General features: G+C 47.4%; 3 protein-coding genes across 4 annotated transcripts; all 3 read right to left on the bottom strand.

The window, feature by feature from the left end:
• Positions 1–37689: 37689 nt before the first annotated feature.
• On the bottom strand, positions 37690–206026 carry LOC309558973 (myeloid-associated differentiation marker-like). 2 transcript variants are annotated; one of them, XM_082262079.1, is made up of 2 exons: positions 205976–206026; positions 37690–38692 (listed from the first exon to the last, which is right to left on the bottom strand). In XM_082262079.1, the coding sequence occupies exon 2, from the start codon at positions 38561–38563 to the stop codon at positions 37709–37711; it is 855 nt and encodes a 284-aa protein (XP_082118205.1). In that variant the 5' UTR covers positions 38564–38692; positions 205976–206026; the 3' UTR covers positions 37690–37708. The 2 variants fall into 2 exon arrangements, with proteins under 2 accessions (XP_082118205.1, XP_082118206.1); XM_082262080.1 differs by having other exon boundaries at positions 205971–206026.
• LOC309558044 (myeloid-associated differentiation marker-like) lies at positions 183402–184359 on the bottom strand. The gene has a single exon (XM_082260970.1). The coding sequence runs from the start codon at positions 184302–184304 to the stop codon at positions 183450–183452; it is 855 nt and encodes a 284-aa protein (XP_082117096.1). The 5' UTR covers positions 184305–184359; the 3' UTR covers positions 183402–183449.
• Positions 206027–249740: 43714 nt separating the features above from the next.
• LOC309558579 (myeloid-associated differentiation marker-like) lies at positions 249741–250625 on the bottom strand (the record flags this gene model as incomplete). The annotated part of the gene is made up of 1 exon (XM_082261656.1): positions 249741–250625. One exon carries the CDS (start codon positions 250623–250625, stop codon positions 249741–249743), a length of 885 nt encoding a protein of 294 aa, XP_082117782.1.
• Between the last annotated feature and the right edge of the window lie 32499 nt (positions 250626–283124).

Here is a 283124-nt window from a genome sequence, read left to right on the forward strand (position 1 = left end):
GGCGGTTTTATAAAGTGCGAGGTAGGTAGCGCTGGTCTGCGTCTCAACTTCACTTTTTCTGGCCGTTCACACCTATATATGATTTACTTCAAATGGGGCTTTAGTCTCATCCTCCACGCCTGTGCCAGTTTATGTAACAAGAGAGTTTTTACATTTCAACAGTTAACTCAGTGCTTTACATACTGTACATTCACATCAGTCCCTACCCCAAGGTGCTTACAATGTATAGTCCTGAACTCACATGCATATACATACCCGGTCCTTGTATCATGTCTTCAGTCTCTGACCATCTCTTGTATCATGTCTGCAGTCTATGATCATCTTCTCCTGTATCATGTCTGCAGTCTCTGATTATCTTATCCTGTATCATGTCTGCAGTCTCTGATCATCTTATCCTGTATCATGTCTGCAGTCCATGTATCATCTTCTGTATCTTGTCTGCAGTCTCTGACCATCTCCTGTTTCATGTCTGCAGTCTCTGACCATCTCCTCTATCATGTCTGCAGTCTCTGACCATCTCCTCTATCACGTCTGCAGTCTCTGACCATCTTCTGTATCATGTCTGCAGTCTCTGACCATCTCCTGTATCATGTCTGCAGTCTCTGACCATCTCCTGTATCATGTCTGCAGTCTCTGACCATCTCCTGTATCATGTCTGCAGTCTCTGACCATCTCCTGTATCATGTCTGCAGTCTCTGACCATCTCCTGTATCATGTCTGCAGTCTCTGACCATCTCCTGTATCATGTCTGCAGTCTCTGACCATCTCCTGTATCCTGTCTGCAGTCTCTGACCGTCTCCTGTATCCTGTCTGCAGTCTCTGACCATCTCCTGTATCATGTCTGCAGTCTCTGACCGTCTCCTGTATCATATCTGCAGTCTCTGACTGTCTCCTGTATCATGTCTGCAGTCTCTGATCATCTCCTGTATCATGTCTGCAGTCTGACCATCTCCTGTATCATGTCTGCAGTCTCTGACCATCTCCTGTATTATGTCTGCAGTCTGACCATCTCCTGTATCATGTCTGCAGTCTCTGCCCATCTCCTGTATCATGTCTGCAGTCCCTAACCCTTCCTTGTATCATGTCCGCATCTCTGTCTATCCCCTGTATTATGTCCTCTGTCTCTGACTCTGACCATCTCTTGTATTATTATTATTATTATTATTATTATACAGGATTTATATAGCGCCAACAGTTTATGCAGCGCTTTACAATGTGAAGGAAGACAATACAGTTACAGTACAATTCAATACAGGGGGAATCAGAGGGCCCTGCTCGTTAGAGCTTACAATCTAGAAGCATGTCCACACACTGACCATCTCTTGCACCATGTCTGCAATTTCTGACCATCTCCTGTATCATGTCCACAGTCTCTGACCATCTCTTGTATCATGTCCACAGTCTCTGACCATCTCTTGTATCATGTCCACTGTGTCTGACCATCTCTTGTATCATGACTGTAGTCTCTGATCATCTCTTGTATCATGTTTGCAGTCTCTGACATCTCTTGTATCGTTTCTGCAGTCCCTAACCATTCCTTGTATCATGTCCGCAGTCTCTGACTCTCCCCTGTATTATGTCCACTGTGTCTGACCATCTCTTGTATCACGTTTGCAGTCTGACCATCTCTTGTTTCATGTCTTTAGTCTCTGACCATCTATGTATCATGTCTTTAGTCTCTGACCATCTATGTATCTTGTCTGCAGTCTCTGACCATCTCCTGCACCCTGTCTTCAGTCTCTGACCATCTCCTGTATCATGTCTGCTCTTTCTGACCATCTCCTGCACCCTGTCTGCAGTCTCTGGGCATCTCTTGTGTTATGCCTATAGTCCAGGGGTGGGGAACCTTTTTTCTGCCAAGGGCCATTTGGGTATTTATAAAACCATTCGGGGGCCGTACAAAATTATCACCTTAAAAATTAGCCTGTTATATTTGGTCAAACATTGAATTAACTCACCCCTAATGTGATGGCTGCAACTGTTTCTCTTTGGTGAGGTGTGTGAGGTTAGCTGGTATTGATGATGTTGCTACTCGCAACAGGTTTCCCAGGTTTGCGTCGGTCAGTCTGGCGCGCAGTCGACTTTTTTGTGGTGGTAAGTTTTGAAAAGAAATGCTGGCAGGTACTGCTGGTGGGTACTGCTGGCTCAGGCTGGTACTGCTGGCTTGTACTGTGCTGCGCCTGCGAGTACTGCTGGATGGTACTGCTGGCTCAGGCTGATACTGCTGGAGGTACTGCTGGCTGGTTCCTGCTGTGGGTACTGCTGACTCAGGCTGGTACTGTGCTGTAGGTACTGCTGGCTGGTACTGCTGTGGGTACTGCTGGCTCAGGCTAGTACTGATGGCTGGTACTGTGCTGTGGGTACTGCTAACTGGTACTGCTGGCTCAGGTGGATACTGCTGTGGGTATTGCTGGCTCAGGCTGGTACTGCTGGCATGTACTGCTGGCTGGTACTGTGCTGTAGGTACTGCTGGCTGGTACTGTTGTAGGTACTGCTGACTCTGGCTGGTACTGCTGGTTCTGATGTGTGTACTGCTGGTTCTGGCTGGTACTGCTGTGTGTACTGCTGGCTCTGGCTGGTACTGCTGGCTCTGGCTGGTACTGCTGGCTAGGAGAAGTGTAGCAGCGCCACGCTGGAGGAAGAGGTGATGTTTCCTGTATTGGTCACAGGCGGAGTGCATTTGATATCACTCCGCCTGTGACACTCAGACTGTAATAACGGAGCAGGAACTATATAGGAAGCATCGGCTCCATTCTGACAGATAGCTGAGAGACACAGACTCAGCTGCATGGGGGGCCGGACCAGATGACTTCGGGGGCCGCATACGGCCCCCGAAACGTAGGTTCCCCACCCCTGCTATAGTCTCTGATCATCTCTTGTATCATGTTTGCAGTCTCTAACCATTCCTTGTATCATGTCCGCATCTCTGACTATCCCCTGTATTATGTCCTCTGTCTCTGACCATTTCTTGTATCATGTCCACTGTGTCTGACCATCTCTTGCATCATGTTCACTGTGTCTGACCATCTCTTGTATCATGTTCACTGTGTCTGACCATCTCTTGTATCATGTCTGTAGTCTCTGACCATCTCTTGTATCATGTTTGCAGTCTCTGACCATCTCTTGTATCATGTCTGCAGTCTCTGACCATCTCTTGTATCATGTCTGTAGTCTCTGACCATCTCTTGTATCATGTTTGCAGTCTCTGACCATCTCTTGTATCATGTTTGCAGTCTCTGACCATCTCTTGTATAATTTCTGCAGTCCCTAACCATTCCTTGTATCATGTCTGCAGTCTCTGACTATCCCCTGTATTATGTCCACTGTGTCTGACCATCTCTTGTATCATGTCTGCAGTCTCTGACCATCTCTTGTATCATGTTTGCAGTCTCTGACCATCTCTTGTTTCATGTCTTCAGTCTCTGACCATCTATGTATCCTGTCTGCAGTCTCTGACCATCTCCTGTATCCTGTCTGTAGTCTCTGACCATCTCCTGCACCCTGTCTGCATTCTCTGACCATCTCCTGTATCATGTCTGCTCTTTCTGAGCATCTTCCTGCACCCTGTCTGCATTCTCTGACCATCTCCTGTATCATGTCTGCTCTTTCTGACCATCTCCTGCACCCTGTCTGCATTCTCTGACCATCTCCTGTATCATGTCTGCTCTTTCTGACCATCTTCCTGCACCCTGTCTGCAGTCTCTGGGCATCTTGTATTATTGCCTATAGTCTCTGACTATGTGTGTCTGTTATCTCCAAGACTGAATATTCACCTAATTTTATGTGTGGCCCTTTGGTGATGTTGAGGGCCACACTTGAGGTCCCCAATATTAAGACATTTGACCACCACTAGTTTAGACTGTAGGAGGAAACTGGAGTACCTGGACGAAACACACGCAAGCACAGGGAGAACATGCAAAGTCCATGCAGGTAGTGTCCTGGATCTCCAACTAGGGGCCCTAGTCCTGCAAGGCAGAAGTGGCAATCACTAAGCCACTGTGCTGTCCTTACAGTTATATTCTATGGGGCCCCTTTATACCTGTGCGTTTCACTTCCATGTGTCTTGAAAAAAGTACAAGTGCATTTTTTGGTGAGACAATGAACAATTTTGGCCCATAGACTTCAATAGGAGTGCATGAAAAAAGGCGTAAATAGGAACCAATGAAGAAATCACAAAATTGCATACACACCAGTGTGAACATAGCCATAGCAAGCCTTAAAGCGGTTGTAAACTTAAAAAAAAAAAAAAAAACCTGCAAGACAAAGGCATAATGAGCTAGTATGCATCGCATACTAGCTCATTATGAATTACTTACCTTAGAACGAAGCCCTGACACGGACCCCCGGACACCGCTGTGGGCGCTGACATGATCCCTCGGCGTCTCTTCCGGGTTCGGCGGCTCCGGCGCTGTGATTGGCAGGAGCTGCGATGGCGTCACTCCCGCGCGGGAGTCATTTTCCGGCAAGCTACCGGCAAAGAAAGCTAAAGGTCCGCCGGACCTTCAGAGCGCATGCGCCGCTCGCGTGAGCGGCTGCATGCAGTGCAAATATCTCCTAAACCGTGCCGGTTTAGGAGATATTAATTGTACCTACAGGTAAGCCTTATTATAGGCTTACCTGTAGGTAAAGGTCACAAAAAATGGTATACTACCGCTTTAAAGTGGTTGTAAACCCTTACATATGCCCAGTGAGGTCACAGGCCTCAGGTGATATACATAGTTGGTAAGGTTGACTAAAGACAATACTCCATCCAGTTCAACCTATGTTGGTGTGTGTGTTTGTGTAGATAATTATTTCCCATATCTCTGTGTAATGTGTTCGATAAGATGCACGTCCATGAGTCTTTTGAAACTATCAATACTTCCAGCTAAACCACGGATTGTGGGAGAGAGTTCCACATCCTTACTGCCCAGACAGTAAAAACCCCCTACGCAGCTTAGGGTTAAACCACTTCTCCTCCAATCTCAATGTGTGGCCCCGTGTCCCCTTACACTCCCTGAGACTGAACAGTTTTTTACCTACACAGGGATTACAATTGAGATATTTGTATATAGCTATCATATCTCCTCTCAAGCGCCTCTTCTCCAGGGAGAATACATTTAGGTCTTTTTCCCTGTATTTGAGTTCCTCCAGCCCCCTTATAATGAAACAAATCTTCCTACATAAGTTGTACCTGTTTATCTGCAGTCTGTGTGTAAGAGTACAGAATGTGTAAGAGTACAGAAAAAAAGGGGACGGAGAGCTAAAGTTACACTTTGCAGAGCTCATTGAAGAGAGCTCTGAGAGCTGATTGGAGGAAAGGGACATGTAGTTCTAAAATATCTGGGGTGCCAAGGTTCGCCATCAGTGCTTTAGAGAGACATTCTTTGTTCATATTTAATTTCTGAAGTTTACAACCCTTTTGCTTTCGGGGCTCACACACGATCCCTTGGCTGCAGCCACTGGGATTACGTGCAAAGCTGATGTAGCATTCAGGCACTTGCGCTGCCGCCTGATTACTTCCACACACCCCTGTTATTCTGGGGGTATTTCCGGGCTCCACTTGCCCATCTGCAGGCCCGGGACCAACATGGTGGGTAGAGGGGAGGGAGAAGAGCGGATAAACCTCCCTTCCCATCCCCTTCTTGATGTGACCCGAAAAAGCAACGTGTATGACGTCATTTCTAGGTCAGCCTCTCTGTGTCCCCGGCTAGCATAGTCAGCAAGGCATGTATTGCAATGGGATCTGCAGTGCAATACATTGAGTGGAGCCCAGAGGAGACATGCAAGGCCTTTTAGACCCTGCATGTCTCATTAAAGAGAACCTGTCACCAGTGGCGGCCCGTCCATTGGGGGCGCAGGAAACCGCCCCCCCCATCCATGCATCCGGTCCCCTAATCCAGTGTTCCCCAACCCCCGGGCCGCAGACCGGTACCGGTCCGTGGATCAAACGGTACAGGGCCGCCCGAGGAACTTTAAATTATTTTACTGTCTCGGCAGTGGCGGCCGGGGCGCAGAGCAGTGCGCCCCAAGCCCACCCATTGTGTGACAATAGCGAATGAAAATTCGCTATTGTCACACGGATCCTCCTCCTGGCCAATCAGGAAGCAGGAGGACCCCATGCCATTGGCCAAAGGAGGAGGAGGGAGGACTGAGGACTCGTGGAGATACCGGGGGACTGAGGAGAAGCCGCCGCTGCCTGAGGTAAGTGCACTGGTCTCGCGGGGGGGGGGGGCACGCTGGCATCTCTGCATTGAAAGGGGGAATGCTGGCATCTCTGCATTGAAAGAGGGAACGCTGGCATCTCTGCATTTAAAGGGGGCACGCTGGCATGTCTGCATTGGAAGGGGGCATGATGATCTCTGCATTGAAAGGGGGAACGCTGGCATCTCTGCATTGAAAGGGGGCATGCTGGTATCTCTGCATTGAAAGGGGGAACGCTAGCATCTCTGCATTGAAAGGGGGCACTCTGGCATCTCTGCATTGAAAGGGGGCACGCTGGCATGTTTAAATACAATTAAATTAAAATTATTAAATCAAAACAAGCGGGCCATGGAAAAATTATCAAACGTTTACCGGTCTGCGGTGATAAAAAGGTTGGGGAGCACTGCCCTAATCTACATGCAGGGTGCCGGATGCATGGATTCCAATTGCATTTTTTTTTTTTTTTTGAAGCACGTGATTAGAGCCAGAGGCTCTAATAGGCTTCAAAAAACGGTGGGCTTGGGGTGCAGAGCACTGCACCCTGAGCCCACCCAGTTGTGTGACAATATGAAAATTCTCTATTGTCACATGGATTCTCCTCCTTGCCAATCAGGAAGCGTGTCCTGAGACCCGTTTCCTAATTGGCGGCCGAAAGGTGAAGCCATGCTATTGGCCAAGGAGGAGGAGGAGGGAGGAGACGCAGGAGAAGCCCGACCCATGGAGGAGACTGAGGGGGAAACCGCTGCTGCCACCGCTGCCTGCCCTCCACATGTCAGTCCAGGGTGAGTTATCTGGCGATGGGGGGTATGGTGTGCAGGCTGGAGCTGGTGTGGTTTTTTTAGGCAATGCGTCACAGTGCAACACATTTTTATTCACATGCAATGCCTTGGTAGACTGCATCTTGTAGTACTCTATGATAACATACATTGCACATGCATTGCCCTGCAAAAGAGCCCACAGGAGGGCGCTCTCACCCAGGGCTGAGACAAGGGGTGGGCAGGAGGGGTGGCTGCCCTGGGCACAATGGTATATTGTAGGGATAGGGGGCGCTCTTAACCTAACACTAAGAGAAAGGGAGGGGGTGCAGTTTGGCATCATTTCATCTTTTCAATTTCATCGCGGGCCGCATCAGCATTATGGTCGCCCTCAGAGGGCCAGTTCTATCTGTAGCCCCCCCCCACCATCAGAAGTCAAGAGTTCCTCACCCTCCCTTACATCACAGTATGCTCCCCTTACCATGTGCTGCTGCCAGAAAGAAGCTGGGGGGGCAGAGCTGGGAAGAAGAAAATGCAAGGTCTGGAGAAGGACCAGAGGAGGGCTAGAGTCAACTGCGGACTGGTCGAGATGGAGACAAGGGGGTGCTGCAGCTACACAGAGAGATGCAGGATCTGTAGGAGGAGCTCTGTCCTCCTCTCTGCTGCTGACTGCAGAGACCGGGGAAGGGGTGGGGGTTTTGACAGAGACAAGCCTCTCTGCAGCTGTATGGAGAAACACAGGATCTGGCAGAGAAGTTCTGTCCTCCTCTGCTGCCATCTGCTGAGACAAGGTGGTGGTAGAGATGAGGGAGGTGCAGCAGCAGCAGGAGAGGTGCAAGGGCCACATAAAACGGCCTGGAGGGCTATAATTGGCCCCTGAGCCTTGTGTTTGACACGTGTTTTACACCATGTTACAGCAGACATTAGGTAGGGACACAGAGCTGGAGGAATAGTCTGCAGGAGCCTGACTTTGTAGCCGGTTGCAATGCTTTGCAGGTTCATATATATAAAAACTGTATTGGTTAAAGGCAATTTATTGAAGACCATACAATTGGCAACTCACATGAAATTGAGTAAGAACAAGCACATCTGTACGATGGGGGTCCCAAAGTTGTCCTCAGTGATCGTGTTATCGGCCCGCCCGCTAGCAGCGCAATGATGGATGTTGCTCTCGCTGGTCACCGCTTGTAAGAAGTTGGCCGCCCTATGGACTCTCTCTATGGACTTTATTGTCATAGGTCAGTGATAGCGAACCTTGGCACCCCAGATGTTTTGGAACTACATTTCCCATGATGCTCTCCTACACTGCAGAATGCATGAGCATCATGGGAAATGTAGTTCCAAAACATCACCATTACTGCATACCTGTCAACTGTCCCGTTTTTCCCGGGACAATCCCGGCAAATAGGAGCCTGTCCCGGGTAATTTACATTGTCCCTGTTAATCAGGGACAATGTAAATCATTTAAAAAATATATATATATATTTTTTATTTTGTGCCACACAGTGTCGCTCTCACCCCAGCTAGGTTTTGTAGTTCTGGCAGCAGGTTGTCTCTCTCTGTGCCCGTTCACTCTTCCCGTCTGTCGCAAATTTAACGTGTCACCGGAGGCAGGGTGTCAGCATGGTGCACTTTCCAAAATCCGCCAGCAGGGGGAGGCAGAGCACCTTCCGACAAGCTGGAGGCCTCACACTCCATTAATTACTACTATTAATAATGTTTTTTTATAGTTTTAATTTTTACACCTGTTAATTGATACATATATATAGTTTTTTAGCTCTAGATAAATGTGTGTACATATCCGTGTATGTGTATGCATATATATATATATATATATTGCTCAAAAAAATAAAAACAGACCTCAATCCTCAATGGGAAAAATCTCATGCTGGATATCTATACTGGTATGGACTTGGTATGTGTTAGGATAATATGAACTGGGTAATGTGTTAGGATCTATACTGGTATGGACTATACTGGTATGGACTCTGTAATGTGTTAGGATGGTATGGACTGGGTAATGTGTTAGGATCTATACTGGTATGGACTGGGTAATGTGTTAGGATCTATACTGGTATGGACTGGGTAATGTGTTAGGATGTATACTGGTATGGACTGGGTAATGTGTTAGGATCTATACTGGTATGGACTGGGTAATGTGTTAGGATCTATACTGGTATGGACTGGGTAATGTGTTAGGATGTATACTGGTATGGACTGGGTAATGTGTTAGGATGTATACTGGTATGGACTGGGTAATGTGTTAGGATGTATACTGGTATGGATTGGGTAATGTGTTAGGAAGGAAAGGATGCCACATTGTTTTATGTAAATGCAGATTATCACCCTACAGAGGGCTGAATTCAAAGACAGGTGAATAAAGTGTGAAATGTGCTCAGGTGTGACCATACAAAAAAATGTAATATGTAAATATAAATAAAGTGCAAGGTGTAAATAAGTACAATTGTGATGAGAATTTTAAACTTTAGGCAGAAGTAGTGCAGCTGAATGGGAGAATTATTCCAACTCTGCTACTTTGGCCTCAAGTTTTCAATTCCCTTTTCAATTTCCTGTAATTCTCTCTTTATGAAGTAGACCCTATAATCTGATAAGTAGGCGGAGATTAATTATGCGGAGTGGGCGGAGCTTCAGGGAAGTGGGTGTGGTAAGTAATTGATAGCTGCGCTGCAAAGTATCCCTGGAATTTTTTTTCAAATGTTGGCAACTATGTTACTGTCATAGGTTATATGTGAACTACGGTGTTTGCGCCTTTTCCTGGTGTTTGTTCTGACATTTTTTTGTTCTGCAAACAATATGTTCATTTATTATTTTTTGCAGAAGGTGGACTTACCCTTTATTAACCAGTTCCCGACCACCTGCCATCTTTTTTCTGCGGCAGGGTGGCTCGTACAGGCAGAGTGACGTAGACCTATGTTGCTCTCAGGAGGCTAGGGGGCGACCGCGCGTCGCCGGCGGCGCGCTCCCACCCCCGATCATCAGCGGGGAAGCTGATGCGTGTGTCAGGCGGCTCTGATTGCCGCCTGACATCTGTGATCGCTCCCCGCTGAGAGAGAAGGACGGTCGGCTGTTGTAAACACATCTGACCGTCCTTCTCCCTGGGATAATCGCAGAGCTCATGTGATCCTTCTATATAGGATCACATGACTCTATGGTCATCTCAGAAGCCACGCCCCCCCTCACAGTTAGAATCACTCCCCTAGGGTTACATTTAAACCCTTGATCACCCACAATGTTAACCCCTTCCCTGCCAGTGTCATTATTACAGTAACAGTGCATATTTATAGCACTGATTACTGTAGTAATGTCACTGGTCCTCCCAAAAGTGTCAAAAATGTCAGTCAGGGGTCCGATCTGTCCGCCGCAATGTCGCAGTCCCGCAAAAAATCGCAGATCGCCGCCATTACTAGTAAAAAAAACAATAAAAAATGACATAAATCTTTCCCGTAGTTAGTAGACGCGATAACTTTTGTACAAACCAATCAAAATACACTTATTGCGATTTTCTTTTACCAAAAATATGTAGCAGAAAACAAATTGGCCTAAAATGTTAAAAAATTTAGATTTTTAATTTTTTTTCGGGAATGTCATATAGCAGAATGTGAAAAATATTGGTTTTTTTTTTTTCGAAATTGTCGCTCTTTTTTTGTTCATAGCGCAAAAAATAAAAATCGCACAGGTGATCAAATACCACCAAAAGAAAGCTCTATTTGTGGGAAAAAAAGGACATCAATTTTATTTGGGTACAGCGTCGCACAACCGCGCAATTGTCCTTTAAAATAACGCAGCGCCAAATCGCAAAATAGGGCCTGGTCATTAAGGGGGCAAATCCTTCCGGTCTTAAAGTGGTTAAAACCATTCCTGTTTTGGAGGTCGTCTCATTGTTGCCCATCTAGTGCCCCTGTTGTTAATTTGATTAACACCAAAGCAGCTGAAAGGGATTAACAACCCCCTCTGCTACTTAACTGACCAGATACAAAATCCTTGGAGTTCAATTGACTTGATGCTATACTTGGATTAAAAAGTGTTCTTTTAATTATTTTGAGCTGTGTAGTATAAAGGCGTGCCTGATTCAGATCACATTTCATCATTTTGGTGAAGCTAGAGGAGATCATATGTAGTGCCATCAGCCTGTATGGTGTATGTAGGGGGTGACCAGCAAAAAAAATGCAGATGGAATAGTCTTTCATCTTCTTAAGCTGAACTTTGATAAACTGAATTGTGCAAGGATGTGGACATATTTGGTGATGGCCAAAATGTGAAGATTTGGTGTTAATGGTTCAGCTTTGCATTTAGAATGATAGGGGGGGGGGGGGGGGAGGCATTGTAGGATGATGCCATAGACCAACAGAGTTCATAATAGCACTTGATTTAAAAATTACAATTAAAAACCAAAATATGGGAGAAGGGGAACAAGCAGTTCAATGGAGGATTGCTAATTCCTGTTATTCATTCAGAGGTACAAATTGTCACTGCAAGAGTAGGGATCTGCTGCCCTCTGCTGTCAGCTGCTAGTATCACACTGTAATGTATAATTATGTGTGTCACTTCCTGACTCTGGGGTTGTTGGTAAAAAAAATCCTGGAAGGAGGAAGTGGACAGAGAAAAGGTCTCAGCCACATGCCCTGTCCATCGTCTCCAAAGCTCGTATATCCTCTCTTATCGGCGGTCTCTGCACCCTATCATCTATGTGCTGCCTGGGTTTCTGGTTGATGACAACAGGCCTTATAACATGCACTTTTTATTCTACTACAGTACATGTAAGTGGTTTTGTGTTTTTTTTATAAATAAATTGACATACTGCACTTAGAAGCACACTCTTGTATTTATTTGCCTGCCCAATAATACCTACTAATACCAGATCTGAAGAGATGATGCACATGAAACATGTCTATACTTAACGTCACAGGTGTGCGCAGCCTAATGCATTATGGTGTGCACACCAAAGCTCAAACGCACACTACCGATCACTCACGATGTTTTATTTATTTATTTATTTATTTCAGGTACTTATATAGCGCTGTCAATTTACGCAGCGCTTTACATATAGATTGTACATTCACATCAGTCCCTGCCCTCAAGGAGCTTACAATCTAAGGTACAATGTTCATTCAGAAAGGGAAGGGGCCGGCAAATTATATATTTACCGGCCCTTTCCCCGCTCATCCTAAAACATCCCCACAGCAACAGCCGGCTGGAGAGGAGAGGAGGGAAGCCAGAAGATCTGTGGGGGTAAGGGGGAGGGGAGCCAGGGCAGTAGGGGGAATCTGTGCTGCACAGGGTGATTAGGGTGTGCCACCCTGTGCGCACACCTATGCTTACCGTGAGCCTAATCTTCTTGGGTCACCCGCCGCCCCTCCTGTCTGTCCAGTGCCCCCATGGGAAACCACTCATGCTTGCTAGCTCCTGAGCTCGGCAGCTGCATCCATTGATTGGGACGCTGCCCTGTCCCCCGTTCCTTTGTCACTGGTATTGATTGACAGCACTTTCAGTGCCCCAGCAAAGCCAGCGAGACCCGGTGGTGAGGGAAGCTAAGAGCTGCAGAAATGTACAGCACTAGATCGAATGAGGGGTCAGGTAAGTGAATGGGAGGGGTGAATATGCTGAACATATTCTACCTTAATGTAAGGAATGCATTAAGGTAAACATGTAAACATATTTAGGCTTTAGAACCACTTTAATCCTTGTGGCAAACAGGGTATATCTGTCCTATCACTATCTCAAATGTGCTGTATAACTAGGACTGCATTCCTGGCTGGTTGGGTAATGGCTGGAGGGTCTCCTCATCACCACAGATCTTGTCTTCAGGTCTCCCACACAAAGACAGACACTGCACCATCCTCATGGGCCCTTGCCACAGATTTTGATGCAACACCTTACCTTACCTTAAATCGAAGCCCCCCCTACGTCAGTGCTGCAGGGGCTTCCATCTTCATCCGTCTTGTTTCTGGGTTTGCAGATTCCGGCTCTGTGACTGTCTGGAGCCGCAACAACGTCACTCCTACGCATGCGCCCTGGTGCCGCCCTTCATGGCATAGGGCTCTGAAGGTGCGGCACAGGTGGGTCTTCCTTCAGAGCGCATGCGCCACCGATGTCACTGGCTGCATGTAATGTAAATATCTCCTAAACGGTGTTTAGGAGATATTTACACTATCTATAGATAAGCCTTAATATAGGCTTACCTATAGGTAAAAGCAAATGATGGAAATTTACTTCCACTTTACGTTGTAGCTATATATACCCAGGTATATGTGCACAATTCCTCCAGCACTCTTGTTGGGCCATTTGCTGATAATACCTGTTCGTTTGTTGGATGTTTTTACAGTTATTGATCTCTTCTTATATAAACCTTCTATTCTTTCTATACTGGTGTGCATCTATATGCTATATGCTGGTTGCAATAGTTCCTCTGCTCTGAATCAATCACAGCCCATTCACAATGGAGGAAGGGAATGTCCGTAACCACAGGAAAGGAATAGGATTGCAGCAGATGAAAGGTGGTGGTGTGTGTGTGTGTGGGGGGGGGGGGGGGATTGGGGGGTCTAAAAGTGCCACTGATCACCAATGATTACCAATGATTGTGGGAATATTTTAATATGTATTTTTTTTAAAGGTGGGCGTGTGGGGTATAAATTGTCGTTGATTGATAAATGTAAGCAATCTCAAATTTCATTAAATTATAATTTTACAACTTACTTTATAGACAATATTTAGGAAAATCTTAAATTTACTGTCCAACTGATCCTTAAAATGTATCACTTCAACAATGCAATAGTGAGACTATAGCAGATGACTGTGCATGTCTGCCACCTGCTGGTCAAAATGAAAAATGCAGATTTGTTAGTAAAAATATAAATAATTGATCTGTGCATCTGTCTTTTTTTTCTTTTTTTTCTTAAATTGTGAAATCCAACAAAAGCTATGCTGAAGGGTAAAAATAGGGGAGACAACAAGTAGAATATTTCTTGCAGAGAGGACCCTGCTGAATTAAGGTTTGTACAACAACTAATCACACATTATATGGGGTTACACACTGCTCACAGTAGGTAATAAAGAGGTTTTGAGATCTGTATTTAATTTATTTTGATTACAGAACTCCCTAGTTACTCCTAATATGAAATAATTACATATAAATCTTACACATCAGAGCAGTGGCTTTGAACACTTGGTTTATTCACTTAAGGATCAGGCCTATTTCTGACACTTGTTTACAAGTTAACAAGTTATAATCAGTATTTTTTGCTTGAAACTGACTTAGAACTCCCAAACATTATATATATATTTATATATATTTTCTTAGCAGAGGCCCTAGAGAATAAAATGGAGATTGTCGCAATACTTTATGTCACACCATATTTGCGCAGCGGTCTTACAAATGCAATTTTTTGGGAAAAAAATACACTTTTTTTAATTAAAAAATAGGAAAACTGTAAAGTTAGCCCAATTTTCTTCTATAATGTGAAAGATAATGTTACGCTGAGTAAATAGATACCCAACATGTCATGTTTCAAAATTGCGCATGCTCGTGGAATGGCGACAAACATTGGTACTTAAAAATCTCCATAGGCGACGATTTAAAAATGTTTACAGGTTTTTTTTATCACTTGTAAACATCCCTTGTAATAGAAATAAGCAGGGAGGTCCTCTTTAAAGTGAGATCTGGGGTCAAAAAGACATCAGATCTCACATCTACACTTAAAAGCAAAAAAAAAACAAATATTTTTTTTTCAGTATGAAAAAAATGGGCCCTTTAAGGCCGCTGGGAGGAAGCGACGTATGACCTCGCTCCGGTCCTCCAAGGCCATAGATTCGAGTGGGGGAGGTGTTTTGTAGATCACAGTGGTGACCTGGGAACAATAATAACTGAAAGAAAAAAAGAGAAGTTATCTGGGTTGGAAACTCGATCAGCAGCTAAGCACCATAACCCACATACCAGGCCCACTAACAATAAGTACCGTAAACAAAGTGCAGCACTATACATACATTAAGTGCATATGATATATACAAAGCTAGAAAATTTTTTTTTGAAATTAAACATTTTGTAAAAAATAATGTCCATAAAGAGAAAGTCCCATATATCTGTGCTCGAAAGAAAATCCAAAACCGTGACAGTGACACCCACAGTAAATTCACACTGGAGGCTCACCAGGGAGCCGGCGATCTTCCTTACTCAGGGAGATCAGTAGACTCTTAATTAGACTCTTAGCGTTTGTACGTATCTTGATCCGACGCGTTTCATCAGAGGTGACATCATCAGAGGACCCTGATGACGTCACCTCTGACAAAATGCGTCGGAACAAGATATGTACAAACGCTACTGCGCATGCGTGACCGATGTTCAGTCATCTTAACTCTGGGAAACTGATTTGTTTTTAATGGAAGATGCTCAAGCATAATATTGTCGTTTTAAATGTAAGTGTACTGTTTTTTAAATAAACAATACAAATTGTACAGTATTGTGCTATGTGGAGTGATCGACCGATATTGGTTTTTAGTTGCCGATACCGATATTTTGGCCAATGCATATCGGTATCAGCCGATATGGGCCGATATTTTGTACAAAAAGAAAATATATATATATATTTTTATCTTTATTTGACAGGTACTCTTGTGGAGGGATCTGGGGGTCTAAAAGAACCCAAACCCCTCCTCTGCATTTAAAAGCATTCAAAACACCAAGTTTGGCTGTTTTGAATGCTGTCATTTTTTTTTAATCTGGCACCAGGCTGTACCTGGAAGTGATGTCACTCATGACATCACTTCCAGGTTTTTGCATGGAGACCCGATCAGAACCGAATGCGGCTTTGATTGGGTCTTCGGCGCCATGCAGGCTGTTTGCCCCGATCTCCTGGTGGGATGGGAGACCCGGGCGAGCTGCGGAAGCTGGCAGGATGGGGGGGGGGGGGGGGACATCCCCTCCCGCTCCTTGTAATGACAGCCGAGCGGCTTCTCAGCAGCATCGGTTGTCATTACAAGACAGCCGACCGTCGGCTATGGACGCCAGTACCGGGGTGATGCCTCTAGCTGCAGGCATCACTCAGGTACATGCATTTTCCCAAAATATCGGCAATATCGGGGAAAGTGCATATCGGCTCTCGATATATTGGCATTGCCGATAATCGGTCAATCTCTAATGTGGAGCTATTTGTTTTACATATACCCCGCTCACTGAGCACGCACGAGGTTTTGCTTCCTGGATTGTTTGCTCACCATATCTGAACACTTATCGCCCGGAACCATGTGTATTGACATGTGATGAGCTAAAGCATCTGGATCTAAGAGTCCAATTAAGCGTGTACTGATCTCCCTGACTAGGGGAGATTGCCAGCTCTCTGGTGTGGGTGTCACGGTCGCGGTTTTGGATTTTCGATTGAGCACGGATTTTTCTTTGGTTCGGATTTTTCTTTGGTTCTTTCTCTTGGACATTTCAAAAAAAAATTTATTGTTTAATTTAAAAAAAAAAAAATGTCTAGTTTTGTTTATATCATATGCACCCAGGGCTGGGACAAGAGGTGGGCAAGAGGGGCAGCTGTGGCATCATGTGAGGTGGTAGGGCACCGTGAGAAAATATGGGGGTAAGAATTTTTTGAGGAGGGGAAATTTGTGGGGGGGGGGGGGGTGCTAGGAATGGTGATTTAGGGGGAACTGTGTTGGGGGGGGGGGAAAGAGGATTTGTGCTAGGAGATAGGACTGGGGGTTTTATGCTAGAAAAGGTGATATGGTAGAAGGGGGGGGGGGGTGGAATTAGGAGAGTGTTAGGAGGGTAAACTTTTTTGGAGAATGGTTTTGTGCTAGTAGGGATGATTGGGGGAGGGTATTTGTGCTAGAATGAAAAATTGGGGGGATTTGTGCTGGGAAGAGGGTGGGGAATATGTGCTGGGGGGGATTTGGAGTGCGGGGGAGGATGTGTACTTGGAGGGGAAATTTTAGGGGTAGAGTATTTGTGCTAGAAGGGGTGATTTTTTTTGTGGGGTAGCATTTGTTCTGGGGGGATTTGGGGGATGGGGGGGCAAAGATTTGTACTGGGAGGGGGGGGTTTAGCAGGGGTGGATTTTTACTAGGAAGAGGGGGGGATTTGGGAATTTATGCTTAGGTGGATAATCATGCAGATTAGCGCTCAGTTTTGAGTACTTGGGGGATTGTTGCTGACATATAACGCTCATACATCTTGGAGGGGGGGGCGCAGTTTGCCATGTTCGCCCTGGACTCTAGATTACCTTGTCCCGGTGCTGTATGCACCTATTATTTGTATAGGGCCACACTTTGTTTGCTTATTAATAATAATAACTGATAACAGGCAACAGACAGTTATCAGCTCTCTGGATTTCTGGCAGGATCAATGTATTCTCATTGAACAGATATAACAAAATGCTCTACATGGTTTATTTAACAGACCCGATAAATCATATAATAATTGTTAGGATTTATATACACTTTAAACTGAACTTGTAGAGAGGACTTGGAGAGAGTTTGAGGCCAAGCCAATCCACAGGGACCAATCTAAAAGTGTTTTTGCCTTCCTCTGGATCTACTGCAGCTTTTGGGGTTCTGAGAATGTAAAATTTGCCAATATAAGTTTCTCTTTTGGTTAAACTCAGTGGACATGTCTATTTTTTTAACCTGTTATAGCACTCACCCCAAAGGAGTCGCTGGTTTGTATTGAGTCCTTCTAGACCAGGGGTCTTCAAACTATGGCCCTCCAGTGGTTCAGGAACTACAATTCCCATCATGCCTAGTCATGGCTGTGAATGTCGGAGTTTTACAGTGCCTCATGGGATGTGTAGTTCCGTAACATCTAGAGGGCCGTAGTTTGAAGATCCCTGTTCTAGACTGTCTAGGGTTAACCAGTTCCAAAATTGCCCTGTCCCACTTACCGACCCACCAGAGTAGGGGAAATAACGGTAAAGTCCCAGACACCATACTTCAGACGAGCCCCCGGTTATCCCAGCCAAAGGTGGTCCATGGTGGTCCTTGTTCAGGCACTGTTCCATTCTCCTTGGGGAAAAAAAACCTCCAGCCGGGTGGTGTGAGCCTAGACTCCTCCTAAGCACATGGTTTCCTCCCTAGCCAGCTGGTCTAGAAGGACAAGACATCCAACATACAAGGTACTGTATGTCTATTAAATAACGAGACTGTGATTCCACCTACTGAACAAAGAAGTCAGAACCGTTTATAACTTCATGCGTGGTGACCTTAAACATGTTTGAACCTGCATGACGAGCAGCAACACTCTATGACGGTCAGTTAATTGGGAGTCGCCATTTAGTTTGGTTGTGTTTTCTGTAGTTTGCCGAAAAATGCTAAGCTTGGTTGGAAAACACCGTCATCACCAAGAATGAAAAAAGCTCCTCAAACCAAGTCAAAATTCAAAGCCATGCTCATTGTGTTTTTCGATATCAAGGGTATAATTTTGAAAGAATGGGTTCCAGAAGGTACAACAGTTAACCAGCATTATTATAAAGAAGTTTCAATTAAGCTGAAAGAGTCAGAAAAAAACGGCAGCAACTGTGGGAAAACGGTTTCATTCTTCACCAGGACAATGCGCCCGCTCACACAGCACTTTCTGTGAAGCAGTTTTTTTTCCCACTTTAAAATTTTTTATTAACGTATCAAAAGTATAACAAATTATACATTGCATTTCCAATGACTTCAAGAATGCTAAACATACATAGATCGCATATGGAAACATAGGCTTATGAAGTATTCCAACAAATACAGGTTGATGTTGAGTCAATTTAAATATATATATAGCAGCCTTTCTCAACCTTTTCAACGTGGAGGAACCCTTGAAATAGTTTTCAGGTTTCAGGGAACCCCTGCTAAAAATGACTTTATCTACAACTCATGACACATTAATGTGATGGTCAGTGGGATGAATGCTCCTTACACTTGTGGTCATTGGGAAGACTTACCCTCTTACAGATAGCTGAAAAGATCAATGGTGTCATTGGGAACTTATCTGAGAGGCAGAAATTGCTCATTGCTCAAGGAACCCCTAGCAACCTCAGGAGGAGCCCTAGGCTTCCACAGAACCCTGGTTGAGAACCACTGATATATAGGAACAGTAATACCTATTGACCCCAATGGGATCATATTGTCCAGTGGGGGCTGGTGTATTGAGGGCACAGGGGCACCGCCCCCCCTATCCATGCGTCCAGCCCCATAATCTACATGCGGGGCACCAGACGCATGGAGTCCAATGGGGCATTTTTTTTAACCATGTGACTAGAGCCAGAGACTCTTACAGGCTAAAAAAAAGGGTGGGCTTGGGGCGTAGAGCACTGCACCCCTAGCTCACCCACTTGTGAGACAATAGCTAATGAATATGCACTATTGTCCCATTGATCCGCCTCCTGGCCAATCAGGAAGCGGGTCCTGAGACCTGTTTCTTGATTGGCTGAAAGTAGAAGCCATGCCATTGGGCATGGGGGAGGAGACGCTTCTACTGAGGGGGAAGAAGCCGAAGCTGAAGCTGCTGCCACTGCCGCTGAGGTTGAGTGAGCCGTGGGGGGGGGGGGGTCTGGGGTCCTGGTGTGCAGCCTGGTGGGGGCCGGGGTGGGTGTATGATGCAGTCTGTCTGCCGCCGCCCCCTGGCCCATGGAGCATCAGCCGCCACTGATACTGTCAATTGGTAAGATCCAATGGTAGGAACAAGTAAAGAGGGGGTGGGGGGGGCAGGGGGAGGATAGGGATACAGGGGGGAAGCTATCTTTACAATATTTAGATAAATTGCAATTAATTCTTGTTGAAGGTTTTCAGGTAATTGGATGCTTTAGGGTGAGATAGCCAGGTTCCCCATACTTTAATGTACTTTGCGGTGGAAAGATTCTTATTTGCCAGCATCAGTTCGTATTGAGAATGTATATTTAGTCTCAAAAGGAAAGGTTGGGAGCTATATTGGATTTCCACAATTTAGCTACGATGGGCCTGGCTGCTATTAGAATGTTGGCAACAATAATTTGATGACAAAGTGGGTATACAGTATATCAAGATGAATTTCCAGTAGGGCCATTGGCAGTGTGAGAGGTGATAGGTTTCCTGGAAGGGATGCTATAAAGGGTGTGATACTGCCTTCCAAAAACTAGATAAAGTTTTACATTTCCAGAAAATGTGCTATAATGTGCCTGATTGTTCCTCACATCTCCAAAACCGGGGGGGGGGGGGTTTATAGGGTGTCATATACCATCGATTTAAGATTTTTGGGGAATTTTCCCAATGCTCGATGCAAGATGAAGCAGATCCATTTATTTTAATGGCTGATTGCCAGAACTTCCAAGAAAAGGTTTGAGACAGTTCCTTTTCCCATTTGAGCATTATAGTGCTCTTCAAATCATTGGGAAATGAGATCGGTAGGTTATAGAAATAGGATAGACCTTTGGAATAGTGCCTGTGTTTATGCAAAACGATGTGAAGCAGTTTTTGACCGACAAGCACATTACTACACTTGAACATCTTATATTCACCTGATTTAGCACCATGCGACTTTTATTCTTTCCCAAAAGTTAAATCAGTGCTTAACCACTTACAGACCACCCACTGTGTATTTACATCGGTACTTTGACGTTAAATACCAGAGTTATGGCAGCAGACAGGTGCCATAACCCCGGTATTTTTTTAACCACTTTACCACCGGAGCATTTTGCTGTCTTACGTCTGGGCCACTTTTTGCGATTCGGCGCTTTGCGAATTTAACTGACAATTGCGCGGTTATGCAATGCCGTACCCAAACGAAATTTACGTCCTTTTTTTCCCACAAACAGAGCTTTCTTTTGGTGGTGTTTGATCACCTGTGCGATTTTTACTTTTTGCGCTATAAACAAAAAAATCGTTTATTTTGAAAAAATAATATTTTTAACATTTTTTTATATGAAATTCCCCCCAAAAAAGATGTAAAAACCAATTTTTTTTTAAATTTTTGGCCAATTTGTTTTCTGCTACCCATGTTTGGTAAAAGAAAAATCACAATAAGCGTATTTTGATTGGTTTGCGCAAAAGTAATTGCGTTTATCAACTAAGGGAAAGATTTATGTCATTTTTGGTGTTTTTTTTTTTTATTGCGTAATGGCGGCGATCTGCGATTTTTTTTGCGGGACTGCGACATTGCGGCGGACAGATCGGACCCTTGACTGACATTTTTGACACTTTTGGGGGTACCAGTGACATTTCTACAGTAATCAGTGCTATAAATATGCACTGTTACTGTAAAAATGACACTGGCAGGGAAGGGGTTAATTTTATTGGAGAGGGTGGGGTTAATGTATGCCTGGTGCTTACTAACGTGTGGGGGGAGGTGACTGAGTGAGCCAGGGACAGATCGCATGTTCAGCTATGCTGAACACTCCGATCTGTCACTCCCTGTCACTTAGGAGATCCGCCCGCTCTGTTTACACAAGCGGGCGGATCTCCAAACTCGATTCCCCGACGATCGGGGCAGAGCAGCGGCGATCGCCGCCGCTCCTCCCCTGGCCCGACTCCCGCTGTGAATGAAAACAGCGGGAGTGCGCCTCCGGCGGCGCGCGAGCGCCACCTACAGGGGGAGGAGTCTGGCGACGTAGGTCTACGTCGTCAGACCTACAAGAGCCACTTTGCCGCAGTAGTACTACGGTACTCAGCGGCAAAGTGGTTAACCACTTACAGCAAACCAACGTAGCTCTACATCGGCTACAATAAGTGGCTGTACCAGGGTGAGGCCTGCAGCTAGAGGCAACATCCCGGTACCATTTTTTAGAGCCGGCAGTCGGTTTTTAGGCGGTAACGGCCGATGCTTGGGAGCTGCTCGATCGTTCTCCCAGCGAGTGGGAGGGGATGCCCCCCGCGGCTTTGCCCGGGTCCCCCGTCCCACCGGGAGACCCAAGCAACCAGCCGGCGCGTCCACCGGCTGGTTGCAGTCCCAATCAAAGTCGGATTCGGCTTCAATCGGATCTCCAAACAGCTAACCCGGAGGCGGCGTCCATGACGTCACGTCCGGGTTACTGGGCAGCTAAAGGCGCCGAATTTAAAAGTGACAGTATTCGAAAATGCATTTTTTTGGCGTTTTGAATACATGGAAGTGCAGTGGAGGGGTTTGACCCCCGATCCCTACATAACGAGTACCTGTCACTGCCTATTGCTATCACAAGGGATGTTTACATTATTATTTCAGGTACTTATATAGCGCTGTCAATTTATGCAGCGCTTTACATATACATTGTACATCAGTCCCTGCCCTCAAGGAGCGTACAATCTAAGGTCCCTAACTCACATTCATACATGCATAATAGGGCCAATTTTATACAGGATCCAATTAACCTCCCAGCATGTCTTTGGAGTGTGGGAGGAAGCCGGAGTACCCGGAGAAAACCCACGCAGGCACAGGGAGAACATGCAAACTCCAGGCAGGTAGTGTCGTGGTTGGGATTTGAATTGCTTGTGACAGCAATAAAATTGATTAAGTTTTTTTTTTTTTTTTAAAAACCTGTCCTAAAATTTAAAAAAGAAATAAAATGAATAGGAAAAAAAAAAATAATTTTAACTGCCCCCGTCGCCGTGAGCTCGCACACAAAAGAAAAACGTATACGAAAGTCGCGCCCCGCAATTGAAATCGCTGTTCAAACCACACATGTGAGGTATCGCCGCGATAGCCAGGGAGAGCAATAATTTAAAAAAAAAAAGAGCTACTCTGTAACTCTGGTAACCATTAAAATTTTTTAAAGCATTGCCTTAAAAAAAATGGGATAACTTTACTGTTTCGTTTCTTTTTTTAACCACTTGCCTACTTTGCACTTAAACCCCCTTCCCATCCAGACCAATTTTTAGCTTTCAGTGCTCTCACACTTTGAATGACAATTGCGCGGTCATGCAACACTCAACCCATATACATTTTTCGTCCTTTTTTTCATAGAAATAGAGCTTTCTTTTGATGGTATTTATTCACCGCTGGGCTTTTTATTTTGTGCGCTATAAATGAAAAAAGACCGCAAATTTAAAAAAAAAACGTTTTTTTTTTAGTTTCTGTTATAAAATTTTGCAAATTAGTAATTTTTCTTCATAAATTTTGGCCAAAATGTATACTTCTACATATCTTTGGTAAAAATAACCCAAATAAGTGTACATTATTTGGTCTGCGTGAAAGTTAGAGAGTCTACAAGTTATGGTGCTAATCATTGAAAATTGATCACACCTAATGTACTGACAGCCTATCTCACTTCTTGAGACCCTAACAAGCCAGGAAAGTACAAATGACCCCCAAATGACCCCTTTTTGGAAAGTAGACATTCCAAGGTATTTAATAAGAGGCATGGTGAGTTTTTTGAAGTTGTCATTTTTTCCCACAATTCTTTGCAAAATACATTTTTTTTTTTTTTTTACAAAATTGTCATATTCAACAGGTTATTTCTCTCACATGGCATATGAATACTTACAACTACACCCCAAAACACATTCTGCTACTCCTCCTGAGTATGGCGATACCACATGTGTGAGACTTTTTTACAGCCAGGCCCCATACAGAGGTCCAACATTGAAGTAGCACCTCCAGGCGTTCTCGGAGCATAAAATACACTTTTCATTTCTCAACCACCTATTACACTTTTGAAGGCCCTGGAGCACCAGCACAATGAAAAAGCCCACTAAATGACCCCATTTTGGAAAGCAAACACCCCAACGTATAATCTATGAGGCATAATGAGTCTTTTGAACATGTCATTTCTTTCCAGAATCTTTCGGAAAATGTGGAAAAAAAATGAAAACGCATTTTTTTTACACAAAGTTGTCCATTTATAAGATATTTCCAACACATAGCATGTACATAGCAAAAATTACCCCCCAAAATACATTCTGCTACTCCTCCTGAGTATGGCGATACCACATGTGTGAGACTTTTTTACAGCCAGGCCACATACAGAGGTCCAACATTGAAGTAGCACCTCCAGGCGTTCTCGGAGCATAAAATACACTTTTCATTTCTCAACCACCTATTACACTTTTGAAGGCCCTGGAGCACCAGCACAATGAAAAAGCCCACTAAATGACCCCATTTTGGAAAGCAAACACCCCAACGTATATTCTATGAGGCATAATGAGTCTTTTGAACATGTCATTTTTTTCCAGAATCTTTCGGAAAATGTGGAAAAAAAATGAAAACGCATTTTTTTTACACAAAGTTGTCCATTTATAAGATATTTCCAACACATAGCATGTACATAGCAAAAATGACACCCCAAAATACATTCTGCTACTCCTCCTGAGTATGGCGATACCACATGTGTGAGACTTTTTTACAGCCAGGCCACATACAGAAGTCCAACATTGAAGTAGCACCTCCAGGCGTTCTCGGAGCATAAAATACACTTTTCATTTCTCAACCACCTATTACACTTTTGAAGGCCCTGGAGCACCAGCACAATGAAAAAGCCCACTAAATGACCCCATTTTGGAAAGCAAACACCCCAACGTATAATCTATGAGGCATAATGAGTCTTTTGAACATGTCATTTTTTTTCCAGAATCTTTCGGAAAATGTGGAAAAAAAATGAAAACGCATTTTTTTTACACAAAGTTGTCCATTTATAAGATATTTCCAACACATAGCATGTACATAGCAAAAATGACCCCCCAAAATACATTCTGCTACTCCTCCTGAGTATGGCGATACCACATGTGTGAGACTTTTTTACAGCCAGGCCACATACAGAGGTCCAACATTGAAGTAGCACCTCCAGGCGTTCTCGGAGCATAAAATACACTTTTCATTTCTCAACCACCTATTACACTTTTGAAGGCCCTGGAGCACCAGCACAATGAAAAAGCCCACTAAATGACCCCATTTTGGAAAGCAAACACCCCAACGTATATTCTATGAGGCATAATGAGTCTTTTGAACATGTCATTTTTTTCCAGAATCTTTCGGAAAATGTGGAAAAAAAATGAAAACGCATTTTTTTTACACAAAGTTGTCCATTTATAAGATATTTCCAACACATAGCATGTACATAGCAAAAATGACCCCCCAAAATACATTCTGCTACTCCTCCTGAGTATGGCGATACCACATGTGTGAGACTTTTACGCAGTCAGGTCACATACAGAGGCCCAACATGCAAAGACACATAGCATGCACATACCATGAATTACCATGAATTACACCCCACAATACATTCTGCTGAGCAAAGGGTAAACAAAAGCTTACCTGTAGTTTTAGAAGCGCAGTTGTCCACAGGAGTTGAGTCCAGGCAGCAGGCAGGGACTTGATCAGCAACAGTGCATGCAATTCTCCAGGCAAGGATACCAGTCCAGTGTCAGTGCATGCGGCAGGCAGAGGCATGATGGCAGTAAGTCCTGCAGGCAGAAGTAGGGCCTCTGTCGGGATAGAATGGGGACAGGGGTAGAGGCTTCTCCCACCCAAATCGCTTTGAAGCCTCCGGGATCCAGACCCTAATCTGAGAAGAAGAAAAACAAAAAAAATTGTTTTCTTCATCCAGAAAAACATTTCTGGTCCCCTCACATATGCGAGACCCCTGTGGTATGAATCCCACTACTTCCAGAGGCAGGCAAAAATCGTGGTCAAACAGTCCAGGGTCAGTTCCAGAGCAGGCAGAGGTAGGTACAAAATCGGCAGGCAAAGGCGTGGTCAAATAACAGTCCAGGGTCAGTTCCAGATCAGGCAGAGGTATGAACAGAATCAGCAGGCAGAAGCATGGTCAAAAAACAGGCCAGGGTCAGTTCCGGAGCAGGCAGACATAGGTACAAAATCAGCAGGCAAAGGCGTCGTTGTATAACAGTCCAGGGTCATTTCAGGAGTATACAGTGGCATAAGGGGTGAAAGCGGAGGACTACGTTTACCATACTAATAATTTAGACAAGTATGGTAACGGCGGAAACAGTCGTCTACACAGAGGCCTGGTTGGGAAGGACACTGGGGACAGTAATAGCGGGTGTCTTTTCGAATTCCTGCCTTGGTACACACCCTACATTTTTTCTGCCGTTTTTGGTCTCTTTGTGTGGGAGGGATTTTACTTGGAAAATGGCGTTCAGACAGTCTGCTTATTACGTCAGATCTAATGTTTTCTGGTGGGCCGTTTGGAAATATGAGGGTTGTGAAGATTTCCTCCAGGTAATAAAGGAAGGGTTGGGGGCTTTCGGTAGATTTGCGGTATAAAATGTAGGAATTGTATATGGCCAAATGAAAAATATAAATTGCTACTTTTTTGTACCAATGATAGGTACGTCTTGTGGGTAGATAGGGTTCCATCATTTGGTCGTTGAAATCCACTCCCCCCATGAATAAGTTGTACTCATGTACACATGTTGGCTTTCGGACTGGGCCATTCCTTCGTCGGGATTCCACATAGTTGTCATTGTGGATCGAAGACAACATGTACACGTCTCTTCTGTCCCTCCACTTCACAGCCAGAACTTCCTCATTTCTCAGACTCGCCGTCTCCCCTCTTCTCAGCTTGGTGTTTACTAGCCTTTGAGGAAAGCCTTTCCGGTTTTTTCGGACCGTGCCACATGCAGGAGTCTTCTTTCTGTGAAGGTTTCGGAACAGGGGCAAACTGGTGTAGAAATTGTCTACGTACAGGTGGTAGCCTTTTTCAAGGAGGGGGTAAATGAGGTCCCAAGCGACTTTCCCGCTTGATCCCATGTAGTCCGGACATTCAGGGGGATGCAGCTGGGTGTCCTTCCCTTCGTACACCCTGAAGGCATAGGTGTACCCTGTGGCTCGGTCACATAGTTTGTAAAGCTTCACCCCATAGCGGGCCCGTTTGCTGGGAATGAATTGTTTGATGCCCAGCCTGCCAGTAAATTTTACAAGGGACTCATCCACACATATATTTTGGTCTGGGGTAAATAATTGAGGGAATATTTCTGAAAAATAATTTAGAAGTGGCCGAATTTTGAACAGCTTGTCAAATGCTGGGGAATTTCGGGGAGGGCACTGGGTATTGTCGTTGAAATGTAGGAACCTCATGATCATCAGATACCTGGCCCTGGGCATTACTGCAGAGTAGATGGGCATATGGTAGATTGGTTTGGTTGACCAATATGCTTGCAGTTCGTTTTTTTTATTGAGTCCCATGTTGAGGGTGAGGCCTAAAAATATCTTGAACTCCTCCACCGTCAGGTCTCTCCACTCAAAGGGACGGGAATAAAAAGATGTGGGGTTACTCTGGATAAATTGATGTGCATACAGGTTGCACTGGGCCACAATGGACGTCAGCAGGTCCTCCGTAAAAATTAAACGGAAGTAGTCAATTGGGGCAAAGTTCTCAGTGTTGACCTGGACTCCTGGCTGGGCAGTGAAAGGGGGGATGATGGCTTCTCCTGAGTTGGGAGGAAGCCACAGGGGGTTCAGAAGGGCATAGGGAAGGCTGGCGTTGGTCCTAACCCTTTGGGGGCGAGGTGACACCCCACTTGAGCTTGGCCTTTCTTGCCGAGGCACTGTGGTGCTGGTGGATGGCACTGCGGAGCTGGTGGATGGCACTGCGGAGCTGGTGGATGGCACTGCGAAGCTGGTGGATGGCACCGCGGAGCTGGTGGATGGCACTGCCTCCTCCTCACCAGAACGCCTTCGTTTGGCAGGCGGGCAGCATTCCTCCTCGTCGGAGTCGGTCTGCGTCCCGCTGCTAATGACCGGCTCGTAATTTACTTCGGAGTCAGACTCTGACTCCGAAGATTCCGAAGCAGAAAGCTCCCTGTCCATGTCCTCACTGATTATATTGAAGGCCTCCTCGGCTGAGAAAATTTTTTTTGCCATCGTTGGTGACACTGATGGGCACGGTGACACTGATGAGCACTGGGCGGCACTGATGGGCACACTGGTGGGCACTGGGCACACTTATGAGCACTGGGCGGCACTGATGAGCACTGGGCGGCACTGATGAGCACTGGGCGGCATTGATGAGCACTGGGCGGCACTGATGGGCACACTGGTGGGCACTGGGCACACTTATGAGCACTGGGCGGCACTGATGAGCACTGGGCGGCACTGATGAGCACTGGACGGCACTGATGAGCACTGGGCGGCACTGATGAGCACTGGACGGCACTGATGAGCACTGGGCGGCACTGATGAGCACTGGGCGACACTGATGAGCACTGGGCGGGCACTGATGGGCACTGGGCGGCACTGATGAGCACTGGGCGGCACTGATGGGCACACTGGTGGGCACTGGGCACACTTATGAGCACTGGGCGGCACTGATGAGCACTGGGCGGCACTGATGAGCACTGGACGGCACTGATGAGCACTGGGCGGCACTGATGAGCACTGGGCGGCACTGATGGGCACACTGGTGGGCACTAGGCACACTTATGAGCACTGGGCGGCACTGATGAGCACTGGGCGGCACTGATGAGCACTGGACGGCACTGATGAGCACTGGGCGGCACTGATGGGCACACTGGTGGGCACTAGGCACACTTATGAGCACTGGGCGGCACTGATGAGCACTGGGCGGCACTGATGAGCACTGGACGGCACTGATGAGCACTGGGCGGCACTGATGAGCACTGGGCGGGCACTGATAGGCACACTGGTGGGCACTGGGCGGCACTGATGAGCACTGGGCGGCAGTGATGAGCACTGGGCGGCACTGATGGGCACACTGGTGGGCACTAGGCACACTTATGAGCACTGGGCGGCACTGATGAGCACTGGGCGGCACTGATGAGCACTGGACGGCACTGATGAGCACTGGGCGGCACTGATGAGCACTGGGCGGGCACTGATAGGCACACTGGTGGGCACTGGGCGGCACTGATGAGCACTGGGCGGCAGTGATGAGCACTGGGCGGCACTGATGAGCACTGGGCAGGCACTGATGGGCACAGGTGGGCACACTGGTGGGCACTGGTGGGCACACTGGTGGGCACTGGTGGGCACTGATGAGACTGGGCACACTGATGGCACACTGATGGCACACTGGTGGGCACACTGGTGGGCACTGGTGGGCACTGGTGATCACTGGTGGGCAATGGTGGGCACTTTTTTTACACTTACGATCTCTCCTCTCCTCACACTGCAGTCTGTGTGTGAGGAGGGAGAGCTGGCAATGAGTGATGATCTCAAATGTTTACATTTGAGATCATCTCTCATTGGATGCCTCGATCGTGACGAATGGCCGCTGTGATTGGCCATTCGTCACGATCTGTGATTGGCTGTGTCCAAGGGACACGGCCAACACAGATTATCCCCGGTGCGCGCTCGCGGGAGCGCGCAGGGAGTCTGTTACTACCGAGGCAACGACAGATGATCTCATATGTTTACATATGAGATCATCTCTCATTGGATGCCTCGATCGTGACGAATGGCCGCTGTGATTGGCCATTCGTCTCGATCTGTGATTGGCTGTGTCCAAGGGACACGGCCAACACAGCTTCTGCCCGATGCGCGCTCGCGGGAGCGCGCGGCGGGCGTGTTTATGGGAGGCCGTTTAAAAACGGCCTCCCGAAAATTCAAGTCCGCGCTGCAGCCGTATATAGGCTGTAGCGCGGATGTGAGCAGGTTAAATGCAGTGAAGTGTAATTTTTCCAAAAAAATGTCGTTTGAAAGACTGCTGCGCAAATACCGCGTGACAAAAAATATTGCAACAACCACCATTTTATTCTCCAGAGTCTCTGCTAAAAAATGATATATAATGTTTGGGGGGTTCTAAGTAATTTTCTAGAAAAAAATACTGATTTTAACTTGTAAACAAAACGTGTCAGAAATGGGCTCGGTCCTTAAGTGGTTAAACAACGGGCAGTCCGCTTTAACATAAGGGTGGTCCCAGCAGTGGATTCGCCTTTATGGGCGGTGGGAGAGGCCAGCATCCCTGTTCCCCCCCCCCCCCCCCCCCCCGTAGCTTCCCGGTCATTTTCCTCCCAGCTAGGAAGTCGAGTGAGGGCAAGATGGCCCCCACTCCACTCTATGGCCTTGGAGGACCGGAGCAACATCATACGTCACTTCCTAGCAACGATTTTAAAGAGCCCATTTTTACCATTGTGACAAAAAAAACTTTTTTTTTTTTTTCCTTTTTTAGTGTAGATGTGAGATTTTTTTGACCCCAGATCTCACATTAAAGAGGTCCTGTCATGCAAATTTCTATTACGTGGGATGTTTACATTCCTTGTAATAGGAATAAAAGTGATCAAAACATTTTTTTTTTTTAAAAGGACAGTGTAAAAATAAAAAATAAAAGATAAAATAGGAAAAAAAATGAAAGCACTCTGTCCCCGTTAGCTCGTGCACAGAAGGGAACGCATACGCAAGTCACGCCCACATGTGTAAACAGTGTTCAAACCACACATGTGAGGTATCGCTGTGATCGTTAGAGCGAGAGCCATAATTTGAGCCCTAGATCTCCTCTGTAACTCTAAGCTGGTAACCTGTAGAAATTTTTAAAGTGTCGCTTATGGGGATTTTTAAGTACCAATGTTTGTCGCCATTCCACGAACGTGCGCAATTTTGAAACATGACATGTTGGGTATCTATTTACTCGGCGTAACATTATCTTTCACATTATAGAAAAAAAAAAGAAATAATCGGGCTAACTTTACTGTTTTCTAATTTTTTAATTAAAAAAATGTATTTTAAAAAAAAAAAAAAATTTGCGTTTGTAAGACCGCTGCGCAAATACGGTGTGAGAAAAAATATTGCAACAATCTCCATTTTATTCTCTAGGGTCTCTGCTAAAAAAAATACATAATGTTTGGTGGTTCTAAGTAATTTTATAGCACAACAAAAAAAAAAAAACAGATTTTAACTTGTAAACAACAAGTCTCAGAAAAAGGCCCGATCCAGAAGTGGATAAAGGGACACATTTTGAGTCAGTTGATGGTGTAAGTCCCATGCGGGAATGCTGCGAATATGCGGCGTGTTCCCACATCGCATCAGCACCCCTGGCAGTTCACACTGCCATATGCTATATGCAGGGGGTGTCAATTAAAAGTTAATGACACCCCCAGTTGAGATTGCATATCGCAGTGCGATCTGCAAGTTCGCACAGAATCGGATCGCACAAGTGTGAACCACCATGCGATCCGATTCTGCTGCGGATAAAAAAAAAAGGGTCCTGTGCATGTTTAGTGTGATTGCGGTGCGAATTCAGCCATACAAAATTTTTTCTCACCTTGTAATTGAAGATCGAAAATACTCACCTCAGGGTACTTCCTCCCTCAGCGCCCGCGGCTCCGCCGTCACTTCCTGTCTCACGATGATTCCTGGGAACTGAACGTCATCGCTCCCAGGAATCAATGCGACGGCACCGGCCCCGCTCGTCACTTCCGGGCGACGCCGCATTCCCCTGCTAAACAGCTTCTGGGCATGCCCAGAAGCTGTGGAGGAATGCGGCGCCGCACCGGAAGTGACGAGAGGGGCCGGTGCGGCGCATTCTGGGAGAAGAAGACGCGGAAGAAGACACAGAAGAGGACCGCGCCGACTTCAGCTGCCCACAAGAGAGATGGCAACGCTGTGGAAGAAACTATATAAGTGAGTATTTCTTCTTGCAGGTAAGTGCGAACCGGGACAGATCAGAGGCTAGCCATTGTGGAATGTACTAGCCCTGACTGTCCCGGGGGTATGTTTATTGAAAAATGGTTTCTGTGCCCGGAACTCCGCTTTAAGGAGAAAATGGCGGATGTGTTGAAACAACTGACAGAAATTGATTTTCTCCATGCCTTCAACCATTGGAAAACAAGACTGCAGCAATGTATTAGTGCAAATGGGGAATATATTTTAGAGGACGAGCAATAAATTTTTAATTCATATACAGTAAATAAAAGGTGAGATATGTAATCTGTCTCGTTTTTTAACCACTTGCCGACGGCCCGCTGCAGTTTTACTGCGGCATGCTGGCTCAGCTGCACGAAACGACGTAGCCCTAAGTCAGTTGCGTGCATGCTGCTGGGGGGGGGGGGGGGGGGGGGCGAGCGTGTGCCGTTGGTGGCGTGCTCCCACCCCCACTAGGCAGCGGGGATGCCAATCCACGGGACCAGCACCCGCGATCGATCCCTGCTGAGAGAGAAGGACGGTCAGCTGTTGTAAACACAGCTGACCGCTCTTCTCTCTGGAATGATCACAGAGCGCCTGGGATCCTTCTAGATAAGAATACAGGTCTGTATGATCATTTCACAAGCAACCCCCCCCCCCACAGTTAGAAAACACCCCCTAGGCTCACACTTAACCCTTTGATCAGCCATAGGTTAACCCCTTCCCTGCCAGTGTCATTATTTTTAGCACTGATTACTGTAGTAATGTCACTTGTACCCCCAAAAGTGTAAAAAATTTCAGTTAGGGGGTCCAATCTGTCCGCCGCAATGTCGCAGTCCCGCAAAAAAAAAAAAAAAAAAATCGCCGCCATTACTAGAAAAAAAAAAAACAATAAAAATGACAAATTTTTCCATTAGTTAGTAAACGCAATAACATTTGCGCAAACCAATCAAAATACGCTTATTGTGATTTTTTTTTTACCAAAAATATGTAGCAGAAAACAAATTGGCCTAAAATGTTAAAAAATTTCGATTTTTTTACATTTTGTTTTGAGAATTTCATATAAAATAATGTGAAAAATATTATTTTTTCAAAATTGTCGCTCTTTATTTGTTTATAGCGCAAAAAGTAAAAATCGCACAGGTGATCAAATGCCACCAAAAGAAAGCTCTATTTGTGGGGAAAAAAGGACATCAATTTTGATTGGGTACAGCGTCGCACGACCGCGCAATTTTCCGTTAAAGTAATGCAGTGCCAGATCGCAAAATAGGGCCTGGTCATTGAGCAGCCAAATCCTCCGGTCTTAAAGTGGTTAAATCATGTTAAAATATGAATAATATACAATATTGACAAAAGAAAAAACAACAATTCACATAAATCTAAATTACACATCCTGGTTGTGTCATGCACACTAGGGATCGACCGATTATCGGCAAGGCCGATATATCGAGGGCCAATAGGCACTTTCCCTTATATATCTGAATCGGCCCTGGAAGTTACCAATATTTTTCGGGACGTCATTCTGCCTTCTTAGGACAACGCAACCAACCAGGATGTGTTATTTTATATCTATGCGACAACCAGGATGTGTTATTTTAAACTTGTGACAACCAGGATGTGTTATATTTAAATTTATGTGAATTTTTGTTTTTTTCTTTACTTTTGTCAATATTTTATGTTATTCATATTTTAACATGATTTAATAAATGTATATAATTTTTACTACATTGGTGTCTTGCCTACCTATAAAGTCCCAATTTCCCAAATTCACTTCGTTTTCATCACTGTATTGGTGTCACTGGTCCCCAAAAGGTGTCAAAAGTGACAGGTGTCCGATTTTTCCGCTGCAACGTCGCAGTCTCGCTCTAAGTTGCTGATCGCCGCCATTACTAGTAAATAAAAAAAAATTACATAAAAATTTCCCATCATTTGTAGACGCTATAACTTTTTTTGTAGACGCTATAACTTTTGCACAATCCAATCAATATATGCTTATTGGGACTTTTTTTTTTTTTACCAAAAATATGTAGCAGAATACATATTGGCCTAAATTGATGAATAAATTAGATTTTTTTTTTTTTTTTTTTTTACATTTTTTTATTATAGATGTTTTATAACAAAGTAAAAAATATTGTTTTTTTTTTCAAAATGGTCGCTCTTTTTTTGTTTATAGCGCAAAAAATAAAAACCGCAGGGGTGATCAAACACCACCAAAAGAAAGTTCTATTTGTGGGAAAAAATACATCAATTTTATTTGGGCACAGCATCCCTTAATTGCGCAATTGTCAGGTAAAATAACGCAGTGCCGTATCGCAAAAAATGGCCTGGTCAAAAAAACCTTCCAGAGCTGAAGTGGTAAAAGACTGCACGGTCGTTTCCCACATAATGAAGGAAGAAGCACAAGGATATGGACTAATTCAATGATTTTTGTATAATTTTATATATTTTTCACTTTTCATTTTTTGTTTTTATTGTAATTTTTTAGTTGTTCAAATTTTTCACTGTTCACATTTTCCCATTGGTGTTGTTATGCGCTTCATTTGAGCTGCAGCTGGTCATATAGTGATTTAATATTGGTAGAGGTAATTTATTACTTTTACACATATTTAATCCCAAGAGCAGGGGTGTTTTTGGTGTATTTTGGTTTTGTGCTGCCCTAGGCAAGACTAAAACTGGGCCCCCCTTTCTTTCCCTTCCTTTTCAAGTGGCTTTGCGGGGTCCCTGGTGGCTGTGGGGGGTCGCTGGTATCTATCCAGGGTCCCTGCTGGCTGTGCAGGGTCCCTGGTGGCTATGGGGATCCCTGGTATCTATGCAGGGTCCCTGCTGGCTGTGTGGGGTGCCTGGTGGCTATGTGGGGTCCCTGGTGACTGTGTGGGGACCCTGATGGCTGTGTAGGGATCCCTGATGGCTGTGCAGGGTCTCTGGTGGCTGTGCGGGATCCCTGGTGGCTATGCGGGGTCCCTGATGGCTTTGCGGGGTCCCTGATGGCTATGTGGGTCCCTGATGGCTGTGTGGGATCTCTGGTGGCTATGCGGGGTCCTTGGTGGCTGTGTGGGGTCTCTGATGACTGTGTGGGATCTCTGGGGGCTATGCGGGGTCCTTGGTGGCTGTGTGGGGTCTCTGATGGCTGTGTGGGATCTCTGGTGGCTATGCGGGGTCCTTGGTGGCTGTGTGGGATCTCTGATGGCTGTGTGGGATCTCTGGGGGCTATGCGGGGTCCCTGGTGGCTATGCAGGGTCCTTGGTGGCTGTGTGGGGTCTCTGGTGGCTATGCAGGATCCCCGGTGGCTATGGGAGGGCCCTGGTTGCTATGCAGGGTCACTGGTAGCAGTTTGGAGTCTCAGGTGGCAATGTGGGGTCTCTGGCCGACTGTGGGGTAGTAACATGCAGTGTCTGGTATTACTCGTGTGCCTCAATCAGGCAGCTCAGATAAATTATTGACTTCTAAATGCCTCTGCAAAATTAGATAGACCTCTGCAAAAAAAAGAGGCCTGCTCCTCACCCAACCCAACCTATCCAACTGCTCCAGTGCACTCCTCATTCATCCTCTATAAGCCCCCTCAGTTTATAGGAAGACAGGAACCAGGCAATCATATGGGAATTCCCCTTCTGTGGTATGCACATTGTATGGAGGATGCTAGGGTAGTGAAAGCTTGCAGATAAATAATTCCACACCGGGGTACACCCTGGAACCTCCCCCCTAAAAAATGGCGCCCAAGGCAAACGCCTTGTTTGCCTTGCAGTAGATATGGCCCTGGCGAGGGTACAAAATTAATAGAAGCTGCACCAACACTGCTTGTCAGTTTTATTTTTTGTTTATTATTATTTTATTATTTTGATTTATATTATTTTTCGTTCAGCCCATTGGGTGGGTTAAATCATAAAAAACGGAGTGTGTGTACCAGGCTTTACAGGATTGGTCATACGAACACATGTTGGTAGCTTCGAAAGTTTGCATGTAGGGCACTTACTGTAGCTATAAATGCACTTTAAATATATTCTTGTACACAAGTGATTTCATTTTTTTTAAACTTTTTTTGAGCACTGCAAGGCTCTGGAGTTTGTAAGAGATGAAACTTTTTCAAACAAGCGAGAAATGAAATAATGTAACAAAAAGACCAAGCAAAGATTTTACAAACAGATACAAATGGTTCACTTTAATGAGCACTGAGGTGATCAGAAATAGAACGAAACCGCATTCATCCATACTGTTAATGTTGTCATAGCAACTCTACATTCCCGTCATGAAACCGCACACGTGTGCGAGTCCAGTGAAATCTTGTTGGAAAAAATACAAAATATATGCATATTATTAGGTAACAGGCTCTTGTAAGTGGTTGGCCGAATAAAATGATGATGATCATCTCCCAGCTGTCCGTATTTATGGTGGATGGTCAAGATCACAAAGTATTGGGACTTACCACAAACAGGTTTGGTTTTCACCAAGGCTTTGGCATGGTCTGTGGCTCTACATAAGACCAGAAGGACAGAGAGAGGCCCCGAAAGTTGTCACATTTTGAAATTTGAAGGCTGAAAGCTCAACATGGGGTTCCGTTACCACCGTTTTGTGAATCCTGACGGGGTCTCCTGTCCATGTTTGGCTTCTTCCTTGGCTATGACTTTGGTCTCCTGAGTGCCTGAGATTTGCCACTGCTTGAACTGGCAGGTGGTGAACAAAATGGCTGCCTTGCAGTTTGGTTTAAATCGGAACTAAACCCATCAATTTAATGATTTCAAAAAACAGTTATGCTGATGGCACTGCCAGGAAGCTAACTGGCACAGATGCTTGCTCCCTCAACCAAATTGTGAAACCATCAAATGGCGGGTGTCATAACTGATCACATGTGCAGCACCATGGCAGGTGCAGGTCTAACAGAGGCAAAAATGGCAACTTCCTTGGCTGAACAGGTAAAACGGTTTAGTTCCGCTTTAAGTTATTAACATACCAATTATAAACAACCAGTGGTCTGCAAAGAGAACCAATCATCAGTGGACATTTGTGGTAATATGGATGTCCACTCTTGAACCTTTATAACAATGAAACAGTTTTTTTCACAGAAATTACTTGTCTTATTATTTGCTTGTATTTTCTCCCTGTCAGAGCAGAGCGTCAGACAGTAAGACCCCTATAATGGCTGTCCAATCTCCTGCATGACACTACTATATTGCAAATATGCTGTTGGGATTATATATAAAAAAAAAAAAAAGTCTTTGCCCATTTTCAGCTTTATCCTCCTTTAGCACAGGAGTGTGTCACCCTGAGCACAGGCAGGAAACCGGACAACCCCTATACATTGTACACGGTGCAGGACAAGTCACATTAATAGGGAAAAGATCAGCTTCGGGAAGACCATAGGTAATACTGGTGACTAGTTCTTTGCCCTCTGCCTGCCTTTTTGGGCACAGATTGCACAGTACAGGTTCTCTAAGTTTGGGCAACTTTTTAAATAAAAAAACTGACTAGTGTTTTGTTCCCATGGAAAAGGTACATATATTTATGTGATGAAGTGCTCTAAAAAACAAAAGTTCCAGGAATTCGGCTTCTAAAGCCAACTCAGACCCTTCTTAACTTTACGACAATGTGCCAAGTAAAATAATCCACAGAGGTCCAATCAGAAATTGTCTTTGATATCATTTCAGTAAACAGACATGTGATTGGTTGCTGTGGACAAGTGTACATCATTGTTGCTATTTGCTCTGCTTTGTCAGGTGACACTAGTTAGGGGTTTACAAAAAATAAAAATAAAAATCTTAAAGCCCAACTCAAAGCCGAAGCTTTTGTTTGGTTTTAGATAGACCAGGAGAACCTTTGTCAACTTTTTATTGCCATCTGTGTCCTCACTAGGACAGGACGTTACGGAAAAATCTCTAATGGGGAAATTAATACAAACAACTGTTAGCAAAGTGAGGAAGGGTTCGGACGTCCGACAAAGTTTTTAATGTCGTCTATGCTTCTCCATCTTTGGGAAAACTGTAAACTCAATTTTTTGGTATGGGTGTCACTTGAGGGGAAAATTCTACTATTGGGTTAAAGAGAGAAATAAAAACCTGCCATAAATTTGAACTCCTCCACACTCTATTTGAAAAATGTTGTCTGCAGTTGGGCTTTCAGTCGGGGCTACAGTTAGCTGTTGTTACTTCTGCAACCCCGTTGCCAAGCCATATGTATACATTTTGAAGTACATACGTTATTTTTACAGTAATCCAAGGTGGCAATTCTTTCATTTCCATATAGTTATTGTTCAAGTAGACCTGGCATTGAGTTTTGGTGAACAGAGCTGGTTATCCTGCTGACATTTTAGAGTCTAGGCTGGGACTGTGAAGAAAACCATTCTAAAGGAGTAGACCGTGTCCACAATGTAAGCCACCAGGTTGATGTAACTCAAGATGGTGATCCCAACTCCCCTATCATTTAGACAACCATCATATCCACACTCATTTTTAATGAGATAAGGATTAAAAAAGTAGTAAGGCCAAATGACTGCCACTGTGATGTACATGGCCACTGCCAAAATATTATAACCAATGAGAATCTTCTCAAAGTTGATGGGCAGTCTAGGCAAGAGACGTCCAATGATTGTGATGATGATTAAAGTGGTAATAATGAAGCAAATAGAGTAGACAGCCACACACCAATGCAAGCCTGGTATACCATAAATGAGCGGCAGAAGAGAGAAAATAATACAGGCAACGTAGGCTTCAAAGACCTTCAGCAGGCCAGGGATGGTAGAGAGGAAGCCGCTAGTCTCGCCAGGTTTCGCCCGGGTGATTCCAACCTCAATGGCGTAGGCGAAGAAGCACAGGATAGACATGACAGTGGCTGCTCCTCGACAGGCACAGGTCTTTCCGCTGCAGCCTCCTTTCAGGAAGACAGATGGGTACATGATGGATGTGGTGAGGAGCATCAACGAAGCCAACATGGAGAAGGCCGAGGTAAAGTCCTCCCAGGAAATAGGAACTCTACTGGCAAACCCTGTGAGCTCAAAAACAACAATTAGGATAGTCACGATAAAACACATGATCCATGTAACCATACTCCAGGCTCCATATGAGTTGTGGTACATTTGAACGCTGGCCACCAAGCTGAAGGCGGTGCAGGAGAAGAAGATTTGGAGGATGCGGAGGATCAGCAAGGGATTCAAAAGGGAACGAAGTTCCATCTTGGTGTTATGAAGATACAAGGAGGTGAAGGTGTACAGAGGTGCCCCGAATGAGGATATCAGAGAGGAATCTGTTATATGACTGATGTCCAACAAGCTTCCACCTTTGCTTTATGAAGCGGTCTGTACCTAAAACACAAGAAAAAAAAAAATGTGATATTAGGTGCTGAAATTTTATTAATCTCATATATAACGTTGAACCCCAATTCAGGGCAAAACTTTTTTGAATGGAAGGGTTAGAACTTTTATAAGACTTATTGCGGTTTGTGCCTTCAATGAGTTTGCCATATTGATGATTTATTTTTCTGTTCTGTCTGACTCACACTAGGACAGGAAGTGAGGGGGGATTTCTCTCATGGGGACACAGGCACAACAGCAACATCCTAAGAAAGGTTGTAAACCTTCCTTGCTTTACTAGAAAATGTGTTTTCATCACTGTTTGTAGTGGATTTTTCTTTATTTCCTGTTCTGGCTGACATGTGGGCAGCCAGAACAGGAAGTGAGGTAAATCTCCCCCGCAGGGAATCCGGCAATAAAACAGGAAGTTAGTTAATCAAGCAGGGACACAGCAGTAAAATAAACAGGAAATTAGGTAATTTTCCCTCACATCCCGTTGTGTCTGCCACCATTCATAGAGGCAGGAAGTGGGGAGATTTCCTAGCACTTCTTGTTCTGCCTGGTGTCGGTCACGTCAACAGGAAGTAAGGAAAAAAAAACTTCCAAATAGGAAAAGAGATAGCAATGAAAAGTTTACAGAGATTCTAAACCAGGGTTCTCAAACTGGTAGCCCTCCAGCTGTTGCAGAACTACAATTCCCATTCAGGGCAAAACTTTTTTGCATGGACGGGTTAGAACTTCTATCAGACTTATTGCCGTTTGTGTCTTCAATGAGTTTGCCATATTGTACAGGATGTGATAAGAAAAAAAGTGCGCTGGAAAAAATTATAGAAAAGCTGCTACCGTAGAAAATAAATTATGTACTGTGTGATAGGTATCAGGTGCGCTAATCCATTAGTAACAATTATGTATAAATATAAAGTACAATCAACACAAATATTGATCAATAAATATTGGAAGGACTAAATCCTATAAATACCAAACCAAGTGCTCAACAAGGTGAACAATGAAAACAAAATCAATGGTGGATCAAAACAATAAGTCCATAAGTGAATATGATGTCCATATAAATCCAACATGCATGTGAAGTATCTCCAGGTGCAAAACTCAACACAATAGATGGGTGCAGCGAAGCCCTCCACCATGAATGAATTAGTCCCTTACCAGATGCGATAATACAAGGGCGTGTGTATTATCAGATCCAATGAAAGTGTAGCCCAGCAGGGACACAGCAGTAAAATAAACAGGAAACGAGATGATTTTCCCTCACATCCTGTTTTGTCTGGCACCATTCATGTAGGCAGAAATTGGGGAGATTTCCTAACACTTCCTGTTCTGCCTGGTGCCTGTCATATCGACAAGGAAGTAAGGTAAAACCTTCCAAATAGGGACAGCGATAGCAATGAAAAGTTGACAGAGGTTCTAAACCTTTTACACCCCACGAAAACCAGTTAAAGGAAAAGTATAGTGTAACGGAACCACGACCCCACAATACCTATGTGCTTCCTTCAGAATACCACTTCCTCCATTCTTGAACATAGATATTAGATATTCTAGCCGCCCCCATACAAAACTAGCCAAGAATAGCTTGTATAAGATCTGGAACCTTTATTGAACAAACTCACACCGAATATATACCCCACCAGGTAAAGTACCTGATTACATTATCCTATGCAGATGAAATTGTGTACAGAAATATAATTAATCTGAACTAATTACCTAGCCACCTGGACAGAAACAATAGGTGAATGGGAATGCAGACCCAGACAATGTTATAATTAACCAGTTCCGGAATGTCCTTCAGAAGGAGGGCGATCGTGCCGCTGCATGCACGTGCAGCGGCGCAATACCGATGTGTCTGTGTCCCTAGGACACAGAGCATCTACGCTCTGCAGGAGGGCTCTCTGATTGGCCCTCCCGATCACATGACGGCTGTGTCCAATCACAGCTGTCATTTGATGCCAACAAAGCCGTTCTAACAGTGATCAGCTTTGCTTCTCCTCTGACGGAGGCTGTCAGTGAGGAGAAGGAGAGCAGATCTCAGCTGCCAGCCATGGATCAGTGAGTATACAGCATTTTTACTGCTTTTTACTCACTTATCTGGGTAACCAGTGAGTAAAAAAGCAGAAAAAGTGCTGTATACAAACTGATCCCTGGCTGCCAGCTAAGATCTGCTCTCCTCCTCACTGACAGCCTCTGTCAGAGGAGAAGTGGATCGGATTGCTGTCCCCAGTGTCCTGCAGTAAAAACAACTGTCCCACACATGTCCCACATCTGTCCAAATTAAATATGTCCATGATCATCTGACACATTTTTTAGTGATCATCTGTCACACGTTATCTGCCACATCTGGCGCACATCTGTCACCCCAGTGATCAACATTTGTCACACATCTGTCCCAGGAATCATTTGCACACATCTGTCTACGTGGCTAAAAAATTATCCAGGGCCTTCAAAAATGTGATAGGTACTCAGGAAATGAAATGTGTAATTTATGCTCCTAGAACGTCTGACAATGCTCCCTGCATGTTGGACCTCTGTATGTGGCCGGGCTACGTAAATGTCTCACACATGTGAGGAGTGGCAGAATGCATTTTGGGGTGTAATTTTTTTCTATGTACATGCTATATGTTATAAATATCTTATAAATTGACAACTTTGTGTAAAAAAAAAAAAACGAATACACTTATTGGGATTTTTTTTTAACAAAGACATGTAGCAGAATACATTCTGGCCTAATTTTATGCCAAAATTTGATTTTATTGGATTTCTTTTATAACAGAAAGTAGAAAAAAAATGTTTTTTCAAAATGTTTGTTATTTTTTCGCTTATATCGCAAAAAATAAAAAACCCAGCGGTGAATAAATACCACCAAAAGAAAGCTCTATTTGTGCAAACAAAATGATAAAAATTTAATTTGGGTACAGTGTAGCATGAGTAATTGTCATTCAAAGTGCGAGAGTACCGAAAGCTGAAAATTGGTCTGGGAAGGAAGGGGGTGAAAGTGCCCAGTATTGAGGTGGTTAACATGTTAATTAACTCAGCACTGCAACAAGGCCAAAACAAAGCACACCACACATCATCCCAAGTATAAACACAGAACACCTTATTAAAAAGACAATAGCAGGAGATCCCCAGTAGCAGACTGTCCGTCTCTTACATTGAAGTACATGGAATCTACATCTAAGCAATGCTTTGATTATTCAGGAGTCACAGACTTCATGGCAACAGTCTACAACAGACTATAGGTCTCGCAGTGTAAAGTGGGATTAAATCTTCATATTTCTTGAGGGACATTGTGGATAAATATTACTGTCTCATTTGAAGTAATCCAAACCATATTCTAAGTGTCCATTAAGCAGCTGCCCATAATTTTCTTGGTCCCCCTGTGCCCCTAATAGACACAGGCTGACTTACACATAAGAGGGGCTGGGGGAGCTGGAAAATGAGTTTCCAGAGCTCTCAAATGTAAGCTGGGTTCCACGGGCCCCCCACCCAAAGTGACTCCCGTCACATATAGCTAAAGCTCTTCTGGCCATGCTTCTCCTCTGGGTCACAGGAGTGCACTTAGTTCTGCATTCCTGTGCCCGAGATTCAGGCTACAGACTGACATCACAGATCGGGCCCAGACTCTGGAGAGATCCCAACAATCATGTCGGAATCTGCCCAGATGCCTGCACTGGTAACGGTCTCAGCAAGCTGCTGGGATACTGAGCCTGCAGCTCCTGCCCCCTTCACAGCCTGGCGCTCCAGTGGGCACTGGAGGGGCAGAGCAGAGAGCCGGAGACTGACAGTCACTCCTGTTTGCTCAGAGCGAGGGAGAACCGAGTGATCGTGTAGACCTGTTTAGGTATAGGGCCAGCGGGGGGTCAGCAGCAGCAGCAGCATCAGATCGATGCTGCAGGCATCTAGATGAGAATCTTTTGAGGTGACAACTACTTATCGTTAGGTGGAAGTCATATGACATCCTGATGGTCCCCGGTCATCTCTATGACCTTCGGAGACCTGGTGCAAAATGATAACGTCATGTCCAGCCTCGGCAGGTGTAAACACTGCCGTTTTCTCGACTGGGAAGCCGAGATCGTGTTTTTTTTTTTTTTTTAATCTCAGGCTTTCCAGCCTAGAGGCGAGATGTGGGGACTTCTAGACCAACGAATCTCTTTGTAAAGAGGACCTGTCATGCCCTATTCCTATTACAAGGGATGTTTACATTCCTTGCAATAGAAATAAAAGTGATTAAAAAAAATGTTTTAAAGGGAAAGTGTCAAATTAAGCCCAATTTATAAAAGTAAAATAAACAAAAAAAAAAAAATGTAAAATTGCCCCCACATATGTAAACAGCTATCAAACCACACATGAGGTATCGCCACAAACAGAGTGAGAGCAATAATTCTAGCCCAAGACCTGCTCTGTAACCTTAAACAGGTAACCTGTAAAAAAAAACTTTTATAGCGCCGCCTATGGAGATTTTTAGGTACCGAAGTTTGGGCGTCATTCCGCAAGTGTGCACAATTTTAAAGCGTGTCATGTTATCTATTTATTTGGCGTAACATCATCTTTCACATTGTATAAAAAATAAATAAATAAAAAATTTGGGCTAACTTTGTTTTTTTTTTGTTTTCCTTCATTCATGAAACTGTTTTTTTTCCAAAAGTAAGAGCGTTTATAAAATTGCTGCGCAATTTGTGTGTGACACAGAAAGTTGAAATGACCCACCATTTTTTTCCCTAGGGTCTCTGCTAAAAAAAACATATATAATATTTAGGGGTTCTGAGTAATTTTCTAGACAAAAAAAATGATGATTTTTACACGTAGGAGAGGAGTGATAGAATAGGCCCGGTATGGAAGTGGTTAAACCCTCAATTTAAGTACTTTCAGAAGCTGATTTAATTACTTACTGAGTATGCATTGCAGCTTCTTCTTTTAAGCCCTGTACACACGTAGCGAACGTCGGCCGAACGATCGGCCGTCTTTTGTCCAGGGCAGTCGTGTCGGCTGAAAACTGCAAAAGACTGCACATGAATTTTGTCGGCCAACAACAGCCGACTGCAGAAGTGATGTCATGTGATGGTTAACTTTCCGTGTGTTTTTTTCTTTTCTGAGCATGCCCAGTCTTGCTAATCGGCTGTTTGTCGGCCGAATTCTGTACTGACTGGCAAACAATCGGCCGTTCTGGTGTTGGCCAACAAAAATTTTAATGCCTGCACAACAGATTCTGTTCGGCTGAAAATGCGCTGTCGGCTGTCGGAAGCATCATACTAACAAGCCTACAATCGGCCGATCGGTCGTCGGCCGAATATTTACGGCCGACAATCGGTATGTGGGTACGGGACTTTAGGCCCCTTTCACACAGGCGGACCGTTCAGATCCGCCTGTCCGTTTTTTTGGCGGATCTGAACGGTCCCCCCATGCATTCCTATGGGGCATCGGATGGCAGCGGAAACATGTCCGCTGACATCCGACCCGATCCGATCCGTCAAATCTGGACGGATGGAAACCCTATTTTCCATCCGTCCAGGGGATCGGATGAGAACGGACCGACGGTCCGTTCCCATCCGATTTCCCCCATAGAGATGCATGGGGAACTGACAGCTGTGTCTCCGCATGCAGAGTCCTGTCTCCCTACACTATGTGTAGCCACAGAAACACAGCCCCACAGCCTAGGATGGCAAGTTACCCCCTACTCCCCCCCCCCTTTTCCACCCACCCCCCTTTCCTTCTCCAAGCTAACAAAGTAACAGCAGACTACACTGTCCACAGTCTTTACTGGGAAGATCCGAAGTTCAGGAAAGCAGCACTGGGGGTTGCTGGGGTAAGAATTTTAACAAAAAGTTTATTAGGGAATGTTTTATTTCACGTGTTCAATGTGTAAGCTAAAAAAAAGCTGAGGGTTTAATACTGTACTTCTTAACCACTTGCCGGCCGCCGCCCGACTATATACGGCGGCGGTCAGCCCCTCACAGGTACTGCGACATTGCGGCGGACAGATGGGACCCTTGACTGATATTTTTGACACTTTTGGGGTTACCAGTGACATTACTAAAGTAATCAGTGCTATACATATGCACTGTTCCTGTAATAATGACACTGGCAGGGAAGGGGTTAATTTTATTGGAGAGGGAGGGGTTAATGTATGCCTGGTGCTTACTGACATGTGTGGGGGGAGGAGACTGAGTGACACAAGGACAGATCACAGGTTGAGCTATGCTGAACCCTGCAATGTGACCCTGCCTGTCACTTAGGAGATCCGCCCACTTTGTTTACACAAGCGGGCGGATCTCCACACTCGATCCCCGACGATCGGGGAAGAGCGGCAGTGATCACCGCCGCTCCTCCCCTGGCCCGACTCCCGCTGTGACTGAATACAGCGGGAGCGAGCCTCCGTAGGTCTACGTCGCTGGACGATAACAAACCACTTTGTCGCAGTAGGGTCAACGTAAGCGGTCGGCAAGTGGTTAACCTGAAAGAGTAACACATAATGAGCTAGTATGCATTGCATACTAGCTCATTATGAAATACTTACCTTAGAACGAGCCCCCGCTGTGCCGCCTCTATGACGGGCGACAGGTTCAGTCGCCGTCTTCCGGGATCGCGGCATCCGGCCATCTGATTGGCCGGAGCCGCGGTGACGTCACTCCCACGCACGCGCGCGAGAGCCGACAGTCACGGCACGGGACTCTGAAGGAACGGCACCAGCGGCCGTTCCTTCAGAGCGCATGTGCCAGTGATGTCACTGGCTGCATGTAAGGTAAATATCTCCTAAACGGTACATGTTTAGGAGATATTTACAGTACCTATAGGTAAGCCTTATCATAGGCTTACCTATAGGTAAAAGTTGCAGAGGAGGGTTTACTTCCTCTTTAAGGGTAGCAGGTACACTGATTTTTTACTGTCTTGTCTGCAGCTTCCCCTTTACTCCTGATCCTGAACCCTGCTGTAACCTGATTGACTCCTGATTGACCTCCTGGCTTGTCTCTTACTGTGCTTGTTTGCTGCCCGCCTTCACCTCAGCTTGTCCTGCGACTACTCTCCTGCCTTATCCTTATCTGCCATCGGATCGGAACTTGCTCACCTCCTGGTGGGGCGACCCTGAGGACCGCGACCTGGTGCTATTCACGCAGCAAAATCCATCCTCACCATCAGAGGCTCTGGTAATATCCGGTTGGCACTTAGATTCCGCACCTCAGGCTAGCCTGTGTCTTCTGCAAAAGGTGACTTGTCCGTGTTCCTTCCTCAAGATCCTGTGAGGCTACCCTCTGCACGTCAGGCTTGCCACCAGCTCCCTGATACCGCCTCATTTCCTGGCTAGAGGAGGTCCAGCATCATCTATCTCTTTCCTCTCCAGCCTGACTGTCTCTGGCCCGCCCCTTTTATTGGTTGGATTTTTTTTTTTCCAAAAATGTCATTAGCATGTTCATGAGAGGGGGAAGAAGGAAGCAGAAAAGGCAAAATAAAGCAGAGTAAACTTAACCCTTTAAGAGAATGTCACAAAAAAACATTGTTTCGGTTGTGATAGATCGGGGAAGGATTAGAAACCTTTTTTTACTGTTAACTCGGGGCACCATTAGAATGTTCTTCCCTAATCTACCATCTCAGTAAAAAAGCTTCACTAGACAAGAAGGAAATATCTCCAACAGCAACAGTTAGCTTTTTTTAAGTAGAGCAGGGGAAGGCTAGAACCCCCTGTTAGCTTTTTATTGCGGTGAGAGCTCTGGACCAACCAAAAAGTACCACCACTGTCACATGGACTGAGTCACATGTTCTTACATACCTGCTAGAACTGGGCATTCTCTTTGCCCCTAACAGTTGGAGTAGTGGGGAAAAAGCATTGAGTGCTTTTGGGTAAAGGTAAGGTTTTAATAAGTAAAGTAAAAACATAAGTAAAACATGACCAGGGTAGGTCAGAGCTCCCGTGTTGCCCTTAGCATATTCTACACCAACTGCTACCAACTCTAACTACCTTAACCATCCCACCCTATTAAATAATCACACTACTCTTACTTGGGAGTTAAATAACAATTTTTTTTAACAAACATAACATAATCCAGTTTAAATTTGGTTGCAGGTCCTTGACAGTACCATAATTCCACCAACTTTTGTGTCTGTCACCATTTGGCCTAGTCACTCCCCCAGCCGCTAAGCACTGCCTCAGGGACTAACACAGCCGACCTCAGACACCCACCTGTACCAAATTAGAGGACACCATACCTCGGATGGGTCCCCACCATTTTTTCCCAAAAAAACAGCTTTTAGACCCCTGTCAAGAACCCCAAACCGCCATAGCAACACAAGTGTGACACCTTACACTTGTGCGCCCCTCCACACACGAAAAGCCCTCTGAATCCCATCCTTCAACCCCAAAAAACCACAAATCAGTGCCAATGGCATTGAGATGAACCCCGTCACCCCGGAGGAACTGCCACCTATCGCTTTCCAATTCCAAGTGCCGAACCAACAGACCCCCATTCCTGCTACCAAACCTCCCCACCTCCTTGTTTACTTTAATACGGGCCGTGTTAAGTTTCTCAATAGACCTGGCCACCCGCCGCGAAGAGCGGGCTACTATGTCGGACCACACAATGAGCTTCTCTGGAAAGGAAGTACAAAGTCTCAAAAAATCGAACTTCACATCCCGTATTAGCTCCCTCATGGAGCGGAGGCCCAGATCGTTACCACCAACGTGAAGTACTAAGACGTCAGGGGCCCTGTCCAATCTTGCGAACAGGTGAATCTCCGGAACTACACGGCTCCACAGCATACCTGGCAATTATATCCACCTGACCCTACCGGCCTCCCTGGGTAAGCCCAATTGTCTACCGTTAGGTCTAACCTCAGCCCTCTTGGCCCCCAGAAGACATAGGAATACCATATCAGGCACTGCGGGACACCTGTAAAGAAACAAACACAGTGCACCCACCACCCATAACAACGCAGACGAATAACAAAAAACTGAAAATTCACAAAGAACAAACAAGATAGGCCCTGCTGAACAAGGAGCGTCTAAACAAGTTGGGGCCTAACGTACGAGCGGAATCCTCTGGATTCCCACCTGACGATGCGCCTGACCACACCCTCATCCAAACCCCACCAGGCTGCCTCCGTGGCAGCCCCAATACGGAAGGAATGCAAAGCTCTCCGCCAACAAACACTTTATAAAAGCGGACACAAATTGAAACTTGGACAGCGCAGAACCGTCCAAGTGAACTAATAATGCGCCACCTAGCTGAGGTCGAACTTGAAGAAAATGTTCCAGAGCCAGCACCGGACAAAGACCAGGACTGTTATCCCAAAACAACTCCACCCACCTGCTTCTGCCCTTCTGGCCTTTCTTGGACCTTCTGAGACAGATCCGCACAAAAGTATCCGTGCAGACGACATCCCCCCGCAGAAGCCCTCCGGCAACCCACTTTGACGGACTCACAAGTTGGCTAATCCTGAATGCTCCAAAGAAAGCCAATAAGAAGGCCGCCCTAAACAACAATTGCTCATAAGGCGACCATCCCCAACCTCCCCAGAATGGCACCCAACACTGAGAAAGACACCGGGCGCCGCAAATCGCGGCTGCGATTGCCTTTTCGATAACCCCTCATTGCCTGCCTCAACGTGAACGCCTTAGTAAAATCCATAAGCGGACCATCAATCCACAAGGAGCAGCCGTTATAGGACTCCAAAAAGATATCCCATATCCGAAGATCCGCCCTGAGCTCCCCAGTCAGCCTCACCGAGTGCCCAGGGGCCCTAACGCCCAATGTAGCCGTAGTCAAGCGGCGACAGAAAATCCGCCCCATAGGTATAATCCTACAGGCAAAGTTCAACTTACCGAGCAAAGCCTGCAACTCCCGTAGCGTGATCCTGCGACGTCCATACGCATTCTTGACCTCTGCCCTCAGGAGCACCAACTTGTCCATCGGTAATCTACATTCTTTGGCCACAGAATCTATAGTAATGCCCAGGAAAACCAATTCTGTCACTGGTCCTTCCATCTTGTCAGGAGCCAAGGGGATCCCGAAGCAGTCCGCGATGTGTTGCAAGGTCCCCAGGAGGACCGCACAGGTCCCAGAGCCTGGAGGTCCAATCCACAAAAAATCATCCAACTAATGGATGACGGAGTTGACACCCGACACATCCTGGACCACCCACTCCAAGAAAGAACTAAAGGTTTCGAACAAGGCACACGATATAGAGCATCCCATCGGTTATCAGCTATCCACAAAATATGAACCCCCTCCAACAGCACCCCAAGAAATGAAAACTCTGGGAATGGACAGGAAGCAAGCGAAATGCAGCTTCAATGTCCGCCTTAGCCAGAAGCGCACCCTTGCCATACTTACGAACCCAAGAAATGGCCGCATCAAGTGATGTATTAGGTAACCGCACACTCCTGCGGGTCACAAGATGATGGAGGAGGGGACCTGGGTTGCGGGGCGGTGAGTGCCCCCCCTGTGGGCTCCGTCCAAGATGGGGATTCCTCCCAGAGCTCCCACCTGCAGAAGCTGGCACACGCTTCGCAGTGGGGCCTGAAGGGTCCCTAGGGGGGCTCCCTGAGTGACGCTGAGCCCTGGGGGCATGATCAGGGCTAAAGCGCTCCGGAGACCTAGACCTCCGAGCACGTGTGGAGGCAGGCCTCATCTGCGAGGAACCCTGCCTAGCACCCTGCAAGGTACTGGATACCTGGCCCTGCACCCAGTCCGAGCCATGCACCTCAGCCAACTCTCTAAGCCGGGACAGCAATCCCTCCAGCTCACTCATCTTCCTTCTTTTGCAGGTGGAGACACAGCAGCCGGCTACACGGGACGTTTTTCCACAATTTCTCCTCAAAGAGTGACTGAAACCCCTCCTACCCTGCAGCTATACTTATGCAGCTCCACCCCATCACCCCGTACGAATGACCAAAAAGGTTAGAGACCAGCACTGACCACCTACTTTTTCCCAGTTAACCCCTGCAGCTCAGTTCACCTTCCACCCAGTCATGTATGCCCTCTACTTAGTTCGTTCCTCCTAGCGCCGGGCATGTCTTTATATATTTTCTTTAAGCCAGTGGTGCTGCGTTGGGTATCATACACCTGCCTAAATGAAGGCCAGACTTATTAAGCAAGTCATTTGTGTTCCCTGTACATTCCCCTTAACTCTCCGAGATGGAAAGAGGGACACCATCTAATGCAAGGGACACACCCTGCCATGCCCCAAGACCATAAATAATTAATACGCACAGAAAAAAAAAATGATTGGTTAAATCACCAAATGTTTTCTTTTAATCACTACTTTACCTTTTATATTGGCTTTTCAAAGTAACAAATGTAATAGTTCTGAGGTTGGATGAAAGGTTTAGTGCAGTCAACCAAAGTCACATGGAGCCCCAGGGTTCCTCCAGGGGTTGCCAGGGGTTCCTTCAGCAATGAAGCATTCCTCCCACTGACCCGCCAGTGGAAGAAGCCTTCCTCCCACTGACCCGCCAGTGGAAGAAGCCTTCCTCCCACTGACCCGCCAGTGGAAGAAGCCTTCCTCCCACTGACCCGCCAGTGGAAGAAGCCTTCCTCCCACTGACCCGCCAGTGGAAGAAGCTTTCCACCCACTGACCCGCCAGTGGAAGAAGCTTTCCACCCACTGACCCGCCAATGGAAGACGCATTCCACCCACTGACCCGCCAGTGGAAGACGCATTCCACCCACTGACCCGCCAGTGGAAGATACATTCCACCCCCTGACCCGCCAGTGGAAGAAGCATTCCTCCCACTGACCCGCCAATGGAAGAAGCATTCCACCCACTGACTGCCAATGGAAGAAGCATTCCACCCACTGACTGCCAATGGAAGAAGCATTCCACCCACTGACTGCCAATGAGAGAAGCATTCCACCCACTGACTGCCAATGGAAGAAGCATTCCTCCCAATAGTAAACTTTTGATTGGTAAATAGTTGAGTTAAATAGTCTATTTTTGTAAAGTCTATAAACCAGACCAAAAAGAGGGACAACAGAGGAAGAAAAAGGTAGAGAGGAATTTTGGTTCTATAAGCCTGTCCTTACAAATGAGGGATAGTTTGTATCCAATGCTTTAGATTTGGGGTTTGGTTTATTCATTTCTTGTCTTCCCTGAATTTTTTTCATAATAAACGTTTAAAACCCAACTTCAGGAAAAAAACAAAAAAATCAACCCTTGCAATGGGGCCTGAAAAGTCCCAGTATATTCCTAATACTAGCATGTAAAAAAAAATGGTTTGATATTCTCATCGTGTGTATGGGACTTTTTTATTCTAGGAACAGAGGATTAGGGTAAAACCACTTAGTCCTGGTTCTGACTGGTGTGATGCGGGAAACCCTGCTATTCAGTGCCGGTTCTCGCATTGCACCAGAATCGCACAGTGGTTTACACTGAGATCTGCAAATCTCTGGGGGGTGTCAATGTAAAGGTAATGATGACACTTCCAGATTGGTTCGCAGATCGCAGTGCAAACTGTGAAATGGTGCAGGAATTGGATCGCATAGGTGTGAACACCCATGCAATTCAATTCCAGTGCGAACCAAAAAAAAAGGGCCCTGCTCCATTTTTGTGCAAATGGGATGTGATTTCAGCCAAAAAGTTTGTATGGCTGAAATCACATTGCACAGACATCGCATGTGATCTGCACAACAATGAGGTGCAAATCACATGCGATGTGTGGCATTGCAATAGTGTGATTCGGCACTTAAACTGGCACACATGCATAGGTTTTTTTTTTTGTTCAGCCAGTGGGCTGAATTGAAAAAAAAAACACTTACAGATTCATCCATCCACACAAGAGGTGGATGAAGAAATCCCCTCCACGAGACGTATTCTGACGCTGGGGACTCTTCTCTGTCAGAATACACTGATCAGCATTGCAGCTGATTGGCTGCAAGCTGCTGATCGAACGAGGTTTTCCAGTAGGCTCCCATTATACAGAAGCTCCCATTCTGACAGGCGGCTTCTAACAGGCAAGGCCACACATAGATCAAAATTCAGCTGGTCCCTGCTGAACCGAACAAATTTTGTTTCATGTATACCCAGCTTTACCTTACTCCTTGTTGCAGTAGGCTCTCTCCAGTGCTGTGACTGGTCCTCAGGAGCTCCTGGGTAAACTGTGACTGGGTCACACTCCAGCCTCATCATACCATACAGGGTTAATGTTCCTGTATGGTATGTGATGAGACTTTGGGTGGTAGAGGAGAGCACTGTAGCTGGCTGGAGAAAGTATACATGAGGCTATTTCCCCCAGCACTGCAAGGGTGGACTGTTTCATATTGCTGGAGTTGGGCTGCAACATATCACTTGTTTCTGATCAATCTTTGAATAGGTTAGGAATATACTGGGACTTTTCAGGCTCTACATACTGTAGATGTATTCCACACACACACTATATCTTATTAAAAGGCAGGATTTTCATTAAGATATAGTGTGTTTGTGGAATACATCTACAGTATGTGGAGCCTGAAAAGTCCCAGTATATATATTCCTAACCTATTCAAAGCATTTTACTTTCTCTTTAGTAAACCTGCACTGCAAGGGTCAGTACCAATGGCGGCCGGCCAGCCAAAAAAAGAAAAAGAAAAAAAAAAGATTAAAAAAAAAAATGGGGGGTGGGGTTTTCCACCCGCAGAGGCGCCGATTGACGGCCTTCTGGGGCGTATCTGTAGCGCAGAGCACTGCGCTACACCACCCCCCTTTTGGCGCCCGCCTCATTGGTGCCTATGGGGGGTGGGGTTTTCCACCCGCAGAGGCGCCGATTGGTGGCCTTCTGGGGCGTAACTGTAGCGCAGAGCACTGCGCTACACCACCCCCTTTTGTGATGTCTTGGATCATGATTGGTACAGACTCCAGCCTGGACCAATCATGATTCAGGACATCCATGCTGACCTCGTTGGGGGCGGTGCCGGTGCGTGCATCAGTCACTCACCGTCACCGCCCGGTCACCTTCCCGCCGCGGCAGAAGAGGAGTCGCGAGGAGGGGAGAAGCCGCCGCCGGGAGCCAAGCAGAAGAGGACGGATGTCGGAGTCGTGAGGAGGGGAGAAGCCGCCGCCGGGAGCCGAGCCGTCGCCAGGTAAGTGTCTCAGCCTATTCCCTCACCTACCGCATGCCGGGACCTGACTATTCTCTCACCTACCACCTGCCTGGACGGGACTATTCTCTCACATACCACCTGCTTTAATCCCTACCTGGACCTAACTATTCTCTCACCCCCTGCCTGCCTGGACCGGCCTATTCCCTCATCTGTGGGCACTCTACATTGAAGGGGGCACACTGTGGGCACTCTACATTGAAGGGGGCACGCTGTGGTCACTCTACATTGAAGGGGGCACGCTGTGGTCACTCTACATTGAAGGGGGCACGCTGTGGTCACTCTACATTGAAGGGGGCACGCTGTGGTCACTCTACATTGAAGGGGGCACGCTGTGGTCACTCTACATTGAAGGGGGCACGCTGTGGTCACTCTACATTGATGGGGGAACGCTGTGGTCACTCTACATTGATGGGGGCACGCTGTGGTCACTCTACATTGATGGGGGCACGCTGTGGTCACTCTACATTGAAGGGGGCACGCTGTGGGCACTCTAAATTTAAGGGGCACACTGTGGGCACTCTAAATTGAAGGGGGCACGCTGTGGGCACTCTACATTGAAGGGGGCACGCTGTGGGCACTCTAAATTGAAGGGGGCACGCTGTGGGCACTCTAAATTGAAGGGGGCACGCTGTGGGCACTCTACATTGAAGGGGGCACGCTGTGGGCACTCTACATTGAAGGGGGCACGCTGTGGGCACTCTACATTGAAGGGGGCACGCTGTGGGCACTCTACATTGAAGGGGGCACGCTGTGGTCAATCTACATTGAAGGGGGCACGCTGTGGTCACTCTACATTGATGGGGGCACTGCTCACTGGTCACACTGCATTGATGGGGGAACACTGTACCTTGATTACTGAAGGCCCCTTTCACACTTGTGTGACCTCAAAGTCACGCTATTTTTTACCTCGTTTTTTGCCGCGAAGCAATGCCTATTACATTTTTCTGTTTGCGCCCCCCCAAAAATTTTGAGCACCAGCCGCCACTGGTCAGTACAGGTTTACAGCACAGCATTGCACAGTGTAAAACAGGACAGGACACATCGGGACTCACAGGAGGAGGAAATTCAGTCTGCTATCTGTCTCTTATCTTCAGTGTGCAGAGGAGGAGAGGAGAGGAGAGCTCCGATGTCTGCTGGGCAGAAAGCAGTGATCGAGGCTGCAGTGTAGTGTGCTCTGCTTGCTCCGCCCACCTGCACAGGAGCTCTCACAGTCCCGATCCAACCAGCCAGCCTGTACGAAACCTGTGCCCAGGAGAGTGTTTCTCTCCTTTCCAGCAAGGGGCGGGAAGCCTGCAGAAGGTATGGGGCGCATTATTGTCTCTGCTTTTGGACATGTTTTAGCAACACAGGAGCTTAAAAAAAGGTGATTCTTCAGTGTTTTGGCACCCCCTCCCACACTCCGCCCAGGGCAGCTGCTCCCTCCTGCCCACAACCTTGTACCGGCCCTGATCACCGCTGACATCCGCTGCGCCATAGAGGTACATGGAGCATCCGATCAGGTCTGCCTGAAAAACTGACAGATAGACCAGATCGGAAAGCCCGTGTGAACGGAGCCTTAAAGAAAAAATCACTATGTAGGCAGGTTGGAAATATGTACAGCTTAGTTAGCCAGCAGCTGGCCCAGGCTGGGAAAAGGGCTCATTGTTTTAGCTCAGTTCCCAGGCTTTTGGTCCTAGCAGGCCTATCTGTGCTATAAAAAGGGGGACAGCTAAGGTCCAGAACTGAAGTGGAAGCAAGAGAGGGAACGCAGGTGGCGCTGCTGAAGGAACTGGGAATTGCAGAGGACATCCAAGCCATGGACAATGCCATAATGGGTTCTCACTTCCAGTAGGTATTCCTGGGCCACTACAATATTCTAGTTAGGATCAGGGAAAGGACGTTGTTCACAATGAACTGTATTCATCGTGTTCAGTAAAGTTATATTAACCGTTCTAAGCCTGGTCGGAAATTACTCAAGGGAATGCGTGTTGGTTCTGGCACATCTGAAGAACCTGGGTCTGTAATTTCACTACGGGGTATGAAGTAATGCTACTACAAAAGGGGTTAACTCGGCAAGACACAGAGAAAAGGAATGTAGTTGCTATGGGTTACCAAGTGAAGGAACAAGCTACAGGCAACCAGCCATTAAGCATGGTAACTGGTAAGGGGTGACAGGTTCTCCGGTAGTGAGGGGTTGATGTTCTGGTTTCCTAGCAGTCGGTATCCAATATCAACTGGGTCCGAATCCACATTATGGAGATCTATGGCCTGGTCACGAGGTATGGAAGGGAGAGAGTTAAAGAGCACTCATGAGGTCTGTGCTGGGTGCTCGCTTGGTGGGACCCTATTCTATTAGTGGGAGTGAAGGAACAGAGGAATGCTGGACTGGTGGAGTGGGCTCAGGCTCAGCACATCCTTCCTCATGCATATATACAAGTTACAGTGTGTAGTGGCATGGGACAAGTCGTTTTTCAGAGGAACTCTGCACTTTTTTACTGCACACAGTGAAGACTCATCTCCAAGTCGGAGGAACTACCTTAACCACTTTACCACCGGAGGATTTTGCTGTCTTCCGTCCAGGCCACTTTTTGCGATTCGGCGCTGTGCGACTTCAACTGACAATTGCGCGGTCGTGCAACGCCGTACCCAAATGAAATTTACGTCCTTTTTTTCCCACAAACAGAGCTTTCTTTTGGTGGTATTTGATCACCTGTACGATTTTTACTTTTTGCGCTATAATTAAAAAAAGAGCGTTTATTTTGAAAAAATAACAATATTTTTAACATTTTTTTATATGAAATCCCCCCCAAAAAAGATGTAAAAACCAATTTTTTAAAAAATTTTTGGCCAATTTGTTTTCTGCTACCTATGTTTGGTAAAAAAAAAAAAATCGCAATAAGCGTATTTTGATTGGTTTGCGCAAAAGTTATTGCGTTTACTAACAAAGGGAAAGATTTCTGTCATTTTTGGTGTTTTTTTTTTTAACGCGTAATGGCGGCGATCTGCGATTTTTTTTGCGGGACTGCGACATTGCGGCGGACAGATCGGACCCTTGACTGACATTTTTGACACTTTTGGGGGTACCAGTGACATTACTGCAGTAATCAGTGCTATATATATGCACTTTTACTGTAAAAATGACACTGGCAGGGAAGGGGTTAATTTTATTGGAGAGGGAGGGGTTAATGTATGCCTGGTGCTTACTGACGTGTAGGGGGGGAGGTGACTGAGTGACTCATGGACAGATCGGATGTCCAGCTATGCTGAACAGTCCGATCGGTCACTATGGAGATCCGCCCGCTTGTGTTTACACAGGCGGGCGGATCTCCACACTAGATCCCCGGCGATCGGGGCAGAGCGCTGTGAATGAAAACAGTGGGAGCGAGCCTCTGGCGGCGCGCAAGCGCCGCCCAGAAGGGGGAGTGTCTGACGACGTAGTACTACGTCGTCAGACGATAACGAGCCACTCTGCCGCAGTAATATTACTGTGGGCGGAGGTAAAGTGGTTAATGTTAGATTTTTCCCATGATCACTGTCTCCACCTGGTCCCCGATGAGCGTGCGCTAGGTGACAGGTACCCACTCGTGCACGGACACAGATTACCTCGCTCACATACATACCTGTTTCCCAGGGTAACTCAGCCTTGTTCATTACAGGTTTTCTTCATCTTCTTCTTCTTCTTCATTTGCAGTGGGCAGATCATCACTTTCTCTATACCAGTCATTCTAAACCAGGGTTCCTCCAGAGATTGCTAGGGGTTCCTTGATCTGTTGTTGATTGATCATCTACCCTATGGTGCTTTGATAATTCTAAAAACTACTTCAAGGGTTCCTCTGAGTTCCTTCAAGGGTTCTATTAAAAAGTTAAGTTTATCCAGGGGTCAAAGAATGAGGGGGAACCATGACACCCCGGACCCATAAAGTGGGCTAAATGATGCCCAGAACCTAGAAGTGAAGTGGCATTGAATTACTGATTTGGTAAATGGGTGAGTCTGGGGGGATTATCCCAGAGAAGAGGGGGACATAGCAGCTGGAGCCATTTTAAGGGCTGCTGTGGGGTCTACTTTTTGTTAATTGTCCAAGTTAAATTGCCTGTACTTTGTAATAATAATAAATAAAAAAAAAGCTTTCACAAGGGAGAAAGAGGAAGTAAGGTAAGTATATTATCTTCTAAAACAAGGTAAGTAAAAAAAAAAAAATTATGATTATCCATTTGTTTTTTAGGTGACCCGGAGCAAGAAGATGGACTGAAGTTACATTTTAGGGTGAAACTCCACTTTAAGTATAAGCAGCTGTTGGGTCGGTAATAAAGTGAACCTGCATAACAAGGTCTTTATTTCTGTTTGTGTACCCATCAGAGACACAACAGGAAGTGAAAATCCACCCAAAAGTAGACTCACCTCTGACAGTTTTCCCATTGGACAATTTCCCTTCTACTACTATGCTGCTTAGATCTTTCCAATAGGAAAACAGACGTCAATGAAAACTTGGCGGGGGTTCTTACCCTTCCTCACAATATGCAAAACTAGAACAAACGTTTTGGCTGGAGTTATACTTGATGCCAAGGTACCAATATGACAGCTATGTTTTGTGTTCTCAGAAGGAAAACCCTGAGGGCATAAGTGGCAGGGGCTGGCTGGCAACTTTCAGCCCAGGGGGCGAGTACAAACCAGAGGCGCATGGTGCAGCGACTCGGCCCCCTTCCCACTATCGCTCTTCCTGGCCTCCTCCTGGCCCCCATTCCAGGCTGAAGCTCCACTCCAGGTACTCTCTGCTCACTGGCTGAACTCAGGGCTGGCCAGGGGCAGAAGAGTCTCCAGTGGGGCATGGAACCAGCCTCTGCTCAGACACAGTTTACACCATCCATGCAGCGTTCTGTCCTTGTCTTCATCCCTCACTCAGTAAGTAAGCGGTGGGGACTTTTTACTTCTCTTCACCAGGAATCCTTTAGGCATGTCTGTGGCAGAAGCGGTGCAGCCTTTTTATAGGGCATCAGAGCGACCTGGGGGGCAATTGCCCCCCTGCCCCCTAGCCCAGTCCTCCCGTGATAAGTGGGGAGGTAATTTCCAACAAACAGCTGACTTTCGGTTTGACATTTGCTTTAGCAGTGGAACCTGGGAAAGGAGGGTGCCACTCATACCAATCACAGATTACTCTCTATGCAGTAAAACGTATTTGGTTCTCTGTCATAGCGGTGTAAATTTATTGCCCTCTGAACTTCTGCTTTAGATTAAAATTAATCCTGTATGCAGGGCTGGGACAAAGGGTGGGCAGGAGGGGCAGCCGTCCAGGGTGCAGTGGTAGGGGAAGGCACCCCCTCATTACATGAAAGCTCCAAATCAGTGGCTAGTAACCAGGGACTGCAGCTTCACATCTGCTCTGATGGCTACCGCTGTCACGCCATACTCCAGCATACCCGGTCTCCACCCCATCCACCCATAACTGACACAGAAACACACCGTACATGTGCAACTACCTTCAAGCCACAAGAAAGGAAACGATTGCCCATGCAGGGGCAGTGCATACTCTATGCCAAACATGAACAGTTGGAGCAAAGGGGCAAAGAATGGGCACAAGGTGGTAACCCATTCTATGGCATGCATTAAGAAGGGGGTGCAGGTCTGCATCCTATACCTGGGTGCTGGACGAACCTGACCTGGTACTGCCTGTATGTTTAATGCAGTCACAAAAATGAAAACGTTCAGGCTGGATTCACACCCAGGGGTGGGAAAGAGGGACTGGATCCCTGGGCACTGTGGTATCATGTGAGGTGGGGGGGCGGGATGGGAAAAGAGGATTCGAGCTAGGTGGGGGATTTGGGGGGTTTGTGCTAGAAGTGGTGATATGGTAGAGGAGGGAAGGCGAATTTTGCTAAGAGGAGAATTGTTCTAGTAGTGATGATTGGGGGGGGGGGGGGTTGTGCTAGGAGGGAGATTTGGCGTGGGGGGGGGGGGGGGGGAGAGAATGTGAAATGTGAAGGATGGAGTATTTGTGCTGGGGGGGTGATTTTGTTTGGGGGGGGGGTATTTGTGCTAAGGAGAAGAGGGGGGGAATTTAGCAGGGGGGCAGATTTGTACTGGGAGGGGGAGGAATTAATGCTTAAGGGTAATTATGAAGACAAGAGCACAATTTTTTTTGGGGGGCGGGGGTTTGTTGACACCTTATGCTCATGCATCTTGAGGGGCGCAATAAGCATGTTCGCCCTAGGGGACCTTGTTCCGACACTACTCACGCCTATGTATTTTTTGCAATATAGTAAATGGAAGTGCATCAAAACATGTTAATGTGATTTCCAATGCATTATGTTGCATTGGATGTCAATGTGCATCATAATTAGGGATGGGCCCAGGTGTGTTCCAATCCAAGTCAGAACCCACCTGAGCAAGACCTTTAGGAAGCGGTCACTGTACTGGGCAAACCATTAGCGGCCGAGGCCCTACAGCTGCACATATACACACCCCTTGTATACATGCGGCTGTGGGGCTAGCAAGGTCCCAGCTGCAGATGCTTGGCCTGGCACAGGTGACACCTTCCTGGTGGAACTGTCCATGTTGGTTCGGACCGGGACTCGGACCCGAACACACCTGGACATCAGAGGCTAGCATATTCCACAATGGATAGCCTCTGATCTGTCCCGGGTTGCACTTACCTTTCAGGAGAAATACTTACCTTGAAATTGTCTTGTCCAGCGCTGCCATCTCAGGTGTGGGCAGCTTGAAGCCAGCGCGATCCTCTTCCGCGTCCTCTTCCTTCTTCTTTGGTCCCACGATGCGCCTGCACCGGCCCCGACGTCAGTTCCGGGGCACGCGCATCATTCCCTTCTAAACAGCTTCGGGCATGCCCAGAAGCTGTGGAGGGATGACGCGCGCGACCCGGAAGTGACGTCGGAGCCGGTGCAGTGCATCGTGGGACCAAAGAAGAAGGAAGAGGACGCGGAAGAGGATCGCGCTGGCTTCAAGCTGCCCACACCTGAGATGGCAGCGCTGGACAAGACAATTTCAAGGTAAGTATTTCTCCTGAAAGGTAAGTGCAACCCGGGACAGATCAGAGGCTATCCATTGTGGAATGTGCTAGCCCTGACTGTCCCGGGGGTACTTTTATAAAAAAAATGTATAACGAGGGTGGAACTCCGCTTTAAAGTCCCCCTCTTAAATCAAATTTCACAGAGCATCCTTTAAATCAGAGTCTCCAGAGTTTCCCCCTTACACTGTAAGAGGGAACTCTGAAGACTCTGATGTAAGAGGAGTTCTGGGAACCCTGATTTAGGGTGAATGTTGGGGACTCAGAAGTAAGGGAAGTTCTGGGAACCCAGATTTAAGGGGGAATGCTGGAGACTCTGATGCAAGGAGAGTTCTGGGAACCCTGATTTGAGGGGGAAAGCTGGGGACTCTGGTGTAAAAGGGAACTCTGTGGTCATCAAAGCTCCCCCTTGCATCAGAGTTTCCAGAGACTCCCTTACACTTCCCTTCCTCAGTCCGCCACAGTCTATGGCACGACAAGTCCCACTGCAGAAGGCTGCCATACCTGAGTCCCCACAGAGGGCACTGTAAATTCCAGTATAGTGCACTGCCATTCCTCCCTGAGGAATGGAAGCCTGCTATGCTTGGACTTGTACTGCTCTCTGTAGGGGACTGAGGAACTACTGCCTGCTATGCTAAGACTTGTAGTGCCCTCTGTGGGGACTAAGGCATGGCAGCCTGCTATTCTGGAACTTGTAGTGCCCTCTGTGAGGGACTGAGGATTCCTCAGTCCTCCACATTCTAGGGCACTATAAGTCCCAGCATAATGTACAGAGTCCATATGCTATATGATGTCAAAGCCCTGCTACCCCTCACCTTCCACCTCGGGTGCTGTCATTGTGTAGGGCAAAGGGCTCCAGCTCGACCATGTTTGGCTTTGATGTCAGATATGCAGGACTGGCTCAGCTCCACTCTCTTCCCTGGCAACTGACTCTGGTGTCACGGGGGACCTCTCCTCCTCCCCCAGCCACCCAGGGGCCCTCTCCTTCTTCCCCAGCCACCCAGGGGCCCCTATCCTTTTCCTCCAGCCACCCAGGGGCCCTCTCCTTCTGCTCCTCCAGCCACCCAGGGTCCCTCTCCTTCTCCTCCTCCAGCCACCCAGGGTCCCTCTCCTTCTCCTCCTCCAGCCACCCAGGGTCCCTCTCCTTCTCCTCTTTCAGTCACCCAGGGTCCCTCTCCTTTTCCTCCTTCAGCCACCCAGGGTCCCTCTCCCTCTCCTCCAGCTACCCAGGGGCCATCTCCTTCTCCTCCAGCCACCCAGGGGCCCTCTCCTTCTCCCCCAGCCACCCAGGGGCCCTCTCCTTCTCCCCCAGCCACCCAGGGACCCTCTACTTCTCCCCCAGCCACCCAGGGGCCCTCTCCTTCTCCCCCAGCCACCCAGGGGCCCTCTCCTTCTCCCCCAGCCACCCAGGGGCCCTCTCATTCTCCCCCAGCCACCCAGGGGACCCCTCCCATTCTCCCCCAGCCACCCAGGGGTCCTCTCCCCAGCCACCCAGGGGTCCTCTCCTCCAGCCACCCAGGGGCCCTCTCCCCCAGCCACCCAGGGGCCCTCTCCCCCAGCCACCCAGGGGCCCTCTCCTTCTCCTCCAGCCACCCAGGGGCCCTTTCCTTCGTCTCCTCCAGCCACCCAGGGGCCCTCTCCTTCTACCCCAGCCACCCAGGGGCCCTCTCCTTCCCCAGCCACCCAGGGGCCCCTATCCTTTTCCTCCAGCCACCCAGGGGCCCTCTCCTTCTGCTCCTCCAGCCACCCAGGGTCCCTCTCCTTCTCCTCCTCCAGCCACCCAGGGTCCCTCTCCTTCTCCTCTTTCAGTCACCCAGGGTCCCTCTCCTTTTCCTCCTTCAGCCACCCAGGGTCCCTCTCCCTCTCCTCCAGCTACCCAGGGGCCATCTCCTTCTCCTCCAGCCACCCAGGGGCCCTCTCCTTCTCCTCTTGCCACCCAGGGGCCCTGTCCTTCTCCTCTTGCCACCCAGGGGCCCTGTCCTTCTCCCCCAGCCACCCAGGGTCCTTCTTCTCCCCCAGCCACCCAGGGGCCCTCTCCTTCTCCCCCAGCCACCCAGGGGCCCTCTCCTTCTCCCCCAGCCACCCAGGGGCCCTCTCCTTCTCCCCCAGCTACCCAGGGGCCCTCTCATTCTCCCCCAGCCACCCAGGGGACCCCTCCCATTCTCCCCCAGCCACCCAGGGGTCCTCTCCCCAGCCACCCAGGGGTCCTCTCCCCCAGCCACCCAGGGGCCCTCTCCCCCAGCCACCCAGGGGTCCTCTCCCCCAGCCACCCAGGGGCCCTCTCCCCCAGCCACCCAGGGGCTCTCTCCTTCTCCTCCAGTCACCCAGGGGCCCTTTCCTTCGTCTCCTCCAGCCACCCAGGGGCCCTCTCCTTCTACCCCAGCCACCCAGGGGCCCTCTCCTTCTACCCCAGCCACCCAGGGTCCCCCTCCTTCTCCCCCAGCCACACAGAGGCCCTCTCCCTTTCCCCTAGCCACCAAGGGGCCCTCTCCTTCTCCCCCAGACACTCAGGAGCCCTCTCCTTCTCCCCCAGCCACCTAGGTGCCCTCTCCTTTTCCCCTAGCCACCAATGGACCCTCTCCTTTTCCCCTAGCCACCCAGGGGCCCTATCCTTTTCCACTAGCCACCCAAGGGCCCTCTTCTTTTCCTCTAGCCACCCAGGGTCCCTCTCCTCCTTCTCCTCCAGCCGCCCAGGGTCCCTCTCCTCCAGCCACCCAGGGGCCCTCTTCTTCTCCTCCAGCCACCCAGGGCCCTCTCTTTCTACCCCAGCCACCCAGGGGCCCTCTCCATCTTCCCCAGCCACCCAGGGGCCCTCTCCTTCTCCCCCAGCCACCCAGGGACCCTCTCCTTTTCCCCTAGCCACCAAGGGGCCCTCTCATTTTCCCCTAGCCACCAAGGGGCCCTCTCCTTCTCCTTCAGCCACCCAGGTGCCTTCTCCTTTTCCCCTAGCCACCAATGGACCCTCTCCTTTTCCCCTAGCCACCCAGGGGCCCTCTCTTTCTCCTTCAGCCACCCAGGTGCCCTCTCCTTTTCCCCTAGCCACCAATGGACCCTCTCCTTTTCCCCTAGCCACCCAGGGGCCCTATCCTTTTCCACTAGCCACCCAGGGGCCCTATCCTCCTTCTCCTACAGCCACCCAGGGTCCCTCCCCTCCAGCCACCCAGGGGCCCTCTTCTTCTCCTCCAGCCACCCAGGGCCCTCTCTTTCTACCCCAGCCGCCCAGGGGCCCTCTCCTTCTTCCCCAGCCACCCAGGGGCCCTCTTCTTCTCCCCCAGCCACCCAGAGGCCCTCTCCTTCCCCCCCAGCCACCCATGGGCCATCTCCTTCTCCCCCAGCCACCCAGGGGCCATCTCCTACTCCCTCAGCCACCCAGGGGCCCTCTCCTCCTCCCTCAGCCACCCAGGGGCCCTCTCCTCCTCCCTCAGCCACCCAGGGGCCCTCTCCTTCTCCCTCAGCCACCCAGGGGCCCTCTCCTCCCTTAGCCACCCATGTGCCCTCTCCTTCTCCTTCAGCCACCCAGGGGCCCTCTCTACTTCCCCTTGCCACCCAGGGGCCCTATCCTTTTCCCCTAGCCACCCAGGGGCCCTCTCCTTTTTCCCTAGCCACCCAGGGGCCCTCTCCTTTTCCCCTAGCCACCCAGGGGCCCTCTCCTTTTCCCCTAGCCACCCAGGGGCCCTCTCATTCTCTTCCAGCCACCCTCTCCTCCCCCAGCCACCCAGGGCCTTCTTCTTCTCCTCCTCCTCCACCAACCATTTTAAGACTCTTCCAACTTCCCTGGGGCTACTCACCCCCTTTGCGTAGTAGATACCACAAATCTATGACCAGCCTGCAGAGTGACAAGTCGGGCCTGGTTACCTGTATGTTTCTGGGCCAGGGCAGAGCTCTCCTCCCAGAGCAACAACCAATGATAGCAGAGTGAGCTGACCGGGCAGTCACTTCCTACTGATGCAGGTACACACCCACCAATTCCTCCACATCTTAGGATTACATGATCAGACGGCCAATCCCCAGGCAGAGAAGGCGGGGTAAGTGTCAGCGGACAACAGACACCTGGCAGCCGCAGTGAAGGGACTGCCTGCAGAGTGACAAGTCGGGCCTGGTTACCTGTATGTTTCTGGGCCAGGGCAGAGCTCTCCTCCCAGAGCAACAACCAATGATAGCAGAGTGAGCTGACCGGGCAGTCACTTCCTACTGATGCAGGTACACACCCACCAATTCCTCCACATCTTAGGATTACATGATCAGACGGCCAATCCCCAGGCAGAGAAGGCGGGGTAAGTGTCAGCGGACAACAGACACCTGGCAGCCGCAGTGAAGGGACTGCAGCACACTGCTGCAGCTTTTATATCCGAGGATTTAAAACAATCTTTTATATGGGAGATTTCCCTGACTGCGCCCTTGTAAATGTTGTCGCTCCGCCACTGGCCGCGAGGCCCCTGTACGTGCGAGGCCTTAGGCGACCGCCTAATTTGCCTAATTAGAGAGCCGCCTATGAGTGTCCCATAACGTAAAAGAAAACAGAAAAAAACAATAGAGCATACATTTAATAAAACATGAAAGTAATACTAAACACACACTGTTTAATTTACATTATGCCTTTTCTTTTTCTGTATGTTGATGATGGCACTGTAATTGTTTTTTTTGTAATAAAAAAATAAAATAAATGATTTAAAAAAAAATAAAACATCCAAGTTCATTTTTCCTTAGGCTCCGTTCACATGTAGGCGTTTTGGGGCGTTTTTGGGGCGTTTTTCTGCTCTAGGATCAGCTCTCAAAACGCCCAACAAGACAAATCCTATTCATTTCAATGGCCCCTGTTCACATCTAAACGTTTTGATGCTGTATACAAAACGCCCAACGCTCAAAAAAGTACATGAGCTTCTTTTTGGGCAGATTACAGGCGTTTTCCATTGGTCTCTATTCAATCTAAAAACGCCTGCACAAAAATCGCGGTAAAAATCGCGGTAAAAAACGCGCGAAAACGCTACGCTCAGGTGTGAATGTAGCCTTATCGATACACATCTGTCACAGGACCCAGTTCTTTCCCAGCCTGTCTGCAGGCAAACATAAGCAGGAGAAGCTTCTAGTCCTCTGCTGCTCGTCACATGTTCAAAAAAAAAAAAAAAACAGCCTTTGGAATACAGAGAAAAAATAAATATTTAATATCAATAAACTGTTTTTTAACCTTTTGCCTACGGGTCCTTTCATACGAACGATCCGATCAGATCCGCCTGTCAGTTTTTTAATCAGATCTGATCGGATCCTCCATGCATCCCTATGGGGCAGCGGATGTCAGTGGAGACATATCCGCTGACACCCGCTGCCATCCGCATCCGATCCTGTTCATGAAATCCGGATGGATGGAAACCTTATTTTCCATCTATCCAGGGGATCGGATCGGATGAGAACGGACAGGCGGTCCACTCTCATCCAATTCCCCATAGAGAGCAGCGGGGCTCTGACACCTCCATCTCCGCACACAGTGCAGAGACGGAGCTGTCATCCGCCTGCTCAGCGGGGATCAGCGGATCGATCTCCCGCTGAGCAGAGAACGGTCCGCAACAGAATGCGGGCCGTGTGAAAGGAACGTAACGGGCCTCTTCCTGCCCAGGCCAATTTTCAGCTTTCAGCGCTGTCACACTTTGAATGACATGTGCCCAAATAAAATTTGTAACATTAATTTTTTTTCCCGCACAAATGGAGCTTTCTTTTGGTGGTATTTAATCACCACTGGGTTTTTCATGTTTTGCTAAACGAACTAAAAAAGACTGAAAGTTTTGAAAGAAAATTACTTTTTTTTTTAGTTTCTTTTATAACATTTTACAAACAGGTTATTTTTCCCCTTCACTGATGTGCACTGATGTGCACTGATAGGCTGCACTGATGGGCACCGATGAGCCAGTACTGATGAGGCAGCAATGATAGGCTGCATTGATGGGCACCGATTAGGCAGTACTGATGAGGCAGCACTGATAGGCTGCACTGATGGGCACCGATGAGGCAGCATTGATGGGCACTAATGAGGTGGCACTGATGGGCACTGATGAGGTAGCACTGATGGGCACTGATAGGCAGCACTGATGGGCACTAATGAGGCGGCACTGATGAGGCAACACTGATGGGCACTGATAGGCTGCATTGATGGGCACTAATGAGGTGGCACTGATGCGGCAGCACTGATGAGGGAGCACTGATGGGCACTGATGAGGCTGCACTGGTGGGCACTGATAAGGAGCCACTGATGAGACTGCAAACATATGTTGCACTGATGGGCACTGATAGACAGCACTGAAGGGCACTAAAAGGAGGCACTGATGGACACAGTGATCACAGTGTGTGCCGCCCCAGAATTGGCTGACTACGCTATAGCCGTCATTTTGCTACAGCACAAGTGGTTACATTGGCATACAAATATATATTTGAAATCAAATCTTTTGTATTTTTTGGCAGTATCATGGTGTGGGCAGATTTCTGCCAGTCACAGGCTGTGCCACGCCCCTCCAGCCGGTGTCTATGAATAAAAGGGAGGTGAAGCCTCCATTAATCTACATGTAATATCCCCCCATTTTGTTTAGCTGGTTAGTGGTTCTGAAGGAGGGGAGAGGGAGTGTGCTGTCATTTACCACTGTGTATACGCCCACAAGTGTGACTTTATAGTCACATGGGCTGCTCAGATGTGATAGGGAGGAAATGCTCAGAATAGAAAATCACTGAAAACTGAGCATGTGCAGGGCTGCCACAACAGCTGCAAAAATCTCTAGCTGCATTAGAGACATGAACAGAAGGGGGAGATTGTAGGAACAGCATGTAATACACCATTTATTGATAGTTTTTTATGATGTGGGTTTAGTGACACTTAGAACCATATAAACCCATTTACCTCCATTGTTGGGCTGGACACATACTGGCAAATTAAATAGCAGCACAAACACACATTTTCACGTATGTACCAATGATAAAGGGTCTCTGCTGGCAGCAAATAGAAGAAATTTCAGGTGTTTTTTTCCACCCCTGAAATGCCCCACAACCACCTTACTGGACTGCGATGACGTTAGGTGTCAGAATGACGTACAGGTAATAATTAAACTCACTTAGTGCTTTATCTGCATTAACCACTTGCTGATGGCCAGCAGTACATATACTGCGGCAGGTCGGGTCTGTTCCGCAAAACGACGTACCTGTACGTCACTTCGCTGGGCCGCTAGCAAGGGCACGCGCGTGCGCCCATTCACCACAGGGGGAGCCAATTCGTGGACACTCGCGATCGCTCCTCGTGGAGACAGAATAGCAGTCTGCCGCTGTTCTTTCAGTTATGAATCCTGTGTTCCTTCTATTTAGGAACACAGGTCTCTGTTCTCATGCAGAAAGCACATCCCCCACACAGTTAGAAAGCACCCCTAGGGACACATTTAACCCTTTGATCGCCCCTGGTGTTAACCCCTTCCCTGCCAGTGTCATTATTACAGTAACAGAGCATATTTTTAGCACTGATTATTGCAGTAATGTCACTGGTACCCCCCAGAAGTGTAAAAAATGTCAGTCAGGGGTCCGATCTGTCCGCCGTAATGTCGAAGTCCCGCTAAAAAACGCAGATCGCCGCCATTACTAGTAAAAAATGAATAAATAAATAAAAACGGCATAAATCTTTCCCCTAGTTTGTAGACGCGATAACTTTTGCACAAACCAATCAATATTCACTTATTGGGATTTTTTTTTTTTTTTAAATATAAAAATATGTAGCAGATTACAAATTGGCCTAGAATGATGAAAAATGTTGATTTTTAATTTTTTTTTAATTTTTTTTATTGGGAATGTTATATAGCAGAAAGAAAAAGAAATTGCTTTTTTTTTCCCAAAATTGTCGCTTTTTTTTTGTTTTATAGCGCAAAAAATAAAAAATCGCAGAGGTGATCAAATACCACCAAAAGAAAGCTCTATTTGTGGGAAAAAAGGACACCAATTGGATTTAGGTACAGCGTTGTACGACTGCGCAATTGTCAGAGTAACGCAAAAAATGACGTGGTCATTAAGGGGGCAAATCCTTCCGGTCCAGAAGGGGTTAAATTAGCCTCAGAACCTGTGTAATTGATAAGTGTTTGGGTTTATAGGGATGAGGCGACAACCCTACCGGGCATCCTTTTAACAAGATCTTTATGCCCAGGGGGTGATAAGGAGCAGCTGATCATGTGACCACTGGGATTGGCTGTCAGGAGCTGGTCCCGCACATACATGTGTACACAGTGCCGGTGTTCCGTGAAAAAACCATACCCGTGAGAAAACCATACCCTCGTCACTTCCGGTGCACCTACGGAGGGTATGGATTTCTCACGGTACTTAAACTTGCAGCGGTTACATTAAAACAGCTCCTCTACATCATGCCTCATGTCCGCTCCTTCCCCTGTCACTTCCCTGATCTCCGGTAATAAATATAAAAGCGGATCACGGAGCCGCGATCGCCGTCATTTACATCTCATACACCCGCCGCCGCTTTTATATTTATTAGGCCAGATCAGGGAAATTACAGGGATAGGAGAGGAGATGATTGATGTTGCAGCCGAAGTGTTTTTATAAACCGCCGCAAGTATAAAATTACACACAGTGCCGTGATAACTTCATTCCCTCCGAGCATGCGCACTTCTCAAATTCTTTGCTGTTCAATTGCGTATCCGGGGCTCTGAGCATGCGCACTGCTGCGCTGCTCAGCTGTTTCAGACAGGAAGTGACGACGGTATGGAATTCTAACGAGGTATGGAATTCTAATGTTACACCGGGACAAGGTTATCCAATGCCCAGGGCAAGTATGCCAAACTGCAACCCCCCCCCCCCCCCTTTCTTTAGAGTTAGGGTTGAGGCGCCCCCTATCCCTGCAATAAATCATTGCGCCCAGGGCAACCGCCCCCCTCCTGCCCCCCCCCCCTTGTCCCGGCCCTGTGTGTACATAGCAGGACACATGCCGCTGTTGCAATGCTTTGCTTTGTGGCTGCGCCTATTATATCTGCCTGTCAAATGCACCAATTAAACACCATGGGAGCATGCAGCAACTGCAAGCTGTTGTTCTGCTTCAAATGCTGCTTTTTGCATTGACATACCTCCTTAGACCCCTTCTGTCTGGACAATATGGTGGTCACCTGCTGAATCAGCACCATCCACAGACAGCCTAAGGCAGGGCTTGACAAATTTGCCTGAAATCTAGGAGCCAGCTAAAAAAGTTAGGAGCCAGTTTTTTTTTTTTTTTTTTTAAACAACCAAGCTTTATTTAAAAAAACTGATACTAAATTTACACATAAATACGACTAGAACCCCACTCTCCTATATAGCGCAATTGGATGGAAACAGACTGTCTGTCTCTTTCCATCCGATGCCATCTGATCCGATCCACGGGATGGATAGAAAATAGAACCACCATCCGTCTGTTTTTGGCGGGCAGGGTCAGATGGCGGCAGATTACCGCTCCATAGAGGAGACTGAACGGTCCGATCAGGTCTGCCTGAAAAACTGACAGGCGGACCTGATCAGACAGCCCGTGTGAAAGGGGCCTTCGGCTGTGGCACGGCGATGAGGAAAAAAAAAAAAAGATATATATATATATATATATTTTTTTTTTTTTTTAATAAGAATTGAAGAAAAAAAAAAGAAAACATTTTATTTTTTTTTTAATTAAAAAAAAAAGAAATTATTATTTTTTTTACATTTAAAAAATAAATTAATAATAATAACCACACTCCCTGTCCACTTACCTTTAAGCAAAGGTAACTGGACAGAGAGATGAAGCCTTAAAAAACTTCCCTCTCTTCTCCTCTTTGGAAGGAGAAGAAAAGGCATTGAGAACATGCATTACTCCCGGCCACCACAAGAGGGCGCCAGTTCCCCTAGCTTCTCATCTCACAGAAGAAGGCCGAAAAGCCGGGGACTAAATTTCTGGACGGCGCGGAAGTCCGTGAACTCGAAGAGGAGGTGGGGGGCGCAAAAGGGACAGGACAGCTCAAGCAGGGCACCCCAGGCGCCAGGTCGCTAATTCTAGTCGCAAATGCGACCTGGCGCCCGGGATTTGTCGAGGCCTGGCCTAAGGCCCCTTTCACACACTCCGTCCGCTGGACGGAGTCCGTTTCTCTCAGCGGGGGATCGAGCCGCCTATCCCCCGCTGAGCAGCAGGAGGACAGCTGTGTCTCCGCGCTGTGTGCGGAGACACAGCTGACAGTTCCCCATGCATCTCTATGGGGAAAATCGGATGTCAACGGACCGTCAGTCCGTTGTCACCAGATCCCATCCGATCCGATCCGCTGGACGGATGGAAAATAGGGTTTCCATCCGTCCAGATTTGACGGATCGGATCGGATGTCAGCGGACATGTCTCCACTGACATCCGATGCCCCATAGGAATGCATGGGGGGACCGTTCAGATCCGCCAAAAAAACGGACAGGCGGATCTGAACGGTCCGCCTGTGTGAAAGGGGCCTAACTCTTCAATGGGACACTGTTGTTGATTTATTAAAACTAGAGAGTGCAAAATCTGGTGCAGACAGCCAATCAGCTTCTAACTTCAGCTTGTTCAATGAAGCTTTGACAAAAAAAAAAACCTGGAAGCTGATTGGTTTCTATGCACAGCTGCACCAGATTTTGCACTCTCCAGTTTTAGTATATCAACCCCACAGAAGTTGAATCCAGCACAATTTTACTTCAGACAATTGCATTTCACCGAATGTTTTTCCAGTCTGTAAAAAAGACAATGGCTTTCTCAGACCCTGTCTTTGTGAAGAAGGGGGAGGGGGGGGGGGGGGGGTAAGATACCAAAATCACATACTAAACTGGTTGTACTGGCCCAGAACCACCATTGGATGTAAGCATACAACAGAAAAAATAATCATTTAAAGTGGTTCTAAGGGCTCAAGGTTTTTGTACCTGCATGCATTCAATTCATGAAAAAAACTCCTCTGTGTCGCAGCTCCCCCAGCCTCACCTAATACTTACCTAAGCCCCATCTCGATCCAGCGATGTGCATGAGAGCCTCTTCTCTCGTGGGACTCTCCCTCCTCATTGACTCCTCATTGGCTGAGACAGCAGCAGGAGCCATTGGCTCCTGCTGCTGTCATTCACAGTCAGTGAGCCATTGAGGAGAGAGAGGGGGGCGGGGCCAAGTCATGGCTCTATGTGTGAATGAACACGCAGAGCCGTGGCTTGGGAACGAGTCTGCTTGGGTGCCCCTACTGCAAGCTGCTTGCTCTGGGGGCAATCAGCAGGAGGGAAAGGCCAGGAGTGCCAGCAGGAGACCCCAGAAGAGGCATATCAGGGCTGCTCTGTGCAAGACAAGGTGAGGATAACATTTTTTTTGTTTGTTTTTAACAAAATGCTTTAAGGCGGAGTTCCGGGCACAAAAACGATATTTTTTTTTTGTGCCCCTCCGCTAGTTCGAGATCACCTGAAAAGGAATTGGATAGTTATTTTTTTTTTTTGTTTATTCACCTTTTAATTGAAGATCGTAAATACTCACCTCAGAGTACTTCCTCCCTCGGAGCCGCAGCTCACCCCGTCACTTCCTGTCTCGCTATGATTCCTGGGAGCTGAACGTCATCGCTCCCAGGAATCAATGCGACGGCACCGGCCCCGCTCGTCACTTCCGGGCGACGCCGCATTCCCCTGCTAAACAGCTTCTGGGCATGCCCAGAAGCTGTTTAGGAATGCGGCGCCACACCGGAAGTGACGAGCGGGGCCGGTGCAGGCGCATTCTGGGACAAGAAGACGCGGAAGAAGACAGAGAAGAGGATCGCACCGGCTTCAGCTGCCCACAAGAGAGATGGAAACGCTGTGGAAGAAATTTTATAAGTAAGTATTTCTTCTAAAAGGTAAGTGCGAACCGGGACAGATCAGAGGCTAGCCATTGTGGAATGTGCTAGCCCTGACTGTCCCGGGGGTATGTTTATTAAAAAATGACTTCTGTGCCCGGAACTCCGCCTTAAATATCACTTTAATGCAGTTCAAAGACATAAAAATGTTTAAAAGCAGGGCAAAACAGTATTTTTTTTAAAACAAAATCCACATTGGAAACATTTTTTATTTAAGCTGAATTTCATCCAAAAGTGGAACTTTCGCTTTAAATACTGCTGACCCCCTGACTTGCCACATTTGGCATGTCCTTTTTTTTTGGGGGGGGGGGGGCAGTGTGTGTGTGTGCGTGTGTGTGTGTGTGTGTGTGTGCGTGTGCATGTGCATGAAAAATCTCAATGATTGCAGAGTGCCACAGCATTGTACCCCAATGATTGCAGAGTGCCACAGCATTGTACCCCAATGATTGCAGAGTGCCACAGCATTGTACCCCAATGATTGCAGAGTGCCCACAGCATTGTCCCCCAATGATTGCAGATTGCCCACAGCATTGTACCCCAATGATTGCAAAGTGCCCACAGCATTGTCCCCCAATGATTGCAGAGTGCCCACAGCATTGTACCCCAATGATTGCAGAGTGCCACAGCATTGTACCCCAATGATTGCAGAGTGCCACAGCATTGTACCCCAATGATTGCAGAGTGCCACAGCATTGTCCCCCAATGATTGCAGAGTGCCCACAGCATTGTCCCCCAATGATTGCAGAGTGCCCACAGCATTGTACCCCAATGATTGCAGAGTGCCCACAGCATTGTACCCCAATGATTGCAGAGTGCCACAGCATTGTCCCCCAATCAATGCAGAGACCAGCGTGCATGCTCCCTTCAGCCCAATGCACTTACCTGGCGGCGGCTCGGCTATCAGCGGCGGCACCTTTCTGCCAAAGGCAAGGTCTTGTTGCGACAGTACTTCCACACGATAGTGCTTTAGGAAGGTATCTTGACTGGACCAGGTGGCAGCATGGCAAATCTGTTCCCAGGATGCTCCGGCTTTTTCGGCCCAGGAAGTTGCAATGCCCCTTGTGGAATGTGCCTTTAGAGTTGTTGGTGTGGGGGTACCTGACACCTTATATGACAAACTAATGGCTTGTTTAATCCACCTAGAGATTGAGGGTTTTGATGCTTGTAAACCCTTCCTTGGTCCAGAATGAAGAACCAACAAGTGACTAGATCTTCTAAAGCCATTGGTTCTTTCCAGATATGCTAGAAGACATCTTCTTACATCTAAGCAAAGGGATTTTTGTTCTTTTGCACACTTAGGTTTCTCACAGAAGGATGGGAGAACCATCTCTTGATTCCTATGAAAAGATGACACCACCTTGGGCAGGTACAGTGGATCTGGTTTAAGAATCACCCTGTCTTGGAGAATTCTCATAAAGGGTTCTTTTATGGATAAGCTTTGCAAATCTCGACACTCTCCTGGCTGTGGTGATTGCTAACAAAAAAGTTAACTTAATAGACAAAATGTTTAAACTAATTTTGTTTACAGGTTCAAATGCTTCACTAGATAATGTCTCTAGTACTAGCGTTAAGTTCCAGGCTGGAACATTAGTTCTGTTAATTGGAGATACCCTACTCCGAGCTAACAGAAATCTCTTAATTAAAGGTTCTTGGGCTAACCTTTTGTCTAAAAAAAAACAGAAAGTGCCGCTATCTGTACTTTAAGGGTGTTCACCGCCACCTCCTTATCTACCCCATCCGGTAAAAAATCCAGGATCCTTGGGATTGAGGCAGAGGAATCCTTTGTTTTCCAGATTTTGGAATAAATTTTTCTAGTTACTGGCTTTCTACTTGAAAGGAGGGTCTCAATGACTTTGTCTGAGCATCCTTTTTCTTTTAATATTTGGCGTTCACTACCCAGGCTGTTAACTGAAAAAACTGCGGTCTGGGGTGAATCAGAGGTCCTTGAAGTAACAGGTCTGGAACTTCTGTTAGTTTCCAAGGTACTGTCACTGATAGAAACACCAGGGTTGCAAATCACGTTTTTGGCCACCCAGGTGTGACTAGGATGAGCAGGGTTCATACACATTTTCACCAATAAAATTCCATGACTTTTCCATGACTTCTCCATGACTTCACGTAAATATTTATGACCTAATGTTTCATGAAAGGTCTATGTATACATGTTAACTAACGCACGCATGCTCTGAAACCGGTTACCACCCCATCTCTTTAATCCAGGACACATAATAATTACACAGGTTCTGAGGCTAATGCACCTAAGGTACCAAGTGAGTTTAATTGCCACCTTAATCAGCCACAGAACCTGTGTAATTAATATGTGTCCTGGTTTAAAGGGATGAGGTGGTAACCCTACATGCAGTCCTTTTCCCTTTGTTTCTGGACCTGAATGAATGAAAAGGGGGTAGGTGTAAACAGACAAGTCTATTTACATCAACCTGCCCATAGACCTGCATGGACCTCATGATCAGGCCTGCCTGAAAAAGAGACAAGACGACCCTGGTTGGAAAGGTTGTGTGAAAGGGCCCTAGGGGAGAGTTGTTGGGGGTGGTAAAAAAAAAAAAAAAAAGCAGCTCAGCTGCACATTTTTACTGCCCTCCAAATACAAGTGTAAACAAGGCCTAAGCAGAAGCATCTCACTATGTTTACAGTATGATCATTATGATGATCATAGTACAGTAGGTGCTATATGGCTGTACTTTATATGGCGATTCTGTGGCTGTACTGTATACACTGATTCCGTGTCTGTGTGTTATATTCCGATACTGTGTCTGTGTGTTATATTCCGATACGGTGTCTGTAGTGTATATGCCGATACTGTGGCTGTAGTGCAGGGGTCTTCAAACTATGGCCCTCCAGTTGTTCAGGAACTACAATTCCCATCATGCCTAGTCATGTCTTTGAATGTCAGAGTTTTACAATGCCTCATGGGATGTGTAGTTCTGCAACAGCTGGAGGGCCGTAGTTTGAGGATCCTTGCTGTAGTGTATATACCGATACTGTGTCTGTAGTGTATATACTGATACTGTGGCTGTAGTGTATATACCGATACTGTGTCTGTAGTGTATATACCAATATATACCGATACTGTGTCTGTAGTGTATATACCGATACTGTGTCTGTAGTGTATATACCGATACTGTGTCTGTAGTGTATATACCGATACAGTGTCTGTAGTGTATATGCCGATACGGTGTCTGTAGTGTATATGCCGATACTGTGTCTGTAGTGTATATACCGATACTGTGGCTGTAGTGTATATACCGATACTGTGTCTGTAGTGTATATACCGATACTGTGTCTGTAGTGTATATACCGATACTGTGTCTGTAGTGTATATACCGATACTGTGTCTGTAGTGTATATACCGATACTGTGGCTGTAGTGTATATACCGATACTGTGGCTGTAGTGTATATACCGATACTGTGGCTGTAGTGTATATACCGATACTGTGGCTGTAGTGTATATATATCGATACTGTGGCTGTAGTGTATATACCGATACTGTGTCTGTAGTGTATATGCTGATACTGTGGCTGTAGTGTATATACCGATACTGTGGCTGTAGTGTATATGCTGATACTGTGGCTGTAGTGTATATACCGATACTGTGGCTGTAGTGTATATGCCGATACTGTGGCTGTAGTGTATATACCGATACTGTGGCTGTAGTGTATATGCTGATACTGTGGCTGTAGTGTATATGCTGATACTGTGGCTGTAGTGTATATGCTGATAAGTATCAGCATATGCAGCCATATACAGTAAAGCCACAGTATCAGAATACACAGCCATATACACTACATTTACAGAATCAGTATATACACTACATTTACAGAATCAGTATATACACTACAGCCACAGAATCAGTATATACACTACAGCCACAGAATCAGTATATACACTACAGCCACAGAATCAGTATATACACTACATTTACAGAATCAGCATATACACTACAACCACAGAATCAGTGTATACAGTACAGCTATTGAATCCATATATACACTACAGCCACGGTATCAGATTATAAAGTACAGCCACAGAATCAGCATATACAGTGCAGCCATAGTATCAGAATACACAGCCATATAATCAGTATATACAGTGCAGCCATAGTATCAGAATATAACACATAGACACAGTATTAATATATAAAGTACAGCCACAGAATCAATATATACAGCCATATAGAGTAGGAACACTGTGGCCTAATATGTTGGTACTGAGGCTGTAATGTGTAATCACTGTACCTTCCATGTCCTGCTGCCTGACTATGCATGCACGTGCACCCGCCATGACTTTTCCAGGAATTTCATGATCGTACGAACCCTGGATGAGGCGTAGTTGCGTCCATCCGCTGCGTTTCTGCAGAACTCTTGATATTAGGTTCTGTGGGGGAAAGGCATAGGTTAGCCTGAAAGGCCAAGGTTGTGCTAGGGCCTCCAAGCCCAGCATATCCTTCTGTTTTGTCAGAGAGAAGAACTGCTCTACTTTTCGGTTCTGCCGAGTGGCAAACATGTCCACTTCTGGCTGACCAAATTTTTGGACCAGGAGTTGGAAAATTATGGGGTTCAGTTCCCATTCTGCCTGTTTGATGTGATGGTGACTGATTAGTAACCAAATACTTGTAGGGACAAGGTAACTCTTTTGTCTACGGAGTTCTGTCTCTTGTTCCAAGAGGCTAGGTGAAAGCATTGAATGTAGTTGGGCCCAATCTACGGCTGGATTTAGCCCTAGAATCTACATGATCTGTCTCCTGGCTCAGTAGGGATGAGAGCAGATGCTTTTTTACTACTGAGACCACTTTTTTCACCTTTTCCCTTGGGAGAAAGAGTCTTTTGGGGCTGGTATCTATCTTGTACCCTAGACACCCTTGGACCAGTAGTTCTGCTGATTTTACACAAATCAACATATCGTCCAGACCCGGGATCAACTTTAGGCCTAGTAGGTGCAGGAGGCCTACTGCCTTGGCCAAGATTTTTGTAAAGATCCCTGGACTTGCTGCCAAGCAAAAAGGAGAAGCTCTGAACTGCCAACGTGCAGTACCCTCTTCTGTTACTATGGCGAATCTGAGAAATGCTTGATGTTTTCAATAAATTGGAACATGTAGGTAAGCATCTCTTAAATCCAATATTGTCATAAAGACATTTTGGTACAGATTTTATCTGACCGTGTAAATGTTCTCCCTGGAGAACTTTTGTTCTATTTTTGAGGGATAGGTCACTATTATATTCGGTACCAGTTGTGAGACAACTCCAATTGGTACCCTTCCCGATGAAGAAAGTAGGGACTGGCAGAGATGTTTTCCCATTGGGAAGCAAAATGGGTCAGTCCGCCCCCTACTCTGACGCTGGCGTCAGTTAGATTCTTTGGACTTAGGTCCAGGTTTAAGGAACAACAATTTGTTTCCTTGTTTTCCTTTTTCAGGACCACCTTTCCTGGCCCTAAACGTCCTTTTTTGATTCTTGCCTTGGAAGTTCCGAAAGGAATATCTTCCTGATTTGTCCTTCTTCTTAGTGGGAAACTTTTTCCCCTTTTCTGCAGATCTGGACAAGGTATCATCTAGTCCTGAACCGAACAGTAATGAACCTTCAAAGGGTAGGGCACAGAGTCTTACTTTGGAGTTTACATCACCTTCCCAAGCTTTGACCCAGAGCGCCCTTCTAGCAGAATTTACTAATGCTGCTGTTTTAGCAGATGCTACTAATGACTCCACAGTAGGGCTGCAACTAATGATTATTTTCATAATCGATTAGTTGCCGATTATTTTTTCGATTAATCGATTAATCGGATAAAATCATAAAAAAACTCAATATGCCTTTTTCGTTCATTTATTGCTCCCCGGAAACACCAGTGATGGGGCACTGTTTACAGTGCCCCATCATGTTGCAGCCATGACAGAAATCCTACCCTTGCTGACTCTACTTCCTGGCACTTGTATTTTGTTATACTTTTTTAAAATCGCTGAATGGTAATTTTACATTGCGAGACCATGCTGCAACTGAGTCAGGTGTTTGGCTTGCAGTTGCAGATCAGCCCCTTTTAACTGAAAAGGGGGCGGGGGGGTAAGGCTGGGTTCACACTGATGCGAATTGGATGTGGGTTTTTTCTGCATCCAATTCGTATGTCAGGAGAGTGTGACTGGCTCCTAATGGAGCCAGTTCACAAAGCTCCTGTGCGTTTTTCTGGTCTGTTTCAGGTCTGAATTGAGCCAAGAATTTGGGCCTGATTCATTCCTGAAATGGAGAACAGGGACGCACTAGATCCCCTGTTGTGAGCCGCTCCACACAACAGTGTGAACCCAGCGTGATAGGTGGTGCTACATGTCTAACTCTGCAGCATGCGTTAAAAATGCTGCAGCTGTGTAGTAAAACATTTCAGCCACAGCATAAGTACAGCTCTATCTGACTGCATTGTTAGGATTTGGATGCACAGCCAGGGGTGGCGGTAAATCCATGGCTCAGCCACCCATGTAAGAGAGTCCTTGGGCTGCATTAACACTCTGCATTTCCTGAACATGTGACAAAGTACATGGGAAATGCATGTTTTCTCACGCATTTTAAAAATGTACTGCAAAATCGCATAGTGATTCATTTTCAATGGCACTCTAAAAAAAGTTGTCAGACCCACGTTTTGTCATGTGTGCAAACTTGCAAAGCCGCATACCTGTAAAAAACAAGCTTAACCACTTGCCGCCCGACCGCCGTCAATTGACGGCGGAGCGGTGCGACCATTATCCTGGGAAGACGTCATATGACGTGATCCCAGATTAGCAGGGCAGGCGCGCGATCGCGTGCGCGCCGCCCTGCACTGCCGGTGTCGGGGTGTCCCCGGGACACCCCCCGTCACCGGCAGGGGGGAAACAGCCAATGGGCGTGGCTGTTTCCCACGTGATCGGCTGTGTTCCAATGCGCGATCGGGAGCGCACAGCGCGGTCATGTCGGTGGCACTGTGTTCCGTAGGGAACACAGCTGTCACCGGCGGTAGTAAACAGTCACTGACAGTGACTGTTTACTAAGTGATCAGCTGTGAATCCATTCACAGCCGATCACAAAATGTAAACAAAGAGCAGTAACTAAAGGCCCGTACACACGTACCGATCGTCGGCATACAAACGTCGGTGGACGAAGGATCTGCCGATTGTACGCGTGTTAGTATGGTGCCTCCGACAGATGTCTGCGCACAATCCGCGGACAAAAGTCTTTCTTGCAAACATGAAAATTTTTGTATGCCGACACCAGAACGGACGATTGTTCGCCTGTCAGTACACAATTCGGCCGACAGACCGCAGATTTGCAAGACTGGGCATGCTCAGAAAATAGAAAACACAGGGAAAGTTAACCATTACATGACATCACTTCTGCAGTCGGCGGACAAAATTCTTGTGCTGTCCTTGTGCTGTCTTTGCACTTTTCAGCAGACACCGACATCCCGGGGAGAAAAGAGGAACATTTGTATGCCGACCATCGGTACGTGTGTACGGGGCTTTAGTGTTACTAGCTCTTCTCCCCTCACACAGTTTCCAGTATGAGGGGAGCAGAGCTAGAAACAGTGAGTTACTGCTCTGTGTACCTGTAAAAAAGTAAAAATCACACAAATAAAATGTCCCCACACAGTCCTTAGCCCCCCCCCCCCCCCCAATGTCACCTGTCACCCAACAGTCACCTCATCAGTGCCCAGAAATTGACACCCATAACGTTCACATGTGAGCGCAGCGATCGCGGGCAGAATCACCGCGATTCTGCCCGCGATCCGGAAATCATTGCAAATTGCGGGACGCCTGTGCGTTGCCCGTGATTTGCAATAGCACCCCAAACGCTGTGCGATGTTGCTGCGATTTCCACCTGCCGAATCGCGGTAACATCGCGCAAACATCGCATGACGCCCAAAAAAGGTACAAGAGCTTCTTTGGGGCGTCATGCGTTGTTTGCGTGATGTTACCGCGATTCGGCAGGTGGAAATCGCAGCAACATCGCACAGCGTTTGGGGTGCTATTGCAAATCACAGGCAACGCACAGGCGCCCCGCGATTTGCAATGATTTCTGGATCACGGGCAGAATCGCAGTGATACTGCCTGCGATCGCTACGCTCACATGTGAACGTAGCCTAAAGTTCACCGGTCACCAGAGACTGCCATCAGTACCGCCGTGCACCATCGCCCGTCACCTGTCACCCATCAGTGACCATCGCCCGTCACCTGTCACCCCATCAATCACCGTCACCTGTCACCCTATCAATCATCGTCACTTGACACCCCATCAATCACAGTCACCTGTCACCCTATCAATCATCGTCACTTGACACCCCATCAGTCATCGTCACCTGTCACCCTATCAATCATCGTCACCTGTCACCCCATCAGTCATCGTCACCTGTCACCCCATCAGTCATCGTCATCTGTCACCCCGTCAGTGATTGTCATCTGTCACCCCATCAATCATCGTCACTTGTCACCTCATCAATCATCATCACCTGTCACCTCATCAATCATCGTCACCTGTCACCCCATCAGTCATCGTCACCTGTCACCCCATCAGTCATCGTCACCTGTCACCCCATCAGTCATCGTCACCTGTTTGCCATATACATGCAATCACTTACTGACCGCCTAACGACTATATGCGTCGGCCATTAAAAGCTAAATACTGGGGTTATGGCAGCAGATAGCCCCCATAACCCCGGTATTTTTTGAAACGGCGGGCGGTCGGCTTTCAGATAAGGGTGGTCCCAGTGGCGGATTCACCGCGGAATTACCCTTACGGTGCAGGGGAAGAGGTGCCCCCCCCCCTCCTGCCGCGTCCCAGACGTTTTCCCAGCTTACCGGACCCGCCGGCAGCGGGGAAAACTATCCGGTCCCACTCGACTCTATGGTCTTGGAGGACCGGAGCTACGTCAAAAGACGTTGCCTAGCAACCGGTTTAAAGGGCCGCTTTTTTTTTTTTTCTTTTTTTTTTTTCCTCTTTCAACAATTTTTTTTTTTTTTTTTTCTTTTTTAGTGTAGTTGTGAGGTCGTTTTGACCCCAGATCTCACAATAAAGAGGACCTGTCATGCCTATTTCTATTACAAGGGATGTTTACATTCCTTGTAATAGGAATAAAAAGGATCAAAACATTTTTTTTTTTTAAACTGTGTAAAAATAAAAAAATAATAAATAAAATAAATAGGAAAAAAAAAAAAAATTAAAGCGCCCTGTCCCCGTTAGCTCGCGCGCAGAAGCAAACGCATACGCAAGTCCCGCCCACATATGTAAACGGTGTTCAAACCATACATGTGAGGTATCTCCGCGATCGTTAGAGCGAGAGCAATAATTTGAGCCCTAGACCTCCTCTGTAACTCTAAGCTAGTAACCTGCAGAAATTTTTAAAATGTTGCCTATGGGGATTTTTAAGTACCAATGTTTGGCGCCATTCTGTGAGCATGCGCAATTTTAAAGCATGACATGTTGGGTATCTAATTACTCGGCGTAACATTATCTTTCACATTATGGAAAAAAAATTGGGCTAAATTTACTGTTTTCTTATTTTTTTAGTTACAAAAAGTGAATTTTTTTCAAAAAAAAATCGCATTTGGAAGACTGCTGCGCAAATATGGTGTGATAAAAAATATTGTAACGATCTCCATTTTATTCTCTAAGGTCTCTGATATATAAAATATATAATGTTTGGTTCCAAGTCGTTTTCTAGCAAAAAAAATGATTTTAGCTTGTAAACACCAAGTGTCAAAAATAGGCCCAGTCTTAAAGTGGATAAATGGACAACTTTGTGTAAAGCGCTACTTGGATGTTAGGCCTATGTATGTGGCCAGGCTGTGAAAAAGTGTTACACATGTGGTATCGCCATACTCAGGAGGAATAGCAGAATGTATTTTGGGGTGCAATTTTTGCTATGTACATGCTATGTGTTAGAAATATTGCATAAATGGACAGCTTTGTGTAAAAAAAAAAAGTGTTTTCATTTTCTTTCCACATTTTCCAAAAACTTGTGGAAAAAATGACATATTCAAAAGACTCATTATGCCTCAAAAATTATAGGTTGGGCTGTTTGCTTTCCAAAATGGGGTCATTTTATGGGGGTTTCCATTGTCCTGGTGCTCCAGGGCCTTCAAAAGTGCGATAGGTTGTCAGGAAATTATATGTGTAATTTGTGCTCCTAGAATGCCGGACGCTGCTACTTGGATGTTAGGCCTCTGTATGTGGCCAGGCTGTGAAAAAGTCTCACACATGTGGTATCGCCATACTCAGGAGGAGTAGTAGAATGTGTTTTGGGGTGTAGTTGCAAGTATACATGTGCTGTGTGAGAGAAATAACCTGTTAATACGGCAATTTGTAAAAAAAAAAAAAAAAAAAAATCTTCATTTTGCAAAGCATTGTGGGAAAAAATTACAACTTCAAAAAACTCACCATGCCCCTTATTAAATACATTGGAATGTCTACTTTCTAAAAAGGGGTCATTTGGGGGGTATTTGTACTTTCCTGACTTTTTAGTGTCTCAAGAAATGAGATAGGCCTTCAGTACATCAGGTGTGAGCAAGTGTGATCAATTTTCAATGAATAGCACCATAGCTTGTGGACTCTATAACTTTCACAAAGACCAAATAATATACACTTACTTGGGTTATTTTTACCAAAGATAAGTAGCAGTATAAATTTTGGCCAAAATTTGTGAAGAAAAATGACTAAATTTCAAAATTTTATGACAGAAACAAAGAAAAATGCGTTTTTTCACAATATTTTCAGTCTTTTTTTATTTATAGCACAAAAAATAAAAAAACCCAGTATTGATCAAATACCATCAAAAGAAAGCTCTATTTGTGTGAAAAAAAAGGACACAATTTTTGTATGGGTACAGTGTTGCATGACTGAGTAATTCTCAGTCAAAGTGTGAGAGCGCTGAAAGCTGAAAATCGGTCTGGGCAGGAAGGGGGTGAAAGTGCACTGTAGGCAAGTGGTTAAAAAAAAAATATATATATATATATAATATGATCAGTAACATACATTCCTGCTCTGCTTAGTGTGAATGGGACCTCAGGGGTGGCTTATAGAAATGGTCTGTTGGAGATGTGCATCAGCTGGAATTCTGAACTTTATTTACCTTCACACCCCCCTCTCCACTCACCCCGTTTTCAGCAGAAGCACTACAACATTGAAACTCTGCACACAGAGCATGGTGAGGTCAGGAGAGCAGAGCTCGGGATTCAGGGAGGAGGAGGGGCAGGCAAAAAACTTCTTACCTTTTAGGCCCCTTTCACACAGGCGGACCGTTCAGATCCGCCTGTCCGTTTTTTTTGGCGGATCTGAACGGTCCCCCCATGCATTCCTATGGGGCATCGGATGTCAGTGGAGACATGTCCGCTGACATCCGATCCGATCCGTCAAATCTGGACGGATGGAAACCCTATTTTCCATCCGTCCAGCGGATGGGATCGGGTGAGAACGGACTGACGGTCCGTTGACATCCGATTTCCCCCATAGAGATGCATGGGGAACTGTCAGCTGTGTCTCCGCACACAGCGCGGAGACACAGCTGTCCTCCTGCTGCTCAGCGGGGGATCGGCGGCTCGATCCCCCGCTGAGAAAAACAGACTCCGTCCAACGGACGGAGTCTGTGAAAGGAGCCTAATGCCCCATACACACGTGCAGATTATCTGAAGACTTTTGTCTGCAGACTTACCAAAACCATATAATATGAGGTCAAACCTAAACACTTTCAATTTGTATGCAATCCGGCAGGCCCTTGCACTACATAGAAAAGGTAAGTCTGCAGACAAAAGTCTGCAGATAATCTGCACGTGTGTACAGGGCATTAATCTTTCCCCGCTGCAAGAGAACACTTCACAAGAAGCAAGGAAAGGCAGAGAGGAAAGGCAGAGAGGAAAGGCAGAGAGGAAAGGCAGAGAGGAAAGGCAGAGAGGAAAGGCAGAGAGGAAAGGAGGGGGGAGGGAGAGGTCACGGAAGTGCCGAGCTGTGAGTCAGAGACAGTGAATGCAGCCGACGGCTTCACAGAGGAGACAGGCAGGGAAAGATGCAGCACAACTAATCGAAGGATCAACTAATCGATAATGACAATCGTTGACAACGATTGTAATTATCGATTATTATCGATTAGTTGTTTCAGCCCTACTCCACAGCTGCGTCTGCTAGGTAGGATGCTGCTTTACTAATCACGGCCAGGGAATCTATCAGGTCTTGTGATCCTGCCATATTGCGGACACGTTTTGAAAGTTCCTTGAGCCAAAAGTCTGTATTCCTGGCCATACAGGTATCAGCTAAGGCTATAGTTGTATTATAAGCATTAGAATCCCAGGCTTTACTTAATACGGATTCAATCCTGCGATCCATAGGATCTGTAATAAGCCCGGCATTTTCAAAGGATAAATCTGTACCTTTTGATAATTGTGCCAGGGGAGCATCAAGTTTAGGATTTTTTGTGAATACTTTCAATTCTTGAGGCTCAAAGGGAAACCTTCTTTTCCAGTTTTTTGGCCTGGATAAGGCATGTGTAAGCAATTTCCATTCATGGTGTATTATGTCTTTTAATGACTGGTGAATGGGAATGGTTCTGTACTGGGCTTTACTCAAGCCTTTGTACACCTTGTCTTTGCAGGAAGACTCCTTTGCAGGGGTAGGGATTCCTTCAGTGTTATGTATCACTTTAAGAAGACCCTGCATATATTCCAAGGAAAAAAGATTTTTGTCTTGTTCCCCTTCACTGTTACTTTCTGAGTCCTGAACTGGAAGGGTCTCTTAACCACTTTACCTCTGCCCACAGTAATATTACTGCGGCAGAGTGGCTCGTTATCGTCTGACGACGTAGTACTACGTCGTCAGACACTCCCCCTTCTGGGCGGCGCTTGCGCGCCGCCGGAGGCTCGCTCCCGCTGTTTTCATTCACAGCGGGAGTCGGGCCAGGGGAGGAGCAGCGGCGATCGCCGCTGCTCTGCCCCGATCGCCGGGGATCTAGTGTGGAGATCCGCCCGCCTGTGTAAACACAAGCGGGCGGAACTCCATAGTGACAGGGAGTGACAGATCGGACTGTTCAGCATAGCTGGACATCCGATCTGTCCATGACTCACTCAGTCACCTCCCCCCCTACACGTCAGTAAGCACCAGGCATACATTAACCCCTCCCTCTCCAATAAAATTAACCCCTTCCCTGCCAGTGTCATTTTTACAGTAACAGTGCATATATATAGCACTGATTACTGCAGTAATGTCACTGGTACCCCCAAAAGTGTCAAAAATGTCAGTCAAGGGTCCGATCTGTCCGCCGCAATGTCGCAGTCCCGCAAAAAAAAAAAAAATAAATAAAAAAAATCGCAGATCGCCGCCATTACGCGTTAAAAAAAAAAAAAAAAAAAAATGACAGAAATCTTTCCCTTTGTTAGTAAACGCAATAACTTTTGCGCAAACCAATCAAAATACGCTTATTGCGATTTTTTTTTTACCAAACATAGGTAGCAGAAAACAAATTGGCCAAAAATTTTTAAAAAAAATTGGTTTTTACATCTTTTTTGGGGGGAATTTCATATAAAAAAAAATGTTAAAAATATTGTTATTTTTTCAAAATAAACGCTATTTTTTTGTTTATAGCGCAAAAAGTAAAAATCGCACAGGTGATCAAATACCACCAAAAGAAAGCTCTGTTTGTGGGAAAAAAAGGACTTAAATTTCGTTTTGGTACGGCGTCGCACGACCGCGCAATTGTCAGTTGAAGTCGCACAGCGTTGAATCGCAAAAAGTGGCCTGGACGGAAGACAGCAAAATCCTCCGGTGGTAAAGTGGTTAAATAACTAGAACCTTCTTCTGGATCCTAACTTGAGTTGAGGGAATGGATAGAGAATCTGCCCAGAGGGATGGGGGTCCCTTTGACCACCCACAGTCCTGGGAGGAAACATTATCTTTCGATACGTCCTCTGCTGGGATTTGAGGGATAGATGCTGTAGCCTTAAATGGCTGAATAGTAGCTGCCATTTCCTTTTTCATAGATTTAAGGAAATCTTTCATTAGGTCCTGCCCCGCTAACTTATTAATACAAGTAGTGCATAAGGGCTTTGTGTAAGACTTGGACAATCTAACCCCGCATTCCCCACATTTTTTAGCTGAGGATAGGGGTCTGGCAGGGGCTTCCTGTGCCGGTGGCGTACCTGTGTAAACACATGAAGACAAGAAAAAAAGGACACCATGAAGCGACATAATAGCTCTCTTGTCCACCACTATGGCTAACATGCAGGAAGCCACCTGCGTTGCCGCTCTCTCCTCTGTAAGGATTGCGGCCGCTCTTGTCTCTTTCTGGGGCTTCCGCCCTCTCGGAGTCGGAGAGTCAGCCATGGTTGTACTGAACTTACACCGACCCGGCGTCTCCTCCACGCTGGGTCTCTTCCGGGAATCAGCCGCTCCGCCCCTTCCGCCGGAACTTCCTGTCTCCATAGCGAGGCTTGGGGCTCACCGCTCGGCGGGAAATTCGAAAATCCTTACCGCCCAACGTAGCGAATGGAGGAGACTTCCTGCAGAGACCAGCAGGACACAGGTATGAGGGACCTTCACCATAAGGCAAACCGCACTACCTGGTATGTTTGGCGACCTGAAAGCTCCTGTTTCAAGGACACAGCTAGGGAGGAACCTGCTATAGGGCCGACCGAAGCTGCCTTCCAGGGGTACCATCTTGGCCAGCTATTTGCCTCAGGTTAGTAAAAAAAAAAAAAAAAAAAACGTTCCGATGTGAGGTTGGAAACACAACTGAACTGAAGCTAACAATGGGTGGGACCCTTTTAAACAGCTGCAAATTAGTTGTGTTTCCTGTGAGGCGGAGCCACAATCTCCCAAATGTAGGCCGTCCTGGAAGGATGAAAGGAGAAAATAGGGTTTCCATCCGTCCAGATTTCACGGACAGGATCGGATACGGGTGTCAGCGGAGATGTCTCCGCTGGCACCGCTGCCCCATAGAGCTGCATGGAGGATCCGATCAGATCCGCCTATAAAACTGACAGGCGGATCTGATCGGATCGCCCGTGTGAAAGAGCCCTTATTCATTTTTTTTTTTTTACAATATGGATGGTAGGAAGATGACAGTGGGGATGAAGATGACAGTGGGTGGGGGATGGTAGGAATTTTACATACACCCCCCCCCCCAGCTTTACACACCCCTCCATCTCCATACACCCCCCCGCTTCACACACCCCTCCATCTCCACACCCCCCCCCCCAGCTTTACACACCCCTCCATCTCCACACCCCCCCCCCCCAGCTTTACACACCCCTCCATCTCCACACCCCCCCCCCCAGCTTTACACACCCTTCCATCTCCACACCCCCCCAGCTTTACACACCCCTCCATCTCCACACCCCCCCCCCCAGCTTTACACACCCCTCCATCTCCACACCCCTCCCCCCCCAGCTTTACACACCCCTCCATCTCCACACCCCTCCCCCCCCAGCTTTACACACCCCTCCATCTCCACACCCCCCCAGCTTTACACATCCCTCCATCTCCACACCCCCCCCAGCTTTACACACCCCTCCATCTCCACACCCCCCCAGCTTTACACATCCCTCCATCTCCACACCCCCCCCCCCAGCTTTACACACCCCTCCATCTCCACACCCCCCCCCAGCTTTACACACCCCTCCATCTCCACCCCCCCAGCTTTACACACCCCTCCATCTCCACCCCCCCCCAGCTTTACACATCCCTCCATCTCCACACCCCCCCCAGCTTTACACACCCCTCCATCTCCACACCCCCCCAGCTTTACACATCCCTCCATCTCCACACCCCCCCCCCAGCTTTACACACCCCTCCATCTCCACACCCCCCCCCCAGCTTTACACACCCCTCCATCTCCACCCCCCCAGCTTTACACACCCCTCCATCTCCACACCCCCCCCCCCCAGCTTTACACACCCCTCCATCTCCACATTCCCCCCCCAGCATTACACACCCCTCCATCTCCACACCCCCCCCAGCTTTACACACCCCTCCATCTCCTCACCCCCCCCAGCTTTACACACACACCCCTCCATCTCCACACCCCCCCCCAGCTTTCCACACCCCTCCATCTCTCCACACCCCCCCCAGCTTTCCACACCCCTCCATCTCCACACCCCCCAGCTTTACACATCCCTCCATCTCCACACCCCCCCAGCTTTACACACCCCTCCATCTCCACACCCCCCCAGCTTTACACATCCCTCCATCTCCACCCCCCCCCCCAGCTTTACACACCCCTCCATCTCCACACCCCCCCCCAGCTTTACACACCCCTCCATCTCCACCCCCCCAGCTTTACACACCCCTCCATCTCCACACCCCCCCCAGCTTTACACATCCCTCCATCTCCACACCCCCCCAGCTTTACACACCCCTCCATCTCCACACCCCCCCAGCTTTACACATCCCTCCATCTCCACACCCCCCCCCCAGCTTTACACACCCCTCCATCTCCACACCCCCCCCCAGCTTTACACACCCCCCCCAGCTTTACACACCCCTCCATCTCCATACACCCCCCCCCCGCTTCACACACCCCTCCATCTCCACACCCCCCCCCCCAGCTTTACACACCCCTCCATCTCCACACTCCCCCCAGCTTTACACACCCCTCCATCTCCACACCCCCCCCAGCTTTACACACCCCTCCATCTCCACACCCCCCCCAGCTTTACACACCCCTCCATCTCCACACCCCCCCCCAGCTTTACACACCCCTCCATCTCCACACCCCCCCAGCTTTACACACCCCTCCATCTCCACACCCCCCCCCAGCTTTACACACCCCTCCATCTCCACACCCCCCCAGCTTTACACACCCCTCCATCTCCACACCCCTCCCCCCCAGCTTTACACACCCCTCCATCTCCACACCCCCCCAGCTTTACACATCCCTCCATCTCCACACCCCCCCCCCAGCTTTACACACCCCTCCATCTCCACACCCCCCCAGCTTTACACATCCCTCCATCTCCACACCCCCCCCCCCAGCTTTACACACCCCTCCATCTCCACCCCCCCCTGCTTTACACACCCCTCCATCTCCACCCCCCAGCTTTACACATCCCTCCATCTCCACACCCCCCCCAGCTTTACACACCCCTCCATCTCCACACCCCCCCAGCTTTACACATCCCTCCATCTCCACACCCCCCCCCCAGCTTTACACACCCCTCCATCTCCACCCCCCCCCCAGCTTTACACACCCCTCCATCTCCACACCCCCCCCAGCTTTACACACCCCTCCATCTCCACACCCCCCCCCCAGCTTTACACACCCCTCCATCTCCACACCCCCCCAGCTTTACACACCCCTCCATCTCCACATTCCCCCCCCAGCTTTACACACCCCTCCATCTCCACATTCCCCCCCAGCATTACACACCCCTCCATCTCCACACCCCCCCCAGCTTTACACACCCCTCCATCTCCTCACCCCCCCCAGCTTTACACACACACCCCTCCATCTCCACACCCCCCCCCCCAGCTTTCCACACCCCTCCATCTCTCCACACCCCCCCCAGCTTTCCACACCCCTCCATCTCCACACCCCCCCAGCTTTACACATCCCTCCATCTCCACACCCCCCCCCCAGCTTTACACACCCCTCCATCTCCACACCCCCCCAGCTTTACACATCCCTCCATCTCCACCCCCCCCCAGCTTTACACACCCCTCCATCTCCACACCCCCCCCAGCTTTACACACCCCTCCATCTCCACCCCCCCAGCTTTACACACCCCTCCATCTCCACACCCCCCCAGCTTTACACATCCCTCCATCTCCACACCCCCCCAGCTTTACACACCCCTCCATCTCCACACCCCCCCAGCTTTACACATCCCTCCATCTCCACACCCCCCCCCAGCTTTACACACCCCTCCATCTCCACACCCCCCCCCCCAGCTTTACACACCCCTCCATCTCCACCCCCCCAGCTTTACACACCCCTCCATCTCCACACCCCCCCCAGCTTTACACACCCCTCCATCTCCACACCCCCCCCCCAGCTTTACACACCCCTCCATCTCCACACCCCCCCCCCCAGCTTTACACACCCCTCCATCTCCTCACCCCCCCCAGCTTTACACACACACCCCTCCATCTCCACACCCCCCCCCCCAGCTTTACACACCCCTCCATCTCCACACCCCCCCCAGCTTTACACACCCCTCCATCTCCACACCCCCCCCCCCAGCTTTACACACCCCTCCATCTCCACACCCCCCCAGCTTTACACACCCCTCCATCTCCACACCCCCCCAGCTTTACACACCCCTCCATCTCCACACCCCCCCCCAGCTTTACACACCCCTCCATCTCCACCCCCCCCCAGCTTTACACACCCCTCCATCTCCACACCCCCCCCAGCTTTACACACCCCTCCATCTCCACACCCCCCCAGCTTTACACACCCCTCCATCTCCACACCCCCCCAGCTTTACACACCCCTCCATCTCCACCCCCCAGCTTTACACACCCCTCCATCTCCACACCCCTCCCCCCCAGCTTTACACACCCCTCCATCTCCACACCCCTCCCCCCCAGCTTTACACACCCCTCCATCTCCACACCCCCCCAGCTTTACACATCCCTCCATCTCCACACCCCCCCCCCAGCTTTACACACCCCTCCATCTCCACACCCCCCCCAGCTTTACACATCCCTCCATCTCCACACCCCCCCCCCCCAGCTTTACACACCCCTCCATCTCCACACCCCCCCCCCCAGCTTTACACACCCCTCCATCTCCACCCCCCCAGCTTTACACACCCCTCCATCTCCACACCCCCCCCAGCTTTACACACCCCTCCATCTCCACACCCCCCCCCAGCTTTACACACCCCTCCATCTCCACACCCCCCCCCCCCAGCTTTACACACCCCTCGATCTCCACACCCCCCCCAGCTTTACACACCCCTCCATCTCCACACCCCCCCCAGCTTTACACACCCCTCCATCTCCTCACCCCCCCCAGCTTTACACACACACCCCTCCATCTCCACACCCCCCCCCCCCAGCTTTACACACCCCTCCATCTCCACACCCCCCCCAGCTTTACACACCCCTCCATCTCCACACCCCCCCCCAGCTTTACACACCCCTCCATCTCCACACCCCCCCAGCTTTACACACCCCTCCATCTCCACCCCCCCCCCCAGCTTTACACACCCCTCCATCTCCTCCCCCCCCAGCTTTACACACACACCCCTCCATCTCCACACCCCCCCCCAGCTTTACACACCCCTCCATCTCCACACCCCCCCCAGCTTTACACACCCCTCCATCTCCACACCCCCCCCCCCAGCTTTACACACCCCTCCATCTCCACACACCCCCCAGCTTTACACACCCCTCCATCTCCACACCCCCCCAGCTTTACACACCCCTCCATCTCCACACCCCCCCCCCCAGCTTTACACACCCCTCCAGCTTTACACACCCCTCCATCTCCACACCCCCCCAGCTTTACACACCCCTCCATCTCCACACCCCCCAGCTTTACACACCCCTCCATCTCCACCCCCCAGCTTTACACACCCCTCCATCTCCACACCCCCCCCCAGCTTTACACACCCCTCCATCTCCACACACCCCCAGCTTTACACACCCCTCCATCTCCACCCCCCCCATCTTTACACCCCCCCCCCCAGCTTTACACACCCCTCCATCTCCACACCCCCCCCAGCTTTACACACCCCTCCATCTCCACACCCCCCCCCAGCTTTACACACCCCTCCATCTCCACACCCCCCCCAGCTTTACACACCCCTCCATCTCCACCCCCCCCCCAGCTTTACACACCCCTCCATCTCCACACCCCCTCCCCAGCTTTACACACCCCTCCATCTCCACACCCCCCCCAGCTTTACACACCCCTCCATCTCCACACCCCCCCCCCCCAGCTTTACACACCGCTCCATCTCCACACACCCCCCCCAGCTTTACACACCCCTCCATCTCCACACCCCCCCCCCAGCTTTACACACCCCTCCATCTCCACCCCCCCCCCAGCTTTACACACCCCTCCATCTCCACACCCCCCCCCCCCAGCTTTAGACACCCCTCCATCTCCACACCCCCCCCCAGCTTTACACACCCCTCCATCTCCACACCCCCCCCCCAGCTTTACACACCCCTCCATCTCCACACCCCCCCCCCAGCTTTACACACCCCTCCATCTCCACCCCCCCCAGCTTTACACACCCCTCTATCTCCACACCCCCCCCCCAGCTTTAGACACCCCTCCATCTCCACAACCCCCCCCCCAGCTTTACACACCCCTCCATCTCCACACCCCCCCCCCAGCTTTACACACCGCTCCATCTCCACCCCCCCCCCAGCTTTACACACCCCTCCATCTCCACACCCCCCCCAGCTTTACACACCCCTCCATCTCCACCCCCCCAGCTTTACACACCCCTCCATCTCCACACCCCCCCAGCTTTACACATCCCTCCATCTCCACACCCCCCCAGCTTTACACACCCCTCCATCTCCACACCCCCCCAGCTTTACACATCCCTCCATCTCCACACCCCCCCCCAGCTTTACACACCCCTCCATCTCCACACCCCCCCCCCAGCTTTACACACCCCTCCATCTCCACCCCCCCAGCTTTACACACCCCTCCATCTCCACACCCCCCCCAGCTTTACACACCCCTCCATCTCCACACCCCCCCCCCAGCTTTACACACCCCTCCATCTCCACACCCCCCCCCCCAGCTTTACACACCCCTCCATCTCCTCACCCCCCCCAGCTTTACACACACACCCCTCCATCTCCACACCCCCCCCCCAGCTTTACACACCCCTCCATCTCCACACCCCCCCCAGCTTTACACACCCCTCCATCTCCACACCCCCCCCCCCAGCTTTACACACCCCTCCATCTCCACACCCCCCCAGCTTTACACACCCCTCCATCTCCACACCCCCCCAGCTTTACACACCCCTCCATCTCCACACCCCCCCCCAGCTTTACACACCCCTCCATCTCCACCCCCCCCCAGCTTTACACACCCCTCCATCTCCACACCCCCCCCAGCTTTACACACCCCTCCATCTCCACACCCCCCCAGCTTTACACACCCCTCCATCTCCACCCCCCAGCTTTACACACCCCTCCATCTCCACACCCCTCCCCCCCAGCTTTACACACCCCTCCATCTCCACACCCCTCCCCCCCAGCTTTACACACCCCTCCATCTCCACACCCCCCCAGCTTTACACATCCCTCCATCTCCACACCCCCCCCCCAGCTTTACACACCCCTCCATCTCCACACCCCCCCCAGCTTTACACATCCCTCCATCTCCACACCCCCCCCCCAGCTTTACACACCCCTCCATCTCCACACCCCCCCCCCAGCTTTACACACCCCTCCATCTCCACCCCCCCAGCTTTACACACCCCTCCATCTCCACACCCCCCCCAGCTTTACACACCCCTCCATCTCCACACCCCCCCCCAGCTTTACACACCCCTCCATCTCCACACCCCCCCCCCAGCTTTACACACCCCTCCATCTCCACACCCCCCCCAGCTTTACACACCCCTCCATCTCCACACCCCCCCCAGCTTTACACACCCCTCCATCTCCTCACCCCCCCCAGCTTTACACACACACCCCTCCATCTCCACACCCCCCCCCCCCAGCTTTACACACCCCTCCATCTCCACACCCCCCCCAGCTTTACACACCCCTCCATCTCCACACCCCCCCCCAGCTTTACACACCCCTCCATCTCCACACCCCCCCCAGCTTTACACACCCCTCCATCTCCACACCCCCCCCAGCTTTACACACCCCTCCATCTCCTCCCCCCCCCCAGCTTTACACACACACCCCTCCATCTCCACACCCCCCCCAGCTTTACACACCCCTCCATCTCCACACCCCCCCCAGCTTTACACACCCCTCCATCTCCACACCCCCCCCCCCAGCTTTACACACCCCTCCATCTCCACACACCCCCCAGCTTTACACACCCCTCCATCTCCACACCCCCCCAGCTTTACACACCCCTCCATCTCCACACCCCCCCCCCCAGCTTTACACACCCCTCCAGCTTTACACACCCCTCCATCTCCACACCCCCCCAGCTTTACACACCCCTCCATCTCCACACCCCCCAGCTTTACACACCCCTCCATCTCCACCCCCCAGCTTTACACACCCCTCCATCTCCACACCCCCCCCCAGCTTTACACACCCCTCCATCTCCACACACCCCCAGCTTTACACACCCCTCCATCTCCACCCCCCCCATCTTTACACCCCCCCCCCAGCTTTACACACCCCTCCATCTCCACACCCCCCCCAGCTTTACACACCCCTCCATCTCCACACCCCCCCCCCAGCTTTACACACCCCTCCATCTCCACACCCCCCCAGCTTTACACACCCCTCCATCTCCACCCCCCCCCAGCTTTACACACCCCTCCATCTCCACACCCCCTCCCCAGCTTTACACACCCCTCCATCTCCACACCCCCCCCAGCTTTACACACCCCTCCATCTCCACACCCCCCCCCCCCAGCTTTACACACCGCTCCATCTCCACACACCCCCCCCAGCTTTACACACCCCTCCATCTCCACACCCCCCCCCCAGCTTTACACACCCCTCCATCTCCACCCCCCCCCCAGCTTTACACACCCCTCCATCTCCACACCCCCCCCCCAGCTTTAGACACCCCTCCATCTCCACACCCCCCCCCAGCTTTACACACCCCTCCATCTCCACACCCCCCCCCCAGCTTTACACACCCCTCCATCTCCACACCCCCCCCCCAGCTTTACACACCCCTCCATCTCCACCCCCCCCAGCTTTACACACCCCTCTATCTCCACACCCCCCCCCCAGCTTTAGACACCCCTCCATCTCCACAACCCCCCCCCCAGCTTTACACACCCCTCCATCTCCACACCCCCCCCCCCCAGCTTTACACACCGCTCCATCTCCACCCCCCCCCCCAGCTTTACACCCCCCTCCATCTCCACCCCCATAGCACCATACACCGCTCCTTGCAAGTTAGTACAGTATTATATTAGTTATAATCATCATCACAGACCTTCAGATTCAGATGTTGCAGAGTCAGTGGAGAGAGCTGTTCCTGCCGCCGCCTCTCCTCCGTGTACTTAAAGTCCCACCCTAAGGGCACCCCTCTCTTTTCTCCTCCGTGTACTTAAAGTCCCACCCTAAGGGCACCCCTCTCTTTTCTCCTCCGTGTACTGTACAGGAAACACACAGGAAGGGGGAGGGGCGGGTTCAGTGCTCGTCTCTGCTCTCACACACAGGAATTAGTGGTCATGCTATCAGACAAGTTATTTTGTGTTGGAAATTGTAGACGGAATCATTATTTGACACAATGCACAGCAGATTGTAACTTACAAAATAATTATTACACAAATGTGTCACCCCTCCCCCTCTACCATATCTCACAATATGGGGGGATTTTACTGTGGAAATTTAAAGATACAGAGCCCCAAATATCACCCCTTAGGCTACAAATTGAATTTTTTTCAAAAATGTTAAATGGGAGAAAAATAAAATCTCCCATTGGACCAATACGTTTACAATGCAGATGTGTCATACACACCCCCCTCTACCATATCTTACAATATGGTGGGATTTTACTGTGGAAATTTAAAGATACAGAGCCCCAAATATTACCCCTTAGCAGGGGCGGACTAACAACTCATGGGGCCCCCGGGCAATAAAAGATCATGGGGCCCCCTGTGTCCCCACCCACACTCAAGCCACACCTACAGAAAGCCCTGCCTACATCTTGCACTTTCCACATTACATGTGTTAGCCCCGGTTCACACTACTGCGTGTGCGGGGTTCGCATGTCATGTCGGAGCGCACTGCTCCGACATGACATGCGATCAGCTGTGCGGTGCGAGTTTAGCCATACAGTTTGTATGGCTAAATTCGCATCGCACCCGCAGCAAACACGCACAGGAGGCATTTTTGCTGCCGCATCGGGATCGGATCGCACAGCGGTTCACACTTGTGCGATCCGATCCTGTGCGAACTGCACGATCGCACTGCGATATGCGATCAAACTGGGGGTGTCGTTAAGATTACATTGACACCCCCAGCGTATCGCATATGGCAGTGTGAACTGCCGGGGGTGCGTGTGCGATGCGGGAACAGGCTGCGAATTCGCAGCCTTCCCGCATTGCATCAGTGTGAACCGAGCCTGAGTCATGGAATTCCTCTACACTGTATTTAAAATAAATGTTTATAATAGAAAATAAAAAACAAACTTATAATAAATAAAGTGCAACAAAGGTACATTTCCAAAATTAGAGTTTTCATAAATTAACACAATATAACAGGTGCAACAAATGTTTTCTTAGCTGAACGGTTTATTAAAAAAGACCACCAATGTAAGGGACATTCTTCCCACTGATCACTAATGTATGGGACATTCTTCCCACTGATCACCAATGTAAGGGACATTCTTCCCACTGATCACTAATGTATGGGACATTCTTCCCACTGATCACCAATGTAAGCAGCATTCTTCCCACTGACTACCAGTGTAAGGGGCATTCTTCCCACTGATCACCAATGTAAGGGGCATTCTTCCCACTGATCACCAATGTAAGGGGCATTCTTCCCACTGATCACCAATGTAAGGAACATTCTTCCCACTGACCACCAATGTAAGGGGCATTCTTCCCACTGATCACCAATGTAAGGAGACATTCTTCCCAATTTTGTTTATTAAAAGTCTTGCAATCAATAAGCATAAAATCAATATACATAAATAAATATATACATATTTACATGAAAAGGGGAAAAAAAATACATAGCAAATTCTGCTCTCAAATAAAGACTGCCTTTACAGCAAAAACAAAACTCACATCATGAAACACATCATTACCGGGAAAAAATAATCTTAATAAGACTCACACCACCACACCAGACATCAAACCTGCGAGGTCAAGAAACAAAACCACCCCCATTATGCATGCAGCCCTTCTTCAAAAATGAAGATATTAACCAACAAAAGCTAAGGGCGTGAAAGAAATAGCATAGGAAAAAAGCTTTTCACCCAGAGATGGACAGTTCACCAAAAGCAGGTCTGATATTCCTCCACGCCCTTATCCAGACCGCTCGAGGCTCCCTGCCCTTCTCAAGACCCCGAATCTTCCCAACCTCACCAAGAATATCGTACACCACCACCTCGACAGGGAGGACTTTCTTCCGCAGGGTAATCTGGCACCGTGCATTCCACGTGAAGTAACGGACAACTATACTAACTAGAAAAAGTGTATCCAAATCAAAATCCCAGCGAGTCGGGAATGCCCCGTACACCCACTCCGCATAACTCATGCGATAGAGAAAGGGGATGCCTAGAGCCCTCCCCACCCTTTTATACACCTCTATGTTAAAGGGACACTGGAGCAAAAAGTGGTCCATAGACTCCACTTTACCAACACACTCCGCTCTAGGACAATCCCGATCATCCACAGGGCGATGCTTCAGGTTCCCTCTCACATAGAGCCTTCCATGGAAAGCGAGCCAGGCTTGATCCCTAAACTTCAAAGGGATTCTTCCTAAGTTAATTAAACGCAACCCCTCCCTCATTACGGGGCCTGGGCAATCCCTTAAGGTCAGCGACACACTGAAAGCAGAGCCCAAAATCCTCTTCTCCAGAAGCTTTCTGGGGAGGGACTTGATATCCCCCACTGTCACCTGCCACTGCCTAAGTATTTTCAGACACGGGGCAACATAAGCCGGAAGCTTGCCATGTCGGACTCTCAGACTTTTCACTGGCCCGCCATCTTCCCAGCATCGCAGAAAAGGCCTAAACCAAGATTGAAAAATACCCACCCATCCCGGCGGGGTCTCTGCTAACATATTACCAAGATTATACTTTAAAAAAAGCAGAGAAAAGAAAACTATAGGGTTGACCATTCCTAGACCACCCTCCCGCCTGGACAGGTAAGTTACATTGCGTTTGATCAGGTTCAGCCTATTTCCCCATAACAGTTGGAAAAAGCAGCTGTACACCCTTGCATAGAGAGATTCCGGCAAGATACAGACAAAGCTGACATATAAAAAGATTGGGATCAGGTAAGTTTTAATCAAGTCAACCCTTTCCCTCAAGGAAAGTTTCCATTTCTTCCAGCTTGCCACCTTGGCATTGGCATTCAACAACCTGCTTTCCCAATTTCGATGACCATAGTCACCAGGACCAAATTTGATGCCCAACACTTTAATTTCCTGCTGGGGCTCTGGGAAGGCATCCGGAAGTTCGAAGCTTTCACCCTCCTCACCCATCCAGAAAACTTCACTCTTTTCATGATTGATTTTAGAGCCAGAAGCCTCAGTGTACTGCTCTATCACAGAGACCACCTCCTGCGCCTCCTCCATCCCAGAGATAATAACAGACACATCATCGGCATAGGCCACGACCTTCAAAGGCGGCACACCAGCAATGCCCAAAGGCACCCCACACAACGATCCACTCTCTAACCTTCTTATGAAGGGATCGATTGCGAATACATATAGCAGGGGGCTCAAAGGACACCCCTGGCGCACCCCAGAGCCAACCTCAAAAGGCCGTCCAACCCAACCATTAACAAGTGGGAAGCTCTCAGCCCCTTTATATAATGTTTTCAGCCAATCAATAAACCTCCCCTGCAGGCCGTATCTACCAAGTAGCAAATACAGGTACTCATGATTGACTCGATCAAAAGCCTTCGCCTGATCCAATGCCAGCAAGTACTTTCTCCATCCAGCAGCCCTGCATCGCTCCAAAGCCTCCCGGACAGCTAAAATTGCTGAAAAGGTACTTCTGCCCTGGACCGAGCAGTGCTGATGATTGGACAACAAATCGCCTGCTACTGACGACAAGCGCCAAAAAAGAATCTTCGCCAAGATCTTTCTATCAACATTGAGAAGACTGATGGGGCGCCAGTTCTCAATTATTGAGGGGTCTTTACCTTTTGACAGAAGAATCACAGCGGATTGCCTCATGGAGGGAGGGAGAGAACCCTCATCTAAACAGCTGTTATAAACCTCCGTTAAAAAGGGAGCCAGAATGGACTTAAAACACTTGTAAAATTCAGCTGTCAACCCATCTGGCCCAGGCGACTTTTTGGTAGCCAGCTTCTCTATAGCACGAACTACCTCATCCACTGAAATTGGTTCTGTCAAATCCATCAAAGGCAATGTATCATTTCCCAATCCTGGAGTAGAATCCAGAAAGCTTTCCATCCTGTCCCGACTAAGGTCCTTTCTTCCCAGAAGGTCTGCGTAATATGACCTGAAGATCTCCAGGATCCCTGATCTGGACTTCACCAGGGAACCCGTACTATCCCTCAGACCTATGACCGTCTTAACTGCTATGCCTTGCTTACAGTTCTGGTAAGGATCAGGCGAGTGATATTTCCCATAATCTCTCTCCAGAACCAAGGAGGCATGCCGGTCGTATTGACACTTCCTAAGAAGAAGCTTTACCTCCGAGATCTCCCCTGGATCTCCTCCATACGAGACAAGACGATCAAGCTTCCTCCGCAAATGCTGGTAGGCAATATACATACCAAGCTGCTTCTTCTTACTTATGGCCTTGAAAAGTCCAATCGCCCTTTGTTTCACAAGCTCCCACCACTCTGACTTACTGCTGCAAAAGTCCAGAATAGAAACCTGTGCCTGAAAAAAATCCTCAAAGGATTGTCTTACCTCTACATCTTCCAGGAGAGCCGAATTCAGTTTCCAGGTACCCCTTCCCCTGGGTGGAGTGTCCGAGGCATTCAGAGTCACAGACAGCATACAGTGGTCAGAGAACTCCACCGCCCTCAACTCAGGAGCCGAGAAAGCAGAGTTCTCCTTTAAAAAAAACCTATCTATCCTACTCTGACTATTCCCTCTCTGAAACGTGAATCCCGTGCTGCCAGGGCAGTGCTTAATGTGCACATCTACCAGGCCTGCTTGTCTAACCATATCTCTAAGAAAAACGCTATCATAACCCAGCCTGTCTATGGAGACCCTCCTGTCTTCAGGCCTAATTATGGTGTTAAAGTCACCTCCAAAGACAACCTGCTGGGATGTAAAAAGGAAGGGCTTGATCTTTGTGAAGAGGCATTTCCTGTCCCATTTTGACTGCGGTCCATAGATATTGATCAGGCGCAGGTCCTGCCCCCTAACAGAGACGTCTAAGACCATGCATCTCCCCATTTCTACCTCAATTATCCGCCGGCACGTTACCATATCGGTTTTAAAAAGAACCGCAACTCCGCTGCAAGGCTCAGCCGCAAGAGACCAAAAGGAGGGACCGTATCTCCACTCCCTTTTTGCTAGATGGACATCGGCCAAAGTATTGAGCCAGGTCTCTTGCAAAAATAAAATCTCAGCATCAAACTCACTGAGCAAAAATAAGGCAATATCACGAGCTCTTGCAGATTTCACGCTGGCGACATTAATGGTCGCCACCTTTATCAGAGCGGGCACTGCCATCAGGATGATTGGGGTAGTCGTTTCTTAACCTCCACCACACTCTCATCACCCGAAACAGCTCTCTTTACACTATGTGACTCCCCCTCATCCATAGATGATAAAGTAGATAAATCGGATACTAACTCCTCCCCTGATAAAACCGAAAATGTGTTGCCAAGAGGAACCCCTCCTGGCTCTAACTGTAAGGAAGAAGTGACCGCTTTACTGGTCTTCCTCTTCTTCTTTTTCTTCCTCTTTGTCCTCTCCCACCCCTCATCATCCGAATCCTCCACAACAGAGGGTGAGACATGGGACATGGACACCCCTCCCTCAACCCCATCGACCCCACCACCATCCAGCACCCCTGCACCCTCTTGGCCGCGTTTGCGGTGTCGAGAGACAGGGACTGGAGGTGGAGTAGGCCGAGGGGGAAGATCCACTATACCCGCCCCCCCAGCAGCTTCCGCTAGTCTGGAGGATCTACGCACAGTAGATGTAGGAACAACAGGAGGGACAGACTCAGGGACCACATCACTAGGGGAAACAGAATCTGACACAACAGACACAGACTCAGGGACCACATCACTAGGGGAAACAGAATCTGACACAACAGACACAGGAGGGGCAACAACAATTTCCTCTCTAACTTCAGCTGCTTCATCTTCTTTATCAAGCCTCTGCAGCTCAGTCTCCAATCCTGGCAAGTTATGCAGTGCCTCTGGGCACTGGCTATATGGATGACCCAGCTGCTGGCACAAATTGCACCGAATCTGGGTGCATTCTCTGGCCAAATGGCCTAAATCCTGGCACAGTGAGCACTTCTTGTGGGTGCAGGACGATGCAAAGTGGCCTTTATCACCACATTTATTGCACACCTTAGGCTGACCTTGGTAGAAAATGGTCAGCCTATCCCTACCCAGAAAGGCTGAGCAGGGAAGGTGCTGAACTACATCGCCCAGCACCCCCAATTTTAGCGACACTGTCCAGGCCCCTGTCCATATCCCATGCTCATCAAGGACCTTCCGCAGTGGAGTGAGGACCTCGCCATATCGGCGTAGCCATACTAATAAATCAGCCTCTGGTATGGATTCGTTACGCACCAAAATGGTCACTGATTTTATCAGAGGCTGCCTTGAGATCACTTTTGGCACCAAACCACTCCACTGCTGAAGGCCCTTGCACCTCCTAAATCTCTCCCAGAAGAGATCCAAACTTTCAGGTTTTACAAACGACAAATCAAATTCATAACTCCCCACCGGGCAAATTAAAGCAAAAATATCACAAGCTTTAAACCCCATTTCCAAAATCAACTCAGCCACCCTCCCCCTTACTGGCGGAGTTCCATCCCCCACCCACCTCAACTGTACCACATTCCTCCTCCTATACCCACCAAACCTCCCTGAATTTTGACTAATAACAGAATTCCCACCACCCACCCTGGTGTGACTCCCCAAAGCTGAAGCATAGCTTCCAACATTCCTCCCAGCAGAAAATCCATCAGTTTTTTTTAAATTATCTGACACACACTTAGCAGATAACGATTGCACAGATTCGGGATTGATCTGTGCAATCGAATCTTTCCTCTGCTGAGCAGGAGGAGAAATGTCATTTTTATTTTTCCCAGCATTACTAACCCCTTCACCACCACCCACCACATTCATTGCTTTAACATTGTCATTTTTTATACTTGCTGGGATACTTATTATTGCTGTTGTCTTCACAGCAGAATCCATAGTTGCTGCTGCACTGGTAAGAACTCCAGCTGTCATCTTCTCTTCCACTAGGACAGGGTTTTCAGCTGTGGAAATAGCATTCTGTTTTAACACAGCAGCAGGTAAAGCATTGCAGGATATTTCCATTGCTACTTCCATTCCACTTCCAGAACTATGTTGATCCCCTCCCCCATCAGCAATCAGCACTGGAAGACTGGGAGGCTCAGGTGAACATGAAGCAGGCTCTTTGGAGCTGGCAGCCATTTTGCTTGCCGTGGGACTACTGGTCTCAGCCAGACCAGCAAAATCCATGCCTGGGGTGTTTAATGCAGGTCCATCCACATTCGTCTGATGGTCCGGGGCTTGCATGTCTGCACTCGGTTTCTCCACAGCGGTAACTCCAATAGGTAGCTGTATGCAGAGCTCTTTCTCACCTGGGACACCATCCACTACAGCAGATGGGGCAGACATGTTGGATGGCAGCATGGTGTACTGGGATTTCTCCACCATTACTGGCTTTGCTGGCCTGTATCTCCTCTGCCCATCCTCAGGGATTTCTGATGGATCATCAGAAAATACAAACCTGTCTGCTTTCAGGGGTGACTCCATCTGCTGGATGAATGTCAGGGATCCATGTCCACTCTCAACCCCCTGGCTGGTTGCCGCTGGTGATTCCCAGTTCTGGCATGGGGGGAGAGGTGCAGAGGCAGATGGAGCCTGGTCATCCATTAACTGAGGCTGCTGATCCACAGAACTTGCTGATGCTTGGCTGGTAAATCGCCTCTCATTGTCAAATTTTTCTTTAAATGCTCCACTTTTGTCTTTCAGCCTTTCCAATAATAAAGTTTGTTCCTTTACCCTTTCTTCCAATTCCTGTAACTCAGGCTTCATGGCTGTGCGATTTTTACTCCAGGCCTGGAAATACTTGGTTTTGAAGGATTTGTGTTCAGCCTTCAAAACTTTAAGTTTTTCTTCCGCTCTCCCAATCGCCCTAAAACGATTGATAACCTTCTGGCTGAAGACATCCGCATTCTCATCGGGGCCTGGACCCACAGACAGGTCCTCCACCTCCTCCTCACTAGGCCCCGTGTCATCAGGGGGATCCCTCCCAGGGCCTCCCCCAGGATCAGGCATTGTTCCTGGGCCAAGCTAGCAAGCAAGGCCCAGGCTTGAAAAGGGCTGGATCTCACAGAGAGCTCCTTGGGTGTGTCCTCCTCCTTCTTCCCACTGACCACCAATGTAAGGAGACATTCTTCTCACTGACCACCAATGTAAGGAGACATGGGAATGGTAGGCAGGATGTTCCATTCTTTAAATAAGATAAACCAATTTGCCTAAATAAATAAATAAATAAATAATAACCACTCTACAGTTCAGCATAAGCTCTATAAATTATAACTATAAATATTTATATATTTTTTTTTTTTTTTTTAAAAATTAGACCACACAGTGTTGGTTTGGACATAAAAAGGCCGCGGCTTGTTTTATTATTAGCTTTAACATACAATAAATACTTTCAACTGTATTTACACTTACAAAATAGATTTACATCAAACAACCTAGCCAGACGGCTCAGGTTGCCAAACATTAGGGTTGAGCGGACACCTAGATGTCCGTGTTCGACGGGTTCGGCCGAACTTTAAAAAAAAGTCCGGGTCCGTGTCCCGGACTTTTACCGAACTTTTCCCGGACACCGAACCCCATTGAAGTCAATGGGGACCCGAACTTTAAGGCACTAAAATGGCTCTAAAACACCAAAGGAAAGGGCTAGAGTGCTGCAAATGGCAGCAAAACGTAATTAAGAGCATGGCAAGTGCTCTGCAAACAAATGTGGATAGGGAAATAACTTAAAACAACAAAAAAAAACAGAAAAATAAAACAATGTTCTTCTTCATCTCTGAAGGACGAGGCCCATATGGAGTAGGAGGGAGGTTGAGGTGGTGGTGGATGTGGCGGTGACATAGGCGTGCGCACAGGGTGTGCTGGGTGTGCCTGGGCACACCCTAATCACCTAGGGCACATAGCATTGCCAGTGAGGAGATGGGAAAGATCTCCCTGGGACCTGCTCTGCTCTATTTCTCCTTGCCTACAGGTACATGGCCCCGATACATTACTCTCCCTGCTGGCAAACACATGCATGTGTATTTCAACTTTGGGGTGCACACCTTAATGCAATAGGCTGCGCACACCTATGGGCGGTGTAGGTGGAAGCGGCGGTGGAGGAGGACCAGGGCCGGATTAACAGCATCATGGGCTTGGTGCTGAGGATTTTGAAGGGCCTTAAGGGCCGTGCCTTGCCATGCACCCAGAGGAGGAAGGGTGCAGCCATGCATGCCTAATTCAACATGGGATGCTGTCTCTGAAGCCCATAAACACATCCATGCATCGCCAACTGTCCCTCCTTGTCCGGCCTTCACGCTGTGTGGGGAGGTTCTGAGGGTGCTGCCTGGGGAAGCGAGCATAGAAGCCAGACTTCTGTGTTTACAAGTGACAGAAGAGCGGTAACAGTGAATATGGCCAACCCGGGGCCTATATAAAAGGTAGGGGCCTGGAGCTGCAGCTCCAATAGCCCCTACATTAATCTGGCCCTGAGGAGGAGGACGAGGTAGCCAACACTGCTTCTTTTCAAAAATTTTAAATGAGGGTACACCCCAAAAGAGTGAGAAAGAGCAAAAATGGAACAATGGGTGGGTAAGGTCGGTATCCATTGCTATTCTGCATAAGGTACGGAAAAGTCCCGTGGGATCCATGCCTGGTTCATTTTAATGAACGTGAGCTTGTCCACATTGTCTCTGGACAGGCGGCTGCGCTTGTCTGTTATAACGCCCCCAGCCGTGCTAAATACCCGTTCAGATAATACACTGGCTGCAGGGCACGCCAGCACCTCCAAGGCGTAAAGGGCAAGCTCAGGCCATGTGCCCAATTTGGAGACCCAGAAGTTGAAGGGGGCAGACCCGTCATTCACTACATGTAGGCGTGTGCACACATACTGCTCCACCATGTTGGTAAAATGCTGCCTCCTGCTAAGACGTTCCATCTGAGCTGCTGGTGCTGCTGTTTGTTGTGGCGTGCTGACAAAGCTTTTCCACATTTCGGCCATGCTAACCCTGCCTTCTGAGGTGCTGGCGGTGCCCTGGTTGCGTTGGCGACCTCCTCCTCCTCCTCCTCTGCCTTGTGCTTCCACTGTGGCCCCGCTGTCAGATGGGAATGCCAGCAGCATGGCGTCTACCAGCGTGCGCTTGTACTCGCGCATCTTGCGATCGCGCTCCAGTGAGTGAATTAAGGACGGTACGTTGTCCTTGTAACGGGGATCCAGCAGCGTGGCCACCCAGTAATCAGCACAAGTTAGAATGTGGGCAACTCGGCGGTCGTTGTGGAGACACTGCAGCATGTAATCGCTCATGTGTGCCAGGCTGCCCAGAGGCAACGAAAGGCTGTCCTCTGTGGGAGGTGTATCGTCCGTGTCCTCTGTATCCCCCCAGCCACGCACCAGTGATGGCCATGAGCTGGCCTGGGTGCCACCCTGCTGTGAACATGGTTCCATCTCCTCCTCCAGCTCCTCCTCCTCCTCATCCTCCTCATCCTCCAGAACTGTGCCCCTGCTGGACAATTGCGTCCCTGGCGTTTGCGTGTGCAGGAACCCACCCTCGGAGCCCCTTGCGAATGACTGCCCTGAAAGCCTTGGAAATGTTACCTCTTCATCCTCCTCCTCCTCCTCATCCTGTGCCACATCCTCTTCCATCATCGCCCGAATTGTTTTTTCAAGGAGGCATAGAAGTGGGATAGTTAAGCTGAGAACGGCGTCATTGCCACTGGCCATGTTGGTGGAGTACTCAAAACAGCGCAACAAGGCACACAGGTCTCGCATGGAGGCCCAGTTATTGGTGGTGAAGTGGTGCTGTTCCGCAGAGCGACTCACGCGTGCGTGCTGCAGCTGAAACTCCACTATGGCCTGCTGCTGCTCGCACAGTCTTTCCAGCATGTGCAAGGTGGAGTTCCACCTTGTGGGCACGTCACATATGAGGCGGTGAGCGGGAAGGCCGAAGTTACGCTGCAGCGCTGCCAGGCGAGCAGCAGCAGGGTGAGAACGCCGAAAGTGCGCACAAACGGCCCGCACTTTCTGCAGCAGCTCTGACATATCGGGGTAGTTTTTAAGGAACCTCTGCACCACCAAATTCAGCACATGCGCCAGGCAAGGGATGTGCGTCAAACCGGCTAGGCCCAGAGCTGCTATGAGATTTCGCCCGTTATCGCACACCACCAGGCCGGGCTTGAGGCTCGCTGGCAGCAACCACTCATTTGTCTGCTGTTCCATGCTCCTCCACAACTCCTGCGCGGTGTGTGGTTTGTCCCCCAAACAGGCAAGTTGTAAAACTGCCTGCTGTCGTTTACCCCTGGCCGTGCTGAAGTTGGTGGTGAAGGTGTTACGCTGTCCGGATGAGGAGGCGGTAGAGGATGAGGAAGCGGAGTAGGAGGAGTTAGGAACAGGAGGCAAACTGAAGCGCCCTGCAATCCTCGGTGGTGGAAGGACATGCGCCAAATTGCTATCCGCCTCAGGCCCATCCGCCACTGCATTTACCCAGTGTGCCGTTAGGGAGATATAACGCCCCTGACCGTGCTTACTGGTCCACGTATCCGTAGTTAGGTGGACCTTGGCACAGATGGCGTTGCGCAGTGCACACCTGATATTTTCCCCCACTTGGTTGTGCAGGGAAGGGATGGCTTGCCTGGAAAAGTAGTGGCGGCTGGGCACGACGTACTGTGGGACAGCCACCGACATAAGGTTTTTAAAACTGTGCGTCTCCACCAGACGGAATGACAGCATTTCAAAGGCCAATAATTTTGAAATGCTGGCATTCAGGGCCAGGGATCGCGGGTGGGTAGGGGGGTACTTCCTCTTCCTCTCAAGTGTTTGGGAGATGGAAAGCTGAACGCTTCCACGGGACATTGTGGAGATGGTTGTTGGTGACCCAGGTGGTGGTGTTGCTGACAGATCGTCTGTTTGCGGGGTGGCAGGTGCCGGTATCACTACAGATGTGGCTGGAGCGGCCGAGACTGCAGCAGAAGAGGAAGCAGGATGAGCCAGAGACGTTTCTTGGTTTTGAAGGTGTGTACTCCACTGCAGCTCGTGCTTTGCACTTAGATGCCTGATCATGCAGGTTGTGCTCAGGTTGAGAAGGTTTATGCCTCGCTTCAAGCTCTGATTGCACAGGGTGCAAACCACTCGTGTCCTGTCATCAGCACATTTTCTAAAGAACTTCCACGCTAGAGAACTCCTTTGAGCTGACTTTGGTGCACTCGTTCCCTTGCTGCGTTGGGCAGTAGCGGGCGTAGTGTCTAGGGCACGGCCGCTCCGCTTCTGCACCCTGCTCCCTCTTCTGCTGTGCTGGTGGCTCTGTGCGACCACCGCCTCTTCCTCCAAACTACTCAGGTCACCTGCATGACGTTCATTCCATGTGGGGTCGAGGACCTCATCGTCCTCCACATCATCTTCCACCCAGTCTTCACCCCTGCCCTCCTTGTCGGTCTCCACAATGCTGAACGCCGCAGCAGTTGGCACCTGCGTTTCGTCATCATCGGAGACGTGCTGCGATGATCCTTGCATGTACTCATCTTGAGAAATAAGTGGTTGGGCATCGCTGCACTCAATCTCTTCCACTTCTGGGGCAGGGCTAGGTGGATGGCCCTGGGAAACCCTGCTGACAGAGTCCTCAAAAAGAATAAGAGACTGCTGTATGGCTTGGGGCTCAGACTGCTGGCCTGATTTGCAAGGGGGTGAGGTGAAAGACGGTTGGACATTGGCTGCAGGTGCCAACTCTGACCTTTCTGCAGTAGACTGGGTGGGAGACAATGTGAAGGAACTGGAGGCACTGTCAGCAGCAAACCAATCTACTATCGCCTCAACTTGTTCTGGCCTCATCACTTCTAGGGGCGTTTGATGCCCTACCAAATACTGATGCAGGTTCTGTCGCCTACTCACACTTGAGGAAGGTGTTTCACTTGTGCGTGTAGCTGGCACAGATCGACCACGTCCTCTCCTTGCAACAGGAGCTCTACCAGCAGCACCACGACCCAGGCCACGGCCCTTATTTGACGGTCTCCTCATATTTCTGTAATTTAAGATCTTGCCCTAGAAAGGTTTTTATTGAATAGCGGAATAGGAAATATGATCCAAAAAAGTGTATGTATCTCGCACGTACAAAACCACACTAGGCCCCAATTACTATTGTTTCTACCCCTAAAAGGATGGATGAGGAGTAGGAGGAGTATGGAACAGACAGCACCCTCAAATCTTCAGAAGTATGAGATGAACCCCAAAAACTTGGAAAGGTGGATCTCACACGTACCGACACAGACTATCCCGCAATTCAATTGATCCTCAAAGGTTTTTATTGAATAGCGGAATAGGAAATATGATCAAAAAAAGTGTATGTATCTCGCACGTACACAACCACACTAGGCCCCAATTACTATTGTTTGTACCCCTAAAAGGATGGATGAGGAGTAGGAGGAGTATGGAACAGGCAGCACCCTCAAATCTTCAGAAGTATGAGATGAACCCCAAAAACTTGGAAAGGTGGATCTCACACGTACCGACACAGACTATCCCGCAATTCAATTGATCCTCAAAGGTTTTTATTGAATAGCGGAATAGGAAATATGATCAAAAAAAGTGTATGTATCTCGCACGTACACAACCACACTAGGCCCCAATTACTATTGTTTGTACCCCTAAAAGGATGGATGAGGAGTAGGAGGAGGAGTATGGAACAGGCAGCACCCTCAAATCTTCAGAAGTATGAGATGAACCCCAAAAACTTGGAAAGGTGGATCTCACACGTACCGACACAGACTATCCCGCAATTCAATTGATCCTCAAAGGTTTTTATTGAATAGCGGAATAGGAAATATGATCAAAAAAAGTGTATGTATCTCGCACGTACACAACCACACTAGGCCCCAATTACTATTGTTTGTACCCCTAAAAGGATGGATGAGGAGTAGGAGGAGGAGTATGGAACAGGCAGCACCCTCAAATCTTCAGAAGTATGAGATGAACCCCAAAAACTTGGAAAGGTGGATCTCACACGTACCGACACAGACTATCCCGCAATTCAATTGATCCTCAAAGGTTTTTATTGAATAGCGGAATAGGAAATATGATCAAAAAAAGTGTATGTATCTCGCACGTACACAACCACACTAGGCCCCAATTACTATTGTTTGTACCCCTAAAAGGATGGTTGAGCAGTAGGAGCAGGAGTATGGAACAGGCAGCACCCTCAAATCTTCAGAAGTATGAGATGAACCCCAACAACTTGGAAAGGTGGATCTCACACGTACCGACACAGACTATCTCGCAATTGAATTGATCCCCAAAGGTTTTAATTGAATAGCGGAATAGAAAATATGATCAAAAAGAAAGTGTATGTATATCGCACGTACACCACCACACTAGGCCCCAACTACTATTGTTTGTACCCCTAAAAGGATGGTTGAGCAGTAGGAGGAGGAGTTTGGAACAGGCAGCACCCTCAAATCTTCAGTAGTATGAGATGAACCCCAAAAACTTGGAAAGGTGGATCTCTCTCACACGTACCAACACAGACTATCCCCCAATTTAACTGATCCCCAAAGGTTTTTGATTAAATAGCGGAATAGAAAATATGATCCAAAAAAAGTGTATGTATATCACACGTACACAACCACACTGGGCCCCAATTACTATTGTTTGTACCCCTAAAAGGCTAGATGAGGAGTAGGGGGAGTATGGAACAGGCAGCACCCTCAAACCTTCAGAAGTATGAGATGAACCCCAACAACTTGGAAAGGTGGATCTCTCTCACACGTACCAACACAGACTATCCCCCAATTTAACTGATCCCCAAAGGTTTTTGATTAAATAGCGGAATAGAAAATATGATCCAAAAAAAGTGTATGTATATCACACGTACACAACCACACTGGGCCCCAATTACTATTGTTTGTACCCCTAAAAGGCTAGATGAGGAGTAGGGGGAGTATGGAACAGGCAGCACCCTCAAACCTTCAGAAGTATGAGATGAACCCCAACAACTTGGAAAGGTGGATCTCTCTCACACGTACCAACACAGACTATCCCCCAATTTAACTGATCCCCAAAGGTTTTTGATTAAATAGCGGAATAGAAAATATGATCCAAAAAAAGTGTATGTATATCACACGTACACAACCACACTAGGCCCCAATTACTATTGTTTGTACCCCTAAAAGGCTAGGAGTAGGGGGAGTATGGAACAGGCAGCACCCTCAAACCTTCAGAAGTATGAGATGAACCCCAACAACTTGGAAAGGTGGATCTCTCTCACACGTACCAACACAGACTATCCCCCAATTTAACTGATCCCCAAAGGTTTTTGATTAAATAGCGGAATAGAAAATATGATCCAAAAAAAGTGTATGTATATCACACGTACACAACCACACTAGGCCCCAATTACTATTGTTTGTACCCCTAAAAGGCTAGGAGTAGGGGGAGTATGGAACAGGCAGCACCCTCAAACCTTCAGAAGTATGAGATGAACCCCAACAACTTGGAAAGGTGGATCTCTCTCACACGTACCAACACAGACTATCCCCCAATTTAACTGATCCCCAAAGGTTTTTGATTAAATAGCGGAATAGAAAATATGATCCAAAAAAAGTGTATGTATATCACACGTACACAACCACACTAGGCCCCAATTACTATTGTTTGTACCCCTAAAAGGCTAGGAGTAGGGGGAGTATGGAACAGGCAGCACCCTCAAACCTTCAGAAGTATGAGATGAACCCCAACAACTTGGAAAGGTGGATCTCTCTCACACGTACCAACACAGACTATCCCCCAATTTAACTGATCCCCAAAGGTTTTTGATTAAATAGCGGAATAGAAAATATGATCCAAAAAAAGTGTATGTATATCACACGTACACAACCACACTAGGCCCCAATTACTATTGTTTGTACCCCTAAAAGGCTAGGAGTAGGGGGAGTATGGAACAGGCAGCACCCTCAAACCTTCAGAAGTATGAGATGAACCCCAACAACTTGGAAAGGTGGATCTCTCTCACACGTACCAACACAGACTATCCCCCAATTTAACTGATCCCCAAAGGTTTTTGATTAAATAGCGGAATAGAAAATATGATCCAAAAAAAGTGTATGTATATCACACGTACACAACCACACTAGGCCCCAATTACTATTGTTTGTACCCCTAAAAGGCTAGGAGTAGGGGGAGTATGGAACAGGCAGCACCCTCAGACCTTCAGAAGTATGAGATGAACCCCAACAACTTGGAAAGGTGGATCTCTCTCACACGTACCAACACAGACTATCCCCCAATTTAACTGATCCCCAAAGGTTTTTGATTAAATAGCGGAATAGAAAATATGATCCAAAAAAAGTGTATGTATATCACACGTACACAACCACACTAGGCCCCAATTACTATTGTTTGTACCCCTAAAAGGCTAGGAGTAGGGGGAGTATGGAACAGGCAGCACCCTCAAACCTTCAGAAGTATGAGATGAACCCCAACAACTTGGAAAGGTGGATCTCTCTCACACGTACCAACACAGACTATCCCCCAATTTAACTGATCCCCAAAGGTTTTTGATTAAATAGCGGAATAGAAAATATGATCCAAAAAAAGTGTATGTATATCACACGTACACAACCACACTAGGCCCCAATTACTATTGTTTGTACCCCTAAAAGGCTAGATGAGGAGTAGGGGGGGTATGGAACAGGCAGCACCCTCAAACCTTCAGAAGTATGAGATGAACCCCAACAACTTGGAAAGGTGGATCTCTCTCACACGTACCAACACAGACTATCCCCCAATTTAACTGATCCCCAAAGGTTTTTGATTAAATAGCGGAATAGAAAATATGATCCAAAAAAAGTGTATGTATATCACACGTACACAACCACACTGGGCCCCAATTACTATTGTTTGTACCCCTAAAAGGCTAGATGAGGAGTAGGGGGAGTATGGAACAGGCAGCACCCTCAAACCTTCAGAAGTATGAGATGAACCCCAACAACTTGGAAAGGTGGATCTCTCTCACACGTACCAACACAGACTATCCCCCAATTTAACTGATCCCCAAAGGTTTTTGATTAAATAGCGGAATAGAAAATATGATCCAAAAAAAGTGTATGTATATCACACGTACACAACCACACTAGGCCCCAATTACTATTGTTTGTACCCCTAAAAGGCTAGGAGTAGGGGGAGTATGGAACAGGCAGCACCCTCAAACCTTCAGAAGTATGAGATGAACCCCAACAACTTGGAAAGGTGGATCTCTCTCACACGTACCAACACAGACTATCCCCCAATTTAACTGATCCCCAAAGGTTTTTGATTAAATAGCGGAATAGAAAATATGATCCAAAAAAAGTGTATGTATATCACACGTACACAACCACACTAGGCCCCAATTACTATTGTTTGTACCCCTAAAAGGCTAGGAGTAGGGGGAGTATGGAACAGGCAGCACCCTCAAACCTTCAGAAGTATGAGATGAACCCCAACAACTTGGAAAGGTGGATCTCTCTCACACGTACCAACACAGACTATCCCCCAATTTAACTGATCCCCAAAGGTTTTTGATTAAATAGCGGAATAGAAAATATGATCCAAAAAAAGTGTATGTATATCACACGTACACAACCACACTAGGCCCCAATTACTATTGTTTGTACCCCTAAAAGGCTAGGAGTAGGGGGAGTATGGAACAGGCAGCACCCTCAAACCTTCAGAAGTATGAGATGAACCCCAACAACTTGGAAAGGTGGATCTCTCTCACACGTACCAACACAGACTATCCCCCAATTTAACTGATCCCCAAAGGTTTTTGATTAAATAGCGGAATAGAAAATATGATCCAAAAAAAGTGTATGTATATCACACGTACACAACCACACTAGGCCCCAATTACTATTGTTTGTACCCCTAAAAGGCTAGGAGTAGGGGGAGTATGGAACAGGCAGCACCCTCAGACCTTCAGAAGTATGAGATGAACCCCAACAACTTGGAAAGGTGGATCTCTCTCACACGTACCAACACAGACTATCCCCCAATTTAACTGATCCCCAAAGGTTTTTGATTAAATAGCGGAATAGAAAATATGATCCAAAAAAAGTGTATGTATATCACACGTACACAACCACACTAGGCCCCAATTACTATTGTTTGTACCCCTAAAAGGCTAGGAGTAGGGGGAGTATGGAACAGGCAGCACCCTCAAACCTTCAGAAGTATGAGATGAACCCCAACAACTTGGAAAGGTGGATCTCTCTCACACGTACCAACACAGACTATCCCCCAATTTAACTGATCCCCAAAGGTTTTTGATTAAATAGCGGAATAGAAAATATGATCCAAAAAAAGTGTATGTATATCACACGTACACAACCACACTAGGCCCCAATTACTATTGTTTGTACCCCTAAAAGGCTAGATGAGGAGTAGGGGGGGTATGGAACAGGCAGCACCCTCAAACCTTCAGAAGTATGAGATGAACCCCAACAACTTGGAAAGGTGGATCTCTCTCACACGTACCAACACAGACTATCCCCCAATTTAACTGATCCCCAAAGGTTTTTGATTAAATAGCGGAATAGAAAATATGATCCAAAAAAAGTGTATGTATATCACACGTACACAACCACACTGGGCCCCAATTACTATTGTTTGTACCCCTAAAAGGCTAGATGAGGAGTAGGGGGAGTATGGAACAGGCAGCACCCTCAAACCTTCAGAAGTATGAGATGAACCCCAACAACTTGGAAAGGTGGATCTCTCTCACACGTACCAACACAGACTATCCCCCAATTTAACTGATCCCCAAAGGTTTTTGATTAAATAGCGGAATAGAAAATATGATCCAAAAAAAGTGTATGTATATCACACGTACACAACCACACTAGGCCCCAATTACTATTGTTTGTACCCCTAAAAGGCTAGGAGTAGGGGGAGTATGGAACAGGCAGCACCCTCAAACCTTCAGAAGTATGAGATGAACCCCAACAACTTGGAAAGGTGGATCTCTCTCACACGTACCAACACAGACTATCCCCCAATTTAACTGATCCCCAAAGGTTTTTGATTAAATAGCGGAATAGAAAATATGATCCAAAAAAAGTGTATGTATATCACACGTACACAACCACACTAGGCCCCAATTACTATTGTTTGTACCCCTAAAAGGCTAGATGAGGAGTAGGGGGAGTATGGAACAGGCAGCACCCTCAAATCTTCAGAAGTATGAGATTGTGTTCACTGTACCCCACAAAGATTGAGTTCACTGCACCCCACAATGATTGTGTTCACTGCACCCCACAAAGATTGTGTTCACTGCACCTCACAAAGATTGTGTTCACTGTACCCCCCAAAGATTGTGTTCACTGCACCCCACAAAGATTCTGTTCACTGTACCCCACAAAGATTGTGTTCACTGCACCCTAAAAGGATGTTGTTCACTGCACCCCACAAAGATTGTGTTCACTGCACCCTAAAAGGATGTTGTTCACTGCACCCCAAAAAGATTGTGTTCACTGTACCCCCCCAAAGATTGTGTTCACTGCACCCCACAAAGATTGGGTTCACTGCACCCCACAAAGATTGTGTTCACTGTACCCCCCAAAGATTGTGTTCACTGCACCCCAAAAAGATTGTGTTCACTGTACCCCCCAAAGATTGTGTTCACTGCACCCCACAAAGATTCTGTTCACTGTACCCCACAAAGATTGTGTTCACTGCACCCCAAAAAGATTGTGTTCACTGTACCCCCCCAAAGATTGTGTTCACTGCACCCCACAAAGATTCTGTTCACTGCACCCCACAAAGGATTTTGTTCACTGCACCCCAAAAAGATTGTGTTCACTGCACCCCAAAAAGGATTTTGATCACTGCACCCCAAAAAGGATGTTGTTCACTGCACCCCAAAAATGATTTTGTTCACTCCACCCCAAAAAGATTGTGTTCACTGCACCCCACAAAGATTGTGTTCACTGCACCCCAAAAAGATTGTGTTCACTGTACCCCCCAAAGATTGTGTTCACTGCACCCCACAAATATTCTGTTCACTGTACCCCACAAAGATTGTGTTCACTGCACCCCAAAAAGATTGTGTTCACTGCACCCCAAAAAGGATGTTGTTCACTGCACCCCAAAAAGGATGTTGTTCACTCCACCCCAAAAAGATTGTGTTCACTGCACCCCACAAAGATTGTGTTCACTGCACCCCAAAAAGATTGTGTTCACTGCACCCCAAAAATGATTTTGTTCACTGCACCCCAAAAAGGATTTTGTTCACTGCACCCCAAAAAGGATGTTGTTCACTCCACCCCAAAAAGATTGTGTTCACTGCACCCCAAAAAGATTGTGTTCACTGCACCCCACAAAGGATTTTGTTCACTGCACCCCAAAAAGATTGTGTTCACTGCACCCCAAAAAGGATGTTGTTCACTGCACCCCAAAAAGGATTTTGTTCACTGCAGCCCAAAAAGATTGTGTTCCTTCAGCCCAAAAAGATTGTGTTCACTGCAGCCCAAAAAGATTGTGTTCACTGCAGCTCACACACAGAAAAATGGATGTGGATCACTGACACCTGCCTATCTCCAATCCCACACCACACAGCAATATCGATTGTAGTTTGTAGAACACAGTTTCCCTAAAATTCAGCAGACTCTGTCCCTAACAGGATTGAGAAGAGATCGTAGATCAGGATTGAGTGCAGATTCACCCCACCCCCCACACAGCAATATCGATTGTAGTTTGTAGAAGACACTGACCCTATAATTCAGCAGACTCTATCCCTAAAATGCCTACAACTCGCCCTGCCTAAACACTCCGACCTGTCCCTCAATTCTATCCGGACACAAATGGTTTTTTCCTGCCTATCTTTCCCTAATCAGCAGCCAGCACATTGATGTGTGCTCTGTCCCTTAGCTAAGCAGCAGAATGACGCTGCTGCGGCGGCTGCCTCGAACTTATAAAGACTTGGTCACATGCTTCAGACGGCCAATCACAGCTACTAAGACATTTGCAGGCATGGCTGGGATGGCTTAAGGCACACCAGTTAAACGATTGTTGATTGGCTGTTGAAAGCCCGCCATGAAAAGAGCGCCAAAGCATGCAAAACCCGGAAATAAAACGACCGAACACGGATTTTTACCCGAACATACAGTAAAGTGTCCGTGTCCGTGTTCGGGTAAAAAAAATCCAATTATTCGGTACGAACACGAATAATACAGTCCGTGTTCGCTCAACACTACCAAACATCACTTATAACTTTTCACCAACATTATCCAACAGTACCTACTTTACTGCAGAGAACAGAAAATCCACCCAAGTATATCAAACTTGGGCGACAGTACATAGCCAATAATAATAACTATGAGCAGCGACAAAAAGGGGTGGGAGGGAGGGGAACGCCTTTGTTAATCCTGACAGGGTGAAGTGACCCGGAGCCCCGCGGCCGCCTCTTAAATAGCCCCCTTGGGAACCAGTTTGAGCTGGAACAGCTGTGTGAGCCTGGGATACCTGAGCGGGAAAACCGCTCCCCTCTCAAATCTGCCCAGAGACAGCCACTAATCGGGCGGGAAAGCTGAACTCCAGCTGAAATTCCCCTGGATACTGTCCATATAGCGGGAAAAACAAAAGACCCTGGCCTGACCTGTGTCAAAAGTTCAACATTCTGTACAACATCTATAGCTGACATGTTACTACTCCCCTGCCACCATCCCATAAAGAAAGGGGGGCTATAAAAGCACCCCTTTCTTTTTATTCTTCTCACTGATCACCAATGTAAGGGACATTTCTTCCCACTGGCCACCAATGATAGGGACATTCTTCCCAATTTTGTTTATTAAAAGTCTTGCAATCAATAAGCATAAAAACAATATACATAAATAAATATATACATATTTACATGAAAAGGGGAAAAAAAATACATAGCAAATTCTGCTCTCAAATAAAGACTGCCTTTACAGCAAAAACAAAACTCACATCATGAAACACATCATTACCGGGAAAAATAATCTTAATAAGACTCACACCACCACACCAGACATCAAACCTGCGAGGTCAAGAAACAAAACCACCCCCATTATGCATGCAGCCCTTCTTCAAAAATGAAGATATTAACCAACAAAAGCTAAGGGCATGAAAGAAATAGCATAGGAAAAAAGCTTTTCACCCAGAGATGGACAGTTCACCAAAAGCAGGTCTGATATTCCTCCACGCCCTTATCCAGACCGCTCGAGGCTCCCTGCCCTTCTCAAGACCCCGAATCTTCCCAACCTCACCCAGAATATCGTACACCACCACCTCGACAGGGAGGACTTTCTTCCGCAGGGTAATCTGGCACCGTGCATTCCACGTGAAGTAACGGACAACTATACTAACTAGAAAAAGTGTATCCAAATCAAAATCCCAGCGAGTCGGGAATGCCCCGTACACCCACTCCGCATAACTCATGCGATAGAGAAAGGGGATGCCTAGAGCCCTCCCCACCCTTTTATACACCTCTATGTTAAAGGGACACTGGAGCAAAAAGTGGTCCATAGACTCCACTTTACCAACACACTCCGCTCTAGGACAATCCCGATCATCCACAGGGCGATGCTTCAGGTTCCCTCTCACATAGAGCCTTCCATGGAAAGCGAGCCAGGCTTGATCCCTAAACTTCAAAGGGATTCTCCCTAAGTTAATTAAACGCAACCCCTCCCTCATTACGGGGTCTGGGCAATCCCTTAAGGTCAGCGACACACTGAAAGCAGAGCCCAAAATCCTCTTCTCCAGAAGCTTTCTGGGGAGGGACTTGATATCCCCCACTGTCACCTGCCACTGCCTAAGTATTTTCAGACACGGGGCAACATAAGCCGGAAGCTTGCCATGTCGGACTCTCAGACTTTTCACTGGCCCGCCATCTTCCCAGCATCGCAGAAAAGGCCTAAACCAAGATTGAAAAATACCCACCCATCCCGGCGGGGTCTCTGCTAACATATTACCAAGATTATACTTTAAAAAAAGCAGAGAAAAGAAAACTATAGGGTTGACCATTCCTAGACCACCCTCCCGCCTGGACAGGTAAGTTACATTGCGTTTGATCAGGTTCAGCCTATTTCCCCATAACAGTTGGAAAAAGCAGCTGTACACCCTTGCATGGAGAGATTCCGGCAAGATACAGACAAAGCTGACATATAAAAAGATTGGGATCAGGTAAGTTTTAATCAAGTCAACCCTTTCCCTCAAGGAAAGTTTCCATTTCTTCCAGCTTGCCACCTTGGCATTGGCATTCAACAACCTGCTTTCCCAATTTCGATGACCATAGTCACCAGGACCAAATTTGATGCCCAACACTTTAATTTCCTGCTGGGGCTCTGGGAAGGCATCCGGAAGTTCGAAGCTTTCACCCTCCTCACCCATCCAGAAAACTTCACTCTTTTCATGATTGATTTTAGAGCCAGAAGCCTCAGTGTACTGCTCTATCACAGAGACCACCTCCTGCGCCTCCTCCATCCCAGAGATAATAACAGACACATCATCGGCATAGGCCACGACCTTCAAAGGCGGCACACCAGCAATGCCCAAAGGCACCCCACACAACGATCCACTCTCTAACCTTCTTATGAAGGGGTCGATTGCGAATACATATAGCAGGGGGCTCAAAGGACACCCCTGGCGCACACCAGAGCCAACCTCAAAAGGCCGTCCAACCCAACCATTAACAAGTGGGAAGCTCTCAGCCCCTTTATATAATGTTTTCAGCCAATCAATAAACCTCCCCTGCAGGCCGTATCTACCAAGTAGCAAATACAGGTACTCATGATTGACTCGATCAAAAGCCTTCGCCTGATCCAATGCCAGCAAGTACTTTCTCCATCCAGCAGCCCTGCATCGCTCCAAAGCCTCCCGGACAGCTAAAATTGCTGAAAAGGTACTTCTGCCCTGGACCGAGCAGTGCTGATGATTGGACAACAAATCGCCTGCTACTGACGACAAGCGCCAAAAAAGAATCTTCGCCAAAATCTTTCTATCAACATTGAGAAGACTGATGGGGCGCCAGTTCTCAATTATTGAGGTGTCTTTACCTTTTGACAGAAGAATCACAGCGGATTGCCTCATGGAGGGAGGGAGAGAACCCTCTTCTAAACAGCTGTTATAAACCTCTGCTAAAAAGGGAGCCAGAATGGACTTAAAACACTTGTAAAATTCAGCTGTCAACCCATCTGGCCCAGGCGACTTTTTGGTAGCCAGCTTCTCTATAGCACGAACTACCTCATCCGCTGAAATTGGTTCTGTCAAATCCATCAAGGGCAATGTATCATTTCCCAATCCTGGAGTAGAATCCAGAAAGCTTTCCATCCTGTCCCGACTAAGGTCCTTTCTTCCCAGAAGGTCTGCGTAATATGACCTGAAGATCTCCAGGATCCCTGATCTGGACTTCACCAGGGAACCCGTACTATCCTTTAGACCTATGACCGTCTTAACTGCTATGCCTTGCTTACAGTTCTGGTAAGGATCAGGCGAGTGATATTTCCCATAATCTCTCTCCAGAACCAAGGAGGCATGCCGGTCGTATTGACACTTCCTAAGAAGAAGCTTTACCTCCGAGATCTCCCCTGGATCTCCTCCATACGAGACAAGACGATCAAGCTTCTCTGAAATGTGAATCCCGTGCTGCCAGGGCAGTGCTTAATGTGCACATCTACCAGGCCTGCTTGTCTAACCATATCTCTAAGAAAAACGCTATCATAACCCAGCCTGTCTATGGAGACCCTCCTGTCTTCAGGCCTAATTATGGTGTTAAAGTCACCTCCAAAGACAACCTGCTGGGATGTAAAAAGGAAGGGCTTGATCTTTGTGAAGAGGCATTTCCTGTCCCATTTTGACTGCGGTCCATAGATATTGATCAGGCGCAGGTCCTGCCCCCTAACAGAGACGTCTAAGACAATGCATCTCCCCATTTCTACCTCAATTACCCGCGGGCACGTTACCATATCGGTTTTAAAAAGAACCGCAACTCCGCTGCAAGGCTCAGCCGCAAGAGACCAAAAGGAGGGACCGCATCTCCACTCCCTTTTTGCTAGATGGACATCGGCCAAAGTATTGAGCCAGGTCTCTTGCAAAAATAAAATCTCAGCATCAAACTCACTGAGCAAAAATAAGGCAATATCACGAGCTCTTGCAGATTTCACGCTGGCGACATTAATGGTCGCCACCTTTATCAGAGCGGGCACTGCCATCAGGATGATTGGGGTAGTCGTTTCTTAACCTCCACCACACTCTCATCACCCGAGACAGCTCTCTTTACACTATGTGACTCCCCCTCATCCATAGATGATAAAGAAATGGATAAATCGGATACTAACTCCTCCCCTGATAAAACAGAAAATGTGTTGCCAAGAGGAACCCCTCCTGGCTCTAACAGTAAGGAGGAAACAACCGCTTTACTGGTTTTCCTCTTTTTCTTTTTCTTCCTCCTTGTCCTCTCCCACCCCTCCTCATCCGAATCCTCCACAACAGAGGGTGAGACATGGGACATGGACACCCCTCCCTCAACCCCATCGACCCCACCACCATCCAGCACCCCTGCACCCTCTTGGCCGCGTTTGCGGTGTCGAGAGACAGGGACTGGAGGTGGAGTAGGCCGAGGGGGAAGATCCACTATACCCGCCCCCCCAGCAGCTTCCGCTAGTCTGGAGGATCTACGCACAGTAGGTGTAGGAACAACCACAGGAGGGACAGACTCAGGGACCACATCACCAGGGGAAACAAAATCTGACACAACAGACACAGGAAGGACAGACTCAGGGACCACCTCACTAGGGGAAACAGAATCTGACACGACAGACACAGGAGGGGCAGCAACAATTTCCTCTCTAACTTCAGCTGCTTCATCTTCTTTATCAAGCCTCTGCAGCTCAGTCTCTAATCCTGGCAAGTTATGCAGTGCCTCTGGGCACTGGCTATATGGATGACCCAGCTGCTGGCACAAATTGCACCGAATCTGGGTGCATTCTCTGGCCAAATGGCCTAAATCCTGGCACAGTGAGCACTTCTTGTGGGTGCAGGACGATGCAAAGTGGCCTTTATCACCACATTTATTGCACACCTTAGGCTGACCCTGGTAGAAAATGGTCAGCCTATCCCTACCCAGAAAGGCTGAGCAGGGAAGGTGCTGAACTACATCGCCCAGCACCCCCAATTTTAGTGACACTGTCCAGGCCCCTGTCCATATCCCATGCTCATCAAGGACCTTCCGCAGTGGAGTGAGGACCTCGCCATATCGGCGTAGCCATACTAATAAATCAGCCTCTGGTATGGATTCGTTACGCACCAAAATGGTCACTGATTTTATCAGAGGCTGCCTTGAAATCACTTTTGGCACCAAACCACTCCACTGCTGAAGGCCCTTGCACCTCCTAAATCTCTCCCAGAAGAGATCCAAACTTTCAGGTTTTACAAACGACAAATCAAATTCATAACTCCCCACCGGGCAAATTAAAGCAAAAATATCACAGGCTTTAAACCCCATTTCCAAAATCAACTCAGCCACCCTCCCCCTTACTGGGGGAGTTCCATCCCCCACCCACCTCAACTGTACCACATTCCTACTCCTATACCCACCAAACCTCCCTGAATTTTGACTAATAACAGAATTCCCACCACCCACCCTGGTGCGACTCCCCAAAGCTGAAACATAGCTGCCAACATTCCTCCCAGCAGAAAATCCATCAGTTTTTTTTAAATTATCTGACACACACTTAGCAGATAACGATTGCACAGATTCGGGATTGATCTGTGCAATCGAATCTTTCCTCTGCTGAGCAGGGGGAGAAATGTCATTTCTATTTTTCCCAGCATTACTAACCCCTTCACCACCACCCACCACATTCATTGCTTTAACATTAATGTCATTTTTTATACTTGCTGGGATATTTATTATTGCTGTTGTCTTCACAGCAGAATCCATAGTTGTTGCTGCACTGGTAAGAGTTTCAGCTGTCATCTTCTCTTCCACTGGGACAGAGTCTTCAGCTGTGGAAATGGCATTCTGTTTTAACACAGCAACAGGTGAAACATTGCAGGTAACTTCCATAGCTCCTTCCACTCCACTTCCAGCACTATGTTGATCCCCTCCCCCACCAGCAATCAGCTGGTCAATCAGCACTGGAAGACTGGGAGGCTCAGGTGCACATGAATCAGGCTCTTTGGAGCTGGAAGCCATTTTGCTTGCTGTGGGACTACTGGTCTCAGCCAGACCAGCAAAATCCATGCCTGGGATGTTAGATGCAGATCCATCCACATGCATCTGATGGTCCGGGGATTCCACGGTCAGGGATTTTCCTTGCATGTCGGTTGCACTCGGTTTCTCCACAGCGGTAACTCCAATAGGTAGCTGTATGCAGAGCTCCTTCTCACCTGGGACACCATCCACTACAGCAGGTGGGGCAGACATGCTGGAAGGCATAATGATGTACTGGGATTTCTCCACCAGTACTGGCTTTGCTGGCTTGTATCTCCTCTGCCCATCCTCAGGGATTTCTGATGGATCATCAGAAAAGACAAACTTGTCTGCTTTCAGGGGTGACTCCATCTCCTGGATAAATGTCAGGGATCCATGTCCACTCTCAACCCCCTGGCTGGTTGCCGCTGGTGATTCCCAGTTCTGGCATGGGGGGAGAGGTGCAGAGACAGATGGAGCCTGGTCATCCATTAACTGCGGCTGCTCATCCACAGAACTTGCTGATGCTTGGCTGGTAAATCTCCTCTCATTGTCAAACTTTTCTTTAAATGCTCCCCTTCTGTCTTTCAGCCTTTCCAATAATAAAGATTGTTCCTTTACCTTTTCCTCCAATTCCTGTAACTCAGGCTTCATGGCTATGCGATTTTTACTCCAGGCATTGAAATACTTGGTTTTGAAGGTTTTGTGTTCAGCCTTCAAAACTTTAAGTTTTTCTTCCGCTCTCCCAATCGCCCTAAAACGATTGATAATCTTCTGGCTGAAGACATCCGCATTCTCACCAGGGCCTGGACCCACTGGCAGGTCCTCTACCTCCTCCTCACTAGGCCCCGTGTCATCAGGGGGGTCCCTCCCAGGGCCTCCCCCAGGATCAGGCATTGTTCCTGGGCCAAGCTAGCAAGCAAGGCCCAGGCTTGAAAAGGGCTGGTTCTCTGAGAGAGCTCTTTGGGTGTGTCCTCCTCCTTCTTCCCACTGACCACCAATGTAAGGAGCATTCTTCCCACTGACCACCAATGTAAGGAGACATTCTTCTCACTGACCACCAATGTAAGGGACATTCTTCTCACTGACCACCAATGTAAGGAGAAATTCTTCTTACTGACCACCGATGTAAGGAGCATTCTTCCCAATTTTGTTTATTAAAAGTCTTGCAATCAATAAGCATAAAATCAATATACATAAATAAATATATACATATTTACATGAAAAAGGGGAAAAAAAATACATAGCAAATTCTGCTCTCAAATAAAGACTGCCTTTACAGCAAAAACAAAACTCACATCATGAAACACATCATTACCGGGAAAAATAATCTTAATAAGACTCACACCACCACACCAGACATCAAACCTGCGAGGTCAAGAAACAAAACCACCCCCATTATGCATGCAGCCCTTCTTCAAAAATGAAGATATTAACTAACAAAAGCTAAGGGCGTGAAAGAAATAGCATAGGAAAAAAGCTTTTCACCCAGAGATGGACAGTTCACCAAAAGCAGGTCTGATATTCCTCCACGCCCTTATCCAGACCGCTCGAGGCTCCCTGTCCTTCTCAAGACCCCGAATCTTCCCAACCTCACCCAGAATATCGTACACCACCACCTCGACAGGGAGGACTTTCTTCCGCAGGGTAATCTGGCACCGTGCATTCCACGTGAAGTAACGGACAACTATACTAACTAGAAAAAGTGTATCCAAATCAAAATCCCAGCGAGTCGGGAATGCCCCGTACACCCACTCCGCATAACTCATGCGATAGAGAAAGGGGATGCCTAGAGCCCTCCCCACCCTTTTATACACCTCTATGTTAAAGGGACACTGGAGCAAAAAGTGGTCCATAGACTCCACTTTACCAACACACTCCGCTCTAGGACAATCCTGATCATCCACAGGGCGATGCTTCAGGTTCCCTCTCACATAGAGCCTTCCATGGAAAGCGAGCCAGGCTTGATCCCTAAACTTCAAAGGGATTCTTCCTAAGTTAATTAAACGCAACCCCTCCCTCATTACGGGGCCTGGGCAATCCCTTAAGGTCAGCGACACACTGAAAGCAGAGCCCAAAATCCTCTTCTCCAGAAGCTTTCTGGGGAGGGACTTGATATCCCCCACTGTCACCTGCCACTGCCTAAGTATTTTCAGACACGGGGCAACATAAGCCGGAAGCTTGCCATGTCGGACTCTCAGACTTTTCACTGGCCCGCCATCTTCCCAGCATCGCAGAAAAGGCCTAAACCAAGATTGAAAAATACCCACCCATCCCGGCGGGGTCTCTGCTAACATATTACCAAGATTATACTTTAAAAAAAGCAGAGAAAAGAAAACTATACGGTTGACCATTCCTAGACCACCCTCCCGCCTGGACAGGTAAGTTACATTGCGTTTGATTAGGTTCAGCCTATTTCCCCATAACAGTTGGAAAAAGCAGCTGTACACCCTTGCATAGAGAGATTCCGGCAAGATACAGACAAAGCTGACATATAAAAAGATTGGGATCAGGTAAGTTTTAATCAAGTCAACCCTTTCCCTCAAGGAAAGTTTCCATTTCTTCCAGCTTGCCACCTTGGCATTGGCATTCAACAACCTGCTTTCCCAATTTCGATGACCATAGTCACCAGGACCAAATTTGATGCCCAACACTTTAATTTCCTGCTGGGGCTCTGGGAAGGCATCCGGAAGTTCAAAGCTTTCACCCTCCTCACCCATCCAGAAAACTTCACTCTTTTCATGATTGATTTTAGAGCCAGAAGCCTCAGTGTACTGCTCTATCACAGAGACCACCTCCTGCGCCTCCTCCATCCCAGAGATAATAACAGACACATCATCGGCATAGGCCACGACCTTCAAAGGCGGCACACCAGCAATGCCCAAAGGCACCCCACACAATGATCCACTCTCTAACCTTCTTATGAAGGGGTCGATTGCGAATACATATAGCAGGGGGCTCAAAGGACACCCCTGGCGCACACCAGAGCCAGGTTTCAGGTTTTACAAACGACAAATCAAATTCATAACTCCCCACCGGGCAAATTAAAGCAAAAATATCACAAGCTTTAAACCCCATTTCCAAAATCAACTCAGCCACCCTCCCCCTTACTGGTGGAGTTCCATCCCCCACCCACCTCAACTGTACCACATTCCTCCTCCTATACCCACCAAACCTCCCTGAATTTTGACTAATAACAGAATTCCCACCACCCACCCTGGTGTGACTCCCCAAAGCTGAAGCATAGCTTCCAACATTCCTCCCAGCAGAAAATCCATCAGTTTTTATAAATTATCTGACACACACTTAGCAGATAACGATTGCACAGATTCGGGATTGATCTGTGCAATCGAATCTTTCCTCTGCTGAGCAGGGGGAGAAATAACATTTTCATTTTTCCCAGCATTACTAACCCCTTCACCACCACCCACCACATTCATTGCTTTAACATTAATGTCATTTTTTATACCTGCTGGGATATTTATTATTGCTGTTGTCTTCACAGCAGAATCCATAGTTGCTGCTGCACTGGTAAGAACTCCAGCTGTCATCTTCTCTTCCACTAGGACAGGGTTTTCAGCTGTGGAAATAGCATTCTATTTTAACATAGCAACAGGTGAAACATTGCAGGAGACTTCCATAGCTGCTTCACTTCCAGCACTATGTTGATCCCCTCCCCCACCAGAAATCAGCTGGTCAATCAGCACTGGAAGACTGGGAGGCTCAGGTGAACATGAAGCATGCTCTTTTTAGCTGGCAGCCATTTTGCTTGCTGTGGGACTACTGGTCTCAGCCAGACCAGCAAAATCCATGCCTGGGGTGTTAGATGCAGGTCCATCCACATTCATCTGATGGTCCGGGAATTCCTTGGTCAGGGATTTTCCTTGCATGTCTGCACTCGGTTTCTCCACAGCAGAATCTCCAATAGGTAGCTGTATGCAGAGCTCCTTCTCACCTGGGACACCATCCACTACAGCAGGTGGGGCAGACATGCTGGAAGGCAGCATGATGTACTAGGATTTCTCCACCAGTACTGGCTTTGCTGACTTGAATCTCCTCTGCTCATCCTCAGGGACTTCGGATGGATCATCAGAAAAGACAAACTTGTCTGCTTTCAGGGGTGACTCCATCTCCTGGATGAATGTCAGGGATCCATGTCCACTCTCAACCCCCTGGCTGGTTGCCGCTGGTGATTCCCAGTTCTGGCATGGGGGGAGAGGTGCAGAGGCAGATGGAGCCTGGTCATCCATTAACTGAGCCTGCTGATCCACAGAACTTGCTGATGCTTGGCTGGTAAAACGCCTCTCATTATCAAACTTTTCTTTAAACACTCCGCTTCTGTCTTTCAACTTTTCCAACAATAAAGATTGTTTCTTTACCTTATCTTCCAAATCCTGTAACTCAGGCTTCATGGCTGTGCGATTTTTACTCCAGGCCTGGCAGTATTTGGCTCTGAAGGATTTGTGTTCAGTCTTCAAAACTTTAAAGTGGAGTTCCACCCTATTTTTATACTTACCTCCATCTTCTCGCTCCGGGTCACCTGAAAAATAAATGGATAATCGCATATTTTTTTTTTTTTTACTTACCTCGTAGCGAAGAAAATATACTTACCTTACTTCCTTCTTCCTCCTTCCTCGGCCGCGGCCCGTCGTCACTTCCTGGCTCTGCAATGATTCCTGGGAGCTGAACGTCATAGCTCCCAGGAATCATTGCGCCTGCACCGGCCCCGACGTCAGTTCCGGGTCGCGCGCGTCATCCCCTTCTAAACAGCTTCTGGGCATGCCCAGAAGCTGTGGAGGGGTGACGCGCGCGACCCGGAAGTGACGTCGGGGCCGGCGCAGAGCATCGTGGGACCACAGAAGGCGGAAGAAGACGCCGAAGAGGACGCGCTGGCTTCAAGCTGCCCACATCTGAGATGGCAGCGCTGGACAAGACGTTTGCAAGGTAAGTATTTCGTCTTGCAGGTAAGTGCAACCCGGGACAGATCAGAGGCTAGCCATTGTGGAATGCACTAGCCCTGACTGTCCCGGGGGTATTAAAAAAAAAAAAAACAAATCCTGGGTGGAACTCCGCTTTAAGTTTTTCTTCAGCTCTTCCAATCGCCCTAAAACGATTGATAACCTTCTGGCTGAAGACATCCGCATTCTCATCGGGGCCTGGACCCACAGACAGGTCCTCCACCTCCTCCTCACTAGGCCCCGTGTCATCAGGGGGATCCCTCCCAGGGCCTCCCCCAGGATCAGGCATTGTTCCTGGGCCAAGCTAGCAGGCAAGGCCCAGGCTTGAAAAAGGCTGGTTCTCAGAGAGCTCCTTGGGTGTGTCCTCCTCCTTCTTCCCACTGACCACCAATGTAAGGAGACATTCTTCTCACTGACCACCAATGTAAGGAGACATTCTTCTCACTGACCACCAATGTAAGGGACATTCTTCTTACTAATCACCAATGTAAGGAGCATTCTTCCCACTGACCACCAATGTAAGGATCATTCTTCCCACTGACCACCAATGTAAGGAATATTCTTCCCACCGACTACCAATGTAAGGAGCATTCTCAAAGTGTACAGATGCCAGTATTATGGGAAAAGCGCTCAGTGTACAGATATAAGTGTTATATATAGGAATATCACTCACTAAGTGCTATTCCCTATATATAACACTGATCTCTGTAAATTGAGTGAAGGTACCTATAACACTGACATTTGTACTACAATGAGTGCTATTCCTTATATATAACATTGATATCTGTACACTGAGTGGCACTCAGTGTACAGATATCAGTGTGCACTCAGTGTGCTAGGGAATAGCACCTGGTAGATGGGCACTGGGCAAGAAGGAACACTCATTCAGCCTGGCTGGTAATTATAGACACAAACTAAACTGCTGTAATTACACTTAAATGTATGAGCAGGGCAGGCATCAGAAATTGAGGCCCCTTAAACAGCTTTAGGCCTGGGCCCCACCAGGCCTGACTACCACATTCCCCAGGGCCTGCCCACTGGCCATTCCCTCAAATCCGCCCACTGGTCATATTTGATCCCTATCCCCCCCCCCCCCCCAACCGCACCCTCTTTAACTGCAGAGCCCAGGAGTGTACACATGTCGCAGCTACAGTAGGAATTATACACACAGTCACACTGGTGTAGCTCCTGCCAAGTGTGACCCATTCAAGTGAATGGGGCCACTCTGCAAACCTGGCCCCTGCGTTAAAGGGGGTGTGGTTGGGGGTGGAAAAAACAGGGCTCAACTATGGTGTTTTTACATCCCCAAACTGAAAACCCAGTCCCAGGATCCTACTCTCCACTGAGCAGTCACCTTTGTGTCTCTGTGTGATGTAGTAGAATGCTGGAGCCAACAACCAAAGCCAGGAAGTGGAGGGACTCACGCAATCCAACTTGGAGCGCATTGCCTGCACAGGAGCGGAAGTGACATCAATCCAGGGGCACAGAGCAGGGTGTGGGCATGGTTATACATTGTGGAGCATGCATGCTCCTTCCTCAGGTCATAACACACTACAGAGCAAGCTGCTTTATTTACATACAGAGGGAAATCAACAGTGTGGCTGAACCAATAGATGCTTTAACATTTACAGGGTCAGCACATTGAACATAACTGCTAAACTGTAACATGTTATAACTGCAATATGACAATCAATGCTAAAGTCATATTGCAGTTTAGCAGTTGTGTTCAATGCGCGGCCCTTTTAAATGTCATAGTGTCTATTGGTTTAGCCGCACTGTTGCTTTTCCCTTGTGTATGTATATAAAACTGCTCTGTAGTGTGTTATGGCTTGAGGAAGGAACATGCATGCTACACCCACACTGCTCCATTCCACTGAATTCGTGTCACTTCCCCTTCTGTGCTGATGGTGAGCTCCGAGCTGAATTGCATAAGTGAAGCATCAATTCTTAAAAATTGTGACGAAACCTTAAATAATAGTACAAATCCAGAAAAATTCACATTGAAAGAAATAGAAGGAAGACAAACAAGAGTAGCAGCCTATCCAGAAAGGGTAAAAGCAAACAAATAAAAAAGCACCAAAAATTCCTAATTTTGCTATTTTTTTTCCTTTATTTAGATATTTTTTTTTTTTTTGTGTATTTAGACTAGTTGACTGTTCAATACAGGATATCTTTATTATAAGTGTATAAGCCATACATAGAGTGAATATTGATATGGTTGCATTTATGACATAGCAACAGATTTCAGATTTTGCAAAAGCAGAGTCTCGCCATGGCAAACAGCAAACTTACTGGAAAAAAAAACAATCTTACTTGAAAACAATTGAGAACCACTATGGTAAAACTTCAATCAAGGGGGTAAGAGAAAGTAGAGGCATAGAGGGGATAAGGGAGGGGGGGGGTGAGGGGGAGGAAATAGGGAGGGAGAGAGTAAGAGAGAGAGAGAGGGAAGGCAGAGAGAGAGAGAGGGAAGGCAGAGAGAGAGGGGGGGCAGAGATAGAGAGGGAAGGAAGAGAGAGAGATTTCTCACTCACCCAAAGCTGCACTTTCTCTCTGCTAGTTCCTGCACTGAAGTCTCCTGCTGTCTCAGTGAGGCCGCACACTGAAGATGAAGGGAGGAGGTGGGTGGAGCCAGTAATAGGCACGGAGCACGGAGGAGGATAAAAAGAGCCCCTGCATGCTGGGTCTGATCCTCTGCCTCGCTTTCATCCTCGGGACGTCACTGGTTGCTAGATGCCGAGCGGCTGGCTATCCTAGCAACCAGTCTACTGCACACCAAAGCGGCAGGGCAGAGGAGAGGAACAGGTCTCATGGGCGGCCAGCAGATACAGTAAACTGAACTGCTGCTGCTGCGGCAGCAGCCTGGGGGGATCGTATCTACACACTATGTAGAAAGACGGCACTGCCGGGCCCCCCCTAACACCCGGGCCCTCGGGCAGTGCCCGAATGCCCGAATGATCAGTCCGCCCCTGCCCCTTAGGCTACAAACTGAGATTTTCGCAATACTTCAAAATGGATCAGACATGAAATCTCCTATTGGACCAATACGTTTGCAATGCAGATGTGTCATACACACCCCCCTCTACCATATCTTACAATACGGTGGGATTTTACAGTGGAAATGTAAAGATACAGAGCCCCAAATATCACCCCCTTAGGCTACAAATTGAATTTTTTTCAAAAATGTTAAATGGGAGAAAAATAAAATCTCCCATTGGACCAATACGTTTACAATGCAGATGTGTCATACACACCCCCTCTAACATATCTTACAATATGGTGGGATTTTACTGTGGAAATTTAAAGATACAGACACCCAAATATTACCCCTTAGGCTACAAACTGAGATTTTCGCAATATTTCAAAATGGATCAGACATGAAATCTCCCATTGGACCAATACGTTTACAATGCAGATGTGTCATACACACCCCCCTCTACCATATCTTACAATACGGTGGGATTTTACTGTTGAAATTTAAAGATACAGAGCCCCAAATATTACCCCTTAGGCTACAAATTGACATTTTTTCAAAAATGTTAAATGGGAGAAAAATAAAATCTCCCATTGGACCAATACGTTTACAATGCAGATGGGCCATACACACCCCCCTCTACCATATCTTACAATACGGTGGGATTTTACTGTTGAAATTTAAAGATACAGACACCCAAATATCCCCCCTTAGGCAATAAATTGACATTTTTTCAAAAATGTTAAATGGGAGAAAAATAAAATCTCCCATTGGACCAATAGGTTTACAATGCAGATGTGTCATACACACCCCCCTCTACCATATCTTACAATATGGTGGGATTTTACTGTGTAAATTTAAAGATACAGAGCCCCAAATATCACCCCTTAGGCTACAAATTGAATTTTTTTCAAAAATGTTAAATGGGAGAAAAATAAAATCTCCCATTGGACCAATACGTTTACAATGCAGATGTGTCATACACACCCCCCTCTACCATATCTTACAATATGGTGGGATTTTACTGTGGAAATTTAAAGATACAGACACCCAAATATTACCCCTTAGGCTACAAATTGACATTTTTTCAAAAATGTTAAATGGGAGAAAAATAAAATCTCCCATTGGACCAATACATTTACAATGCAGATGTGTCATACACACCCCCCTCTACCATATCTTACAATATGGTGGGATTTTACTGTGGAAATTTAAAGATACAGAGCCCCAAATATTACCCCTTAGGCTACAAACTGAGATTTTCGCAATACTTCAAAATGGATCAGACATGAAATCTCCCATTGGACCAATACGTTTACAATGCAGATGTGTCATACACAGCCCCCTCTACCATATCTTACAATACGGTTGGATTTTACTGTGGAAATTTAAAGATACAGACACCCAAATATCCCCCCTTAGGCAATATATTGACATTTTTTCAAAAATGTTAAATGGGAGAAAAATAAAATCTCCCATTGGACCAATAGGTTTACAATGCAGATGTGTCATACACACCCCCCTCTACCATATCTTACAATACGGTGGGATTTTACTGTGGAAATTTAAAGATAGAGAGCCCCAAATATCACCTCTTAGGATACAAACTTTCAATTTCCACAGTAAAATCCCACCGTATTGTAAGATATGGTAGAGGGGGGTGTGTATGGCACATCTGCATTGTAAACGTATTGGTCCAATGGGAGATTTCATGTTTGATCCATTTTGAAGTATTGCGAAAATCTCAGTTTGTAGTCTAAGGGGTGATATTTGGGTGTCTGTATCTTTAAATTTCCACAGTAAAATCCCCCCATATTGTAATATATGGTAGAGGGGGGTGTGTATGACACATCTGCAATGTAAACCTATTGGTCCAATGGGAGATTTTATTTTTCTCCCATTTAACATAATTGAAAAAATGTCAATTTGTAGCCTAAGGGGGGGGGGGGGGTATTTGGGGCTCTGTATCTTTAAATTTCAACAGTAAAATCCCACTGTATTGTAAGATATGGTAGAGGGGGGTGTGTATGACACCTCTGCATTGTAAACGTATTGGTCCAATGGGAGATTTCATTTCTGATCCATTTTGAAGTATTGCGAAAATGACAATTTGTAGCCTAAGGGGTGATATTTGGGGCTCTGTATCTTTAAATTTCCACAGTAAAATCTAACCGTATTGTAAGATATGGTAGAGGGGGGAGAGGTGACACATTTGTTTAATAATTATTTTGTAGGTTACAATCTGCTGTGCATTGTGTCAAATAATGTTTCCGTCTACAATTTCCAACACAAAAAAAACTTGTCTGATAGCATGACCACTAATTTGGAACTGTCTGATGGCTTGACTTCTGATGGCTTGACTTCAGTCAGGAAGCTGGGGAGAGAGATCAGCTGCCGTGTGTGTTTGTGTGACTCGCTGAGGATCGGGGAGCTCCGGTCTCAGCTGCGCTTGCCGCTCTCCTCTCTATACATACAGGGGGCCCCTGCTCCAAGTACTAAACTGGGGGGGATTTCTCCATACCTGTCCCCCCCTCATTATTTCCTGGGGTGGGATGTGTCCCCCCCGGTTTCTACGCCCATGCCTGTGAGGTTTCTGTACAAGTGACTATGATCGGCACTCGTATTCGGCGATCACTGTCAGTGGCGGCCGGTCCATAGGGGGCGCCAGGGTGCCGCCCCCCCTAAAAAAAGAAAAAAAAAAAAAAAGAAAGAAATTACAAAAGAAGCAATAAAGTTTAAAAAAAAAAAATGCGTTCGCCGCCGCCGGCCTATGTGGAGGCTGGGGGTGGGGGGGGGTGGGGTTACGACCCAGAAGAGGCGCCGATTGGCTGCCTTCTGGGGGCGTAACCTGGGCGCAAGGCACAGCGCATGGACACCCCCACTTCGTGGATTCCTGGCTGTGATTGGTCCAGACTCCAGCCTGGACCAATCACAGGAGGACATCCCGGGACGGTCCTTTGGTCACGTGACGCGTGGGGGCGGTGCACCGCCCCGGCGTCACGTCCTGCCCGCCGGGCGTCTCAGAGAGAGGGGAGCCGCGTGAGGAGTCGGACGGACTCCTCTGGATCCAGCTGGAAGCCGCCCGAAGCAGTCTCGCACCGGCCGCCGGAAGAAGCTGACCGTCTGACGCGAGGTGACGGAGGACCGCAACGTTCGTCTCCGGCCGCGAAGGTAAGTTAAAGCACCGGGACCGGCTGCACTAGCGCTGGCAAGTGGCAATGGATGGAGCCATGGAGATCCTCCATCCATTGCCACTTGCCAGCCCACTAGCCCAGTACTGTCTGCTTTGAAGGGGGCACGCACGCTGGTCTCTGCATTGAAAGGGGGTATTATACTGGTCACTACATTGAGGGGCATGTACGCTGGTCACTACATTGAAAAGGGCATGTACGCTGGTCACTACATTGAAAGGGGCATGTACGCTGGTCACTACATTGAAAGGGGCGTGTACGCTGGTCACTACATTGAGGGGCATGTACGCTGGTCACTACATTGAGGGGCATGTATGCTGGTCACTGCATTGAAAGGGGGCCTGTATGCTGGTCACTACTGTAACGGATCTTTGTACCCCAGCTGGGCACATCCGCCGGACCTGTGTCTCCTGTCTTCCAAACGCACCCACAGCCTGCAGAGAAGCCATACCCAGCCCTTAACCCTTCAATCACGAGACAATCCACACAGGTGTTGAGGGTTAACCATGCAGAGCTTCAACTGTTTATTACATTCCCAGACACAGTTTTACACACAGTTAGGGAAACTCCCCTTAGCCTTGCCACAGAAGGGGGGGGGGGAGGGAACATAGACCAACCAATGAGAACTGAACATTTGTACATTTGAAACAAGCAGTCTCAATACACACCCCCTGCGGAGAGATGTCTCCAACTCAGACCATTGTCTGCCATGAATCCACACACTTAGACACAGAAACAGGAGGGGGGGGGGGGGTGGGTTGTAACATTACATTACATTAACTCAATGCCATGAGACAGTTGTTCAGAGGATGAATAAAGGGAAAATAAAATGCAATGTCCCAAACTCATAGGAAAATGACACAAAGGGGTTTACAATCCAGGGATAGGGTGATCCGTCACCCATAGTGACGGCTAGTACCGTCACATCTCTTCCCCCCAAAGGTAGACTAATCCAGGTACTAGACCTCCAACTGGTCTGTGCCTGAGTTAGTTGGGTAACAAATCCCAAAGAGTCAATGTCTGTTTGCCTGGATAATTCGTCGGCGTTGCCGTTTTGCTTCCCAGGGCAGTAGTGGATGGTAAAGTCAAAAGGCTGCAGTGCCAAACTCCAGTATCTTCTGGCCCATAGTCTGTCGGTAGGAGGCTTGCGCACAGTCCCCTCCAAAACACACAGTGACAGTGGGTTCTGTCACATTTCTCCCCTTTTAAAAACAGACTAATGAGGTTCCTGACCCTCAAATGGTCTGGACCTGTGTTAGTCACAAACTTCCACCCCAGGCAACCAGGAAAAGTAAAAGTACGACTCTGGCGCTGGGGAGAAAAACCGCACATAGGGTCTCCCATGAATAAAAACAGCCGCTGCAGAGTGGGAACAACTGTCTGCACTCCTCTGATCCGGGGCTGGGTTGCAGATATTGGGGGGAGCTGAATAATCCTCTGCCCTGATGCCAGCGCTTCCGCTGGTAGGGAATGTAGGCTGGCAGGGCTATGCATTTGGGGAGAAAAAGGTACTTGCTTTTCTCCTGGTGTAGTTACCAGCCGCTGAGAAGGTATCTTGCAGGGACTGTCTCCCGGATTCTTCATCTCTGGTTCTGATGCTGGGCAGAGACCATCAGCGCTCTGTCCTGTAGCCAGCGCTTCTGCTGGGGGGATAAACACTGGGGTAGTGTCCAAGTGCTGGGGAAACGGCTCACTGAGGTCATCCCTCGGACTCCCTGGATCTACCTCTGAGGGTGGGCAGAGGCCAGCGGCACTCTGCCCCGTAGCCAGCGCTTTTGCTGGGGGGATAAACACTGGGGTAGTGTCCAGGTGTTGGGGAGGGAGAATTGCTTCCTCTACTCTCGGTGGGGATATCTGCTGTTGGGAAAACAGCTCACGCAGATCCTCTCTCAGACTCTCCGGATCCAACACTTTTCCTGCTGCTGGGCAGATGCCAGGGGCACTCTGCCCTGTAGCCAGCGCTTCTGCTGGGGGGATGAACATTGGGGTAGTGTCCAATTGTTGGGGAGGGAGAATTGCTTCCTCTACTCCCGGTGGGGATATCTGTTGTTGGGAACACAGCTCACGCAGATCCTCTCTCAGACTCTCCGGATCCAACTCTTTTTCTGATGCTGGGCAGATGCCAGGGGCACTCTGCCCTGTAGCCGGTGCTTCTGCTGGTGCACCAGATGAGATACTCTGGACTTTCTGCTGATCACCATTTCCCAGCCTTCCAGCGCCAGTCTCAACTCCCCCTTCTGAGACCTTCATGCTATTAGCTTGTCTCGCTGCCTGGGGGACCTCCGGTGCGTTCCGGCATTCTAGCGCTCGCAGTGCCCTCTGTATCATTGCTGCATCTTCCATTGCAGTTAGTACGGGAAAACGCAGGGTCACCCCTGGCCCCATTTGCTTCTCATCTTCGTGAGTGTCTGCTATTTCTCTCGGACAGTCCCAGGCAACGGGAGCCATGCCAGGCTGCTGATCACCGTCAAACAGCCGCTTGTAGGCAATCTCGAGCTCCCATTCTTGCTCAACCAGGAACTCCAATTCCTCCAGGTCGCACGCCTCTTCGGGGAGGTCCAGCACCTCATCTCGGAAATCCAGAATGTGTTCCAGCCGCCACTCCTCATCGCTCCCAAAGTCTGGGTCTCCGTACATTTTTTGATGGAGCAGCCCCACGCCGCCATAGCCAACGCCTTCTGTCGGGCTGCCATCTGCTGTACCTGGCCACAGTTGAGTCGCGAACCACTGGAGGGCTCTGTAGCTGGCGTCCAGCCTCATTTCCTCCTGGACCAATCTCCCGAGCTCCGTCTTCCCCTCATCTCGCGGTCGTTCCCTCAGGAACACCTCTCGCGCACGGTACTGCTTCTGGTACATCTCTGTGGAGGAGGGAAGGATCTTCCCCTGATGGTGCCGCTCGTGGCATAGCGCCTCATGCCAGAGTTGCCGGCGGATCACATCCTCCCAGCCGAGCCTAGTGTGCTCTGTCGCTGGTCCCCGATGGCGCTTCCGCATGCCTTGCAGCCTCCTCCCGAACTCCGCTCTCATGCTGGCTGGTCCCCGTGTCTCTCCTCGGCAGCTGCCCAGATCTTGAATCCTGGACTGCAGGAGACATCCCACCGCTGCCAACCAATGTGACGGATCTTTGTACCCCAGCTGGGCACATCCGCCGGACCTGTGTCTCCTGTCTTCCAAACGCACCCACAGCCTGCAGAGAAGCCATACCCAGCCCTTAACCCTTCAATCACGAGACAATCCACACAGGTGTTGAGGGTTAACCATGCAGAGCTTCAACTGTTTATTACATTCCCAGACACAGTTTTACACACAGTTAGGGAAACTCCCCTTAGCCTTGCCACAGAAGGGGGGGGGGGGGGGAGGGAACATAGACCAACCAATGAGAACTGAACATTTGTACATTTGAAACAAGCAGTCTCAATACACACCCCCTGCGGAGAGATGTCTCCAACTCAGACCATTGTCTGCCATGAATCCACACACTTAGACACAGAAACAGGAGGGGGGGGGGGGGGGGGATGGGTTGTAACATTACATTACATTAACTCAATGCCATGAGACAGTTGTTCAGAGGATGAATAAAGGGAAAATAAAATGCAATGTCCCAAACTCATAGGAAAATGACACAAAGGGGTTTACAATCCAGGGACAGGGGGATCCGTCACCCATAGTGACGGTTAGTACCGTCACAACTACATTGAAAGGGGCATGTACGCTGGTCACTACATTGAGGGGCATGTATGCTGGTCACTGCATTGAAAGGGGGCATGTACGCTGGTCACTACATTGAAAGGGGCATGTACGCTGGTCACTACATTGAAAGGGGCATGTACGCTGGTCACTACATTGAGGGGCATGTACGCTGGTCACTACATTGAGGGGCATGTACGCTGGTCACTACATTGAAAGGGGCATGTACGCTGGTCACTACATTGAAAAGGGCATGTACGCTGGTCACTACATTGAGGGGCATGTACGCTGGTCACTACATTGAGGGGCATGTACGCTGGTCACTACATTGAGGGGCATGTACGCTGGTCACTACATTGAAAGGGGCATGTACGCTGGTCACTACATTGAGGGGCATGTATGCTTGTCACTACATTGAAAGGGGGCATGTACGCTGGTCACTACATTGAAAGGGGGCATGTACGCTGGTCACTACATTGAGGGGCATGTACGCTGGTCACTACATTGAGGGGCATGTACGCTTGTCACTACATTGAAAGGGGCATGTACGCTGGTCACTGCATTGAAAGGGGGCCTGTATGCTTGTCACTACATTGAAAGGGGGCATGTACGCTGGTCACTACATTGAAAGGGGGCATGTATGCTGGTCACTGCATTGAAAGGGGGCCTGTGCGCTGGTCACTACATTGAAAGGGTACATGTATACTGGTCACCAGGGCCGGACTGGCCTATCGGGATAGCGGGAGATCTCCCGGTGGGCCGCCGGCCCTGGGGCCGCTTTGAGACAAGGCCGCCAGCAGCGCCGCTTTAAGCATTGGCGGCCGCTGCATTGATTGGGGCCGCTCGCCGGTCGCCGCTGATTATGGTTGGCCGCTGCAGGCCTGCACTGCCCCGCCCCCCGCTGGGCTCCGTCTCTTCTACGTCAGCCGCTCTGAGCGGCGTGACGTCACGAGGCGGCTGCCCCTGCGCGGCGGATCGCCGGGGCGGTGCTGGTGCGGTGCATGAGCTGAGGCGAGCTGACTGGCTGTGGCTGGCGCGGCTGCTAAGGAATGTTTGTCACGGCGCCGACAAGGATGGTCCCTCTTCCTGTGAAACAGACAAGACGTCATGCTCCACATGTGATGTGATCGCAGGTGAGGGGGCTTTACTGAGGGGTCTGTCTGTACTGGGAGGGGGCTTACTAAGGGGTCTGTAGTGGGAGGGCTTACTGAGGGGTCTTTCTGTACTGGGAGGGGGCTTACTAAGGGGTCTGTAGTGGGAGGGGCTTACTAAGGGGTCTGTAGTGGGAGGGGGCTTACTAAGGGGTCTGTAGTGGGAGGGGGGCTTACTAAGGGGTCTGTAGTGGGAGGGGGGCTTACTAAGGGGTCTGTAGTGGGAGGGGAGTTTACTAAGGGGTCTGTCTGTACTGGGAGGGGGCTTACTAAGGGGTCTGTACTGGGAGGGGGGTTTACTAAGGGGGTCTGTCTGTACTGGGAGGGGGGCTTACTAAGGGGTCTTTACTGGGAGGGGGGTTTACTAAGGGGTCTGCCTGTACTGGGAGGGGGGCTTACTAAGGGGTCTGTAGTGGGAGGGGCTTACTAAGGGGTCTGTAGTGGGAGGGGGCTTACTAAGGGGTCTGTAGTGGGAGGGGGGCTTACTGAGGGGTCTGTACTGGGAGGGGGGTTTACTAAGGGGTCTGTACTGGTAGGGGGGTTAACTGAGGGGTCTGTACTGGGAGGGGGGTTTACTAAGGGGTCTGTACTGGGAGGGGGCTTACTAAGGGGTCTGTACTGGGAGGGGGGTTTACTAAGGGGTCTGTCTGTACTGGGAGGGGGGCTTACTAAGGGGTCTTTACTGGGAGGGGGGTTTACTAAGGGGTCTGTCTGTACTGGGAGGGGGGCTTACTAAGGGGTCTGTAGTGGGAGGGGCTTACTAAGGGGTCTGTAGTGGGAGGGGGCTTACTAAGGGGTCTGTAGTGGGAGGGGGGCTTACTAAGGGGTCTGTAGTGGGAGGGGGCTTACTGAGGGGTCTGTACTGGGAGGGGGGTTTACTAAGGGGTCTGTACTGGTAGGGGGGCTTACTGAGGGGTCTGTACTGGGAGGGGGGTTTACTAAGGGGTCTGTACTGGGAGGGGGCTTACTAAGGGGTCTGTACTGGGAGGGGGCTTACTAAGGGGTCTGTCTGTACTGGGAGGGGGCTTACTAAGGGGTCTGTCTGTACTGGGAGGGGGCTTACTAAGGGGTCTGTACTGGGAGGGGGGTTTACTAAGGGGTCTGTCTGTACTGGGAGGGGGCTTACTAAGGGGTCTGTCTGTACTGGGAGGGGGCTTACTAAGGGGTCTGTCTGTACTGGGAGGGGGCTTACTAAGGGGTCTGTACTGGGAGGGGGGTTTACTAAGGGGTCTGTACTGGGAGGGGGGTTTACTAAGGGATCTGTCTGTACTGGGAGGGGGGCTTACTAAGGGGTCTGTACTGGTAGGGGGGCTTACTGATGGGTCTGTACTGGTAGGGGGGCTTACTGATGGGTCTGTACTGGGAGGGGGGCTTACTGGGGGGTCTGTACTGGGAGGGGGGCTTGCTGGGGGGTCTGTACTGGGAGGGGGGCTTACTGGGGGGTCTGTACTGGGAGGGGGGGCTTACTGGGGGGTCTGTACTGGGAGGGGGGCTTACTGGGGGGTCTGTACTGGGAGGCGGGCTTGCTGAGGGGTCTGTACTGGGAGGGGGGTCTGTACTGAGAGGGGGGCTTACTGAGGGGTCTGTATTGTATTAGGTATAGGGGGGGGGGGAACAGCATTGTATTAGGGGGAGGGACATTGCGCTGGTATAATGACGCAATGCTATGGGGCTGGTATGTCATTTTTCCAGGGCTGGTTTTCGTACCCAGTCCGGCCCTGCTGTTCACTACATTGAAAGGGGGCCTGTACGCTTGTCACTACATTGAAAGGGGGTCTGTACTGTGGGGTTTGTGCTAGGGGGTCTGTACTGTGGGGTTTGTGCCACTCTCAGTCAGTCGGCAAGCAAAGCTGAAAGTCCGCCGGTTTAGGAGATATTAATTGTACCTACAGGTAAGCCTTATTATAGGCTTACCTGTTGGTAAAAGTCACAAAAAGCGGTATACTACCACTTTAAAGTGGTTGTAAACCCTTACATATACCCAGTGAGGTCACAGGCCTCAGGTGATATACATAGTTGGTAAGGTTGACTAAAGACAATACTCCATCCAGTTCAACCTATGTTGGTGTGTGTGTTTGTGTAGATAATTATTTCCCATATCTCTGTGTAATGTGTTCGATAAGATGCACGTCCAAGAGTCTTTTGAAACTATCAATACTTCCAGCTAAACCACGGATTGTGGAAGAGAGTTCCACATCCTTACTGCCCAGACAGTGAAAACCCCCTACGCAGCTTAGGGTTAAACCGCGTCTCCTCCAATCTCATTGTGTGGCCCCATGTCCTCTTACACTCCCTGAGACTGAACAGTTTTCTACCTACACAGGGATTACCATAGAGATATTTGTATATAGCTATCATATCTCCTCTCAAGCGCCTCTTCTCCAGGGAGAATACATTTAGGGCTTGTAGTCTTTCCCTGTATTTGAGGTCCTCCTGCCCCCTTATAATGAAACAAATTTTCCTACTGTGAGGGATTAGCTCGGTAGCAGGTGTGGATAACCCCTTTGGGGGGGTTCGTCACACAGGGAGATAGCCGAGGAGTGGTTTAAAACAACAGTTTATGGTTTATTCTTCCAATTTCTTCAAACAAGTGCATGCAGCAAAAACATCAAAATAAAATAAAACACAAAATAAATCCTGCCCGCTGTGGGCGTCTACCTTCTCACGCACAGGAACCTACCTAAGGAGTCTTCCCAACCTACTGTTGGGCAGACACTGCTGATCCTACAGCAAACACTCAAATGTCCATTTGTGTTTTCTTTACACAGAAAAAAAAGTTCAACACCTCACCTTTAGAAGTCTCTCATCTGACTGCTCTCCCCAGCTTACACAGCCTCAGGAGACAGCAATCAATAGACTTTCTATGGACAAATTATAGAGGTCTTAATTGCCTCATTATGAACAGCTGAAAGTTTTTTCAACTTCCGTACACCTTCCTGCCTACCTCTGCAGCCGACACCTGATAGTAATTGGTGAATTGTCTAAACCAAGCAGAAATATATCTCCCGTCGGTGACAACACCCATAGATTTACCTGACTTCCTGTCACATACCCCCCCCCCCTCTTGTTTCAACCCTAGGGTTGGGACACAGGTTGCCAGGCACGCATGTGCTCGGGACAAACCATCTGCATTCCCCATTTGAACACCGGGGCGATGCGTTACCACAAAACTAAATTCCTGAAGGGCCAGGAACCACCTATTTATTCTCCTATTGGTCTCCTTGTTCTGTGCCATCCACTTCAATGCGGCGTGATCCGTCACCAGTTCAAACTGTCTACCCAGGAGGTAGTACCGGAGAGAATCCAAGGCCCATTTCACCGCCAAACACTCTTTCTCAATGGTGGCATAATTCTCCTCATGGTAGGGTGTTCTTCCCCATTGATAATCTGGGAACAGTACAGCTCCTAAACCCACATTTGATGCATCTGTCTGGACCACAAAGTCTCGTGAAAAGTCAGGCGACTTTAAAACTGGCTGACTACATAAGGCCTGTTTTAAAGCCTGAAAAGCTGTTTCTGACTCGGGAGTCCATTTGATCATGACAGACTCCTTCCCTTTGGTCAAATTGGTCAGGGAAGCAGCCTTTGAGGCAAAATGGGGAATAAAACGGCGATAATAACCTGCGATCCCCAAAAATGCACGAACCTGTTTCTTGCTGGTGGGACGTGGCCAATCCTTAATAGCTTCAACTTTGTTTATTTGGGGCTTGATTAGACCTCTACCAATGGTATACCCCAGATACTTCGCCTCTTCTAGCCCAATGGTACATTTTTTTGGATTGGCTGTAAACCCAGCTTTCCAGATGGAATCCAACACAGCCTGAACTTTTGGTAAGTGTGAGTCCCAATCCTCACTGTGAATGACCACGTCATCGAGGTATGCAGCAGCTAAGGCTTGATGAGGCCGAAGGGTCTTATCCATGGTGCGTTGGAATGTGGCAGGAGCATTCTGTAACCCAAAAGGCATCCTCCGATATTGGAAAGATCCGTCTGGAGTTACAAATGCTGTTTTTTCCCTGGCCGACCCCGAGAGAGGAATTTGCCAATAACCCTTGGTAAGGTCTACCGTGGTCATGTACCGGGCAGTGCCTAGGCGATCAATTAGTTCATCTATGCGGGGGCATAGGATAGGTGTCAAACTTAGTGATTTTATTCAGGCGGCGAAAATCATTACAAAACCGCCAACTTCCATCTGGTTTGGGCACTAAGACAATGGGACTGGACCAATCACTATTTGACTCTTCTATCACCCCCAACTCAAGCATTTTTTTTACTTCCTGGCGAATGGCCTCTCGCCGGGCTTCTGGAATTCTATAAGGCTTTAACTTGACCTTATCCCCTGGTGTGGTGATAATGTCATGTTTAACTCCCAAGACCCAACCTGGCAGGTCTGAAAACGTCTCCCTATTACGGAGCACAAATTCTTTAACCTCCTGTTTCTGAATTTTGGACAGAGTCTCTGCTATCCCAAATTCAGGGACAGCCAGGTTAACTGGAGCAGAAACTCGGGTAGTCTCAGCGACCAAGGACTCTCTATCCTTCCATGGTTTTAACAAGTTCACGTGATAGAGCTGCTCAGGTTTTCGTCTTCCTGGTTGGCTAATTTTATAATTCACCATCCCTATTTTCTCCAACACTTCATAGGGCCCCTGCCATTTGGCTAGGAATTTACTTTCGACCGTGGGGACCAACACCAACACCCTATCACCAGGTGCAAAAGAACAGACCTGGGCCCCACGATTGTAAATCCTTTGTTGAGCCAACTGGGCTTGGGCTAAATGTGCCTTCACAATCGGCATCACTTGGGCAATTCTATCTTGCATTTGGGCAACATGCTCAATCACACTTCGATGAGGGGAACTCTCACTCTCCCATGTTTCCCTGGCAATGTCCAGTAGGCCCTGGGGGTGCCTCCCATACAGCAACTCAAACGGAGAGAACCCTGTGGATGATTGGGGAACCTCTCTTATGGCAAACATCAGATAAGGGAGCAGATAATCCCAATTCTTGTTTTAAAGTTTTATTAAACCTCTCCACTAACCCATCTGTTTGAGGGTGATATACTGAGGTACGTAACTGGGTCACTTTCAGGAGTTTACAAAGTTCTCTTGTCACCCTAGACATAAACGGGGTGCCCTGGTCAGTTAGGATTTCCTTAGGCAGACCCACCCGGGTGACAACTTGAAATAACTCCTTGGCTATGGTTTTAGCAGAGGTATTTTGGAGAGGAATCGCTTCTGGGTAACGGGTGGCATAATCCATTATCACCAAGATGTGCTGGTGCCCTCTAGTGGACTTCAGTAAGGGCCCAACCAAATCCATGGCGATCCTCTCAAAAGGAACCTCGATAATGGGCAGGGGTACCAACGGACTATGGAAATGGGGCATGGGTGCATTAATCTGACACACTGGACAGGAAGAGCAGTACAATTCCACTTCCTTAGTGATCCCAGGCCAATAAAACCTCTGGGTGATTCTCTCCCGGGTTTTTTCCGCTCCCAAATGTCCCCCAAGAATGTGCCCATGGGCCAGTTCCAAAACCATCTTGCGGTACGGTTTAGGCACTACCAGTTGCTCAACGGTGTTCTCTATCCTCTGTGACACTCGATATAAGAGGTCCCTCTCAATAATGAAGTAAGGGAGGGCAATCCTCTCGTCAGGGTTAACTAGCTCCCCATCTATCTTCACTACATTCTCCCGGGCTTTTAGCAATGTGGGGTCCCTCAATTGCTCAGTGATAAAATTTTCTCGGTGCACCTTAAGGTCATCCAACCCTAACGGCCGCTGTTCCTCTTCTGAAGTAGCAGGCTCCTCCCTAGGGACTGGTGTTTCCCCGGCTAAGACTGAGAACGGAAACTCAGGAGAATCCTCACAGTTAGAGGATTCTGGAGTAGATGGTTCAGGCTCAGAAGAACCACCTACTGGGGAATCTGGGCAATCCCAGAGTTCCCAGAACTTTGGGAAATCCCTTCCCACAATGGCGTCATGTGGCAGTTTGGGAACTAAACCCACTTGGTGACACAAGTTACCGAGGGAGGTTTCAAAGGAAACTGTAGTCACCGGATATTCTCGAGTGTCCCCATGTACACAAACTACAGCCATTTTCCTAGGATGTAAGTTTTTTTTCACCACTAGATCACTTCTCACTAAGGTAACCAGGCTACCTGAATCCAACAATACCACAACATCTTTACCATCTAAACACATTCTATATAAAGGTTTCTCATTCCCCTTTACTGCAGTGTATGTGGTTGCAAAAAAGGACTGTCGTCTCTCTGTCAGAAAGTCACAATGCATGGGTTCATCATCCGCTGGGCAAACCGCTGGGCAAACCGCTGCTACATGTCCCTCTTCCCGGCAACGGTGTTAAATCAACCTTCCGGTCCTTTCCTGTGGGATGGGTCTTCCAGGCCGCTCTCGCCAAACATTAGTAGTAGCCCTGCTAATACCTCTAGTTGCTCTTTGGATCCTCTCTCCACCCCCATCCCCTGACTCAGTCTTACTTATAGGTGGGGAGGGTCTGGTCTTGGGGTGAAAAGTCTGTGCATCTCTGGAAAAAGAGGTCAAATTCTCAGTTGTTAGGTACCTTTCGACCAGGTCTACTAATTTGTCTGCGGTTTCCGGACCACCATGGCTCACCCATTTCTGCAGGGTGTTAGGAAGAGACCTAAGAAATTTGTCCATGACTACTCACTCCAAAATTTCTGGTCCGGACAGAATTTCTGGCTGCAGCCATTTCTTAGCCAAATGGATGAGGTCATACATCTGCGACCGGGGTGGTTTCTTCAGCTGATAACTCCAATTGTGGACCCGCTGAGCACGGACATCCAAGGTTACCCCAAAACGTGCCAATATTTCCACTTTTAATCGATCATAGTTTTTTTGCATCTGCAAGTTCCAAGTCAAAATATGCCTTTTGGGCTTCTCCAGCTAATAGGGGGGCCACTAGTCCAGCCCACTGTTCTTTAGGCCAACTCTCTTTCTCCGCTGTTCTTTCAAACGTGGTCAGAAACATCTCAGGGTCCTCATCTGTAGTCATCTTTGGCAATAAGTGGTTTACCCAAAAAGTCGGTATGTTACTGGCCTGACTCCCAGCCTCGGTCTGCTGTCTCTGAAGCTGTTTCACAATGGCCTCCATTTGCTGCTGGTGTCTCTGTTCCAAGCCTTCAATGGCCTCTCGGTGAGCTTGTTGTTGAGCTGCAATGCTCTCTTGGTGAGCTTGTTGTTGAGCTGCAATGCTCTCTTGGTGAGCTTGTTGTTGAGCTGCAAAGCTCCGCTGAAAATCTGCATTTGCCTGCTGTTGAGCTGCATTTGCCTGCTGTTGGGCTGCATTCAATATAATCAGTTGTTTCAGTATCTCCTCCATTTTGGGTTTACTTTAACTGCCCGCGGCACTCCACCATATGTGAGGGATTAGCTCGGTAGCAGGTGTGGATAACCCCTTTGGGGGGGGGTTCGTCACACAGGGAGATAGCCGAGGAGTGGTTTAAAACAACAGTTTATGGTTTATTCTTCCAATTTCTTCAAACAAGTGCATGCAGCAAAAACATCAAAATAAAATAAAACACAAAATAAATCCTGCCCGCTGTGGGCGTCTACCTTCTCACACACAGGAACCTACCTAAGGAGTCTTCCCAACCTACTGTTGGGCAGACACTGCTGATCCTACAGCAAACACTCAAATGTCCATTTGTGTTTTCTTTACACAGAAAAAAAAGTTCAACACCTCACCTTTAGAAGTCTCTCATCTGACTGCTCTCCCCAGCTTACACAGCCTCAGGAGACAGCAATCAATAGACTTTCTATGGACAAATTATAGAGGTCTTAATTGCCTCATTCTGAACAGCTGAAAGTTTTTTCAACTTCCGTACACCTTCCTGCCTACCTCTGCAGCCGACACCTGATAGTAATTGGTGAATTGTCTAAACCAAGCAGAAATATATCTCCCGTCGGTGACAACACCCATAGATTTACCTGACTTCCTGTCACACTACATAAGTTGTACCTGTTTATCTGCAGTCTGTGTGTAAGAGTACAGAATGTGTAAGAGTACAGAAAAAAGGGGGCGGAGAGCTGACGTTACACTTTGCAGAGCTTATTAAAGAGAGCTCTGAGAGCTTATTGGTGGAAAGGGACATGTAGTTCCAAATCATCTGGGGTGCCAAGGTTCACCATCACTGATATAGAGGGACATTCTTTGTTCATATTTCATTTTTGAAGTTTACAACCCTTTCACTTTCGGGGCTTACACACGATCCCTTGGCTGCAGCCACTGGGATTGCATGCAAAGCTGATGAAGCATTCAGGCGCTTGCGCTGCCGCCTGATTACTTCCACACACCCCTGTTATCCTGGGGGTATTCCGGGCTCCACTTGCCCATCTGCAGGCCCGGGACCAACATGGCGGGTAGAGGGGAGGGAGAAGAGCGGATAAATGTCCCTTCTCGTCCCCTTCTTGCTGTTACCCGAAAAAGCAACGTGTATGACGTCATTTCTAGGTCAGCCTCTCTGTGTCCCCGGCTAGCATAGTCAACAAGGGATGTATTGCAATGGGATCTGCATTGCAATACATTGAGTGGAGCCCAGAGGAGACATGCAAGGCCTTTTAGACCCTGCATGTCTCATTAAAGAGAACCTGTCACCAGTGGCGGCCTGTCCATTGGGGGTGCAGGGGCGCCGCCCCCCCAATCTATGCATCCAGTCCCCTAATCTACATGCAGGGCGCCGGATGCATGGATTCCAATGCCTTTTTTTTTTTGAAGCACGTGATTAGAGCCAGAGGTTCTAATAGGCTTCAAAAAACGGTGGGCTCGGGGTGCAGAGCACTGCGCCCTGAGCCCCCCCAGTTGTGTGACAATAGCGAATGAAAATTCGCTATTGTCACATGGATTCTCCTCCTGGCCAATCAGGAAGCGGGTCCTGAGACCCATTTCCTAATTGGCGGCCAAAAAGTGAAGCCATGCTATTGGCCAAGCACATAAAAGCCCCCCCCCCCCCCGTTTTGAGGCCCCTACACCCACATATACTGTACAGTCATATGCATGTTAACGCACACATTGGGGTGCCTATGTGTGAAAACATTGATTGTGATACACATGGTACATTTGGATGCGCACCCCGGAGTAAGCGCAATACTCCTAGCACTAGACCTCCTCTGTAACACTAAACTGATACCTATAGGGGGCTTTTGAAGGGTCCCCTATAGAAATAATAGGGTACTAAATTTTGGTTTGACATGTCGGGTATCTATTTACTACTTCTATTTACATCTTTTATATTTTGAATACAAACGTTTTTATTGAGCTTTGTAAACAAGAAAAGCCAAAAAAGAACATAACCAAAGTATGACATTTCGTACATAGAAAGGTAAATGGAATTAAAAAAAAAGGTATACAGCATATCAAGTTATGTAAGGCAGCGGTATCACATGCTTTATAACTAAGGACATAGTCTAGTGTTCATAGAAGGCAAAGAATAATAGAACATATCAAAGACCTGGCTGAAAAGAAGGGCATGGAGATCTTTGTCGCATTGAATGCGACATAGTATATTAGATTTTAAAACCTGACTATACCAAATTTCTTATATGCATACTTCGGAAAAAAATTAACAATAACAACATTAACAAAATGTTCCTGAGATATGAGTTATTGTCGGGGTTGGAACCCCCCAGTAGACCACCGAGTGCCGAACATAGGTAACACAACAAGACCTAAAACACGATCAACCCGTAGACCAATTCTCCCATTTTTTATGGAAGATATGCATAGTGTCGTATAGGGTGTGATGGACTCTTTCCATACTCCTAATTGCCTCCATTCTCGACATTACCTGAGTCCAAGGGACCGTCTCCGACCGCCAGTTAAGGGCTATCGCCCATAGCATGGAGCAACATAATGTGTGTGCTAATCTCTGAATTGGTGCTGGGGCACCAGGAATTTTAGCAAATAATAGCCCCATCTGGGGGGTAATGGATATTCTTGATGTCATTATTTGAGAGATTACTTCCGATACCCTGTTCCACACCGTAGATATTCTGCCGCATTCCCAAAAGGTGTGAAATAAGGTGCCCGGAGCATCGCAGCCACGAAAGCAGCGGTCGGAGACCCCCTGATAAAACCTGTGTACCCTGTCCGGGGTAAAGTACCACCTAGTGTGGAGCTTCACTACAGTGTCCTTCACTGACATAGATTTAGTGCATTTATGCATATTCCGAAGCATGGACGACCATGACTCCACCGACAGTTCCACTCCAAGATCAGCCTCCCACGCCAGCATGGCCCGAGATTTGTCTGGTAGATGGAGGCCATTGAGGTAACCATAAAGTCTTGAAATTACCCCTCTATCTCTAGATGAGGTACGGCTGATAAGTTCAAAGGGGGATGAGTCAAGGCTGCCCGTCAAGGGGCCCTGAGAGCTATAAAAATCCCTGATTTGAAGGAATCTATGAAATTCAGAATCAGGGGCATGATATCTATGCTTAAGGCCTTCAAATGAGAAAAAGGAGTTGTCATGGAACAAGGCGTGGAGGGTGGTCAAGGAGTGTTGCACCCACCAGTTATAGTTGTCAGGAGACGTGAATGCTGGTGCAAAGCTTTTATTACCAATAAAGGACATTAATGGAGGTCTGGAGGAACGCAACTGGTACCTTTCGTGGCAGGCGGACCAAAGCTTCAGTGTATGCCATACTATACTATTGAGCTGTTTGACGTCCCGAGGATGTGACACGGAGGACCAAAGTAGGCCCTGGAGGTTGAAGGGGTGAACAGACTCATTTTCGAACCTCAGCCATGGTGGCCGCGAGGTTCCGACATGCCATTGTGCAGTCTGGGCCAGTCTAGCAGCCAGGTAGTAATGCCACAGGCTAGGGACTCCCAGCCCTCCCTGAGAGAGAGGCCTATAAACCATGGGTTTTCCACACCTGGGCCTCTTACCTTTCCATATGAATCTGTTCACTTCCCTTTGTATGTCCTCCACATCCCCTCTCCGGAGCGCAACCGGCAGAGCACGGAAGAGATATAACAGTTTTGGCAATATAGACATTTTAACTGCCACTATCCTTCCCATAAAGGGGATTGGGAAAGAGTGCCAGAGGGATAACCATTGTCTCACCTTGGTAAAAGCCTGAGGGTAGTTAACACTATACATGGCCGTCAAGGACGGAGCCAGCCGTACCCCCAAATACTGCAGGGACTGTTTTGAAACTGGGAAACCAAATGTGGTAGTGATAGTGTCCATCGTTTCTTGAGGGATGTTCACTGATAGGGCCGAACATTTAGAAAGGTTGACACTCAAACCTGAAACCCTCTCAAAGTCCTTCAATACCTGCACTAAGTTAGGGAGAGAGACCAAAGGGTCCGGTAGGAACACCAACACATCATCAGCGTATAAGCTAATCTTATGTTCCTCCGAACCCTTCGTGTATCCCTTGATCGCTGGATTATTACAGATAGCCCTAGCTAGGGGTTCTATGGCCAGTGCGAAAATTAGTGGTGAAAGGGGGCACCCCTGTCTGGTGCCCCTACCCAGAGGGAAAAGATCCGAGGAGCAGCCCGGCAGCTTTATCTTAGTCTGGGGATTCCGGTATAGGGCCTTGAAGCCATGCACAAAAGCCCCTTGGAAACCAAACTTAGCTAGGATGACGTCTAAATATGGCCAAAGCACACTATCAAATGCCTTATTGATATCGAGCCCCAATATCAAGGCCTTACGGTGGAATAGGTCAGCATCCTGAATGATATTTAAAGCTAGGCGGATGTTGTCTGTTATTTGCATGGAGGGAATAAAACCAGTCTGTTCTGGGGCTACTAGGGATGAAATAGGTGCTAGTCGGGCTGCCAGCAATCTCCCCAAGATCTTAAGATCGTTGTTAAGGACAGAAATCGGCCTATAATTTTGGGGAAGAGAGTGATCCTTGTTAGGTTTAGGGATCAAAGTCATGTTTGCGTGTAGCATATCTGGGGGAAGCGGGTTACCTTGCAAGATAAAATTAAAGACCCGTGCCAATTTAGGGGATAAGAAGTCTATAAATTTCTTGTAATATGTGGACGTAAATCCGTCAGGGCCTGGTGCTTTAGAAGTTTTAAGGGACTTTATCACAGCCGCTACCTCCTCTTCTGTGCATGGGGCATTCAAACTACCAAGCTGCTCCTCAGATAAGACCGGTAGATCCAAGTCATCTATCCATGAGTAAGAAATATCTGGGTTGTTAACCTCCGGGGGGGAGAGTAATTTCATGTAAAACCGAGAAAAAACACCCAGTACCTCTTTAGGATGTGAAACCAGTCTGTCCCCCTCATCCCTTACCTTATATACATGCGCTGGCTGGAGAGACTGGTGGAGCTTCCTGGTGAACATGGCCGAGGCTGTATTACTATGCAAGAGGAACCTTGCCTTTGCCCACTTAAGTGATTTTTCTGTGGCTAAGGACAATATAGAGTCCAAAGCAACTCTCTTTTGTGAGATTTGGTGCAGCACTTCTGGTGAGTGGTTTTGACCATGTAGGTGATACAGTTTATGTAGGTCAGAGGTTAACGAGCGAATATCAGCTAGCCTTTTGCGTTTGGCCTGGGTGGCTAACTCAATCAACTTTCCCCTCATTACTGCCTTATGGGCAGCCCAGACCATAGGGGGTGACACCTCACCGTTATCATTAAGAGTGAAGTATTCACGGAGGTGTTCAGCTACTGTGGTAAACGTTTCCAGGTTAGAGAAAATGGAGTCGTTCATTCTCCAGTTGGACGGGGAAAATGGGAGTCCTACGTGATCTGTAGTGAAAGATACTATATGATGGTCAGACCATGGGCATACATGGATACCCGCTGAGGATGAATTTGCTAATAGAACCGGAGTGCTGAACACATAGTCCAACCTGGCATAGCTGTCATGTGGGTGTGAATAGTGGGTATACTCCCTCACCCCCACATTCAGTGCCCTCCATGTATCTACTAATTGAAAATTGGTTAATGACTTATGTAAAGCTCGTGGAAAGGCATTGGCCGTGCTCACCGATCGGCTCTTGTCTAGCATGGGATGTGCCACCAAATTGAAGTCGCCTCCAACCAGGACATGTGCGGAGGAATATCGTTCTAAGACCTGGAAAAAATGTTGAAAAAAAGAACCCTGTGAGACATTAGGGGCATAAAGGTTAGCAATTGTGATTGACTTACCCTGGATAGTACCCTGTAGTATAATAAACCTGCTATCTGGGTCCCTATACACCTGTTGGACATCAAAAAGTAGAGATCCACGGATCAGGATCATGACACCCCTAGATTTGGAAGTATATGTGGTGAAAAAGACCTGTTTATATGCTTTGTCAAAAAATTTGGGGTGGTTTAGGGTTGAGAAATGTGTCTCCTGTATCATGATGATATCTGCACCCAGGTGCCTATAGGAGCGGAATGCTTTCCGCCTCCTCTGAGGGATATTAAAACCCCTCACATTATGAGAGATTACTCGCAACCCCATACCTGAATATATATAAGAAGATTTTTACCCCATTGGCTATAAGGCACTATAACACCAAGGGAGTCAACGTAAGGCAAGTAATAGGATATATCAGTGGGCCGCATATCAAACGGGAGTCCCGATGATAAATTCCTGTCAGCACTCAGTGGTCTACATAGGATCAGGAACAAACAGAACAAAAGGGAGAAACTTATATCCATATGGAAAATAATAAACACAAAAGATAGATAAAAAATAAAAAGTACTAAAATGCACAATTCAGGTCACTGGAGAACTTCGGGGGACAGAACCCCGGTTCCAAAAGAAGAGTAACCAAGGACTAAACCGTCCTACACTCTTTTAAGGAGGTAGCCAACCTGCAGCATCAAGCAGCGTACCGTAGCTTTCCCTGCTGCAAATATCGTGCAGGGAATTCTCGGCGACTACAGCAAGTGCTGAAGAGTGGGGGGAATAAATGGGCGGGCACAGAGAGCCTTCTGTATGGCCCCAAAAAAGGAGAAAAAAAAAAAAAAAAAGTCCAGCAGGAAGGAAAAAAAAAACTTTAGGCAAAAAAGAGGAACAATAACCCTTCAGGGGTGCATAAAATATGGAGCACCCACAGAGACCTCATCCCCCCCCCCCCCCTCGTCCGTTGATATAGAGAGACAGTACTCAGATCCAAATAAGGGAGAGAATAATACAAGGGGGGTAATCAGGGTGAGTCCGACCTCCATAAATTTCTATATTAGAAATGGTTAAGGGGCACGATCCCTAGGCCGGATTCCACTGTTTTGGGCTCTCTGAGGTGACGGTGTCGCCCAAATGGCCGATGGACGTGGGGTAGAAGGAAGTCTAGGGTTGTTTTGGGGATCCAGAAGTCCCAGTTTCACCTGGAGCTCTTTTCCTTCCACCACATTGAACACTGTATACGTGGAGCCATTATGGGGTACTGGAAGTTTAAAAGGGAATCCCCAGCGGTACCGGATCCTGGCAGACTGGAGCACTGATGTGACCTCCTTCATCTTTCTTCTTTTATCCAACGTCGTTGGAGAGATATCCGGGTAGATTTGTATGGTAACCCCCTCCAGTTGGATATGCTGTGTGGTACGTGCTGCTCTGAGGATGTCCTCTTTCACAACATAATCTTTAAGGCACATCACTATGTCCCGTGGAGGTTTATCTGGGGTGGGTTTAGGCCTGAGGGCTCTGTGGAGCCTGTCACACGCAAAGGATGAGGCAGGGTGCTCAGGAAGGAGAGAGCCAAAAAGCTTCTTTACTGCAGCGACTAGGTCTGTGGTGGTCTCCGGTACCCCCCGCACCCGAAGGTTATTTCTCCAATTGCGGTTGTCCAGATCTTCCAGATGTGATTGAAGCTGGACAACCGTTTCCGAAAGAGTCTCATGTTCCTTACGGAGATCAGCATGAGCCAGTGCTAGCTCGTCAGGTTTGGTCTCTAACATGTCCGTCCTGCCGCCCAAAGCCGCTATCTCTGCAGTGAGAGTGTTTGTGGACTTATGGAGTTCGGCCTGGAACTTCTTTGCAATCCGGTCATACATGATGGAAAGGCTATCCTCCAAATCCGCTTTTGTCAGCTGCGGAGTGTACTCACTGCGGTCCGAGGAGACAGGGGTAGAGGCAGGGGCGACCTGACTTGTAGCTTCAGCTTCAGCCGGAGCTCGTGGGCTGCGAGCGCCATCTTGGGCCATAGTCTTTTCCCTGACTCGGAGAAGGTAGGTCGTCAGGGACCGCTTAACGGGCTTCTTCCTGCGTTTCTTGGGGGTAGGCATACACTAGAAGGTCCCACGGGGGTGATCTGGTAGATGAGGAATAAAATCTCTAAGCGGAAAGGCCCCGGGGAGTGATGAAAAGGCTCAACCAAGCTCGGAGCGTCTCTTACATGCGACCTTCCGGATCCGCGCCTTGGACACGCCCCCTTACATCTTTTATATTTTACCAAAATGTGGGTAGTTTATTGCGTCTGTTTGCCCTGAAATTCACAATGCGTGTGTTTTTAACTGAAATGTTGCATTTCCTAGACCTTTGCGGTAATATTGCGTGACATAGAAAATTGGAACTACCACTATTAAATTCTCTAAGGTGTCTGCTTTCAAATATTATATCATGTTTGGGGGTTTTGTGTAATTTTCAGGCCTAAAATCGTTTTTTTAACATATGTGCCAAAAAAACGGCTCTGGCACAAAAGGGTTAATGCACAAAAAACATAACTACGTGTTTTTTTGGGCAATGCGTCACAGTGCAGCACATTTATATTTACACGCAATGCCTTGGTAGACTGCGCCTTGTAGTACTCTATGATAACATACATTGCACATGTATTGCCCTGCAAAAGAGCCCACAGGAGGGCGCAAACACCCAGGGCTTGGACGAGGGGGCGGCTGCCCTGGGCACAATGGTTTATTGCAGGGATAGGGGGCACTCTGAACCTAATCCTAAAGGAAAGGAAGGGGGGGTGCAGTTTGGCATCTTTTCATATTTTCAATTTCATCACGGGCCGCGTCAGCATTATGGTCACCCTCAGAGGGGCATTTCTATCTATAGCCCCCCCACCATCAGAAGTCAAGAGTTCCTCACCCTCCCTTACATCACAGTGTGCCCCCCTTACCATGTGCTGCTGCCAGAAAGAAGCTGGGGGGCAGAGCTGGGAAGAAGAAAATGCAAGGTCTGGAGGAGGACCAGAGGAGGGCTAGAGTCAGCTGTGGACCAGTCGAGATGGAGACGAGAGGGTGCTGCAGCTACACAGAGAGATGCAGGATCTGTAGGAGGAGCTCTGTCCTCCTCTCTTATGCTAACTGCAGAGACCGGGGAAGGGGTGGGGGTTTTGACAGTGACAAGCCTCTCTGTGGCTGTATGGAGAAACACAGGATCTGGCAGAGGAGTTCTGTCCTCCTCTGCTGCCATCTGCTGAGACAAGGTGGTGGTAGAGATGAGGGAGGTGCAGCAGCTGCAGGTGAGGTGCAAGGGCCACATAAAACGGCCTGGAAGACCAGAATCAGCCCCTGGGCCTTGTGTTTGACACGTGCTTTATACCATGTTACAGCAGACATTAGGTAGGGACACAGAACTGGAGGAATAGTCTGCAGGAGCCTGACTTTGTAGCCGGTTGCAATGCTTTGCAGGTTCATATATAAAAAAAAAATACTACATGCACATTTTTTTCCTATAGGGGCGCCTCTAACTGTATTGGTTAAAAGCAATTTATTGGAGACCATACGATTGGCAACTCACATGAAATTGAGTAAGAACAAGCACATCTGTACGATGGGGGTCCCAAAGATGTCCTCAGTGATCGTGGTATCGGTCCGCCCGCTAGCAGCGCAATGATGGATGTTGCTCTCGCTGGTCACCGCTCGTAAGAAGTCGGCCGCCTTATGGACTCTCTCTATGGACTTTATTGTCATAGGTCAGTAACGGCGAACCTTGGCACCCCAGATGTTTTGGAACTACATTTCCCATGATGCTTTCCTACACTGCAGAATGCATAAGCATCATGGGAAATGTAGTTCCAAAACATCACCATTACTGTCATAGGTTATATGTGAACTACGGTGTTTGCGCCTTTTCCTGGTGTTTGTTCTGACATTTTTTTTTTCTGCAAACAATATGTTCATTTATTATTTTTTGCAGAAGGTGGACTTACCCTTTATTAACCAGTTCCCGACCACCTGCCGCCTTTTTTCTGCGGCAGGGTGGCTCGTACAGTGACGTAGACCTATGTCGCTCTCAGGAGGCTAGGGGGCGACTGCGCGTCGCCGGCGGCGCGCTCCCACCCCCGATCATCAGCGGGGAAGCTGATGCGTGTGTCAGGCGGCTCTGATTGCCGCCTGACATCTGTGATCGCTCCCCGCTGAGAGAGAAGAACGGTCGGCTGTTGTAAACACATCTGACCGTCCTCCTCCCTGGGATAATCGCAGAGCTCATGTGATCCTTCTATATAGGATCACATGTCTCTATGGTCATCTCAGAAGCCACACCCCCCCCACAGTTAGAATCACTCCCCTAGGGTTACATTTAACCCCTTGATCACCCACAATGTTAACCCCTTCCCTGCCAGTGTCATTATTACAGTAACAGTGCATATTTATAGCACTGATTACTGTAGTAATGTCACTGGTCCTCCCAAAAGTGTCAAAAATGTCAGTCAGGGGTCCGATCTGTCCGCCGCAATGTCGCAGTCCCGCAAAAAATCGCAGATCGCCGCCATTACTAGTAAAAAAAAAACAATAAAAAATGACAAATCTTTCCCGTAGTTTGTAAACGCGATAACTTTTGCGCAAACCAATCAAAATACACTTATTGCGATTTTCTTTTACCAAAAATATGTAGCAGAAAACAAATTAGCCTAAAATGTTAAAAAATTTAGATTTTTACATTTTTTTCTTGGGAATGTTATATAGCAGAAAGTAAAAAATATTGTTTTTTTTTTTTTTTTTTTCAAAATTGTCGCTCATTTTTTGTTTATAGCGCAAAAAATAAAAATCGCACAGGTGATCAAATACCACCAAAAGAAAGCTCTATTTGTGGGAAAAAAAGGACATACATTTTATTTGGGTACAGCGTCACACAACCGCGCAGTTGTCCGTTAAAATAACGCAGTGCTGAATCGCAAAATAGAGCCTAGTCATTAAGGGGGCAAATCCTTCCGGTCTTAAAGTGGTTAAAACCAATCCTGTTTTGGAGGTCGTCTCATTGTTGCCCATCTAGTGCCCCTGTTGTTAATTTGATTAACACCAAAGCAGCCAAAAGGGATTAACAACCCCCTCTGCTACTTAACTGACCAGATCAATATCTTTGGAGTTCAATTGACTTGATGCTATACTCAGATTACAAAGTGTTCTTTTAATTATTTTGAGCAATGTAGTATAAAGGCCTGCCTGATTCAGATCACATTACATCATTTTGGTGAAGCTAGAGGGGGATCACACATACTTTGTACCATCAGCCTGTATGGTGTATGTAGGGGATGACCAGCAAAAAAAAATGCAGATGGAATTGTCTTCTCATCTTCTTAAGCTGAACTTTGATAGACTGAATTGTGGAAGGATGTGGACATATTTGGTGATGGCCAAAATTTGAAGATTCGGTGTTAATGTTTCAGCTTTGCATTTAGAATGATCAGGGGGGGGGGGGGGCATTGTAGGTTGATGCCATAGACCAACAGAGTTCATAATAGCAATTAATTTAAAAATTACAATTAAAAAACAAAATATGGGAGAAGGGGAACATGCAGTTCAATAGAGGATTGCTAATTCCTGTTATTCATTCAGAGGTACAAATTGTCACTGCAAGTGTAGGGATCCGCTGCCCTCTACTGTCAGCTGCTAGTATCACACTGTAATGTATATTTATGTGTGTCACTTCCTGACTCTGGGGTTGTTGGTAAAAAAAATCCTGGGAGGAATTGGACAGAGAAAAGGTCTCAGCCACATGCCCTGTCCATCCGCTCCAAAGCTCGTATATCCTCTCTTATCGGCGGTCTCTGCTCGGGGGGGGGGGGGGGGCATTGTAGGATGATGCCATAGACCAACAGAGTTCATAATAGCAATTACTTTAAAAATTACAATTAAAAAACAAAATATGGGAGAAGGGGAACATGCAGTTCAATGGAGGATTGCTAATTCCTGTTATTCATTCAGAGGTACAAATTGTCAATGCAAGTGTAGGGATCCACTGCCCTCTACTGTCAGCTGCTAGTATCACACTGTAATGTATATTTATGTGTGTCACTTCCTGACTCTGGGGTTGTTGGTAAAAAAAATCCTGGGAGGAATTGGACAGAGAAAAGGTCTCAGCCACATGCCCTGTCCATCCGCTCCAAAGCTCGTACATCCTCTCTTATCGGCGGTCTCTGCTCCCTAACATCTATGCGCTGCCTGGGTTTCTGGTTGATGACAACAGGCCTTATAACATGCACTTTTTATTCTACTACGGCACATGTAAGTGGTTTTGTGTTTTGTAAGAATATTTAATAATAAATATCTTGCGCTCGTACTTATGTCAGAATATTTATACTGCTCTAAATATAGCAGTGTATTTATTTATGGTTAATAAGCAAAGATCTGTGAAAAAGGAGAGTCTTCCCCTATTGCCATAAATCAATGTCGTGAATTCTTTTTAATTGATTAATTTCTTTTTAAAAGCATATACCAATCTTAGTGAGTACAGTCTACAGTATGGAATATATATAAAAATATTTATTCTCAAGACATGTAAATCACAATATATGATCAAACAAGAAGTGACACAAAAAGATAACTCTACTCTACAGAAAAATACTAACTTCAAACAATCAATGCAATGTGATGTTTAGCTCAATAATGAAAGTGAAAGTAAAACAAAGTGAAAGTGAAACCAAAACGAAAGCAAGATTACCATTTCTTCCCAGGTATAGTATAAGCCATAAATTAATGTTCTATATAAACAGACTACAATGGTCTGCGTAATGCATAGTTGAAAGTCACTTCACTGCAGATGAGTAAGAATAAGCCATGCAAAACGGAAGACTTAAAATTGCAAATAATGCACTAAATCTGATATTAATAAAAATGTATAAAAACAAAAATCAGCTTTTTAGAGAAAGATCTACTATGGCTTATACGGCTGGGATTGTAATCTCATTACCCTTAAATATGCAATATAAAACATATAAGGAAGGAATAAACAATTGTTGAATAAAATCAAATAATACAGCAAGGCATAATTACCACACTTAAGATAGCCGCTAGCTTCAATTGGGCGTTACCAGAGTCCTAAGATGGATGCCTTTCTTAAGATGGTGGTTTCCCTTCAAGTTTCAGATGAATGATGTGGACAATATGGAGTATGTCTGGATGAGTCTATTGAGGAATGTAATAGTGTGTGTGATGTAAGTGTATTGTATGTTGGGCAATGTAATGTGTGTCCTCTCTCTCATCTGGGTTGGTCTTTTATATGGTAAGAACAAAGAGCTATAAAAATTACCATAAGTTAAACCCAGAGGGATGAAACATTATCCCAATTGGATGGGATATTCTATACCTAAACTGGTGAGGTCAGAGACACACCTCTTTTGATAATTAACCCAATACTTGGTATAATAAAATGAAAGGATGATTTCTCTATATGTAAGATTAATCATAAAACACAACATAAAACTTTGTCCAGACTCCCAGTACATATATAAATGTCCACCTGTATCTCCATCATTCACCTTGGCAAGTAATGCCATTTCAATAATTATATTATTTAACACAATATAATATTTTAATATGGGAAATCTGAAATTATCTCAAGACTGCACCTGGTATTTTGTCTCCAGAGGGCAGTATCGTACCGTTCATTAGATTTTGTATTTAACATAATTTGAAACAATTACCCATCCTTCTTATCTAATGACCTCTGACCTGTCGGCTAGTGAGAAGCCATTACTTATTTGACCATGCCAAAGACTGTCAGACATAGTCTAGTTTGGTATATTTACGACACCTTGAGCACTAAACTAGCCCAAAGCAATTCTTATATAAACACTCCTACCACTTGCCTTAACATGAAGTAATTCGTTTTTAAGACACACAAGTCCTTACACATCATAGAAAAGTATACTTATGTATATATATATATATATATATATTATATATCTAATATTATATAAGTATCAAGTTCACACTTCTATATTAATAAGAATACAATGTATTATCGTTAATATACATCTTACATATGATGATGTTTTCTAAAACTTATTTTTAAATAATCCTTTAAAAGAAATATACTGACTATATTGTTCATTGTTATATATACAGATAAGATTACAGGCCAGACTAGCCATGAGTGACTAGTACGATGTCTCGCCAATTGATTCTTATCTGATGAAATGTATGTATTGCCTTATTTACGATTACATAGATACAAAGATCTCTGTTGAAACTATAAGACCCTATTGTTGAAATTCTATGCTCTCTTGTAAGCTTGTAAGAGACATTTTGAAAATGAACCTTCTTTGACCTTAGAAACAACATGGAAGTGCCTGTTCAAAATCTCTTATGCATAATATGAAATACATGGCTTTTAAAATCATTTTTCTTTTTACGTATTATTATTTTAATCAACCCCCAATAACCCCGACAGTTTTTTTATTAATAAATTGATCTTACATACTGCACTTAGAAGCACCCTCTTGTATTTATTTGCCTGCCCAATGATACCTACTAATACCAGATCTGAAGAGATTATAAACATGAAACATGTCTGTACTTACCGTCATAGGTGTGTGCAGCCTAATGCATTAGAGTGTGCACACCAAAGCTCTAACACACACTACCGATCACTCACAATGTTCATTCAGAAAGGGAAGGGGCCGGCAAATTATATATTTACTGGCCCCTTTCCCCGCTCATCCTAAAACATCCCCACAGCAACAGCCGGCTGGAGAGGCGTGGAGGGAAGCCAGAAGATCTGTGGGAGTAAGGGGGAGGAGAGCCAGGGCAGTAGGGGGAATCTGTGCTGCACAGGGTGATTAGGGTGTGCCTGGGCACACCTGGCACACCCTGTGCGCACACCTAAGCTTACCGTGAGCCTAATCTTCTTGGGTCACCCGCCGCCCCTCCTGTCTGTTCAGTGCCCCCATGGGAAACCACTCATGCTTGCTAGCTCCTGAGCTCAGCTGCTGCATCCATTGATTGGGACTTGGCCCCATCCCCCGTTCCCTCGTCACTGGCATTGATTGACAGCACTTCCAGTGCCCCAGCAAAGCCAGCGAGACCCGGTGGTGAGGGAAGCTAAGAGCTGCAGACATGCACAGCACTAGATTGAATGAGGGGGTCAGTGAATGAGGGGGTCAGTGAATGGGGGGGTGACGGGGGATGCTGATGCCTGAATATATTCTTTCTTAATGTAAGGAATGCATTAAGGTAAACATGTAAACATATTTAGGCTTTAGAACCACTTTAATCCTTGTGACAAACAGGGTATCTCTGTCCTATTACTATCTCAAATGTGCCGTATAACTAGGACTGCATTCCTGGCTGGTTGGGTAATGGCTGGAGGATCTCCTCATCACCACAGATCTTTTCATCAGGTCTCCCACACAAAGACAGACACTGCCCCATCCTCATGGGCCCTTGCCACGGATTTTGATGCAACATGGATCTAGAGGTGTTTCTTTTAAAGCGGTTGTAAATCACTGGCCTTTTTTTTTTTTTTTTTTGGGAACCTGCAAGGTAAAGCCATAATGAGCTAGTATGCACTGCATACTAGCACATTATGTTAAACTTACCTTAAAACGAAGCCCCCCTACGTCAGTGCTGCAGGGGCTTCCATCTTCACTCATCTTGTTTGTACACCAATACCTGTTTGTATGTTGGATGTATGTACAGTTATTGATCTCTTATATAAACCTTCTATTCTTTCTATACTGGTGTGCATCTATATGCTATATGCTGGTTGCAACAGTTCCTCTGCTCTGAATCAATCACAGCCCATTCACAATGGAGGAAAGGAATGTCTGTAACCACAGGAGAGGAATAGGATTTCAGCAGATGGAAGGCGGTGGTGTGTGTGTGGGGGGGGGGGGGTTGGTGGGTCTAAAAGTACCACTGATTACCAATGATTGTGGGAATATTTTAATATGTATTTTTTTTTTAAAGGTGGGGTATAAATTGTCGTTGATTGATAAATGTAAGCAATGTCAAATTTCATTAAATTATAATTTTACAACTTACTTTATAGACAGTATTTAGGAAAATCTTAAATTTACTGTCCAACTGATCCTTAAAATGTATCACTTCAACAATTCAGTAGTGAGACTGTAGCAGATGACTTGTCTGCCACCTGCTGGTCAAAATGAAAAATGCAGATTTGTTAGTAAAAATATAAATAATTGAGCTGTGCATCTGTCTTTTTTTTTTTTCTTAAATTGTGAACTCCAACAAAAGCTATGCTGAAGGGTAAAAATAGGGGAGACAACAAGTAGAATATTTCTTGCAGAGAGGACCCTGCTGAATTAAGGTTTGTACAACAACTAATCACACATTATATGGGGTTACACACTGCTCACAGTAGGTCATAAAGAGGTTTTGAGATCTGTGTTTAATTTATTTTGATTACAGAACTCCCTAGTTACTCCTAATATGAAATAATTACATATAAATCTTGCACCTCGGAACAGAGGCTTTGAACACTTGGTTTAATCACTTAAGGATCAGGCCTATGTCTGACACTTGTTGTTTTTACAAGTTAAAATCAGTATTTTTTGCTAGAAACTGACTTAGAACCCCCAAACATTATATATATATATTTTTTTTTTTTTTTTGCAGAGACCCTAGAGAATAAAATGGAGATTGTCACAATACATTATGTCACACCGTATTTGCACAGCGGTCTTACAAATGCAATTTAAAAAAAAAAAAATATATACTTTTTTTTTTAACTTAAAAAATAAAAAAACTGTAAAGTTAGACCAATTTTTTTCTATAATGTGAAAGATAATGTTACGTTGAGTAAATAGTTACCCAACATGTCATGTTTCAAAATTGCACATGCTCGTAGAATGGCAACAAACATTGGTACTTAAAAATCTCGATAGGCGACGATTTAAAAATGTTTACAGGTTTTTTTGATCACTTTAATTCCTATTACGAGGAACATAAACATCCCTTGCAATAGAAATAAGCAGGCAGGTCCTCTTTAATGTGAGATCTGGGGTCAAAACGACCTCACATCTCACATCTACACTTAAAAGCAAAAAAAAAAAAAAAAAAAAACAAATTTCATTTTTTTTTAGCATTAAAATAATGGGCCTCCAAGGTCATAGAGTTGAGTGGGGGAGGTGTTTTGTAGATCACAGTGGTGATCGACAAACTCGATCAGCAGCCAAGCACTATAACCCAGATACCAGGCCCACTAACAATAAGTAAACAAAGTGCCGCACTATACATATAATAAGTGCATATGATATAAACAAAGCTAGAAAAAAATGTTTTGAAATTAAACATTAAACATTTTGTAAAAAAATAATGTCCATAAAGAGAAAGTCCCAAATATCCGTGCTCAAAAGAAAATCCAAAACTGTGACAGTGACACCCACAGTAAATTTACACTGGAGGCTTATCAGAGAGCCAGTGATCTTCCTTACTTATGTAGATCAATAGACGCTTAATTTGACTCTTAGCATTTGTACGTATCTCGATCCGACGCGTTTCAGAGGTGACACCATCAGGGGACCCTGATGACGTCACCTCTGACAAAATGCGTCGGAAGGAGATACATACAAACGCTACTGCGCATGTGCGCCCGATGTTCGGTCATCTTAACTCTGGGAAACTGATTTGTTTTTAATGGAAGATGCTCAAGCACAATATTGTCGTTTTAAATGTAAGTGCACCTGTAGTTTTTTAAATAAACAATACAAATTGTACAGTATTGCGCTATGTGGAGTAGTAATCGACCGATATTGGTTTTTAGTTGGCGATACCGATACCGGTATTTTGGCCAATGCATATCGGTATCGGCCGATATTTTTTTTTATTTGACAGGTACTCTTGTGGAGGGATCTGGGGGTCTAAAAGACCTCAAACCCCTCCTCTGCATTTAAAAGCATGCAAAACGCCAAGTTTGGCTGTTTTGAATTGCTGTCATTTTTTTTAATCTGGCACCAGACAGTACACGGAAGTGATGTCACTCATGACATCACTTCCGGATTTTTGCATGGAGACCCGATCAGACCCGAATGCGGCTTTGATCGGGTCTTTGGCGCCATGCAGGCTGGTTGCCTGGGTCTCCTGGTGGGATGGGAGACCTGGGCGAGCCACGGAAGGCAGCAGGAGGGGGAGGACGTCCCTTCCCGCTCCTTGTAATGACAGCCGAGTGGCTTCTCAGCCGCATTGGTTGTCATTACAGGACAGCCGACTGTCGGCTATGGATGCCGGTACCGGGGTGATGCCTCCGGCACAAGCACTTTCCCGAAATATCGGCAATATCGGTCACCTTGGTGGCTGATTCTGATATATATCGGGGAAAGGGCATATCGGCCCTCCGATATATTGGCTTTGCCGATAATCAGTCGATCTCTAATGTGGAGCTATTTGTTTTACATATACCCCGCTCACTGAGCACGCACGAGGTTCTGCTGAAACAACTTCCTGGATTGTTTGCTCACCATATCTGAACACTTATCGCCCGGAACTATGTGTGATGACATGTGATGAGCTAAAGCGTCTGAATCCAAGAGTCCAGTTAAGCGTTTACTGATCTCCCTGACTAAGGTCGCGGTTTTAGATTTTCTATTGAGCACGGATTTTTCTTTGGGACTTTCTCTTGGACATTTCACAAAATTTTTATTGTTAAATACTGGAGTTATGGCAGCAGATAGATATTTTTTGAACCACTTACCGCAAACCGATGTAGCTGTACGTCGGCTGCAAGAAGTGGCTATACCGGGGTGATGCCTGCAGCTAGAGGCAACATCCCGGTACCATTTTTTAGAGCCGGCGGTCGGTTTTTAGGTGGTAATGGCCGATGCGGCTCTGCCCGGGTCCCCCATCCCACAGGAAGACCCAAGAAACCAGCCAGCGCGTCCACCGGCTGGTTGGAGTCCCAATCAAAGCCGGATTCGGCTTCGATCGGATCTCCAAACATGTAACCTGGAGGCGGCGTCCATGACGTCACGCCCGGGTTACTTGGCTGCTAAAGGTGCCAAATTTAAAAAGTGAGTGTATTCAAAAATGCAGTTTTCGGCATTTTGAATACATTGAAGTGCAGTGGAGCGGTTTGGGGTCTTTTAGACCCCCGATCCCTCCATAAAGAGTACCTGTCACTGCATATTGCTGTCACAAGGGATGTTTACATTGCTTGCGACAGCAATAAAAGTGATCAGTTTTATTTTTTTTTAAACCTGGGCTAAAATTTTAAAAAGAAATAAAATTAATAGGAAAAAAAAAACAAAATTTTAACTGCCCCCATCTTCGTTAGCTCGCACACAAAAGAAAAACGTATACGGAAGTGGCGCCCGCAATTGAAATCGCTGTTCAAACCACACATGTGAGGTATCGCCGCGATCGCCAGGGAGAGCAATAATTAAAAAAAAAAAAGGGCTACTCTGTAACTCTGGTAACCATTAAAAGTTTTTTAAAGCATTGCCTTAAAAAAAATGGGATAACTTTACTGTTTCGTTTCTTTTTTAAATGAAGTGAAGTGTAATTTTTCCAAAAAAATTGTCGTTTGAAAGACTGCTGCGCAAATACCGCGTGACAAAAAATATTGCAACGACCACCATTTTATTCTCCAGAGTCTCTGCTAAAAAATTATATGTAATGTTTGGGGGGTTCTAAGTAATTTTCTAGCAAAAAATACTGATATTAACTTGTAAACAAAATGTGTCAGAAATGGGTTTGGTCCTTAAGGCTACGTTCACATGTAAGCGTAGCAGATCGCGGCCAGAACACCGCGATTCTGCCCATGATCCGGAAATCATTGCAAATCGCGGGACGCCTGTGCGTTTTTCAATGGCACCCCAAACGCCGTGCGATGTTGCCGCGATTTCCGCCTGCCGAATTGCGGTAACATCGCGCAAACAAAATCGCGGGTCGCATGACGCCCCAAATAAGCTCTTGTACCTTGACACTTACCGGACCCGCCGACAGCGGGGAAAGCGATCCGGTCCGCTCTCCTCTCAGCTAGGAAGTCGAGTGAGGGCAAGATGGCCCCCACTCCACTCTATGGCCTTGGAGGTCTGGAGCGACATCATACGCCGCTTCCTAGCAACAAATTTTAAAGAGCCCATTTTTTTCATCATGACAAAAAAAAAACTTTTTTTTTTTTTTTTTCTTTTTTAGTGTAGATGTGAGATTTTTTTGACCCCAGATCTCACATTAAAGAGGTCCTGTCATGCTTATTTCTATTACGTGGGATGTTTACATTCCTTGTAATAGGAATAAAAGTGATCAAACATTTTTTTTTTTTTTTTTAAAAGGACAGTGTAAAAATAAAAAATAATAAATAAAATAAATAGGAAAAAAATGAAAGCACTCTGTCCCCGTTAGCTCGCGTGCAGAAGTGAACGCAAACGCACGTCACGCCCACATGTGTAAACGGTGTTCAAACCACACATGTGAGGTATCACCGCAATAATTCTAGCCCTAGACCCCCTCTGTAACTCTAAGCTGGTAACCTGTAGCAATTTTTAAATTGTCGCCTGTGGGGATTTTTAGGTACCAATGTTTGTTGCCATTCCACGAACGTGCACAATTTTGAAGCATGACATGTTGGGTATCTATTTACTCGGCGTAACATTATCTTTCACATTATAGAAAAAAAATATTGGGCTAACTTAACTGTTTTCTTATTTTCTAATTTAAAAAAGTGTATTTTTGTTAAAAAAAATTTGTTTGTAAGACCGCTGCGCAAATACGGTGTGAAAAAAAAATATTGCAACAATCTCCATTTTATTCTCTAGGGTCTCTGCTAAAAAAAAAAAAATACATAATGTTTGGGGGTTCTAAGTAACTTTATAGCAAAAAAAAAACAAAAAAAAACTGATTTTAACTTGTAGACAACAAGTGTCAGAAAAAGGCGCGGTCCAGAAGTGGATAAAGGGACACATTTTCAGTCAGTTGATGGTGTAAAGGAGAAAATGGCGGATGTGTTGAAACAGGTGACAGAAATTGATTCTCTCCATGCCTTCAACCATTGGAAAACAAGACTGCAGCAATGTATTAGTGCAAATGGGGAATATAATGTAGAGGACAAGCAATAAATTTGTAATTCATATGCAGTAAATAAAGGTGAGATATTTAACCACTTGCCTACTGTGCACTTAAACACCCTTCCCATCCAGGCCAATTTTCAGCTTTCAGTGCTGTCACACTTTGACTGACAATTGCGCGGTCATGCTACACTGTACCCATATGACATTTTTATCATTTTTTTCACACAAATAGAGCTTTCTTTTGGTGGTATTTAATCATCTCTGGGTTTTTTATTTTTTACAAAAAAAAAGAATAAAGACAGAAAATTTTGAAAAAAAAAAAAAAAAGTTTTTCTTATTTTCTGCGAGTAAATTTTGAAAATAAATTTTTCTCCTTCACTGATGTGCGCTGATGAGGCTGCACTTATGGGCACTGATGAGGTGGCACTTATGGGCACTGATGAGGTGGCACTTATGGGCACTGATGAGGAGGTACTAATATGCCGCACTGATGAGCACTGATAGGCGGCATTGATAGGCGGCACTGATGAGCACTGATAGGCGGCACTGCTGGGCACTGAGAGGTGGCACTGCTGAGCACTGAGAGGCGGCACTGACGGGCGGCACTGATGGGCACTGATAGGCGGCACTGGTTCGAATACCCGAAACAAATTCTGAAAACCAATTTAACGAAACTAATTTATGTGAATAACGAATCGAAACGAAACACGTTTTTTCATTCTGCACACGTCTATATTCTAATCTTATCTGTAGGTAAAGATAACAAAGTGGAGTTTATAACCGCTTTCATTTTAGAGAGATTTGTTTACCAGCGATGATCGCTCTTCATTCACCCTATGGCTCAGCTACCAATCATAGTTACACAGTAGTTGAGGTTGAATAAAGACAATAGTCTATCCAGTTCAACCTGTGTAGGTGTGTGTGGACGTATTTATTTCCCATACCCCCAAATGTCTTCATCCTTGAGATGTACGTCCAAGAGTCTTTTAAAACTAGCCATACTTCCCGCAGTTACTACCACTTGTGTTAGAGAATTCCACAATCTTGTAGCCTCTAATCGCATTGTATGTCCTCATGTCTTCATGCATTCATTGCGACTGAATAGTTTTTTCTCTATGTTGAGATCACCGTTGAGATATTTATAAATTGCTATCATGTCCCCTCTCAGGCGTCTCTTCTCCAGGGAGAATAAATCAAGCGCTTGTTATCACTCCTCATACTTAAGACTCTCCAATCCCCTAATTAGTTTAGTTGCCCTTCTCTGGACTCTCTCCAGCTCCAACACATCCCTCCTGAGGACTGGTGACCAGAACTGGACAGAATACTCCAGATGTGGTCGGACCAGAGTTTTATAAAGTGGAAGGATTATAGTTTTATCTCTGGAATACATCCCTTTCTTTATGCATGCTAATATTCTGCCAGCTTTGGCAGCTGCCGCTTGACATTGCATGCTTTCTCCATTTTTGATACCCCCAGAGGTTCCCCCCAAGTGTATTTCTTATGTTTTTTGTCCCCAAATGCAAAACCTTACACTTCTCCACATTAAATCTCATTTGCCATGTCGTTGCCCACTCTGCGATTTTTTTTCAGGTCGCTCTGTAGAATTCCTGCCTCCCTATGTGAAGTTATTGCCCTGCTTAATTTTGTGTCATCTGCAAAAACCGATATAGAACTACTGATCCCGACCTCAATGCTGTTTATGAATAAATTGAACAAGGTTGGTCCCAGGACTGAGCCTTGGGGGACCCCACTTACCACCTCAGACCAGTCTGAGTATGCGTTATTTATTACCACCCTTTGGACACGCCCTTTTAACCAGTTCTGTATCCAAGAGCAGACCTTGCGGTCGATGCCTGCAGCCCTTATTTTATAAATTAAGCATTTGTGGGGAACTGTATCAAACGCCTTAGCTGGAGGCAATTTGTAGCAACAAACACTTCTGTATAATGTAGCTGTTAGCATACAAGGTTTGTATTTAATCAGCAACAACCACTGTATGTCATTGCTGTGTGCCTATTACATTGTATGACCACTAGATGGCAGTGTTACATTTGTGAGTTCATGTTTTGTCTATGCCTCAAAAGAGTAATAAAGAATAGTTCCTGCTCCGAAAGAAAAGCAGCGTTCACTGAAACAACAGACTGTCTGCCTGTACTTTGTTTAGCCCCAAAAGGTTATATCTAACAGGTTATGGGCCCAGGACATGTTACAGAAGCCCAGGATATAATACAGATTACCCCTGGATATAGCCAGATACAGTGAGCTAAAGCAAGTGAGTACAGGAGACAGCAACAGAAAGACAAACAGCAGAAATGGCTGCTGCCATCCCCTCAGCAAAGTTCTCCATTGCAAATCTGACAAATCAGAACTACCAATCTTGAAAATTCAAGATGAAAATGCTGCTTATAAGAGAAGGTACGTGGAAATGTATAAATGAATCAAGACCTGCACAGCCCACAGAGGAGTGGTTAGACAGAGATCAGAAAGCACAGAGCACAATCTCCCTGTGCATAGATGATGATCAAATCATACATATATGTAACTGTCAGACTGCTAAAGACATGTAGGAAGAGTTACAGAAAGCACATGAAAGAGTTAATCTCAGCAATAAACTGTATTTAATCAGAAAGCTCTATCAAACTAAGCTACAGAAAGACCAGGACATGCAGGACTATATAAGACAGACCTTAGAGATGGTGGAGAGACTGAGAGGGATTGGAGAAGAGATAAAAGATTTCCATGTTGCAGCGCTGTTATTAAGTGGACTTCCTGAAAGTTATGAGACACTTGTCACAGCACTAGATGCACGTCCAGATGATGATCTGACACTGGAATATGTTAAAGGCAAGCTTGTGGATGAATACAAGCGCAAAACTGAAAGCATGAGTAATGTGAGTGTGTGTTCAGAGACAGCTTTAAAGACAAAATTCAAAAATAAACACAGTAACGTGCAGCTAGAAAAGCGGGAATGCTTTGTGTGCAAGAAACCAGGACAACTAAAAGCAGATTGTAGAATCTGGAAAGCTAGAATGCAAAAACAAAGTGCATTGCAACAAGCTAAGAATGTCATAGAAACAAAGGAGTATGCATTCGGATCCAAAAATGGTGTCACCTCTGTGCAAGCATGGTGTGTGGACTCAGGTGCTACAAGTCACATGACAAATGACCGAAGTTTCTTCACTCAGCTTGATGAAAGCAAAACAGAAGGGATAACTACAGCTAATGGACAATTTATGAAATCAGTGGGAATAGGAGATGGCTTTCTATACTGTCCTATCTCTCCAGATATCACTAAAAAGATCCATATGAGGAATGTTCTGTATGTGCCAGATCTTGAAAGCAACCTTTTGTCAGTAAAGAAACTCACTAACCAAGGCAATGTAGTCACATTTCAGGGTGACAGTTGTATCATAACAAAAGGGGATTGCTTGCTTGCAAAGGCTAAAATCATAGATGAACTGTATCAGCTGAACTGCAGTGAAATGGTTAAAATAGCCAAAGAGGATAAACATTCAAACTGCATCCACACTTGGCACAGACGATTGGGGCACAGAAATTCTGATACAATAAAGAAAATAGTTGAGAATAACTATGCAAGTGGTATTAAGATTAATCCATGTGATCACATAATGATTTGTACCAGCTGTATTAAAGGAAAAATGGCAAGGACACCTTTTCCCAAGCAGACCAACAGCAAATCCCAAAAACCTCTGGACTTAATACATTCAGATCTTTGTGGTCCAATGAAAACTATGACTCCAGGAAAGAAAAAATACTTCCGGACCTTCATTGATGATTACTCCAGGTATACCACAGTATTTCTACTTCACAATAAAGATGAAGTGCCAGAGAAATTAGAAGAGTATCTCGCTCAAGTAAATAATATTTTTGGCGGAATGCCCAGAGTACTACGAACAGATAATGGCTCAGAATATACAAGTGGTAAAACACAAGCCATTCTCAGGAAGCATGGAATTATGTTCCAGACAACAGTTCCATATAACCCAGAGCAAAATGGAGTTGCAGAGAGAATGAACCGCACACTGTGTGAAAGTGGGAGGAGCATGCTATTTGATGCTGATATGCCAACTACATACTGGGGAGAAGCTATCACAACTGCATGTTATCTTCAAAATCGTTTGCCGGGAAAAGCAACAACAAAAACTCCATATGAACTGTGGAACAAAAGGAAACCAGATTTAAGACACATCAGAATTTTTGGAAGTAAAGCCTATGTACACATTCCAAAAGAAAAACGTACAAAATGGGATGCATGTGCAAAAGAAGGTGTGCTTGTGGGGTACAGTGAATCTCAAAAAGGATACAGGATTTTACATCAAGACACGAACAAAGTAACAGTCAGCAGAAGTGTGATTATTGATGAAAGTTCTATGTGCTCAAAGTTTGAACAACAGACTCAAACTTTTCAAACTGAGAAAGAATCAACATCAGTCACTCAAGAAAATAAGGAAAGTGATACAGAAATAGAAATAACTGCAGAAGAATCAAAACCTGAAACTGAACCAGAAATACCTTCAGTCAGAAAATCAACCAGAATCAATAAAGGTGTTCCAGCTGAACGTTTATCTTACATAGCTCGCAGAGCTGTTCAAACTGAACCAGGTTCATGGAAAGAGATGCAGAAACTGCCAATGCATGAGAAACAAGTATGGTATAAAGCCGCTGATGAAGAAATGACATCACTCAAAGATCTCCAGACATGGACACTTTCAGAGCTACCTCAAGGTAAACATGCCATAGGATGTAAATGGGTTTTTAAAACCAAATGTAACTCTGAAGGGAAAGTCTGTCGGTACAAGGCAAGGCTGGTTGCTAAAGGTTACTCACAGAAGTTCGGTGAGGACTATGATGCTACTTTTGCTCCAGTTGCTAAACAAAGTACTTTCAGAACACTAATGACAGTGGCTGCCATGCGTACAATGATTGTGAAACATCACGATATTAAGACAGCTTTTCTTAATGGTGATATTGAAGAAGAAATTTACATGTCACAGCCAGAAGGATATTTGAAAAAGGGACAAGAGCATCTTGTCTGCAAGTTGAATAAATCTCTTTATGGCCTTAAACAATCAGCTCGAGCATGGAACCTGAAGATTAATCAAGTTCTACTAAATGAAGGATTTACAAGAAGCAAAGCTGATCCGTGCCTATATGCTAAACAAGTAGACACTGAGTGGATGTATCTGCTAATTTATGTAGATGACCTGATCATTGCTCACAAAAACGACAATGAAATTGCTAAGTTAACAGGAGTACTCAACAAGCACTTTGAAACTAAAGACCTAGGTGAAGTGACATATTATCTTGGAATTGACATCCAGCGTGAGAAAGATGGAAGTTTCCTGTTGAATCAGAGTGCAAAAATTGAATCTATTCTTCAGCAATTCAACATGACAGAGGCGAAAGGAGCAAGCACACCTATGGATACAGTCTATCCAAAGTTAGAAGGAGAAGATGATCTTCTCACATCCAATGAACAATACAGACAAGCAGTGGGGGCACTTCTCTACATTGCAACCACTACACGTCCAGACATTGCAGCCAGCATGTCTCTTCTTTGCAGGCGAGTGGATAAACCACGTCAAAGAGACTGGAATGCGATCAAAAGAGTTATGAGATATCTGAAACAGACAAAAGACTTAAATTTGAAACTATCAGCAAGTGGTGGTTTAAACCTCGTGGGATATGTGGACTCCGATTGGGCAGGTGATCACAGCACACGCAAATCCACAAGTGGTTACTTATTAAAATTGGGAGACAGTCCTATATCATGGTCCAGCAAGAAACAGATGTCAGTGGCATTGTCCTCTACAGAAGCTGAATACATATCTGCAGCTTATGCCAGTCAAGAAGTTGTGTGGTTACAGCAATTACTTAAGGATCTTGGAGAAGCAACATCAGAACCTACCGTCTTATTTGAGGATAATCAGGCTTGCATTAAGCTTGCAACAAGTGAGAAAATTAATGGAAGAACCAAGCACATCGATGTCAGACATCATTACATTCATGACTTAGTTGATAAGAAAGTGATTGTACTTGTGTATTGTGAGTCGGAAAAAATGATTGCTGATGCTTTGACAAAGCCACTAGCTAGAACCAGATTTGTGGATCTTAGATCAGAAATGGGATTGACATAGATAGTAGTTGTTGAGTGGGGTTGTTAGCATACAAGGTTTGTATTTAATCAGCAACAACCACTGTATGTCATTGCTGTGTGCCTATTACATTGTATGACCACTAGATGGCAGTGTTACATTTGTGAGTTCATGTTTTGTCTATGCCTCAAAAGAGTAATAAAGAATAGTTCCTGCTCCGAAAGAAAAGCAGCGTTCACTGAAACAACAGACTGTCTGCCTGTACTTTGTTTAGCCCCAAAAGGTTATATCTAACAGTAGCACCAGGGTGGGCGGTAGCTGTAGAAAATTGCTGGTTTGTAACAAATTGCCAGCACTGCAATTTATCGCTGGTATTAGCGATTTGTAGCTGTGAGGAATCGCCCGATGAAATTTCCTGTGCGATATCATGCTTCCTGATCTGTATTTACATGACAGATTAGAAGGTTTGCAGGCAGCCAGGTCACTGCGGGGAGGAGAAACATTTACTGGAAGAAAACAAAAGTGAAAGTGTTTTTCTGCAGAACTTTCAGGATGAATTTCTCCACAGTGTCTGCAGCTACAGGGGTCAGTGATGGCTTCATTTAGGGTTCATTTATACTTATGGGTTCTGCATTGATACATATCCCCCGCTAATGTGCGTTATAAAAAAAATATTGCATGTTGCATTAAAGAGGTTGTAAACCGAGAAAAAAATTTTTTCTCTTCTTTACATCCTGAAAGAGAAACCCATAATGAGCTAGTATGCATCGCATAGTAGCTCATTATGAAATACTTACCTTAGAACGAGCCCCCGCCGTGCCGTCCGCTTACCTGTATGACGGGCGACATGTATAGTCGCCCGTCTTCCGGGATCGCGGCATCCGGCCATCTGATTGGCCGGAGCCGCGGTGACGTCACTCCCGCGCACGCGCGCAGGAGCCGACGGTCACGGCACGGGGCTCTGAAGGAACGGCACGATCTGCCGTTCCTTCAGAGCGCATGCGCCAGTGACGTCACTGGCTGCATTAAAGGTAAATATCTCCTAAACGGTGCATGTTTAGGAGATATTTACAGTACCTATAGGTAAGCCTTATCATAGGCTTACCTATAGGTACAACTTCCTGAGGAGGGTTTACTTCCTCTTTAAGGCAGCCCATTCATTACCTTTAGGCCTCTTTCACACTTGTGTGACTTGTCCTGCGATTTGGAACTGCAAAGTCACATGACAAGTCATACTCCATGATTTCCAATGAGTACTGCTCCTATCTGTACGACTTCAAGTCGCAACGACTTCAAAGTGGTCCCTGCACTACTTTTTGCCGATTTTAATGCGTTTTGAGGCATTGCTTTGAGTCCAGTAAAAATCGCGGCAAAAAAATTGCGGTAAAATCGCGCGACTTTTAAGTCGCACAAGTATGAAAGGGGCCTAAGTCTTGCACAGTTGTACCGGCTCCTCTCCTGTACTGAAATTTCTTCCTCTGATTTCACTGCACACTGTGAGCGCCTCACACCGTGCATTAGAAGTCAGATAGAACCCACCTTATTTCCACGCTGGAGGACATCCAGCATCATTTAGTGCTTCCCTGTCCCACCTTTCATTCATTGGATTTTATTTCTATTAATCATGGAGGCTCAGCATCACACGTGGTTGTTACCTAGGGCAATCTGCATGCAAATGAAGCCTGCTAAGGAACACCGACTCCTCCAGACTGCAATCCACTCATCAAGGTACTTTGACATTCATATAACTCCACCCAAGAGCTAGCCCACTGCTCGCATCAGGGCCAATGACTCTCAAGAGGAGTACTGAGGCAGGGTACTGTAGTGCAGAAAGCTATGTACAGCCCCTTCCACTAGCCATGATCTGACTGCATTGCATAGAGAAGCACAGAGGCCAAGTCATGAGGTCGCTGGCTCTAAAATAAGGTACAGTATGTAATGAAAACAGAATTTTTTTTTTCCTGCTTAATGACCAGGCCCAATTTTGCGATTCGGCACTGCATGAATTTAACGGACAATTGCACGGGCGTGCGACCCTGTACCCAAATAAAATTGACGTCCTTTTTCTTCCCACAAATAGAGCTTTCTTTTGTTGGTATTTGATCACCTGTGCGATTTTTATTTTTTTCGCTATAAACAAAAAAAGGGTCTCTATTGCGCGAAACCATGTACCTGTACTTCATTTCCTGCAATAGCCTCTAGGGGGCGCGCCCACCGCTGGAGACCTGGTTGGAAAGAGGGGGAAACCAATCAGCAGGTCTGGTGGACCCGATCTCTGCCAGCCACCTGCGATCGTTCCCAAGAGAGGCAGAACGGCGGTCTGCCTATGTAAACAAGGCCGATCACCGTTCTGACAGGGGAGAAGATGGAGATCTTGTGTTCCTGCTAAGCAGGAACAGGGATCTCTGCCTTTCCCCAGTCAAAGCACCCCCCCCCCCCCCCCACACACACACACACGCAAATAGCAAGCATCCCCTAGGGGCACATTTAACCCTTTGATCTCCCCTAATGTTAACCCCTTCCCTGCCAATGTCATTAGTACAGTGACAGTGCATTTTTTTTTTAGCACTCATCACTGTATTACTATAGTGTCCCACCATTAGAGAGTCTGATGTCTGACTGCCAACATCCAGATATAGCATCAAAACAAAGTGACCGCCCCCAGAAATTGGGACTTTATAGGCAGGCAAGACACCAATGTAGTAAAAATTATATACATTTATTAATCACTTAGCGACCGCCCACCGCAGTTTTACTGCGGCATTCAGCCGCTCCTGGGAAAAGCCACGTAGTACTACGTCGCTCGCTCAGGAGACTCCAGGGGGCGTGCACACTCCCCTGACGGCACACTCCCGCCCCCACTCGCTCGTCAGCTGGGGAGCCAGTGCGTGTGACCGGCGGCTCAGATGGCTGCTGACCACTCGCAAACTCCCGACGCTGACAGAGAAGGACAGACGGCTGATGTAAACACAGCCGTCTGTCATTCTCCCTTAGATGATCACAGAGGCTATGTGATCCTGCTATATAGGATCGTATGCCTCTGTGATGATCTCACAAGCCACGCCTCTCTACAGTTAGAATAACGCCCCTAGGGTCACATTTAACCCCTTGATCACACATACTGTTAACTTCTTCCCTGCCAGTGTCATTATTACAGTAACAGTGCATATTTATAGCACTGATTACTGTAGTAATGTCACTGGTACCCCCAAAAGTGTAAAAAATGTCAGTTAGGGGTTCGATCTGTCCGCCGCAATGTCGCAGTCCCGCAAAAAAAAAAAAAAAAAAAAAAAAAAAAAAAAATCGCAGATCGCCGCCATTACTAGTAAAAAAAAAACAATAAAAATTACATAAATCTTTCCCGTAGTTAGTAAACGCAATAACTTTTGCGCAAACCAATCAAAATACGCTTATTGTGATTTTTCTTTACCAAAAATATGTAGCAGAAAACAAATTGGCCTAAAATGTTACAAAAATTTTGATTTTTAAATTTTTTTTTGAGAATTTCATATAAAAGAATGTGAAAAATATTATTTTTTCAAAATTGTCGCTCTTTTTTTTGTTTATAGTGCAAAAAATAAAAATCGCACAGGTGATCAAATACCACCAAAAGAAAGCTCTGTTTGTGGGAAAAAAAGGACGTCAATTTCATTTGGGTACAGCATCGCAGGACCGCGCAATTGTCCGTTAAAGTAACGCAGTGCAGAATCGCAAAATAGGGCCTGGTCATTGAGCAGCCAAATCCTCCGGTCTTAAAGTGGATAAATCATGTTAAAATATGAATAATATACAAGAAAAAACAACAATTCGCATAAATCTAAATTACACATCCTGGTTGTGTCATGCACACTAGGGATCGACCAATCGGCAAGACCGATATATTGAGGGCCAATAGGCACTTTCCCTTATATATCGGAATCGGCCCCAGAAGTTACCGACATTGCCGATATTTCCGTGACGTCATTCTGCCTTCTTAGGCTGTTCAACACAACCAGGATGTGTAATTTTATATTTATGCGACAACCAGGATGTGTTATTTTAAACTTATGTGACAACCAGGATGTGTTATTTTAAATTTATGTGAATTTTTGTTTTTTTCTTTACTTTTGTCAATATTTTATGTTATTCATATTTTAACATGATTTAATAGATGTATATCATTTTTACTACATTGGTGTCTTGCCTACCTATAAAGTCCCAATTTCCCAAATTCACTCAGTTTTCATCACTGTATTGGTGTCACTGGTCCCCAAAAGGTGTCAAAAGTGACAGGTGTCCGATTTTCCGCTGCACTGTCGCAGTCTCGCTCTAAGTTGCTGATCGCTGCCATTACTAGTAAATAAAAAAAAAAAAAAATGTACGTAAAAATTTCACATCATTTTCAGATTTATAACTTTTTTTGTAGACGCTATAACTTTTGCACAAACAAATCAATATACGCTTATTGGGGCTTTTTTTTTTTTTTTTTTAACAAAAATATGTAGCAGAATACATATTGACAGTGTGGGGTCTCTGGTGGCTATACAGGGTCCCTGGTGGCTATGCTGGGTCCCTGGTGGCTGTGTGGGGTCCCTGGTGGCTGTGTGGGGTCCCTGGTGGCTGTGTGGGGTCCCTGATGGCTGTGCGGGGTCCCTGATGGCTATGCAGGGTCCCTGATGGCTATGCAGGGTCCCTGGTGGCTATGTGGGGTCCTTGGTGGCTCTCTGGGGGTCTCTGGTGGCTATGCGGGGTCCTTGGTCGCTGTGTAGGGTCTCTGGGGGCTATGCAGGGTCTCTGGTGGCTATACAGGGTCCCTGGGGGCTATGCGGGGTCCTTGGTGGCTGTGTGGGGTCCCTGATGGCAATGCGGGATCCCTGGTGGCTGTATGGGGTCTCTGGTGGCTATGCGGGGTCCTTGGTGGCTGTGTGAGGTCTCTGGTGACCGTGTGGGGTCTCTGGGGGCTATGCGGGGTCCCTGGTGGCTATGCGGGGTCCTTGGTGGCTGTGTGGGGTCCCTGATGGCTATGCGGGGTCCCTGATGGCTATGCGGGGTCCTTGGTGGCTGTGTGGGGTCCTTGGTGGCTATGCTGGGTCCTTGGTGGCTGTGTGGGGTCTCTGATGACAGTGTGGGGTCTCTGGTGGCTATACAGGGTCCCTGGTGGCTATGCTGGGTCCTTGGTGGCTTTGTGGGGTCCCTGATGGCTTTGCGGGGTCCCTGATGGCCATGCGGGGTCCTTGGTGGCTGTGTGGGGTCTCTGGTGGCTATGCGGGGTCCTTGGTGGCTGTGTGGGGGTCTCTGGTGGCTATGCAGGGTCCTTGGTGGCTGTGTGGGGTCTCTGATGACTGCGTGGGGTCTCTGGAGGCTATGCGGGGTCCCTGCAGGCTATGTAGGATCCCTGGTGGCTATGCGAGGGCCCTGGTAGCTGTGTGGAGTCTCAGGTGGCAATGTGGGGTCTCTGGTGGACTGTGGGGTAGTAACATGCAGTGTCTGGTATTACTCGTGTGCCTCAATCAGGCAGCTCAGATAAATTATTGACTTATAAATGCCTCTGCAAAATTAGATAGACCTCTGCAAAAAAAGAGGCCTGCTCCTCACCCAACCCAACCTATACAACTGCTCCAGTGCACTCCTCATTCATCCTCTATAAGCCCCCTCAGTTTATAGGAAGACAGGAACCGGGCAATCATATGAGAATTCCCCTTGAGTGGTATGCACATTGTATGGAGGATGCTAGGGTAGTGAAAGTTTGCAGATAAATAATTCCACACCAGGGTACACCCTGGCACCTCCCCCCTAAAAAAATGGCACCCAAGGCAAACGCCTTGTTTGCCTTGCAGTAGATATGGCCCTGGCGAGGGTACAAAATTAGTATAAGCTGCACCAACACTGCTTGTCAGTTTTATTTTTTGTTCATTATTATTTTATTATTTTGATTTATATTATTTTTCGTTCAGCCCGCTGGGTGGGTTAAATTATAAAAAAACGGAATGTGTGTACCAGGCTTTACAGGATTGGTCATACGAACACATCTTCGTAGCTTTGAAAGTTTGCATGTAGGGCACTTACTGTAGCTATAAATGCACTTTAAATATATTCTTGTACACAAGTGATTTCATTTTTTTAAACTTTTTTTTTTGAGCACTGCAAGGCTCTGGAGTTTGTAAGAGATGAAACTTTTTCAAACAAGCGAGAAATGAAATAATGTAACAAAAAGACAAAGCAAAGATTTTACAAACAGATACAAATGGTTCACTTTAATGAGCACTGAGGTGATCAGAAATAGAAAGAGACCGCATTCATCCATACTGTTAATGTTGTCATAGCAACTCTACATTCCCGTCATGAAACCGCACACGTGTGCGAGTCCAGTGAAATGTGAAATCTTGTTGGAAAAAATACAAAATATATGGATATTATTAGGTAACAGGCTCTTGTAAGTGGTTGGCTGAATAAAATGATGATGATCATCTCCCAGCTGTCCGTATTTATGGTGGATGGTCAAGATCACAAAGTATTGGGACTTACCCACAAACAGGTTTGGTTTTCACCAAGGCTTTGGCATGGTCTGTGGCTCTACATAAGACCAGAAGGACAGAGAGAGGCTCCAAAAGTTGTCACATTTTGGAATCTAGAAATTTTCAAAGCTCAACAAGGGTTTCCGTTACCACCGTTTTGTGAATCCTAACGGGGTCTCCTGTCCATGCTTTGCTTCTTCCTTGGCTATGACTTTGGTCTCCTGAGTGCCTGAGATTTGCCACTGCTTGAACTGGCAGGTGGTGAACAAAATGGCTGCATAGCAGTTTGGTTTAAATCGGAACTAAACCCATCAATTTAATGATTTCAAAAAACAGTTATGCTGATGGCACTGCCAGGAAGCGAACTGCCACATATGCTTGCTCCCTCAACCAAATTGTGAAACCATCAAATGGCTGGTGTCATAACTGATCACATGTGCAGCACCATGGCAGGTGCAGGTCTAACAGAGGCAAAAATGGCAACTTCCTTGGCTGAACAGGATGAAAGGGTTTAGTTCCGCTTTAAGTTATTAACATACCAATTATAAAATAGTTGGGAAAGAACCCAGAGAAAAGGAGAGGCAAGACCAGGTGACAAGGCCTGTTCTCCTAAAGGTATAGAGGGAAGAAACCTTCCTAGAAAGGAATAGACCAGAAAAGGAGGAAATGGAACATGTGAGGGCAATTGAGATTTTTCAATGGTACTTAGCTCTAATATATAGAGTAATACATAGATAAAGAGAATATATTAAAATTTATAAAAGTTTATTCATCCCAAAATTTAAAATAACAAGCAATAAAATGCACAAAATATACATAGAACAATATAGATACAGGAGTACATTTGAGAGCTCTTAGTAATTAATACATCCGATATAACTACCGGATAAACCCGACATGTTTCGCAGTTTTTCCTACTGCTTCTTCAGGGGTATATATATTAATTTGTACTGTAACATTCACTTTTCTTGAGTATTCCTGTATAACAATAATAATGTTAGTTTATAATATAGTATGGCAATATAATTAACATTTATATAATACTATAATGATACTATATTATAAACTAACATTATTATTGTTATACAGGAATACTCAAGAAAAGTGAATGTTACAGTACAAATTAATATATATACCCCTGAAGAAGCAGTAGGAAAAACTGCGAAACATGTCGGGTTTATCCGGTAGTTATATCGGATGTATTAAAGCGGAGTTCCGGGCACAGAGGTCATTTTTTACTAAACATACCCCCGGGACAGTCAGGGCTAGCACATTCCACAATGGCTAGCCTCTGATCTGTCCCGGTTCTCACTTACCTTTTAGAAGAAATACTTAATTATAAAATTTCTTCCACAGCGTTTCCATCTCTCTTGTGGGCAGCTGAAGCCGGCGCGGTCCTCTTCTGTGTCTTCTTCCGCGTCTTCTTGTCCCAGAATGCGCCTGCACCGGCCCCTCTCGTCACTTCCGGTGCGGCGCCGCATTCCTCCACAGCTTCTGGGCATGCCCAGAAGCTGTTTAGCAGGGGAATGCGGCGTCGCCCGGAAATGAAGAGCGGGGCCGGTGCCGTCGCATTGATTCCTGGGAGCGATGACGTTCAGCTCCCAGGAATCATCGTGAGACAGGAAGTCTCCGCTTTAATTACTAAGAACTCTCAAATGTACTCCTGTATCTGTATTGTTCTATGTATATTTTGTGCATTTTATTGCTTATTATTTTAAATTTTGGGATGAATAAACTTTATACATTTTAATATATTATTCTGTTTATCTATGTATTACTCTATATATTAGAGCTATGTATTACTCTATATATTAGAGCTAAGTACCATTGAAAAATCCCAATTGCCCTCACATGCTCCATTTCCTCCTTTTCTGGTCTATTCGTTTCTAGGAAGGTTTCTTCCCTCTATACCATTAGGAGAACAGGCCTTGTCACCTGGTCTTGCCTCTCCTTTTCTTTGGGTTCTTTCCCAACTATTTACAATTTGATTCTAAGGGATGTCGGTACTATTTAATGAGAATTAATTATTTCAAACACATCTTTATCAACATACCAATTATAAGCAACCAGTGGTCTGCAAAGAGAACCAATCATCAATGGACATTTGTGGTAATATGGATGTCCACTCTTGAACCATTATAACAATGAAACAGTTTTTTTTCACAGAAATTACTTGTCTTATCATTATTTGCTTGTAGTTTCTCCCTGTCATAGCAGAGTGTCGGACAATAAGACCCCAATAAAGGCTGCCCAATCTCATGCCTGACACTACTACTATATTGCAAATATGCTGTTGGGATTATATGAAAAAAAAAAAAGCCTTTTCCCATTTTCAGCTTTATCCTCCTTTGGCACAGGAGTGTCACCCTGAGCACAGGCAGGAAACCGGACAACCCCCATACATTGTACATGGCGCAGGACAAGTCACATTAATAGGGAAAAGATCAGCTTTGGGAAGACCATAGGTAATACTGGTGACTTCTTTGCCCTCTGCCTGCCTTTTTGGGCACAGATTGCACAGTACAGGTTCTCTTTAAGTTTGGGCAATTTTTTGAGTAAAAAACTGACTAGTGTTTTATGTTCCCATAGAAAGGTACATATATTTATGTTATGAAGTGCTCTAAAAAAAAAAAAAAAAAAATCCAGAAATTCGGCTTCAAAAGCCAACTCAAACCCTTCTTTACTCAAGAGTTTTTCAATAAAGCAGTGCAAAGAGATACGACAATGTGCCAAGTAAAATAATCCACAGAGGTCCAATCAGAAATGGTCTTTGATATCAGTTCCGTAAACAGACATGTGATTGGTTGCCGTGGACAAGTGTACATCACTATAGCGATTTGAAAAACAATAGTCCTGGTAGGGGCTATCTACAGCGCTTGCTAAAAATGTGTGCAAACAATACATGTACCATAAAATGTACATTTTTGCACATTTGCACAATTTTTAGCAAGCGCTGTAGATAGCCCCTACCAGGACTATTTTTTTCATATACATTTTTACACTACTGCTGCTGCTAACAATCACAGTTTGTCACAATATTTTATATTTTTACTATTTAAATTATAAACTCCTAGGCGCGGGGAGTACACCTCTTTAAGTGTTACTTTTTATACTATAGCTTATACTATAGCTATTTGCTCTGCTTTGTCAGGTGACACTAGTTAGGGGTTTACAAAAAAAAAAAAGATCTTAACCACTTGCCGACTGCCGCACGACTATTTACGTCGGCAGTCAGCCCCTCACAGGCAGAGTAACGTAAGGCTACGTCACTAGCCTGTGAGGGTTTAGGGAGCGAGCGAGCGCGGGCCGCCGGAGGTTTGGTCACGGACCCCCCCGCGCGTGTGCCCGGCGGACCCGATGTCCACCGGGCACTCGCGATCGTCCGTGACAGCGGGAGAAAGGCAGGCGGCTAATGTAAACAAAGCCGCCTGTCAGTTCTCCCTGTGCAAGAATGATGATCAAACGGTTCTACTATGTAGGACCGTTGATCACTGTTCTTACACATCAAGCCACAGCCAATCACAGTTAGAAGCACGCCCCTAGGACACACTTAACCCCTCCCTCTCCAATACAGTTAACTCCTTCCCTGCCAGTGTCATTTTTACAGTAACAGTGCATATATATAGCACACAGCCACCAAAAGTGTCAAAAATGTCAGTCAAGGGTCCGATCTGTCCGCCCCAATGTCACAGTCTCCCAAAAAAGAAAAACGCAGATCGCCGCTATTACGCGCTAAAAAAACAACAAAAATGACAAAAATCTTTCTCTTTGTTAGTAAACGCAATAACTTTTGCGCAAACCAATCAAAATACGCTTTTTAGCGATTTTTTTACCAAACATATGGTAAAAAAAAAATTGGCCTAAAATGTTAATTTTGATTTTTACATTTTTTTGGGGGGAATTTCATATAAAAAATTTGAAAAATATTATTTTTGCAAAATTGACGCTATGGTTTTGTTTATAGCGCATGATCAAAAAAAAAAAAATCGCACAGGTGATCAAATACCACCAAAAGAAAGCTCTGTTTGTGGGGAAAAAAGGACGCCAAATTCGTTTAGGTACAGCGTCGCACGACCGCGCAATTGTCCGTTAAAGTCACGCAGTGCCGAATCGCAAAATAGGCCCTGGTCAGGAAGGGGGTAAAATCTTCCGGGGCTTAAGTGGTTAAAGCCCAACTCAAAGCCAAAGCTTTTGTTTGCTTTTAGATAGAGCCGGAGAACCTTTGTCAACTTTTTATTGCCATCTGTGTCACTACTAGGACAGGACGTTATGGAAAAATCTCTCTAATGGGGAAATTAATAAAACAACTGATAGCAAAGTGAGAAAGGGTTCAGATGTCAGAAAGTTTTTAATGTTGTCTATGCTTCTCCATCTTTGGGAAAACTGTAAACTCCATTTTTTGGCATGGGTGTCACTTGAGGGGAAAATTCTACTATGGGGTTAAAGAGAGAAATAAAAACCTGACATAAAATTTGAACTCCTCCACATACTTAAAAATGTTGTCTGCAGTTGGGCTTTCAGTCGGGGCTACAGTTAGCTGTTACGATTGCAACCCCGTTGCCAAGCCATATGTATACATTTTGAAGTACATACGTTATTTTTACAGTAATCCAAGGTGGCAATTCTTTCAATCCCATATAGTTATTGTTCAAGTAGACCTGGCATTGAGTTTTGGTGAACAGAGCTGGTTATCCTGCTGACGTTTTAGAGTCTAGGCTGGGACTGTGAAGAAAACCATTCTAAAGGAGTAGACCGTGTCCACAATGTAAGCCACCAGGTTGATGTAACTCAAGATGGTGATCCCAACTCCATTATCATATAGACAACCATCATATCCACACCCATTTCTATTGGGAACAAGTTTAAAAAAGTAGTAAGGCCAAATGACTGCCACCGTGATGTACATGGCCACTGCCAAAATATTATAACCAATGAGAATCTTCTCAAAGTTGATGGGCAGTCTAGGCAAGAGACGTCCAATGGTTATGATGATGATTAAAGTGGTAATAATGAAGCAAATAGAGTAGACAGCCACACACCACTGCAGGCCTGGTATACCATAAAATGATGGCAGAAGAGAGAAAATAATACAGGCAACGTAGGCTTCAAAGACCTTCAGCAGGCCAGGGATGGTAGAGAGGAAGCCGCTAATCTCGCCAGGTTTCGCCCGGGTGATTCCCACCTCAATGGCGTAGGCGAAGAAGCACAGGATAGACATGGCAGTGGCTGCTCCTCGACAGGCACAGCTGTGTCCACTGCAGCCTCCATTCAGGAAGACAGATGGGTACATGATGGATGTGGTGAGGAGCATCAACGTAGCCAACATGGAGAAGGCCGAGGTAAAGTCCTCCCAGGAAATAGGAACTCTACTGGAAAACCCTGTGAGCTCAAAAACAACAATTAGGATAGTCACGATAAAACACATGATCCATGTAACCATACTCCAGGCTCCATATGAGCTGTGGTACATTTGGACGCTGGCCACCAAGCTGAAGGCGGTGCAGGAGAGGAAGATTTGGAGGATGCGGAGGATCAGCAAGGGATTCAAAAGGGAACGAAGTTCCATCTTGGTGTTATGAAGATACGAGGAGGGGAAGGTGTACAGAGGTGCCCCGAATGAGGATATCCGTTATATGAGTGATGCCCAACAAGCTTCCACCTTTGCTTTATGAAGCGGTCTGTACCTAAAACACAAGAAAAAAAAAAAAAAATGTGATATTAGGTGCTGAAATTTTATTAATCTCATATATAATGTTGAACCCCAATTCAGGGCAAAACTTTTTTGAATGGAAGGGTTAGAACTTCTATAAGACTTATTGCGGTTTGTGCCTTCGATGAGTTTGCCATATTGTACATGATGTCCGTGTCCAGTGGTGTATTTAGGTTTTGTGCTGCCCTAGGCCTGACTAAACTTGTGCACCCCCTAATTTAAATATGACCCACCCCTTCCTGTAAAGGCCACACCCCTTCTTGTTTATGACCCGACCTGTCATCTGTAAACCACAGACCACAACCACAGTCTATCAATGCCCATCAGTGCAGCCTCATCAGTTCCCATAAGTTTAGCCTCATCAGTGCCCACCAGTGCGGCCTCATTTACTGCCCATTAGTGCAGCCCCATCAGTGGCCACCAGTGCAGCCTATCAGTGTCCATTAGTGCAGCCTATCAGGGAATCATATCAGTTCCCATCAGTGCTGCCTCATCAGTGCAGCCCCATCAGTTCAGATTATCAGTGCCGCCTCATCAGTGGCCATCAGCGCAGCCTCATCAGTGGCCATCAGTGCCCATTAGTACAGCCTTATGTCACTGGATTAGTAAGATTACTCCTTACTCCTCCAATAAGACTGGCACTATACTAAAAGTGTAGCGCAAGCCAGCGGGGACCCTTTTCGTGCGGGAGCCAGGAGGAGGCTGTTTTTTTTTTTTAGTGCAGGCTGCAGCTTTTTTGCTGCCCCCTGCAAAGTGCCGCCCTAGGCCTGGGCCTTGTTGACCTAGGCCAAGATACAGCACTGTCTGTGTCCCCATAGCAGAGATTTATTTTTCTGTTCTGTCTGACTCTCACTAGGACAGGAAGTGAGGGGGGGGGGGATTTCTCTAACGGGGACACAGGAACAACAGCAACATCCTAAGAAAGGTTGTAAACCTTCCTTGCTTTACTAGAAAATGTGTTTTCATCACTGTTTGTAGTGGATTTTACCTAAGTGAGGTAAATCTCCCCCGCAGGGAATCCGGCAATAAAACAGGAAGTGAGGTAAATTCTCAAGCAGGGACACAGCAGTAAAATAAACAGGAAATTAGGTCATTTTCCCTCACATCCTGTTGTGTCTGGCACCATTCATAGAGGCAGGAAGTGGGGAGATTTCCTAGCACTTCTTGTTCTGCCTGGTGTCGGTCACGTCAACAAGAAGTAAGGAAAAAAAAACTTCCAAATAGGAACAGAGATAGCAATGAAAAGTTTACAGAGATTCTAAACCAGGGTTCTCAAACTGGTGGCCCTCCAGCTGTTGCAGAACTACAATTCCCATGAACCCCAATTCAGGGCAAAATTTTTTGCATGGAAGGGTTAGAACTTCTATCAGACTTATTGCCGTTTGTGTCTTCAATGAGTTTGCCATATTGTACAGGATGTCTCTGTACCTATAGCAGAGATTTATTTTTCTGTTCTGTCTGACTGCCAGTAGGACAGGAAGTGAGGGGGGGATTTCTCTCAGGGGGACACAGGCACAACAGTACCATCCTAAGAAAGGTTGTAAACCTTCCTTGCTTTGCTAGAAAATTTATTTTCATCACTCTTGGGAGTGGCTTTTACCTCGTTTCTTGTTCTGGCTTAACACGAGGGCAGCTAGAACAGGAAGTGAGTAAAATCTCCCCAGCAGGGATCTGGTAGTAAAACAGGAAGTGAGGTAAATCCCCCCAGCAGGGACACATCAGTAAAATAAACAGGAAACGAGATGATTTTCCCTCACATCCTGTTTTGTCTGGCACCATTCATGTAGGCAGAAATTGGGGAGATTTCCTAGCACTTCCTGTTCTGGCTGGTGCCTGTCATATCGACAAGGAAGTATGGTAAAACCTTCCAAATAGGGACAGAAATAGCAATGAAAAGTTGACAGAGGTTCTAAACCTTTTACACCCCAACGAAAACCAGAAATATTTTTGGCTGTAGTAAGGCGTTAAAGGAAAAGTATAGTGTAACGGAACCACGACCCCACAATGCTTATGTGCTTCCGTCAGAATACCACTTCCTCCAGTCTTGAACATAGATATCAGATATTCTAGCCGCCCCCATACAAAACTAGCCAAGAATAGCTTGTATAAGATCTGGAACCTTTATTGAACAAACTCACACCGAATATATACCCCACCAGGTCAAGTACCTGATTACATTATCCTATGCAGATGAAATTGTGTACAGAAATATAATTAATCTGAACTAATTACCTAGCCACCTGGACAGAAACAATAGGTGAATGGGAATGCAGACCCAGACAATGTTATAATTAACATGTTAATTAACTCAGCACTGCAACAAGGCCAAAACAAAGCACACCACACATCATCCTAAGTATAAACACAGAACACCTTATTAAAAAGACAATAGCAGGAGACCCCAGTAGCAGACTGTCCGTCTCCTACATTGAAGTACATGGAATCTACATCTAAGCAATGCTTTGATTATTCAGGAGTCACAGACTTCATGACAATGGTCTACCACATGCTATAGGTCTCACAGTGTAAAGTGGGATTAAATCGTCGTATTTCTTGAGGGGTATTGTGGATAAATATTACTGTCCCATTTGAAGTAATCCAAACCATATTCTCAGTGTCCATTAAGCAGCTGTCCATCATCATTTTCTTGGTCACCCTGTGTCCCTAATAGACACAGACTGACTTACACATAAGAGGGGCCGGGGGAGCTGGAAAATGGATTTCCAGAGCTCTCAAAGGTAAGCTGGGTTCCACGGGCCCCCCACCCAAAGTGACTCCCATCACATATAGCTAAAGCTCTTCTGGTCACACTTCTCCTCTGGGTCACAGGAGTGCACTTAATTCTGCATTCCTGTGATCGAGATTCAGCCAACAGCCGGCTAAAGTCACAGATCGGGCCCAGACTCTGGAGAGATCCCAACAATAATGTCAGGATCTGCCCAGATGCCTGCATCGGTAACTGTCTTAGCAAGCTGCTGGGAAACTGAGCCTGCAGCTCCTGCCCCCTTCACAGCCTGGCGCTTCAGTGAGCACTGGAGGGGCAGAGCAGAGAGCCGGAGACTGACAGTCACTCCTGTTTGCTCAGAGCAGAGGGGGGAGAACCAAGTGATCGTGTAGACTTGTTTAGGTATAGGGCAGCGGGGGGTCAGCAGCTGATCGATGCTGCAGGCATCTAGACGAGAATCTTTTGAGGTGAAAACCACTTCTTGTTAGGTTGAGGTCATATGACATCCCGATGGTCCCGATCATCTCTATGACCTTCGGAGATCAGGCGCAACATTATAAAGTCATGTGTGGCCTCAGCAGATGTAAACACTGCCGTTTCCTCAACTGGGAAGCCGAGATCATGTTTTTTTTTTTTTATCTCAGGATTTCCAGCCTAGAGGCGAGATGTGGGGACTTCTAGACCAAAGAATCTCTTTGTAAAGAGGACCTGTCATGCCCTATTCCTATTACAAGGGATGTTTACATTCCTTGCAATAGAAATAAAAGTAATCAAAAAATTATTTTTAAAAGGGAAAGTGTCAAATTAAGACCAATTTATAAAAGTAAAACAAACAAAAAAAAATGTAAAATCGCCCCCACGTATGTAAACAGCTATCAAACCACACGTGAGGTATCGCCACGAGCAGAGTGAGAGCAATCATTCTAGCCCAAGACCTGCTCTGTAACCTTAAACAGGTAAACCCAGTGCGGGGGGGATGGAATCAGTAGCAGTGCTGGGGGGATGGAATCAGTAGCAGTGCTGGGGGGATGGAGTCAGTGGCAGTGCTGAGGGGATGGAGTCAGTGGCAGTGCTGAGGGGATGGAGTCAGTGGCAGTGCTGGGGGGATGGAGTCAGTGGCAGTGCTGGGGGAGATAGTGGCAGTGCTGGGGGAGATAGAGTCAGTGGCAGTGCTGGGGGAGATAGAGTCAGTGGCAGTGCTGGGGGAGATGGAGTCAGTGGCAGTGCTGGGGGAGATGGAGTCCGTGGCAGTGCTGGGGGAGATGGAGTCCGTGGCAGTGCTGGGGGGATGGAGTCCGTGGCAGTGCTGGGGGGATGGAGTCCGTGGCAGTACTGGGGGGGTGTAATGAATGTCGGGAGGATTTGGATGTGATCAATGTGGAGGGAGGATGGAATAAGTGGCAGTGTGGGGGGGGGGGATAGGATGAGTGACAGTACGAGAGGATGGTGAGATGACTGGTAGTGCTGGTGGGTTGTTGGGATGAGTGGCAGTGCTGAGGGGGATGAGATCAGTGGCAGTACTGGGGGGATGGAATTAGTGGCAGTGTTGGGGGGTGGAATTAATGGCAGTGCTGGGGGGGATTGGATGGGATCAGTGGCAGTGTGGAGGGATGGTGGGATCAGTGGCAGTGCAGGGGGGGGGATAGGATGAGTGACAATACATGGAAGGTGGAATCAGTGGCTGTGTGGGGGGACGAGATGAGTGGCAGTGTTTGGGGGAATTGAATGGGATCAGTGGCAGTGCTTGGGGAGTGGGATGAGTGGCAGCGTGGAGGGAGGGATGGGAGGAGTGGCAGCGTGGAGGGAGGGGATGGGGGGAGTGGCAGCGTGGAGGGAGGGGATGGGGGGAGTGGCAGCGTGGAGGGAGGGGATGGGGGGGAAAGGCAGCGTGGAGGGAGGGAATGGGAAGAGTGGCAGCGTGGACGGAGGGTTTGGGAGGAGTGGCAGCATGGAGGGAGGGGATGGGAGGAGTGGCAGGTTGGAGGGAGGGGATGGGGTGAAAGGCAGCGTGGAGGGAGGGGATGGGAAGAGTGGCAGCGTGGAGGGAGGGGATGGGAGGAATGGCAGCGTGGAGGGAGGGGATGGGAGGAATGGCAGCGTGGAGGGAGGGGATGGGAGGAATGGCAGCGTGGAGGGAGGGGATGGGAGGAATGGCAGCGTGGAGGGAGGGAATGGGAAGAGTGGCAGCGTGGAGGGAGGGAATGGGAAGAGTGGCAGCGTGGAGGGAGGGGATGGGAAGAGTGGCAGGTTGGAGGGAGGGGATGGGAAGAGTGGCAGGTTGGAGGGAGGGGATGGGAAGAGTGGCAGCTTGGAGGGAGGGGATGGGAAGAGTGGCAGCTTGGAGGGAGGGGATGGGAAGAGTGGCAGCTTGGAGGGAGGGGATGGGAAGAGAGGCAGCATGGAGGGAGGTGATGGGAAGAGTGGCAGCATGGAGGGAGGGAATGGGAAGAGTGGCAGCATGAAGGGAGGGGATGGGAAAAGTGGCAGAATGGAGGGAGGGGATGGGAAGAGTGGCAGCTTGGAGGGAGGGGATGGGAAGAGTGGCAGGTTGGAGGGAGGGGATGGGAAGAGTGGCAGCTTGGAGGGAGGGGATGGGAAGAGTGGCAGGTTGGAGGGAGGGGATGGGAAGAGTGGCAGCATGGAGGGAGGGGATGGGAAGAGAGGCAGCATGGAGGGAGGGGATGGGAAGAGAGGCAGCATGGAGGGAGGTGATGGGAAGAGTGGCAGCATGAAGGGAGGGGATGGGAAAAGTGGCAATGTAGAGGGGGGGATATAGGAGAAGTGGCAGCATGGAGGGAGGGGATGGGAGGAGTGGCAGCGTGGAGCGAGGGGATGAGAGGAGTGGCAGCGTGGAGCGAGGGATGGGAGGAGTGGCAGCGTGGAGCGAGGGATGGGAGGAGTGGCAGCGTGGAGCGAGGGATGGGAGGAGTGGCAGCGTGGAGGGTGGGGAGGAGTGGCAGCGTGGAGGGAGGGGAGGGGAATAGTGGCAGCGTGGAGGGGAGGCAGCATGGAGGGAGGAAAGGGGAGTAGTGTCAGTGTGGACGGAGGGGAGGAATGGCAGCGTGGAGGGAAGGCAGCATGGAGGGAGGAAAGGGGAGTAGTGTCAGTGTGGACGGAGGGGAGGAGTGGCAGCGTGGAGGGGAGGCAGTGTGGAGGGAGGCAGCATGGGGGGGGGGAAATTGGATCAGTGACAGGTCTGGGAGGGAGGGATTGGATCAGTGACAGGGCTGGGAGGGGGATCGGATCAGTGACAGGGCTGGGGGGGGGGGTTCGGATGAGTGACAGGGCTGGGGTAGGGGGATCGGAACAGTGACAGGGCTGGGGGGAGGAAATCGGATCAGTGACAGGGCTGGGGGGGGGATCGGATCAGTGATAGGGCTGGGGAGAGATTGGATCAGTGCTGGGGGGGGGATCAATGACAGTACTGGGGGGGATCAGTGGCAGTGCTGGGGGAGGTCAATGACAGTGCTGGGGGGGGGGGGGGGGGGGTCAATGACAGTGCTGGGGGGGTCAGTGACAGTGCTGGGGTGATCGGATCAGTGACAGGGTTGGGGAGATGGGATCAGTGACAGGGTTGGGGAGATGGGATCAGTGACAGCAATAGGGCTGGGAGGGGGGATTGGATCAGTAACAGGGCTTAGGGGGATCGGATCAGTGACAGGGCTGGGGGGGGGAATCGGATCAGTGTCAGTGCTGAGGGGGGAGGGGTCAGTGACAGGGCTGGGGGGGGAATCAGATCAGTGACAGGGCTGGGGGAGGGAAATCAGATCAGTGACAGGGGTGGGAGGAGGGGGATCGGATCAGTGACAGGGGTGGGAGGAGGGGGATCGGATCAGTAACAGGGCTGGGGATTGGATCAGTGACAGGGCCGGGGGGAAATCAGATCAGTGACAGGGCTGGGGGGGGGGATTGGATCAGTGGCAGTGCTGGGGGGAATCGGATCAGTGTCAGTGCTGAGGGGGAGGGGTCAGTGGCATTGCTGTGGGGTGGGGGTTAGTGGCAGTGCTGAGGGGGGGTCAGTTGCAGTGCTGAGGGGGGGGGGGGGCAGTGGCAGTGCTGTGGGGGCGGCAGTGGCAGTGCTAAGGGGGGGTCACTACTCACTGTGTCTCTGGTTCCGTGGTATCTGGCAGTGGTGACAACTAGGCTTAAACCCGAAGATTGGGTCTCCTGCAGCCCCTCCCACTTCACAGGCCTCATGGATCAGCTGACCTCTAGTCTCCGCCTCCCGGACGTGCCGTTGACTGCAGGGACAGACCAACAGTGTGACCGCGAAGAGGCTGGGAGAACGGCGCTGGGCTCCAGGGACAGCCCACTGAGCCCAGCAACCGCTGCTCCCTTGGGCCCCACATGCAGCCCGGAGGCCTCCGGCCCACCGGGCAAGTGCCCGGTGTGCCCTATGGCCAGTCCGGGCCTGCCTGTGACTACTCTCCTGCCTTATCCTTATCTGCCATCGGATCTGGACTTGCTCACCTCCTGGTGGGGCAACCCTGAGGACAGCGACCTGGTGCTATACATGCAGCAAAATCCATCCTCACCATCAGAGGCTCTGGTGAAAAAATCTCAGTAAAAAAGCTTCACTAGACAGGAGGGAAAAATCTCCAACAGCAACACAGTTAGTTTTTTTTAAGTAGAGCAGGGGAAGGCTAGAACCCCTGCTAGCTTTTTATTGCGGTGAGAGCTCTGGACGAACCAAAAAGTCAGAGGCGTAACTAGAACCTTCAGGGCCCCGGTGCAAGAAACAAGGAAGGGCCCCCCGGACCCCTGGCTGGGGCCATTCCCTTCAAGCCTGGGGCTCTTCCCACTGATCCTGGAGCCCTTTACTCTCGTTTTGGGGCCCTTTATTACGATTCCGCAGCGGGACCCTTTCACAAGTTCTGCAATGGGCCCCCTTCCTGCCATCTTTGGGCCCCACGATGGTGGAATGCCAGGGCCCAGTTGCAAGTGGGACCTTTGTGATCCTGGAAGTTCACCCGCTGGTGTCAGTTTTTATTTTTTGGTATTTTAATTGTATTATTTTTTATCATTTTATTTTATTTTTTTACACTGTCACTGACTCTGTCCATTCAGAAAAGGAAGGAGCTGGTAAACTACATATTTACCGACCCCTTCCTGGTTCTCTATTGTGACACATCCCCTGCAGCAGCCGGCAGGAGAGGGAAGGGAGCACAGTGGGGGGAGGGGGCGGAGCACAGTGGGGGGAGGGGGCGGAGCACAGTGGGGGGGGGGAAATCAGGGGAGCACACAGGGGCCCAGAGACAGCAGAACACAAGTGAACTGGATAGAAGGAGTGGCGGGGGCAGCATACAGAGGAACCAATCTCCTCCATTTTCCTCCTGCAGCTACAGGAGGAAAAAAAGAGGAGATTGGTTCCTCTGTATGCTGACCCCACCACTCCTCCTATCCAGGTGTACAGGGGAGCTGCACAGGCCCCCTGGAGCATGGGGCCTGGTTGCGATTGCAACCCCTGCAACCGCTGTAGTTACGCCCCTGCAAAAAGTACCACCACTGTCACATGGACTGAGTCACATGTTCTTACATACCTGCTAGTACTGGGCATTCTCTTTGCCCCCAACAGTTGAGGTAGTGGGGGAAAAGCATTGAGTGCTTTTGGGTAATGGTAAGGTTTTAATAAGTACTTGCAATAAATACATGACCAGGGTAGGTCAGAGCTCCCGTGTTGCCCTAAGCATATTCTACACCAACTGCTACCAACTCTAACTACCGTAACCATCAGGGCCGGCCTTTGGGGTGTGCGAGCTGTGCGGCCGCACGGGGCACTATGGGCAACAGGGGCGCCGTGCGGCCATCATAGCTCGCAGACTGTGAGTTGAAGACAGTTAGTTACTCACATCAGTGGAGTGGAGTCCGAATGAGTCATACCAGCAGGCGCTGCCAGGTCCCCCTGCCCTGAGACTGGGTGAAGACAGAGCATCGCATCGGATCGGCACCTGAAAAAAAAAATAAAAATATGGCTGCTGCCGCCTCCTGAAAGGCACACTGCGCAGGCGCCGCTGCTCGGGAAAACCCGAACACGCTCGGCTATTCTCGGGCAGACGGCGCATGCGCAGTGGCGTCTAAGCGCCGGGAGGCGCCATTTTTAAATGCAAAGCCACCGTCCACAGAACGGTAAGTGTCACTGCTGTGTGTATCTACTTTTTAAGAGAAATTAGGCTAAATACTTTTTATTTTATTGACAATGAAGGGGAGGATATAAGGGACTTAACTGTCTTAACATAAGGAAAAAAAAAAGAGGAAGTAAAATACAATAAAATAATACATAAAAATAATATGTTTACTACATAATTGCATTGGTAATGGCAGTTACATACATGTATGTAATGTTATGTATGTAATGTAATGTAAGCATGTAATGTAAGTAATGTATGTATGTAATGTAATGTAATGTAATGTATGTAATGTAATGTATGTTTGTAATGTATGCATGTAATAATGTATGTATGTAATGTATGTTTAGGTGACCAGGGGGCGAGGGGTGAAGATGGACGGGGGGACGCCACAGGATTAGCTTGCACAGGGCGCCTGAACACCTAAGGCCGGCCCTGGTAACCATCCCACCCTATTAATAATCACGCCTTCTTTATGATGATGTTAACATATTCTTAACTTTACACTCCTAAGTTGGTTACTGTTTATATTTCTCATTATTATAGACATGATATGTTCATACGGCTCTTGTAATACTGATATTTTATCATTGACAATGCATATATATTTTTGTATTCATTTACATTCAATAAACGTTTATAATCAAAAAAAAAAAAATAAAAAAATAAAAAAAAGAAAAAAAAAAAAAAAAAAATAATCACGCTACTCTTACTTGGGAGTTAAAATGGTCAACATGGCCTTTTATTAAACAACAAATCTTTTTAACAAACATAACATAATCCAGTTTAACCACATCCCATCTGCCCTATAGCAGAATGACGGCGGGAATGTGGTTGTATTATCCTGACCGGACGTCATATGGCGATCGGTGATGCGGCGTGTCAGTCCGACTCCCTGCATCTCCGATCTTGGTAAAGAGCCTACTGACGTAGGCTCTTTACCATTTGACCAGCCATGTCCAATCACGGCCGGTCACATAGTAAACAGGAAGAGCCGTTGATCGGCTTTCCTCAGTACGTGCCTGACAGGCATGAGTAAAGGAGCGCCGATCGGCGGCTCCCCTTACAGGGGGGGTCGGCACTGGTAATCAGATCATTGATTACCAGTGCAGACCCTCGGGGGGGGGGTGCCACTAGAACCACCAGGGATGCCCACCCATGACCCCAGGGATGCCCACCCATGACCCCAGGGATGCCCACTATGGCCACCAGGGATGGCAATCAGGGCTCAGGGAGCCCCCCATTGCCCTCCCCATCAGTGCTGCCCACCAGTGACCTCCCCATCAGTGCTGCCCACCAGTGCCCATCATTGCCATCTATCAGTGCCACCCACCAGTGCCCATTATTGCCCACCAGTGCCGCCCATCAGTGCCGCCTATCAGTGCCCATCAGTGCCCATCAATGCCGCCTATCAGTGCCCAGCAGTGCCGCTTACCAGTGCCCACCAATGCTGCATATCAGTGCCACATATCAGTGCCTATCAGTGCCGCCCATCAGTGCCACCCCATCAGTGCCTGTCAGTGCAGTCTCATCAGTGCTCATCAGTGCAGGAAAAAACGTATTTATTTACAAAATTGTATAACAAACAAAAAAAAATTTTTTTTTTTTCAAACTTTTCGGTCATTTTTTTATTTGTTTAGCAAAAAATAAAAAACCTTGCGGTGATCAAATACCACCAAAAGAAAGCTCTATTTGTGGGGGGAAAATGACATAAATTTGGTTTAGGTACAGTGTTGCATGACTGCGCAATTGTCATTCAAAATGCAACAGCGCTAAAAGGTGAAAATTGGCCTGGGCAGGAAGGGGGTTTTGAAAGTGCCCTGTGTTGAAGTGGTTAAACTTGGTTGCAGGTCCTTGACAGTACCATCAAGGCTGTCTTTAAGGCAGGGCAAAAGGGGGCACCTGCCCAGGGCCCTGTCAATGTTGAGGGGCCCAACATCCTAACAATCCATCCCTGTTACATAGTGCAGCTGCAGGGAAAGGGAATTAGTAAGCAGCAGTGTCCTTGGCTAACAGCAGGAGCTGGCCGAGTGGAGAGACATACTGACAAGCAGTGGAATCGGCCAGAGGAGTGAGAGAGGATCGCTATGAGGAGGCAATGACATAGGAGGCATCAATGAGCAGAAGGGTCGGTGGGCGGCAGGAGTTACATCTAAATGAGAACGTGTGCTTGGCTTTTCATCACCTTTCTCTGCTTGCTGTTAACATCACCAGCCCCGCATGTACATAACACCGATCAGTCGGCCGGCACGGATGAGCGGACAGCTGGTATGTTTTGTGATTACCAATCCGAATTAGCTAGTTTGCCCTGTTGTATTGAACTTTCACTGCTTTAGCCACTAAATTATCACTTATCTGCCTCGCTGCTTGCTATGCTCATTGACAGTACTGTTTTGAATGTTTTCCTGGTCGGCTTCATTAACCCCATCTTTTCTGCCACATAATACATTCTGCTGCAAGGGAAAACTTCTACTCTGGCAAGGGGACTGTTGTGTGTTTGTAGCATATTCTATCTAGCAACCAATTAGTTAGCAGTAATGATGTGCAGTAACCCTGTAGCAACCAATCACCAGTATTGATGTATAGTAACCTCTAGCCACCAATCAGCACAGTACTGATATGTAGTAACCTCTAGCAACCAATCAGTGAGTGGTAATAATATGCAGTAATCTCTAGCAGCCAACCAGTTTACAGTAATGATGTGCAGTAACCGCTAGCAACCAGTGAGCAGTAATGATGTACAGTAACCTCTAGCAATCAATCAGCAGTGATATGCAGTAACCTCTAGCAATCAATCAGTGAGTAGTAATAATATGCAGTAATCTCTAGCAGCCAATCATTTTGCAGTAATGATGTGCAGAGACCACTAGCAACCAATCGGTGAGCAATCGCTGCCTAGTCACACCCCCAGCTGCTAAGCACCGCCTAGGGGACTAACACAGCCAACCTCAGACACCCACCACCAAATTAGAGGACGCCATACCTCGGATGGGTCCCCACCATTTTTTCCCAAAAGACCAGCTTTTAGACCCCTGTCAAGGACCCCAAACCGCCATAGCGACACAAGTGTGACACCTTACACGTGTGCGCCCCTCCACACACGAAAAGCCCTCTGAATCCCATCCTGCAACCCCAAAAACCACAAATCAGTGCCAATGGCATTGAGATGAACCCCGGAGAAACTGCCACGTATCGCATTCTAATTCTAAGTGCCGAACCTCCAGACCCCCATTCCTGCTAACAAATCTCCCCACCTCCTTGTTTACTTTAATACGGGCCTTGTTAAGTTTCTCAACAGACCTGGCCACCCGCCGCAAAGAGCGGGCTACTATGTCGGACCACACATTGAGCATGTCCGGAAAGGAAGTACGAAGTCTCAAAAAAATCGAACTTCACATCCCGTATCAGCTCCCTCATGGAGGCGAGGCCCAGATCGTTACCACGAACATGAAGTACTAAGATGTTAGGGGCCCTGTCCAATCTTGCGAACCGGTGAATCTCCGGAACTACACGGCTCCACAGCATACCTGGCACTCCTATCCACCTGACCCTACCGGCCTCCCTGGGTAAAGCCCAATTGTCTACCGTAAGGTCTAACCTTAGCCCTCTTGGCCCCCCAGAAGACATAGGAATGCCATATCAGGCACTGCGGGACTCCGCGGCAGCCCCAAAACGGAAGGAATGCAAAGCATATTCCGCCAGATCTAAACCCTCCATCAACAAACACTTTCTAAAAGCGGACACAAATTGAAACTTGGACAGCACAGAACCGTCCAAGTTTATTAATAATGCACCACCTAGCTGAGGTCGAACTTGAAGAAAATGTTCCAGAGCCAGCACCGGACAAAGACCAGGACTGTTACCCCGAAAAAACTCCACCCACCTGCCTCTGCCCCTCTGGTCTGTCTTGGACCTTCTGAGATGGATCCGCACGGGAAGTATCCGTACGGACGACATCCCCCACGCAGAAGCCTTCCGGCAACCCGCTTCGACTGACTCACAAGTTCGCTAGTCCTGAATGCTCCAAAGAAAGCCAATAAGAAGGCCGCCCTAAACAACAATTGTTCACAAGGCGACGAGCAGACCATCCCCAACCTCCCCAGAATGGCACCCAACGCCGAGAAAGACACGGGGCGCCGCGAATCGCAGCTGCGATTGCCTTTTCGATAACCCTCATTGCCTGCCTCAACGTGAACGCCTTAGTAAAATCCATAAGCGGACCATCAATCCACAAGGAGCAGCCGTTATAGGACTCCAAACAGATATCCCATATCCGAAGATCCGCCCTGAGCCTCACCGAGTGCCCAGGGGCCCTAACGCCCAACGTGGCCGTAGCCAAGCGGCGACAGAAAATCTGCCCCATAGGTATAATCCGACAGGCAAAGTTCAACTTACCGAGCAAAGACTGCAACTCCCGTAGCGTGATCCTGCGACGTCCATACGCATTCTTGACCTCCGCCCTCAGGAGCACCAACTTGTCCATCGGGTCCATCGGTAATCTACATTCCATGGCCACAGAATCTATAGTAATGCCCAGGAAAACCAATTCTGTCACTGGTCCTTCCATCTTGTCAGTAGCCAAGGGGACCCCGAAGCAGTCCGCGATGTGTTGCAAGGTCCCCAGGAGGACTACACAGGTCCCAGAGCCTGGAGGTCCAATGCATAAAAAATCATCCAAGTAATGGATGACGGAGTTGACACCTGACACATGTACATACCCCTCAACTCTCTGAGATGTAAAGAGGGACACCATCTAATGCAAAGGACACATCCTGCCATGCCCTAAGACCATAAAGAATTAATACACACAGAAAAAAAGATGATTGGTTAAACCATCAAATCTTTTCTTTTATTCACTACTTTACCTTTTATATTGGCTTTTCAAAGTAACAAATGTAATAGTTCTGAGGTTGGATGAAAGGTCTAGTGCAGTCAACCAAAGTCACATGGAGCCCCAGGGTTCCTCCAGCAATTAACCATTTCTGCCTCCTAGATAAGCAACCACTGACACCAATGACCTGCTCAGCTATCTGTAAAGGGAGCATTCATTCCATCAATGGAAGAGGCATTCCTCCCACTGACCCGCCAGTGGAAGAGGCATTCCTCCCACTGACCCGCCAGTGGAAGAGGCATTCCTCCCACTGACCCGCCAGTGGAAGAGGCATTCCTCCCACTGACCCGCCAGTGGAAGAGGCATTCCTCCCACTGACCCGCCAGTGGAAGAAGCCATTCCTCCCACTGACCCGCCAGTGGAAGAAGCCATTCCTCCCACTGACCCGCCAGTGGAAGAAGCCTTCCTCCCACTGACCCGCCAGTGGAAGAGGCATTCCTCCCACTGACCCGCCAGTGGAAGAGGCATTCCTCCCACTGACCCGCCAGTGGAAGAGGCATTCCTCCCACTGACCCGCCAGTGGAAGAGGCATTCCTCCCAATGACCCGCCAGTGGAAGAGGCATTCCTCCCAATGACCCGCCAGTGGAAGAGGCATTCCTCCCACTGACCCGCCAGTGGAAGAAGCCATTCCTCCCACTGACCCGCCAGTGGAAGAAGCCATTCCTCCCACTGACCCGCCAGTGGAAGAGCCATTCCTCCCACTGACCCGCCAGTGGAAGAGCCATTCCTCCCACTGACCCGCCAGTGGAAGAAGCCTTCCTCCCACTGACCCGCCAGTGGAAGAAGCATTCCTCCCACTGACCCGCCAGTGGAAGACGCATTCCCCCCACTGACCCGCCAGTGGAAGAAGCATTTCTCCCACTGACCCGCCAGTGGAAGAAGCATTCCTCCCACTGACCCAACAATGGAAGAAGCATTCCTCCCACTGACCCGCCAATGGAAGAAGCATTCCTCCCACTGACCGCCAAAGGAAGAAGCATTCCTCCCACTGACCGCCAAAGGAAGAAGCATTCCTCCCACTGACCGCCAAAGGAAGAAGCATTCTTCCCACTGACCGCCAAAGGAAGAAGCATTCCTCCCACTGACCGCCAAAGGAAGAAGCATTCTTCCCACTGCCCGCCAAAGGAAGAAGCATTCCTCCCACTGACCGCCAATGGAAGAAGCATTCCTCCCACTGACCGCCAAAGGAAGAAGCATTCCTCCCACTGACCGCCAAAGGAAGAAGCATTCTTTCCACTGACCGCCAACAGAAGAAGCATTCCTCCCAATATTAAACTTTTGATTGGTAAATAGTTGAGTTAAATAGTCTATTTTTGTAAAGGTCTATAAACCAGACCAAAAAGGGACATCAGAGGAAGAAAAAGGTAGAGAGGAATGTTGGTTCTATAAGACTGTCCTTACAAATGAGGGATATTTGGGAGCTATGCCTGTTTGTATCCCATGCTTTAGATTTGGGGTTTGGTTTATTTGTTTCTTTAGCCATTATATAGCCCTAAATCTTATGCTCTGTGACTTTAGTTTTGGAAAAAAAATACACCAACCACTACAACACTGATAAGGCTGCTTGATTGTTCCACATTCATCTATTGCTCTATTTACCCAGTCAAAAGTCCAATAGCTTGTTCAAACATGACATTCCAGTGGCTGTTCTGTTCTAAAAAGGCCAGCTATAGAGGTGGATGTTCTTTCATCTGATGTAATAAAGGTGTGACAAACTTCTACAATTACACTGATTGCAAACAATGGATAATGTAGCAATTATGCAATATATGTATAATTCTTACAACATAAGCGATTATTCTCAATTAATCAGATGTAATTATTGTGTAGAGATGTGAATGACAAAAGGTTTTCAAGAAGGGAATTCTTTACATTTTTGATTTTGATCATCAAAGTCTCTGACAAATCAGGAAAAATTGATGCGTTTAGGGCCAGCTGACGGGGGCGGCTAAAATTATTATTTTTTTTTTTCCTATTTATTTTATTTTTTAACTTTATTACAGGTTTTTTAAAAAAAAATAAAAAATCTGATCACTTTTATTGCTGTCACAAGCAATGTAAACATCCCTTGTGACACCAATATGCAGTGACAGGTACTCTTTATGGAGGGAATCGAGGGTCTAAAAGACCCCAAACCCCTCCACTACACTTCCATGTATGCAAAACGCCGAAAACGGCGTTTTTGCATACAGCCGTTTTTTAAATTTGCCGCCTTTTGCAGCAGAGTAACCCGGAAGTGACGTCATGGACGCCGCCTCCGGGTTACATCATCGGAGACCCGATCGAAGCAGGGCCGGACTGGTCTATTGGGATACCGCCGACCCGGGGGCCGCTTTAAGATGTGGCCGCTTTTAGATGTGGCCGCTTTAAGATGTGGCTGCCCGGGCCGCTGCCGGCCCGTTGCACTGCACGGATTGTTTACTAATTCCAAGGGGGCCGGGGGGAACAGCATTGTATTAGGGGTAGGGGGAATCAGCATTGTATTAGGGGGGTCAGCATTGTATTAGGAGGAGGGGGCTGGGGGGGACAGCATTGTATTAGGGGAAGGGGGGGTCAGCATTGTATTAGGGGGAGGGGGCGGGGGGGGGGAACAGCATTGTATTAGGGGGAGGGGGCTGGGGAGGAACAGCATTGTATTAGGGGGAAGGGGCTGGGGAGGAACAGCATTGTATTAGGGGGAAGGGGCTGGGGAGGAACAGCATTGTATTAGGGGTAGGGGGCTGGGGAACAGCATTGTATTAGGGGGAGGGGGCTGGGGAACAGCATTGTATTAGGAGAGGAGGGGGCAGGGGGAGGACAACATTGTATTAGGGGGAGGGGGGATCAGCATTGTATTAGGGGGAGAACATCTTTGTGTTAGGGGAGCGGGCTGGGGGTGGGAACAGCATTGTATAAGGTAGGGGAGGCGGCCGGGGAGAACAGCATGGTATTAGGGGAAGGGGGCTGGGGGGGCATCATTGTATTAGGGGGAGGGGGGAATCAGCATTGTATTAGGGCCCCTAATACAATGCTGATCCGCCCCCCCCTCCCCCTAATACAATGTTGATCCCCCACAAATTTAGGGAGAGGAGGAAACAGCATTGTATTAGGGGGAGATCAGCATTGTATTAAGGGAAGTGGGGGATCAGCACTGTACTAAGGGGAGGGGGGATCAGCATTGTATTAGGGGGAGAATCAGCATTGTACTAGGGGGAGGGAGCTGGGAGGGGGGTCAGCATTGTATTAGGAGGAGGGGGCCGGGGAGGGGGGAATCAGCATTGTATTAGGGGGAGGAGTGCTTTTATATCTGTCTTAGCTATAACTAATGCACTCATTAAATGTGCTTTAAAATGCATGGTTTTACCTTTTATGAACAAGAAAATGATGTTGTGCTGGTATGACGAGTTGACGACGCAATGCTATGGGGCTGGTATGTCATTTTTTCCAGGGCTGGTTTTCATACCCAGTCCGGCCCTGGATCGAAGCCGTTTCCGGCTTTGATCAGGACTCCATCCAGCCGGCGGACGTGTCGGCTAGGTGCTCGGGGGTCCCGGTTAGACGGGAGCCCCGAGCAAAGTCACGGAAGGCGGCGGGAGGGGAGGGGAGGGGGGGGGGTGTCCCCTCCCGCTCACCCGGGTAACGATCGAGTGGCTCCCGAGCCGCATCGGTCGTCACTGACGGAAAGCCGACCGTCCGCTGTAAACCACGGTACCGGGATGGTGCCTCTAGCTAGAGGCATCATCCCGGTATACTACCGCAAAGTTTGCCGACGTAGTCCTACGTCACTTTACGGTAAGTGGTTAACCGTTCTAAGCCTGGTCTGAAATTACTCAAGGGAATGCGTGTTGGTTCTGGCACATCTAAAGAACCTGGGTCTGTAATTGCACTATGGGGTCTGCATCTCCCCAAGGTAATACTTAAAATCTGTCCTGTTAGTGGGTCCTGAGGACTGGAGTTAAAGCGGAGTTCCGGCCACAAAAAAAATGTTCAATGAAAATCCCCCCGGGACAGTCAGGGCTAGTACATTCCACAATGGCTAGCCTCTGATCTGTCCCAGTTCGCACTTACCTTTTAGAAGAAATATTTACCTTGAAAATTTCTTCTCCGGCGTTGCCATCTCGGATGTGGGCAGCTGAAGCCAGCGCGATCCTCTTCGGCGTCCTCTTCCGCGTCCTCTTCTCCCAGAATGCCCTGCACCGGCCCATCTCATCACTTCCGGTGCGCGCGCGTCATCCCTCCACAGCTTCTGGGCATGCCCAGAAACTGTTTAGCAGGGAATGAGGCGCCGCACCGGAAGTGACGAGCAGGCCGATGCATGCGCATTGATTCCTGGGAGCGATGACGTTCAGCTCCCAGGAATCTATGCAAAGAGGAAGTGACGGCGCGGGCCGCGGCCGCAGAGGGAGGAAGTGGAAGAAAGGGGAGTATATTTTTCTGCAATAACAAGGCAAGTAAAAAAAAATAAAAAAATCGTAATTATCCATTTCTTTTTCAGGTGATTAGAAGCAAGCAGATAGCCCAAAATCAACTATGTCGATTTTGTGGCCGGAACTCCGCTTTAAGAACCACTGCTCTAGACCAAGAAAAAAGATGGGGACAACTCTAGAGCATGGAGAGCATAAGTATAACTTGGCAATCCTTTTTATTTTCTTAGAAGTAGGAAAAAAATGGGGTTATACTTTAAGTATAAGCAGCTGTTGGGTCGGTAATAAAGTGAACCTGTTGCTTTTCCCTGCATTAGTGTACCCATCAGAGACACAGCAGGAAGTGGAAATCCACCCTAAAGTAGACTCAGTTTTCCCATTGGACAATTTCCCTTCCACTCCTATTCTGCTTAGATCTTTCCAATAGGAAAACAGACAGCAATGAAAAAACATGGCGAAGGTTCTTACCCTTCCTCACACCATGCAAAACTAGAACAAACGTTTTGGCTGGAGTTCTACTTGATGCCAAGGTCAGCGGTGTATTTAGGTTTTGTGCTGCCCTAGGCCTGACTAAACTTGTGTAGCCCCTAATTTAAATATGACCCACCTCTTCCTGTAAAGGCCACTCCCCTTCCTGTTTTTGACCCGCCCTGTTATCTAAACCACAGACCACAACCAGTCTATCAGTGCCCATCAGTCCAGCCTCATCAGTGCCGCCTTATCAGTGCCCATCAGTGCAGCCTCATTACTGCCCATCAGTGCAGCCTCATCAGTGCGGCCTCATCAGTACAGCCCGATCAGTGGCCACCAGTGCAGCTTATCAGTGCCACCTCATCAGTGGCCATCAGTGAAGCCTATTAGTGCCCATCATTCAGTACCAGCAGGTAGCAATGTGACTGCTTTATGGGGGTGCCAGACTGATTTGCCCCATAGGACTGGCACTATACTAAAAGTGTAGTGCAAGCCGGTGGGGACCCTTTTCGTGCGGGAGCCAGGAGGAGGCTGTTTTTTTTTTCCATGTGGGGTGCAGCTTTTTTGCTGCTCCCCTGCAAAGTGCTGCCCTAGGCCTGGGCCTTGTTGGCCTAGGCCAAGATACAGCACTGGCCAAGGTACCGATATGACAGCTATGTTTTTGGTTTTCAGAAGAAAAACCCTGAGGGATTAAGAGTGGAGATAATTTCCAGCAAACAGCTGACTTTCTGTTTGACATTCGCATTAGCAGTGGTATAACAATATGCTATGGGACCTGGGAAAGGAGGGTGCCACCCATGCCAATCACAGATTACTCTCTGTGCAGTAAAAAAGTATTTAGTTCTCTGTTGTAGCGGTGTAGATTTATTGCCCTCTTAACTTCTGTTTTAGATTAAAATCCTGTATGCAGGGTCGGGACAAAGGGTGGGCAGGAGGGACAGCCGCCCAGGGTGCAGTGGTAGGGGAGGGCACCCACTCACCACATGAAAGTGCCAAATCAGTGGCTAGCAACCAGGGACTGCAGTTTTACATCTGCTCTGATGGCTACTGGTGTCATGCCATACTCCAGCATACCCCCATCAGCATCCACCATCAGCTGACACAGAAACACACCATACATGTGAAACCACCTTCTAGCCACAAGAAAGGAAACGAATGCCCATGCAGGAGCAGTGCATACTCTATGCCAACCATTAACAGTTGGAGCACAGGGGAAAAAAAATGGGCACTAGGTGGTAACCCATTCTATGGCATGCATTAGGAAGGGGGTGCAGGTCTGCATCCTTCACCTGGGTGCTGGACGAACCTGACCCGGTACTGCCTGTATATCTAATGCAGTCACAAAAATTAAAACCTTCAGGCTGGATTCACACCCAGGGGTGAGCAGGAGGGGCAGGATCCCTGGGCACTGTGGTATCATGTGAGGTGTGGGGATGGGGAAAGAGGATTTGAGCTAGGAGGGGGATTTGTGCTAGAAGTGGTGATATGGTAGAGGAGGGAAGGCGATTTGTGCGAAGAGGTGAATTGTTCTAGTAGTGATGATGTGGGGGGGGGGGGGGGGGGGTTGTGCTAGGAAGGAGATCTGGCATGGGGGGGGGGGGGGGGAATTTGAGGGATGGAGGAGGATTTGTGTTGGGGGGGGGTGGTTTTGTTTGGGGAAGAGGTATTTGTGCTAAAAAGAGAGGAGGGGGGATTTCTGTAGGGGGGGGGGGGCAGATTTGTACTGGGAGGAGGAGGAATTTATGCTTAAGGCCCCTTTCACACAGGCGGACCGTTCAGATCCGCCTGTTCGTTTTTTTTTGGCGGATCTGAACGGTCCCCCCATGCATCTCTATGGGGCATCAGATGTCTGCCTTTACACGCACATGAACTTTAATGACATCCCAGTCTTAGTCCATAGGGTTCAATATTGGGTTGGCCCACCCTTTGCATCCATAACAGCTTCAACTCTTCTGGTAAGGCTGTCCCCAAAGTTTAGGAGTGTGTCTATGGGAATGTTTGACCATTCTTCCAGAAGCGCATTAGTGAGGTCAGGCACTGATGTTGGACAAGAAGGCCTGGCTTGCAGTCTCCGCTCTAATTCATCCAAAAGGTGTATTATCAGGTTGAGGTCAGGACTCTGTGCAGGCCAGTCAAGGTCCTCCACCCGAAACTCACTCATCTATGTCTTTATGGACCTTGCTTTGTGCACTGATGTGCAGTCATGTTGGAATAGGAAGGGGCCGTCCCCAAACTGTTCCCACAAAGTTTGGAGCATGAAAATGTCTTGGTATGCTGACGCCTTAAGAGTTCCCTTCACTGGAACTAAGGGGCCAAACCCAACCCCTGAAAAACAACCCCATACCATAATCCCCCCTCCACCAAATGATTTGGACCAGTGCACAAAGCAAGGTCCATAAATACATTGAATAGCAAGTTTAGGGTGAAGGAACTTGACTGGCCGGCACAGAGTCCTGACCTCAACCCGATAGAACACCTTTGGGATGAATTAGAGTGGAGACTGCAAGCCAGACCTTCTCGTCCAACATCACTGCTTAACCTCACAAATGCTCTTCTGAAAGAATGCTCAAACATACCATAAACACACTCCTAAACCTTGTGGACAGCCTTCCCAGAAGAGTTGAAGCTGTTATAACTGCAAAGGGTGGGCCAACTCAATATTGAACCCAATGGACTAAGACTGGGATGCCATTAAAGTTCATGTGCGTGTAAAGGCAGGCGTCCCAATACTTTTGGTTAATAGTGTATATTTATGTTATACTCAATGACAGGTCACGGTTGACTCTGCCAGCTGCTACAGTATCTATAGGGCCCCTTGATTCATAGTTACCCCCCTGCCCATAAGAGTTATTTAATTGCCTCTAAAAATGTTGGCCAAGGAGACAACCCAACCACAAAAAGCGTACCATACCTGTGTGCCCTACAAAGCCCGGTCACATGCCTTCACCTGTCCCTGCACACTATGCGTTGGTGTCAGATGGTGTCAGCGATTCTGTGCCAGCTCCTGGTTTACGGAATGTAAAGTTTTTCCTCATCTGTGCTAGGTGGGTGATCCCGGCATTGGCAGAAGGAGACGGTCATCTGCAGCAGGAAAGGACAGGAGTGTCCCCGGTCGGGATACAACTCTCCTGCTGCGTGCCAGGGTGTGTACGAAGTCAGCCGGCGTCCGCCCTGTACAGGTGTGTTCACCTGTCTGCCAGCTCTGATCTCACACCCAGGGAAACAGGATACACCTCCACCTGCTAGAGTGCTAAATCTCCAACCCCGTCCACCCCCAGGGGGAGAGGACTTGTTACAGAACTCGGCAATGTGTGTGACAACCATTGAGGTTACATATCTTTTTTTTTTTTTTCCTCTTTAAAAATAAAAAAGATTTTCTGCAATGCAAGAGAGCAATGTCCCATTACGTAAAATAAGACCGAAAAAACAATAGAGCATACATTTAATAAAACATGAAAGTGATAATAAACACACACTGTTTATGTTACATTATCCCTTTTCTGTATGTGGATGATGGCACTGTAATTATTTAAAATAAATAAATGATTTAAAAAAAAAAATAAACATCGAAGTAAATTTTTCCTAAATGATATACAGCTTTCACATGACCCAGTTCTTTCCCAGCCTGTCTGCAGGCAAACACAAGCAGGAGAAGCTTCTAGTCCTCCGCTGCTCGTCACATGTTCAAAAATAAATTAAAAAAAAAAAAACAGCCTTTGGAATACAGAGCAAAAATAAATATTTAATATCAATAAACTGTTTTTATAACCAACAATCGTACAAAAAAAAAAAGGAAAAATAACGATCACAATATACAATATCAAAATCTATACTCTTTTTTTTTTCTATCATAGAGTATAGAGCAGTGGTTCTTAACCTGGGTTCGATCAAACCCCAGGGGTTCGGTGGGTCAGTCTCGAGGGTTCGGCACACCCTCCGCTAGTACCACTTCGCTGTCAGGGACTATTTCTCCAGTTTCGGGCATGTCATGTCACTCACTCTGTCATGATAGGCTGGCCGCCGCCGCCCGCTGAGTCTGCTCGCACTTGCAGCTCTCTCTGCCCCATGCTCACTCTCACTGCTGGCTGTGCAGCTCGGCTCCCGGCCGAATCCGATCCAGCCGGAGCCGGGGTCGCCCACCGTGGAGTGGTGGGGGAGAGAAAGGCCAGGCGTGCAGTGCGGAGAGGGACTGTCTGGGGGAGGGACTAACCCGTGCAGCGGCCGCCCAGCGCAGCGCGGGAGAGAACCACCAGGCCAGGCAGCCGCAGCAGCATGAGAAGCCGGCAGGTGAGAGGCCAGAGAGCCAGTGCTGACAGTGGTGCTGCAGCCTGCAGGAGGAAAATCTAGCCTGTGATCGGGAGTCGGGACACAGGTGAAAAAAAAAGGTAGGACTGGAGTAGTACTGGCTGTACTAGTCTAGTGACTGATTGTGTGAGAACACTGAGAAGACTATGTAAAGGGGATCTATTTTATGGGGAACCTGGCCTGCTGTAAGGGGGGAGATCTAAATGGGGGACGGGACCTCACCTCACCCTGGCCTGCTGTAAGGGGGGGATCTATATGGGGGACCTGGGATCTATATGGGGGACCTCATCCTGGCCTGCTGTAAGGGGGGATCTATATGGGGGACCAGGTCCCCCATATAGATCCCCCCTTACAGCATGCCAGGGTGAGGTGACGTCCCATCCCCCATATAGATCTTCCCCTTACAGCAGGCCAGGGTGAGGTGAGGTCCTCCATATAGATCCCCCCTACAGCAGGCCAGGGTGAGGTTAGGTCACTCTGGGGTTCCCCATATAGATCCCCCTTACAGCAGGCCAGGGTGAGGTTAGGTCACTCTGGGGTTCCCCATATAGATCCCCCTTACAGCAGGCCAGGGTGAGGTTAGGTCACTCTGGGGTTCCCCATATAGATCCCCCTTACAGCAGGCCAGGGTCCGGATCTCACCTCACCCTGTCCTGCTGTAAGGGGGGAGATCTATATGGGGGACGGGACCTCACCTCACCCTGGCCTGCTGTAAGGGGGGATCTATATGGGGGACCTGGGATCTATATGGGGGACCTCATCCTGGCCTGCTGTAAGGGGGGATCTATATGGGGGACCAGGTCCCCCATATAGATCCCCCCTTACAGCAGGCCAGGGTGAGGTGAGGTCCCGTCCCCCATATAGATCTCCCCCCTTACAGCAGGCCAGGGTGAGGTAAGGTCACTCTGGGGTCCCCCATATAGATCCCCCCCTACAGCAGGCCAGGGTCCGGATCTCACCTCACCCTGTCCTGCTGTAAGGGGGGAGATCTATATGGGGGACGGGACCTCACCTCACCCTGGCCTGCTGTAAGGGGGGGATCTATATGGGGGACCTGGGATCTATATGGGGGACCTCATCCTGGCCTGCTGTAAGGGGGGATCTATATGGGGGACCAGGTCCCCCATATAGATCCCCCCTTACAGCATGCCAGGGTGAGGTGACGTCCCATCCCCCATATAGATCTTCCCCTTACAGCAGGCCAGGGTGAGGAGAGGTCCCATCCCCCCTATAGATCTCCCCCTTACAGCAGGCCAGGGTGAGGTGAGGTCCCGTCCCACATATAGATCCCCCTTACAGCAGGCCAGGAGGTGACATGAGACATGATAATGACATGAAAGTGACACTTGCCAAGATAAAGCCGCGCATTTCTGAACTGGTCTCTGAAAGACAACAGCAGAAGTCACACTAATTTGCAGTAAATATTCATTATTATGTTTTTGTGTGAAAATCATGTTTTAATGGCTTTGTTCTTTGTTATTAATGGTTTTGTTCATTTTGTGCACCTATGTATAAATATATACCTAAAATAATATATACCTATGTTTTGAATTTGAAAAAAAATCATATTTTATTTTTCCAATTAAGAAGGGTTCGGTGAAGGCGCATATGAAACTGGTGGGGTTCAGTACCTCTAACAAGGTTAAGAACCACTGGTATAGAGTATAGATTTTGATATTGTGATCGTTATTTTTCCTTTTTTTTTTTTTGTATGATTGTTGGTTATAAAATTAATAAAAAGAGATTTAAAAAAAATATATAAAAAATCAATAAACTGTTTTTTAACCTTTTGCCTACCGGGCCCCTTCCTGCCCAGGCCAAATTTCAGCTTTCAGTTGCATTTTGAATGACAATTGCATTGTCATGCAACACTGTGCCCAAATAAAATTATAGAGATAAAAAATAGAGCTTTCTTTTGGTGGAATTTAATCACCGCTGGGTTTTTCATTTTTTGCTAAACAAACGAACAAAGACTGAAAGTTTCTGTTATAACATTTTACAAACAGGTTATTTTTCCCCTTCACTGATGTGCACTGATGGGCAATGATAGGCTGCAGTAATGGGGACTAATGAGGCGGTACTGATGTGGCAGCGATTGGCTACACTGATGGTCACTAATGAGGTGGCACTGATGGGCACTGATAGGCTGCACTGATGGGCACTAATGAGGTGGCACTGATAGGTTGCACTGATGGGCACTGATGAGGCAGCACTATTGGGCACTGATAGGCTGCACTGATGGGCACTGATGATGCTGCACTGATGGGCACTGATGAGGCAGCAATGAAAGGCTGCACTGATGGGCAACGATGAGGCGGCACTGATGAGGCAGCACTGATAGGCTGCACTGATGTGCACAAATGAGGTGGCACTGATGGGCACTGATATGTTGCACTGATGAGGCAGCACTGATGAGGCAGCACTGTTGGGCACTGATAGGCTGCACTGATGGGCACTGATGATGCTGCACTGATGGGCACTGATGAGGCAGCAATGAAAGGCTGCACTGATGGGCAACGATGAGGCGGCACTGATGAGGCAGCACTGATAGGCTGCACTGATGTGCACAAATGAGGTGGCACTGATGGGCACTGATATGTTGCACTGATGAGGCAGCACTGATGAGGCAGCACTGTTGGGCACTGATAGGCTGCACTGATGGGCACTGAGGAGGCTGCACTGATGGGCACCGATAAGGAGCCACTGATGAGATTGCAAAAATATGTGGCACTGATCGGCACTGATAGACAGCACTGAAGGACACTAAAAGGAGGCACTGATGGACACATTGATCACAATGTGCGCCACCACAGAATTGGCTCACTACGCTATAGCCATCATTTTGCTACAGCACAGTCGGCAAGTGGTTACATTGGCATACAAATATATATTTGAAATCAAATATTTTGTATTTTTTGGCAATAACATGGTGTGGACAGTGTCTATGAATGGAAGGGAGGTGAAGCCTCCATTAATCTACATGTAATTTCCCCCCATTGTGTTTAGCTGGTTAGTGGTTCTGAAGGAGGAGGGAGGAAGTGGGTTGTCATTTTCCACTGTGTATACGCCCACACGTGTGACTCTATAGTCACATGGGCTGCTAGATGTGATAGGGAGGAAATGCTCAGAATGGACTCATACTGGCAAATGAAATAGCAGCACAAGCACACATTTTCACGTATGTACCAATGATAAAGGGTCTCTGCTGGCAGCAAATAGAAAAAATTTCAGGTGTTTTTTTCCACCCCTGAAATGCCCCACAACCACCTTACTGGACTGCGATGACGTTATGTGTCAGAATGACGTACAGGTAATAATTAAACTCACTTAGTGCCTTATCTACATTAATCACTTCCTGACCACCAGCAGTACATATACTGCGGCAGGTCGGGTCTGTTCCGCGAAACGACATACCTGTATGTAGCTTCGCGAGAACGCTAGCAGGGGCGCACGTGTGCACCCATTCACCACAGGGGAAGCCAATTCGTGGACACCCGCGATCGCTCCTCGTGGAGACAGAAAAGCAGTCTGCCGCTGTTCTGTCAGTTATGAATCCTGTGTTCCTCCTATTTAGGAACACAGGTCTCTGTTCTCATGCAGAAAGCCCATCCCTCACACAGTTAGAAAGCACCCCCTAGGCTCAAATTTAACCCTTTGATCGCCCCTGGTGTTAAACCCCTTCTATGCCAGTGTCATTTTTACAGTAACAGTACATATTTTTAGCACTGATTACTGTAATAATGTCACTGGTCCCCCCAAAAGTGTCAAAAATGTCATTCAGGGGTCCGATCTGTCCGCCGCAATGTCGCAGTCATGCTAAAAATCGCAGATCGCCGCCATTACTAGTAAAAAATGATTAAAATAATATAAAATGAATAAAAATGTCATAAATCTCTCCCCTAGTTTGTAGACATGATAACTTTTGCACAAACCAATCAATATTCACTTATTGGGATTTTTTATTTTTTTTTTAAATATAACAATATGTAGAAGAATACAAATTGGCCTAAAATTATGAAAAATGTTGATTTTTAATTTTTTTTATTGGGAATGTTATATAGCAGAAAGAAAAAAAATAGCTTTTTTTTCCAGAATTGTCACTCATTTTTTGTTTTATAGCGCAAACAATAAAAATCCCACAGGTGATCACATACCACCAAAATAAAGCTCTATTTGTGGGGAAAAAGGAACACCAATTGTATTTAGGTACAGCGTTGCACGACTGCGCAATTGTCAGTTAAAGTAACGCACTGCCGTATCGCAAAAAATGACATGGTCATTAAGGGGATAAATCCTTCCTGTCCAGAAGGGGTTAAATTAGCCTCAGAACCTGTGTAGTTGATAAGTGCTTGGGTTTATAGAGATGAGGTGATAACCTTACCAGGCATCCTTTTAACAAGATCTTTATGCCCAGGGGGTGATAAGGAGCAGCTGATCATGTGACCACTGGGATTGGCTGTCACAGTGGCACTGGCGGTTCTACATTAAATTGCTCCCCGGGCAAGACTCCCTCCTGGCGCCCCCCCCAAAAAAAATAACATGACAACATAACAATAAATGCAGAGTGCCACAGCATTGTTGCCCCCAATAAATGCAGAATGCCACAGCAATGCCCCCAATAAATGCAGAGTGCCACAGCAATGCCCCCAATAAATGCAGAGTGCCACAGCAATGCCCCAATAAATGCAGAGTGCCACAGCAATGTCCCCAATAAATGCAGAGTGCCACAGCATTGCCCCCAATAAATGCAGAGTGCCACAGCAATGTCCCCAATAAATGCAGAGTGCCACAGCAATGTCCCCAATAAATGCAGAGTGCCACAGCAATGTCCCCAATAAATGCAGAGTGCCACAGCATTGCCCCCAATAAATGCAGAGTGCCACAGCATTGTTGCCCCCAATAAATGCAGAGTGCCACAGCATTGTTGCCCCCAATAAATGCAGAGTGCCACAGCATTGTTGCCCCCAATAAATGCAGAGTGCCACAGCATTGTTGCCCCCAATAAATGCAGAGTGCCACAGCATTGTTGCCCCCAATAAATGCAGAGTGCCACAGCATTGTTGCCCCCAATAAACGCATTGCCCCTTTTCAATTCAGAGCGCCACAGCAATGCCCCCTTTAATGCAGAGCGCCACAGCAATGCCCCCTTTCAATGCAGAGCGCCACAACAATGCCCCCTTTCAATGCAGAGCGCCACAGAAATGCCCCCTTTCAATGTAGAGATGCCACAGCATTGCCCCCTTTAATGCAGAGTGCCACAGCAATGCCCCCTTTCAATGCAGAGCGCCACAGCAATGCCCCCTTTCAATGCAGAGCGCCACAGAAATGCCCCCTTCCAATGTAGAGCTGCCACAGCATTGCCCCCTTTAATGCAGAGCGCCACAGCAATGCCCCCTTTCAATGCAGAGCGCCACAGCAATGCCCCCTTTAATGCCCCCAATAAATGCAGAGTGCCACAGCATTGTTGCCCCCAATAAATGCATTGCCCCTTTTCAATTCAGAGCACCACAGCAATGCCCCCTTTAATGCAGAGCGCCACAGCAATGCCCCCTTTAATGCAGAGCGCCACAGCAATGCCCCCTTTAATGCAGAGTGCCACAGCAATGCCCCCCTTCAATGTAGAGATGCCACAGCAGCATTGCCCCCTTTCAATGCAGAGCGCCGCCCACAGCGGAGAGCAACTTATCTGCAACTGCAAGTATGTGTAGTGATAGTGACGACTACTACAGACTCAGTACAGTCAGTGTGTACTCGCCTTCTGCGCCGCCGCTGCTGTGCCTGTAGTGTGTACAGTACGTACTCCGAGTCCTCAGCTCCTCCTCCGACCTCGCCTTGCCGCCGCTGCTGTGCTGTGTGTGTCACTCTGTGTAGTGTACTCTCGGCTGAGTCGGCTCCTCCGCTCCTCCTCCCCCCCCCCCCGCGCCGCTAGTTCTGAGCACGGCTGCTGCTGCATTACGCTGCTGCACAATCCCCGCTCCACTGGAGCGGCTCCAGGCAAACTCCAGCCGCCGGCCCGGCTCCTTCAGCAGCAGGGGCGGCAGCGGCGCCGGCGCCCGCAGCAAAGATCAGATGATTTTCTTTTTCTCCACCACCGCGAGGGCCGCCCCCCACGTGATGCCGCCCCGGGCGGCTGCCCCGTTCACCCGTGCCCAAAACCGCCACTGCACAGTGGTCACACGGTCAGGAGCTGGTCCCGCTGGCTCCTGATTATTAGTAGAGACCAAAAGTTGTCTTTGACAGCTTGGTCACTGTGCTAGGAGCGGACGCACAAACATGTGTACACAGTGTCGGGACAAGGTCATTCAGTGCCCAGGGCAAGTATGCCAAACTGCACCCCCCCCCTTTCTTTAGAGTTAGGGTCGAGGCGCCCCCTATTCCTGCAATAAATCATTGCGCCCAGGGCAACCTTCCCCTCCTGCCCACCCCTTGTCCCAGGCCTGTGTGTACATAGCAGGTACACATGCCGCTGTTGCAATGCTTTGCTTTTTGGCTGCGTCTATTATATCTGCCTGTCAAATGCACCAATTAAACACCATGGGAGCATGCAGCAACTGCAAGCTGTTGTTCTGCTTCAAATGCTGCTTTTTGCATTGACATACCTCCTTAGACCCCTTCTGTCTGGACAGTATGGTGGTCATCTGCTGAATCAGCACCATCCACAGGCAGCCTAACTCTTCAATGGGACACTGTTGTTGATTTATTAAAACTGGAGATTGCCAAATCTGGTGCAGCTGTGCATGGCAGCCAATCAGCTTCTAACTTCAGCTTGTTCAATGAAGCTTTGACAAAAAGACCTGGAAGCTGATTGGTTTCTATGCAGAGCTGCACCAGATTTTGCACTCTCCAGTTTCAGTATATCAACCCCACAGAAGTTGAATCCAGCACAATTTTACTTGCATTTCACCGGATGTTTTTCCAGTCTGTAAAAAGACAATGGCTTTCTCAGACCCTGTCTTTGTGAAGAAGGAGGGGGGGGGGGGGGGGGGGGGAAGATACCAAAAGCACATAGTAAACAGGTTGTACTGGCCCAGAACCGCCATTGGATGTAAGCATACAACAGAAAAAATAATCATTTAAAGTGGTTCTAAAGGCTCAAGGTTTTTTGCCTGCAGGCATCCAGTGCATGAAGGTAAAGAAAAACTCCTCTGCGTGGCAGCTCCCCCCAGCCTCACCTAATACTTACCTAAGCCCCATCTCGATCCAGCGATGTGCATGCATTCTCTCGTGGCACTCTCCCTCCTCATTGGCTCCTCATTGGCTGAGACAGCAGCAGAAGCCAATAGCTCCTGCTGCTGTCATTCACAGTCAGTGAGCCATTGAGGAGAGAGAGGGGGCAGGTCCAAGTCGCAGCTCTGTGTGTGGATGAATACGCAGAGCCGTGGCTCAGGAACGAGTCTGCTTGGGTGCCCCTACTGCAAGCTGCTTGCTCTGGGGGCAATCAGCAGGAGGGGGCAGGAGCGCCAGCAGGGGACCCCAGAAGAGGCATATCAGGGCTGCTCTATGCAAAACCAGGTGAGGATAACATTTTTTTTTGTTTGTTTTTTTTTAACAAAAAGCTTTAAATATCACTTTAATGCAGTTCAAAGTAAGACATAAAAATGCTTAAAAAGCAGGGCAAAACAATGTTTTTTTTTTTTAAAACAAAATCCCCATTGGAAAAAAACGTAATTTAAGCGGAATTTCATCCAAAAGTGGAACTTTCGCTTTAAATACTGCTGACCCCCTGACTTGCCACATTTGGCATGTCATTTTTTTTGAGGGGGGGTACCTAGATTTGACAGGTACCTGCTCATACTTCCGCTTGAGCCGCTTAAGCGGCCCGAGCGGAAGTTCTCCTCTCCCCCTCCCTCCCTGCAATCCTCTCGGACATGTCACAGGTCCCAGAGGAATGCCCGGCCATGCACAACGCGCAGCGCGACTCGCGCATGCACAGTGCGCACCTGGCCGTGAAGCCACAAGCTGTCACAGCCAGGTGCCCACACTAGAGATGCCTGCGCCGCGGAGAGAGGAGAGGGAAAGGATCGAGGCTTCGGGCGGCCGCATCGCTTGACCGTGGGACAGGTGAGCGTGTTTATTAAAAGTCAGCAGCTACACTTTTTGTAGCTGCTGACTTTTAATAAACACAAAAATGAGTGGAACCCCGCTTTAAGGAGGTGACAGGATTACCTCCTGAATGCCTGGCATTCACTGCTATACCACCCTCTGATAAGCTATCCACTGCGGATCACTTTTCAGAGGGCAGTAAGTGAAAAAGCACATTTCTGCCATCCATTGCTAGTTGTGCAACTAATGAGTTTGCTTTAATTTCTGGACTTCTCCATGGAGGCTGCCTCTGAAGAAGGGTGATGGTGTGCCATGCAGGCACAAAGCGGCACCTGCTATGTGTTCCACTGGAAGCGTTTAACCACCAGGAGTCATGACAAAAAACCCCCGTAAGCATTCATCCTTATTTTGCATTGTGACCCCCAGAACTAGCGTACATTTGTTTGAGTTCAGGTTCATGGGAATCAGCTGTCACCATAGTTTTCTTGCAGGAGTCCGGGAAATAGGTGGGGGCTCATCAATGTCTCCAAGATTGAGGAGAAGCCAGCAGTGACCCCCGAAGAAGGGGAAACAATTACTTTTCCTCCTCGTTCCTGACTGTGAACCTGCTGACCGGGGGAAGTGGAATATCCTCCCAGGCTATGGGATGATAAAAGATGAAAAACTGGATAGCAAAGTATGTATTGTATGACAGCACATTACATATTCAGGATTTTACAACAAGATCGATTTCATTTGCAATATATAAGGAAACAAAAATGCTTAAATTCCTTTGTTTCCACTGCAACCTGTGAGGTTTCTGTACAGGTGACAATGATCGGCACTCGTACTCGGCAATCACTGTACCAGGGGCGTAACTACAGGGGTTGCAGGGGTTGCAATCGCAACCGGGCCCCATGCTCAAGGGGGCCCATGTGGCTCCCCTGTACACCTGAATAGGAGGGGCGGCGGGGGCAGAATGTAGAGAAATCAATGTCCTCCTTTTTTCCTTCTGTAGCTGCAGGAGGAAAATGGAGGAGATTGGTTCCTCTGTACACTGCCCCCCGCCACTTCTCCTATCCAGTATACTTGTGTTCTGCTGTCTCTGGGCCCCTGTGTGCTCCCCTGGTCCACCCCTCCCCCTTCTGTGCTGCCCCCCCCCCTTCAGAATGCTCCCTTCCCTCTCCTGCTGGCTGCTGCAGGGGATGTGTCACAACAGAGAACCAGGAAGGGGTCAGTAAATATGTAATTTACCAGCTCCTTCCTTTTCTGAATGGACAGAGTCATAGTCAGTCACATTGTAAAAAAATTAAATAAAATGATAAAAATAATACAATTAAAATACCAAAAAAAAAAATACTGACACCAGTGGGTGAACTTCCAGGATCGCAAAGGTCACACTTGCGACAGGGCCCTGGCATTCCACCACCGTCGGTAGTCCCCAAGATGGCAGGAAGGGGGCCCACTGCAGAACTTGTGAAAGGGTCCCGCTGCGGGACCGTAATAAAGGGCCCCGCAATGAGAGTAAAGGGCCCCAGGGGGCCCTTCATGGTTTCTTGCACCGGGGCCCTGAAGGTTCTAGTTACGCCTCTGCACTGTACTATTGGTCTACCAATAGAATCTTATAGATCAGGATTGTGAAACTCCATTTCATCGCAGGACGCATAAGCATTATGGTTGCCCTTAAAGGGCTGTTTGTATCTGTAAGGCCCCTTTCACACTAGTGCAACTTGTCCCGTGATTTTGGACTGCAAAATTGCATGACAAGTCGTTTTCCATTATTTTCAATGAGCCCCATTCATATCAGTGCGTTTTGAAGTCGCACCGACTTCAAAGTAGTTCCTGCACTACTTTGCCACGATTTGATTGCGTTTTGAGCCATAGCAATTGCTTTCAAAATCGCAGCAAAGTCGTGTCAAAATTGTGCCGCAAAATCGCGGTAAAATCGCGTCGCATAAGTGTGAAAGGGGCCTAAGACTGGATGTCCAGAGCATTCCACCCCCCTTACATCAGATGTCAAAAGCCCCCACCTTTAGAAGTCAAGAGCCCCCCACCCTTCCTTATATCACAGTGCACCCCCTTACCTTGCGTTAGTGCCTGGAAAAAGCTGTGGGCGGAGCTGGGAAGCAGAAAGTGCATAGTCTGGAGGAGGACCGGAGGAGGGCTGAAGCCTGCTGAATGCTGAAACCAGGAGAGGCGGAGACAAGGGGGTGCTGCAGCTGCACAGAAAGGCATAGGATCTGTAGGAGGAATTCTGTCCTCCCCTCAGCTGTTGACAGCTCAAATTGGGGGCAGAGACAAGTCTCTCCATAGCTGCACTGAGAAGGGCAGGAACTGGCGGAGGAGTTCTGTGCTCCTCTTTGCTGCTGACTGCTGAGCAGTGGCGTAGCGTGGGGGGTGCAGGGGGGGCCGGCCGCACCGGGCGCAGCATCTGGGGGGGGGCGCATCCGAAGTGTCACTCTGTCTGTCTGACTCTGACATACACAGTTCACACACTGTCTGCGGCTGCCTCCATCTTTAGGCTGGGAGATGTCCAGCGCAGCCGCCCTATGGTTGAAAATGGCGGGGCGGGGCTGGACTGTGCCTCACCTGTCCATTGGTGTAGGGTGGGGCTGGTGTTGCAAGCCAATCCCTGCCTATGCCGCCTCTCCTCACTGCTCAGTCAGTTTAGCAGCGAGTGACTCAGCAGCCTGGCGCCGTCACAGAGTGTTTTTTTTTTTAATCACTTGATTAGAGCCAGAGGCTCTAATAGGCTTCAAAAAAAGGGTGGACCCGGGGGGCAAAGCAGTGCGCCCTGAGCCCACCCATTGTGTGACAATCACTCTGCATTGAATGGGGACACGCTGGTCTCTCTGCATTGAATGGGGGCACGCGGGTCTCTCTGCATTGAATGGGGGCACGCGGGTCTCTCTGCATTGAAAGGGGGCACGCTGGTCATTCAGCATTGAAAGGGGGCACGCTGGTCACTCTGCATTGAAAGGGGGCACGCTGGTCATTCAAACTTGTATTTAGATGCATTTTACTTTAATTACATCAGTATTTTCATAACAAACAATACATGTGCTTAGGGGGTAAGGGTTTATTTAACTAATCTAGTGGAAGAGACTCGAGTGCTAAAATCTCGCGGGTTAGGGGGCGCAAATTACTTGCCTTGCCCCGGGTGCTGACAACCCACGCTACGCCACTGCTGCTGAGACAAGGTGGGGAGGAAATGATGGGGGTGCTGCAGCTGCAGGAGAGGTGCGCAAGACACATTAAATGGTGTGGTGGGACGGATTTGGCCCGTGTGCCTTGTGTTTGGCATACAGTGGGGAAAATAGTTATTTGATCCCCTGCGGATTTTGAAAGTTTGTCCACTTACAAAGAAATGAAGGATCTATAATTTTTATCATGAGTGTATTTTAAATGATAGACAGAATATCAACAAAACATGATACTAATGTTATAAATTAAGTTTCAGTTAAGTGAGTAAAATAAGTATTTGATCCCCAAGTAAAAGATGCCTTAGTACTTGGTGGAGAAACCCTTGTTGGCAAGCACAGAGGTAATATGTTTCTTGTAGTTGGTGACCAGGTTTGCACACATCTCAGGAGGGATTTTGGTCCACCTTTCTTTACAGATCTTCTCTAAATCCTTAAGGTTTCTTGGCTGTCACTTGGCAACTCAAAGTGCCAGCTCCCTCCATAAATGTTCTAGAGCAGGGGTCTTCAAACTCTGCCCCCCTCCCCCAGTTGTTCAGGAACTACAATTCCCATCATGCCTAGTCATGTTTGTGAATGTCAGAGTTTTATAATGCCTCATGGGATGTGTAGTTCTGTAACAGCTGGAGGGCCGTAGTTTGAGGATCCCTGTTCTATAGGATGGCTAGGCCACTCCAAGACCTTAAAGCGGAGTTCCACCCATTTCTAATAAATTGGATTACATAGATGTATGTAATCCCCTTTAAAACGACTTTTACCAATGGAAATTTTTTTTTGTTGTTGTTGCTAGTAAATACCTGATTTTCTACTTTATTTATCCTCTTCTCACTTCCGGGTCTGGTCGGCGATTACGTCATTCGGCGATTCGCAGTGTGTGCTGGGATGGCATGAAATCTCGCATTATTACACAGGAGATGAGCTGCACTGTGTGCTCTGCCCCGCCTCCGCCCCACCTCCTCTCAGTGAGCTGTATGGATGTAGTGTATTGAGGTTGTGCTCCGCCCCACCTCGTGGCGTCCCGCAGGTCACCCAGTACCGCCAACAGACGTAACGTCAACACGCCCCCTGTACGAAGCCGGCTGTATTGAATACTGTATGCTGTTTGGGAGACCTGCGGGACGCCGCGCTTTTCACCCAGGATCAGCTTATATATGCCTGTTTTTCATCTGTAACTTGTGAGTAGCCTTTTTTGTCTTAATAAATATTGCCTAATTTTTACAGGATCACGCTATGGGCCTCTGTTTCTTTTCCTGCATATCCACCTATGTTTGTTGGAGTAATTGAGGAGCATCAAGCCTGTCACCCATTAGCTATATTGATATACCAACTCGCCTGGAGAGGCTGCCCCTTCCTAAAGCAACCACGAAGTTCTGAAGTGCCTGAGTCTGACATCTTTTGACCACACTGGTTTAATTACTAGCTGGGAGAGGCTGTCTCATTTAATTGAGCAGCCACGGAGTTCTGGTAAGCTGCTTGCTATACCCGCACACAGAGGTGTCCCCTTCTCACACTTTCCCTTGGTGTCACTGGAAAGAGGCTTCTCCCTTTTTTGAATATCCTGCATGTGGATCTACAACATTTGCACTTGTTCTTGTGGGACTGTATTCATTAACCACTTTACCGCTGAGTACCGGAGTACTACTGCGGCAAAGTGGCTCTTGTAGGTCTGACCACGTAGACCTACGTCGCCAGACTCCTCCCCTGTAGGCGGCGCTCGCGCGCCGCCGGAGGCGCGCTCCCGCTGTTTTCATTCGCAGCGGGAGTCGGGCCAGGGGAGAAGCGGCGGCGATCGCCGCTGCTCTGCCCCGATCGTCGGGGAATCCAGTTTGGAGATCCGCCCGCCTGTGTAAACAAAGCGGGCGGATCTCCTCAGTGACAGGGAGTGACAGATCGGAGTGTTCAGCATAGCTGAACATGCGATCTGTCCTTGTGTCACACAGTCACCTCCCCCCCCCCCCCATACGTCAGTAAGCACCAGGCATACATTAACCCCTCCCTCTCCAATAAAATTAACCCCTTCCCTGCCAGTGTCATTTTTACAGTAACAGTGCATATTTATAGCACTGATTACTGCTGTAATGTCACTGGTACCCCCAAAAGTGTCAAAAATGTCAGTCAAGGGTCCGATCTGTCCGCCACAATGTCGCAGTCCCGCAAAAAAAATCGCAGATCGCCGCCATTACTCGTTAAAAAAAAAAACACCAAAAATTACATAAATCTTTCCCTTTGTTAGTAAACGCGATAACTTTTGCGCAAACCAATCAAAATACGCTTATTGCAATTTTTTTTACCAAACATGGGTAGCAGAAAACAAATTGGCCAAAAATTTAAAAAATAATTGGTTTTTACATCTTTTTTGGGAGGAATTTCATATAAAAAAATGTTAAAAATATTGTTATTTTTTCAAAATAAACGCTCTTTTTTTGTTTATAGCGCAAAAAGTATAAATTGCATAGGTGATCAAATACCACCAAAAGAAAGCTCTGTTTTTGGGAAAAAAAGGACGTAAATTTCGTTTGGGTACGACGTCGCACGACTGCGCAATTGTCAGTTAAAGTCGCACAGCGCCAAATCCCAAAAAGTGGCCCAGACGTAAGAGCAAAATGCTCTAGTGGTAAAGTGGTTAATTTGGACACTACCCCCTTTTTTTCTTGAATTTTGAAATGTATCAATTGTAATTTTTTCATTTATTTTAGCGCTGCACTTTTGGGTTACATTGTATTTTTGGAATCACGGTTAGTTGATTTTGTGCTAGCTGCTTAGTTATACTCTCATCACCTATCTTTTTGTCACATTAGCGCGGAAATTTTCCCTTTTTATAATTTTTATAGATGTGAACCAAGCCTTATTGCACATGAAATAACCGAAGTGGTGTAAACTAGGCTCCACATTCTTTGCATGTGCGTTCAATAAAAACGTGTCGGACCGTATCTAGTGTAAACAAGCCCTGTAATGCACACTGGATTTATGTACATTGTAATCTTTTACAACTGTTTGAGATCAATAAAAAGAGATTAAAGGAAAGTACAGTCACGCTGTCTTTATTATGATAAATGAAATAGTACTGCAGTTGGGGTGGGGGGACAGAAAAAAACACATTTCTGAGCCATGCGTTCTGCAGTACGTTTTCAGAAACACACTACAGTCCATTTAACCACTTTTTATTTTTGGAAAGGGTCAGAAACTTTTTTACCTGCACAAGGTTGCATTTTTGGTTCCATAGACTTCATTGGAAGATGCAATAAAAAAACACATGTACAGTACATTGTTTCTGGTGTTTTTTTCCTGCATGACAACAGACACCTCCCTCTAAGAACATTAACCCATCCCAAAAATGCAAAACGCATCAAAAACCCCTAAAAAGCATTCTAAACATACTGGAAAAAAACAACCACAACCTGCATAGATGTGAACCTTGCCTTAACCACTTTAAGACCGGGCCTATTTTTGACTCTTGGTGTTTAAAAGCTAAAATCTGTTTTTTTTTTTTTGCTAGAAAACTACTTAGAACCCCTAAACATTATATATTTTATTTTTAGCAGAGACCCTAGAGAATAAAATGGAGATCGTTACAATATTTTTTATTACACCGTATTTGCGCAGTTTTTTGGAAAAAATCCCTTTTTTGAATTAAAAAATAAGAAAGCAGTAATTTTTTTCTATATTGTGAAAGATAATGTTATGCCGAGTAAATAGATACCCAATATGTCATGCTTCAAAAATGGCGACAAACTTTGGTACTTAAAAATCCCCATAGGCGACATTTAAAAATGTCTACAGGTTACCAGCTTAGAGTTACAGAGGAGGTCTAGAATGCAAATTATGGCTCTCGCTCTAACGATCGCAGCAATACCTCACATGTGTGCTTTGAACACTGTTTACATATGTGGGCGGGACTTCCGTATCTGCTTCTTTGCTATTCGCTTCTGCGCGCAAGCTAACAGGGACAGTGCGCTTTAATTTTATTTTTTCCTATTTATTTTATTTATTATTTTTTATTTTTACACAGTTTTTAAAAAAAAAAAAATGTGATCATTTTTATTCCTATTACAAGGAATGTACACATCCCTTGTAATAATAATAGACATGACAGTTCCTCTTTATTGTGAGATCTGGGGTCAAAAAGACCTTAGACCTCACAACTACACAAAAAAAGAAAAAAAAAAGTGTTGGAAAATCGGCCCTTTAAACCCGTTGCTAGGTAACGACATTTGACGTCGCTCCAGTCCTCCAAGACCATAGAGTCGAGTGAGGGCCATCCTGCCCTCACTCAATTTCCTGTCTCTGAGGATCCGAGACCGGATCATTTTCCCCACTGCTGGCGGGTCCGGTAAGCGGGGTAAACAGCCGGGATGCGGCGGGAGGGGGTCACCTCTTCCGCCGCACCGTAAGGGTGAATCCGCCACTGGGACCACCCTTACCTGAAGGCTGATCGCCCGCCGTTTTCAAAAATACCGGGGTTATGGCAGCTATCTGCTGCCATAACCCCGGTATTTAGCGTCAAAGGACCGACGTAAATCGATGGCGGGCGGTTGGTAAGTGGTTAAAGCAGGCATGTCCAACCTGCGTCCCGGGGGCCGCATGCGGCCCAGAACCGCAGGCAATGCGGCCCACTGCCAATTTTTTATTTTTTTTTGCTGGGGAGGAAGGAAGTTGGGTCGGAGGCACGGCCACAGCAGCTTCCAACTAACTGTAGGCAGGGATCATCCTCTAGTTGTGTTAAATTAGTGCTGGGGGGGGGGCAGCGGCAGCGCGGGAAGGACGCTGCGGTGTTTTATTACTTATATACCTTAACTATAGTATATATTTTATATGTGGCCTGAGAAAATTTCTCTACACTCAATGTGGCCCAGAGAAGCCAAAAGGTTGGACACCCATGGGTTAAAGAGTAACTTCACTTTTGTTGAGAAAAAAACCTTCCCCTCCGGGTGATCTCTATACATTGCAGGGATTATACCAAACTTTGTTGCAGATTCCTACCTTTTTGTTACTCTGAAGAATTCACTGTTTGTTCCTCTGTGCTGAGTGGGTTTAATGGGAGTGGTTTCATTATTATCAATCAGTTGTGCAGCCTCAGAGCACTATTGAGGAAAGCTGCTGGGTCTGCATCACTTTAGACGTGTTCCTATTGGGAGTATCTCACCAAAAATTACATTTGTGTTGCAGGGGATGCCAAATATCTGACTTAGTGCAGACTTCTGGGAAAATCGGTGAGCCAATCACACAAGCAGGAAATTATGTTTCTGCGGGTGTGGTCAGTATACATTCTGTGTACAGAACAACTCCAGGTGGCCATATTGCATTGCATTTTCAGACAATTACAACAGCTGCAGATTGAAAAGGAAAGGTCATTTTTAATAACATTCAATTACAATATGATTTGTGTCGCAATTGTATACTTTATATAAATTTTTATTTATTTGCTATTTTTTTTTGGCATCCCAAAAGCGGCAAAAAGATGAGCGGTTTGCAGCATGGAAAAGTGTGCAACAAAAAGCTGCACTAGCTACTTTGCTGCGTTTGTCATGCATAGAGCAGCCCATTGATATGAATGTATGCTGCACATACATACACAAAAAAATCACACTTTCACAAAATGCTGAGCGTGAATAGGACCTAAGAGGTGTGGCAATGTTGTTGCATGCCTAAAGGTTTGAGTAGGTGGTTGTAGATCGGTGTAGTCTCTCTATCTTGTTATTTCACACCTGTTCTTTTTTCGGCACCAGGAAGGCTGCACTCCAGATTCCATCAGCCACACCTATGTACAGCGCTGCTCATTGTGATTGTATGTTTGGTAAACTGTCAGGACTTGGCCGCACCGTCACATCTCCAGGTCCTCTCATTGTTCAGACTCCTTTATTCAGAAATATGCACTCACCGGCCACTTTATTAGGTATACTCTGCTAGTAGCAGGTTGGACCCCCTTTTGCCTTCATTCTTCCTGGCATAGATTCATCAAGGAAACATTCCTCAGAGATTTTGCTCCATAGTGACATGATAACATCACATGGTTGCTGCAGATTTGTCAGCTGCACATCCATGATGGGAATCTCCCTTTCCACCACATCCCAAAGGAGTTCTATTGGATGAGATCTGGTGAGTGTGGAGGTCATTGGAGTGCAGTGACCTCATGTTGAAGAAAGCAGTGGTGAGATGATTTGAGCTTTCTGACATGGTGCATTATCCTGCTGGAAGGAGCCATCAGAAGATGGGTACACTGTAGTCATAAAGGGATGGACATGGTCATCAACAGGGGTCAAGTCCTGGGAGAAAAAGTGTGGGGACTCACCCAAGATTCCCCCCCCCCCCCCCCCACTGACATTGCAACAAAGTCCCTAAAATACCCTTATTCTGTGCTAAACAGTGCAAATATCAATATTTAAATTATTAACATGTAGCTAGGGCTATTAGCAATGTGTTTAAATTAAACAAAAATCAAAAACCATATCTCTCCATTTGCACAAAGGTCAGGTAAATATAACCCAGCCAGCAGAGTTCCTCCTTACATCAGAGTCTGCAGGATTCCCCCTTATAGTGCAAGGGAACTCTGACATAAAGGAGAATTCTGCAGATCATGATCTAAAGGGGAACTCTGATAAAAGGGGGGGGGGGCTCTGGTGTCCAGAGACCACCTTATATCAGAGTCCACTGCATTCCCCTTTACATCAGAGTTCCCACTTACATCAGGGTCTACAGCATTGCCCTTTACATCAGAGTTCCCCTTCGCATCAGCATCCACAGAGTTCCTCCTTGCACTGTAAGGGGGAATCCTGCAGACTGATATAAAGGGGAATTCCAGGAACTCTGATGTATGGGGGAGTGAATGCACTAAGGAAGTGGGAGTCCTGATATAAAGGGGAACCTTTATATCAGTGCCCTCTTACATTATTGTATTCACTCCCCCTTACATCAGTGACCCCCCCAGGTTGGCCTGACAGCACTGCCACTGACCTCCTCTTAGGTGCACCATGCTCTGGTTTTATCCTATAGTCTCCTCTCCACAGTTGAAATATGTCTGACTTCTCCTGTGATCCCCATCCTGACAGCGCTCCCACTCCTCTCCAGAACCCCCCTCAGAGACTGCAGACATGATAAAAGACAAGAGATGGTCAGAGAGTACGGACATGATACAAGAGATGGTTAGAGGCTGCGGACATTGTACAGGAGATGGTCAGAGCCTGTGGACATGATACAGGAGGTGGTCAGAGGCTGTGGACATGGTACAGGAGGTGGTCAGAGCCTGTGGACATGATACAGGAGATGGTCAGAGCCTGTGGACATGATACAGGAGGTGGTCAGAGGCTGTGGACATGATACAGGAGGTGGTCAGAGGCTGTGGACTTGGTACAGGAGGTGGTCAGAGGCTGTGGACATGGTACAGGAGGTGGTCAGAGGCTGTGGACATGGTACAGGAGGTGGTCAGAGGCTGTGGACATGATACAGGAGGTGGTCAGAGGCTGTGGACTTGGTACAGGAGGTGGTCAGAGGCTGTGGACATGGTACAGGAGGTGGTCAGAGGCTGTGGACATGGTACAGGAGGTGGTCAGAGGCTGTGGACATGATACAGGAGGTGGTCAGAGGCTGCGAACATGATACAGGAGGTGGTCAGAGGCTGTGGACATGATACAAGAGGTGGTCAGAGGCTGCGAACATGATACAGGAGGTGGTCAGAGGCTGTGGACATGATACAGGAGGTGGTCAGAGGCTGTGGACATGGTACAGGAGGTGGTCAGAGGCTGTGGACATGATACAGGAGGTGGTCAGAGGCTGCGAACATGATACAGGAGGTGGTCAGAGGCTGTGGACATGGTACAGGAGGTGGTCAGAGGCTGTGGACATGGCACAGGAGGTGGTCAGAGCCTGTGGACATGATACAGGAGGTGGTCAGAGGCTGCGAACATGATACAGGAGGTGGTCAGAGGCTGTGGACATGATACAGGAGGTGGTCAGAGGCTGTGGACATGGTACAGGAGGTGGTCAGAGGCTGTGGACATGATACAGGAGGTGGTCAGAGGCTGTGGACATGATACAGGAGGTGGCCAGAGGCTGTGGACATGGTACAGGAGGTGGTCAGAGGCTGTGGACATGGTACAGGAGGTGGTCAGAGGCTGTGGACATGGCACGGGAGGTGGTCAGTGCCTGTGGACATGATACATTAGGTGGTCAGAGGCTGTGGACATGATACAGGAGGTGGCCAGAGGCTGTGGACATGGTACAGGAGGTGGTCAGAGGCTGTGGACATGGTACAGGAGGTGGTCAGAGGCTGTGGACATGATACAGGAGGTGGTCAGAGGCTGTGGACATGATACAGGAGGTGGTCAGAGGCTGTGGACATGGCACAGGAGGTGGTCAGAGGCTGTGGACATGGTACAGGAGGTGGTCAGAGGCTGTGGACATGATACAGGAGGTGGTCAGAGGCTGTGGACATGATACAGGAGGTGGTCAGAGGCTGTGGACATGGTACAGGAGGTGGTCAGAGGCTGCGGACATGGTATTGCCTCAAAGAGCTTCACCTTGTCTCCTCTCTCGGCCCTCCTCCTATTCCAGCAGCCGCTGTAACAGTGACATCACAGCGCTGGATGGTCTACCATAATGTGCTAATACTAACTTATTACGACAATCCACCTGGGGGCAGATATAGCTAAGTAAAATAAATTTGATTAAAAGATTTTACTACTACTTTAAGGGACAGATTTTTGGTATTTACAGGGTGACCAATTACATAAGGACATAAGCTAAGTTTTAATTTATCAATGCTTTATGTAACAGAAATCATGACAGTGCATAATAAAATGGGGACAATGTGAAATACATACCTCCTGACAATGCTGCAATACTTCTTCACATAGCCTGCGGCTACAACTTGTCCAGTTAAAAATAGTATGAAATGAAATGCTTACAACAAAGGGCAATGAGTAGAACATGAAGCAAGAAAGACGGAGAGCAGATGGCCAGGAAGAGTGATGCAGTGGTTGTGTGAGGCTGAGAAGGAATACGGATACAAAGTCTCGCCTCCTAGACCGGCTCCTATATTATACGTCACACTGATTCAATTTGCCGGCATTGGATCAGTGTTCCGCCTATCACAGGAGCCGGTTTAGGAGGCGAGACTTCGTTACAGCGGCCACTGGAGGAGAGCGGGGAGAACCGAGGGCGGGGAGGACAAAGTCTAGTCCTGCAGGATGCGGCTCCTAACTGTATTGGCGATCCTGCTGTAGAAAAAGCACAGGAACGCCGTTCCCATGCGTTCCTGCAGGACTCAAGCCCTGGTCATCAACAATACTAGGCATTTAAACTATGCTCAATTGGTAATAAGGGGCCCAAAGTGTGCCAAGAAAATATCCCCCACACCATTACACCACCAGCCTGAACAGGTGATACAAGGCTTTCATGTTGCTTAAGCCAAATTCTGACCCTACCATCTGAATGTCGCAGCTGAAACCGAGACTCATCAGACCAGGCAACATTTTTCCAATCTTCTATTGTCCAATTTTGGTGAGCCTGTGCGAATTGTAACTTCAATTTCCTGTTCTTAGCTGACAGGAATGGCACCCGGTGTGGTCTTCTGCTGCTGTAGTCCATCTGCTTCAAGGTTTGATGTGTTGTGTGTTCAGAGATGGTATCCTGCATAACTTGGTTGTAACGAGTGGGTATTTTAGTTACTGTTGCCTTTTTATCATCTGGAACCAGTCTCCTCTGACCTCTGACATCAACAAGGCATTTTCCTCCACACAACTGCCGCTCACTGGATATTTTCTCTTTTTCTGACCATTCTCTGTAGGCCCGAGAGATGGTTGTGTATGAAAATCCCAGTAAATCAGCAGTTTTTGCAATATTCAGACAGACCACACCGTAGCCCCCCCCCCCCAGACCACACCAGCCTGCACACCATACCCCCCCCCCCCCGGTCACCAGCTCACTCACCCTGGACATTTGGAGGGCAGGCGGCGGCTTCCCCTCAGTCTCCTGTGTCTCCTCCCTCCTCCTCCTCCTCGGCCAAGATTGGCCAGGAGGAGGATCCGTGTGACAATAGTGAATTTTCATTCGCTCACAGATCCTGCTCTCTGGTAGGCAGAAAGCAATATAGATTTGCCTGCTGCTCCTCTGATAGGCAGCCAGAGCCGAAAACTATACTCTCTCACTAACACCTACCTGGGGGGTTACATACCAATATACGTTTATGAAAGGCGATTGGTTGGCTGGTATTTCCCCAGTGCCTGACATTTTTGAAAAATAAAGTTTTTCTTTGTTTCTGTTTAAAAGTTTTGTAAATAAGTACCTGTTCTCCTTCGCTGATGGGCACTGATGAGGCTGCACTGATGGGCACAAATGGTGCAGCACTGATGGGCACTGATGAGGCTGCACTGATGGGCACAAATGGTGCAGCACTGATGAGGTGGCACTGATAAGGTGGCACTGATGGGCACAGATTAGGAGGTACTAATATGCAAATCAGACAGGCAGCACTGATATGCAGCACTGATGGCAATAATAGGCGGCACTGAAAAGCACTAATAGGTGGCACTGATGGGCACTGATGGACACTGATAGGTGGCAATGATGGGCACTGATAGACGGGACTGATAAGCACTAATAGGTGGCACTGATGGGCACTGATAGGTGGCACTAATGGGCAATGATAGATGGCACTGATAGGCATCACTAATGCAGAGGCACTGACAGGCATTACTGATGGGCACTGATTGGGATCTGTGATGGGCACTGACATGCATTAATGATGGGCACTGATTGGCATTTGTTATGGACACTGATTGGCATTTGTGATGGGCACTGATTGGTATCTGTGATGGGCACTGATTGGCATCTAGGGTGAGCACCTCTGATGGGGACTGCGCTGATAATCAGTTCCATAGATCCCTGGTTGAAAAACCCTGGTATAGACTAAACTTAGTTTTATTTTATACTTGGAGGTTTCTGTAAAATAATTACAAACCCAATGATGAGCGTCTCCAATTCATTTCCTTCTTGTCTGGTAAATTTCCAGCTGAAAGAATTTTGTAATATCTCTTCAATAAGTGCAAAAAACACCTACTGATCCCATCGGGAATCCAGTGAGCTGATAACTTCCTGAACACTCTTAGTTTGCTGCATTCTGATCAGCTACATTGTTCCTGGCTCTCACTGTGGACTACAGAACACCTCTATTTTATGTTATAGAGAATAGGAGAGTGGGAGGTGCTTTTTAGTCCTATCACACTTCCTGTCCTAGGGTGACAACGCTGTTCCTCCATAAATACGGTGCAGTGAGTGAGCGTTGTCACCCTAGGACAGGATGTGTGATACTAGTAGGATCACCAGTTGGAACATAAACAGAATAAAGCCTGAAAAAAAGAAAACCAATACAGGCACCACAGCTAAAGGCTGGTAAATAGCAATGTATTACATTTCTGTCCTTGGGCTTAACATAGAACAGCATGTTCTGGAAAATGTGTGTAATTGTATTCACTTGTCAGGAGACAAAGTACATGGAGATGGTAATGTGTGACATACAAAATGGAGGCCGTCAGGTTTGTTCCCTCTCTCCGTCATTAACGCCCACGCTTGTATTTTCCATTGTTCTCACCTGGATATGGTGATAAGGTACAAGTACACAAATTCTACTGGGGAATCTGTATCTCTTATCTGTCTGCTGAATAATCATTTCTATGTCTTGTGATATTTACAATTGACACAACAGGTAGCAATGTGTATTAGTGTAGAGTTTAACCCCTTCCTCATCTGCATCATCGGTACATTTCCTAGGTGCTGCTTTAAAGGGTATCAGCCATGGCAGCTGCCGCTGCTCACTTGGTTTCAAAGATGCATGCCCAGAGATGGCACCCTGCCTGCACCCTGACCTCACATTTTAGTAAGTCACTGTTCTGGAGTAAGAGTCTGCATAGTTACCCAAGATTCACATAAATTTCACCAAGATTTACAAAAGATTGGATTAGTATATTGTGTGAATCTTGGGTGAAAACCTTGATAAAGAGACCCCTAAGTCTCCATTCAAACTGGTACGACTTGTTAGGCGACTTGGTCAGCCTGACAAGTCACGCAACGTCGTGTCCCATAGTGTAGTACAGGACCGGTTCTAATAGGAGTGACACAAGTCGCTCCGACTTAGAAAAAGGGTCCTGTACTACTTCGGAGCGACCTGGAGCGACTTGCATAGACATTCATTTTATGAAGTCCATGCAAGTCGCGCCGAAGTCGCGCTGCACGCGACTTCACAGGTCGCCCCGAAGTCGGATCCGACCTAGTGTGAACGGAGACTAAGTGTCCTTGTAGGCAGGTGCAGTCTATTTTCTCCACTGCAGGTGGCGCTTATCTGATGCGGCAATGCAGGTAAAGGAGGAAGTCAAGAGGAACCTAGTTCCTCTATGGTTTCCTCAGTCACAAAGAGGCATCATCCAAGTGGATGCTGGCACCCCATGTGACTTTAGCAGCCATCTTGGGTCAGGCAGAATCTGTTTAGGACACTGGCTCCCAGGTTCAGCGAGCATTTCGCATGTGGTTAGAGTAAGGACAGGTCATGCCTCTGACAGGGATAGTGCTTAGCATCAGAGAAAGGTTCCAGATGAATAGGGAAACTGCAGGGACACTCCATCTGTCACGTACCTGGTGGGTAGAGCCTGGTTATGCATAGAAGGGCCTCTCTTACACCTCTTACTTGGAGCCCCTGATAGAGTAAACAGGTGGCGCAGGACTGCAGAATCGCACGAGTGCCAGTGAATGTGCAGGCTGTTGAACTGCTGGCTGAGTAGAGCACCAGAAGGAAGCAAATGTCCCAGTAGTAACCAATAGTTAGTATTGGTATAATAGTATAATAGTGGTATATTTATACCACTATTGGTATAATTATATTATATTTTATAATAATATAAATGTATAATAGTAGTGGACCAATGCAGCAACTTGGTAGCTCCAACTGGACTGGAAGATAAGCAGAGTCAGACAAGCCGGGTCCTACACAGAACGATCAGGGAACAGGTAACAGGGAACAGGACAATCACAGAAAGTTGTAGACGAGACATCACTGATCCTAGGTGCAGATCCAGCTTAAATAGTCAGTTTGGTGCCTTCATCTGTCACAGGAGGTATTGGTTTGCCTGTGCGCATATTGGTTCGCCTGTGCGTATACAGATGCACGCACATTAGCACACGCTAACGCAGCTTTTCTTTGGGAGGTTTGAGGAACAGGCACTCATCTGCGGGTATTAACTTGTCTTCTGGCAGAGCCTTCCTGACACCATCCTTCCTGGAAGCCTCCTTCTTGGGTACGGACCAGCTAGGCCACAGTTCGCCCCGTGAGAGAGACGCTGTCAGCACACCTGAGGCTTTGTCAGGGAATCCCTGTAAGACGTCTGGCGCATGGCTATGCGCATGCGCAGGCTATTCCCAGAGGAATGACTAATTGGCGTTCGCGCCCACGCACAATGGCGCTTGGCACCAGACGGCCTATTTAAAGGGAGCTCATTCCCATTTCCTTTGCTGACTGATCTTCAGCTGTATCCTGTGACCTGATTATACCTGTATGCTTTCCTGTTGCTGACCTGGCGTGTTCTGGACTTGACCTTGGATTCTGCTTCTACCTCTCTGCTAAACCTGACCCGGCTCCGTCCCCGACTTTGGCTCTGCTTATGAATTGGTAGCCCACTGCACCGCCTGTTGATGACCCTGGCTTTCCTGCAACTCTGACTCTGTCTCTGACTGGCTCTCAGAGCTACCCGAGTGCTTGCCTGGCTGTCCGCTGCATCTGTCTCATACATCGCTGCATGTTCCAGTTTCCGGAATCCGGACAAGCTGTCTATTCTGAACCATCAACAACCACAGGCACTCGTGCCCCTCCTGTCCCTTGACACCCTCTGTCTCACCTTCAGTGGGGTCTGGGCGGGAGATACAAGAGAGGCCGACCTCGTCAATTCAGTCTCCTTCCAGGTACGTGACAGGCTTTCTGCTACTACTCACCACTGTTACATCCTGTGAGTGCTCCCGGTCTGGTGCCTTCCCGCTGAGCATGTTGTGTATTGCTGAACTTCAATTTCAAAACAGTTATTTTTTCTGCAACTGGGCTCCTAAGTGTTTTTTTTTTTACGTCACACCACGCTGCACCCACCCACATCCTTGCCACATACAATAAGTAAAAAAGAATAATTGCCTCTGGAGCAAGCTCAATGAAAATCAAGTCAGCAGTGGCCCAATCAAGTATTCATCTGTGTTCCATTGGGGGGATTTTTCTGCACATCCTGTCCTTTACACAAAACAGGAAGTTAGAGGAAATCTATCAAAGCCCAGCGAAAGATTTTCCCTGTCTTACTGTGACAATGCAAATTTTTTCACTAACTTTCAATTTCAGTGACAATAGTCGCCAGGAGAAATAGAGAAGTGAATCTCAACAACAGGAACAACGACAACAATAAAAACGTCACAGAGGATCCAACTGTTCCACCCTCTTTCAAAGGCTAAAAAAATGTGTTGGCTTTAGATAAACTTTAACAATGTATGTCATCTTTAAGCTCATATATGAAGTCTTAAGAAGTGGAAGTAAATTCCAACAGCCATTCAGGGTTGATCTAGCGCAGAGGTCTCCAAACTTTGTAAACAAGAGCCAGTTTACTGTCCTTCAGACTTTAGGGGGGCTGGATTGTGTCCAGTAGGGGTAGAAAATGTCTTGGATTCACTGGGAGTAAACAATGCCCCAGGCTAAATGGTCAGCCGGAGTAAAAAATTATATAGCACCTGTGGTTAGTAGGAGGATGAATAGTGCCCCTATCATTGGCATCATTGGGAAGAAGAGTGCCCCATCATCATTATACATTTTTGTCCAATTGCTGTTCTTTCCTCTATTTAGCCAAACCCCAAGAAGTCATCAAAGCTGTTCCCCACCTCTCTCATGGGCCTAAACACAAATGCTTGCCCAATGCAAACCGTCATTATTGGTTACCCTGAGCTGTGTTTGGGTAGGCAAACATGTTCATGACCAACACAAACTAGAAAAATAGAAGGGGGAGAAGATGTTCTACATGGTTGGGAGGGTTTCTTGCCATTAGATTTTGGTGGGTATGTATTCAGCTTAGTTGAACCATTAGGGAAGGGGGGGTCACCAGGAAGTCTGATTAAGGCATGTTGTTCCCCATGGGTAAAAATTTATGCTTAGTATACCCTAGGGTGCATGTTTGGGGAAACACCTGTCAACAGATATACAATAAGTCCAGGCAGTTGGATCATGTTTAACTTTGTTTAACTATGGGCATCTTTAATGTCAAGGTACAGAGAGACTCAGACTGCTACACTGGCACCTTGCACTTCATTTAAAAAGGAATACACAGTGAACACTTTGCAATCTGAGTTATTCATTCCATATTATTGGCCAGTTCACAAAACAGTGTCAAGGTCGCCTAATCTCTTCAGTCATCTTCATTTATGACTAGCCGCATTTCGGTGGAAACCTTTGTCCAGTGATATCACCACTATCACCTTCAAGTCACATGGAACAAGTTTGATGTCACCAGTGCATAGTGAGAAAGGGTTACAACTCCTGACAATGTTTTCAGTGCTGTCCATGCTTCCCTCTTCTTGTGACAACCACAAACCTCATTTTATATATAGGTGTCACAGAGGCAGGGACTGAGGAACCCAGTGGGGCTACAGACTGAAAGAAAAAACCTGACAAATTTAAATAGCCCACTACTATATCCAACAATGTTGGTCTACAGTTAGCCTTCTAGTCACGACTAAAGTTGGGGCCCCAGTGCTGCTGCTACCACTGCAACCACATTTCCACTACATTTGCATAAAATACATTTAAAGGTAGATTATATTTATTATATCTAATTTATTTAGAAATCCAGTGTGGTAGATGGGAATTGCTTCAAACCCATATTGTCATTGTTTTTACTATCATGTAGATCAGGCTTTGAGTTTTTGTAAACAGAGCCTATTGAGTTTTTGGAACCTAAGGTAGGACCAGCGGTATAACAATAGCCATAGTAGTCCACAAGGATCTGCTATGGGGCCCATGAGTGGAAGGGGGGGGTCATACATAAAGGAGAAGTTTGGAGTAAATAAAATAACAAAAAACTTTCAAACTCACCTCTATGCTGCAGCATCGTTGTGCTGCTGCAGCTGCCCCACGTTGGCCCCTAGACTGAGAACTGAGTGATCACATGACCACTGATTGCTCAGTAAAGTTCATATTCCCATCGCACACCTTCCTGGATATAGGCACATATGTTGTGGGTGCTGAAGCGATCACCAGCTGGACACTGGATCTATCACAGGTACATACATATTCGCCAGCACACCATGGATCTTGCAAAGGCAGTCCAAAAACTTTTTATTGCAGAGAGGATCACATCAAAAACAGTGCAACGTTTCGGAGTCACGCAGGACCCCTTCGTCAGGCATGTGACTGATTGTTCAGTTCTTGGTCTGCTCACACACAGTGTTGCCAACCTACCAGATTGAAATTTACTGACACGACACCCAAAATTTACTGGCACAGCCAAGTTTTTACTGGCATTTCCAAAAGTTACAAAATTACAGTTTTAAGTGCAAATTTCAGTATGTGGACTACAAACAAGTACAATATGCAATAAGCAATGTGATTTAAGGTAGATATTAAGGCAAAAAACATATTTCTTATTTTATTTTTTAAACAGTAAGTAAGTAGCCCAGGGACGGGAATTTAGAAATTAGAATGGGCGGCACACACACATAAAATTGTCTCTCAAAGTGACACTGACAGCAGTGTGCAGCACAGATGATGATGACACCTCGCTGACATATCATGTCCCCAGAGGTGTATAGTAACTAAGTAGAACTACTTCACTACTGTACTTAAGTACCGAAAGGCGGTATCTGTACTTTCCTGGAGTAGAATTTTTTTTCTCCTGCTTCCACTTTTACTTCACTACATTTTTTCAATGATTTCAATACTTCTACTCCGATATTTTTTTTTTGTGCTGCATAGTTACTCGTTACTATTATAAAAATTACCACTGCCAGAACAGTAGATGGCAGGTTTCATGAAGCTCAAAACATGTGTATTATCAGCGCATACGAAAATAAATGCTACTGTATGTATAAATAAAAGCTGCCTTTGAAATAATAAAAAACAATATGATGTTCAAACTTTTGACTTCTTTCTTTAATAACTACATAACACAGTACTTGTACTTGTACTTTTACTTTCAGTACTTGAGTAGAAAATGTTTTAGAAAAACTACTTGCAATACTTAAGTACAAAAAATGTTGAATACTTTAGTACTTCTACTCAAGTCACTTTTTGATCGAGCACTTGTACTTCTACTCAAGTATGGGATTTGAGTACTTTATACAACTCTGCATGTCCCCTCCTGAGTCACAGTGGCAGTTTCTCTCTACACCAGGTGGTCCCTTCAGTCCAGTCCAGTCCAAACAGCACAGACAGTCCCGCAGACCTGCACACGAGGCTCCTGCCGCTCTGCTCACTTTCACCATGACATTACACAACACGCTCAGGCATTGTTTCCACCAGACCCGTTCCCCCGCCTGAACACACTGTAGCAGGCACTGGGATGGTCTCAGCCAGGCCGGGACTGGAACTGTGCATGTGCATTTCTGAGCCGAGCATCACAGCCATATTTTTTTACTGGCATCCATTTCCTGTCACTGGCATTTACTGGCAGGAGGAAAGTGCCCATTTTTTTTTTTTTCCAAACTGAAGTTTATTGGATAAAAGTAAAGGAAACAGTACATTGACAAAAGTGGGGTGTACAAAATCCAGAAGGGATACAATGTCAAATCTGTATGGTTACAGCCAGAGGCGTAACTAGAACCTTCAGGGCCCCGGTGCAAGAAACCATGAAGGACCCCCCTGATCATTGGCCAGGGCCCTTCCCTTCAAGCCTGGGGCTCTTTCCACTGATCCTGGGGCCCTATACTTGCATTGCGGGGCCCTTTATTACAGTCCTGCAGCGGGACCCTGTCACAAGTTCTGCAGTGGGCCCCCTTTCTGCCAACTTGGGGCCTCCCCATGGTGGTGGAATGCCAGGGCCCGGTCGTAAGTGTGACCTTTGCGATTTTTATTTTTTGGTATTTTAATTGTGTTATTTTTTAGCATTTAATTTTTTTTTTTTTTACAATGTCACTGACTATGACTCTGTCCATTAAGAAAAGGAAGGAGCTGGTAAATTACATATTTACTGACCCCTTCCTGGTCCTCTATTGTGACACATCCCCTGCAGCAGCCGGCAGGAGATGGGAGGGAGCACAGTGGAGGGGGGGGACCAGGGGAGCACACAGGAGCCCAGAGACAGCAGAACACAAGTGAACTGGATAGGAGGAGTGGCGGGGGCAGCATACAGAGGAACCGATCTCCTCCATTTTCCTCCTGCAGCTACAGGAGGAAATAGGAGCACAGTGATTTCTCTACATGCTGCTCCCGCCGCTCCTCCTATCCAGGTGTACAGAGGAGCTGCACAGACCCCCTGGAGCATGGGGCCCGGTTGCAATTGCAACCCCTGCAACCCCTGTAGTTACACCCCTGGTTACAGCACGTTATATAATATGTGGTTACAACATAGTATAAAAAAAAAACAGAGAAAAAAAATACAAGCCATAAAGCAAGGCCCGAAGCGAAAAAAAAAAAAAAAAATAGCGCAGGGCAGACATGACCATGTGAAGAGGGGAGACAGGGCAGGTGTGAGTTAAATTAAATTGTTTTGAGTTGGGGGGTATTCAGGGATTGGTGTATCAGGTTTGGGAGGGGTTGAGGTACAGTTAGGAGGGGTGGCCCCTCAGATTGGAGGTCAGTGGAAGTTCAACGGACGAAGGAAGAAGAAGCTTGGTCACCCACCTTTTTCACTGCAGAGCATCTCACCTCAGCTTCCCTGGTCTGTGATGGCGGATTTGGACGTTTTGCTGGAGCAATTCAAGGCCGCTGCCGCGGTGAAGGGGACTGAGTGGCTCCGGTCCCAGGTCTCCACGTTGATGGGGGTTCAGGACTCTGCACAGGATTCGGAGGGGCTTGCGGTCCCGCGGGCTCGGCGGTCACGGCCGCCGGAGCGTTTTTTTCACCGGACCCTTCCCCTCGAGCTCAGCGTCATCCTAGGAGCCCCGACAGGGACCCTTCAGGGCCGCCGGCTAAGCGTACTCCTGCTGCGGCCGTGCGCGCCTCTGGGAGGAATCCTCTGCATGGACGGAGCTCTGGGGGTAGTGGGGGGAGGCGGCCTTCGGTCTCTCCCCGTCCCTCTCGCCGGGGTGCTACTGGACTGGCGGGCTCCCCTACTGGCGATGCTCCGGTCGGAGGGGTGCCTCGGCGTGGGAGCGGCTTCATGGCGGCCGGTGGCAGCAGTGATCGGCGGGACTCGGAGTCGGCCTCGGCTGGGCGCAGAGAGATGACGCGGCGGGGCAAGTCACGTGGCCGGGTCATCGGAAGTTCGGCTGGTTCACAGAGGTCTCCGTCGGGCGGAGCTGGAGTACGGGGGCGTGGACGCCTGTCGCTCGGCTCTGCAGATGGCGGGAGTGCGACACCTGGTGGACGGATGTCGGCGGTGCCCGGGGACGATCGTTCGGAAGGCGAGGTGTCCGGATCGGATGTGGAAGAGGATGTCGGTGGTCGGTCGGCGACGAGGGAGGCTGGATCGGCGGCTGGGGGCGCCCCCCCTGGGCAGACAGGTGAGGTCACAATTCCTTCTCTGGCTTTGTCTGATTTGCGGGGCTTGTTTGATGTGGGGGGTGGGAGTGCTGGAGGGGCTCGGGGGGTGGGGGTGTCCCGGCCAGTGGGGGCGGGGACCCCGGAAGGGGGTGATGATGGGGGTTTGAGGGGCTTCCTCCTGGGTCTACGGGACCTCTTGGGGCGTTTGCCCCCGGGGGACGGGGGCCGCTTGTCTCCAGCGGCGGCTTGGGTGCCTCCGGCGGGGGGCTCGGGCACGGAGCCGGGGGGGGCCCCGGGGCTGGCGGGGCCGTCTTCCACGGGGCTAGTTGCGGGGGGGGCTGGGGCCCCTCCCCAGGTTGTTGGTGCGCCGGCAGTGGTGGCAGTGACGGCCGGGGCGGCGGGGGACAAGACCGGGACGGCGAAGGAGGGGTAGGCGGACGCTGTTCGCCTGGACGATTCAGCGAAAGGTGAGGTATATGTTTGTTTTGAGGGCCCATTGGGGGCACATTTGAAGCAGGAAGTCCGGGAGAAGATCTGGAAGGGTGAGTACGTGGAAATCTTCACGCTGTTGCCCCTCGAGAAGTTTCACCTGGACAGGGTTAAACCGGAGGAGCGCAAGAAGGAGGACGAGGAGGCGCGACGCTATCGGCTTATCCCTCGGACCTTCGCCAATTGGCTGCAGGCCTTTGCCATTCTGGCGGGCGTCATAGGGGAAAAGGCGCCGGAAAACTGCTCGGCCCTGTTCTGCTACATGGACGCTGTAGGGGAAGCCTATCGGGTTTACGGGGGGTCGGCCTGGCTGCGGTACGACGAACAGTTCCGGCAGCGGAAGGCGGTTAGGCCGTCCTTGCGGTGGGACCACAAGGACATCAGCCTGTGGATGCGGCTCATGTCGTCTGCGAAGGCTCCGAATCAGTTTTTTCCAGGGGGGGCCGGTGGTTCTGCGACCCCGGGACAGCCGGCCGCAAAGAGGAGGGGTTTCTGCTGGCAATTTAATGAGGGTTCCTGTAAGTTCGGTGGCACATGTCGCTTCAAACATGAATGCTCCGGTTGCGGAGGTTCCCATGCCTTGGCTCGGTGTTTTAAGTCCGGAAAAGGGCGGTCCGGAGAGCCTTCGCACAAAGGGGACGACGCCGGTGAGGGTGGAAAGGCTGCGGCCTTTTCTAGATAGGTACCCCGATAGGGCGGCTGCCCGACTTCTGGGGGAGGGTTTTGCGGTGGGTTTTCGTATCCCTTGCTCTTTGGCCTCGGTGCCGCCGGTGGCGAGGAATTTGCGTTCGGCATTGCGCCACCCTTTGGTGGTGTCGGATAAGTTGCACAAGGAAGTGGCTCTCGGTCGCATGGCGGGCCCGTTCTCGGAGGTGCCGGTGCGTGACTTGGTGGTTTCGCCGTTGGGGGTGGTTCCCAAGAAGGAACCCAACAAGTTTCGCCTCATTCACCACCTCTCCTTCCCAAAGGGTGGGTCTGTGAATGACGCCATCGACCCGGATGCCTGTACGGTGTCTTACATTTCCTTTGACGCCGCGGTGGCCTGGGTGCGACATTATGGGCGGGGGGCCTTGATGGCCAAATCGGACATTGAGGCGGCGTTCAGGTTGCTCCCGGTTCACCCGGACAGTTTTCGATTGCTGGGCTGCCGGTGGCAAGGGGCGTATTATGTGGATCGCTGCCTTCCTATGGGCTGCTCCATATCGTGCGCGCTGTTTGAGACCTTCAGTTCCTTTGTGGAGTGGGTGGTTCGGGAGGTTTCCGGTGTGAATTCGGTGATCCACTATTTGGACGACTTTCTGTGTGTGGGCCCGCCCTCTTCCAACGGGTGCGCGATCCTGCTTGCCACGTTGCAGCATGTGGCCGGGAGCTTCGGCATTCCGTTGGCCCCCAACAAGACGGAAGGCCCGACCACGGTGCTCAGCTTCCTGGGCATTGTCGTGGATTCGGAGGCCATGGAGTGCCGCCTACCGGAGGATAAATTGGGGGCTTTGAGAGCTGAAATTGAAGGGGTGCTGGGTTTGCGCAAGATTCAGTTGCGCAGCTTGCAGTCGTTGCTGGGTAAATTGAATTTTGCCTGCCGCATTATGCCCATGGGCCGGGTTTTTCTGCCGACGGCTGTCGGCGGCGACTTCGGGGGTGAAGTTGCCCACTCACTTCGTCAGGCTCAACAGGGAACACAGGGATGACTTGCGTCTGTGGCACGGTTTTTTGGCCTCATACAATGGTAGATCCTTGTGGATGGCCGGGCCGATCAGCAACTTTGATTTGGAACTGTTTACCGATGCTGCTGGTTCGGCGGGGTACGGGGCTTTTCACCGGGGGGCGTGGAGCGCCACCCCTTGGCCGGGGGCATGGCAGGTAGCGGGGCTGGTCAGCAACTTGGTGTTGCTGGAACTGTTCCCGGTGGTGGTGGCCCTGGAGATTTGGGGGGCGGAGTTCAGGAACCTGAAGGTTCGCCTCCATTGCGACAATCTCGGGGTGGTTCAGGTGATCAACCGCGCGTCGGCTTCGTCTCAGCCGGTGGTGCGCCTCCTCAGGTATTTGGTTTTGCGGTGTCTACGGTTGAATGTTTTCCTGTACGCTGTGCACATTCCGGGGGTTAAGAATGATATTGCTGACGCGCTGTCTCGTTTTCAGTGGGACAGGTTCCGGGAGTTGGCACCGGCAGCGGAGCAACGCGGAGTCACGTGTCCGGAGTGGCTATGGGGGATTGCCTTGGGGTCCTCGCTGGATGGATCAGGGAGTCGGTGAGCGAGTCCACGTGGTCGGCTTATTGCAAGGTATGGTTGGAGTGGCTGGAGGTGTTGCGGGTGGCATCGGTGGATCCTCTGGGTCCGGAGGTCAGGTGGGTGTTACTTTATTTTGTCTCTGATCATTTTGAGAGGGGCGCGTCGGCTTCCGCTGTGGCTCGCAAGTTGTCCGGCTTGGCCTTTCTGTTTAAATTTCTGGGTTGTCAGGATTACACGAAGGACTTCGTGGTGAGACAAGCGTTACGGGGCTATTCCAGGGCTTATCGGAGGAGGGACACTAGGCGCCCGGTGTCCTTCGCTCTTTTGCAGGACGTCTGCCGGCAATTGGGGGGGCACTGCGCCTCGAGTTACGAGGTGGTGTTGTTTAAGGCGGCCTTTTCTCTCGCTTTTTTCGGGGCTTTCCGGATTGGGGAATTGGTCAGCTCCTCCCGGACGGTGCCGGGGGGCCTATTGGGTCAGGATGTCTCTGTCGGTCGGGAGGGGGTTACTATCCTCCTTCGACGGTCCAAAACGGACCAGAGTGGCAAGGGGGTCCGTGTCCGGTTGTTCGCGGTGCCGTCTTCACCGCTGTGCCCGGTAGGGGCGGTTCGGGATTACTGGGCAATCCGCCCTTCGCGGCCCGGTTCATTTTTAATGCATGCGGACGGGTCATCGTTATCTCGTTTTCAATTTGTATCGGTGTTCAGAAGGTGTGTGGGCTCTTTGGGTTTGGATGCCAGTAGGTTTGCATCTCATTCCTTTCGGATCGGGGCGGCCACTGAGGCTGCACGCTGGGGATTGAACGACGATGCGGTCAAACGCATTGGGCGCTGGGAGTCTAGGAGGTTCTTGTTGTACGTTCGTCCACAGCTGTTGGTGTAGGGTATGTACGGGGGGTGGTTTTGTCGCTGGGGGGGTGTGGGCCCGGCTGGTTATCTGATTATTGGTTGGTTTTCTTTTCCTTTTGTCCCCTTTTCTTGTAGGTTTGGAACCCTGCCTTGTTTGGATCGTGGGACACTCGTATGTTTTCTGGGGGGCCCGGAGAGCTGATGTGCGTCCTAATGGTAGACAACTTGGTTTTTCTCGGCACGAGGCTTGTGTCAGGTGGCTGGGGGTGCCGGGGCTTACTTGGGGCAGGGTCCTTCCCGAAGTGCATCGTTTCGCCCGGTTGGACAGGCAGCCAGATGTTTTGGTGCTGCATGCCGGGGGCAACGATTTGGGGGCCAGGTCCGCGCGGGCCTTGATCAGGGACATAAAGTTGGATTTCCTTCGGCTGCGCACGGCTTTTCCGGCGCTGCTTGTAGTTTGGTCGGATATGGTGGCCCGCACGTCCTGGCGCATGGCCAGGTCGGTCGCGCGCCTTAATAAGGCTCGGATTAAGTTGAACAAGGAAGTGGGGCGCTTTGTGTGTCGGAATGGGGGGTTGGTGGTCCGCCACCTGGAGTTGGAAGTGGACACATGGCGGTATCTGCGGGATGATGGAGTCCACCTCAATGCGGTGGGTATAGATTTATGGGCCCTGGGATTACAGGATGGGATCCAGCGAGCCTTGAGGGTTTGGAGGGGCACGCAAGGGTAAGGTGTCACCCTTGGGTGCTGGTGGCGTTTTGTTGGTCTTTGCTGGCGGGGGAGGTGAACAGTTTAGGATAAGGGTATGGTTGGGACTCATCGTTGGTATGGGTCCCTATGGTGCATTCCATTTAATGTCAGTTTAAATGGAATTCAAAATGGTGGCACTGCGGGGAGTGGTTTGTCTCCGAGCCGGTGACGCGGCTGGAGGCCTATCAGGGCACAGGTCCCGCAGTGCAGGATTTGGAATTATTTGGAGGAGCCTCAAAGACCAACAGGCCTAATGACTGATTGTTTTATGTTTGTAAGGAATGTTTTTTCTCCTTATGTTAATTTTAAGGTAAAAGGGTTAATAAAATGGCTGCTGTGGCCAATTAACTCCAAGCACGGTGTGGTCTCAATTATTTAGGTAAAGGGAAAGGTTTATGGCATGGGGGTGGAGCCTTTGGCTTTAAGCAGCCTAAGAGTTTGGGGGTGACATCTATTCTACATTGGTCAAGCAAGGCCCGAAGCGAAAAAAAAAAAAAAAAATAGCGCAGGGCAGACATGACCATGTGAAGAGGGGAGACAGGGCAGGTGTGAGTTAAATTAAATTGTTTTGAGTTGGGGGGTATTCAGGGATTGGTGTATCAGGTTTGGGAGGGGTTGAGGTACAGTTAGGAGGGGTGGCCCCTCAGATTGGAGGTCAGTGGAAGTTCAACGGACGAAGGAAGAAGAAGCTTCCCACCCACCCTCCCTAATTTCTGGGACTGTTATGGTTGATTTTGATTCATGTCTTTTGTGCTTTCTGTCCTTTCTGGGGGAATTTTATATTGTCATGGCAGCTGGGCGTTTTGTTGGTCTTTGCTGGCGGGGGAGGTGAACAGTTTAGGATAAGGGTATGGTTGGGACTCATCGTTGGTATGGGTCCCTATGGTGCATTCCATTTAATGTCAGTTTAAATGGAATTCAAAATGGTGGCACTGCAGGGAGTGGTTTGTCTCCGAGCCGGTGACGCGGCTGGAGGCCTATCAGGGCACAGGTCCCGCAGTGCAGGATTTGGAATTATTTGGAGGAGCCTCAAAGACCAACAGGCCTAATGACTGATTGTTTTATGTTTGTAAGGAATGTTTTTTCTCCTTATGTTAATTTTAAGGTAAAAGGGTTAATAAAATGGCTGCTGTGGCCAATTAACTCCAAGCACGGTGTGGTCTCAATTATTTAGGTAAAGGGAAAGGTTTATGGCATGGGGGTGGAGCCTTTGGCTTTAAGCAGCCTAAGAGTTTGGGGGTGACATCTATTCTACATTGGTCAAGGATGAAGGAACAATTGTGCTATATGTTCACTGGAAGTGCTGCATTACAAAATATACTTGGTGAGGTCTTCTTATATAGGTATATGTTTATATAATCATATGCACACTCAAACACATGTCTAATCAACTCTATGTATTCAGCGGTGCCGTCTGAGTTTGTGTTGGGTTCCGTTTAGGAGTTTGTTACATCCGGAAGGTTATATTTCTTCACTATCGAATGTAAAAAGGGTGTTGTTGTCAGCATTGTCTTTGTGTTTGTCCTTCTCGGCCCACATGCGACCAGCACGTGAGAGCTCTAAAGGTCAAATTATAATGGTATGATTTGTAAGATGTCTGGATTTTGAACTAAAGTGGAGCTCTGTAACTCTTATGTAGTTGAGGGGTGAGGAAATTAGTGGGAGAAAGCCAAAGAGGGGGGTAGGGAGGATCATGTGAGGGAGAAATGGGTGGGAGGAGGGGAAAAAATGCCCATTTTTTACTGACTGTAAAAATACCGTTGGTTGGCAACACTTGCTCAGAGTGGAGAGTGGTGACTGTTGTTCACCGTTCTCCACTATGTTCCTCCAGCTCATGTTAACCACTTGCCGACTGCCTAACGACTATTTACGTCGGCAGTCAGCCCCTCACAGGCAAAGAGACGTAGTACTACGTCGCTAGCCTGTGAGGCTCTAGGGAGCGAGCACGCGCCGCTGGAGGCGCACTCCCGCTCGCTCACGGACCCCCCTGCGCGTGTGCCCGGCGGACCCGATGCCCGCCGGTCACTCGCGATTGTCCGTTTCACCGGAAGAAAGGCAGGCGGCTAATGTAAACACAGCCGCCTGTCATTCTTCCCTGTGTAAGAATAGTGATCATACGGTTCTGCTATGTAGGACCGTTGATCTCTGTTCTTACACCTCAAGCCACATCCAATCACAGTTAGAAGCACGCCCCTAGGGACACACTTAACCCCTCCGTCTCAAATAAAGTTAACCCCTTCCCTGCCAGCGTCATTTTTACAGTAACAGTGCATATGTACAGCACTGATTACTGTAGTAATGTCACTGGTACCCCCAAAAGTGTCAAAAATGTCAGTCAAGGGTCCGATCTGTCCTCCGCAATGTTGCAGTCCAGCAAAAAAAATCGCAGATCGCCGCCATTACTCGTTAACAAAAAAAAACAACAAAAATGACAAAAATCTTTCCCTTAGTTAACGCAATAACTTTTGCGCAAACCAATCAAAATACGCTTTTTACGATTTTTTTTTTTACCAAACATATGTAGCAGAAAACAAATTGGCCTAAAATGTTAAAAAATTTTGATTTTTAAATTTTTTTTTTGGGGAATTTCATATAAAAAAAATGTGAAAAATATTGTTATTTTTGCAAAATTGACGCTCTTTTTTTGTTTATAGCGCATGATCAAAAAATCACACAGGTGATCAAATACCACCAAAAGAAAGCTCTGTTTGTGGGAAAAAAAGGACGTAAATTTCGTTTGGGTACGGTGTTGCACGACCGCGCAATTGTCAGTTAAAGTCGCACAGCACCGAATCTCAAAAAGTGGCCCAGACGTAAGACAGCAAAATCCTCCGGTGGTAAAGTGGTTAATATGCTTCTTTGTTGCCTTAGCAGTATATATTTTTTTGTTTATAGCGCATGATCAAAAAATCGCACAGGTGATCAAATGCCACCAAAAGAAAGCTCTGTTTGTGGGGAAAAAAAGGACGTCAAATTCGTTTAGGTACAGCGTCGCACGACCGCGCAATTGTCCGTTAAAATCACGCAGTCCTGAATCACAAAATAGGCCCTGGTCAGGAAGGGGGTAAAATCTTCCGGGGCTTAAGTGGTTAAGAACACAATTCCAGTACTGTATAATTAAGGATTGCAGAGTTTAGTGTTGACACTGACCCAAGAACTATGTATTAGCATTATAGAAAATTACATGCAGGTGTAATTACCCTGTAATATAAAATCATATTATTACTGATATAATTATTACTACTACAACTCGTGTTTTTTTTTTTTCTTTTTTCAGCTTTTTAGTTCTCCACCTCCTTTACTCCTTGCTTGCTGTGGTGGTGTATAGGAAGAGAGGACTTAGAATTTATACTGAGGTCCTGATATCTCATAGGCTCAAAAGGTCTGATTAACTATTGAAGATAAGGTAGTTAGCTGGAAAATGAAGGTTGAAAGCTAATTGTTTGAACTAATTGCGCCCTCTTTCCTGCCAAATTTTGCCAAAGGGCGTTGGTCCCTGGTAAAGTACTGAGTATGCTGACTGTTCTCCTGCTGCTTGCCATTGATTTTATTTACAATGCATTCGGAAAGTATTTACAGCGCTTCACTTTTTCCGCATTTTGCTATGTTACAGCCTTATTCCAAAATGGATTCAATTCATTATTTTCCTCAAAATTCTACAAACAATACCCCATAATGACAAAATTAACCACTTAAGCCCCGGAAGATTTTACCCCCTTCCTGACCAGGGCCTATTTTGCGATTCGGCACTGCGGGACTTTAACGGACAATTGCGCGGTCGTGCGACGCTGTACCTAAATGAATTTGACGTCCTTTTTTTCCCACAAACAGAGCTTTCTTTTGGTGGTATTTGATCACCTGTGCAATTTTTACTTTTTGCGCTATAAACAAAAAAACAGCGTTAATTTTGCAAAAATAACAATATTTTTCACATTTTTTTATATGAAATTTCCCCCCCAAAAAAAGTAAAAATTTAAATTTTTTAACATTTTGGGCCAATTTTTTTTTTTTTACCATATGTTTGGTAAAAAAAATCACAAAAAGCGTATTTTGATTGGTTTGCACAAAAGTAATCGCGTTTACTAACAAAGGGAAAGATTTTTGTCATTTTTGTTGTTTTTTTTTTTAACGCGTAATGGCGGCGATCTGCGATTTTTTTGCGGGACTGCGACATTGCAGCAGACAGAACGGACCCTTGACTGACATTTTTGACACTTTTGGGGTTACCAGTGACATTTCTACAGTAATCAGTGCTATAAATATTCACTATTACTGTAAAATTACACTGGCAGTGAAGGGGTTAACTTTTTTGAGAGGGAGGGGCTATGTGTATCACTAGGGGCGTGATTCTAACTGTGATTGGCTGTGGCTTGAGGTGTAGGAACAGTGATCAACGGTCCTACATAGTAGAACCGTATGATCACCATTCTTACACAAGGGAGAATGACAGACGGCTTTGTTTACATTAGCTGCCTGCCTTTCTCCCTCTCCACCCGACGATCGCGAGTGACCGACGGACATCGGGTCCACGGGTCACACGCGCGGGGGGTACGTGACCACGCGGGAGCGGGAGCGTGCCTCTGGCGGCGCGCGCTCGCTCCCTAGACCCTCACAGGCTAGCGACGTATCCCTACGTTGCTCTGCCTGTGAGGGGCTTACCACCGACGTAAATAGTCGTGCGGCGGTCGGCAAGTGGTTAAAGAAGTTGGTTTGAAATCTTTGCAAATGTATTAAAAATAAAAAACAATAAAATCACATGTACTTTGCCATGTCACAAATTGAGCTCAGGTGCATCCTGTTTCCACTGATCATCCTTGAGATGTTTCTACAACTTGATTGGAGTTCCACCTGTGGTAAATTCAGTTGATTGGACGTGATTTGGAAAGGCACTCACCTGTCTATATAAGGTCCCACAGTTAACAGTGCATGTCAGAGCACAAACCAAGCCATGAAGTCCAAGGAATTGTCTGTAGACTTCTGCAAATTTTCTGCAGCATTGAAGGTCCCAATGAGCACAGTGGCCTCCATTATTCATAAATGGAAGAAGTTTGGAACCACCAGGACTCTTCCTCCAGCAGGCCGCCCTGCCAAACTGAGCGATCAGGAGAGAAGCACCTTAATCAGGGAGGTGACCAAGAAACCGATGGTCACTCTGACAGAGCTCCAGCATTTGTGGAGAGAGGAGAACCTTCTAGAAAAACAACCATCTCTGCAACACTCCACCTTTCTGGCTTCTATGGTAGAGTGGCCAGACGGAAGTCACTCCTCAGTAAAAGGCACATGACAGCCAGCCTGGAGTTTGCCAAAAGGCACCTATGGACTCTCAAACCACAAGAAACAAAATCCTCTGGTCTTATGAAACAAAGATTGAACCTGAATATCAAGCATCATATCTGGAGGAAAGCAGGCACCGATCATCTCCTGGCCAGTACCATCTCTAGAGTAAAGCATGGTGGTAGCAGCATCATGCTGTGGGGATGTATTTCAGCGGCAGGAACTGGGAGACTAGTCAGGATCGAGGGAAAGATGAATGCAGCAATGTACAGAGACTTTCTTCATGAAAACCTGCTCTGGAGTGCTCTGGACGTCAGACTTGGACGAAGGCTCATCTTCCAAAAGGACAACGACCCTAAGCACACAGTCAAGATAACAAAGGAGTCGCTATGGGGCAACTCTGTGAATGTCCTTGAGTGGCCCAGCCAGAGCCCAGACTTGAACCCGACTGAACATCTCTAGAGAGATATGAAAATGGCTGTGCACTGACACTCCCCATCAAACCTGATGGAGCTTGAGAGGTCCTGCAAAGAAGAATGGGAGAAACTACCCAAAAATAGGTGTGCCAAGCTTGCATTATCATACTCAAAAAGACTTGAGGCTGTAATTGGTGCCAAAGGTGCTTCAACAAAGTATTGAGCAAAGGGTGTGAATACTTATGTACATGGAATTTTTTCTGTTTTTTATTTTTAATACATTTGTAAAGATTTCAAACAAACTTATTTCATGTTGTCATTATCGGGTATTATTTGTAGAATTTTGAGGAAAAAATGAATTTAATCAGTTTTGGAATAAGGTTGTAACATAACAAAATTTGGAAAAAGTGAAGCGCTGTGAATACTTTCCGGATGCACTGTATCCACTTTACCACCGGAGGATTTTGCTGTCTTACGTCCAGGCCACTTTTTGTGATTCGGCACTGTACGACTTTAACTGACAATTGCGCGGTCGTGCGACGCCGTACCCAAACAAATTTACGTCCTTTTTTCCCCACAAACAGCGCTTTCTTTTGGTGGTATTTGATCACCTGTGCGATTTTTAGTTTTTGCGCTATAAACAAAAAAAAGAGCGTTTATTTTGAAAAAATAACAATATTTTTCACATTTTTTTATATGAAATTCCCCCCAAAAAAATGTAAAAATCTAAATTTTTTTAAATTTTTGGCCAATTTGTTTTCTGCTACCTATGTTTGGTAAAAAAAATCACAATAAGCGTATTTTGATTGGTTTGCGCAAAAGTTATTGCGTTTACTAACTAAGGGAAAGATTTCTGTCATTTTTGGTGGGTTTTTTTTTTTTAACGAGTAATAGCGGCGATCTGCAATTTTTTTTTCGGGACTGCGACATTGGGGCGGACAGATCGGACCCTTGACTGACATTTTTGACACTTTTGGGGGTACCAGTGACATTTCTACAGTAATCAGTGCTATAAATATGCAGTGCTACTGTAAAAATGACACTGGCAGGGAAGGGGTTAATTTTATTGGAGAGGGAGGGGTTAATGTATGCCTGGTGCTTACTAACGTGTGTGGGGGGAGGTGACTGAGTGACACAGGGACAGATCGGATGTTCAGCTATGCTGAACCCTGCAATCTGTCACTGTTTGTCACTTAGGAGATCCGCCCGCTTTGTTTACACAAGCGGGCGGATCTCCAAACTCGATTCCCCGACGATCGGGGAAGAGCGGCGGCGATCGCCGCTGCTCCTCCCCTGGCCCGACTCCCGCTGTGACTGAAAACAGCCTACAGGGGTAGCACCGCCTACAGGGGTAGGAGTCCAGCGACGTAGGTCTACGTCGCTGGACGGAATGGAGCCACTTTGCCGCAGTACAGTCCCAGTGACTGGTTGGCAAGTGGGTATGTTAGGTCAATGTCAGTAGGGAGGCTACCGGGGGGGGGGGGGCAATAAAATGTTGCTATCTGGCCTCATGATCTGTAGTTCCGCCCCTTGCTTGAAGTGAGAAGAAATGCTCTCTAAAGTAGTAGACTGTGTCCAAAATGTAAGCCACAAGGTTGATGCAAGTCAAGGCGGTTATCCCAGATCCATTATCATGTATACAACCCCAGCCAGGTTTACACTGATCTCTCGGAAAGGCCTTGAAGAAATAGGAAGCCCATACATATGTCATTGAGATATACACAAGCACTGACAGGATATTGTAACCAATGAGAACCAATTCAAAGTCTATTGGCAATATAGGCAAGGGACGTCCAATGCTTAGGATGATGAGTAAAGTGATGATGATGAAGCAAATGGAGTAGCCAGACACACACCACTGCAGACCTGGACTGAAAGAAACCGATGGAAGAAGAGAGAAGATAACACAGGCAACGTAGGCTTCAAAGACTTTCATCAGACCGGGGATAGTAGAGAGGAAGCCTCTGTTCTCACCAGATTTTGACCAGGTAAGTCTCAGTTCAATGACATAGGCGAAGAAGCACAGGATGGACATGGCAGTGGCTGCACCCATACAGGCACATATGTGTCCACTGCAGCCTCCCTTCAGGAAGGTTGATGGGTACATAATGGATGTGGTGAAGAGCATTAATGAAGCCAACATGAAGAACGCCGAATTAAAGTCCTCCCAAGAGATAGGAATTTTGCTGGAGAATCCTGTCTGCTCCAGGACAATGATTAGGATTGTAACCCCAAAACACATGATCCATGTAACCATACTCCAGGCCCCATATTGGTTTTGGTACATTTGGACACTGGCCACCAAGCTGAAGGCGGTGCAGGCAAAAAAGATATGGAAGAAACGGAAGATCAACAAGGGAGTGAAAAAGGAGCGAAGATTCATCTTGGTGTTATAAGGATACAAGGAGGTGAAGATGCACAGAATTGCTCCAAATGAAGATATTGGAGAGGAATCGGTAATATGACTGATGTCCAACAAGTTATTCCAATTTTCTGTATGGAACTGTCAGTACCTAAAACACAGGAAATAAATGTATTAAAGATGCTGGCATGTTATATATCTCATATATGATATTAAAGCCCAATTCATGTCCAAACTTTTTTTTGTGGATGCAATGTGTAAGGATTATATCCTCTGGCAGACTTCTATTTATGTCTGTGTTTTCATTAAATTTGCCATTTCTCTTTCGTTCATTGACGGACACAGCCTCAACTCATCATTTGACGGATGAATTATGCTGCTCATCCTAGGAGTAGGACACTAGGCGGAAAAGGGTTAACAAAGTTAAAGCAGAGTTCCAGCCTTCCCCTCCAAAAATGAAAAGTCAGCAGCTACACATACTGTACACATACTGTAGCTGCTGACTTTTAATATTAGGACACTTACCTGTCCTGGAGTCAAGCAATGTCGGCACCGCAGTCGATGTTTGCATCGGCTGTCGGGTGCTGCTGCCGCCATAGCCAGTGAGGGAACCTGGCAGTGAAGCATTATGGCTTCACGGACGGGCCCCTAATACGCATGCGCGAAGCGCACTGCGCATTTGGATTGGCTCGGCGGAGAAGGGGGCCAAACTTCCAAGGGACAGCACCACGGCCCAGTCTCCCGGAAGTGGGGAATGGGTACTTGTCAAAAACAGGTACCCGTTCCCCCCTCCCCCTGAAAGGTGCCAAATGTGGCACTGGAGGGGGGGGGGGAGAAAGCAAATGAGCGGAAGTTCCACTTTTGGGTGGAACTCGGCTTTAACAAAGCTTGACTACGCCTATGGGGCAGTCCCAGGAGGTATACTCCCATTTCCTTCTCTAGGATCTCAGTTTTTTTTCTGTCTAGTCAGGAGTAAGGACCTAGCTCCCTGCTGAGATTCCTGGTCCTGGCATTTTTTTCCCTTTTTCTGCCTTTTAAACAGTATTTTTTATTTTTTTTTCCTTTTGTTGTTTTCCTCTTTTATTTGTTCCTGTGAGAGCTACAGTCAACTGCCGAACTGGGCGACACACTGGATATGCGAGATCCTTACGGTCATCCAAGTCTGGCCAGCGAGCGCATGCAGGCCTCAGCTCCACTCTAGGTCAGCCGCAACATGATCCCGCTGGAGTGACGGGTTTGCGAGTGAGACATCTCACACGGGCGCACACGACTGGAGTCGCAGCGTTCCTCGGGCCTGAAGCACCTCTTGTTCCAAGATGAGGAGGTTACCTGCCCGAAGTAAACCCTGCCATGTTTTCGATGGTATGGTGAGTAATCCTTCTTTCTCCCTCGGGAAGTTCAGGGTTAATGCGGGGTCCTCCCGGGGTCGGTGGTCTCAGTGATGCTCTGCATTCCCCCAATCTTTGCTCATCTTCACTAGGGAGGGCCCTCCCCCCCAACCCCCATTGGGGTGTCCAGGGGTGGTTAATTGAATTGTTTTGTGCCTGTTAGTGGGTCCTGAGGACCAGAGTTGAGAATCACTTCTTTAAGGGGTTTGCTATGCCAGGAGGCGAAACGGGGCTTATGGCCACATGACCGTCGTGATTGGCTGTCACATGATCAGAAAACTTTCCGTGAGCGGCCAATCACTGTGCCAGGAGGGAGCAAGGCACACACTCTCGGCACAGCACTGCCGGTGCTAATGCACGCTAACATGCGGCCACTCTGTGCCAAGGCCCAGCCGCCAAAAAGTCGTATATATGCGCCAAGAAGTTAATATCTTTCCCGATAAAAGTCACATTTACAGTAAGCATTTTATTTGTTCAAGATAATGTTTCTATCATTATCCAATTTTTCTCATCACTACAGTCAAAAATGATTGTCAGTTTGACCCCTCCAACCATTAGAAAATCAATCTAACAACGACTAGCTTTATACTTTTGGTAGTTAACTATTTGTTGAGGTCTATACATGACTAGACCAGCCTTATTCAACCAGGGTGCCCAGGCACCTTGGGGTGCCTTGAGGTTTCTTCAGGGTGTGCCTTGGGAAAATGCCTAAAAATTTCCACAAAATTGTATACAAGCCGGTGGGTGGATGAAGTCTGCCTTTTAGTTGTACAAAGTCACAGGGTTTCATTGTACACCAATACAGCCTTCTAGTTTCCAACCTCCTAATGACCAATGACATCATCAGTTGATAAGGAGGATCTCAGTTGTCTGCATATCATCCTTGTTTGACCCTCCCTTGCTTCTACCCATTAGCTTTGGGGGTCACATTAGTGATGGATAAAAACTAAGAGAGAAGAGAAACAATGGAATACTAGTCAGTACCAGTTTGCAAAAGTGTATTTGCTTTGGAAGAATAAATCCCCTCTAACATTGGGTCTCCTACATGTATTGATTTTGCTGCATTATGAAAAACTATCAGAATAGTTACTACATTTTAGAATGAGGCACCTCAAGAACTTTCCATAATTTTGGAGGGAGCCTTGAGATTGTCCATAATTTTAATGGGTGCCTTGACTGAAAAAAGATTGAGAAACACTGATCTAGACCAAAAAAAAAAAAAAAGCACAACTGAGGAGGAAAAAGGGACAGATGGATTTGGTTCTAAAGCCTAAGCCTAGCCTAAAGCTAAGCCTAAGCCCACACCGTGATTTCCAGGTTTTGTTCATTAATTTCTTTAGTCGGCAGACCAGCCCTGAATCTTGGCTAGCTCTGTGACTTTAATTAACTGAAAGAAAAATATACTTCCACTACTAACACTGATAAGCCTTCTTGATTGCTCCCTATTCATCTATTGCTTTTTTTACCCAGGCAAAAGTCCGATAACTTGTTCTAACATTCCTAGTGGATGGCTTAGCATCAGCCAGAAATGTGGGCGTTTTACATTTGATCCAACAAAGGTGTGACAAACTTCTACAACATTCGCATCTATTGCAAACAATGGATAATGTAGCAAACATCCAATGTACACAAATTACAACATAACAGACTGTTCTCAGCAGATCAGATGTAATTAGTGTCTGGGCTTTTCTATGACAAACGATTTTCTAGAATGGAATGCTTCGCATTTCTGTGTTTTGACCATCAGCGTTTTGCTTGAATCTCCAAGTTCGGGCAAAAGAAAAATCCCCCAACCTATTAGCTTAAAGCCATAACGCATGCTCATAGTGAACCCAACTGTAGCTTTCACTATATTACCAAAAGTATTGGGATGCCTGCCTTTACACGCATATGAACTTGAATGGCATCCCAGTCTTAGTCCGTAGAGTCCAATATTGAGTTGGCCCACTCTTTGCAGCTATAACAGCTTCAACTCTTCTGGGAAGGATGTCCACAAGTTTTCAGCTTACGCGTTTCCAAGGGTATACCCTCTTTTTTTAGAGGCTCTGAAGAAGAGTGTACAACCCTCGAAACAAGTAAGCCGATTGGATCTAGGGCATACCCTCCAAAGCCTCAGCGGACTGTGCAACTGTATTTTTCTGATGAGTTTTGTCTGTTGTACCATTTGTAAGTAGATACATGTTCTTCTTTTTATCAATAAATGGTTATTGAGATAATGCACGAGGCTGGTGTGCCCTCTCTTTATCGTGTTTTCTTCTTGTGTCATCACCTTTATCCTGGGCTTACAAGAAAAGGTTGCAAAGCATGGGGTCATGTCAATACATGAGTGCCATTCTCTGCAGCATTTAGGATACATTCAGGACCAACCACCAACACTGGAAGATAGAAGAGAAGGAGGAGGACCCCACTTATCATACCAACCAGAGAAAAGAAAGCTAACAAAGGTATGTATATTGAACTTTTTGTGTGGCAGTAGTGGCTCTGGGGGAGCAGAAGAATACTTGTGGGCAGGGCATTTTTCAGCAGGAACGCGGGGGAACGCAGTCCTGGCACCTCCAGCACTGAATGTATGTAATGGCAAGGGGTGCTGGGGTGGAGTGTGATGGAAGGTCTACTGATGCTGGCTGTTGGGGGATCTATTGTTGCTGGAGAGAATTCAGTTTTGTGTGGTGGCCTATTGTTGCTGGTGGGGTCAATTGTTGTTGCAAGGGATCTACTGTTGAGGGAGGAGTCTATTGTTCCTGGCTGCTGGAGAGTCTATTGATGCTGGCTGCTGGGAGATCTGTTCTTGCTGCTGGGAGTCAATTGTTGCTGGAGTGATATTTTGTTGCAGGGGTCCAAAGTTGCTGGGGAGGTCTATTATTGCTGGGGGAATCTATTGTTGTTGGGGGTGTATATTGTTGCTGGCAGCAGGGGAACTATTTTACTGCTTTTCTTGTTATCACTACCAAATTCCATACAAATTAATTAGCACGACATAATGATACTTGGTTTTGTATTCTCTAAATGAGGCAGTACTGGGAGGCTGGTAGGGGGTGGTACTAAGGGACGGTGCTCGGAGGTGGGTAGGGGGCAGAGACAAGAAGTGACTCAGAAGGGGGGAGTTCCTGCACCTATTCTCTGAGAAAAAAAGCCCTGCTTGTGGATGGCCAAACTGGTATTGGGCTTTAACCACTTAAGCCCCGGAAGATTTTACCCCCATTCCGACCAGGGGGTTTTTTGCGATTTTTTACTGCGTGACTTTAACGGACAATTGCGCGGTCGTGCGACGCTGTACCTAAACGGATTTCACGTCCTTTTTTTCCCCACAAACAGAGCTTTCTTTTGGTGGTATTTGATCACCTCTGCAATTTTTTGATCATGCGCTATAAACTAAAAAAGTGCGTAAATTTTGCAAAAATAACAATATTTTTCACATTTTTTTTTATATGAAATTCCCCCCAAAAAAATGTAAAAATCTAAATTTTTTAACATTTTCGGCCAATTTGTTTTATGCTACATATGTTTGGTAAATAAATCGCAAAAAGCGTATTTTGATTGGTTTGCGCAAAAGTTATCGCGTTTACTAACAAAGGGAAAGATTTTTGTCATTTTTGGTGTTTTTTTTTTTAACGAGTAATGGCGGCGATCTGCGATTTTTTTTTTGCGGGACTGCGACATTGCGGCGGACAGCTCGGACCCTTGACTGACATTTTTGACACTTTTGGGGTTACCAGTGACATTACTGCAGTAATCAGTGCTATACATATGCACTGTTACTGTAAAAATGACACTGGCAGGGAAGGGGTTAACTGTATTGGAGAGGGAGGGGTTAAGTGTGTCCTAGGGGCGTGTTTCTAACTGTGATGGGACATGGCTACTAGTGTAAAAACAGAGATCAATGGTTCTACATAGTAGAACCGTCTGATCTCCATTTTTACACAGGGGAGAATAACAGGCGGCTTGTTTACATAAGCCGCCCGCCTTTCTCCCGCTCTACCGACGATCGTAGTGTGACCTCGGGTCCGCCGGTCACACGCGCGGACTCCTCCGTGAACGAGCCGCGGCGGGCGCGCGCCTCAGCGGGCACGCGCTCGCCCGCTATTGGCTCACAAACTGGTCACAGGCTAGTGACGTATATATACGTCACTTTACCTGGCCGGGGCTGACCATCGCAGTATATCTACTTGCGGCGGTCGGCAAGCGATTATTGCTGGCACCTGGAACTGCATGCACCTTCCCTTAGCTACTCTAACACCCTGTACTACTCAAACTACCAGGGAAACCAAGCAAGGTACCTAATACTTTGGGGAGCATGTGACTCATTCCCCTTCCTCCTGTGTATGGCAAATGACCCCTTAGGCACCAGGGACATCACAAGGGGTTGAGAGAGAGCATCCTCAGTCCTATGTAAGCTTCAAGGTGCTTCTTCTGCTCATTGGCATGGGTGAATGGAGCACTGGTGGACCAAAAGGAAGTTATAAGCAGCTGTAAAGTATTAAAGTGAACCTGTTGCTTGGAAGGTCTTTATTTCTGTCTGCTCCCCCATCAGAAACACTTCAATGTCCTCAGAGATACAACAGGGAATAGGTGGAAAACTCCCCAAAACAAGAAGACCCACCTCTGACAGTTTTAGCATTGGACAAAGAAAATACTACCAACTATTTATTAATCACCCCCAGAAAACATAGGCCAACATAGCATTCCATAGAGACAACCTGACCAGAAAAGGTGTATCATGCCTTTGTGCCCTACAAAGCCCACTCACATGTCTTCACTTGCCTCTTTACGATATACGATTCTTGGCAAAGGTGTGTAAGTCGAGCCGATGCTGGGTCCCAGTTAAAGGTTTCCTCATCTGCGCTGGGAGGTTGATTCAGGCATTGGCACACAGGGACTGCCCACATACCAGGACTGGACAGAAATGTCCCTGGGTAGGATACAGCTAAATCCCTGAGATACACCCCTCTTGCTGAGTGCCAAGGTGTGTATAGAGTCAGCCTTTGTCTGCTCTGTGCATGGCCCAGGTGTACTCAGCTATCTGTCACCTCAACCCCAGGACTGGAAAATAGGATACACCTCATCATGACCAATCTCCAACCTCGTCCATCCCAGGGAGGGGAGGATAGGGTGAGAATTTATCACTTAACTCTGCATCAGTGTGCAAAAAGTAAGCATGCTGTGAAAATATAGAACTGGTTAGTCTGACAGATGTAGGTTGGGCGCATGCCAGCGATTGTCACACAATATTAAAAAACTGCATGATCAAGCAATGTCATGTATGTACAAATGTTAAATGGTACCCAAGACTCCATTCTCAGGTCCTCAATCGACCATTGTGTGGAAAGTATGCTGCAGATTCCTACTGTTGGGATCCCCTCCGTTCACAGAGGCCTTGCCCTGGGTGGAGGTATTGCCAACTTTATTATCAATCCCACTATTCCTCCTATCAAAGCTTCTGGTTCTCTTATCTAATTACAGGTTTATAGCACTATCCTGGGTCAAGGTCCCCCTACAATAGACAACTGTCACCTCACGGGGGGAGGCGGGTAGGCAAACCATCTACAAAACATTGTAATTTTGACTAAAAGCGGTATAAAACCCAAAAGCAAGCATTTATTATATTGCAGCTTACCAATCATTAGATGTGATGGCTGCATTAATTTCCTTTATTTCTGCTAGTTTTTTTTAACACAAGCTCTCCTGCAAATGTAGCAGCAAAAGTGTTGAGAAAAATCATTTGCCGCTAACAGGGGTGCTTACAATGGTCAGCTTTTATTTCTTTGTGTAAAACCTTTACTTCAAAAGGAACAAAGCTGTTGGTGTGACTTCTTTATAAATCGTTAGTTGGAGTTGGGCTTCAATTAGTTAGTGTGTAGTAGGGATCGACCGATTATCGGCAAGGCCGATATATCGAGGGCCGATATGCACTTTCCCCGATATATCGGAATCGGCCCCCGGAGGTTACCAATATTGCCGATATTGTCATGACGTCATTGCATATGTTGCGCCACGTGCCTCCGCACACTGGGACAGCTTCTGCCTTCTTAGGCCGCCTCCCTCAGCCGCGTCTGGAGTCGGGGAGTCTCGGGACAGTGAGTACAGTGCAGTGTACAGTGCACCCACAGGCCTGTACCAGTTAGCCAGCCACATACATACACCCACCCACAGCTGCTTGGTGCCAGCCAGCCACCCACAGGCCTGTACCAGCCAGCCAGCCAAAGGCCCTGCCTGTACCAGTTAGCCAGCCACAGATCCTGGGCCTGTACCAGCCAGCCACTCACAGGCCCTGCCTGTACCAGCTAGCCACCCACCACACAGGGTGCCAGCCACCCACCACAGGTTGCCAGCCAGCCATCCACCACAGGGTGCCAGCCAGCCACCCAGCAAAGGGTTTTTAGCCAGCCATCCACTCACCAAAAGGTGCCAGCCAGCCACCCACCACAGGCCAGGTGCCAGCCAGCCAGCCACCCACCAAAGGGTGCCAGCCAGCCAGCCACCCACCACAGGCCAGGTGCCAGCCAGCCAGCCACCCACCACAGGTTGCCAGCCAGCCATCCACTCACCAAAGGGTGCCAGCCAGCCACCCACCACAGGCCAGGTGCCAGCCAGCCACCCACCAATGGGTGCCAGCCTTTTACTAACATGTTCAGTAACAGATTTGTGTCGAAAATTGTGTTTATTTTGCAAAACTTTAAATGCATTGGCCAAAATATCGGTAACGGTATCGGCAACGAAAAAACGATATCGGTTGATCCCTAGCGTGCAGGACTGTCCCTGTAAATCCAGGAAGTTGGCTTCTATGTAATAGAAGTAATGACTAACAGTCTCAAATAATGTGTCCCCAGTCTACTAGGACTCTAAATACAAAAAGACCATACATCTCACCCACTTTTCCAGGTTCGTCCCACCTAGGCTCCACCTTCAAATACGTGGGGACTGCCCACTCACAGCCCTTGCAATTAGTGCCGTTTTGAGTTACTATACATGTACAGTAATAGATGTGCACTAGCGAAAAATGTGTTTTGTTTCAGTTTTGTTTCATTCGTTTTTTTTCCATTTATTGAATCATTTGTTATGATCAGCATTTGTTACTTCTCATCATTCGAAACTTCGGATGAATTCATATTCGTTCTGTTCCATTTGTTTAGATGCGGCATTCATTACTTCAGATAATTTGTAACCTTGGATGCATTCCTAATAATTTATCTCTGTGTCACAAGAGACTCACAAATCAAAGAAAACAATGTCACCGGCCCACCACACACTGGACTCTGGATGGACTCTGACACAGGGAAACACAAGGGAATAAGGGACAAGCTCATTGGTCAGAGATAGCACACTATCACAGCCAATTTGAAAATCGAATGAATCCGAATATATCCAAAAGAAACAGGAATACGAACGCATTAATTAATTATTTCTTTATATTCAGTGATAACGAATAGACGGAAAGAACGAAAATACGAAAACAATGAAATTATCCGAATGTAATTGATTCGTTAGGTTGAATCTTTTTTGTTCTTTCAGATTTTTGAATTTTTGTTCTTTAGGATTTTCGTTTTTTCAGATTTTAGTTTTTTTGAATTTTCGTTCTTTCCTGGCAGTCTCCATGGCAGCCTACGTGTGGGTTAACCCCGCCTCCTCTCCAATGGTATAGGACCCCCCTCTATAAATTTCAGCTTGCAGGCACAGCCAGTGTTCCTTTTTTGTCCTCCTCCAAGGATCAACTATTTGGATTATTTCCTGTTGGAATTTGGTCGGCTTACCTCAGAATGAAAAGTCGGTGTCTATGTCCAGGGCCCAGCCACGGGCGGGTGAGTGACATTTCAAAATCCCCTTTGGCTGATAACTGTGCGGTGCTTCGGATGGCCGACGGATATCCTGACAGGGTCTGAAGATTTGTCTCCTCCATGGCAGTGTTTTTGTTATGTTTGTTTGTCTCCAAACTATCTTTCTTTGCTATCCCTGGTGGCCCAATGGCGGCTGGAACGCTCCGTGCGTTCCAGCCATCTCCTTCCTGCTTCCCCTCCGCTCAGTCCGGCGGACGCATGCGCTGTGTGGTAATGGAGCTCCGCTCGCTGCCTGCGCATGCGCACTTCGCCGCGATCGGAAGCGAGGCCTGGTCCGCGCATGCGCACTTGCGATCACGGCCGGCCATCGCTGACGTCATCCTGGCGCGAAAATTTAAACGCCTGTCAGCTCCAGAGCATTTGGGAATGCACTGTGGGCATAGCGACGTCTTCCCGGTACCTTGTCCGTTTGTTTACCAGGTATGTGGGGACCGGATGCTGCATACCTTTTTGTGGTATGCAGGGGGGGGGGGAGAGCGGTTGGATGCATATTAGGACAACACCTGAATGTTCCTTATTGCTTTGTAGTGATCCCTGTATGCTCTACTTCCTAGTGAGTTTGTGGTTTTGCCTGAAACATGGATCCTGCTTCACCGCCCTCTTGTGGCCAGCCCTCTCACAACAGGTGAGTGCTGGTACATTTAGAGGGATATGAAGGGAGGGATGCTGGCTCATGATTCATGGCTAAATCCTGTGTCTCCCTGGATTTCTCTTTCTCCCAGCTCCTCCAGGTCTGGTCAAGAAAGAGACCCTGTCAGGCCACGAAGAGAATCATCTTCAAGGTCAAGACGCCGTGAGTCTCCATCAGGGAGCAGACATGAGAGGAGACGCTCACATTCCTCCTCCAGACACCGCACACACCGCCACAGTAGCCATACGGCCCAGAGAGCTTGTTGGGGTTGTGGGGCGCATGTCCCGGAGGACAAGTCCCTTTGCGAGCCCTGTTTCGCTCGTGCAGCTGGTGAAAGAGAGTCTGAAGATCAGAGATTGGAATCCCTGGTGAAACGGATTGTCCAACAATCCATGAAGGAGTGGAATGCTAGTCCCACACCTGGATCTGCTACTCCCAGCTCTCCTGCTGATGCTCCTGAAGAGCAAGGTCCCTCTCAGCCAAGCTTCACTTCCGGGAAATCCTCAGAGAGCGATTCGGAAGAAGAGGAAGGTGCAGTTGGGGGTTTTGATTTTGCCCTTGTTGCACCTCTCATAAGAGCAGTCAAAGAGGCTCTGAAATGGGAAGATCCCAGTACCCCACAAGTAAAACAGAGAAGGTTTTTCAAACATTTGGGGAAAGAGCGGCTAAACTTTCCGCTCCTGTCAGAATTGAAGGATGTCATCCTAGAAGAGTGGAGTAAAGGGGACAGCAAGACCTCCTTATCCTCCAAACTGTCCAAGTTGTATCCTTTTAAATCGGAAGAAGTCAGTCACCTGGAATCAGCTCCTCTGGTTGATGCTGCAGTTTCCAGACTGGCTAAACACGTTACACTCCCGCTGGATAATGCGGTGTCCTTTAAAGACCCTCTGGATAGGAAGATGGACTTGGATTTAAAAAGAATTTATGTCACAGCCGGTGCGGCTTGTAAACCTGTGCTAGCACTAGCAGCCATGTCTAAGGCCATGGAAACCTGGGTTTCTGATGTTGAACTAAAATTAAGAAGTGTGTCTGAAGATGCAGTAGAGAACTCTCCTGTTCAGGAACTGAAGTTAGCTTCTGTGTTTCTTGGAGAAGCATCCATTGATGTGTTACGTCTCTTATCCAGATCCATGTTGGCTTCTGTCACAGCCAAACGGGCCCTGTGGTTGCGTCCCTGGCTGGCAGACCCAGCCTCTAAACAGGCTTGGTGCAAAATCCCTTTTGAAGGTTCCTCTTTATTTGGAAACAAATTGGATAATGCAATTACTAAAGTGACGGGTGGAAAGTCAGGTCTCCTTCCCCAAGATAGGCGCCTCTTTGGCCCTAAGAAGCAGCAACCAAGAAAGCAGTTTGCAGAGCGATCAAAGGATGCCCGCTCATATAGGCCTGGGCGAGATTACAGGAGAAATTGGAAGAGCAGCCAAGCATCCTCTCGTAAGCCGGTCAGAGGCTCAGCACCTTCCGGTCAAGAAACCTCGAAGTCCTTTTGAGATTGGGCCCGTTCAGACATGCCAGGTGGGGGCACGCCTGCTCCACTTTCAGCGTGTCTGGGCGGCCTCAATCTCAGACTTCTGGACCATCAGGACAGTGTCCACAGGACACACATGGACTTTCTCAACAGATCCCGTGTCCAGATTTATTCCCACTCGCTTGCCTTCTCAGGACGAGAAAAGAAACGTTTTGCTCGACTATGTAAGCACTTTGGTAGCTCAGGGCGCAATAATTCCGGTGCCCGTGCAGGAAAGATTCCAAGGCGTGTACTCGCCCCTCTTTCTAGTACAGAAGAAGAATGGATCCTGGCGCCCTGTGATAGATCTCACCTATCTCAACAGGTTCATCAAGAACGAAAAGTTCAAAATGGAAACCTTATCTACTATCCAGAAAGCAGTACTTCCAGGAGACTGGCTAGTGTCAATAGATCTCAAAGACGCGTATTTCCATGTGCCTATAGCAGTAAACTTCCACAAGTACCTTCGTTTCGCGGTAGAACATCAACACTTCCAGTTCATCTGCCTTCCTTTTGGCCTGTCCACATCCCCAAGGGTGTTTTCCAAGGTCCTTCTAGCTGTGGTGGCTCTAATCAGAAAAAAGGGTGTACGTCTACATCACTACTTGGACGATCTTCTACTGTTGTCACAAGACCGGGATCAACTTTTGTTCCACAGGGACCTGGTCACTACAACTCTCATGGAGTTCGGGTGGTTGTTGAATCTTCAAAAAAGTCATCTGGAGCCCTCTCAACATCTGGTCTATCTAGGGGCTCAATTCAACACCGTTCAGAATACACTTTCTCTGCCTCTAGAGAAAATCCCGGTGGTTCGGGAGAGGATCCTTCCAGCCCTCTCATCCTCTTTTCTGACGGCATCCCAGTGTCTCAAGATCATCGGCACAATGGTCTCGACGGCCCCTATGGTCAAGTGGGCACTGTGGCGAATGCGGCCCTTTCAGAGGGGCTTCCTTCGGCAGTGGAATCCGGAAGATCACGATCAGCATATCTTTATTTCCCACAGCATGAGGAGCAGCTTATTTTGGTGGCTCCAACGCAAGAACCTGCTCAATTGCCATTCTCTAGTCCCCATCACATGGGTCATCATTACAACCGACGCCAGCAACTCTGGCTGGGGAGCCCATTGCATGACAGAGGTGGCTCAAGGGAAATGGCCCCCGCAAGCCCACTCCCCAGTTTCCAACGTCCTGGAGCTTCGTGCGGCTTTTCTAGCTCTTCAAGCTTTCCATCATCTAATAGAAGGCAAATCCGTACTTCTTCGAATGGACAACACCACGGCAGTGGCTTATGTGAAAAGACAGGGCGGTACCAGGAGTCTCTCCCTTCTTCAAGAAGTAGACCCAATCATGACATGGGCCCAAGCCCATCTGTCCAACATCTCGGCGGCCTACATTCCGGGGCCACAGAATGTTCAGGCAGATTTCCTTTCCAGAGTTCAGTTGAATCACAACGAGTGGTCTCTCCACATAGACTCATTCAAGTGGATTCTGTCCCTAGGGGTCTCACCAGAAGTAGACCTGTTTGCATCTCCATGCAACCACAAGCTAGTCCGGTACTTCACACGCAGCAAGTGTCACCAAGCATGCGGAACGGATGCTCTGACCGACAGATGGGAATTCAGCAGGGCATATGCTTTTCCCCCATTTCCCATCATCCTCAGATTTCTTCAGAGACTCCAAGCGGAAGATGTGGAGATCGTCATGGTAGCCCCTCACTGGCCGAACAGGCCCTGGTTCCCACTTCTCCTGCAACTCAGCTATCGGAGCCCGATTCCCCTGCCCATCAAACCAGACCTTCTCTCGCAGGGAACAACATTACACCCCTGCCCCGCCTTGCTCAGGTTAACGGTCTGGTTCTTGAGAGGGAGAGGTTGGAGTCACTCGGATGCCCTCCTGGGGCAATCCCTACTTTAATGAACTCTAGGAGACCTAGCACGAACAGAGTTTACTGTAGAGTCTGGTCTAGATTCTTGGAATTCACGTACCCGGAGGGAAATCATTCCCTGAATTTCGGAGTTCAAGAAGTCCTGAAGTTCCTTCAAGCAGGTCTGGATAAGTCCCTATCAGTTGGGACTCTCAGGGTGCAAATATCAGCCTTATCGGTGTTCTCAGGGTTCTCCTGGGCCAAGCATATACTCATACAACAATTCTTCAAAGGTGCAGTCAGACTCAGACCTCAGAGGAAGCCAAGGTTCCCAAAATGGGACCTTCCCCTTGTCCTTAACGTCCTTTCAAGATCTAGTTTGTCGGACTCCATTAAAGATCTTACCATTAAAACAGCCTTTTTAGTAGCAATCACTTCAGCTAAAAGAGTTTCTGAGATCAGTTCTCTTGGTTATAAAGAACCTTTTCTCACGTTTTTCCCGGACCGAGTAGTCCTAATTCCGATGCTCAATTCCAATCCGAAGGTATCATCGGTTTTTCATGAGAACCAGGAGATTGTACTTCCTACCTTTCGTTCTTCAGAGGATAATGAACCTCATCCCTTGGATGTAGGGAAAACTCTTATGGAATATCTCCAGTCAACGTCTTCTTTCAGACAATCGGATAATCTCTTCGTCCTTTTCTCAGGCAAGAATAGAGGGAAACGGGCCTCGTCAAGGTCCATTGCGGCCTGGATTGTGTCTGCCATTCAGCGAGCTTACTGTGTAGAGGGTTTGGCTCCTCCGGAGGCGGTGACAGCCCACTCGACGAGAAGCATCTCAACGTCCTGGGCGGCTTCACATCATGTTGCACCAGAAGTAGTCTGCAGAGCAGCTTCATGGTCTTCTGTAAATACGTTCATGACACATTATTGTGTGGAGCCAGCCTCCTTATCTTCAGTTAATTTTGGCTTGACTGTTTTGTCTGCTAATAATTTGAAGTAAAATTTGATTTGAAACATTCCCACCCGTGTGGTTTGGGCTAGTTATTTCCCACACGTAGGCTGCCATGGAGACTGCCAGGAAAACGGAAAATTCCTATCATACTTACCGTAATTTTCCTTTCCTGGTGGTCTCCATGGCAGCCGGAGTTCCCACCCTCTGGTCTTGGATTCGGCTAAGATATGGAACACTGGCTGTGCCTGCAAGCTGAAATTTATAGAGGGGGGTCCTATACCATTGGAGAGGAGGCGGGGTTAACCCACACGTAGGCTGCCATGGAGACCACCAGGAAAGGAAAATTACGGTAAGTATGATAGGAATTTTCCGTTTTTTCGTATTTTTGTTTTTTTTTCCGTCCTTTTTCGGATTTTCGTTTTTTCAGATTTTTGTTTTTTAGGATTATCGTTCTTTTAGATTTTAGTTCTTTTTTTCCGGATTTTTGTTTTTTTTTCGTTCTTTTTCGGATTTTCTTTTTTTCAGATTTTCTTTTTTTTTTGGATTTTCGTTCTTTTGGATTTTTGCTTTTTTGGATTTTCGTTTTTTTGGGGGGATTTTCGTTTTTTCAGATTTTTATTTTTTTAGGATTATTGTTCTTTTAGATTTTCGTTCTTTTTTTCGGATTTTAGTTTTTTCGTTCTTTTCCGGATTTTCTTTTTCTTGGATTTTCGTACTTTTAGATTTTCGTTCTTTTAGATTTTCGCTTTTTCGGATTTTCATTCCTTCTGACAGCTCGTTTTCGTATGCATTCATCAAACGAGTCTTTTATTCATTCGGATGCTCCCGAACAGAGATGTATAGTAACGAAGTAGAACTACTTAAGTACTGTACTTAAGTACCGAAATGCGGTATCTGTACTTTCCTAGAGTAGAATTTTTTTCTCCTACTTCTACTTTTACTTCACTACATTTTTTCGATGATTTCGATACTTCTACTCAAGTATTTTTTTTTTGTGCTGCATAGTTACTCGTTACTTTTAAAAAAAATTACCACTGCCAGAACAGTAGATGGCAGGTTGCATAAAGCTCAAAAAAATGTGTATAATGTCATTTGTAAATCAGCGCATACGAAAATAAAGGCTGTGTATAATAAAAGCTGCTATACCAAATCTTTCCAATAAAAAGAAAATATGAAACAAACAAATAAATGGTGCTACAGCGCTTGAAGTGCATCAAGAAACTACTAACAAACACAGGTTAATCATTTGAAATAATAAAAAACAATATGATGTTCAAACGTTTGACTTCTTTCTTTAATAACTACATAACACAGTACTTGTACTTCTACTTTCAGTACTTGAGTAGAATTTTTTTTTCAAAACTACTGGTACTTTTACTTTTAGTACTTAAGTAGCAAATTTTTTGAAAAAACTACTTGCAATACTTAAGTAAAAAAAATGTTGAATACTTTAGTACTTCTACTTAAGTAACTTTTTCTGCGAGCACTTCTACTTCTACTCAAGTCACTTTTTGATCGAGCACTTGTACTTTTACTCAAGTAGAAATTTCGAGTACTTTATACAAGTCTGCTCCCGAATGACCAAATATGCTGAATTTCATCCGAAAATGAATTTGTAACCTAACGAATTGCACATGTCTATACAGTAATTTAAGTTGATGCTGTGATTCCGGGACATGGCCCAGGACACTGTATCCACAGCACAGAGGGCCAAGATGTGGGACTGTCCCGGGAAATCAGGCACAATTGGCTTCTATGCAATAGCAGCAATCACTAGCAGTCTCAAGTAATGTCCCACAATTCCTATATCATGTTTGGTCATGCATAGTCTCTGATCATTTTCAGTCTCTAACCATCTCATGTGGTGTGCTGTGCTCTCTGGCCATCTCATGTAGTGTGCTGTGCTCTCTGACCATCTCATGTGGTGTGCTGTGTGTGCTCTCTGGCCATCTCATGTAGTGTGCTGTGCTCTCTGGCCATCTCATGTAGTGTGCTGTGCTCTCTGACCATCTCATGTAGTGTGCTGTGCTCTCTGGCCATCTCATGTGGTGTGCTGTGCTCTCTGGCCATCTCATGTGGTGTGCTGTGCTCTCTAACCATCTCATGTAGTGTGCTGTGCTCTCTGACCATCTCATGTGGTGTGCTGTGCTCTCTGACCATCTCATGTGGTGTGCTGTGCTCTCTGGCCATCTCATGTGGTGTGCTGTGCTCTCTGACCATCTCATGTAGTGTGCTGTGCTCTCTGGCCATCTCATGTAGTGTGCTGTGCTCTCTGGCCATCTCATGTAGTGTGCTGTGCTCTCTGACCATCTCATGTGGTGTGCTATGCTCTCTGGCCATCTCATGTGGTGTGCTGTGCTCTCTAACCATCTCATGTAGTGTGCTGTGCTCTCTGGCCATCTCATGTAGTGTGCTGTGCTCTCTGACCATCTCATGTAGTGTGCTGTGCTCTCTGACCATCTCATGTAGTGTGCTGTGCTCTCTGACCATCTCATGTAGTGTGCTGTGCTCTCTGACCATCTCATGTAGTGTGCTGTGCTCTCTGACCATCTCATGTAGTGTGCTGTGCTCTCTGACCATCTCATGTAGTGTGCTGTGCTCTCTGGCCATCTCATGTGGTGTGCTGTGCTCTCTGACCATCTCATGTAGTGTGCTGTGCTCTCTGACCATCTCATGTGGTGTGCTATGCTCTCTGGCCATCTCATGTAGTGTGCTGTGCTCTCTGACCATCTCATGTAGTGTGCTGTGCTCTCTGACCATCTCATGTGGTGTGCTGTGCTCTCTGACCATCTCATGTGGTGTGCTGTGCTCTCTAACCATCTCATGTAGTGTGCTGTGCTCTCTGACCATCTCATGTGGTGTGCTATGCTCTCTGGCCATCTCATGTGGTGTGCTATGCTCTCTGGCCATCTCATGTGGTGTGCTGTGCTCTCTAACCATCTCATGTAGTGTGCTGTGCTCTCTGACCATCTCATGTAGTGTGCTGTGCTCTCTGACCATCTCATGTGGTGTGCTGTGCTCTCTGACCATCTTATGTAGTGTGCTGTGCTCTCTGACCATCTCATGTGGTGTGCTGTGCTCTCTGACCATCTCATGTGGTGTGCTGTGCTCTCTGACCATCTCATGTAGTGTGCTGTGCTCTCTGACCATCTCATGTGGTGTGCTGTGCTCTCTGACCATCTTATGTAGTGTGCTGTGCTCTCTGACCATCTCATGTGGTGTGCTGTGCTCTCTGACCATCTCATGTGGTGTGCTGTGCTCTCTGACCATCTCATGTGGTGTGCTATGCTCTCTGGCCATCTCATGTGGTGTGCTATGCTCTCTGGCCATCTCATGTGGTGTGCTGTGCTCTCTAACCATCTCATGTAGTGTGCTGTGCTCTCTGGCCATCTCATGTGGTGTGCTGTGCTCTCTGACCATCTCATGTAGTGTGCTGTGCTCTCTGACCATCTCATGTGGTGTGCTGTGCTCTCTGACCATCTCATGTAGTGTGCTGTGCTCTCTGACCATCTCATGTGGTGTGCTGTGCTCTCTGACCATCTCATGTAGTGTGCTGTGCTCTCTGCTCTCTGACCATCTCATGTAGTGTGCTGTGCTCTCTGACCATCTCACGCAGCGTGTCCACAGTCACAGTAACATTACATATACTGAATGCTATGGCCCCTATATAAAGTAAGTTGACCCCCACTGCTTTAGATACACCTTTCCATTCCACTTATCTAAGCAGACTGTGCCGTAGCCCAGGTACAGTGTGGAGCGTATCGCTCACTTAAATGATGCCTGTGATGTAATGGAAGCATCAGCCAGGACTCCACAGTACAGTGAACGTTCTGGTTAATCATTATGTGCTATGAACACTTCATATGTCAAGGTGTGTCCTGATCTCTGCTCTTTCACAATGCCTCTAGTGTTTGTACAAGCTTCAATATTCCTCTTAACTAATGCTTTGCCAGGCCCAGGCACTTCCTCTACAGCCTGCGCTAGACGGTTCTGTTTAAAAAGGAGAACACCCTATAAAACAACATGTATGAATTCAAAATAGTTTTAGGCCTCTTTCACACGGGCACTCCGTTTTTGTCATCCGTTCAGTCACTTTTTTTTTTTTTTTACGGACACGGATGACAGTTGTGTCATCCGGTCCGTATGTCCGCATATTATCCCATCCGTTTGCGGATGATATACGGACATAATGCATGTCTATGGGATTGCGGATGTCAGCAGATGACACCGCTGACATCCGATTTTGCGTCCTTTCTGTTTTTTAAACGGAAGAAAAATAGGGTTCTGTTCCGTTCCAAAAAACGCAACAGAACTGAAAGGACGCAAATCGGATGTCAGCTGATGGTCATCCGCTGACATCCGCAGTCCCATTGACATGCATTATGTCCGTATATCACCCGCAAACGGATGGGGTGATATACGGACATACGGAACGCCCGTGTGAAAGAGGCCTTACATTCTGGAGGGAAAAGTATATGATCCATAAATAAATTGACATATAATGAAAGTCTATTGGTGCACTGTTACTGAAGGGTAGCTAGGCATATATGGTAATAATCAATTAAATATATGTGTGGTCATGGCTGATGATAGAAATTGCGGGGCCCAGTACAGACTATCTGACAGCCCCCCCCCCCAAGAAAATATGTAATATAATAGCTAAAATTACAATAAAATTATTATTAGCAGACACAAATACAGCATAACTCACATAGTCCCTGCTAAATCTCAAAGAAAAAACTTAGGTAATAAATAAAAATTAAGATGAAACGAAAAAAATGTTTAGGCTGGGCAGTTGGGAGAAGGACAGAGAGAAACAAAGTTACAGAGATAACAAACTCAGGAGCAGAGATAACATTAGAGCCAGTGCTGGGAGGGGAATTAGTGAAGGACAACTGTACCTTTCTAAGCAGATAAAAGCTTTCAACAGAGAGAGGGGGGAGAGACGAGCTTTCAGCTGCTGGAGAAAGAGTTCTGTATTTGTTGTCCATCACTAATCCCCCTTCCTGCTCAGACCCCCTACAAGAGGGTCGGTCCCCCCCCCCCCCTATCAGCGGCCCTGTGTGTAGTCATCACCAGATCTGTCTAAAAATGGTTGAATCGGGTGAATCGGGTATCTCCCTGAAAAAATCCTACCGGTCCTTTAAATGAGTTATCCTAGGATCCTGCTAAGTCTTACACTCACCATACATGTTACAATCTGACTGTACAACTTTTTATTTAGAAAAACTATTTCCTATGAGGATCTACCTAAAGTATTAAGTGATTCTTTACATCCAATCTGACAGGCCCTGGTACTACATAGTTGTTGGTAGACCTAAAGAAGATTGTACAATCAGATTGTACTGTGTGTGAGGAGCTTATATTTAACCATATCCATCCACATGACAGAGGCACTCTCCGTTGAGTTTCCACTAACAGTGCTGGACAGTCTCCATGGAGTATGTAGGCAGATGTAGGTTTAGGTTAGGTTAAAGTGTATGCCGGACCCTGCAGTCCACAGTGGTGTCAGCCCTGCCTAGTTTTCTTTTACTATACTGCTGAATCACACCTCTTCTTCTCATCTTCACAACATAAGCACAAATCGATCTGGAATTCCTTTGGATTATATGCTAATTTGCACACTCCTGCAGTTCAGTAGTACTATTTTGCACCCTTCTGTTTCTTTTTACAGCTCTGCATCTGTTGAAAATTATATGTGTAGCACTGCCCCCTGTAGGAGCTGCTGGATACTGACTCTGCAGGCCCCCCTGGTTACCAACACACGGTTACAATTAGATAAAGTTCCTGAATTCCTCTTTGCTCCTGTTGGCTCTTCACAGAAATAAACAGTCTAGGGGTGTTGGTTCTGTTTGTTTTTCTTGTAATTGGGATAGGAGAAGGGAATAGTATAGATGAAATTAAGTCTCTTGCTCTCTTCACTAGCTGACAAGATGACTTGGTGATTGATATCTTATCTTCAGGACACTCTCACTAGCATTCCCTCTCAGCTGACACCCCTCCACTGACTATCCTATGAGCAGGGGTGGCCCCCCTCAGGTCAGGCCCCTTGACACAAGTTCCTGTACTCACGATACTGCAGCAACAGGATCTCCAGTGTCTCCCCTCTCAGTCAGCTTCCCTGGACCTCTAGGTTCAGCTTCTCTCATCCACTCCTCCAGGCCTCAGAACAACCTCCTGAGGCCGCATGGCACCTCTACAGAGGAGGAGGCAGCCCCCCCCTCCCTCCGGGACTCATCTCTCCAAAGAAAGACCCCGAGCACATGTGCTCCTGGCTTTTATATAATATCCCAACATGCACCTTGGCGACCTGCCTTCTGCCAATCATCAGGACTGTATCAAAAGCCTATGCACCCATTTGTCAGGTTTCTTTCCACTGTCCAACATGCCTCTCTATTGGACCAGCGTGAAACACTCTCTAGACTGAATAAATCGCATACTGAGCACAATGAGCAGACCTCACTAACAGATCCTGCTCTCTGGTAGGCAGAGAACAATATAGATTTACCTGCAGCCCCTCTGGTAAGCAGACCGAGCCAAAAACTATACTCTCTCACTAGCACCTACCTAGGAGGGCGCTACATATGCTAAATTCCTGCAAAGCCTGACTTGCCATTGGACAGAGAGCTCTGCCATGTTGGCATTGGTGCGTCCATGTTTATCCCATTCCCATCTAAAAATGTAAGACCTTCAATATTTAGAGGGGAGCGTGCCAGGCCTTCTGATTCAAAGTTAAAGGCTAACTCCACCTTTAGCAACAAGTTACATATTCCTAAAGTTTACTTTTAATTACCTGTATTTAACTTTTCTGCACTTTAGACTAGAGTGTCTAAATTCAATTTGGTATTAAAATAATTACATGACACAGCCTGCAGAACTAAATTGACAATTATGGCATCACAGACAGTTCTCTTTCAGACTATTTTCTTTTGGGTAATCACACACTCAAAGTCAGTTGCCACAGCATGAAAATGAATATAATTTCCAGAAGTAGGTAAAGGGAAATGTATAGGGCCAATCTCTATTGTCATTTACATGTCTCCCTAAAAATGGGAAAAGTTGCAGAACTTCTGCAAAGTTTAGAACATGAAAGTTACTGTAGTCTTTTCTGCCATCTGGTGGCCAAAATGTAAGTTGCATCTCTACTTACATATCTGGAGATCCATCTATATCTATCTAATCCATTGTTTCTCAACTCTTGTCCTCAGGACCCAATAACAGGCCAGATTTTAAGAATTACCTTGGGGAGATGCAGACTAGAATACTGCAACACAAATTATATCACCTGTGATGTATTTCAGTTATCTTGCAAACCTGGCCTGCCAAGGGGTCCTGAGGACAGGAGTTGAGAACCACTGTCTATATATCTATCTGATCTATCCTATCTATCTAGTAGCTCTTACCATGTGGACTGGAAAACAGCCAGGGTCTTGTTTCATTAAAGTCAATAGCCCATTGTTTTTTTTTTACTTTCTGGTGGTTTAGAATAGGGTGGTGAGAGGTTAGAAACTCTGTCAGGTTTTTACTGTTGACTGTATCCCCGCTGGAAATGTTTACTCTCTGTATTTGTCCCCGTCCTGGTGACCAGGACAGCAGGTGATGAGAAAAACAAATTTTAACAGTTGTCACCAGAACAGGAAGTGAGAGGAAAGCTTCCACTGGGTACACTAGGGAGTGTATAAGAGTAGCAAGGGGACAATAGGCTAGCTCACTTGTAGGCCCTCGGACAGGAAAGTCTAGGTTTAAGACTGGAAATCTGTTGGACCTCCTACACACCAGCAGTAATTAATAGACCCAGAGTATAAAGACAGTCTGAAGAGTGAGGCTTCTGCCAGCTTAGTTGGGGCCCATATGTTGGCAGGCGATGTAAAGTGCTGTACCTTTAGGATGTGGAGCTAATGGGGTAATTTCCTTAAGAGTCAGAGGTATTGGTGTAAGTGACTTTAAGACATGAAGATGTTGGCACAGTTTGCTTTAAGGTATGAAGTTGTTGACAAGGGTCACTTTAAGAGATGAAGTTGTGGATGTAGTTCACTTTAAGAGATGAGATTAGACTTAGGCAGCAAAAGCTCTCCCTCTCAGAGTGTCCGGGGCTGAAATAGATGTAGCTATTGGGAAATATCTGCCAAGCAGGTACTACCAAGTTGGTTCCATTCAGCAACCTGCAGCATTGACCACAATAGCAGAAAATAGCAGCTTACAGCAATAAAGGGCAATAGCTGGTTCTGGTCACTGTGAAGCTCCAATCTGTGGCATTAGGCTTTGCGTATTTACTCCTGTAAACAAGCCACAAATTTACAGTATATCAATAGATGGGACCACAATGAAAACCATGAAGCCCTACATAAAGTTATATAATTTTTCGATGATTTTTCAAATGCTTCTGATGATGTCTTTTTATGATGAAACACGTTGGGTGGAGCTTGTACATGTGATGTCGCCACGCACGGGTGTCGGCCATTTTGTTGGTTGGAAACTTTTTGCCATTTTGAATTGACATGCTGTTTTTATCCTTAATGCTTGTGAATATTTTGGTGTACCTTAAATAAATGTAAGATTGTTCTTAATACTGTGCAATGAGGCGTTCTTTTTTTAACGTTCTAAATACTGCATGGTTTGATGCCGCTTCTGGTGGAGTGTCCAATTCCAGAGGAATTGAGTGCTGTTGGTCAGTTATATTTGGGCAGTCCACAACAGAGGGTAAGAGGCTTGGAGTGCCAGTGGAGGATAACTTTAATCACCCTTTGTGTTTAAGTTCACTTTTGGAGGTGCATCTGTCAACTCTGAAGTTTTAAATTGGGGCTGTAAAGGACTTTGTATATTATGTGAAAGCGCTGCATTTACACTTTTTTTTAAATCAGGGTTGGGGAACCTACAGCCCACCAAATCATTTGTTCTGGCCCCCCGGGCTGCTGCTGAGCCTGTGTCTCTTAGCTGAGCTGTCAGAACAGAGCCGATGTTTCCTGTATAGTTCCAATTTCGTCCTGACAGTCTGAGTGAGTCACAGGCGGATTTCAAATGCACTCTGCCTGTGACCAATACAGGAAGCATCACCCCTATCTTCCTTCAGCGCGGTGCCGCTCCTAGCCAGCATTTCCCGCCAGCAGTACCCACAGCAGTACCAGTCTGAGCCAGCAGTATCCACAGCAGTACCAGCCGGAGCCGGCAGTACCCACAGCAGTACCCACAGCAGTATCAGCCAGAAGTACCCACAGCAGTACCAGCCTGAGCCAGCAGTACCCACAGCAATACCAGCCAGCAGTACCCACATCAGTACCAGCCAAGAGTACCCAAAGCACAGTAACAATCATCAGTACCCACAGCAGTTCCAGTCAGCAGTACCAGCCTGAGCCAGCAGTACCAGCCAGCATTACCCACAGCAGGACCAGCCAGCAGTACCAGCCTGAGCCAGCAGAACCCACAGCAGTCCAGCCAGCAGTACCCACAGCAGTGCCAGCCAGCATTTCCCACTAGCAGTACCAGCCAGCAGTAACCATCAGCAGTACCAGCCAGCAGTACCCAGCAGCGGTACCAGCCAGCAGTACCCACAGCAGTACCAGCCAGCAGTACCCACAGCAGTACTAGCCAGCAGTTCCAGCCTGAGCCAGCAGTATCAGCCAGCAGTACCCACAGCAGTACCAGCCAGCAGTACCTACAGCAAAGTACCAGCTAGAAGTACAGCCTGAGCCAGCAGTACCCACAGCAGTACCAGTCAACAGTACCCACAGCAGTACCAGCCAGCAGTACCCACGACAGTACCAGTCTGAGCCAGCAGTACCAGCCAGCAGTATCCACAGCAGTACCAGCCAGCAGTACCAGCCAGTATTTCCCACCAGCAGTACCAGCCAGCCTTTACCACCAGCAGTACCAGCCAGCTGTACCCACCAGCAGTACCAGCCAGCAGTACCCACCAGCGGTACCAGCCAGCAGTACCAGCCAGCAGTACCCACAGCAGTACCAGTCAGCAGTACCAGCCTGAGCCAGCAGTACCAGCCAGCAGTACCCACAGCAGTACCAGCCAGCAGGACCCACAGCAGTACCAGCCAGAAGTACCTACAGCACAGTACCGTACCTACAGCACAGTACTAGCCTGATCCAGCAGTACCCACAACAGTACCAACCAGCAGTACCCAGCCAGCAGGACCCACAGCAGTACCAGCCAGAAGTACCTACAGCACAGTACCAGCCAGAAGTACTAGCCTGATACAGCAGTACCCACAGCAGTACCAACCAGCAGTACCCAGCCAGCATTTTCCAATAGCAGTACCAGCCAGCAGTAACCACCACCAGTACCAGCCAGCTGTACCCACCAGCAGTACAAGCAAGCAGTACCCACCAGCAGTACCAGCCAGCAGTACAAGCCTGAGCCAGCAGTACCAGCCAGCAGTACCCACAGCAGTACCAGCCAGCAGTACCTACAGCACAGTACCAGCCAACAGTACCCATAGCAGTACCAGCCAGCAGTACCCACAGCAGTACCAGCCTCAGCCAGCAGTACCCACAGCAGTACCAGCCAGCAGTACCAGCCAGCAGTACCAGCTAGCAGTACCAACCTGAGCCAGTAGTACCAGCCAGCAGTACCCACAGCAGCACCAGCCAGCAGTACCTACAGTACAGTACCAGCCAGCAGTACCAGCCTGAGCCAGCAGTACCAGCCAGCAGTACAAGCCAGCAGGACCAGCCAGCAGTACCCACAGCAGTACCAGCCAGTAGTACCCACATCAGTACCAGCCAGCAGTACCAGCCAGGAGTACCCACCAGCAGTACCAGCTAGATGTACCCACCAGCAGTACCAGCCACCAGTACTCACCAGCAGTACCAGCCAGCTGTACCCACCAGCAGTACCAGCCAGCAGTACCCACCAGCAGTAGCTGCCAGCAGTACCCACCAGCAGTAGCTGCCAGCAGTACCAGTCAGCAGTACCCACCAGCAGTTCTTTTCAAAACATACCACCGCAAAGAGTTGACTGCGCTCCAGACTGACTGATGCAAACCTGAAAAAACAGTTGCAAGTAGCAACATGATCAATACCAGCTAACATCCCACACTTGACCAAAGATACGCAGTTCCAGCCATCACATTAGGGGTGAGTTAATTAAATGTTTGACCAAATATAACAGGCAGATTTTTAAGTTGATCATTTTGTACGGCCCCCCGAATTATGTTATAAATATCCAAATGGCCCTTGGCAGAAAAAAGGTTTTCCCACCCCTGATTTAAATTGTTTGTTACCAGAAAATTGTGCTAGCTGCTTTTGCTCATCGTTGATTGTTTTATTATTCTGGGAGCAGATGGATTGATTTTTATATTAATAGATGGGACCACAATGAAAACCATGAAGGTCTACATAAGGTTACATCATTTTCTAGCTCTATACTGTGGCTTCAAGCTAAAGTCCATTAATGAGGGCAGATGTGCACAGCAGTGCCGAGGAACCACCAGTAATGCCAACATAGACGAGGGGATAGGGTGGTATAGCTGCCTGGGGTTGGCACAAAGCTACTTTGCAACCGTTGATCACCAGTAACATCACCGTGTATAAAACAATTGTTAGATACTGCTCCTCACCTGCAAGTGCACAGAAGGTAGGTCTTCGTTGTGGCTGTTGTTGCACAGTTTGTGTGGTTTTGTTAATGAAAGAGTGTATTGTGAGCTCAAATGTCCATATACCTAGAACTGAACTGCTAATAGACTTGGCCAGTGGTTTTCCCTACTCTTCTAGTCCTAGTCCTAGTTCTAAGTTCACATTTTATATTCCAAAGAATCTATAGCAGCGGTCTCCAAACTGTGGCCCGGGGGCCAGATGCGGCCCTTTGCTTTCCTTTATCCGACCCTTGGGACACTATTCCTCCCACTGATAAGAGGCATTATTCCTCTTACAGACACCAACAGTGGGGCATAATTTCTTCCTGCAACACCAACAATAGGGTATTATTCCTCCCACTGACACCAATAATAGGGCATAACCTCTTCTTCTTACACCAAGGATGGGGCTCTATTCCTCCCACTGATACCGATGATGGGGCAATATTCATCCCACTGATACCGATGATGGGGAACTATTCCCCCACTGATACCAATGATGGGGTATTACTTCTCCCACTGACACTGATGATGGGGCACTATTCCTGCCACTGACACCAATGATGGGGCACTATTCCCCCACTGATACAAATGATGAATAACTATTCCCCCCACTGACACCAATGATGGGGTATTATTCCTTCCACTGACACCAATGATGGGGCACTATTCCTCCCACTGATACCAATGATGGAGTACCATTCCTCCCACTGATACCAATGATAGGGTACTATTCCTCCTACTAATACCAATGATGTGGCCCCTCTAAAGTCTGAATGACAGTAAACTGGCCCTTTACTTAGTACGTTTGGAGACCCTTGATCTATAGTAACAAAAACAGCAAACTGGAACAGAACCAATAGGTTTATTTTTGAAAACGTCCCCTTTCTTGCGATTTTTCATGACCATCCCATGAAGGGTAAGCTCTTGGGAGCAAAGGGGGGCAGCTTTATCCAGCTGAATCATGAATTCTTGTTGCATATTGTTCCTCAGTTTATGAGAACGCCCCGTGTGTATTTATAATTGTTAGTTCCAGAGGAATGTCCTGCATATACATGTAGAACTGAATCAATAAACATATACATAGATGTATGACAGATAAAATGCACAAGCTGCCTTGAAAATATGTAAAGGGCAAATAAATATTTAGAAACCAGATTTTCGGTGTTCACTCTGGGGTCTTAAAGTGACTGCCTCCTTAGAATACCTCTCCGCAGCCTTCAAAATCCAAACTTGGGGGATTTTGGGCTTATTTAAAGAGACCCTGTCACCCGACATTTCATTGTTTTATGCATATCATTTAGCTGTAAAGACCTCCCCTTTATATTCATCCAAAAGCCTTGAGACTGCTAGTGTATGTTGCCATCTTGGATGTCAATAATCCCAGCAGACTCAAATCTGTCACTCTATAGCAGGGTTTCTCAACCAGAGGTTCCTCCAGAGGTTGCTCGGGGTTCCTTGAGCAATGAGCAATTTCTACCTCTCAGATAAGGCCATCACACTAGATGTAGATTATTAATGAGTTGTAGATGTAGTCCTTTTTATCAGGGGCTCCCTTAAACCAGAAAATTATTTCAAGGGTTCCTCCGTGTTGAAAAGGTTGAGAAAGGTTACTCTATAGCAGGGGTCCTCAAACTACGGCCCCTGAGGCATTGTAGAACTCTGACATTCACATACATGACTAGGCATGATGGGAATTGTAGTTCCTGAACAACTGGAGGGCCATAGTTTGGAGACCCATGCTCTATAGGGTTCTGGTTTCAGTATATTGAGACCAAGGCTTTTTTTCAGCTGGAACTTGGTGGAACTCAGTTCCACCACCTCTGGCTCAGGCCCTCTGCTCCCTGCTCACCACTGTCACTTGTAAAGACAGAAGTCTGACAGCTTGTCTCCCAGTGGCTCCCACTGAGTGCAGGATGGGAACAAGGGAGAAGCAGGTGCCAGGGTGTATTGCGGATGCCGACATACCCACATGATGAACTCCCTGAAAATGAGAGAGGAAGAGCCACCTACAGTGTGCGGGGAGGTACCAGAGCCGGATGGGTGCTTTAGCTTAATACAGCAACAAAAGTAAGACATGTGGAAGATGGTGGAGCTTTTAGGGGGTTTGCATGCAAAGGTCAGAGCTGAAGAGGGGTGAAAGTGAGATGTGGATGGGGAATGCAGAGGTAAGCAGCTGTGGAAGAAGTCTGAACTCTATATTCTGTTTATAGTGCATCCCCAAAATCTGCACGTAGCACACCCCCAAACTCTGCACGTAGCACACCCCCAAACTCTGCACAAAGCACACCCCAAACTCTGCACAAAGCACACCCCCAAACTCTGCACAAAGCACACCCCCAAACTCTGCTCGTAGCACACCCCCAAACTCTGCACATAGCACACCCCCAAACTCTGCACGTAGCACACCCCCAAACTCTGCTTGTAGCACACCCCCAAACTCTGCTCGTAGCACACCCCCAAAATCTGCATGTAGCACACCCCCAAACTCTGCACGTAGCACATCCCCAAACTCTGCTCGTAGTATACCCCCAAACTGTGCATGTAGCAAACCCCCAAACTCTGCTTGTAGCAAACCCCCAAACTCTGCTTGTAGCACACCCCCAAACTCGGCACATAGCACACCCCCAAATTCTGCTCATAGCACACCCCCAAACTCTGCTCGTAGCACACCGCCAAACTTTGCTCACAGCACACCCCCAAACTCTGCTCATAGCACACCCCCAAACTCTGCACATAGCACACCCCCAAACTCTGCATGTAGCACACCCCCTAACTCTGCATGTAGCACACCCCCAAACTTTTTATGCCACTGTACTAATGAGGCTGGCAGGGAAGATGTTAGCATCAGGGGTGATCAAGGGTTAACTGTGTGCCCAGCTGGCATTTCCCTACTGTGGGGGAGGTGCTTGTAATAGGGGAAAGCATGGATTGGTGCCCATGCTTTGCAGAGACACAGGATCCATGCCTTCTGTACTGACAGAACGGCGATCTGCCTTGTTTACATAGGCAGATCGCCATTCTCGCTCCCAGGTGCCGGTGGACATCATGTCTGCGATACCCGCCGATCAGCTCCTGCTGTGTATAATCACAGTGGGAGTAGGCCACTGGTGGGAGCAGGCTGCTGGTGGCGACCATGCGCGCCCCTGACCCGGAAGTGCAGGATCACATACTAGGTATTTGATCCTGCACAGCAGAGCCACCTTGCTGCCATATATGTAAGTTATACGGTCAGCCAGCAAGGTAAATGACTTGTCTTGGTACCACACTACCCAAATCAATCACAGTCACACTTGGGCTGAAAGGTTTAAAAAGATAGTTTGCCGGCTTTGCATCAGTACAGCAGGCTCCAGTTTTTGCCATTGTTTCTGTCATTGTCACATTTGTTGCTCGGGTAATGTAACCTTTACCCTTTTATTGTCCTTGAATTGTAACAACTGTACATTTGTTACCTGCCTACTTTATTCATTACTCATATGTTACCTGTATTGTAACGATTACCGGTACTCATTTGTTGCCTTCATATTATAACAATTATCCATTTATTAAACACCTATTATAACAATTATCCATATGTAGCACTACTCCCATGGGAGCTGCTGTGAGTGGGTTCCCCTGGGTTATCATTAGCAACAGTAGAACATTCAGACATGTTTCCAAGTGTTTTTACCTTAGACAATGACCAGTCCAGTTTCTTTGGTTTTTATGTTTTATTAGGAACTTGGATAGAAGAAGGGATGAGTGGGATACTCCAATCAAACTGAACTATGCACAATAGGCAGGGACGATGTAGAAAATGCTAATTGATGCTGGTTAACGCTGACTAAGTAGCGACAAAAACGGGTATATTGGCGCTCCCGGACAAAATGGCACAAGGACAAAATGGATACTGCTCGGAATCTTGAAACATTAAAACTAGTTTATTAAAAGTAAGTTAAAATATGCTCCTTAACAGAAAAAAACAGTGGTGTGCCCAGGGTGCAGCAAACAGCAGTCAGATGTTAATCCGGTAAAAATACCTCAAAACAAGGAGGACCCAGGAGCGGGGGAACGACGTCTAACCACCTATGAAGCCTGGATGGTGTGGCGCTTGTGGGTGGAGTGTCAGCCTCGATCAACCCGGGAAGCCTCTCTGCTGGTTTTCCTTCCGAACTGGATGATGCCTGAGATGTAAAGAGGAGGGGGGGGAGGGGGGAGTGGAGTACTCAACCCCCACAGACAGCTCCGGTACCGGATGGTACACACCCGAGGCGGCGGCGGCCGCTGCTCCTCGGACCCGACTACCGTGGCGCCGGATGATGACGTCACCGGGCGCCTGGCGGAGAAATGCGCACCGAGGGCTGCTGCACGGATGTAACTCTATGGCCGCCGGAGTGGTGCAGAGGCAGCGCACCAACGGCTGTGCTATTCGACTGGCGGAGCTAATGCGGGTAGCCACGGGTGGAGGGGGATGACATGTTTCGGGCAAAGCCCTTCTTCAGATCTCCTGTGGCTTTCAGGCAGGGGGCAAATTAAATGGGTGTACAGAGGAAGAGGGGGGCAGCGCCAATATACCCGTTTTTGCCGCTACTTTTCTTCTCAGTTGGGATCTGGGTTTGGGTAGGCTGCAGCCTGGACATGGACATGTAACTAATGGTGGACCTCTTTGGGCATTGTCCAACCTCACTGTTCCATCCCCGCCTTCTGATTACCGGCACCACAGCGCCAGGATTTTTTGTATATACTCATTAACGCTGACTAACGCTGGTTAACGCTGACTGACGCTGGTTAACGCTGACTGACGCTGGTTAACGATGTTTGAGCTAGTCACGGCTAGGCCGCATACTTTACTTTGCCTTTAACTGTGAAATAGTCCTTTTAGCTTCCTAAGGCACTCCTTTCCTGAGGTAGCTGTCCTTTATAGAAGATTGCACTACTGAGTAACTTCAGGGCCCTTCCTGGTGCCCCCTTTTACCCTCTAATCTTCAGGGCTTAACAGCTTGGCACCCCCTTTACTGTAAAACTCTGGGTTAGCTGACTTCTGGATCCCCTTGACCTCTCTGGAGTGGTCCCCCCTCTTAGTCAGACCCCTGGGTGATGCTTGAGTACACACAATACTGTTTTCCAGAAGAATCCTGCCCAGCAGCTCCACTAACAGGCCAGGTTTGCAAGATAACCAAATTACATCACAGGTGATCTAATTTTCTGCTCAGTGATTGCAGTATTCCAGTCTGCATCTCCCCAAGGTAATACTTAAAATCTGGCCTGTTAGTGGGCCCCAAGGACCGGAGTTGAGGGCCACTGCTTAAAGACTGGCCTGTTAGTGGGCCCCGAGGACCAGAGTTGAGGACCACTGCTCTACAGCACAGCTCATCCCCGGGTCCCTAGGCCGACCGCCTGGACCACCTTCCTCAGCAACAGGAGGAGAGACAGCAGTCACCCTCCTCCTGGGACCTGGCTTCCCACCCAAAGACACCCTGTCACATGCTCCCCTACTATTTATGTCCAATCCCAGGATGCATTGCAGGAATGCCCTCCCACTGGAACTGATATAAAACAGAGCGTGCCACTGGCTAGGTTTCCTCCACTGTCCAATAAGGTCCCTCATTGGCTGCAGTGGGTACTCCCTCAGACCCAGTGAATCACACTTAGAAACATGTGACAGGCTAAACTAATAGATCAGGCCCTCCTGATAAGCAGAACAGGGTCACAGATATGTTTTACTTAGCACCTAACTAGGAGGGTGCTACACATATGTGAAAAGAGAAGTATAGCCAAAGCTTTTCTGGCCATACTTCTCTTTTGGGTCACAGGAGTGCACTTACTTTTGCTCTCCTGTGACCCAAAGGCAACTACAAAACATCTAAAATTTTATGCGATAGACAGGATAGAGAAGCATTGGAGAAATCCAAATTTGAGGAGGTAAGTCTCAAAAAATGAAACATATTTGATGAATACAATGAAACCCCAAGGGTTAAACATGGAATTAGACATAAATTGTTTCATAGAGGACCATTGAATGATTAGGATATCTAATATATGTAGGTATATGTATGTAAGTGCAGATTGTTTTTTAACAGATCATACACTTTATAAGGCTTTTAAATAGCATGGGTAAGTAAAAGAGGTGTTGAAGAGTGGGGGAATTTATATATCAATAGAAATTGTCATTGTAGTGAGCCTATCCAGCATAAGATAAAACTATTTAGTTGGGGATCCTAAATTCAAATATGCCATGAGAATTAACTGTAGTATAAGGAATGTAAGGGCAACAATGGGAACAACAAATTGATAGGAATAGTAAAAATAGCGGAAGGCGAACTTTTGGCAGATATTGAAGCTGTTTGGTTCCATAATTATAGAGTAAAGGCATAAATACCATAGTTAAAATGGCAACGCTGAACGCTAGCTTCCTGATGACGCACGTATGACGGCGAAACACTTTGAGACCAATGAGCGTGGGTGACATATTTTCGTTTCTGGTTGCGGTAACGAGAGTGAGGCTTGGAACGCACGCTGGCTCCAATACAAGGAGCGGCGAGTGCACGGCCATAGATACCACTGGTGAGACTCAGTGCCAGCCTACAGACACCAACCCATGTGAGTGTATTTTTTATATTTTAAAATCACAACAATAAACTAATTCAAAGGGAGTTGCGCAATGATGGCCATTCTTTATTCTATCAATGCATGGGAGGGACTGTTACAGAAATCGGAGCCACGGGACAGATCCACAGAGGCATTTTTATTAAAGGCTTTAAATTATATTAACAGCTGGTGAGT

Source organism: Pelophylax lessonae, assembly GCF_965119305.1.
Source record: "Pelophylax lessonae genome assembly, chromosome: 6".
Classification (NCBI taxonomy): Eukaryota; Metazoa; Chordata; class Amphibia; order Anura; family Ranidae; genus Pelophylax; species Pelophylax lessonae.

Excerpts from the sequence above, each read along its gene's own strand:
- LOC309558973 (XM_082262079.1), bottom strand. The coding sequence starts at position 38,563 with ATGGAACTTCGTTCCCTTTTGAATCCCTTGCTGATCCTCCGCATCCTC.
- LOC309558044 (XM_082260970.1), bottom strand. The coding sequence starts at position 184,304 with ATGGAACTTCGTTCCCTTTTGAATCCCTTGCTGATCCTCCGCATCCTC.